Here is a 220,801-nt window from a genome sequence, read left to right as displayed (position 1 = left end):
CTTACTCGGACCTCTCGCTCGCACTTCTTTCACTGACCTATCCCAAATTCCAGACAAGCGACAGACGCGATTCCTGGAAAAGCGCAGTAAACGTAAAAGTTTCTAGGAAAAATAAGGCCCATTCATGAATCTCTTCGCACCGTCTTAAGCGGGAAATTTTGAATCCTTATATCTCGGCAACCGATCGAGATATCGGGATAAAACAAAAAGCGACTTCAATGGCACGAGAATTCCTATTTTCTGAGCAAATTACAATGTGAAATTTTTACTTTTTTCTCGCGTTTTTTTTATATGAAAAGTCAAAATTTCATTTATAAATTATTATTAACATGCAATGGTTTGTTATTACGATATAAAATATATAGGAATTTAATATGCTTTATATACTATGATATATTTGTAATATGTAACTTTATTTTACAGACAATTAGATAATAATTGTAAAATTAAATATATGTTGAAAGTATTTATTTGATTTGTTAAATTGAGAGACAAAATGGAATTTATTTAATGATTAAAAATAATGAAATTAAATAAGTGTAACATATGATAGAAATAATACAATGGATTAATTGATATAAATTAGCAACAAGATTATTCGAGATTTTACCAATATTATTTTAGGGCTAGTGAATAATAGTTCTCTGAAGATCGTTGAATATTTTGCTATTACGAAAGTGTTACAGAATCCTGACTGTACGAAACCTTGATTTCTCAAAGGATTTACTTGCCATTGTAATTATTATTAAACCGCGAATAACCAAGTAAATTTTGGAAATTCTGGAATTCGAATTTATTAGACACGTTCAAGTACAAACTAAAAAAAAAAAATAACGATTTTATCTATTAAACGCTTAAATAAAAATGTCGAGTAAAATAAAAAAAAAGAAAGTGATTGAATCTCGCTGCTTCTGGTGGTTTGCGGAATCGATTCGTCGTATCTTTTTTGAGAATACTGATTGATTTCAGTATGCGAATAATGGAAATCAGCCCTCTCTTTGAACGAGAACTTTTCTCGATTAATCTATTTACTCGCGCGATAAAAAGAAGATTTAAGTATTTTAAATACCAATTCGATAGAATTAATTGAATTAAAAATTAATTAAATTTCGAATCATCGGAAATATTCACACGAAACGTATATAATTTTATCGAGTTTGAAAAACTCGATCGATTAAAAAAATATAATCTCGACAAATCTATATTATTCCATTCTATATTAGAAAATTTGAGATATATAATAATCGATAATTTCGAACGAATTAATATTTATTCTTGTTGCAATTATAATAATTATTAATCGTGAATGAAACGATCAAAAATATCGGAGCAAATTTTAATTGAAAATTTCACAGAAAAACAATATCGAATATCTCCATGATTTAACGTTACGCAATATATTAATTCGAGATAATAATAAACGATCCCCGATATTTAATAAGAATTCGAAGAGAAGAAAAGAAAAGAATATCAAGATCGTATTTCTCGACTTTTTAATAACCATTGAAATCCTTGAAACTCATCATCAGTTAGCGCAATATTCCTAAACCTAAAGTACAGTTATTCGAGTGAAAATCGAGTCACGTAGGGAGGAAGAATGCAATTAACCGGAAGAAAGAACGATAGAGATGTATATCGAATATCTTAATAATTCTGCGGTGAAAAAATAAGAATACTTTTTAATAAGTAACTCTCGTTCCAGATAGAATTCCAGAAAGAATAAACCGGAACATTGTTACGTCGCGTTCCTACTTTATACGAAAGAAAGAAAGAAATCTTCTTCTTTTCGTTCCGAGTTTTTCTCATCGAGTCGAAATATTGATCGTAGAAGAAACAATTTTTTGAAAGCAAGAATTTCATTGGAAAAAATTAAATTTCACTTTAACTTATTAAATATTGTCAAACGATGCACAAAATTAAACAATTACGTTCTTCAAAATTTCCTGATAAATCCTCGATGATTTTAGTGGATAGTTTATATTACCGTATCGATTGTTCTGGAATGAAAATTCAATCCCAAATTAATCGCGCCTTCGTCCCCCATCGAAAAGGTTCACACGCCTTCTGTAATATCCTTCAGAAGGTAATTAAATGTAACGACGCTTAGCACGTGTAAATTTAATTAGCAACTGCTGAGCCTTATTAAACTCAATGTACAGTCGAAGTCGCACTCCTGTTTAGACGAAATTACTGGAATGGAATAATAATACTAAAGAGGTTAAACATAGAATACTTAGAAAATAAATTTAATTAAGTGTAAAGAATGAAGGAGCACGTCATGTATGATCGTCTTAATTAATTTCGTTATCGATATCGATCGATCAAAAATTCATTATAATGATAAAATTTTTTAAAAGAAAAGAAAAAAGATATTTTAATAACTGAGATGACGAAACAAATTTTCCTTAGCTAACTTGAAAAAAAAAATAATTTTTCACGAAAGTTGAGTAAAATATTTATTTTTTAACCAATTCGCGATTTCGTGTCGCAAAATTAGAATTGAAATCGTTTAGATTCCAATCGATGACGTGAAATGAAAAGCACAAAAACGAACAAGTTCGTGTTACAAATGATTATATTTCACTTTATGTTACAAAAAGAATTTCTAATGCGGGTAATGTCCCGTTTTTTTTTTCCTTTTTTTTTCCTTTTTTCCTTTTTTTTTTCTTTTTTTTTTATATATATAGTTTAATAACGTTCAATACCAAGTCGGCCATTATTCAAGTGGCCCGAACATTCAGCTCGGCTATCGTTTACACGTTTTACACGCTTGTCCCTCACCCATATAATAAATAAGTATCGCTGAAACATCTACTTAATACCTACTATCGATATCGTCTAATTAACACGATGACTGATTCCCTCCGTCTGATTAATTCTCGATTAATAATAATAATAATAATAATAATAATAATAATAATAAACATGGAAGGGTGGGAGGGAGGGGAAGAGGAAAAAATCACGAGTTCGCTACAAACATATGGGGGGTGACGATCTTTGATCGTGATCCCCCCGTTTCTACGATTACATTATTTGTGTCTTATACATTTAAACGTATGTACGGTACACGGTACATCTACGAAGAAAATATATCGAAATATCGGTCGGAAATATAAATCGTCGATAAATTCTTCGGCATTCTCAAATGTGTTTGGGCATCGCGCGTCGAAAACATCGTCTGTCTTTTTCTTTTTCTTTTATTATTATTATTATTTTCCTTCTCACTCTTGTTATACGATGACGTTTTACACTAAGATGTGCATTTACACTATTTACAATGATTCTGGGTCCATGCACGAGCACGCTGTTTTCTTAGTTGCGTTCTTTGGTTCTATGATATAATTGGTCTGTCAATGGCGAAGAAAATATCGTGTAAAAATCTTGTATAACGATTACAAATCAACGTCACGTACACACAAGTTTCATTTTTCGAAATTGTTGTGGAATATCTATAAAAATAGATCTCGTAGTTTAATATACTCGATCCTTCTTTTTTTTCTTCTTCTATTTTCGATCGAAATTTAGCGAACCGTTGGGATGCCCTAACCGGAAGATCTAAGAAGAGGATATTAATTGCAAACCACGACTCGACAAGGTATATATCATAACATCGTTCTAGAGAAGACGTAGCGAAGCTAACGTAACGAGAATTTTTAAATTCTAATTATGAAACTTGGTTTTAATATCAGATTCGTAGACTAACTCTATAAAAGTAGTTATACGCACATACCGTTATCTATTTTCTATCTTTAAGGAGTATAGCCATTACATATAATTTTATATTCTAAGACTAATTTTATTTAAATCGGATATCGATATCTCTAAAATATCATCATTTCGGCAACGGAATGGTTCACCGGTTCGTTCAATTTATCGATTGATGAAAATAAAATAAACTAGGATAAAATAAATAAGCTTTAAAAAAAAGAAAAAATAACAGTTTTAAAAATAACATTCTTCGCCATTGATAGACTTTAACGCGAAGTGAGATGAGAAATGGGATCGGTAGAAAAGAAGGGATGAAAAATCGATATTCTCTTTAACTTTTCGACTAAAATGTGGACCCTGTTAAGGTGCAAGAAACACACGAACGTCCTCGAAGACGTAGAAGCTCATATCCCATCATCCTAAATCGTGTATTAATCACCGATCGACAATAATTCCAGCACAAAGTTACGCAATCGGTTAAATCGCTTAGATTTATTACATCGTTACAATTATTATAGTCTTACTTGACACTCGAGCGTTCCTTTTTTTTTTTTTCTTTTCTTTCTTTCTTTTTTTTTTTATATTATTATTATTATTTTTCTAATATTCATATAATCACGATCTAAAGCGAAACATACACCACCGCCAGGAGATCAGCCAAAAATTGGGACGCAATCGGAGCTTTTTATGGAAGCCTTGAGCAAATCTGCCTGATAGTCGTTCTTCTCATTATTTCTTATTTTGAACAACGAGCAGACAGATTTTGATATTTATTGTTCTTCGATAATTCTCTTAATCGACTTTCGTTCTTTCTTTCTCTTCTTCTTTTTCTTCTTCGTCTCTCTCTCTCTCTCTCTCTCTCTCTCTCTCTCTCTCTCTCTCTCTCTCTCTCTCTCTCTCTCTCTCTCTCTCTCTCTCTCTCTCTCTCTCTCTCTCTCTCTCTCTCTCTCTCTCTCTCTCTTTCTGTCTCTGTCTCTATCTCTCATCTTTCGTACGGACGAAAGGAATTTCCAAATCTTTGATAAACTTTTTCTTTTTTTTTTCTTTTTTTTTGAAAACAACAGCACAATCAATCGTATCTTTCGATTTGCCGAGGAAAAGAGCAATGTCTCTATGGATACTTTCTTCGGAAATTTTAACGGGATAACATCTGCAAAGAGCTTTGCCGATATGTATAATGTAACACGAAGGAACTTTTTGAAAGGACGTCAAGTACGTGAATGAAGGATAATGAAATCCTTCGAAAAGACAGAACGTCTTTGGCAAAAGTTACTTGTAGCTTTTCGAATTTCGTTCTTTCCATTTGCAAGATTTTCTTTACTCTTATATTCTTCTCTCTCGCTCGCTCGTTCGCTCTCTCTCTCTCTCTCTCATTTTCTTTTTGTTTTTTTTTTTAACGTCAAAAACATTCATCCATCATTATTTAAACGATCAAATTTTCGAATTGTATTATAAAATTTAAAATTTAACCCTTTGAGGCATTATTCCGTTTAAATAATACAACATTAATAACATTTTCGAGTAATTTCATATCTACGTGAAATAAAATATATCTGTTAATATCAATAACGAAACCATATCGATATCTTCCTTATATTAAATTACTACTATTGATATCAATATTTTATTCGATATTAATCTGAAATACCTAGTTCTGAATACTTTAATAATCGAACACTCAGGCATTTAAATATTTGGATATTTAGATATTTGTTATACATTATTTTTATGATAAATTAACTTAATATGGCGAAATAACAATGTTTTATGCGCAGTTTGCTCCACAAAGGGTTAACATTATACAATGTTTAATAAAAGATATATTCTCGTATTCTCTCTCTCTCTCTTTTTTTTTTTTTTTTTGTTACAAACGATCCCGAATCGCCTTTGGACAACGCGGACGGCAAGGCGAAAAATCGAGGACGAATTTATGTTAAGGACGAAATCGGAAGGAGAATATAGTAACTAATAATAGTAAGAATAATTATGAAACGAAAGAATATTTTTCTTGGTTCGTTCCTGGCAATGGTGTAAAAAGAAGGGAAGGGACGGTGATTTGAGGCTGGCTCGGTTTATGGACACAAATTAGAACTATGTACCTGTGTCTATCGCACAAACTTTAATGAAACGATTTCAATTATTAAAAACAAAAAAGAAATAAATTTAAAATAATTTCCATTGCACTATTAATACAATTAAATTAAATAATAATAGCATAATAATAGTAATAGTAATGGGAAAATAATATAAAACAAAAAGATAATGTTTAAATTTTATTTCATTGATTATTAGCTAATATTAACTAAATTGAAACAAAACATAAATAAAGATTTCTCGTTTTTTGGGTTAAAATTGTAGACACAGGCAATACAATAACCATACAATATAAATATAATAATAGTGACAATTGATTGATAATCAATGAACGATGGATAAATTATCTTTAGGTACTCATTTGGATTTCGCGACGAAGCTGGCAGCAATATCGCAATAATCAATATAAAATTGATAATATTGATAATAATAATAGTAATAATAATAATAATATTAGTAGTAGTAGTAGTAATAGTAATAGTAATAGTAATAGTAGTAATAATAATAATAATAATAATAATAATAAAGATAATACTATTAATAATGCTAATAACAAATTTGATTAAAGACAGTTTATAATAAACGTATAATATTACGTACATATGCAGGATATATTAAAATTTTACAATGATTCAAAATAAATATTAAATGTAATAAAAATGTAAAAATATAAATATATGTAATAAATATTTCCTTTTCTTTATAAAATTAAAATAAAAAGTTTTAAATAAATCATTTCTATCTCGCTAAAAATTGTAAAATTGTATAAAATTGCATCCTGCATAATGTATCATATACATATCTCTACAAAAATACAAGCATTCACACACATGCTCGCGCGCACTTCAACAGTTGATTAATTAAAATTTCGATTTAATTGTAGAAGTGCTAAATCTCGTAGAGACATTAGATACCAAATAAAAATTTTTTTTTTTTTTTAAATTAAAATTTCATTTTGAAATTAATCTTTATATTTTATATTTTATATATGCTCTTTTACTTTTGTTTATTTTGCATTCGTAAATGAATATAATATAATATATATATATATATATTGAAAATTACCGTAATCCAATTTTATATCAACAAATATACAAATCATTAAAGCCTTCTTGCACAAAAAGTTATTAATTTTAATATTATTAAATGAAGTAAAATATAACGAACATCAAATCATATATATATATATACATATATATGATTTTTGTTGCATAAACAGTTTTTACAATTCTAAATTTAACATTGAATAAAATGATTATTTGATTTGTAATTCTTTACTTAATCTTATTATTATGTTATTATGTATACAAAAAATTATAAATAAGTTATAAAATTTCGCTAATAATTATGCAAGATGGCTAAAAATATATATGAAATTTAAAAAACAAAAAGAGCAATATATATATTTATAAATATATATATTCATACATATAATCAAATTATAGTTAATAATCAATTTGTTGTCTCATATAATAGCTGCGTGGAATATTAAAAAACCTTTAATATTAAAAACAATTATTATGCATTGATCAATATCAAAAAGCACAGTTATAACTTAAAAAATGAACGGTTGAAATATATAAATAGATATAAATTAACAACATTTACTAAATAAATCTGAAGTGAATGCAATAATATCACTGATAGATATAAAAAGCTGCCAAATTACATAAAATTGATTTAAAGCCTATTTAGGCCAAGTTCTATAAAATACTATAAAAAATGTTTTCTTGAAAAATACTAAAATCATGATTATTATATAATAATCTAGCAAAAACGAGTTAAAATGCCATTGTACCAGAGACATTAAAAAACAATGACTGAAAGAAAAATGATAAATAAAATAAAATAATATTTTTATAAATTGTAAACAATGAAATATACTTCTTTGTCGTAATCAAACCAGATTGATAATCCAGACTACTTGGAAAATGGGTCCCTAATTCTGTTATTTTGCTCTTCTATATGTCTTTTTTCTCAATTCTATACATCTATTATGTTTTTTGTTCTACTTTGATTATAAATGCTACAGTCGCGCACAATAATATTGTCTCTATGGTATGCAATGTAAAGTTCTCGTTTTTCCTTTCGTTTGTCTACCTAAAAACAGTATATGTTCATTTTATCATGCATCTCATTAATACAAAAAAAATTGATGTGTCATCATAATTACTATATAATTATATAAATTATTCATGCGAAATTATTTACGATATAATAATAATAATAATAATAATAATACTCAATCATACCGAAAATAAATCTAGCTACAAAAGGAAAATATGCGATTGTTAAAATGTAAAAATAAACACATTTACAATTCAGATATATTTTCTCATAAAAGAAAATAATCGATTATAAAAATCAATTTTATTAAATATCAATAAGCGTGCTATTCACAAAAATCTTTGATCGATTCTTTGTGAATAAATCTTCAAACATAGAAAATTTTAGCAACTTTGCAACAATGTCGCATGAAATAAAAATTTTGCATAATAAAAACACATTCTATGTTTGTTAGACATCTTTACTAACAATATTGGTAACAGAAGGCAGAGTTTTCTATGAATTTCTACGATATGGAGCAACATCAATACAAGAACATATGAACATTTCAGAATTTTCCAAATGTTCTGCTTCTTGTCCTTTGTAACGCACATTGTTCTTCATAACGAGAACAATTTTTCTCAACTTCAATTTTCAACTTTACCAAATAAAGTCAAATTGTAAAAAAATAAACTCGTGATATAATAATATAAAAATATTATATTATATCACGAGTTTATTTTCTTTCGGCATCAAATTAACCGATGAAAATATAATGCTAAAGTATTTTTGTCATTTTTATAAAAAGTAATTTCAAAAGGTTATTAATTAATTTTTTGTAGCAATATAATTCAATAATGAATAGTAATAGATTAAAATATTTAAAATTCTTGTTTTTCTCAGAATAGTTTGCTCCACATCTTCATCATTTTCTAGAAAAATTCTCTGCCTAAATGAGGACGGTTTGTCTGTTGCGACATTCGCATTCTACCTCGGCCACTTGTACTAGTAGCATGTCTTCGAGTATTTCGTAACTCTCTATCGACCTCTAGCTCTTCCAATTTCATAGTTAAAACGAGTTTTTGTTGCACCGCTAATCTTAATAGTGAGTTCAATGTTTTTCTATCATCTTCTGCTGCGGCTAATTGACGTTGCAACTCGTCAACTTGTGTTACATATTCTTCGCAACGTGCAGCAAACATCGCACGTAAACCTGAGAAGTGGTTAGCAGGTATTAACACCAAATAGAAAGAAGCTCATGAAAAGAAATATCAGAAACATGATAGAAAATTAAAAAATATATTAGTCATATAAAAAGAAAATTTTTTTCTAAAAAGAAGTAAAGAATATATAAAGAATATATTATATGTTTAAGAAATATATTATATGTTTAATTTCAGTAAAAAAAAAAATATTATAAAAAAAAGTAAAAGTGCAGAAAGAAAACTATTTTTACAGATATATCACTCTGTTATTAAATATAATAAATATGATGATATAATAAATATTATTAATATATGTTAATATATTTTGCTACGAAATGAAGCAATATTGTTGATAACAAATTCCTAATACAATTGCAAAATCAAATGTAGCACAACTTATTATAAGCAATAAAATATACATAAATGCTGATAATAAATTGTTAGTTTTATTAATAATAATAATATGTTAATAAGTTAATATAAAAATGTTAGTAACAAAAAACAGAAAAAAGGAAAATATTAACTATATTCTTAAGTATCGTCTTACTTAACATATTACTATTATAAACATTGTTAAAAATTTGAATAAAATCACTTTTTAATCACTTACTTGAAAATGTTGCAGCATTTTCTTTTAACATCCTAAGTTCATTTCTTAGTTTTAACATAGTTTCATTAACGATGCTTTTTTCATTTTCATATTTGCTCTTCAAGTTTGTAAGTGCTACTTCCGCAGTATTTTTATTCGATTTAAGCACTGTTCTTAAAGTTGCAATTTGCTCACGTTTAGCCGAGAGCAAGGCCTTCAATCTAATTACTTGTTCTTGTAAATCTGCTACTTCCACCTTATTCTCATTTACTGATCCTATAATTTGTAATAATCGTGTTAATAAAGAGAGGAATTATTACAAGTAAGAAAAAAATTGTTCAACTTACCTTCACAAACATTGCAGACATTCGATTGCATTCCTTTAACTTTGGAAAGTTCAATCGTATGTTCTACAGCACTTCGAAGATGTTTTATTTGATCTATCGCGGTTTCTATATGTTTCGCAATTTCTTTCGCTTTACTCAAACTTTCTAAATCTTTAATTTGGATATCGGTTTTAAATAAAGTCCGACACCATTCTATTTTTCCATTTTCTTCCTCTTTTTCAGGAACAATTTTTTCATGATCGAGAACTACTCTCGAAGGAATTTCTCCGTTAACTGTACAAACGTGATGATAAAGTTGTGCAAGTTCATCAGAGATATTTTGTAAATCATTTTGTGCAGAATCCAGAAAACCACCGGCTTCTACTGCAAGTTTTGAAAGGATAGAAATGTCGGATTCAAGTTGTATGCTTCTTTGTTCTGTATCTAAAAGCTGAAATATAAATAAATAATTTCATATTCATATTAATTTTATTTTTTGAAAATTAATTATTTGTTATATATTTATTATAAGTTTATATAAAATTTTTCTTTTCAACAAACTACTAAAATATAATCTACAAGTTAAAATAAGAAAATAATATTGTATAAAGTTTAGTATAATAAAAATAATAAATAAAGTTGTTTTTTGAACAAATATATATATATATATATACATATACATATATATATAAAACACAATATAAAATATACATCAAGATGAAAATGATTTACAAGAAAAGATTTACAAGAAAAATAAGTAACTAAACATGTTAAAAGCTAATAAAAAAAAATTAATAAGTCAATGATTGAGATTCAACAAAATTCTCAAAATTTACAATACAATAAATTTTATCTCATCCTGATTTAAAACTTATATCATATTTACATTATATAACTTATTATATTTACATTATATAATGTAAGAAATATTTTAAGATATTAATGATAATATTAATGATATTATATTATTTTCAAAATATGATAATTAATTGTTTTCAAAATAATTAGAATTATAAAATATTATTAATATTTTGTACATTTTATATTTTAAAATTTATTATTATATGTATATTTTTATTATATTTTTTATTTTTTATACTAGTATTTATATTTATAATTTAGAGAGATATTATAACCAAACTTCATATAATATAATATTTTTATTTTAGTTTCTCAAAAATTACGTTTCTACGATCTGTTGAAAAAAACAAGAAACAATATAATACTCGTTTCTTGATTAAAATCTTGATTATAAAATCAGATTGTTTATGTTTCAAAAAAACGACATTTGATAATTTAAATAATTTTAGTAAGACTATATCAAAATCATATATAGAATGTCTCTTTGAACGTCGTGCAAATCGCTCTGTGAATCTGACTCATGCTACATTAGATGCAAATAGAAACGAATAGAGGGAGAATATTCATTGAATTTTTGTTCCTAAGCACATTCTATTTTAAAGCCACAGTGCATAGCGATTGAGATCCGTACATTTATTCGAGCATTCGATAACAGAACATTCAAATAGATAATGTATCAACTCATTTATGAAAATAAGACAATGCATATAAAATTTATGATTTTCATAAAAGAGCTTAATAATTTATGATATGACATAATCATCAATAGCCATGATAATATTTATAGTTAAGAATATGAAATTATCAAAAGCAACAATGAGTTGTTAGGACATTGAAAAGCAACTTGTACGGATCATTAAAGGAGCAAAAGACAAGTTGTTATTATAATAATTGGTAAATACGTCAAAGGGATCACACGTTCCAACCTTTTCTCGAAGGCTCTTCTCTGACTCAGGGATCTGAAATGCCATAATTTCTATTCAAAGTCTAAATTTTGAATATTAAATATTATTATGCCAGAGTCACAGTTATTCTTGTTATTTGTTTATTTTTATTTATTGAATCTTTTATCAATAAAATTTTATTATATTATTGACTTACATTTCCATTCTTCATAATATTTGCCACAATGTTGCTGTTTATAAATTTATAAGATAAAAAATATCATATAAAAATAAAAAAAATTGAATCTATGATAATAAAAAGACAAAACTAAAGAGAATGAAATAAAAAATGAAAAAATAATAAATAATCATATACCTTGTTTCTAAGATTTGTTAATTCTGTTCGTAATTGTTGAGTTGAATCAGATATAGTTAAACCATTTTCTAATTCAGCTAAATCCTTTTGAAGTTGATTCACTTCACGTGCAGACATAGTACTCCATTGATGATATTGCATAATTGCCTAAAATATAAAAACAATTAACATATATAAATATAAAATATAAAAAAATAAAAAATTTATTTCAATATATTTCATATTATACCTGATTCAATTTATCTAATGTTGGTTCTTCAGTTTGTTTCTCAGGTAATTTTGAGTGAAGATGATGCAATGATTGCACATGAGCTGCTAATTGCACTATACGTGCAACAAAGGATTGTAATTCATTTTGACTTTTTTCAACCGCATATTGCGATTCTCGTAAATTTTGTGTAAGATGAGCTTTTTCAGATTCTGCTAATTCTAATTGTTTTTCTAACTTTTTCAGTTCATTTAAATGAATCTCAGAGAATAAATCAACTTGTTTATCAGTAGCAGAAGTACCTGGTTCTTGAGTTTTTAAATCTGCTTCAATTCTACGTAATGCAGGAGAATCATCTTCTCCATCACTACATATAGTTTGATCTTCTGTAATTCCTCGAATTGAAAGTGCAAGATTACTAAGATTATAAATTGATTCACTATTAATTCTTTGATCTAATTCTTTTTTAAGAGCATACTTTGCTTCCCGCTCAGCTTGTAAGGATTCAAGTGCTTCTTCCATTTGTTTTTCAGCAATTTTTTTTAAATTTGTTAATTCTTCAACTTGACTATTTAAAAGTTCCACTTCTTCTGTTAATCTTCTTATTTCATGTTTAGCACCTTCGAATTCTACTTGACTGGATCGTAAACCAGATACTTGTTTCTGTAATGAAATATTCTCATCTTCCAATTCTGAATAATCTTGTAAAAGTCGTGCTTCACGAAATCTACATTCACGTAACATAGTACGTAAGGATTTTCTTTCTGTTTCTGCTTGTTGATGATCTTTTCCAACTTCCTCTCGTTCTTGTAATGCATGATCACGTTCTGCTTGTACACGTTCTAATTCATGACGTAACTAAATGATACAACATTAAATAAAAATTATATAATAATATAATAAAATTATATAATAATTATATAATAAAATTATTATTTTTATATTTTTTAAAAATATAATACATACTTGTTTTGTTTCATTTTCTAATTCAATAATTTGTGTCTGAAGAGATGTTTCTCTTGCAGCACTTTCATTAAGAAGAGTCTCTTCTTGTTCAATACCACTTTTTGTAGTTAATTTTGTGGTAGTCTGAAATTTTGCTAAAGCCTAAAAAAAATATAAAAAATCATTCATATAAGAAACAGAACAGTATTATTTAAAAATCAAAATATTTTGATTATAGTAATAATTCAATTTTATTATTGATATTAATAAGCAATCTAAAAAATAGAATTAATATAAATTTATTTGTCTTATTATAATATACAATAATTAATGTCTGTAATTATAATCTGATATATTTATGATTTTTATGATGAATTTTTATGCTAACGAAATATTAAAAATTATATATACTATTATAATATTAATTATTATAAAAACATTTAAAAAAAAAGACTACTAGATAATTTAAGTATATTAAAATATAAAAATTATTTGAACTAACCTCTTGCGTGATTTCCAACTCGTGTTTCGTGTTTTCGTAGAGGGCCTCGAGATCGTTGCATCTTTGTTGTAAGGCAGATTTCTCTTCGAGCAAAGCAAGACCGTATTGAGCAGATTGAATTTTTTCTGTAGAAGCTAAATCTAATTCGCGTGAAAGTCTTTCGATTTCAATCCTGAGCTCCTCTATCGTGATTCCTTCTGTCGTGGCCATTGCTGTATGAATTGCTTATTTCGCTCCCTTTACCGACAGATTCCTTCTCGTCGTTATCACAAATAAATCGGAGCATCGGAGGTCCTAATATATTTTAAACGTCAAGGCATCATGCGAATGTTCGTGATGCAATCTTCTTAGTGTGCCCACTTCCCGAAGTCTCACATCTTCTGAAAATTCACGACCGTTTGACAGACGTGAGATTAAGGTGAGAGGGCACGGGAAACTCACACAGACCGGATACATATTCCTATACATGTTCCATGTTCCTAGATTCTTGTTTCGTTATTCCATCGTTCCGTTCTGTTATAATAGTAACATGACATTGTAACTTTTTAGTTACTTATTGAATAACTTTAAACAATCCATAACATATATTTTATTAAATAAATTAAAAAAATAATAAAAAAAACTAAATTAAATAAATAAAACTTATTTAAATCAAATAATATATAATATATAAGTTTAAATATTCAATTTTAAATAAAATTTAAATTTAAATATTAAATAAATTTCAAATATTCATTTTTCAAAAACATCTTATCTTCATAGATATGAAAACTTAAATACTATTATAGATTATTGAAAATTATTTTAAACGATATTATTAATGTTTATAATTAATATTATTTAAAAAAATAATTTAAAAAAATGTATATAATCTAATAGTTATAATTATTACAGTCATTCATTTTTTTGCAATTCAACTTTTTTTTTAAAAAGAATCATTATTATGTATCATTTCTTATACAACTACATGAACTAACTTTTATTAAGCACTTAGATATGAAATTATTTAAAGTATAATATAAAATGAACAAAAGTCAAAATATAACATTTTTATAAAAATAGTAAAAAAAATATTGAAATAATTCTACAATAATATCTATAAAATAAACTGATAACTATTTTTTATTAATATTATTATTAATTATAGATATTAATTAAAATTATGAAAACTTATCAAATATTTAAAAAAAAATACTATAATATATACAAAGGATTAACAAACTAAAAAAGAAATTATAGATTTACATTTTATTAATAAGTGATCTCCTCTTTCAACTGAAACATAAATAGTACATGAAGTATATTCGTATATTGTACTACACTTCCTTAGTCATAGGTGCAACAATATAATAGATGATTAGAATCATCTGATAAGCTTTATATGGGGAATAAAAAAGAAAAACAAGATCTCGTCTTTGCCTCTCCGTACACATTCTATTTCAAAAATTCAGTTTAAAAACATAACTTCAAATACTCCGCAATCCTTTATTACTTTGTAGCTTATTTTCTTTTTTTTTCTTCCTCTTCATCCTCTTCTTCATCTTCTTCCTTTAAGTATTAATAGATTAATATAAGTCGAGCCGTGATCGGCCGTACACGGATCGAATTAGTTCATACACTGTAACAGTCGTATTCTTTACAATATTCATACGTAAGTCTTGTAGCAGAGACAAAAGCGCAGGTGCCCTATTTGCACTCGTTTTTAATGCTCATCTGAACCTCCGGTGCCACCAATGAACCTCACACCTAAATCGTATATCTTCAAGGTATGTTTTTTCTTTCACCAATATCCTACATAGTAAGACATCGATAGTTTTTTTTCTCTTTTTTGTTTTTTTTTTTTTTCCTTATACGATATATATCATTTATCCGTGTCCATAAATGTTGAAGTCATACAACATATTGATTACAGAAACGAAGAACAAAATTACTTTTATACACGAATTTTACTCGGCTTTTTTTACATCTCATGTATGCAATGAGAGCACCAAAGATTACGATCCATTAGCGAAATACAATTTTTTGATCCTCCAAATCTCGTCAGACGCACTAGCGCACTGATTACTACTACCAAAATCATGTATGAGATCGGTTTAAGTCCCGAACAATTAAATGTATAAAATGTTACAGGACACCTTTACTACACGATACATAACGCTCAAGGCGCTTTTCATCAGTTCCACCGAGTCAGGCACGCCTGGCTTCTGAACATTAATACACATTGTCGCTGCTGGTAAAAACATCATCAGTTTTCCTGTATACACGTAATGCACATGACCATGCATAGTCATTTACCACATAATTTCAAAAAAAAAACATTCTTGAAAAATTGTATAAGTACATGAATAGACATGTGCATAACATGTTCACGTCAAATCTACCTAGACTGAACATAGATCCGTGAACGATCTTAATTTAAATTGAATTGTTCGTTCAGTAGAACGAATTTTCAATCAAAATATCAGGGATTCAATCAATTTATATGCCCTAACATCACTGCTCGCATTTATAAACGGTATTACCGTTCAAAATTTAATTGCAGTCTATTTCGCTTATCATTAGACATTTTCATTCATCGCATTCTTTTTTCATTTTTCTTTTTTTAGAAAAAATCTTGCATATCTTTGTACTTGTAATAACATAATAGCCTGCTAGTACCACGTTCACAAAGAAATATTTCCAAATTCATAACATATTTTCTTTTTTTTTTCATTGCCTCATGATCTATAACAAATGTGCTTGATAAGAGAAAAATTACTAGACAAATTGTATCTAAAAATTTCGTTCTACAACTTATAAAAAAGATTAATGTAGTACTTTATACATGAAAATATAATTTGTTCTTTTTTGTGATGTATAAATAAGAGAATCATTGGAATTAGTCACCAGCAACGACCAGAGTATATCTAGCTTTTTACAGTACAAAATACAGCTCCTGCATATATGTATGTATATATGTATACACATATGCGCATATATATATATACATATACCTAGTAACGAAATATTTCACCATATGTAAGGATATAGTAAGGCAAAGTGCATCCTTTGAAAATTCGTAACAATCATTGATAATATGAACAATGGTGATCCCTGATATAACAATTATGATCGTACATATAAAATATTCAAACTTGTAGAAACTCTGTGTTTATATGTATATATACATATATACGTCATAATGATCGTGACGATCATACTGATAATTATATTCATTTTTACTTAAAGAACCTGATATACGAAATATGCATATTTTTCTCTAGTTTATGAGAATCTAATTAATAATATTCCAAGTATAACTGTATATAAACTCGCAAATACTGACAATTGTGCAGTTTTTGTTGATCTGAAATTAGATTTAGTTAAAAAATAAAAAATCCTCATTACATCCTTACACATTAAAAATTGGCGTTACTAAACCTTACTTATATGTATTCAGGGCCGGCATGTTCATTTCCTTTCCCATTACTTCTGAACTTTTTTTAACTCGAGTTGCTAGAGAGTTCGAGAGGGAGGACCGGATACAAGATGCGTGGATGTGAGAAAGGAATATAAATTAAATTCATTACAATCTTTTTTCGTATTCATTATTATATCCCTTTCTTTTATCAAACAATTATCCATTCATAATTTAATGGACTGATAATTTTATTTGAATATGAATTATTAACAAATATCTCAAATCCCATTAGTCAAAGCTGACAAAATATGTTATAAATGTTACATTTGTAAAATTTTTTTATGAAATATATTAATAATCCATACATCTTGCATCACAAAACAATACATGTACGAGATAGTTTGAAGGTCAGGGGACAGAGGATTCATGTCTCTACTCTAATTCAATTGAATGTTTATAATATTATTACATCGTATAGTGTGTAATGCTGGATGTGTCCTATGTGTAAATGTACTTTGTGCGCGCGCACGCATGTATAGTGTAATGTAACAGCAATTAAAAAAAAAAAACAAAGACATCATAAGAAAAAACCCTTGCGAAGAGAACAACGACATGTAGAAGGGAAGGGAAACTAGGAGTAAAATGGGTTTCCGAGAGTTGGATATGGGGGAGAGATGGAAATTCGAACGACTATGACAAAACGCATTTTTAGCAATTATACGCATCAACGAGACATACGTTCGCACATCCCTACCTAGCTACAATCCCCGGTAGTAGCGCGCGCGACGGTAAACGGCTTATCGTTAAGCGAGCGGCACGGATTCCGGTTATCTCCTACTTTCTGTCGTCCTGATCACATTCACGGCTTAAATGACCAGTCTTGCCACAAGTATAGCATGCCTTTCCTCCGACTTCAGTGCAATTTCGAGCAAAATGACCTGTTTTATTACAATTGTAGCAACTTTGCATTCCAAAACGTCCAGAATCATTACCACCTTCTGGACAGCTACGTGCCATATGACCAGTCTTGTTACAGTTATAACAGCTCATCTCAGGCCCCTGTTAAAAACATTCTAGGTCATGACATTATTTTATTATCAATATATTGCACAAAACTTTGCAATATATTAATATAAAATATAAAATATAAAAAAGATTATATTAAATAATCTATAATATATTGATAAAGCAAAATAAATATATTAAATATATTAAAGTTTAAAATTTAATATATATGTTGAATTATGCATTAGAATTATAATAACCTGTTGACAGTCTTTTGCAATGTGCCCTACACCTTGGCAACGATAGCAAAGATCTTGATCTTCTTTACATTCTCGTGCAAAGTGTCCAAATTGGTTACACTTGTAGCACTTGTCGCGACCACGCGCAAAACCACCTTCTCGGTCACGGCCACGATCGCCTCTACCACCACCTCCACCACCTTGTGGACACTCCCGTGCATAGTGACCCATCCGGTTACATTTATAACACGCACTTGAACTCATTTTTTATAAATCTACAACAAAAATAATCAATATATTATACATACTTTATAGAATAAAGACATGCATACATTTTGATATTGAAATTATATTTGATATTGATTTTTAAATTATATTAATAAATTCATTAATAAATTTTTAAATTCATAATCACAAATAATTTACAAAAAAAAACTAAAATTTCTATGTTTCTTATTACTCTGCTTTTTACATTTATAAATATATAAACATAATTGAATGTAAAATAAACTGGCATAATTATTTTCATATTATGAAAAAAATTAAAAACAAAAAAAAAGATTCTATAAATTGTTGATTATAAAATTAATGCAATCATCTTCGGGACTATATATCTGTAATAACAATATTTTCACTTTTGATATTACAAGCTAAACAATATATAAATTATAATATATAAAATTATAATTTATAAATTATAATGTATAAAATATTGTTATAAATAACAGATTAAAATATAATACTCTAAAATCTGAAATATTTAAATACTCTGAAATTTCATTAAAACTTCATAGTATTAAATAATCTTTAATAAGAGATAAAATAGTATTTACAATTCACAAGTACATATTTAACAATTAATAATAATAACTTTCAAGTATTATTTAAAACAAAAAATGAAATTTAGAAAACGAAATATTGTGATTGAAAAGATTTGAAAGAAAGTTATGAAAAAAAAAAAAAAATTAAAAAAATGAAAAAATTAAAAAATATATATTTTTTATTTTAGATCTGCAAACTACAACAAAACTGCAAAATATGCAATTGGTAAAATGTATCATAAAATATAATAAACTATTTTAAATAACAATATATATAAAATGGCATCATGTATCCAATCCATTTCTACTAGGAGTATGTAGAATACACGTGTTTGAGAAAGGCGTCGTGCACATGAAAGTTGTTTCTATTTCAAAAATATTAACAACACATCAACATTTTACTAGAAAAGTAATATTCAAATCATTATGTACAAAACCCTTAGAAATTGCCGTCTATCGTACAACGTGGCTCTCTTGCCCCCACTTTGCAGTGGTGGTACGCAAGTACGCCACGGCGCGAAGATGGCATCCAAGACTGACGCCGTACTGCGCTTTTTTTGCCTCGCTAAAGAAAAGATCATCGAGGGGCGAGGTATACATATACGATAAAACATAAAAACTATCATATTGAATGGTAAAAAGAAATTTCCTCCGTGATATAGACAGATGAAATAAAATCTTCATTTACTGCAGAATAAAAAATTAAACCAACGAAGTCGAGGACCACGTGTGGAATCGCACAGAAAGAACCGCGGACCCGCTATCGCGACATATAGGAACATTCTTTAGAGACGACATAGCGACTTACCTCTGGTGCTTGATGGAAATGCACAATAAATCCTCCTTTCGTTGGCTTTGCCGACACGTCAGGGACAATAGGTCCGCGGGAAGTACTGTTTTCCTGGGAAAACTCGAACCGATACTCAGCCGAATGACTGCGGCGACCATTGACTACGGAAAAGAAGACCAACCAATCGCCGTTATGTTGCCCGCCAAACTCCGTTGCAATAATGAACGCCACCTCCCCTTCTGCGGCTATTGAATCGACTAACCGATTTAAATCGAAAACTATTAATTTTTTCTAACGAAATTCTATTCTTTTATATTTTATATAATATATTAATTGTTTATTAAAATATCATGATTTTATTGATACATTGATTAATGCTGAAATGAGAGAAAACAATATTATTTTGAGAATATTGATGATCAACCTCAACAGCTATTGGTTCAATATCATCGAATCTGTTTTGATAACTCATTTCAACCAATCATATTGCACTTGGAATGCATTGAAATTTAATTTAAAAAAAATTCGTATAAAATGCGAACCTCTACATATATTAAAAAATGATGAAATAAAATCGATTATAAAAATATAATTATAATTATGATATATTATCATTAATATATTATATAAAAAGAAACATTTTATAATAAAAATATATAATAATTTAGCTTAATATTTCATGTGTATAATCATTATACTAATAAATATATTTGTCGCTTATTGGAAAGTGTAATTTATAAATCTCATATATATATATATATATATATATATATATATATATATATATATATATATATATATTCCTATAGAACAAGAAAATTACAAGTTTTAGGTGTTTAAAGATTCATAGTGTGAATATCTTATATAATGATTATTAAAAAATGATAAAAAATTTATTATTGATGATTATTAATTATAAATAAAAAATATATTATGTTGATTTTTTTTTATATATATGTATAAATTTATTGTTAGAATAAAAATATTAATTGTATAAAAATTGAATAAAAATAAATTATATTTTCTATTATATTAATTCTATTCTATTAATTTTTTCAATATATTTATATATAAATTATTTATGAATATTATATTTATATATGCAAATAATTAATAATATTTGATATAATTGTTTCTCAGTTATTAAATTATAATTATTGTAATATTTAATTTAATATTGCTTTATAATAATAAGGCCTAATAATAGTTATTATTTATTTTAAAAAAATTAATTTAGAACTGCTATTTAAAATAATTTAATTTTCTACTAAATATATTTTATATTATAAATATATTTTATGTAATGCATATATAATTTTTTTTTTTCATGTTTTTTTAAATTTTTAAAGTTTTTTAATGTTTATTATATAACCTATAATTTTTATATTTTTGTTTCATTTTCATTCTTTATTAATTGTGATTTGAAATTATTAAGACTTGAAATTAGATATTTTTAGTTCTACATATATATTTCTAATATAAACAATTGCATGAAAAATGTGCTATGAATATTAGCCTTTAACGATTTTCAATTGACACAAAACATATAAAATGATATCATTTCTTAAAAATTATTTTTTTTAAAAATCACATATTTTTTTTAAAAAAATTATGTGATTTCATATATGTTGAAAAATATTTGTATAGTAATATTGAAACAAATAAGCATATGCACTACGTGAAACGTTAAAATATTTGAATAGTTTGAATTTCTAAAAATTAATAATTAAACAAATTATATTTTTAATCTTAATTATAAGACTTTAATAATATACATTTTAAATCTTCAAACTAAATTTTTAATATATAATTCTAGTAGTATTTTAGTAATATATAATAATTTGAGGTTAAGTGTAGCATGTTTTAATAAATAGGTATATTCATGAAATATAAAAATTAAACACGATGTCTCTTTACGATGATTTTGATAAACATCGAACGTCAGAAAAAGTAGCTGGATGGTCATCCAGTATTAAATTATTACAATCTCAATTACAGTTAAAAAAAGCCGCAACTACACAGGTATGTTCTTTACAATATATAATATTGAATTATAAATTATTATTATATTTTATATTTAGCCAAAACGTGAACAATATAGAAAGGCTACAGCAGTGTTAGCACCTGTAATAGACTTAAAATCAAAAGCTAATAGAAATGCAGATAGAGATGATGATGGTCCACATAATAATCCACTTTCATCTGGTACTGTTAGTAGTATTGGAGTAGGTGGTGAATTTGATTGGAATGTAATAAATGAATATGATCCTATGTGGCCTAATGAATATGATAAAGTTGTTAAAGAATTAAGAGATTTACGTGATAGAGAACATGATCAAGAGACTGAAATGCGTAAACGCAGACGGGACAGTTCACGTTTTGAAGATACACAAGTAATATTTATTATAATTCTTCTATATTTATTATATATATATATTTAAATTAAAAATATTTTATTCAAAAATGTATAATTTAACTTTTTAATGAAAATATTTGCTTTAGACTTCTTCTGGAAATAGTACAATGATTCCTCCTGAAAGAGATGAGGAGAGAACTCCCACATCAAGAGGAATTGCAGGAGGAGCAGCTATAGCTCCACCACCTTCTTTACAAGAATCTTCTGATCTTCCACCTCCAGCACCAAGACCTCCAACTAGCATGGGATATGCTACATCATCAGTAGCAGCAAAAATAATGGCCAAATATGGTTTCAAAGAAGGACAAGGACTTGGTAAGAAAGAACAAGGAATGTCTGTTGCTTTACAAGTAGAAAAAACTAGTAAACGAGGTGGAAGAATTGTTGGAGAAAGAGAACAACTTATGCCACCACCACCACCTGTTGCTGCCTCTCCACCTCCACAACAGCAAATTATTCCTCCTCAACCTTCAGAAGAACCTAGTATTACAGAAATAATGAAATGTCCAAGTAAGGTAAGAAAAAGATTTAATGTTTTAATAATTAAAATATTGAAATTTAAATTTATAGCACACAATATATTTTATTTTAAGAATAATAATTCATAATAAAGTTTATAATTATGTAATAAATATTAATTATACAATAGATATCAATAGTTAAATATAATAATAATTTATTATATATTAGATATTCATTATAATTATAATTAGTAAAAATGAAAATAATATTTCATAAAATATAATGTATATATTGGAAATTTTTCATTAAAAAAATATATTAAAATATATTCAAAAAATTATTATTAATCAGGTTGTATTATTGCGTAACATGGTTGGTCCTGGAGAAGTGGATGATGATCTTGAACCTGAAGTTAAAGATGAATGTAATACAAAATATGGCGATGTTGCGCGTGTTATTATCCATGAAGTAACAGAAGCTGCTCCAGAAGAAGCTGTTAGAATCTTTGTGGAATTTAAAAGAATAGAAAGTGCTATTAAAGCTGTAGTTGATTTAAATGGACGATTTTTTGGTGGAAGACAAGTTAAAGCAGGTTTCTATTCCAGTGAAAAACTTGATAGTTTACAGTTAATGGATTAATTTCTTATTTAATAATTTCATTTAATAAATGCATCTTAACAAATACAACAATATGGAATCAATGTGTTGATTATTATGTTAAAAACATTATATTATAATTTTATTAAAAATATATAATATTAAAAATTTATTAAAATATGTAATATTTTATTAAAAATATATAATAATATGATGAATTTAGAGAACAAAGAATATAAAAATATTTGCATAATATTCAATACATTGAAAAACATTTCAATCTATAACCTTAATTAAATAGGGTGCAATAATAATTTAAACTTTTCATATATAATAAAAACATTGATATATTGTTCTTCTAATTTTAATATAAATTATATGCACAATATAAGTAATAAATAAGTAAAATTTATAATCTTATAAAATACTAATATTTCAGTAATAAAAAAGAATAATAAATAATATAAAAAAACATGATTTTTTTTTGTGATGAGATAAATATGAAATAAAAATGAAATGATTATGCTAATAAATATAATTATAATATATAAATAATTTAATAAATTATAATTATATTGCAATTTATTTATATTATATTATATATTATATGTTATATTATAAATTATATATTAAAAATTTAATACTTAAAAAATTTAATAATTGCAATTAATGTAATGAATATCTTATTAACAAATTGGAATAAAATTCAATTCTTAATTTTTTATTAATATTTTCTTATCACAGTTTATATTATATAAAATATATAATAAAATTGTAATTCAAGTTTTTTTCATAAAAATCTAATTATTACTTTATTTTTTTATTACTTATTAAATCTTCAATTGCTTCATTTAATTGAGCATTAAATGCAGCAAAACTAAAAGTTTTCATAAATCTATCTTTGCCTGCATTTCCAAATTCTTGAATATATTCTGGATTTTTAATTAAATAAGCTATTTTTGAAGCAAATGCATCACCAGATAAATCAACCAAAAATCCAGTAACTCCAGAAATTATAGATTCTTTTGGCCCACCAGAATTATGTGCAATTACTGGTTTACTCATATACATTGCTTCAAGTGGTACAATACCAAAATGTTCATTTGGAGGTGTGTACAATATAATTTTACAATGATGTAAAATAGATATTTTATCAATATCTGAAGGAGATCGAAGAAATATTACTTTTTCTGTTACATGTAATTCATCAACAAGTCCTATTAATTCCAAATAATATTCTACATTTTCTTCAACTCTTTTATCATATCCACCAGCCATAATTAAATATACTTTTTTATATTCTTCTTCTGTCAAATATTTTTGAAGTTCTGCCAATGCTTCTATTGCTAGTTCTAAATTTTTTTTACGTTCATATCTATTAATAGACAATAATATAATACTATTTGATGGCAATTTTTTATCAAATATTCTTTCTAAGGATATTATTCGAGTTTTATCAAAAAAGTCAGTATTAATAGAAGGATATAAAACTTCAGGTTCAATATACAATTTCTTAAAAGTATCTTTAAATACAGAAAGTGTATATATGCTATTTACAAATATTTTATGTGCCATTCCAGTTGTTAATTCTTCTAAATAATTAAGAGGTGCACGATATAATTGTTTACTAATTCCCTTTGATTGTGAAAGCAACTGATCTGGATAATGACAATAAAAAATTATATATGGAATTCGTAATCGAAGAATAGGAATGCATACAGAAACTAAATCACAGAATACAATATCTGGTCGATGTTCACAAAAAATGATATAACTAGCTGCATATATCTAGAAAAAATATAATACAATATATGAATAATATAATTTATAAATATATATCAAAATTTAACAAATAAACTCACCATACGAATATAAGCAAAAAGTGCGAAAAATCTACCGAAAATATGTCTAGGTAACCAATTTCCTACAACTGTAATAGGAATTGTTCCATCTTTTGTTTCAGAAAAACAATGTTCAGGATCATGATGAGTTGTCACGAAATTAACCTCATATCCTCCTTTCTTTAAAGCTAACGCAGCATCTATTACTAATCTTTCTGCTCCTCCAATACCAAGATCCGGATGAAGAAATGTAATTCGTGTCATTTTTTATTAATTTAACGACATCAATAACGACAATTATTAACAATGAATTAAAATGTTACGAATTACAATATCACGATCTACGATATCACTGGTCAATAGCGTAGTAAAGTAAGTAGCAATATCTAATAGAGTTTTTTTCATCAAATTTTTGTTATCAAATTAAAAATAAATTTTGGTTATCGATCATTATAATGCTCATTTTCACGTCGCCTTATTATTTTATTTATTTTTTTTATTATGCATTTTTGATATATTTTTTGCATTTCCTATGCATTTTTGTCATATCTTCGTTTTTGTGACGTGGAAAATGTGCATTAAAGTAATCGATAATCAAACATTTATTTTCAATTGAACAACGGAACAAAGAGAAGACTCTTAATTCGTTAAAATTTATTTTCAAAACAATTTAAACATGTTGCTTCATCATATAATCATACAAATTATTAAAAAAAACTAGTTGAATATTTTATAAAGTTACATATAAATAAATAAGTAAGTATTGTATAAAGCATAGATATTATATTATAAAGATATATAAAAATCATGTTCAGCAAATATATTTTAATTAAAGTAATTTATTACATAACAAAACAAAATAATAACAAAAGAAAATCAAAATTTTGGTAATCTTTTGTAAAATAAATAGGAGATAAACAATAATTCAATTTTAGTAATATTTAAATATTTACTGTTAATTATGTCAAATATCACAAAGAATATTCTTATGGAAAGTACAAAAAAACGCTTAAAAGAATTATTTTGTTTAATGGATAGTGATATTGATGGTTATTTAGATTACTATGAAATGAAAGCTGCATTAAAAGCTTTAGGTTTCCCAGTAAAAAAATCTTATATTTTAAGTATGATACGAATGTACGACAAGCGTGGTTATAATAAAATTTGTTTTAATGATTTTTATTATATCGGTATGTTTAACAAAAAATATTAAATTTAATGAAATAATGTTTTATTTATTAATTTTTAAAGAAATTAATGTATTTAATATGTATAATAATATTTAAAATTCTTTATAATGTTTTATTTAAATTTTAATATTTATTCAGTAACAGAAATGTTAATTAAGCGGAATCCTATAGATGAAATTAAATATGTTTTTAAGTTATTTATAAACAAATCTTCAATTAATAAAATAACATTGGAAGATTTACAGAAATTTAATCAAAAACTTAAATGTAATCTAATTAATGAAGAAATGGAACTTATGATAAAAGAATTTGATTTAGATCAAGATGGTTCTAGTAAAAAGATCTTTTATTTTAGATTAATTACATTGATAAAATTTTTATTTATTATCATAACATATTTATTATTATTTTATGCATTTTATACTATAAATAACTTTATAAATTAATACTTATACTTATAATTTCAGTTGATCAAAGTGAATTTATGGATATTATGATGGATTTTACAATTTAAACAACTTTTCTTATTATAAACATATTTATAAATAATTATCACAATGAATTTTGGAATTAATTGGGAAGAAGAACATAGACAAACATTATTAGAAGGAAATGCAATATTAGAACGATCTTCACAATCTATTAGCAGATCTCAAGCAATTGCAATTGAAAGTGAACAAATAGGAACTGAGGTAATTTCTGAATTAAGTAGACAAGGAGAACAATTATTACGAACAGAAAGAAGATTATCACAAACAGATGAAGAATTAGATAAAACAAGAAGAATATTAAATATTATGAGACGTAGAGTTTTATTAAATAAATTTGTATTAATCTTAATTATATTATTAGAAATAGCCATACTTGGTATTATTATATATAAAAAATATATAAAAATATTGTAAATATATATATGTAAAAATTATATTTTATATACAGTATAAATATTCTATAAATACTTATTTTTATTTAAATCCTATGTAATATGTAATGAATTTTATTAATATAGTAAAAATATGTATATGAATAAATAAATAAGAATACGTAAATTTCATTTAATTTTGTATTTTAATTTATATATTTCGTTGAATTGTTTATAAAATAATAAAAATATAACATTAATATGATAAATTGGTATAAAATATAATATTAATATGATAAATTGGTAAAAAAAACATTTTATTTTGATGTATGATATTAAATAAGAACTACCAACTATATATAATAATTATAATATATTATCAAATGTATGTAAAATAATTATCTCTCATTTTTATTATATTATAATATTTTATTAAAATATATATTAATAAAAATAATAGAAGAACTTTCATTTTTATTAAAGAAATAATAAATTTTGTATTTTCAGAGAATATTGACATTTATTTTTAATGTTGTCAGCACATAAACGATCAAAGCGTAGCATAGCATAATTATCTTAAACTATCATGTAGTGCATAGTTAATGTTGAATCAAATATTTAACAATTATCAACGGAACAATAGAGAAAATTAGAACGACTAAAGGCGAAAAGAATCTTTAGCGCATTTTGTGAATTAATACATGATCAGGTCATGGCGTATGTTAATGTCGCTGAATGGAAAACTGAGCAAGTGTGCGAATGGTTGAAAGGTGTGAAAAATCGAATTTTTTTTAGAATCAGAATATTTATTGATATATTTTCAGAAACAAATAAAATTTATTATTTGCAAATATAACGGATTGAAAATTGCGTGTGAAACATTTACAGTATACGCCCGCATCCTTTTTGTCTCTTTCTTTTTAATCAATCATTTTAGTTCATTTTATATGTAAAATAGTTATTTAATCATATAATTTTGTACATTTTTACGAAAAAAATCTATAATGACATTTAATTTTTTCTAAAAGTATTTTATAACTATAGTAATATTATTTAAGTATTCTATAATTTCTAAATCTACATTAATATTTATGAATTTTTAATTATTATCAATTTCAAAATAAATAAAATAAAAAAACAAAATTACATGAATATAATACAATTATATGAATAATTATTAAAGACAAAAATATAAATTATTTTTTTTTATAATTTCATGATTTATTTAAATTCATTTGTTATTAATTAAGATATTACTGTTTCATATTTTCATATTTTTTTTTAATATAATCTTTTTAAAAAATGATTCTTATTTTAGGTTTAGATAATTCTGTTCTTCCATATGTGCATAGCTTTACAAATCATGCTGTTAATGGACAACAGTTATTAAGTTTGAGACCTGAAGATCTAGAACATCTTGGAGTATTGAAACTTGGTCATCAAGAAATTATTCTTGAAGCTGTAGAATATTTAAGAAATTTTCATTATGAACTTGATCGTGAAAATCTTCAACTATTGGCATTGCGATTGTCTTGTCAAGCACATAGTTTACAAAATGAATTATTTCGCCAAACAGATTCTAAACCTGTTACAACTCAAACATTATCAGATGTAGCATCAGTTATAATGGCTGTAAAACCATTAATAAGATGGCTTGATCGACCTCCTTTTAGTGGACAATTGGAATATAATGAAAAGAAAGTTGAATTAATGAAATTAGCTTTGGAAATGGCCACATGTGCACAAAGAGATAGATTTGCAGAAAAACCAATAGAAGAAATTAGAACAACTTGTGGACAATTAGCAAAATTAGCAGATTATATAATACAAGATATTTCTGATCCTATGATATTACAACCTGCTAGTTTAGATTTAGCAACACTAAAGAAAAGGCCAGGAGATGATTTAGTAAGTTTATATAAAATTAATAATTTTCTTTTATTTTATTTTTAGATATATTTATAATTAATGATACAATGAATAATATATATAAATCATAAAATAATATATTTTATAATCATTATGAAAAAAATTATCTGCTATATCCTTTACTGATAAAATTATAATTATTCATTCAACATAACTTAACTTCCTATTTAGATAAATGTTTTATATTATACAGTAAAGATATTGTAAAAATAATAACTTTTATAATAAAAATTCAAAATTGAAAATTATTTTATTTTATAGGGATTTTATATTTTGCCATCTTTTCATGGAGCTCATCAAATTGCTGAAATTAAATTTGGATCAGCTGCACATCAGTGTGGTAAAATGGAAGAAGGAGATGAAATTGTTCAAGTGATTTTTCTTTTTCTTACTTAAATTTTTATTTTTTTTAAGTAACTTAAATATACAATTTAATTCAAGTATATTTCAGGTAAATTATCAGACTGTAGTTGGTTGGGAACGAAAAAATCTTTTAGAATTATTTCGTGAAAGTCCTGCAGAAGTATTATTAACTTTGAAACGTAGACCAAGACACACAAAAGTATATGGTCAAATTTACATAAAACCATATCGACTTCCAAGCAATAAAAAAACATCTTATACTACACGATGGCAACACAATCTTCCTTCTCCAAGACCAGAATTATTAACTATACCAGATTTTACAATGCCATTACCAAGGTGTGTATTTATGCTCATGTATATATTTATATTTTTATAAAAATATGAAATTAAATTTTTAATATAATATGAATTTTTTAATTTTTTTAGGCCGAAGAATTCCAGGCCAGAACCTACAAGTATATTAGATACTGTTAATATTTTAGATACAATGATCATAGATAGTAGTGATTCAGATAGTGAAACAGAACCACCTTTATCTATTCGATTATATTCTACAAAACCAAGAAATTCAGTTCAAAGACGAGCTACTATAACTGGTGCTAGTCCTACTACTAAACATGGAATTGATATAGAACAATTTTGGAAAGAATTGAAACAAGAACATAATACAAGTTCTCAATTACGGGACAAAGCAGCATCTTGTGCTCATGGTTTAGATAATGTACCATCAACTATACGATCACAAACGTGTATAAATATAGAACAAAGCAAAAGAAAAAAGAAAAATGACGGACAAAATGATGATAAGAAAATACAGTTTCAAGATAAATCTATGAAACATGATGTTTCTCAAGGTAATACCATCAATTTAATTCATGAAAAAAAAGATACATGTAAAAGTATTCAAGAAGAATTATGTAGTAATATAAATATATCCAGACAAATTTCTCAAATGCCTGTTAATGTTACCAATAACAATAACTTGAGTGATACAAATGTGCCTTTAGATGAATGCAACAATTTTATTAGGGATAAACATAGTAATAGTAAAAATACACTAAGCAATAAAGAAGTTAATATAAATAATGGTAAAGAGAGAGGAAAATTAGATAAAAGTTATAGTACACCAGCATATGATTCAATGGATGTTGATAATATAGAAGATAGAAAGCAAAAATTATTTTATGCATTAGAGTTATCTACAAATAATGTAAGCAATGAATTAAATAAGACTGATGTACAATTGTCTTCTGAAAATTTCGAAGATCAACAAAAATTAGAAGATATTGGTGATCAAAAACAAAGTATTCAAATAAATTTTGATAATAATATTCAAAAAAATAGTAATATTGATAAATATATTATGCAAGATAATGAAGAAAAAGAATGTTCTGAAAAATTATCTGAATATTCAATTCCTATATATAAAATAATTACAAATCATGAAATCGGTAAAGAAAATAACCAAAGTAATAATGACTATATTAATACTGAAGTAAATAAATATGATAAAAAAAATATTACAAAGAATTTGACTGTTGAAACAGGAAATATGTCGGTAATATATAACACTGAAATTTTTGCAAATAATTCAAGTTTAAGTCATAAAAGCGAAGATAAAGTAGAATCAATAAATAGTTTTATGGAAAATAATAATCAAAATAGTAATTCAAATCTAAATAAATTTGGAAAAATTCATCAGATGTTTAATGGATCAAACCATTGTGCTTCAATAGATATGAAATTAATGGAAAGAAAATCTAATACATTACTAAAAGAAAATATTCAAGCTCGTGAACAAATATGTACAAATAATGATCTGAGTACTACAGAAGATAATACAAAAATTTATAATAATATTACTCAAAACATTCCTCATATTCATTTTTGTCAAAAAATACAAAATGATAATGTAAAAGGTGAAAATTTAATTATTCAAGAAAATGCAATACAATCTTGTATTGAAGTAAAAAGTGAATGTAATAAGAAATTAGAAACTAGATCTCATTTAATACCTCCAGATCCGCCACCACGTAAATATTATTCAAAATTAGCAGTAGATACATCTATAACTAATACTTCAAAAATATGTGAAAATTATGAAAAATATATATCAGAAAATTTTAATACTAAAAAAGACTTAAGAAGTGCAGAATATTTTATGGAAAATCATATCAAAAATAATTTATTAGATCAAGATAGACAAAATTATTTTGATTGTAATAATTTTACAGAAAAATTAGAATTTATTGATGATACTTCAGATAATGAACTTAAAACTAATTTAGATTCTACATATTTAGAATACAATGATAAGCAAGGAAAAGAAACTAAGTTTATCTGTGATAAGTATGAACCTACTATTGAGAAATCTATATATACTAATTCAACAATGGAATATTATAATAATACTGAATGTTACTCTCAAAATATGGATTCACCAGATGGTTCATGTTCTTCAAAGCAATTTTTAGATCATAAATCTAAAGTATTTGAGAAAGAAAAAAGTTTTGAAAAAGGTGTAGTTAATAAAGCTATGATGGTGGCCAGAAGTATTGGATTACATGGAAGTTTAAATAAATCTTCAAGTAATAGTCCAAGAAGTAATAGAAAACGAAGCATATTATTTGCAAGTAATTAATTCATAATACATATTTAATAAATATATATTAATGCACATTAATTTTTATAAAATATTTATTAATTTTTATATCATTTTTTAATTAGGGAAAAGAAATATTTCTGTTAAAGATATAGGCATAGGTGATTTAGAAGGATGGTTAACATATCGTACAAGAGGTGCAGGTGGGGCTTGGGCAAAAGCTTGGTTTGTTTTAAAATGTTCTTCATTATATAGGTTTGTTAAATAAATTTTTAAATTTATATATTTTTTTTTACAAATATTTATTTCATTTCATTTTTAATATAGGTTTAAGGCGCGAAACAGTATAAAAGCAGATTGTCTCATAGCTTTAACTGGATTTACTGTATCACGAGCTGTTGAAGTAAAATCAAGAAAATATGCATTTAAAGTTTATCATACAGGAACAGTATTTTATTTTGCTGCAGATACTGAAGACTTTCTTGCCTTATGGGTAGATGCAATTAATAAAGCAACTTTAGGTGCGGATGGTCATAGTAGAAATAGTGCTCTTTTCAGCGAAACAGATGAAAGTGACTGTGAACAAAAAAGTAAAATTAAAAATGTTCATACTATGGAATATAAATCGAATTTCGAGAAACCATTTGGATCATTAAAAAAAGTTGTTCGTAAAGATTGTTCTGTGTATAAGGATCATGAAATCAATGGTGCTAGTTTAGATAGAAAATATTTGAAATTTCTTGGTACAAAAAATCATAATGTACCTGTTCCAACTGCGCAATTTAGAAGTTATAGAAGAGTTCTTCCTACATCTATGCCTAATAAGTAAGATCGTTTAATATGAAATATTTTATATAAAATAGAAATAAAATATGAATTTTTTTTTTTAGAAAACAAGATTCTGTTCCAAATTCGCCAGATTTACAAATGACAATAGCAGGAAGTACATTTTATGGATTATATGCATCTCATAGTACAACTGATATATCAAATAATATTCAAGATATGAATGATTATAGACGTACTACAGACAGGTAACAGTTTGTTGCATGCTTTAAAACTAATACAATTTTATATGTTTAAACATGTGATATATAAGTTTTAAAAATTCTACTAAACTTAAATTATTATATTCATTTATTTTTATAAACATATAGAAATGAATTTTTAATTAAAAGATAATAATAATTGAAAATATTGTGATATTTTATTCTATAATAAAATAATTAAATAAACAAGGATGTTGATTGAATTTATTTTATATGTATATATTTTGTGCATGTTTTCCTTATTTTAACTATTTTCCTATACACTATCCTTAATTAATTTAGAGCATGTTTTTTAAACATTCATATTTATATATAATTTTTTATCATATTGAATTTGATAAAGTAAATTATGCTTAATAATTAAAAATAAAATAAATATTTAATATTCAGGTGTCTCAATAACAAAAATAGAAGACCAGAAGATGTGCAAGGTATCATTACATTAGAAGAATTTATGTTGCTACCACAAGAAGATCAAAGACAAGTTGCTAGAACAAGAGTTGCATCACCACGAATGACACCTTTAACTAATGATCATGTTCATATTCAACATAGAAATTTTCATGACAATGAGACAATTAATGAACAAAGTAAAATTGTTGCTGATGGAGATTTCAATAATGATGTTCATACTCGAAATAAAAATAATGATGAAGTAATGATGAATACTGTTTTGTATGATTATTCACGAAATATGGACAATATTCATACAATGCGACAATTTAGCGGAGATTTAGATTCAAAAAAAAGGGAATATAAAGAATTATCAAAACCAGTTCATAAAAAATCAAATGAACTTTGTTATATTGACAAAAAAAAATTGTCAGATGGATTAAATTTTCAGCAAATGAAATCATGTAATTCAATCCATTGTAAAACTATTACAGATGAACGACAAATAACATCTTTGAGTCATAATAAACCAGATACTATTGATAGATCTAAGAGACAAGTGAGCTTGACTTGTGAATATAATACTAATATTTATATAAATCAAGCACAATCTTCAAGTAATCATGATATTTCTAGATCGTATGATTATTATTTGCCAAAAAATATCAACAATTTATCAGAAGATGTAAAACCAATATCAAGATCACTTACCCAAAATAATGGTAAATTTTATCACTTATATAATAATTACTTTATATACATTATAAGATTGATATTATTATTATTTTTTTTTTTTTTAGATTCATCAGAATCTAATAACGATTTTACATTTCATGCTTTTTATCAAACTTTACAACGCGGAAAAAAAAATGTATCCGTTAGTCGCAAAGGAAGTTTCAATCTAACAATTCGACGTGATCATATTTCTTCAGATAAGCATTGGTTAGACTCTATACGACGAGTTGATAAAAAGAACATTAATTATGACAAAATCCGTTTAAAAAATGTAGCTCAGTATCAACCTCCTCCTATACCAACTTCTCCATTCGAACAAGAAGGAATGACTGCTGCATTTGAAATGCACTTAGATAAAAATGAACAAGTTCAAAAAACAAATCGTTTGAAAAATTTATTTAGTAATAAATATCAACAAAAATCATCTACACTTGATTTACCTAAGGAAACACAAAAAACCTTATTAGGTAAATAAATAATATATTATAAATTTCAATTATAAAAATTATAATATAATATATATTATTTATAGGATCACCAAAATTACATAGAGCTTTATTTAGAGAAAAATGTTATAATCAATCAAGTCAATCAACAAATCATTCAAATAATCAGAATCCTAATGATAGCGGATTCAATCAGTTAATTAATCCTTTCAATGGAAATAATTCTCAAACTCTCAGTCAAAGTTTTAGTTCAGTTAGTTCAGTTAACGATTGGAGTTCAGACACATCTTCATTATGTACTGCAAATTTAATATCAAAAGTATGTAATTCAAGTAAATATTAAACATAGTAAATATTATATTAAATGATATAATAAAATACAAATATTTATTTTTAGGATAATGCAACTCAATCTTTTCAGAAAGAATATATAGGTAGAAACTCATTAATACCACCGACATTACCTTATATACCACCACCTACATCACCACCGCCTGATTATCCTGGTCTTGAATATCCGCCAGTGTTTGAACCTGGTACTTATTCTCTTTTGGATGCATCATTATTACGTAATCGTAATAAAAGCAATCAAAACATTCATTAACCAATGATACAACTTAGTTCATTACTCTATATAATAACCAAAGATAATATTTCCTTTATCATTTATATCTAACCAGATATTTTATAAATATTTTATATAAAACATTTAAAATATATTAATATTTTTTCAAGTATTATATAAAATTTAACCGTCCATTTTATAAGCATCTGAAAATGATCAAATCATGTTTTTATATAATTAAAATTGTAAATCATTCACTCATTAATGCAAACAAAATAATAGTTGTAAAAATGATTAAAATTTGTTTAATAATATAAACACAATTTGAATTAAATTAAATTAAAAAAAATTTAATGTTATTATTATTATTTGTAATTGTTGATAAATTAATAAGTTAAAATTTATTATATTCTTCAAAACTATATTTATATGTATATATTTATATGAATTATAAAATTCTACAATAATTAAAAAATAAATAAGTTCAAATATAAAATATTATTATATAACTTTCTATATAAAAGGTTATAATAAAACAATAATAATAGATTAATTCATAAAAAATTCAATAGAAACGTAAATAAGAAATATTGTTTATAAATATTTACAATAACAAATTTTTTTAATTTTATATAAAAACAAATGTTATATATTACTTTATGTATATAGTGAAAATATTTTTAAATTTATTTAGAAAACTTATAGAAGTGTTTTTAAATTTTATTAAATTTTATGTAAATAATATAACAAAATTGTATTATATTTTTTTACATATATATTTTATAAATACTTTTATTTATATATTAAATCAGTTTATATATATATATATATATATATATATATATTAAGTATTCGTACATTTATATATAATATATTATATAAAGTCATATAATATAAAAGATATAAAGTCATGTCACTTTTATATCATTTCTGTATATAATTAAAAACGTACTTTAATTATTAATATAATTCAAAATGCATAATTTTATTACATTTTTTTATTATATTATATGCTTATATTATAATTTTTTAAAAATCATAAAATTAAAATTTAAATTTCAAATGTATTTTGTATGTGGTATGTATTTTGTACGTGCGTATGTATATGCACGTGTGTATGTGGTATATACATGAAAAAATTTTTTTTCATTTAATTTTAATATAATTTTAATATAAATCTGACTATATATTCTATATATATTATAAAATACATATAGTAATAAAATATAGTAATACAAAATGATTATTATATGATAATATTGAATAGAGTAAATTATTTTATATACTTTTATTTTATTTTATATTTTTTATTAAATTATATATAATGATATTTTCAATGAATGCTTTCTCGATATAAGGGTTAGGAACACTACAGCGCCAAATTTTTGCAAATCCATGAAAATCCATCCTCTTTCCCCAGAAATACCATTAAAACTGAAATATATTTATATGTACTTTTCCAATATATATATTTAATTCCATTTATTTTATTCCAATATAAATATGTAATTGATTTTTAATTTTTCTCTTTTTTATTTTATTTTTTATTTTAAACTTTATACATTTGATTATCTGAAACTCGTAATATATGAATAAAAATCGAGTTATCGATAGAGAGAATATATCGATAAACTATCGAAAAAGTTTTTGAGTCTGTAACTGTCTATATTATAGGAACTGATAAATTTCTGGAATCAATTTGTAAGGTACTGTCTAAAAGTATTTTCTTTATTAATTCAAAACGCCTGATATTATTTCAAGAAAGTTAAGGTAATATAATTAAATAAAAATATAACTTTTAATGATTCCAATTGGTATTATTTTAAATTATTTATTTTAAATTATTTACTATTTAAATATTTATAAACATGATATGAAGATTCAATACGATTTAATAAGATTTAAATTTTTAAACTTTTAATTTTTGTATTATAGTATATGTGCTTATGCATGCATACAAATAACAATATCCTACAATACAAATAACATATCCTACAAATAACAATAAAAGGAAGAAATTGACAAAATATGTCAGATCCAATTGATTATATTGATTTAACAATAGATTCGCCAATTGATAAATCTTTGAGATTACGAAATAGAAATGTTCTACGAAATAGAAATATATCTAATAATAATACAACTAAACCACGAAAACGCAAACCAAAATTAACACAGCTTCAAGATTCTATTATGTATGTATTGTTATATTTTTAATTATAATTTTAAAAATATTTCAATAAATTTATTTAAAATTAATAATTATTTTAGAGAAATACATGAGAATACATGTAAAGAAGCAATGGAAATTATAGATTTAGACAATATTAATACTACAGAAAAAAATGAATTAATATATTATGTTGATGATTCTAATGAAGGAAATTCAATTGTTTTGACTTGTCCAATATGTTATGAACAGTTATCTTCTAAGATGAAACCAACATGTACTCCTTGTGGACACATATTTTGCACACAATGTTTAAACCTAGCTTTACGTAGAGCTAAAAAATGTCCAATATGTCAGAAAATTATTAAACAACAATCTTGTACTCGTATACATTTACTATAGTTTTTGTTTGTCATATTTATTTACTTTCATTTTTATATGTATGATATAATGAACAAATATAATTTGATCTAATTATATATATTTTATTCAAATAAAAAAATAAGTTAGTAATATTAGTAGTATATAGTAATATTATAATATTAACATTTAATAATAATAATTCTATATAACATTATAATCATTAATAATTCTATATAACATTTAATAATAATAATGTTATATATTTTTAACTATTTAATATAAATATAATTATATAATTATATAAATATAATTATATAATTATATAAATATAATTATATTTAATTATATAAAGAACATATTTTGATTTATTTTATATTTATTTACGATATTATTTTATTTTGATATATTTACTATAATTATTTATATATAGTTTATTATCAATATCTTAAATTTAAGAATTTAAGTTAAATAATTTAAAATTTAAGAAATTTTAAATAATTACAATAATTTATAAAAACTATAAATATATCTACTTCAATGTATTTTATTACATTCAACAAATACATTCAATGTTTATATTTCATCTTAAATCACCTTGAAATGTCTTTTATATATTTAATATAATAGAATATTGTATCTTTTATATTTAACTGAATTAGACAAATTAATAATTATTAAATAATTTGATATATTATTATTAATATAATTAAAATTTCAAAATGAAAAAAATTTAAAAAAAAAACTACAACAAGAAAATCATATATCATATTTTCTTGGAGGAACTATAATATATATTTATAATTAGCAGGTGAATATTATTTTAATCAATTAATAATTATATTTTTTATATTATATATTTCTTGATATTATTTATTTTATAGCTGGTTTTTTAGCTGGAAAATTATTTACAAAGAAATCAACTTGAAATTTTGGTAAGTTTTTTTAAATATTCTAGATAAATTAAAAGAAATATTAGATCATTATTTTTTTCTAGAACGTAAAATTTTTATCAGTAAAAATATAAAGAAAGATAAATTCTCAGAAAGATAACCTTTATATATATTTTCATAAAAATATGAATAATTATTATAATCAATCTAAAAATGTTTTTCAATATGAAAAACAAAGATGAAAATTACATAGAACAACTATTATTTATAATCTCTTTAAATTAATTTAATAATGAATTAAAAGATGATATAAATAACCTTAATTTAAATTACAAATTTTATAAAAATACATATAAAATCTACTATAATATCAAAAATCATATAATACAATCATTTAATATAAGTGGAAAATGATATAATATATACTAATACTAATATTTTCTTAAAAAATTTTAAAGAAAAAAGAAGAGTAATATAATTATTTTGAATTTAAAAATAAATAAGAATTTTTATATGATATTCAACTAGAAGATAATATAAGTATTAAAAATGAAAATTTTTTAAAAACAATAAATATTAAAGAAAACATTGAAAAATAAAAATTCATAAAATAAAATCAATTGACACATTTAATACTTTGTCCATCAATTTTTATAAAATTAATATTATCAATAAAAATATTCAAAATATGAAAAATCTTGAAATTAAAATATTTTATTAAGTTACATAGATAATCTTAGTAATATACAATTATATAACTGTATGTAATAATAATTTAGATATATATTCTAGATGTGAAGAACAAAATAATATTTTAAATTGTATTTTTATCGAAGAATTTTATAGAGAGAAAAAGACAATTTTAACAATAAAATTATTAATGAAAATACAATAATTCGAAAGATATTTAATAATTTTTAGTTATATAGTATAGTAAGTATTGTAATTATTACAAACTTAAAATCTTAAACTAATGAAAATATTCAATGTGAATCTTTTTTATTAAATATATATTAACATGAAATATTATAGCTATATTAATGAAAAAATGTTATATAATAAAAAAAATAAAATAAATTGTTTAATGCAATTATAATAGATGTCTATTTTATATTTTTCTCATCCTTATCTTTTATAAATCCTAAATTTGAATTAAAATCGTTTGTGATGTAATAATATTTAATGTTATTTCTGAGCAATGGATTGGTCAAAATTATATATACGCCACGCCTACGTCTACATTATGGCGGCGTCTCAAGGAAATAAGATATACAGTTTTATGGAAAAAGAACTAAACTTCATAATGAAGTCGATATTTGTAATTTTGAAAACTAATATGGTTCATCGCGTATATCCAAAATATAATAAATTATAAACAATTTTTAAATAATTTAAACTTCAAACTGTGCATTTTAATCAATTTACTGCAGTGAATATGAATTTTCGATAGTGTGTCATTGACTCAAAACGAAGTATCAAAATCGACTTAATTTTGTGCTTTATAAAACATTAAGACAATTACTAAAATTTAATTTATTAAAAATCATATGATTGTTTAAAATTAAAGTGAATAGTATATTTGTTAGCCAATTATCGTTATTAAACATATATTTTATTGCTAGTGTGATTTCCACGGAAATGAAAAGATGTATATGACGCCAATGCTTTGTTTTCTTTTTGTCGAATACTTTCCGTTGTAAGTGTTACGTTTGATGATGATTTTAGTAAAATACACATAATGTAATACTTTTCGTTAATTAATTCTCTCATTATCAGTGTTTTGTATATAAACGTATCGCTTTTTTATTGCTAAATATTAAATATTTGAATATGAAAAAATCAGAATTTATTGTTTGATTTACTCAAATTCTTTGATTTTTTTCACCTTTGTTAATTAGTTTTAATAATAAATAAATATTTAATGTTTTACTAAATAATTAATTAATAAATACTTGTGTTATTTATCTTCGATATATTTATTACTCGATATAATCTATATATAAATTCTATTAAAAAATGTAACATAATTATATTATTTTTTCATACAACTAATTATTAATGTTGAAGTAAATATTTTTAAGAAAAAAAGAATTACAAATATTTGAGTTTTATATATTATTTTTTAAATTATATTATAATTTCAGGTTTTTTAATGCATATTGAAGTTAAATATTAAACGTCATGGCACAAAAAACTTTCTATGTAATTAACTATTAATTTACGCTTAAAATGATACTAATGGAAAATTATTATCGAACACTCGTTAAGATGTGTTTGTTTAATGTTGTTTATCACTGATCACATCTTTGCTGAGGTCAGAGAATGATGCCGGTTCATCAGATCAATGTTAATCCGCCTGACCGGCAACCACCTCTGTCGCTTGGTTCTTCCAATAACAATAGCCCTGCTGGTGGTGAAGGTTTACCAGAATGGACATCAAAAGTAATTTTAGATATATTTTTTTTCTTATTTTATATTTTCTACTTTATATTTAAAACATTAAATTTTTTATTTAATATTCTTAATAATTATTAAATTAATTATAATAAATTATTTTTTTTAATAAAATTTAAAAAAATATATGTTTATTTGTAATTTTGAATTTTTGTTTTATATATTATATTTAATAGAGTATTTATTTTTTTTTAGGAATCAACATATCCAACAGTAGTTACAATCATACCAGATCATTATCATTCATCAGTAAGCACATTGTCTTCAAGCAATGATATTTGCAGGTAAATGTTCAAGTTTATTATATTAAAGTTTATTATAAATTATTTTTAGTATATATTTTTTTAAAGTAATATATTATATATTATAGTATTATTAAAATAATTGTTTTAAAATATTTAATTTATTTATATAATAATATATACAGATATTTTTTTTTTATCATAGAATAGTCATTGTGAAGGTGAAGAAGGTGCTCCACTTTTAGCACCTTGTATTGCAGTGGCAGTTTACGCTATGTACATCAAGCTTGCCTTCAACAATGGATAAAAGCTTCAGACACACGTGCTTGTGAATTATGTAAATTCACATTTATTATGCATGCTAAGACAAAACCATTTTGTGAGGTATTATTTATATTTTTATATATTTTCTATATATATTTTTAGAAATAAACTATAATTTATATTTATTAATATAATTAATTTAAGAAATATATAATAATAATTAGTAATTTTAGTGGGAAAAACTTGAAATGTCTGCCCTAGAAGTTCGTAAATTATGGTGTGCAGTTGCTTTTCATGCAGTAGCTGCACTTTGTGTGGCTTGGTCTTTATATGTACTTGTTGAACGATCTGTGGAAGAAGCTCGACGTGGATATGTAGATTGGTCTTTCTGGACTAAATTAATAGTTGTTGTAATTGGTTCTACAGGTGGTTTAGTTTTTATGTATATTCAGTGCAAGTATACATTACATTATGCAGAAAGTGGCGAGCATTTAACAGGTATGTGATATTAACATTAATTTTTTCTATTTATTTACAAATTTTATAAATATCAATTATATATTTTTTAGAGTAATATTTATTCAAAATGCTCCTGAAAAAGTGGTGCTTCCTCCCTCACCTACAGACTCTTTGAGAGAAGTAACATTGCCTCTAAAAGATCCAACTGCCTCTATGCCTGAGCTCAATCATTCCTTATTACCCTGTAACATAGATCCTCCATGTGCCTCGCAGATGGTAAAACCGGATTCTGCCGCGCCTCCACAAAGGCACGACGCTCAATTGAAACTTTATGTATTTGATAAATTATCCTCATCTGAAGACAACTTATAATACAATTGGTATAATACAAATGGCTGCTAATTGTATACTAATGATTAGCAAAAAAAAAATATATAATGCAAATGTGTCTAGAATAAGTTATAATTCTAGACCACAGTACGATTTTGAAAATCGAAGTTTCCATTTCGAAACTGTCAAATGTCCGCCCTTATGGAGCACCTCTATCTGGAATCTAGTACTTCAGTGCTTACATTGACAATGGAATAGTTGAAAGTGTTTAACCAGTAGGCTAAACATTTTCTCCAACAATTGTGTACATAATTATTGTATCTGTGATGTTATTAAATAAAATTTACCATATTTAAAAAGTATTTTTAATTTGGTAATAAAATCTGCATTCATTTTTAATAAAATTTCATTTACAATATTAAGATGATATCAATATGATATTTCTATTGCAAGAATTTAAATTGATTATGTTATTTAAATTATTAAAAAAATAATATTTGGTAAATACTGGTAAAAAATAAATATATTAATTTATATTAATTAAATAAATTTTTAAAATTATCTTTAAATTCCTTTGATTTTTTAAATCAATTAATTAATTTTGAATATTCGACAAATTTGATGTATATATAGTACTTAATTATAAAAGATATTAATAATTAATATTGTTATTTGCTTTTAAAAAAATATTTAGATATATATAGTACGTATATCCGGCCATTTTATTGCAAGTATGAAGTTGTTCACAAGTAATGTATTACATGTTTATATTTAAATTTTAAATATTGTGTTAAAAATAATATATAATAAATTATAGCACAATTTTTTACTTATTTTTTCCTGTAAAAATTTATTATTTCAAATATTTTCAATATACATTTTGATTTAAAGTTTAAAATATAAGTTTATAGGTGGGCACTAGTTTTCCGGAAATAGTTACAAGAATTACACGATAATCTCTTAAATTAATTTAATAATGAATTAAAAGATGATATAAATAACTTAATTTAAATTACCAAATTTTATAAAAATACATATAAAATCTACTATAATATCAAAATCATATATACATCATTTAATATAAGTGGAAAATGATATAATATATACTAATACTAATATTTTCTTAAAAAATTTTAAAAGAAAAGAGAGTAATATAATTATTTTGAATTTAAATAAATAAGAATTTTTATATGATATTCAACTGAAGATAAATAAGTATTAAAATGAAATTTTTTAAAAACAATAAATATTAAAGAAAACATTGAAAATAAAATTCATAAAAATAAAATCAATTGACACATTTAATACTTTGTCCATCAATTTTATAAATTAATATTATCAATAAAAATATTCAAATATGAAAAATCTTGAAATTAAAATTTTATATTAAGTACAAGATAATCTTAGTAATATACAATTATATAACTGTAGTAATAATATTAGATATATATTCTGATGTGAGAACAAAAAATATTTTTTAAATTGTATTTTATCGAAGAATTTTATAGAGAGAAAAGACATTTTAACAATAAAATTATTAATGAAAATACTAATTTCGAAAGATATTTAATAATTTTTAGTTATATAGTATAGTAAGTATGTAATTATACAAACTAAAGTCTGTCATCTTAAACTAATGAAAATATTCAATGTGAATCTTTTTTTATTAAATATATATTAACATGAAATATTATAGCTAATAATGAAAAATGTTATATATAAAAAAATAAAATAAATTGTTTAATGCAATTATATAGATGTCTATTTTATATTTTTCTCAATCCTTATCTTTTTATAAATCCTAAATTGAATTAAAATCGTTTTGTGATGTAATATATTTAATGTTATTTCTGAGCAATGGATTGGTCAAAATTATATATACGCCACGGCCTACGTCTACATTATGGCGGCGTCTCAAGGAAATAATTACAGTTTTATGGAAAAAGAACTAAACTTCATAATGAAGTCGATATTTGTAATTTTGAAAACTAATATGGTCATCGCGTATATCCAAAATATAATAAATATAACCAATTTTAATATTTAAACTTCAAACTGTGCATTTTAATCAATTTACTGCAGTGAAATGAATTTTCGATAGTGTGTCATTGACTCAAAACGAAGTATCAAAATCGACTTAATTTTGTGCTTTAAATAAAACATTAAGACAATTACTAAAATTAATTTATTTAAAATCATATGATTTTTAAAATAAGTGATAGTATATTTGTTAGCCAATTATCGTTATTAAACATATATTTATTGCTAGTGTGATTCACGGAAATGAAAAGATGTATATGACGCCAATGCTTTGTTTTCTTTTGTCGAATACTTCCGTTGTAAGTGTTACGTTTGATGATTGATTTTAGTAAAATACACATAATGTAATACTTTTCGTTAATTAATTCTCTCATTATCAGTGTTTTGTAATATAAACGTATCGCTTTTTATTGCTAAATATTAAATATTTGAATATGAAAAAATCAGAATTTATTGTTTGATTTACTCAATTCTTTGATTTTTTTCACCTTTGTTAATTAGTTTTAATAATAAATAAATATTTAATGTTTTACTAAATAATTAATTAATAATACTTGTGTTATTTATCTCGATATATTTATTACTCGATATAATCTATATATAAATTCTATTAAAAAATGTAACATAATTATATTATTTTTCATACAACTAATTATTAATGTTGAAGTAAATATTTTAAGAAAAAAAGAAATTACATATTTGAGTTTTATATATATTATTTTTTAAATTATATTATATTTCAGGTTTTTTTTAATGCATATTGAAGTTAAATATTACCGTCATGGCACAAAAAACTTTCTATGTTATATTCTATATATATTATAAATACATATAGTAATAAAATATAGTAATACAAAATGATTATTATATGATAATATTGAATAGAGTAAATTATTTTATATACTTTTATTTTATTTTATATTTTTTATTAAATTATATATAATGATATTTTCAATGAATGCTTTCTCGATATAAGGGTTAGGAACACTACAGCGCCAAATTTTTGCAAATCCATGAAAATCCATCCTCTTTCCCCAGAAATACCATTAAACTGAAATATATTATATGTACTTTTCCAATATATATATTTAATTCCATTTATTTTATTCCAATATAAATATGTAATTGATTTTTAATTTTTCTCTTTTTTATTTTATTTTTTATTTTAAACTTTATACATTTGATTATCTGAAACTCGTAATATATGAATAAAAATCGAGTTATCGATAGAGAGAATATATCGATAAACTATCGAAAAAGTTTTTGAGTCTGTAACTGTCTATATTATAGGAACTGATAAATTTCTGGAATCAATTTGTAAGGTACTGTCTAAAAGTATTTTCTTTATTAATTCAAAACGCCTGATATTATTTCAAGAAAGTTAAGGTAATATAATTAAATAAAAATATAACTTTTAATGATTCCAATTGTATTATTTTAAATTATTTATTTAAATTATTTACTATTTAAATATTTATAAACATGATATGAAGATTCAATACGATTTAATAAGATTTAAATTTTTAAACTTTTAATTTTTGTATTATAGTATATGTGCTTATGCATGCATACAAATAACAATATCCTACAATACAAATAACATATCCTACAAATAACAATAAAAGGAAGAAATTGACAAAATATGTCAGATCCAATTGATTATATTGATTTAACAATAGATTCGCCAATTGATAAATCTTTGAGATTACGAAATAGAAATGTTCTACGAAATAGAAATATATCTAATAATAATACAACTAAACCACGAAAACGCAAACCAAAATTAACACAGCTTCAAGATTCTATTATGTATGTATTGTTATATTTTTAATTATAATTTTAAAAATATTTCAATAAATTTATTTAAAATTAATAATTATTTTAGAGAAATACATGAGAATACATGTAAAGAAGCAATGGAAATTATAGATTTAGACAATATTAATACTACAGAAAAAAATGAATTAATATATTATGTTGATGATTCTAATGAAGGAAATTCAATTGTTTTGACTTGTCCAATATGTTATGAACAGTTATCTTCTAAGATGAAACCAACATGTACTCCTTGTGGACACATATTTTGCACACAATGTTTAAACCTAGCTTTACGTAGAGCTAAAAAATGTCCAATATGTCAGAAAATTATTAAACAACAATCTTGTACTCGTATACATTTACTATAGTTTTTGTTTGTCATATTTATTTACTTTCATTTTTATATGTATGATATAATGAACAAATATAATTTGATCTAATTATATATATTTTATTCAAATAAAAAAATAAGTTAGTAATATTAGTAGTATATAGTAATATTATAATATTAACATTTAATAATAATAATTCTATATAACATTATAATCATTAATAATTCTATATAACATTAATAATAATAATGTTATATATTTTTAACTATTTAATATAAATATAATTATATAATTATATAAATATAATTATATAATTATATAAATATAATTATATTTAATTATATAAAGAACATATTTTGATTTATTTTATATTTATTTACGATATTATTTTATTTTGATATATTTACTATAATTATTTATATATAGTTTATTATCAATATCTTAAATTTAAGAATTTAAGTTAAATAATTTAAAATTTAAGAAATTTTAAATAATTACAATAATTTATAAAAACTATAAATATATCTACTTCAATGTATTTTATTACATTCAACAAATACATTCAATGTTTATATTTCATCTTAAATCACCTTGAAATGTCTTTTATATATTTAATATAATAGAATATTGTATCTTTTATATTTAACTGAATTAGACAAATTAATAATTATTAAATAATTTGATATATTATTATTAATATAATTAAAATTTCAAAATGAAAAAATTTAAAAAAAAAACTACAACAAGAAAATCATATATCATATTTTCTTGGAGGAACTATAATATATATTTATAATTAGCAGGTGAATATTATTTTAATCAATTAATAATTATATTTTTTATATTATATATTTCTTGATATTATTTATTTTATAGCTGGTTTTTTAGCTGGAAAATTATTTACAAAGAAATCAACTTGAAATTTTGGTAAGTTTTTTTAAATATTCTAGATAAATTAAAAGAAATATTAGATCATTATTTTTTTTCTAGAACGTAAAATTTTTATCAGTAAAAATATAAAGAAAGATAAATTCTCAGAAAGATAACCTTTATATATATTTTCATAAAAATATGAATAATTATTATAATCAATCTAAAAATGTTTTTCAATATGAAAAACAAAGATGAAAATTACATAGAACAACTATTATTTATAATCTCTTTAAATTAATTTAATAATGAATTAAAAGATGATATAAATAACCTTAATTTAAATTACAAATTTTATAAAAATACATATAAAATCTACTATAATATCAAAAATCATATAATACAATCATTTAATATAAGTGGAAAATGATATAATATATACTAATACTAATATTTTCTTAAAAAATTTTAAAGAAAAAAGAAGAGTAATATAATTATTTTGAATTTAAAAATAAATAAGAATTTTTATATGATATTCAACTAGAAGATAATATAAGTATTAAAAATGAAAATTTTTTAAAAACAATAAATATTAAAGAAAACATTGAAAAATAAAAATTCATAAAAATAAAATCAATTGACACATTTAATACTTTGTCCATCAATTTTTATAAAATTAATATTATCAATAAAAATATTCAAAATATGAAAAATCTTGAAATTAAAATATTTTATTAAGTTACATAGATAATCTTAGTAATATACAATTATATAACTGTATGTAATAATAATTTAGATATATATTCTAGATGTGAAGAACAAAATAATATTTTAAATTGTATTTTTATCGAAGAATTTTATAGAGAGAAAAAGACAATTTTAACAATAAAATTATTAATGAAAATACAATAATTCGAAAGATATTTAATAATTTTTTAGTTATATAGTATAGTAAGTATTGTAATTATTACAAACTTAAAATCTTAAACTAATGAAAATATTCAATGTGAATCTTTTTTTATTAAATATATATTAACATGAAATATTATAGCTATATTAATGAAAAAATGTTATATAATAAAAAAAATAAAATAAATTGTTTAATGCAATTATAATAGATGTCTATTTTATATTTTCTCATCCTTATCTTTTATAAATCCTAAATTTGAATTAAAATCGTTTGTGATGTAATAATATTTAATGTTATTTCTGAGCAATGGATTGGTCAAAATTATATATACGCCACGCCTACGTCTACATTATGGCGGCGTCTCAAGGAAATAAGATATACAGTTTTATGGAAAAAGAACTAAACTTCATAATGAAGTCGATATTTGTAATTTTGAAAACTAATATGGTTCATCGCGTATATCCAAAATATAATAAATTATAAACAATTTTTAAATAATTTAAACTTCAAACTGTGCATTTTAATCAATTTACTGCAGTGAATATGAATTTTCGATAGTGTGTCATTGACTCAAAACGAAGTATCAAAATCGACTTAATTTTGTGCTTTATAAAACATTAAGACAATTACTAAAATTTAATTTATTAAAAATCATATGATTGTTTAAAATTAAAGTGAATAGTATATTTGTTAGCCAATTATCGTTATTAAACATATATTTTATTGCTAGTGTGATTTCCACGGAAATGAAAAGATGTATATGACGCCAATGCTTTGTTTTCTTTTTGTCGAATACTTTCCGTTGTAAGTGTTACGTTTGATGATGATTTTAGTAAAATACACATAATGTAATACTTTTCGTTAATTAATTCTCTCATTATCAGTGTTTTGTATATAAACGTATCGCTTTTTTATTGCTAAATATTAAATATTTGAATATGAAAAAAATCAGAATTTATTGTTTGATTTACTCAAATTCTTTGATTTTTTTCACCTTTGTTAATTAGTTTTAATAATAAATAAATATTTAATGTTTTACTAAATAATTAATTAATAAATACTTGTGTTATTTATCTTCGATATATTTATTACTCGATATAATCTATATATAAATTCTATTAAAAAATGTAACATAATTATATTATTTTTTCATACAACTAATTATTAATGTTGAAGTAAATATTTTTAAGAAAAAAAGAATTACAAATATTTGAGTTTTATATATTATTTTTTAAATTATATTATAATTTCAGGTTTTTTAATGCATATTGAAGTTAAATATTAAACGTCATGGCACAAAAAACTTTCTATGTAATTAACTATTAATTTACGCTTAAAATGATACTAATGGAAAATTATTATCGAACACTCGTTAAGATGTGTTTGTTTAATGTTGTTTATCACTGATCACATCTTTGCTGAGGTCAGAGAATGATGCCGGTTCATCAGATCAATGTTAATCCGCCTGACCGGCAACCACCTCTGTCGCTTGGTTCTTCCAATAACAATAGCCCTGCTGGTGGTGAAGGTTTACCAGAATGGACATCAAAAGTAATTTTAGATATATTTTTTTTCTTATTTTATATTTTCTACTTTATATTTAAAACATTAAATTTTTTATTTAATATTCTTAATAATTATTAAATTAATTATAATAAATTATTTTTTTTAATAAAATTTAAAAAAAATATATGTTTATTTGTAATTTTGAATTTTTGTTTTATATATTATATTTAATAGAGTATTTATTTTTTTTTAGGAATCAACATATCCAACAGTAGTTACAATCATACCAGATCATTATCATTCATCAGTAAGCACATTGTCTTCAAGCAATGATATTTGCAGGTAAATGTTCAAGTTTATTATATTAAAGTTTATTATAAATTATTTTTAGTATATATTTTTTTAAAGTAATATATTATATATTATAGTATTATTAAAATAATTGTTTTAAAATATTTAATTTATTTATATAATAATATATACAGATATTTTTTTTTTATCATAGAATATGTCATTGTGAAGGTGAAGAAGGTGCTCCACTTTTAGCACCTTGTTATTGCAGTGGCAGTTTACGCTATGTACATCAAGCTTGCCTTCAACAATGGATAAAAGCTTCAGACACACGTGCTTGTGAATTATGTAAATTCACATTTATTATGCATGCTAAGACAAAACCATTTTGTGAGGTATTATTTATATTTTTATATATTTTCTATATATATTTTTAGAAATAAAACTATAATTTATATTTATTAATATAATTAATTTTAAGAAATATATAATAATAATTAGTAATTTTTAGTGGGAAAAACTTGAAATGTCTGCCCTAGAAGTTCGTAAATTATGGTGTGCAGTTGCTTTTCATGCAGTAGCTGCACTTTGTGTGGCTTGGTCTTTATATGTACTTGTTGAACGATCTGTGGAAGAAGCTCGACGTGGATATGTAGATTGGTCTTTCTGGACTAAATTAATAGTTGTTGTAATTGGTTCTACAGGTGGTTTAGTTTTTATGTATATTCAGTGCAAAGTATACATTACATTATGCAGAAAGTGGCGAGCATTTAACAGGTATGTGATATTAACATTAATTTTTTCTATTTATTTACAAATTTTATAAATATCAATTATATATTTTTTAGAGTAATATTTATTCAAAATGCTCCTGAAAAAGTGGTGCTTCCTCCCTCACCTACAGACTCTTTGAGAGAAGTAACATTGCCTCTAAAAGATCCAACTGCCTCTATGCCTGAGCTCAATCATTCCTTATTACCCTGTAACATAGATCCTCCATGTGCCTCGCAGATGGTAAAACCGGATTCTGCCGCGCCTCCACAAAGGCACGACGCTCAATTGAAACTTTATGTATTTGATAAATTATCCTCATCTGAAGACAACTTATAATACAATTGGTATAATACAAATGGCTGCTAATTGTATACTAATGATTAGCAAAAAAAAAATATATAATGCAAATGTGTCTAGAATAAAGTTATAATTCTAGACCACAGTACGATTTTGAAAATCGAAGTTTCCATTTCGAAACTGTCAAATGTCCGCCCTTATGGAGCACCTCTATCTGGAATCTAGTACTTCAGTGCTTACATTGACAATGGAATAGTTGAAAGTGTTTAACCAGTAGGCTAAACATTTTCTCCAACAATTGTGTACATAATTATTGTATCTGTGATGTTATTAAATAAAATTTACCATATTTAAAAAGTATTTTTAATTTTGGTAATAAAAATCTGCATTCATTTTTAATAAAATTTTCATTTACAATATTAAGATGATATCAATATGATATTTTCTATTGCAAGAATTTAAATTGATTATGTTAATTTAAATTATTAAAAAAAATAATATTTTGGTAAATACTGGTAAAAAAATAAATATATTAATTTATATTAATTAAATAAATTTTTAAAATTATCTTTAAATTCCTTTGATTTTTTAAAATCAATTAATTAATTTTGAATATTCGACAAATTTTGATGTATATATAGTACTTAATTATAAAAGATATTAATAAATTAATATTGTTATTTGCTTTTAAAAAAAAATATTTAGATATTATATAGTACGTATATCCGGCCATTTTTATTGCAAGTATGAAGTTGTTCACAAGTAATTGTATTACAATGTTTATATTTAAAATTTTAAATATTGTGTTAAAAAATAATATATAAATAAAATTATAGCACAATTTTTTTACTTTATTTTTTCCTGTAAAAAATTTATTATTTCAAATATTTTCAATATACATTTTGATTTAAAGTTTATAAAATATAAGTTTATAGGTGGCACTAGTTTTCCGGAAATAGTTACAAGAATTACACGAATGCACTGACTATAGTAACAGTGAGCGTCAGTTTGTTAAATCTGTATCCGGAGGTAAGATGAATATTTGTAATCCATATTTAATTATCTATTAATAATCAATCCATTTATAAAATGTATTTAACTGCATTAAGAATATTGTCAATTTTACTAGTCTACAATAGTTTTATTATTGGTTATGTTATATGATGGAAAATTAAATGATGCACAAGTGTTTATCTTGTAATCATATATATTAAATACATGAATGGAAGATAGATTATGTAATTTTAAATGAATATACACGTGTGTACGTCTATATCTTAAAATGAATGTTTTGTAAGAAAATTAAATTTTATTTGTTCTATTTATTTTATACTATTCATTTTTTTTTTATAAGAAAACGGTATAGCGTCACTAAAATGGCGGTTACGTTAAGTGTATAGTTTCTATAATTTTTATTGTTAGAGGCAAGTTTTTGTAGATTGATTTTTTCATAATGTAAAAATTGAATATTTACTTAATAAGAAAAACAGAAGAATGCATATTTGAATTATAATATTTCAAACAATATATTTCTAATACATAAATAATATATTCAAATTTTAAATCAAATTTCTTTTTAATTAAAAATAAATTTAAGAAAAGAATTTATTATATATACTATATATACTGAAAATAAAATATATTTATATTATTATTTTAAATAACAAAACAATTTTTATAATTTATAAATTATGAAAAATTATATAAAAATTATATATGTAGTAATTTAATGTTATTAAATTACTACATATTTAAAAATGTATTTAAAATATATACAAATTTTATTACAAGTGTAATGTATATATATTATGTTTTTCAAATTTCAGCAATAATTTATCAGATATATAAAAGATATGGCAGATAACGATGATCTTTTGGATTATGAGGATGAAGAACAGACTGAACAATTAGTTGATGGAAGCAGGGATACACCTGCTAAAAAAGAAGTTAAAGGCACATATGTATCTATTCACAGTAGTGGATTTAGAGATTTTCTTCTTAAACCTGAAATATTACGTGCAATTATTGATTGTGGTTTTGAGCATCCATCTGAAGGTTTGTTTTTTATTTATATCATTATTAATACATAAAAATATTAAATTTTTAATTTATTGAAATTCATATATCAAAATAGATATCTATTTATCGCAGAGTTCAAGATTTTACCCCTAAAATGATATAAAAATATATTATTTAAATATATGATATTATATAATCTTATTTATAGACGTTTTATATATAATTCTTTAATTAAAAATAATTAGTCATATTTTTTCTACAAGTAAACTTTTGGACTTTAGTATATAAATGATGATAATTGATAGGGACAACAGATTATACATGAATGATATGTTTATGTAAACTGATTATTTATTATATAAAATTTATATTTTTCTCATTTTAAAAAAATAGAAATTTTTCATGAATATTATTTACAGTTCAACATGAATGTATTCCTCAAGCAGTTCTTGGCATGGATATATTATGTCAAGCAAAATCTGGTATGGGAAAAACTGCTGTATTTGTGTTAGCAACATTACAGCAATTAGAATTAACTGAAAACCAAGTTTATGTTCTTGTCATGTGCCACACACGAGAACTTGCTTTTCAAATAAGCAAAGAATATGAAAGATTTAGTAAATATATGCCTCATGTAAAGGTGAGCTGAATGAATATAACTTATTATATTTATTATGTATAAATACAATAAATATATAAATATATAATTAGTACAAAATCTTCATATGATGAATTGTAAATATCTGAGTAAATAATGGTGACATCTTTTGATACCACTACCTACCACTGATGAAGATTCTTATATATATTATAATTCAGTTTTATATGAGAAATTTAATATTAAATAATAGTTCATATATTAAATAATATATTTACATTATTAGGTTGGAGTATTTTTTGGTGGTTTGCCAATTCAGAAAGATGAAGAAGTTCTGAAGAATACATGTCCTCACATTGTTGTTGGTACTCCAGGTCGCATCCTTGCTCTTGTTCGAAATAAAAAATTAAATTTGAAACATTTGAAACATTTTATTCTCGACGAATGTGACAAAATGCTCGAATTATTAGGTATTTAAAATGATATTTTTTCTGATATGTTTATAATTTTATCTTAAATAAATTTAAATATATAATTTAAATTTATTTCTAGACATGCGTAGGGACGTACAGGAAATATTTAGAAGCACTCCACACGGCAAACAAGTCATGATGTTCAGCGCTACATTGTCCAAGGAGATACGTCCTGTCTGCAAAAAATTCATGCAAGATGTAATTAACAAATCTTCCTCTTCACTTCGATCTTCGATTGCTCCTACTTCGTTGGCCCTGTATTCATACCCAGGACAAAGCTCAGACCATACTATAAATATCGTTGACGGCGCACCCGCGGGTTAGGCTAGTTAAACAACATTTTGAAGGAGTGACACAGAATTCAATAATGAAAAAGCCCCTCGATGTCTTCGATTGAAATCAAGTTCTACAACTCAAATGTAACGAGTTGCTGCTCCAAAGTTTTTCTCCATTTACTGGATGACAATATCTGCTCGTAAAAGGAACGATATCTTCATTTAAAATCGTTTCTTGAATTAATCAAGATGGCGTTGAGGATGCTTTAAAATATTTTATTTAGTTCCGATCTTCGATGTTAACATTTTTTAAATTGTCTGCTGCATATTAATATTACCAAAATTAAAATGATGTTCGGTATAATGTTATACGAATGTTGGAAAACATTCATATATATTGGGATGGGTTGGGTGAAAAATGTTTCTACCATTTCTATGGGTAAATGATTCAGTCAGGTGAAAGGGAAGGGTAGATTTTTAAATGACTTAGAGCAGCATTGAAAGCAGTTTCCAATTGGGTGGGGGGGCCAAGAAGATTTCAAGACAACCTGAAGACAGAAGTGCGCAAGAAAGAAGATGCAAGAGGATATATGGGAAACTGGGGTTAGCTAGGATGACAATACTGTAATTATGTGGCATATGTCTAGAATTTATTCGCGTTCGTCTTATCTATAATTGAAACAACAATATTTTGATATTTTACAAAAAATGTTAATGGAGGTCAGTAATCAATTCATAGGAGTGAAAATGGAAGTGTTAATATATAGTTTGGTCGTGCCTACCTATATGAAAACTAAATATAAATCAGTTTGTGTATCACGAATTATAAGCTATTTAAATCGCGATGTTAAAGTATATCCCAGAGGCCATTAAATTTTGTGATATATGAGCATACCAACAATAATCAAGGCCAATTCTGGGCATATATTCTGAATGTACTAGAATTTGGGAGAAGAGATTTGGCATCGAGTGGCCAGCGGATGTGTGACACAGAACATTCATGGGTGCGCCTTCTTAGTTCTGTTGGGGTGACTGCTGAGTTTTCGTTGTTGGCACTACCCAGAGATGGAAGTCGCCGGACCGTATGTAACCAGTATGACTAATCCGATCGACAAATAAGTGCAAAAAATGAGAGCTCAAGCGGAAAGTTCTCGAAATCATCTAAATGCATTTTATTTATAGTCACTTGATATATATTACCATTATCAAGGAAGCGGGAGAAATTGGGACATTTATATAAAAAATACTCTACATTTTCATATCATTTGTTTCATTTCTTGAATTTTCGTTTGTAATTTTTCATTTTACGTCTTAAATTTATTTTCAATTATTTTTTTTACATTTAATAATTAATTTCATTCATAAATTTCATCACATTTTCAACTTCAATAAATATTGAAGTATTTTTTCATGTGTCACAACTACGAAAATATTATATTGAATATAAAAATTATCAAGGTATGATTATCTTTAGAATAAAATAGATAATCTTATAAAAAACATTCTTTGCGCAGCCCATGGAAGTCTATGTGGATGATGAAGCGAAACTCACGTTGCATGGTCTACAACAACATTATGTGAAACTTAAAGAAAATGAAAAGAATAAGAAGCTATTTGAATTGCTTGATGTACTTGAATTTAATCAGGTTTGTCTACAGAAATCAATTAAATTATATTGTTCTAATTTAAGTTCAAAATTTTTATCATATATATTAAATTAGTATAATTTTTATTTCTATTTTAAATTATTCTATAGGTTGTTATCTTTGTAAAATCTGTACAAAGGTGCATGGCCTTGGCACAACTTTTAACAGAACAAAATTTTCCTGCAATTGGTATACATAGAGGTATGACTCAAGAAGAACGGTTATCAAGGTATCAGCAATTTAAAGATTTCCAAAAAGTAAGTATCAAATTGTAAATTTAATATATAATATTTAAAATAATTTATACATATAATATATTATTTATATCTAAATAATTACAAATAAGTACTTATTGTTTTAGCGAATTCTTGTAGCGACAAATTTATTTGGACGTGGTATGGATATTGAGCGTGTAAACATAGTATTTAATTACGATATGCCAGAAGATTCAGACACATACTTACATCGAGTAGCTAGAGCCGGTCGTTTTGGTACCAAGGTTAATATTTATTTGATATTTAAATAAATAATTATATATATATATATATATATATAGATAGATAGAAAGAGAGGAATAATTATTATAATAATTATAATATATATATATTTTTTTTATATTTATTAATATTTTAGGGTCTTGCCATTACACTAGTAAGTGATGAAAGTGATGCTAAGATATTAAATGATGTTCAAGAACGATTTGATGTTAACATTACAGAATTACCAGATGAAATAGATTTAGCTTCATATAGTAAGTTTACTTTGGATTTTTATATAGTTATAATTAAAAATGTTAAAAAAAATTAATTTTTCTTTTTTATTATAGTTGAAGGACGATAAACATAATTCCATTTCCAAAAAAATAAATTTGAGATTTAATAAAGTAAGTATATATAAATAATTGTACGATTTTATTATAATATATCTTAATATTGATATATCTTTTTTTTGCAGGCACAGAAAACTTAAAAGTTATCCTATACACTTATCATTGTGTATCCGTTAAATATAAGACATATTTTGTATCGATTTACAATTTTCCTTTCATCGATATGACAAACTTACAAACAAGTGACGTAATCAAATTCATTATAGCCAAACTATTATTCTTTTAAAAATAAATAAATAATTCATGTTATCATTGTATAATACTATTTAACTTTTATTCTACGTTTAGCGAATCAGAATTGCGTGTATAAATAAATAAAAGAGAATACATTTTACGTGTCTTCTATTTCATGTAAGTGAAATAAATATTTGCCTTTTATAAATTTTGATATTAAATTTGATATAAAAATTGATGTTAATTTTACTAATTCAGTATAAATTAACTATGAAAAATAAAATATAGTTGTAACATTGCAATCTCAAATGAAATTTCTTATAAAATAAAAGAAATAATTTTGTTTTATATGAATATTACGAATATATTTTCAAAAAAAAAATAAAATGGGAATTATTAATTTAACTACACGAAATAAAATAATATAACTTTATTTTGTTCTTGCTTTATTTTGAGATTTATTTCCTTGATTACCTCCGCCACGACCAAGAGCTGCAGGACCTCTTCCACCACGACCAAAAGTACCTATAAAAAAATATTTTTTATTATAAAAATAAAAATGAATACGTTATTATATATTATTATACCTCTGCCACTACCACGACCTCGTTGGCTTTGTCCTCTTCCTTTCATTTCTCCACGTCCTCTTGATTTCATTTGTACATCTTCTTTTACCATATCTATAACTTCATCAGGAATTCGTAAATATTTAATTGTACTACCTCGAATATAACATTCAGGCATTCTCCAAAATTTATCACCATCCTAAATAATATATAATATACATTATACTATAAACACTAATTTATGAAATATCATATTAATTTGAATATGAGCATTATTACTATACCCTAGATGTACATATAACCTCTCTGAGATTTATATTCATCCAACTATCACAACTAACTAAATGTCCATTATATGTTTCACCATTCTTAAGTTCAACTAGCTATAAAATATAATATTAAAAAAGAATTATTATTATTTAATTAAGAGAGAATCTTAATATCATTTAACTAATTCGTATAAAACTTTTTCGTTTTAAAATGTAAATTCGAAACTTACCATAGGATGGTTTTGAGCTGTTCTTAATAATGATAAAGGTAACTGAAAAAAATATATAAAATAAATAAAAATAATTAAATTTAATATTTATTTATTATTATTTTTTTTTTTTAAATATACCATTTTTCACCACTTTAACGTGTATTCAAATACTATTGACATCAAAACAAACAGATCGAAATATATATTTATATTATAATCAGAATGGCCAACTAAATTTTAGTTACTTATTAATTAACTGTTAATATATTTAGTATTTACATTGAATATACATTTATATATATTTATATATTAAAATTAATTAAAATAAGAATAGAATCATGAATAAAAAATCTTATTTAATAATATATATTTATAAAACATAAAAAATAGAATTATTTATTGTTGTAATTATATTTGTTATTGAAAGATATTTTTAACAAGTACAATTCAATAGTTTTTTAAATAATTTCTAAAATATAAGATGGTACGATATTTATATGTATAAATATAATAGTAATCATAAAAAAGTTTCTATGATTACTATACAAAGTATAATATATGTGAAATATTTTTCATTATAATATATAAAGTTTATTTATTATAAAAATGTTTCATAATTATATAAAATCATTACATAAAACATTATTATTCATAGATAATTTAAATAATCAAAAAGTAAGTAATACGAATATTTATTAATTATAATACTAATTAATTAATATACTATTATTAATAAATATAAAATTTAAAATATTTTATATTTTAATAATAAATAACAATAACAATAAAATGAAAATAAAAATTTATTATTTTAGTTTATACCAAAATACCCTTTAACAATAATAATTTATACACATGACTTAGCTTATAAAAAACAAAAGTTAATAAAAAAAGATGTACCAGTTAATAAATTCGTTTCAAGAACTCATACATGTGGTGAATTAACAATTCAAAATATAGGAGAAAATGTTCATTTATATGGTTGGTTGGAATTTTCTCGAATTAATAAATTTTTAACATTAAGAGATTCTTATGGTTCTACGCAACTCATTATACCAGAACATGTGAGTTAAAAAAAATATAAATTCCATTGAAAATTTGGAATATATTGAAATTGAAGAAATTATCTTTTATTTTAGAAAAAAGATTTACAAGAAATGGCTAAAAAATTAACTTTTGAGAGCGTATTAAGTATAGAAGGTAAAGTATTAAAAAGGCCAAAGGGTCAAGAGAATAAATTCATGACAACTGGAGATATTGAGGTAGAAATAAAATCTATAAAAGTATTAAACATGGCAAATTCAAATCTTCCATTTATTATTAGAGATTATAATAAAGCAAAGGAAAGTACACAAATGAAATATAGATATATATCATTAAGATATCCTCAATTACAAAAAAATTTGAGATTACGTTCAAAAGTAGTTATGAAAATGAGAGAATATTTAATTAAACAATGTAATTTTGTAGATATTGAAACTCCAACATTATTTAAAAATACTCCTGAAGTATGTATATCAAAATAATATTAGTAATTTTTTTGTTTGAGATTTTTAAACTTATATTTAACTTTAGGGTGCACAAGAATTTATAGTCCCAACAAAGTTTCCAGGACAATTTTATTCATTAGTACAAAGTCCTCAACAATTTAAACAGTTATTAATGGTGGGTGGTTTTGATAGATATTTTCAATTAGCTAGATGTTATAGAAATGAACAACCTAGACATGACAGACAACTTGAATTTACACAGGTATAATTTATTATTTGAAAATAAGTAAGTGTATATGTGCGCGCATGTGCATGTATATATAATTATAATTAATTACAATAAATCAATGTTTATAAATATATTATTTTATAGCTAGATATAGAAATGTCATTTGTTGATTGTGAAGGAATAATGAAATTAATTGAAAATTTATTAGTATATTCTTGGCCTGAAGAATCGCATGAATTAACTATTCCCTTTAAATGTATGAAATATGACAATGCAATGGAATTATATGGTACAGATAAACCAGATTTACGTATACCACAACAAGTAAGATGTAAATATAGCTTTCAATGATATTTTTAAAATAATATTATAAATAATATTATTAATATTTCAGCTTTATAGATTGACAGAAACAATTGATTATTCAGCATTAATACAAGATTTAAAAATGGAACAAAGTGACAAATTTGAAATTTATGCTTTAGTTTTTTCTGAAAAATATGTATGTTTATATATATATATATATATATTTTCTTATTTTCTAATTTTTTTATATTTATAATAAATTTTATATATTTTAGAATTTTCTTACAAATTCTGTTAAAGATGCTATATCTAAACTACAAAGCAATTATTTTCCTTTTGTGAAATTAATCCAAACAAAAATACCTAATAAATCACCCTTTATAACAAGTATTATTAAAGAAAATGTACAACAACAGTTAAATTTGAAAGAAGGAGATGTTTTGTTTTTAGCTTGTGGAGAAAAAGTTGATACAGTAAGTATTAATTATATTTTTATATATATATTCAATAATTATATATATATATATATATATATTATCATCATATTTGAAATTACAGCAATTATTATTAGGAAAAATACGTCTTGAATTTACAAATTTTTTGGAAAATAAAGGTGAAAAAATTCGTACTATTAAAGATGAATTGTTATGGATCACTGATTTTCCTTTATTTTCATTTAATACTAAAACAAATTTATTAGAAACTATGCATCATCCCTTTACACAACCTCATTCAGATGATGTAGAACTTCTTGTAAAGAATCCATTGAAGGTATTTTTGATAATTAATTAATAAATTTAATAATATTTTAATAAATGAAATAATTTCTTATGTATTTATAGGTTAGAGGATTACATTATGATTTGGTTATGAACGGTTTCGAGATTGCAGGAGGATCAATTCGAATTCATAAATCAAAATTACAAAAACAAATATTAAGAATGTTGAAGATAAATGAATCGTCTTTAATGCACCTTCTTGATGCTTTAGAATCTGGTGCTCCACCTCATGGTGGAATTGCTATAGGTAATTTATTAGTTTAGTAATTTATTGCTATAGTAATTTATTCTTAGTTTAAATATCAATAATATTCAATAATACGATATGACAATAAACAAATATTAAATTATTTTTTAGGATTGGATCGTTTAATATCTTTACTATGTAACGAACAAAATATAAAAAATGTTATAGCATTTCCAAAAACAATGTCAGGACGAGATTTAATGTCAGGAGCACCAATTTCTATTTCTGAAGAAGAAAAACAATTATATCACATACGAACGATAAATGAATAAAAAAAGAAAAATAGTCAAGAAATATCATTTATATTTGTCATTATATTATAAAAATAATTTTAAAAATTAGTCACATTTTTAAAAAAATTTTTTTTTATCATTTTTATATTTATTATATTTTATGAAAATCATCAATTATTTTCATTAATTCATATTTATAAAATTTATAATATGATTATAATATAAATGAAAAATATTTATATATTATTTTATAATATTAATTTTATAATTAATTCTATAATTAATTCTAATAACTCATTCTGTTAACGAAAATAAATATAATTTTTAAGTACTATTTATTTTATTTAAATTCATTTTATAAATTTATTTTATAATTTATAATTTATGAATTATAATATTATTCATACTCATTTATATCCCAATAATGGAAATAATATCATGAAACAAAACTTTAAAATAACAATGCAATAAAAATATAAAAACTAATAGTGCATTTTCATAATTATTACATCTGAACAAAATGTATGACCAACTACATATCATAAATGATAAATTTATTGCATGAAAAAGGGAATTACATATATACCATAATTAATAATATTTGCACAACTTTAATTACTAGAAATTCCATCAATTTACTGCATAAACGTGATTAAGTATATTAATACATGTATTACATAATTTTAGTAATTAAAATCGCTATCCAACATTATCATACTTATGATTTTATAAAACAATATAAACATGATCAGACGTAAATAAAAAAATATATAATGTATACATAAAAGAAATACAAATTATTTTTTTATTAGGGTTAAATTGTGTTTTTAAAAATAATTAATTGAAGTATAGAAATAAAATGATAAGACCAAATTTTAATGTACAAAAAAAGTGTTTTATTAGAATTTTTTTTTTTAGTAAAATTTCATGTGTTCTATTCAAATAGTTTTTAAGGAAAATAAAAAATTATCTGCGCAATGAATAATTAAATCGACACACGGTTATCAAATTTTTTTATGAATATGTTTAAGAAGATTTAATTAAAATTTTCTAACATTGATATGTTATTACATATTTAATGTGGGAAAAATCTTTCCATATTATTTTGACTTATAATTAGTGAACTGGAACATAAGATAAATGCAATCAGAAAACTTTTTTGTCTTCTCGAAAATCATATTGTAATTCTCATAAAATATAATGTGAAAAATTTCTTTTTATTCATTAAGAAATATTTAATTGCATAATCATATATCTTATTCATTTTACATCTATTATGCACAAAACATGATTAAAATTATATAGCTTACAATGAAAAAATAAATTATGAGTACACACGTTCAAAATCCTATGACTTGAAATTATATGTTTAAAGAATATTTTAAGGATTTATCCTTATTCAATTGTTTATAAAAATTAAAAAAAATGAAAATCTTACAATGCAGTTGAGTTGTGATAAAATATAAACATATAAATAACAAAAAAATGTGCGTACTCTAAATTATTATTAGAAGAAATTGCAGTCTTTTAACTGAAATTTATATTTTATAATAACACATTTGTTTTTGTATGTTCCTAGTTCTCTAAAAATCTATAATGTATTACGTATAACAGGTGTTAATTAATCGACTTAGTTTTTGCGCAGAATAATGTAAAATTTAATTAAAAATTATTATTAAACGTGACTACGTTTCGTCTATAAAAAATAACGATTATTTCATACGAAAACTTAACGTAGGAAAATTTAAATTTAAAACTTATTCAAAGAGAACTTTTTAGATAAATATTTCTATATATAATACAATTAGACAAATTGCTTTGTGAATCATGTTTGGTTTTTGTTTATTTTTTTTGTTTTATGCATTTTAATAAAATGCTCTTCCAATTGTACTAATTGTTAAGATTTCAATACGATATATATTTAATTAACGCAATTCTAAATCCCTATGTTAAGTAATCGCATAAATCGACGACTATGCAGGAGCGTAAATTAGATATATAGTTTAGACATATTTTTTGTCTTTTAAATAAATAAATGTGTTAAAAATTGAATTAAATGAGTAAATAATAAGCAATTTCCTGCTCAAATAATATCTTTTTTTTTATAGATTATGTATTTCTGTTATGGGTAATAAAATGTAAATATGCAAACAATAAACAAAAATTGATGTTAAAAAGAAATATATTATTTTGTTTTATATATAAAATGTTATGAATTTTTTTAAAATTTTCAATAGAAAGAAATTATTTATTTACGCTCCTGATTGACATTTTAAATATGAAAACAATTATGTGAAATTATAACCATTTTAAAATATAATTGATCAATAATCGATTTCGGTCACGGAAGAATGTTAATTATCAATCAAATGATATTCCGTCATAACTTGTTAGAGTATATACAAGTTGTCATTTTTTCCGATTGGGAACACAGTGTTTCGCATGTTGCACGAATTATAGAAATTCACATCCGAGATATTCTTGGCTTGAACATTTACTCAATTATAGTTGGCAGTATGAAAGTGTTTAATCTATATACGTGGATTGATCACGATACTTTCAAAACTTGATTTCGTTGAGTTTATTCTTCAGTACTCAGTGAACTTTAATCCATTTCATGAAATCAACATATTTTTTTTTTAACATTTCTTTTTTTTAATTACACAAGACACATTTTTAAATAACAATCGTATCCCTTCAGTTTGTCTAACATAAATCGCAATCTTTGCACGCGTACACTGTTTCGCCATTTAGAAAAATACTATTTTACATAATGAAACGAACTCTCAAGCATTGACGTATACGTAATGCATTCAAGAGCTCGCCGAACTTGAAGATATACAAGCGAATACAATACATACAAAGAGACATTCATACATACACTCATACATCATTGTAAAATCAATAGACAATTCACAAATATGCAACCAATCATACATGTTACGCATATATGCGCATTTTTCGTATAGAATAATATAACCACCTACTCTTGCATAAGGTATGTTAAGGAAAACGTCTAGAAATTCTAGAGGACACTGTGAATATAATGATATATACATGTATGATGAAGGCAGGGCTACATAATCGAACAGACAGAATATACACGAGCACTATCGTAAATATGTAGTATAAATTACACACAATTTTGTGAAAGATTTTTTTGACATGTTCTTGAAATATCCAGATTTTTTAGCTTAAGTAAACAATATAAATTCGATAATCCATCATATATAAATTTACATATATAATAAAACAGAATAATTATTTAACTACAATTAATACAATTACATGGTATAAAAAAAATGGATTGTCCAATTTTTTTTTTAGATTTTTGTGTTTCTGCCTGTCCTTTCCAATGCACCTGTTGGCTTATAATAAGATGTATCGCATTGATATAAACGTCAAAATTTACCGAACTACTTGAAATGATTAGACTTAACTGCACTTCCTACTATCATTGAATGTTTTTTCACCCGGCCCGCCGGTTCCACGCATGTAGATTAAAACTGATATCATATCTAGAATAATACATATACAATAACATAAGTGCCAACATTGGCAGTATATTTTCTGAATTATACCTTTATCGCATGGAAGTCGTAGAAACACGAGATACATTACTGCCGTCAACAAAGTGTCTATTTAAAACGTTTCACACGTTTATTGCGCATAATAAATAAGCTCGATATCTATCGTTCTTGCGCGCAACGATATTGAATTTCAAGTGAACGCCCGTTCATAATAAGGTTACAAAAAATATCCCTGATTTCGGACGGTCACTGAGGAATTTAATTAATGAAACTAATTTGTTAATAAGATATGTGTTAATGTAATATGATCATAATTTCTCCATGCGCGATATCAGCGACTGCCATTTTTGCCTTTATGAACTGATTACTATAGAATTAAATGTACGTGATGCATATATTTCTGAATATTGTAAAATTTCATGTGTACATAGAGAATTTAATTCTTTCTAAATATTAATACAACAATATTATATATATATATTTTTTTTCTTTCTTTGTGCTTTATAAACTTATCAAATGAATAAATTCAATGAAAAAATTGTTCAATTAAAAAATATATAAATAAGTTTATAACCTTCTATTAATAGTATACTATATGTTAATATTTTGTTGGACAATAAATCAAAACAATCTGATTATTTAATAGATTTGTTAAAATATTATCAAACACATAATCAATAACACATAATAAAATGTTAATATTGACTCTGCAAATGTCAATTGATGATATATAATTTAGATTTTGTAATTTATGGATAATTCTGTATCATTATGCTACACACAGGTACACAAGAAGAAATTATGTACACAAGATGACATATCCAAAACTAATAGTATTTGTATACTTTGAGAAAAAAGAGATAGTTTTAAATATTGACAAGATATTTTATGGTCACGTTCATCGCGCCACAGAGTATATGACGATGATGATAAAGATGGCAAAATACATAAACAGTATATGACATACTCAAAGCAAGCGAATAAGCCAAGCGGGCCGATCTCTTGGATATTATAGGCATATTTTCTTTTTCTTGGGTTTGTTCCAACACCGGCGTCTCATACGTCGGTTAATTAACTTTGAATATAATGTAAATGCAATTTCTGCTCATTTAAAATACCCAAGAATTCTTTGTTGTCATTTCTTTCTTGAACCGATGTCATTTTCAGTTCTATCTTGCACAAAATTAGATAAATTCTTGTGAGCATTGCCCAAAGTTTGATGCATTGATTTTATGCACTTTCATCAACAGTAGGTAACCAAAATGCCATATTAGTACAGGCAGATGCTAACATCATATATTTAGGATTAAACTGAATACACTGAACTGGTGCTGGATGATCTCCATTAAGCACACAAACTTTGTATCCAGTTTCTGCATTCCATACATGTACTCTGCCATCTGTAGATCCACTAAATACAAACTGTGAATCAGGGCTAAAACTGGCTTCAATTGCAATTCCCTTGTTGTTTAAATAGCCAGCAAATGTTTGTAATGGTGTACCATGAAACGCATCAATCAAACGAATTGTACTACCATTTGTAGAGATCAAAATAGTTTTACCATCTCTACTGAATTTTAGTCCTGTCCAATCACACTCTTTTTCTTGAGATAATTTAAATGTAACAAATGGCCCCTTATCAAAACTGCGTAAATCATATAACTTTAAAAATTCTGAATTGACACCTGCTGCAAAAATAAGACCTTCTGGGTCATATGCAGCAACTGGACGTCCCGAAACATTCATAACACCATGACAATTAGGTGAACGTAAATCCCATAATCTTAATGATTTATCTAAAGAACCAGAAAGAAATGTATCTTCTATAGGACTAATGCATAATGATACAACTTTCTTGCTATGACCTGGGAAATATCTTATATATTTGTTATCATGCAGACTCAAATAGCGAATAGTATCATCAATTTTAGTACTGCTGTGTATTGCAGTGTTCTTTGCATGTGTAAAATGGATTAAATCTACACCATATTTCTTAGAATTGACTGTACGCACCTGAGTGCCTTTCTCACAGTCATATATGACGATCTGGTCATCTTCTGAACAAGAGATCAAAGTATCCCCATTTGGTGAAAAGTCGATACTATTTATACGATCAGAATTTTCACGAAAAACTTTGGCCACCTTGAAGCTCCTCACCACGTGGTCAACGAGCTTCATGGTGATGGACGGCGCGTTCTCCCTTTCGTGCCGTCCTCTTAACCTCCCCGCTTCCGCAATTTCTTTCTCCTTCCTTTTGATATAGCCTAGGCGCCGAGGCGCGAAGCTTCAGAGGGGTCAGGGGTTTGACTATGTACCACTGTTATTCACCTCGCGGGAAAGAAAAAACCCGCGGGGAGTTCAAGAGGTCAAAAAATCCAAAACGTAGCTGAACTATCACTTTGTTATCCTTAATTTTCTTGATATCTCTTTTGTCTAACTATTAAAATTTCTTCTCAACTAAATTACTTTCCTTTAATTTGACAAAGGGCTCTTATGTCTTCTCTCTTTTCTATGAACGGACGCCGTCGGCAGACTAGCGCACACCACACGCACAAATTCTGCCAACTGTTTAGAGAAATGGATGACAAATTACCGTGAACGTTTTCAAGATATTGTAGATTCATACCGTGAGTAGAGCTATCGATCTCCGTTGACGTCAATATAATACTGCTTTCAAAGAAACTGATTTTATCAAAAGAAATTATAATTTTAAATTTATATAAATGTCTTATTAATTAATAATTTGTAATTTTTTAAATACAATATCTTTTTAATATTATTATGAAATTTTGAATTTGATATTTAAATTGTGATTAATGTTTTTTTGAATAATAATTTTGTATTATTACAATCAAATATTATAAATATTATTGTATTTTATTGCATATAAATATGATATATCATTATTTATTGTAGAATATTACAAATATATATTTTTATAACAAAAAATATTCATATAATAGAATATTAAAATTCTATATATATATATGTAAAATATATTTTAAATTTATATAGTTTTTGTAATATTTGATATTAATTACACTATAATAATAATTTAATATAATTATAATTTATATAAAAAAATAATTGATAATTAAAGTAAAATAATTAATTATTATACTTTTATATAAAGATTAAATATTATTAAACTTTTTTATTATATTTATTTTTACATATTATGTAATAATTTTTTCATTTTTTTATCCACATTGGAAACATATTCATATCAAATATATAGATCTATATATAGATCCAAATATATAGATACCAAATATAAAATATATTTAAGATTGGTACACCTGCATTCTTATAAATTTAAAAATTCATTAGATACAATTAATTAGTAACAGTTTATAAATTAAAAAATAAAATGTTTTGTGTTATTTATTAAACAACTATATTTATTTATTTTTTTGCAACTTAAAGTTTTATAGAATGATACATTAATATTACAAAATTTTTTACATATCAATGAATGTTAAATTTTGATGTGCAGTTCCGTTACATTATAATCATATAAAATTTGTATTATCATAAAACAATGTTTTTTTATATTATATAATAATATTTTCATTATTTTCTTTCTTTATGTTTCAATATTAATATAAAGAAGAAAAGTGCTAACTTTTTTTACAAAATTATAATAAACGGAACACATTTTTTTTATATTAGTGTAAAATATTAATTTACATTTTTATAAAATTATTAGAGATTATTATTTTGACAGTAGAAAAAGAAATTATTTTAATTAATGATTTCATAATTTTACTTCAAATTGTAAATTATATTGTTATATTGTTTCGATTAATTATAATTTTTGTACAGTTATATTATTACTTCGTTAAAAAGAAAATTTTTATAATATTATAATATTAATATATCTAGACAATTAACTTCAATTTGTTTTTTGAATTATAATTATTTATATGTTCTTATAAATAACAAAAAATTTATTTTAAATTTATTGAAAAAAATATTATCATACACAATTTCAGATATAAGAATATTTAAAAAATTTTGAATAAAATTTATTGTTTTGATTGTATTTCATGTATATTTGTAATATCAGAATATATGTATATTACATATATATATTTTTATTTATCACAAAGTAGTTTATATTTTTTGAAATTGGTAATATAAAAAATTAAAAATATAATGCTTTTATATTTTTATAATTTATAAAAATTAATAATATATATAATTAATTTATAAAAATAATAGAACAATTTCATTTATTGTATGATATATTTTTAGTATGTAAATTTTAAATGCAGATTTTGCTACATCAAATTAAGCAAAACATATTTGTATGTACATATTTTTTGAAATTACATTTCGTTATTTCGTCATTGAAAATTACTTATTAAAAACATTATAAAACTTAATGAAAAAAATTGTGCCTAATAATGATATAATATAATTATATTAAAAGTTTAATTTATAATCATATGAAAATAGGTATGCGTTTTTGCAATTAGAGCTAGATATAAATGTTTTTTATGTATCAAATTCAATATATTTACAGCCTTTATTTCTTTTTTGTTTGAACTATGCAGTTTATATTTTTCTTTTATAAATTTAAGCTAAAAACATATACGTATTTACATCTAAGTGTGCTTTGCTGAAAAGTCAAAATTATTAATACTAGTTCTTATAATATATTTAAATTTTCTATAGCTTTTAATTCATTTTGCATAAATTTTTTTATATTGTATACTTTCTAAAATAGAATGTAGCCTCAGAATATTAAAGCTTAGGATTATTCGTTAATAAAATTTTCCTTGTTTTTTATCTTATAAGGCTGCTATTATATTGACTGTCATTAGAATTGTATAAATCTATTATATTAATCAATCAAATGAACTATAATAAATTAACAAATTTTTTGGTATAGTTATTAAATATCATATAAATAAATATCTACAATTCATTGAAAATTAGTCTAATAAATATTTTTTTCACATAATTAAACTTATGGAATGTGAAAACGAAACACTTTATTTTAATCAAAATATTTCGTATTTGAATATCAATAATTAAATTAATAAATTAATTATATAATATCATACATCTATGCTGCCTTTATTGTATAATTTTATATTTCGTCTTTTTTGTTTTCGTTGTAATGAATAATGAAAATTTTGATTTTAAATTAACATTGAAATCACGTATAACTTTTTTTAATATAGAAATAAATTTCTTATTTTTCTTTATTTTTATATAAGAACGACACAATATATAGTTCTATTTTTATATTTTGTTTCAAAATTTATTTTTAAAAAATTATATATTGCAAAAAGTAATCAAAGTTTGCAGTAATAATAGTGACATCAATATATTGCATAGAAAATTAAATTAGCCAAAAATATAACTTTTGTGTTTCATTTTGCTTTGTATAGTTATTAGTTAATTATTAAATAGATCTATATCAAAAGAAAGCTTCAGTTCTGGCACGCATTGCTATATGACAAGTTTGTTAAAAGTTAATACTTTTTTTTTATAACAATAACAACAACAATAACAATTACGATATTTATAATAATTATAATGTCTTCTAATTAATATTTTTTTGAAAAGACATTATTAATAATTTGCTTATAAGGAACATATATCGTGGTAAAGCTCTGCATAAAGTATACTGAAAATTACAAAGCCATTTAAAAAAGTAGCCAATAAAAAGATATGTATAAAAATCAAGCAGGAATTTTAATAGCATTTGTAAAAATACTGCTATATTTCTAATCAGTATACTTTATCCAAATCAAACCAATTATTTAGAAGACTGCTGCATAGAGCAATTAGCTCTTTTATTGGTCCCTGAACCTAAAACTTGTACTTATATTTATACATAGCACCTTATACAACCTTTATATTTATTAAATTATTATGTCACTGAGCTAAGAAATGCAAGTAATAAAAAAGTATATTCTTTTTAATTTATTATTATTAAATAAAAATTAAATGATATCAAACAAAGATGAGATTCTATTTATAAATAATATATTATTTTTTTTTGCGTTATTTATATAATATTATTTTGTATAATACTGTTACATAAATCTTAGCTCAGATTGTGACAATATAATCTAATTTTTTAAATTAAAATTAAATTTGAATTGCCAATTTTAATGGTTATAAACTCAATGCTTACTGATGATCCATGTAAAAATATATAAAAAAATGTATAAATTTATTAATAAATGATAGTTAATTTTTTGTTTTTTTGAAGAGGAAAAATGTTAAAATATTTTAGAATCCATCTATTGTAAATAAATAAATTGTTAACAGTTAAATTGATATTATTAATTTCCGATAAAATATCTCATTATAAATTAATTTTCTTTTATTAAATTTATAGTTCAAAAATTTTCAGAGGTTCAGGGAAATTGATGATATATACTAAAACAGCAGTTTAGGCTGGTAAATTAGAATATTAATTAATTTAAATTATATCTTTTTTAAAAAATTACACTGTTTAGATACGCGACAAATATAAGCAATAAATTTAAATTCATATTCATAAATATATAAATATTTACGTATACAAAAAATACATATAATATGCATATATGTATACATGTACATTAATAGTTAATATACATGTATCAATGCATTTTATTTTTACATTTAGTTTTATTTTATAACTATTTAAAATTTAAATATAATACGCGATATTTTTTGTCCATAATGTACTGCAGTACTTTGATTATAGCTTTATAATACTTCATAAATTATTATATAAAATTTTAAATTAATATTCTTTTTCTTTGCTTAAAATTTGTGCTTATAACTTGTGTAATGATTGTGCAGTGCATAAACGTATAATTGCTTAATTCATCAGGCCAATTATTAATTCATAATTCATAGTTACACAAATGTGATTTCATACTCACATTTCTTTTATGTAATGTATATACATATTTATATTATTGCATATATATATATATATATATATATATATATATATATATATATAAATATATATATATTATAAATGTGTAAACTTCAAAAGCATGTTTAAGTAATACTAAATGTCTTTAATTACGCTACCTATTTTGTAGGAAAGGCCTCGTAGTGCTAAATATAAGAAAAAATTACAATATGGATTTAACTTTCCTTTTAGCATGTTCTATTTGAAATTTCTTTTTATATTAGTCCATGAAATTATAAATTCATGGAAAATTTCATTTCTTGTTAAATTTTCTTTTTATCCATAAAAATGCATAAAATAATAAAATATATTAATTCTCAAGATCGTTTTTGTGCCCATTTTAAATCATCTGCTCTGGGTTTACAGCCAGTAGCTTTTTCAATTATAATTTCTAAGATATACCAAAAACGAAGTTGTTCTAGTGGCCAATTTAACCATCCAGTAGTAATGCAGAAGTAAGTTTCATGTGGTGCAACATGATGTACACGATGATGTTTTCTAGGTAATATAATTCTATGTTCTTGTAACCAAACAACCCAGGAAGGTAATCCAAAATATGTATGTGACCATTTGTGTATCTGGAAAAACCTTTTATGTTATTGCTATATTATTTTGCTAATACTAAATCTAATAAAGTGAAAAAAATTTATAGACTTATATATATATGCATTTATAACATGAAAAATGTAAGGATTATATTTGTGTTTCCAAATAAATATTTTAATGAACAATTATTTAAATAGTAATTTTAAAAAAAGATTACATATCAACAAATTATAAATTATAAATTTATAAATTTAATTACCTGATTAGTCATTGCTACAAAAATTGCAAGTAGAAACCAATAACAAGTCCACACAAATTTTTGTTGTATCTCTGATTCTGGGAGAGTTAAGAAATCCCATGTTAATTTATAAAGGAATGGAATTGTGATCATGAAATTATCACCATTAGTTTCTATAAAATCATGTCTTGTTATACTTGTTGGATCAATGTGATGTTCTCGAAATGGTCTTAAAAAATTCTAAAAATATATACATATATTGATATTTAACATTTTATAATACAAAATATATAAATTTTAAATGCTTTTCTCTCTCTTTTTGTTTAGAAACAATATTTAATAAAATTTATAAAATAATATTATCCATAATTTAAGATATAAATATATATGTTGTTTAATGATTTTTTATAATTTACCTTTCCAAGAATTGGAAGTTCTACAGAGCCCCATGTATCGGCAGCCCAATGAACTAATCCAGATCCAAAATCTGCAGTAACAATGCCACAAAATGCTGCTATTACTATTGAGCTCAAATTTTCTAATCTTAATCTGACAAGAATAAATATTGAATTAATTATAATGAGTGTAATGCAGATGCCGACACAAATGCATTCTTGTGTTCTTTTTCCTGTAATAAAAATATATAATAAAATTAATCATATCAAAATTTATATTACTATTACATATTATTATTACATTTTAATAAAAACCATAATAATAATTTTATGAATAATATATAGATATAAAGATATATATTGTTAGATCGTTCTTTATTTTTGTTCATAGCCGAAAATTCCAAGGTGCGATCGATGTATAGCTAGCATCTTGGCAAGTATTAGAATTAGAAAACATACATGTGATAAGTACACGTATCACTTGTATATTTTTATATTAAATATAATAAAATTATTAAATAATATTTCATAAAATATAAATTAATATATAATATTATATATATATATATTTGAAAAAATTATAAATATTAATAAACATTAAAATATTAAAAATATTTCAATACAAAAAATAAAAGATTAAAATTATTACCAGTGCTATAAAGATTTGCCAATTCTTGAGCACCCTTGTGATTAGGACCCCATCTCGGTACGGTTCTGTCTTCTTGTGAAGTTGATACCACCGAATTGGCATTGGGATCGTCCTCGAGCATCGAATTCTCGTAGATCTGCCGTTCGGTCTTCACTGGCGCCAAGAAATTTGTAGCCATCGAGCATGCGGCTGATGCCGCTTGGCCCAAGTTCGCCACTTTTATCTCATCCATAATTATAGTAATTATTTTAAATATTCGTCAAATAATCCAATTTTTATTTCTTTTTTTTTTTTTTTTTTATAAGTCAATCTTGTTTTGTAGCGATTGCCCGCTGTTTGACATTGTGAAGCTTCTTTTTGTCAATTATGAAAGAGACAGCCGTATATCTTTATATATTCTTATAAATGATTTATACTCTATCGAGTATAAAGTTGTTATAAAATACGGACGATCTTTTGAATTTGATGTACAGAAATAATCTTTACGCATTATTTGATTTATTTTTTCATTATCTATCATTTGATCCATGAGCTTTTTGTACAATTCTTCCTATTCTAGTCATTACACTATTTATTCGTTAGATTTACAATTTTTCGTTGTTGCTGTGCTTTGTTCTGTTTTTATTTTGAATTCTTCTAAAGCTTCGTTCGACGAAATTTGTGCTACGAAAGATAAAAACATTGCATTAATATAATAAATAATTCATATATAATTAAAATTAATATTTTATATATATATATAATTTTATATATAAATAAATATATATTAATATAATATATAATATAATAATATAATTGAAAAAAATTTATGATATAATTTAAATCTTAAAATTATATATTTAATGTTATTTATTTTATTTATACAATTATCTTATAATTTCAAAATTGTAAAAGATGTTAATATTGTAATTTTTGAAGAGATATAATTCGAAGAATGATTTCAGTGATAAGTTCAAAATTAAACATTATGATAAAATGATGTTCGCAAATATCAATCTTGATTTATCTGATAACATCTTATATAACAAATTTTATCATTCCTAGAACATTATTCAATATTTAAAATATTAAAGTTTTTATAATAATAATAATAACAATAACGACAATGATAATAATAATAATTATAATAATAAAATGATAATATTTAGCTTGTGCATTATTAACAGCATGTTTATATGTTAAAATATTTTATTATTATGTGCAATCTATTAAAATATATTAAAATGTTATATATTAAAATAAATTTTCAATTCATTCTAATTCTAATTTATTTTAATTTAAAAATTACTTGTTTGTTTTCAATTATAATTGAAAATTAATAGCAATAATAATTATAATTAAACTTTGATAATAATATAATATTGATTATCTTAGTGACCATAATATAAATCTATATATTTCTATATTTATATCTCTAATATCAAACAATAATAATAGATTTTTTCGTTTAATTAATAAAAAAAAATTATCTGATATTTTTGAAAAATCGAAAATAATAATTCATAAAAAGTTAAGTTAAAGAATAATAATAATTGGAATCTGTGTGAAAGCTTCGAAAAATAAATAGGTTAATTTCGCTTTTACATAAATTTTAATAATTGTAATAATTAAATCAAATTTATTTTTTTCTTATATTTTTAACATTATATGTATTAATGCAGAATTATTTGCATTTATGTAACATTATTAATTTATTAATCTATTTTTATACAGAATATTATTTAATATTAAAAACAAATTTGAAAAAATTGTATATATATAAAAGTTATTTGCTATTATTAGTATAATTATTTAAAATATATTTATAATGTATTATTACGTATTAATAATTTATTATTAATGTTATTAAGCAAAAATTGTATAGTTGAATTTTATTGCATCTATTTCTTATATATTTATTTAGATTTACAAAATCTAATAATTATAGCAACTAAGATGGAATTGAAATAAAACAATATGACAACATATAATATATAATTTAACAAAAATATATAATTATATGCTTCATTATGTACATTTTTGTAAATAAAAAATTTGTTAATATCTCATTTTTAATTAATTTTTTTTTAGCAAATTATGAATACACAAATTTTCTTAACCGGCATACATGATGCACACGAACAAATTTGCACTCTATGCGTATACTACACGCGCACAACACGTGCATATTTGTAATCAAGACACGAATTATATACGTACAGATATCAAAACTTAATGTCAAATTAAACTTTAAGAAATGTTAAAAACCCATTTAAAAATGAAATTTTATCGAATTAAACATCAGGTAGGGCATACCCATAAGAGAGACGAGAGGAACAAAGACGAGAATAGAAAATCCTTATAGAACTTCAAGAATTTCTTGATATTTTTATATTCCGTTGTTATCCTGGTCGACACATTGTCCAGCCATAAAGTTGCTGAATTTCCACGTTTAATTAGTCACTGATAGGATTAAAAGAAATCTACGACGAGACACTATCGTACCTCGTACCGATGTAATACATATATGTGTAAGAAAAGCACACATGATGTTCATATACATTTATATCGTTTCATGCACAAATTTTCTTCTTTGTCAATTGGATCTTGCTACACCGTGATATCACCACAGAAAACCGATAGTAACAGGATTTTGTGAATTTTGAATGACAAACACTAATGTAAGAATATAAAATTGAACAGGATAAAAAGAGAAAGAGTATATATGTAAAGAAAAAGAAAAAAAAGATGGGAATAGTTAACGAAAGGATCGAGGAGATACGTTGTCACGACTTGGCATTTAATTCCGAGAACCGTGTCTCTCTTTCATAAGCCGATAGATACAAAAGTAACAAAGAGAGCGTACAAACAGAGGCGCTAGTTTCGCCGTATGTCTTACACCGTTCTGTTCACGATTCTCCTCAGTTCTTTCTCTTTTGCTCGAGTTCACATCACGAGAATTGGCTGCCTCTTTCTTTCTTTCATACGAGAACTTCTGCAACCCCGCCTCGTTTCGTGACGAACGACCGGCGCCGCCTGACGACCGTAGCTCGCGTCGCGACGCTCTCGTGGCGCCGTCATGCGGTTACCCTCCCTGATGTTACCACTTCTAGACATAAGAAGAATTCCGTTCAGTTGAGGTAGAATAATTACGATTGCATTTTCATTCACTTCATTATTTAGAATTGCATATTCCATTTATTAAAATCATTATTATATTTCTTGCAATTTTATAATCATATTATTATTTAATTAGTAATGTATTTTATTATTTTTATTTTTATATATATAAAAATTATTTTTTGTGATTTTCTTTTAATGATAATATTTTAATTTGTTATTTAATATTAGTATTATTTTATGATTATTTAATTATATCTAGAGAGATTTATTTAATAATTATTTACAATATGGCATGTATATAAAATATATATATATATATATATATAGTTGAAATATGAATATAAGGTTGCAAAATGCATAGAATATACATATGTCATTGATTAAATATGTATATGATATGTCATAATTATTTGTGCATGTGCATCTTGCAACGTTTTTACGTTGTTAAATGTTGTATAGTTATTACTTGATTCAAATCTATACAACCAAATATAGTCATTAATATGAAAAATATAACTGTTATGTTTTTAAATTATCGTAATATAATTATCTATAAATTAAATATTACAATTAAATATTTTAATTTTAATTTTGATATGGATTATAATATGTTTTATAAAAAATATATATAAAATAAAAAATTTATTAATTATAATTTAAATTATAATTTATATAACTATAATATAAACTATAAGAATTTATAATCGCATACCTATGTGATATATTATATGAAATGAAGGTGAAGAACCTATAAGCAGTAAGTATAGCCCTCAATAGTAAATATATACGTATAAGTTTTAAATCTAATATGACCTTAAAGTCCTTTGGAATACAACACGTGACGTTTCATAGAATACTCATACTTTATTTAAAGGTAAATCGACCGAATAGCTAGATTCTAAGTTTTTTATGAGTTATATTGCATATATATATATATGTATAGGGTTATGATCACGTAATAAATAATGAGAAACACGATAGCATATTGTTATGTATAACAACAATTATATTATAATAGTATTTTCAATCCTGAATTTCTTAAATAGATATTAACTTAGCTTGATGAGAAATTATCGATTCCCTATCGAAAGTAATCGATTATCTCTCGTCATTAATACGAAATATTAAATTCACGATTTATTTACATATATCTATAATTAAATAAAAATATTAGATCATATACTTACCATAGGAATTTAAATATAAATTGTTAACTGATTGTTATAAAAAAACAATTGTTAATACAATTTTTAATGTTTTCATTAGTTTTTTTATAATCAGCACTATTTTATAATATGTAATAAAATTTTTCGTAATTTATCTGTTTGAGGTTGTGTTCTTCTTTTAGCCTTGTACAACCAGTTTAGTTGCCAAGTTACAATAATACCAAAATAAACTCAGAAGTGCGAAACTTCGAGTGACATAAATTCTTAACTGTGATAAGCATGTTAAGTACTATGTATGAAAAAGAATCGATTATAAAACGAAATGTATATATATATATATATATATATTTTTTTTTAATTGAATCTATTAAAGAAAATAAATAGTGTAAAAAGTTTTCAATAAATATTATTTGTAATTTGTATTGTGTGATTTATATAAGAATAAATGTTGAATCATTGGATGTCCGCAAATGTGAATATGATGTGAATATGAGATAACAATACATTTTTAATGATTGCATACAAATATATATAAATTATTATTATTCAAATAATATTCGATATATAGAAAGTGAAATAAAAATATTTTCATTAATATTTAGAAATTGGAAATTAAATTAAAATTAAATATAATAATAAAAGAAATATAATAATGATATAATAATATTGATTTAAAAGATTGAATGAAAATAATATAAATTATTTTTCACACAAAGATAATTTTATACATAAGTATAATTAATTTTAAACGATAAAAATATTTTTATATAATTTAATCTGATTTAATTTTTCTAATTTAACTTTGTTAACTTTTTATAATTGTATTACAACTTTTAAACTTATTTTCTTTTCATTTTATATATTTCGGTTAACAATGTTTAAGTATTTAAAAATATAATAATTGTTTATTTATTAGTTTATTTTTTAATTTTTTTTAATTCCAAATATTTATATATTATACATTAAAAAATAATGTATATTGCTGCTAATTAAAATTTTACAATTTTTTTTAAAATTATATTTTTTTTCAATTTAAGATTCTATTTTTTACGATAAACTTTATATAGTCTTAAAATGATTTTAAATATTAGATATCAATTAAATTTTATTATATATATATAATATATATTTAATCTATTAATTAAAAAAATGTGTAAAAATATTACAAAATTTTCTCTATAATTATAATGTAATAAAATAATAATACTTTTAATAAATAATGCAAGTCACATAATCTTATAAACAATCAATATATGATATATATAATTGTAACTTACTAATATTCTCAGTAATCAATTTAGATCTTTCTTAAATTTGAAAAATTATGCACGTCATCGTAATATAACGATATAACACATAGATGTATTAAAATAATAGTATTAAATACAAATTGTAATATTTTGTTGCGGATTGAATAGATATCGGTTATTCATAGACTTGCGTGCTGCGATATATTCAAGATATAAAAAAGACAATACTACAAATCACAAAGGAGATGTATACCTATTCAATCCAATTTCAATTTTTTCAAATATTAATATTTCAAATATATATATATACGAATAATTAATATATTTATTTATATAATATTAAATATTTATAAATTCAATATAATATTAAATTAATAATTATGCAATAATAAATTTTTTTATATTTTATATTACAAATTATTTATTTATAAACTTATTAGAAAATATTATATGTAATATAAAGTATTATACGTAAATAAATAATGATTAATTACGGAATAAGAAAAAGTTTAATTTATTTCAATATTACTTGATTATATTTCTAAGAAATTTAGCACTGCGCGAATATTTAATATATGTAAAAATAAAGATTATAAGTAAATTCATGATACTAAATTTATAATTGACTCATCGAACTATCGGATAAAAATAGTTTCATTCATTCATTGTAGTATTATGTCATAAACTTTCGCTTGTAAGCCAAAGAAGATACCAGCAAAAACACTAAGTTTATTTTAAATTACTTCCGTTACAAATTGGCACAATATCTAATATATATTTATATGTAAATTTATATACATAAATATCATGCATGAACATCAATAATTTAATTTTTTCTAAATTTCATGATTTAAAACACATTTATAAAATATTACTATCAGCCGTATTTAAAATATTCATAAGATGTCTGTGTTATTCTTTAATAGTTCATAGTAATATTTATTAACATCAATTTATATTATAAAAAAATATAAAAAATATTATATATTATTATTAAAATAAAAATAATAAATGTCAAATTTTTTGTTTCTGCAATTATTAAATATTTTATCAATCATTTTTTCCTTTTTATTCGAATTACTGAGATAGAGAGATATATGACTATAATATATATATTTTGTTTTAAATCTCTTTTTATAATCTGAAATAAATAAATTTAAGAATATTAAAAAAGTATAAAAATTTTTAATAAAAAAATAAATTTAAAAATATTTTTTAAACATTTTAATTTATTTATAGATATGTATTTATAAAGAATATCTCATATAATAGTACTGTGGAGGAATTTCTATGATGAAAAAATAAATTGAAAATATTATAAAATTTTTTTGAGTTTCTTTTTTAAATATATCAAGTTTAAAAAATTTTATAAATGAAATTTACTATTTGATAATGAATAAATAAACAATGAATAAAAAAATTATGAATAAAAAAAAATTAAAAAATCGATAGGAAAATAAACAAAAAATATATTAATAAATTTTTTTATATAAATATATATCATAATTTTCGAAAATTGAATTTGAAAATTTGAAAATTATATTATTATTTGACTGTATTCAATTATAGAATAATATATATATTCAATTTCAATTTTTGCAAAAACAAAAACTTAAATAATAAAATTTTATTTTATTTTTTTTCTTATTTTTTTATCGATAATTCGATAATTATCAAATAGTAAATTTTATATTATATATTATTTTATATTATCATTTATTATAAATTAATTTATATCCCATCAGGAATTATTTATTTCTATTTGAAAAATTTTGAAACTTGCTTTATTTGAAAATGAAATCTCAAGTTTTATATTTTTTCATATAGAATCTATAATTTAATTTCTTCTATAATTTTACTATTAATTGTTTTATAAGAATTCTATATGTATATATATATAAATCTCTTAAAATTAAAAAAAAAATTATATAAATAATATATTTATATATTAATAATATATTAATAATATATATTAATAATATATATTAATAAAATAATATATATATATATTATATATATATAAAATATTAAAAATTAATGAATAAATATTTCATTGATTTTCATTAAAATGTTTCATTTTATATTAATGTAATGTAAATAGTTTGTAAAATAATTATTTTGTACATAATATATTGTACAAAATATATTGTACATAATGTATAAAAATATTAAAAATTAATGAATAAATATTTCATTGATTTTCATTAAAATGTTTCATTTTATATTAATGTAATGTAAATAGTTTGTAAAATAATTATTTTACATAATATATTTTTTATAAATTCTATATTATTAAATTATTAATGTTTGAGATATATATATATATATATTATTTTTTTTCGTCAAATGAAAAAAAAATTTTTTTATATATACATTATTTTACATATACACAATTATTTTTATAGTTTTAAAACATGAAAAAATTTACAAATTAATGAAAATAAAGATATGAACATAATTAATTTTTAATAATTTTATTTTATTTAAAAAATTATGGATAATATTTTTAATATTTTTCTACAAATATTATGCATAAAAATATCTAATTATATAAATAAAATAGAATATTGAATAAAATAAAATTAAAATATTTAATTAAATTTTAATATTTTTACTTTTACTAATAATATATATCTTTATATTATAATGTTAAATCAAATTTTTATGATAATTTGTACTTGTTGATAATTTAAATACGTGTTTGAAATGCACAACGTGCATTCATATATTACATTTATTTTAAGGTTAATTATTTAATAAAAAGATTAAGATTAACTTAAAGATTAATATTTAAAGATTAATACGTAATATTTTATAATAGTATTTTACATAAATTTATTATTTTAATAATAATATTTAATAATATTTAAAGCATTTAAATTGCAATATTTCGATTTATTGAAATGAAAGTTTCTATATTCAATGAAGGTGATCGCGTACTCTTAGTTGGAGAAGGTAATTTTTCATTTTCTCTGGCATTATTTCATCTTAATTTAAAGATTGATATTACTGCAACATGTTATGAGACTAATGTTAATGAAGATTTTGGAAAGAAAAACATAGAATATCTAAAAAATTATGGTTAGTATTTTAAAAAATTAAAATTTTTATTTGATAATCCTTTTTTAATAATTAAGTTTATAAAAAATTCTATGCTTTTCTTTTCAGGAATTCGTGTACTATTAGGAGTTGATGCAACAAATTTAAAAGATCATCCAATATTAAAAACAGAATTATTTGATAAAATTATTTTTAACTTTCCTCATGTTGGTGGTAAAATGCGAATAGAAAAAAATAGAGAACTATTAAAACAATTTTTTATAAGTATATCAGAATCATTAAAAAGTAATGGTCAAGTATTAGTTACTTTATGCAAGGGTCAAGGTGGTACATCTATTGACAATCCACCAAGACGTTGGGATGATTCATGGAAAATTACAGAAATGGCAGCACATGGAAATTTTATATTAACAGCAATTGAACCATTTGTATGGTTATCTTTCCAAAATTATATAGTAACTGGATACCGTAGTTTAAATAAACAGTTTCATTCTATTGGAGCTTTAACTCATATATTTATAAAATCTGAATCACCAAATCTTAACAATATTGCTCCCAAAAAAAAAATAAATGTTCTATCATGTACTAATGATAATTTTTCATGGACAGATATAAATGATATTGTAACAAACATAAATGGTATTAATATAGATACTCACACATATACATTTGATATAACTTTTATTATTAATGAAAAATTTGATTCCATTAAATTTTATGTGTTATTATATAACTATGCAGGATGTATTATAAACAATGTTACTTTTATAAGATCTTATACATCTTCAGAAAAAATAGAAAAAAGAACTTATAGAATAAGTTATAGATCTAATTATTTACCTTTGTATAGAAAAAGAGTTATTAATATACATGAAAATTTAATAGCAGATATTTTAGAAAATAATTTAAATGTATCAGTCTCAAGATAACAATGTTATATATTATATTAAAAAAAGTACATTCAATATAACTTATAATTTAATAAATTATTATTTCTATTTAAAAATTTTTTATACATTTTAACATTATTTTCAGATGTATTATATTCATCAAATAAAGAATGTAATTATATATAATTCTTCTTGGAAACAAAATATTATGTATAATATCATAATAAATATTCAAAGACATAAGAATATAAACAAAAATATATTTAAGTCATTTTGTAAAGGGTTTAAAGAACAAGAAAATATTTCCAAACCTTTACGTATAATAAAACCAAAAGCAATTAGTGATACAGAAAAGAGTATTGTTGATTTGAAGAAAGTATGAATTTAAGTAATTTTCTTTAATTTTTTATTTAATATCTACAAATTTATTTATATCAAAATTTAGGTAAGAACAATTGGTGGAAAAGGTGGAGATGGAAATATATCATTTTTGCAATTATGGGCAAATGAAAATGCTGGACCAGATGGTGGAGATGGTGGAAATGGTGGGCATGTCATTTTTCAGGTAAAAATAATTTGTTTAAAAAAATCAAGATTAAATAGTATTACATTTTTATATTTAAATTATGTATACAATATTATATTTAACTTATATATTATATGTTAAAAATTTACAGGCAGCATATGATGTTAGAGATCTCTCTCACTTAACTAGTATTCTCAAAGCTGAAAATGGTGAAAATGGCCATAATAAAAGTTGCTTTGGAAAAAATGCAGAACATACTATAATACATGTTCCTATAGGTACTATAGTACGTAATATAGAGGGACACATAATAGCTGATTTAAATCAAAAAGGAATGATGTTTATTGCTGCACGAGGTGGTGCTGGCGGTCATGGAAATGCATTTTTTAAATCAGATGTATATCAAGTACCACGTATAAGTGAATATGGTGCAAATGGAGAAGATTTACAATATGTATTAGAAATAAGTAGTATGGCACATGTAGGATTAGTGAGTAACTAGAAACTAATTAAAAAGACTATATTAACATTCTTATTGATTTTTACAAATTTAATTAAAAACTAATAATATTATTATATTAATTTTTTTTATCAGATTGGATTTCCAAATGCAGGTAAAAGTACATTGTTAAGAACAATATCTAGAGCTAGACCAAAAGTTGCAGCATATCCATTTACGACATTAAAACCTCACTTGGGAATGGTATTATATGATGATCATGAACAAATTGCAGGTGCTATATAATAATATGTTATAATTTATTAGTTAATGTTTTATTTAAATTTTTAATAATAAATTTACTAATTTTTAAGTTGCTGATTTGCCGGGTCTTATACCTGATTCTCATAAAAATAAAGGTCTCGGTATACAATTTCTTAAACATATAGAACGTTGTAAAATTTTATTATTTATTCTTGATATTACATCTGATGAACCATGGAGAGATTTTGAAATTTTAAAATATGAAATCACTAAATTTAATATACAACTGAACAAAAGATTATTTCTTATTGCAGCAAATAAAATGGATTTGTCAGGAACAATGGTAAAATACTTTTCATTAATTAATATTAAATGCTTAAAAATTAAATGCTGACATAATGAATTATATATTTATAGAAAAAATTAGAAATACTAAAGCAAAAAATTCATTTACCAATTATTCCAATTTCTGCAAAAATGGGTACAAATATATCTATTTTATTAAAAGAGATAAGAATACTATACGACAAAGAAGGAAAAAAAAAAATGGAAAAAACATAATGCAATATGAAGATTTTACATAATATATATATATATATATATATATATATATATATGCACATATATATATATTAATTATATTATAATAATTATATTATATTAATTATATTATAATATATTTATAATAATTTTTCAATAAAAAACATTTATAAAAACTAATTTTATGAACAATATTTAATATTTAACTATTTTAACTTTTTCACATATGTTAAATTTTTTTATCACACTAATTACTTGAGACTGATTTAAGATAGTAAAAAACCATCTATTTAAATTCGTATATTGTTTTCTATATTCTGAATCTAAAACATATTCATATAATGGCATTAAAGTAGTAAAAACACTAATATCTGCAAGACTAATTCTTTCTCCAACTAAATAAGTTTTCGTTAATAATATATTATTTAATTTTTGTAAAGAAGAAAGAATATCTTCTTTAGATGTCTTAATATTTGTTTTAATATTATTTGGAATATTTTTTGAAAGATATGGCACAACCCATCCAAGTACTGCTGGTAAAATATGATTATCTGCATAACTTAACCATTGTAAAACTTCACTAAATGTAAAAGGATTGTTTGAACATTTGAATTGATCAGTTGATAAATAAAAAGCAATTGCATTACTATCAAACAATTCAAAATCATTTCCTTGTAATTTAATACCTTTGAATATATTATTTTTATGTGGTACTGTAATCAATTCTATATTATTATATTTAGCAACTATTTGGATACAATAATATTTAATACTTCCAATATCACCGGAAAGTACTAATTTGTCTTTTAGAGTTTTAAAATATATAAATTTCTCATTACTCAATTGATCATGATTTTCATTTATATTTTCTGAAAATATTTTAGATTCAAAGACGGTTTTCCATCATAACATATTTATATCATAACATTTTATATATAATAGATTAATTTCTACCTGCTAGTTCAAGTTTTGAATTAGCAAAATTTTTAGCTGTATATATTAATTTTGTTACACATGATATATTGGTACCCGAAGCCTGAGCAGATTCAGATTTTCCACCTCCTTTTCCTTCCATAAGTGGAACAATTTCTTGAATCCATTCATTTGCTTTTAATCCTTTATTTATAGCGAACTATTATATATAAAAAATAACGATAAAAATATTATTTTCATTTTTATTTAAAAGTTTATTTGATTATATATATTTTGTCTTACCTTAGAGACTGAACTAAGTGCAAAAATCTTTTTCGCATCAGGATCGATACTTATAAGTAATGCACTTGTTTCTGGCGATATAGTTCTTATTTTTTTAAGAGCAGAGTCTAAAGCTTTTGTATTACTATATGCTTGTAATATTTCGACTAATACTAAACATCCAATATTTTGTTGAATTATTTGTTGAATATTGTCTAAAACTACGTTGGTTATCGCAGTTTTGATCGCACGTTCTTTATCGTCAAGTATCTTTTTTAAATCTTTTAACATTTTACGTATTTCATCCTATGTTTGAATGAATAATATTTTTAATGCAATATATATATATATATATATCAAATATATCAAAAATATAGAGAAATGAATAAAATATACCTTTTTCCAACTTGAAATAATAGCATGTGAAACATCATCTGTTAATTCAATTATTTTTTTTATATGTTCTTTTGTATTTATACCATTTTTATCAGCTTCAATAGTTATTTGAAGTTCATCTAAATAATTTTGTAACATTGATGTCTTTTTTTGAGCTTTTATTGCTTCAGGACCAGTTAGAGCTACTATACGTCTAATACCTTTAGCGATAGCTTCTTCACTAACTATAATAAAATTTTTAATATGTCCTGTATAATGTAAATGTCTATAAAAGAAAATTAATATTAAAAAATGTTTATAAGTTATATTTTTCGTTAGTAAATAAATTAAAATATTTACGTTCCACCACAAAATTCTACACTAGTTTTTAATGCGTCAGAACTTAAAGGATTTTTTTCTAAATCTTCAACTGGTATACCTATACTAACAACTCTTACAGGATCAGGATAAGTTTCTTCAAACATAGCACGTAAACCTTGAATCGTTTTTGCTAATCCTAAATTACATTCTTTAGCATAAACCATTTTATTTTCATTTATTATATTATTTGTTATTTCTTCTACTTTTCTTATTTGTTCTGTAGTCATCGCTCCTATAAAAACATATTTAAAATATAGATTTCGAAATATTTTTATTTTTATTTATTTTATAATTATTTTTGACAAACCTTTATTTGTGAAATCAAAACGTAAGCGATCAGGTGCAACTAAAGAACCTTTTTGATCCACTTCTGTACCTAATATTTCACGGAGAGCATAATTAAGAACATGAGTTGCAGTATGATTGCTCATCAGAAGTCTTCTTCGTGTAGTATCTATGTTAGAAAATACTTTATCATTTTTTTTCAATTTTCCTTGACTGACAATTCCAATATGTAGAATATAACCACCTCTGACTTGAACATTTTTTATATGAACTTCACTATCCTTGAAAAATAAAAATTATTATTTGCGTTTAAGTATATTATAAATTTATGAGAATATTATTTATTTACTTCATCATCGATTTTCGTTAAAAATCCTTCATCATATATTTGTCCACCTTGTTCTGCATAGAAATTAGTTTGATCTAACAAAATTCCAACTTCTTCTCCTGATGATACTTCATCGACAAAAGTTTTAGCACGTCTAAGAGCAATTATAGTACTAAAACATGGAGCAAATTCGTATTCTTCATATATTTTATTACTTATAACTTTATAATTATATTTTGGTATATCATTTGTAGGTTTAATTTTTTCATTTTGTAATTCAGTAATTGCATGAATATCCAAATTAATTTGATCATCTACTTCACCACTTTTATTTTGAGAAATAAGCTAAGATATGAAATAATTTTCATAATTTTATAAAAATTAAATTTTGAAATTTACTACTAATATAAAATACTTCTTCTTATAATACCTGTGCTTCTTTTTTTGCTTCTTCATAGCCAATTACATCTACTTTTAAACCTTTCTCTTCAGCCATAAGTTGTGTTAAATCAAAAGGAAAACCATATGTATCATACAAACGCCATGCAACGTCACCCGGAAGAATATTTGATGATTCTAATTTTACTATGGTACGATTTAATAAATTACGCCCGCGTGATAAAGTTTTAAGAAATTGAGTTTCTTCTTCATTAATAATATCAATTATATGCTGTGGATCTTTTGTTACTTCCGGGAAAACATCACCTATATTTCCATAATAAAAAAATTTTCAATGAATAATTATTTTAGAAATAATATATAAAATTTAAAAATTAAAATTTACCAAGAAGATCTACTACAACATTCACTAATGATCCAAAAAATCCAGGTTTAGCATTTAATTTTTCAATTGCATAACGTACAGCACGCCTCAAAATCCTTCTTAATACATATCTGAAGTTTTATTAATATTAAATAATGGGATATTAAATATTAAATTTATATTAAATAATAAATAATAAATTATAATAATAATAATTAAGTAATAAATTGATTAAAATTCAGTTAATATAGATTAGAAAATATGAATAAATAAATATAATAAATTTACCCTCTACCAGTATTGTCAGGTACACCCCCATCTGCAAGAGCAATTGTAATAGTTCTTGCATGATCAGCCAAAACTCTATATGCCATATCTATCCCATTTATATCTTCCTTACCAACCTTTCCTTGATAAGATGGTGCTTTTGTTCCTTTTTGTATTGCATCAAAAAGTGGCATAAATAAATCAGTATCATAATTTGCAGATTTATTCTGAATAATTGATACTAATCTTTCTAAACCTAAACCACAATCAATATGTTTCTTTGGTAATAATTTCAAATTTCCATCATTTTCTCTAAAATAATGTGTAACATTAAAGAATTAGAATTTATTTTATATATAATAAAAATTACTGACCTATTAAATTGTATAAATACAAGATTCCAAATTTCTAAAACATCTGGATCATCCTGATTTACTAAATGAGCTGCTTCTCTATTGCCAATGCGATCATAATGGATTTCACTAGAAGGTCCACATGGACCTGTTTCACCCATTTCCCAAAAATTATCTTTCATATTTCCTGGTAATACATGTGTAGGAGATAAACTAAGAAAGAAAATGAAATTATTTACAATGATTTTAATATAATAAAAATTAAATATAGCAATATATATAATAAATAAAACATAAAATATACCCTAAAGAAAGCCAAATTTGTTTGCATTCTTCATCAGGTTTTAAATTATTCTTTTCATCTCCTCCAAAATAAGTTACATATAATCGATCTGATGATAATTTTAATTTAACAGTTAAAAATTCCCAAGCCCAGGTACAAATCTCTTTCTATAGAATCAATTGTAAATATAAAAATAATAATAATTTTGAAATAAATTATGCATTATATAATTATATTATATATTACTTTAAAATAATCTCCAAAAGACCAATTGCCCATCATTTCAAAAAAAGTATGATGATAAACATCTTTTCCAACATCATCTAGATCATTATGTTTTCCTCCAGCTCTAATACATTTTTGACTATTAACAGCTCTCACTAATTTTGCCATATCACTATTAGGATCCACTATTCCTAAAAATATTGGTTTAAACTAAAACAAATAAAAATAATAAATAAAAATTATATTTTATATAATTAGAAACAATAACAATTTTGTTAATACTTGATTCATTCCAGCATTTGTAAATAATAAAGTTGGATCATCATGTGGTATTGTAGAACTAGAATGCACATATTCATGGCCTTTACTTTTAAAAAAATCTATATAAGCTTGTCGAATTTGTTTGGCAGTCATCATTATAGTCATATTGATCTATTCTTCTTATTTTTCCTCTTCTTTCTTATCCTATTTTTAAAATTAAGCAATATGTAATAAAATTTTTATAAAGAAATTTAAACATATGGTTAGTAATGTAAAAATTAAAAATAAACAAAATATTCAAATAACAAATATTAATTAAAAAATTATATATTTAATTTCTGAAATTATTATTTATATTACAATATTATAAAATTATAATGTATAAATAAATATTAAATGATAACTCACTCTAATTATTATCAATAATTATTCAATTTCTGTTAAAGCAGCTGGACTAATGATAAAATATTTCAAAAGAGAAAGGAAGAAAATATCTGGAACATGTGATATATACCGATCGCAGATGCACCGTAATTTCAGTTCTTTGACTGCATCAACGGTGGCGTAACGAATCTTGCTTAAATATTAACATAACCAAAATTATTTTTAAAAATATATATTACAGTATATGTAAATTTGATTTAAATATAACATTAAAAAATATTCTTCTTATTAAAAATATTTAATATTAATATTTAAATTAAAAATTAATCATGTAATAAAATAATTAATATTTATTGATAAAAATATTTTATTTTATAGATCATTAAGTACACATATATGTGCATAAAAAGTAACAAAGAATCAGGTTATTTCAAACAATTTTTAATTTAAAAAACAATCAAAATGCCATTTATGATTGGTAAAGCACCAATACGAAGAACATTAAATTATTTAAAAGCTGGTAAATTAATTTTAAAAGACGAAATACAAATATTTTCTGTTAATTATAATACATTTGGAAAACATCATGAAGGCACCAGGTATATTTATTTTATATTATTTTTATGTCTTATTCGATTTTTTATATTTTATATATATTAAATAAATTTTATTAAAAAAGTACTTAAAAATATAATCAATATACATAATATATATATTTATAAATAATATGATTTTTATTTAGGGATTTCGTATTTTGGAATTTACCACAAATTCAATATAAAAATCCAAATGTGCAAATTATCACTTTCAAAAATATGACACCAACACCTTTTATTAAATGTTATTATGGTATGTAATTTTTTTTCTTTGAAATAAATTATTATATATTTTTTTATATAATAATTAAAAAATTTAATTTTTTTTTATGCAATCTTAAATAATTCTATTTTTATTTATATGATTTTGAGTTTATGATTTTCAATGTTTTTCTTATCTATGAATTATAAAATTATATATATATATTCATATAAAAAATATATTATAAGATATATATATTATAATATTAATATTATAAGATAATATTAATAATTAATATTATTATATTAATATAATAATTATTTACATTATATCTTAATAATTTTTAAAACTATATATCAAAAAGAATACTTTTTCAATCTTTTACAGAAAATGGAAATACTATGTTAATTGATTTAGATAGTAAATCTAAAGAAGATATATTATTTCATCTTCAAAATGTAATTGGTAAAACAAAGCATATTCTGGAGGAAGAAAATGAAATGAAAGAAAAGAAAGATAATTCTGCTAATTTTGGTGTTGGTTGTGATAGAAGCTGCATATGTTTAATACCTGGCCAAGTACCATGTCCTGCTGTAGTACCCTTACCATATCACATGCGTGGAAAATATAAAAAAAGTTTAAAAGAACCATAATTTTGTTTGTTTATGTAATTGTATTATGATTAAAATAAAACTAATTTTAGCAAAAATTTAATATCACTTTTATTTAAGTTTTATATTAATATCTTTTTATTTTTAGATATTTAATTTTAAATAAAAAATTATCATATTTTACATTACAATAAAATATATATTAAAGTATATATTTGTTTATTATAAAAAGATATTATAGATTATGAAAATACATGTACATTAATGTACATATTAAATATTATGTTGTTAGTGAATTAAGATACTTGTGTATCTAATGTGCAGTTGCACCTTAGGAATCATGTTGACAGTAGAAAACGAGACTTAAAAAACTAACTAAAAAATAAGATTTTATAATAAAAAAATTGACATAATACAGAGATATTACTTAAATAGAATATATAAATAATATAAATATTCCAACTATAGTCATGGAACAAACATTGATAATATAAATGAAATGATTATTTTTAATTGTAACACTATAAATTAAAAAAAAAAACAATTTTTAAATTATCTCCTTGGTTTATGACGATTGTATGGCTTATTATTATGATAATAATTACTTCTATTATGATAACGAGTAGATGTGGACGGTTTTGGATTTTCTGGTTTTTGATATAAATGTATTATTGGTGATCCATTTAAAGGTTTATTTAATTCAAATTCCTCTTCTGATTCTTTCATTAATTTCAATTTTGCTTCTATAGCTTGAATTGCTGTTTCACGACTATTAAAATAATTAATAATATTTAATAATAGTCATTTAAAATTATTATTTTTATTATTATATATGTATAAATTAAAATTTACCTTATTCTTTTATCTTCTTTTTTAGCTCCAGCTAGAGCAGGTATATCTATTTTTGGCTTTGGCTTATCCATATCAGACTTAAATAAAATAAATACATATTAATTTATTAATTTAAAAATTAAATATAATATACAAACTTTTATTTAAAAATTTTAACAAAAAAAAAATATTAATATTTAATGTTATTTTAATTATTACCTCCGTTACACTATGAGCCCATCTGACAATAATGTTTTTTGCTCCCACTTTTAAATTATGTAAAGCATCTTTAGCTGCTTTAGCATCTTGAATAGTTTTATATGTAACAAATGCATAACCTCTAGGTTGACCAGCTTGTGGGCCTGATCGATGAAATAGAAGGTCGAACTTTTCAATTGTTCCATGTTTTTGGACGAGTTTTAGGAGTTGGTACCAGTTAACAGATAAAGAGTTAGTTTTTTCAGATTTTTTTATTACACAAAGAAATTACGTGGTTTTCTAATACTAAAGAATTATATTAGTATAATTTAATCATTAATCTGAGGTAAATACTTACTCATTAATTCTTAAATCTAAATTGCCTACCCATAATCTTCTGTCTTCTACTTGATTTGATTTGATGGGTTCTAATGGCAAAGGAACTTTAGTAATTGGCTAAAAAATTAAAAAAAATTATTAAATTCATAATATATATTAAAATTATTTTGAAATTTAAATAATCATATAACCTCTTTTGATTAAAATTAAACTTTACCTCCATATTTATAGAGTCTAAAAAAATATTAAATTAATCAAAAAGACCTTATTTGCTCGTATTAACTTTGAAATATATTTTTGTGTAAAACTGAGCATTAGGCCTTAAATATTTATACGAAATCGTACAAATGCATTGAAATACAGAATTCACTTTACGGCAGTTTAGCAAATTGTTCGTCTTTACGGACAATAATTACAAGTGACATATCTATTATTGAAAATAATTTAAATATATTTAATATATTTTGATATTTATAATACATATTTAAAACCAATTAAATTTAATCATAAATATTTTATCATAGTAAATTATTTTATTATACTTCCGAATTTAATATAATGTTTAAGATCATCTTCAATGTTTTGAATTATAATTTTATGAATGAATAAATATAAATAAAATGTAATATAGATTTATATATTCAATAATGATAATATTGTTTATGATATATGAATTAAAAAACTTTTCTACTCTCTATTATAATACAAAGAATAAATAGTTCTTTACTAATTTTAAATATGGCGTCCTTTTCATCAATTGCGAATGATGACAGTAAGAAATAATCGCAATATTGAATCACATTAAATTATTTATTTATTTTGCATTTTTGTGGAAAATATTCCAAATGGAGAGATCAGTAACATCTGAACAATCAGCTACTCAAATACAAACAGAAACAGATGTTACAGATTCTGTATCTCAGGTATGCTTAGTTTTATCATGATTGCGTCATTATTTTGATATAATAATTTATACTTTTTATGATAATAAAAGATATAATACAAGTGTTAATAGTGTAAAGTGTTATTCTAACAATATCATTATGTAATTTTATGGTGATTTTAGTTTTTAATTTAGTGAAATGATATTTATATTTTTATTATAATTTTATTTTATTATAATTGTGAATAATAAATATTTTTTATAAAAATAACTGTTCTTTATCAAAAATATACAATGTACACATTTGTTTCAAAATGGATAAGGACAAAATATTTACTAAACATATATATTACAAAAAATCGAAAATATACATGTACAAATATCAAAGATGATAAATCACCTTTATCCGGAATTCGTGTTTTGGATTTGACTCGAATTGTTGCCGGACCTTATTGTACCATGATTCTTGGAGATCTTGGTGCTGAAATCTTAAAAATTGAAAAACCAGAGAGTGGGGATGAAGCACGAAAATGGGGTCCACCATTTATACAAGGAACTGAAGAAGCAACTTATTTTCTTAGTGTTAATAGAAATAAAAAAAGTATATGTATTGATTTAAAAAAAGGCAAAGATATCATTTATGAGTTAGCAAAAAAATCTGATGTATTAGTAGAAAATTATGTACCAGGAAAATTGAAAAAAATGGGTTTAGGATATGAAGATATTTCCAAAGTAGCACCTCATCTAATATATTGTTCTTTGACTGGTTATGGATATAAAGGACCTTATGCAAATAGACCAGGATATGATATGATTGCTGCTTCCATAGGAGGATTATTACATATAACAGGTTCAAAAAATGGTCCACCATGTAAAGTTGGAATAGCAGTAACTGATTTAGCAACAGGTTTATATGCTCATGGTGCTATATTAGCTGCATTATATCAAAGAATGACAACTAAGAAAGGACAATGGATTCAATGTAATTTATTGGCAACACAAGTTGCTAGTTTAATAAATATAGGATCAAATTATTTAAATGCTAATAAAGAAGCAGTACGTTGGGGTTCAGAACATGAAAGTATTGTACCTTATGAAGCTTTTCATACAAAAGATGGTTATATGACTGTAGGAACTGGAAGTGATACACAATTTTTAGATTTACTTAAAAGAATGCATTTAATAGAATTATCTAAAATAGATAAATACAAAAATAACAAGACTAGAGTGGAAAATAGAGATGAATTATTATCTATTCTCAGAAAAAAATTTGAAACAAAAACTAATAAAGAATGGGCAATTGTTTTTGAAGGTGCTTCATTCCCATATGGACCAATAAATACAATAAAACAGGTACAAAATTATAAATGTTAATATTAAATGGTTTAAAAATACAAATGTTTATACAAAAAAGTCTTTATCTTTATACAAGTCTTTATACAAAAAATTTTATAGGTTTTTGAAGATCCTCATATAAACTATATGAAAATGGTACAAGAAATGGAGTATTCTACAGGAAAAAAAATTAAAGTTATTGGTCCTGCTGTAACTTATAGTTATTCTACAAATAAAGTTCGATGTGCACCTCCTGTAATGGGTCAACATACTACAGAAATATTAAAAAATATTTTAAACTATACCGATGATAAAATAGAAGCTTTAAAGAAAGTCAAGATTGTGCAATAAAAAAGTGGCTATTATTTAAAAAAGATATAAAGAAAATTTTAAATTCTAATATTTAATATAATAATTTAATAATTTGAATTTTTTAATATAAACTTTAATAATATTATTATATATTTTTAATGTAATTTTATATTAATTTTTTAACATAAACAAATATATCCATTTAAAACAAATAATCTTCTGAAATATATCTATCTGCATTTTTATTATAAACTTACAATTTATCATGTATATCATACATATAAATATAAAAGATAGAAAATATTTTATATGTTTTTATTTTTTTAGGATGTTCCTACTGTCCGATTATGTCTTAGAAAACCAAGATCAAATAAGAAGGTTCAATGGACTCAGGGTACTGTAGATAATGAACATATGAATAAAAAGAAATCTAAATGTAAATATTTATTTCATTCAATTTTTCATAATGTATAAAATATGAACAAAAAATAATTATATTTATGCTCAAATATAATTCATATATCATTGTACAGGTTGTTGTATTTATGAAAAACCAAGAAGTTTTTGTGAAAGTAGTTCTGAAGATAGTGATGATGAATGTGAACATTGTCATGGTCATAAAGATGCTCATAAAAAAATTCTACAACGTAATGCAGAAACATCTAAAGAAGAAATATCTCCTGCTCCAGGTAATTTTATTAAATAAAATTATATCATAATAAAAATGTATATATAAATTATATGAAAAAAATATTTAAAATTTTTTATATATTTTTTATAGAATCAATGGTAAATGTATCTACATAAATATTTTAATAATATAAATAATTTCTTTAAATGGAAAAATAAATTTGAATTAATGCTGTAGAAAAAAAATGTGAAAATTAGGTATGTGATTTTAAATATAATTTCTTATGAAATTAGATATAATAATATATTAATATGTAACTATTTTGTAGGAAATTTGAAATATTATTAAGAAATCATTAATTTTTAGCATAATTATTATTATTATTATTGTTATTGTTATTAACATTCATATTTTTTAATAAATATTGCAAGTTATACTTATAATATTTATATTAAGTGACTATTAGTAAGGCATTATTATTGAAAGTAAAAGAAAAAACAAAATAGATTTTTATTTATTATATCATTAATTAATGTTACATGATTTAATATTTGTATAATATATAGTCAAAAATGAATTTATTAACAATAACTAGTGATTTTTAAATAATTTAAAATAAAAATATGTACATTTTTTCATTGAAATAGTGAATAATATATAATTCCATAGAATTAATTATAGTTCCTATATCACAAAGTATAGAACATGTATATTATCTTATAGTTTTTCAATAGTTATTCTAAAACAAATTACAAAAATATTGTAAGTATTAAAGTTTATTATAGATTTGAAATTTTTAACGAAATAATTACATATAACTTTAAATGTAATTTCTCTCTTTTAACAATCTATCTTAACGATTCTTGATTATTTTTTATATTTATTACACATATATCTCTTGTATTATAATATTTAAGTAAATATATAAGTAAATATGTTATATATTTGTAACATAGAAAACAATTCTTTTTTTAATTGGCTTTTTTTTTCTTATATAATATTTTTGATAATATAATTTTTTTTAAAATATTAATTTCATTTTAATTGAAAGTAAATTTTTTTATTTAAAATATATTACTCATAAATAGTTATTTATATAGTTCTGATGATACATTATTTATATATATGTATATAAAATGATTAAAAATTTTTAATTTTTTGTTTTTTTTTATTTGAGTAAAATTATAAAACATTTTAATCTTACATTTTTATTTTAATGAGAATTATTTCAGCAACTGTTAATTATATATATTAAATATTTGTGTACCATCAAAACTTATTTTAAATTAATTTAAAAATATCAGTCAGAAAATATTATCTTATTACCTAAACATAAAATATTGTCAATTAAATTTGTTATAAAAATTTAGAAGAAATTTATTCTTAAATATTTAAAAATATATAACTTATTTTTGAAACAATAATTTATCTTTAAGTACATACAAAAAAAATGAATAAAATGAATAAAATTATGTGAAAATTTTTGAATTGATTATAAAAAAATTATATAAATATTCCAATTATAATAAATATCATTGTACAGCAAAATTCTTTCTTTACTCTAAGGATAGTACTCTATAAATAAAATATATGTAACATTTGTATACTTTAATTGTTAATATCTATAGATAATTATAAATATCTATAGATTATATTTATAAATGTGTAAACATATGTATCCTATTATTAAATTCTATTTAATTAAAAATAGAATTTATGAATTCATATATTAATATATTACACATTTAAATAGAAAGTATAAGTAAAGTAATTTAATATATTTTTTAAAATTTTAAATAGAAATTTAAATTGGAAATTTAATAGTCTTTAGTCAATCAATATTACAACTACTTTTTCGAAATTTTCGCCTATTACGTACTTCCATACCTTTACGGAAAGAATCTTCATTTAATCCTAATGAATGAACTACAGCTCGACTACGCCAAACTTTAACAGTAAAATCATCGCTAGTTGTGACTAACATTTCAGGATCACATGGATTGAAAGCAACAGAATTAACAACATCAGAATGAGGAAATTTAGCTAAACATACTCCATAATGTCTGTCCCAAAGATAACCATGTTTGTCTTCAGCTCCACTGATAATAATTTTAATCTTAGAAAATTAAAATGAAATAATTATTTACATAAAATTAGTTGATTAAATTTACCTGGCTACATATTCATTGCATACATCAAGGAAAATAAAGAAGCATTCATTATTTGGTGTATATGCCTTATGAGCTCTTAGCATGGTACCAACTTGCTTTAATGTTACTAAATCAATAACATGTATATCAATTTCTTGAGCTATCGGCGGAGGTTGTAATGGATTTGTAATAATATAACCTCGGGGCCATGGTCTTGTATTTACATATAAATATCTAATAACATATATATATTATTTAATAAATAATAATATTATAATAAAAAGTAAAAATATAAATTTATATTTATAATATAAAAAAAATAATATGACCAACCTATGATCTGGAGATAATCCCATTCCTATAATATGTCCATGCAAATCAATTAAGTGATCTACTTTATCAAATTGATCAGCTACAGATTCATAATCCAACCAATTAGTAATAAATGCATAAGAATTTTGTCTTTCTCGTTCTCTTTCTCTTTGTTCTATTCTTTCACGTAATGATGGTCCTGGATCTAATCGTGCAGGGAATTTTACATTTTTTATTCTCTTGAAACCCACTTGATGAGGTGTATAAGTTTTTGATCCAGTTGTAAAAATAAGATATTTTTCACAAATATTTGATAATTCGTCTTCACTTTTTTTTATATTTGATGACTCTGCATTTAAAATTTTATTATATTTATATAGTAAGAATATAATAATAATTTAAATTATGATAAATTTCACTTACTTCCAGATTTATTCCACAAAGAATTTTCACTTTTTTTGCCATTTTCTTGTGCTTTTTTTTCCATTTCTACTTGTCTATATTCCTGATTATATTGTATAGGATTAGCATATTCAAAACCATCACCAAGTTTTTTCCAATTCATAAATCCACCTTCCAATGTACTATATCTATTTGTATATGCTTGAGTTAATTATATCAATTGTTTTCAATAATATTTTGAATTAAATAAAATATATATGAATAGGAAATGTATTTTGTTTAATTAACTTACTGTAATCTGGATGATGCATGACGAAGAACAACAGGTTCTTCTTGTAAAGTGTCACTAGAAGATGCAGATGAAATATCTTTATGACTTGGTGGATTTCCTTTTTCTTCTTTAATATTAGAAGATGAAGGTTGATTATGTTGTTCCTCAGATTCATTTTGTTCAGGTGTCAAACAGTTAGCTATCATTATTGCTCGAAGTGATGATGCATTACCATTGTAAAATCTAAAATATATAAAATAATCATATAATTATTAATATATTTATTATTTATTATTATTATTAAATATTAATATTATGCAAAATTGTTTTTATAATATTAAAAATTACTTGTCACATAAAATACCTAAATAACTGTGTCATGATAGGTACATGTTCACTAGATGTTTCTTGATTTGCCTTATTAAGCCATAAGAGACTAGTACTAACTAAGTGTGCTAACCAACATAAATTTCCACTTATAAGGTAATGTTCACTGTACCATGTACCAAATATATCATAAGGTTTATTTATTACTCTACATTGAAGATCAAATCCAGCTATAACAAAAAGAAATTAAATAACAATTGATAATATATTTTTATTATTGTTAATTATTATTATTATTTTAAAATATTAATTAAATTTATTAGTATTCTTACGTGCTAATCTAAATACTGCTATTTCACCCGAAGTACTGAGAGGAGTTCCAAAGTGTACACCAGAAACAAGTAGCAAAGTATCAGAAGAATTAAATTGTGAAAATTGTGTATATTTCCAACTAAATGTTTTCATATCATGAAGATATTTTATGCTAACAGGATATTGACTTTCCCAAACCTATAATAAATTTCATAAATTATAAATTAATTAATTAATTAATATTATTAAACATAAAAATAAAAATTAAATAATTATAAAATAGAAATAACTTACAAAAATGTATCCATCTTTTGAACAAGTAGCAAACATTTTTCCATTGTGTGAAAAACTAACATGTAAAACTTGATGGGAATGTTCTTTTAGTACTTCTGTTTCTAAAAGTGGTGTATGATATGTTAAACGTTTAAATTCTCCTAACCATGAAGTTTTTCCTAAAATATAATAACGTATAATTTTAAATATAAAGTAAAAAAAATATAAATGGATATTAATATCAATAGTGATTTTTAATTACATGCATAGTGCGTATTAATTTTTATTTTTAATGATATGAAGATTGTGTTCTCTTTGCAATGTTGAATATTTATAAATATATAAAGTTAACCTGGCATAATGCCGATGTCCGGGTCTATTTTGTATGTTTGATAGAACAGATCTTTCCAAAGAAATTCATCATGCGATACTCTATACCATGATTTACATACTTCTCCAGCAATTGTCAACTCTCTTGGTGTTAAATATTGAAAAATATTTAAAAGAATAGAATCCGGCATATAATACCAATTTTCATTCTCTTCACATATTTCGGGTAAATTCCTCTTTTCTTCTGACATATGTACATTTTCTTTACTGTTTTCTTGATTTTTCGTAACATTTTCAACGATGTCCATATCGAAATGCCGTTCTTTATTTACTAGAACAGCTGATATCTATCAGTAACACTGTTATTGTAATGTAAGCGCTTTTGAGAACGTACGAGTTTGACCGAGATCGAAAACGATTAATCGCCGGACATTTGCAAATAATAAATGCAATGTATGCTGGCACGATTAAAAAGCGTTGCAATCGTCTATAAAATTAAACTCTTCGATTGTATCTAATACATTCTATTGACGATAGATAAAATAATTTGCATTGCTAAAAATAGTCATAGATTCCGTAGTTGCTTTCTTTTTAAAACTACAAAGTCTATATGTTTGTACATATATCAATGTAGGTATCATATATGCGCGCGCATACATTTACAATATATATATATATATATATTGCTATACACATATAAGTATACATATATATACATATATATATATATATATATATATGATTTTCTATATCAGGCATAAATAAATTTAATTAATTATAATTGTAACTCATATTTTCATTGATTAAAATAAAGAAAGACAATTTTATTCCTATATACAACACGATTTATGAAAGAATATAAATTATATTTATATTAAATTTATATTAAAATTATTAATTTACTATTAAATTAAATTACTCAAATTATTATATTCATTTTATAGTTTTCTATATTAATTAATATTAATGATATATAAATATTATATATATTTATGTAAATAATGATAAATGAGATAGTAAATATTTTTTAAATCATTTAAATCACACATTGACATTTTATCAAAAATATTTTATTAAAAAAAAATTATATAATTTTTTGTTTTACGTATATCTCTAACCTTTATATTTCTTTTATTTGTTTGCACTTTTACCACATTTACTTCACACAGTCTTTTTTATGTCATAAACATAACAATATAATATAATATTTATAAGGAAAATTTCATTACGGAAGGCATGTAAAAAAGTATTTTTATAATTGATACAAAAAAGTTTATCACTTATATCGAATTCACAAATATATATCCTTGCTGTAAATCTCATGTAATATCCACACAATGTATACACAATTGTATCTGTAAATGGATATAGAGAAAGAATGCAGTTTATTATGTAGAATTACTTGCTTGAGGAATTAGTTGACTTTCCATTTGCATATAAAATTGTTCTCCAAACCATTCTCTATGCATTTCTAAATAGCTATAAAAATTTAATTTTTGTTAGTTACGAAAAAAACAAAAAATATTTAAAAAATAAAAAAAAAAGATATTACCTAAGAAACATATCCAAATATTTTAAAAGAACCTTCAATTTTTTATGTGGTATATCTGTTAACTGCAGCAAGTCTGGTAATTTAACTAATAGAAATTATATGGTTTTAATTATAATTATAAATATTTAATAATATATTTGTTAAAATATTTGATAACGATTTCTTTTTACATACCAAATAATCGCGTTAAATGAATGGCACCATAATAGGTAGAAGGATTTGGAGAACCTTCTGATTTTGATGATTCTGGCATTAATCTCCATTTATTTGATTGTTGAAGTAAAGCGTTGACTTGCGCAGATGTAACAACAGGTATTCTCAACGTTACACCGCGTGGGCTAGAACAACGAGAACTTGTACTTGCAATACTAAAAAAAAAAATCTTATCAATTTTATAATTATAATATTAAAATAATTTGCTTCATTAAAAATTTTAATTTACCTCGATAAATTTCCTGTATCTTGTTTAATTTCTTCATATGATCTCAATTGTCTATTTTCATCAATAGAACTCACTCTGTATGATCTCAATCTTCGCTTTGAATTTGTTATTGTTTTCGAAGTATCTATTTCTTGATCATGTTCTTGAAAAGGTGGTAAATGAGCATACTCAGTATCTTCATATTCTTCTTTAACTAATACTTCTGAATTTCTTTAAAATTACAATTACATTAATAATTAAAATAAATTGTATTAACTAATTTATTTTAATAAATTTATAAATAAACATTTTATTTTATTTTAAAAATATTTTAAATAATAAAATACATAAGCATTTAATCATAAAATTAAAAATTTTCAATAAATAAATAAATAATAAGTATTAAAACTTACTCAATTGGTTCTTCTTTGACAAGAGTTGGATGTTCACCATATAAGAAAGAAGATTTTAAATTACAATATTGTTCTCGTTCTTGTCTATATAAAAGAAGATCATGTAACGTAAAATCAAAATATATACGCAATCCATCAGCAACTTCTCTACATATGTTTATTTCGTTAATTGTTTTTTCTATTGTATTATTTGTTTTGTTTCTTTGCGGTTTTTCAGGAATGTTCGTTAATTGTGTTGTCGTAAAGTGTTGAACCCACGATTCTAAAATATTTGCAACAGTAGGTTGTGCAGGAAGAACTGCTAGCTAAAATCCATATTAATTTTTATTAAATTTTTATTATTATTATTATTATTATTATTATATTTGAAATTATTATTATTTTTATTTTCAAATTTTAAATTAATTTTTTTGATTATAATTGCGTATATTATAATTTTAAAAAATTATAATAATACCTTAGTTTTATTAGTTATAAGATCATAATCTTGGTCCAAAATTCTTCTTAAAGTAGTACCTATATCAAGATCAATTCCTGGCTTTATACTGGCACCAGATTGACTACCACCACCACTATCTTCATCATCACTTGTTTCACCAACATAATCTGAACTACTTTCTGTATCTTCTTCAGTAATAACTTCCTTTAATAACAAAATGATAAATATTTTGATTAAATATAAATAAATTTATTATATATTAATATATATGAAATATATATACAATAGCAATAATACTTCAGTATCATAATCAGCATGCTGTCCTGAACTACCATCTTCTGATGATCCGGTTGTTGCTGATGTTGCTCTACTACCACCACTTCTTGCTCTTCTTCTTGGTTCTTGATTTTCAGTTTCATTTAAACGTTCAGATAATTTATGGCTTCTTTTCTTACGTTCTCGTCGATATAAATATGCTCCCCTGTTTATCATTTTATTAAAATTGAAATTTTTTTATATTAAATTATTTTTTATATTAAATTGTATTTTATATACATACAATTGTAACTGTGCTTTTTGTGCTAAATCTCGTTGAAGTTGACGATTTTCTTCTGTATCTTTTAATACATATTCTTCTGTTACACAACGATCCCATGAAGAATTCCATCCCTACATTATATGTCTACTTTATTTTTTATTAAACATCAATGTAAAAACAAGATAATACTTATTATTTACCTGGAAATGTATTAAATATTCAACAGCTTTACGTCCTCTTTGATCTTTGTTAACTATAACATCAAGTACCTATAATAATATATGAATTAATAAAGAATGAAAATTTTATTTGATATTTTTTTATAATATATTTTTTATTTTTTATAATATACCTTTGAATCATATAATACTTTTGCTTTTGTAGGATCAGGTTCATAACAAAGAACTTTTTCACCATCACAAAATTTAAATTTTGGTCCTCGAGTAGAAACCATTCCTTACTATTAAATATTAGAGCAAAATCACGAATTTATTTTATAAATGATCGTAGAATAATAGGATGACAAAATTGTTTAGATTAACATAACCTTACATATTATATTTAAATAAAAAAATAATCAATAATTATAACGAAAAGTTCTACATAATCTCTCAAACTTTTTATTTAAATTTATTAATAATCATTGAATATATTAAATTCCCATATAATGCGTTACTAATATCGTACGAGCAGAAATTTAAGTCTCCCGGTTTCAGAATCGTTTACTGAATTGAATTAGTTTATACACATCAGATACAACTAACCTCATTTGATAAACTATTTATGTAAATAATAAATATAAAGCACCATTCAAAATATGTTCTTCTCTGATTTGTATTAATAATAATAATATGATATATACATTTATAAATAGAAAGTTTATATATTAATATTTCATGAAAACTCACCATAAATATCGATGTAATATCTTTTTATTTTATTTTAGAATAATTAATAATTGATATATTTTCTTTTTAAATTTATAATTTTCAATAAATATGAATTTATAAAATTATTCTGTAATATAATAAATTGATATTATATTTGATAAATTAATAATTTTTTTCTATATGTATAAAAACAAAAAGATTATAAAAATTAATAATTAAATTTTTAATATTTATTAAAAATTACTAGTTTTCTATATTGATATATACTATACTTACAATAGATAAAATTTATATTTATACAATAAAGTTAATTTATCGATCAAATTAATACTTACCGTCTTATTAGATTATTAGATACTTATAAATTTTTCTACTAGAGGGAACTTTAAGTTAATGATAAAGTGGGGCAAAATTGTACAAATTGTATATACACACCTACCAGTTTCATAGATCCATTCGTAATATTGTTTGCTTGAAACGTGTTGCGTGTTATTTTTTTCTGTTATTTATACATGTATTCAGATTTGGTGAAAAAGATCTCAAGATTTTTATTTTCTAGTGTTTCAAGGACAAAAAATTTTAAATTTATATGCAATAAATAAAAGAAATTTAAAAATAATTAAGTATAGAGATCAATCTGTCAAATCAGGTAAATTACATATCATATATATGTATATATATATATATATATATATATATGTATATGCATGATATAGAAATAATATCTGGAAATTCATTTTATGATCTCGACGAAGAATAAGTAACCAAAAATTAAAGAAAAATAAGTAAAATAAGAAAACCATGATATATAATAGTGAAACAACAGTGTTACAATAGTGTTACAATAATAGTGTTTTAATTATATTTGTACTAAAAATACTAAATGATTTTCTTCCCGCTATTTTTCATTAATGTAAGATAGAGTGCTAGAAATAAAATTATTTTTGTCATTATTTGTTATTTACAGAAATACATAGAATTAATGAAATTTATTATCATTTGAAAATGATAAAAAAATGATGAAAAAAAAAATTGTAAATTTTTACTTGCTAATTTGATAATTCAAATTTATTTGAAATAAATATTATGATTATTATTATAATTTTTAAAATATTATTTTTTTATAAAAAAATATATTTTTAAATATTTACTAAAATATGTAAATATATTACATATTTTATTTTTTTTCAATTAATTTTGTTACATGTCATGTTTTTTAATTCGCATTTTCTATATTAAACCTAACTAGATAGTAGATTTGTAACCGATATCGCGCCAAATCAAATCCACCGCCCACAAGTCTATATAAATTGTACTTGTAGCTAACTTATTTATGAATAGAGACGTGAATGTGATTGATTGTATATGAATGTAGATTCATTATCTGATGTATTTCTCATACATTGTTTATAATATAGAAATCCTGTCATTAGCTATTTTCAGTTGAGATGATTTCATGCTGATATTAAATAATTGTTTTAGTATGTTATTGAAATGTGATATAATTTTATTAAATAAGTTCAATTCAAAATTAAATCTAACACAATGTTTATCTTTATTTACGATGAAAGTTTACGCCTTTTCAATTGCATGATAATTTATAATTTCATTAGGCTTTCTTGATTTATTTTTATTTTTTTATTCATTTTTTTTTAAATTAAAAATTAAATTAAATTAACAAATCTTATATATGAAAAATATAATATTTATTACAATATTACAAATTGAATTTCTTTTGTAAGAAAAAATAATACAGATTTATATAATTATTGGGTTCTATGTTAGTTCAACAAAATATAATAAATATGATTAAATATATTTATATTTTTTGCATGGTATTTATTTTATAAAAGATCTAATAAAAAATATATATGTATATGTACTGTATTTATATAAACATATATATTGATATATTTATATTTATATAATTTAAAAATATATTTTAATTTTTGAAATTTATTATTTTAAATTTAAAATTCATGGCTTAATATTTAAATAAAAGATTTCTATTTGCAAAATTTTTAATAATATTATTTAATTTTTTTCAGAATTACGATGGATCAAGGATTTCCAGCACAACATACTACTACTACCACTGTAACAACGAGTACGACTACAACACAACCAAATATTCGATTCGATTCGTCTTATATAAGAACATTGCCTGGAATTCTTAAAATCGTTCAAGTAGTAAGTTAACGGTCATAGTATTATATTGTAAGATCTAGAAGCATTGCTTTTTAACATAACATAAACATATAAGTCTTATAACGCTCGTAAGCCTTTTATTTTACAATATAATCCTATGACGTTAAAAATACGAACATTCTTTTTGATCTTGATTTTGTATATCACATATATATTTATTAGTATTATAAATATTATATGTATTTATAAATTATCTACATTGTATATATGAAATTATATTATAGATGTTAATACAGTGAAAGTATAAAATAAAATTTTTATAGTATGTAGTCTAATTTTTAACTTTTTAACAATATCTAGTTTAATCTTATTAAAAATAAAAAATATAATTATTAATTATATTTTTTTTTTGTAGGTCCTAAATCTTTTGGGATTCATATGTATTACAGTATCGTCTTATCATACTAGCCGCGGAGAATGGTTTAATACTGTGGCTATGGGAGGTTTTTGGTTCACAGGAATATTACTAGTTTTTTATTTGTTTCATATTGTAGAAAAATTCTCGAAAATTCCTTGGTTAAAAATTGTAAGTTAAAAAAATAAAAATAATTTGTTATATATAATTATGATAATATAAGATTTTTGGCAAATAATTTTTGGACTGATATCCCTTAAAAAGTTAACAATGGTTTTTACGCTAAGAGAAAAATGATTTTATAATAAATAATTAGGATACTTTATACTTTATACTTTATATTTTATGCTATATGGTATATTAATAATTACTTTAATCATTTTAATATTTTTTGTTTTTTATTTATTAACTTTTGCATGAAATTCTATTTGTTGTATTGAATAAAATAATATTAATTAAAAATGTTTTAAAAATAACATCACATTATATTTTTATTTGTAGGAATTTTTATTTTGCATAATTTGGACTGCTTTCTATTTGCTGGCTGCTTCTCTTGCAGTTGATTATGCCAAATATGTAGAAGCTTACGGAGTAGCAGCAGTAAGTTTTTTCAATCAGTATTAAAAATTAAATTGCAATTAAAATGATTTTGAACGATTAATTAATTTTAGATAAATTTTAATTCGATGAATTGTTTGCTTAAATTATTTGATGTTTTTTTAACATTTTTATATCTTTTTATAGTTTTTCGGATATTGTGCTATGGTAGTTTATGGTTATGATGCCTGGCTCAAGTTTCAAGCCATAAAAAATGGTGCATTAGCACAAGGACAGCACACACCGAAACAAGTGTCTACAATGACAAGTCCTGCATACTAACTTTATTATAAAATATATGATTTTTTTGGTGAACTATACAAATAGATCAATTGCAAAACATATCATTGGTTTTATAGAGAAGATTTGATAAATTTACTTTCAAATTTTTCTCAATTTAATGCTTTAATGCAAAAGACTAACAAATACCAACAGGGCACAATAGATTTAAAATTTCATTATTTTTTATCTATAAAACTTATATATTTGTGTATACACATACTATGTAATTTCATGGAAAAGAAGCACAATATTCTATAATTTCATATCTTTGTACCATAAAAAATGATATATATACAATTATAATATAATGCGTATTTTGGAATTTTTCATATTGATAATAATATATATGTATGTAATTTTTAAAATCTGTTAATATAAAAATAATATTGTAACAGATAGTATATATATATATTTGTTTACATATACAAGAAATATATATTTAATCAGTATTGTGTTCACGCTATATGCTAAAATCAATTAATATATTTGTATTCATTTTGTATTTAATTTTTTCATTTTATATAATGGCAATTTCATTGCATTCCTGATTAGAATGAACAGCTATCTTAATTTATTTGTAATTATTCATATAAAGATCATAATAGAATGTATTATACAACAAATCAAATTAATTTTGTCATTTTTACTTATTATTTATATATATATATGTTGTATACAAAATTATATATTATTAAATATAAGTAAGATTGTTTATAACATTTGTAAATTTGTTTATGATTACGCAACATGTTAATATTTTTGTCATTTTTATTCGACAAGTTCAATACAAGTACCTAAACATATATATTATATGTACATGATATAATTATATACTAAATAAATTATAACTAAATAATTATATACTAATTATAAATTTCAGAATAAAAAGCAGTAGTAATGATGGTCATGATACAATGTATATTACCTTGATATTTAAAAAAATAAATTATTTAATATCTTCTGCAAATTAGACCGTCATTATTTTCATAAAATATAATTGTTAATTATTATATATAATTATTAATTTAATAACTTAATTTATTACTTTATATTATATGTTTTAATAAAACTCTACTTTCTTTTTTTTAACAAATATAATCACGAAAAAAATTTTTATCGATTTTTATTTTTTATTTTTTATTTTTATTTTTAATTCAATATTCTAAATGAAGACAAAAAAAATTATTGAAATATTATTAATTCCTTTGAAGAGAACGAGGTCTACGAGCTTGTTTCTTACCCATGCTTGATAGATCTATAGTTTTACCATCAGGAAGTACTAATTTATTCTCTTGATAATCCACAAATCCATTCTCTTCTTCTTCTCGTTGTTCTTCATCGCATTTGATTCCAGTTTCATACGTGTATTCTCGACGAATACCATCTGGATCGATATAACCATATTTACCTCTGGTAATACAATCAATACCGATTATTTCTTCTTTATATGATCCATCGTCGTTTTCAAAGCCCCATGTGATTGAGCCATCCGAATTATCATTACGATATCGTCTTATAATCTATTACAAAATATTAAAATATTTTTAAATATAAATTTTAACTTAATTAAATTAATTGATGAATTTTTTATTTTTTTTTATTTTAATTAATAATAACTAATCATTGTAAATCAATTTCACTTTTTCTCGATATTATAAAAAAATGATAAGAATCATTTTCTCCTTTTTAGAAAATTATATTAGAGATTATGTTAGAAAACTATAGAAGAAAACTAGAGAAATTATATACGATTGTTGAAAGTTTAAATTGTTTTCATTATATAAAAATAATATTTTTTTATTATATAGTAATTTTTATTGTATCTAATGTATTATTTATTTATTATCTATTTTATTTGTTCTTATAATTTTATATTTAATTATAATTATTTTTAATAATTTTCCCCTCCTTTAAATTTTTTAATTATTCAAATTAAATGCTAATGATACAATTATTAAAATGAAATATATAATAATATACATACTCGACTTTTTATATAATAAGAATGAAAGGAAGCTTTAAATATTTCATGATACTAAATGTAAAGATTTGTACGTGTATATTATAAATGATATAAGATTTCAATTACTTTTTTATAAATTGTTCTTCTTTAATCAAGTTTATCCCATTAAAATAAAAGAAATCCTTTAAATATTGGAACTTAAACAATGTTATCAAACAATATTATCAGATTTGCACACTAACCTGTGCAACAGGCTTCTTTCCACGAGTTTCGTAAAGTTGAGACGATTTCACTGATTTTGTAGGTGATTTAACTTGTTGCTTAAATGGTTCGTCTATCGGTTTTCTTGATTTGTTCGGTTTTGATGCCGGTCTATATTGAACTGGTGCTGATGGTGCTGTTGGAAATCCGCTTCCTCTGGTGGTTGGACTTCCTGTCCCCGAAAGAGAACGATATTGTCCCGATTGAGCTGTTGAGACAGTATTAGCAGTTTTTGATATAGAACCAAGATTTGTACCACCCACGGTACGCGGTATATTTTCTTCACTTTCCTCTTGACTATCCAACGGCTCGTCACTTATATTGGTATCATCATCCTGATTATCGTGTTCTCGAGGTGAATTTTCGTGAATTCGAATTCCTTCATCTGGTTCTTCGTTCACTGGTTTAATTTGTGGAGGAAGCGATGCTGCTGATCCAGTGGGTAAATTTGGTTTCAATGACTTGATCGGTGTAAAGGAACCTGGTCCTGTTCCAATTGAATCTTCGATTCTAGGTCTATAGATGGATAAAAAATAGTTATTATAAATAGTTATTGCAAACAAATCAAGATTTGGAATATTCATGAATCTAAATTTATGTGTATATATGCATTTATTTTTACATTCATATTTTTAATAAAATAAATTGTATTATTCACAGTGTCAATATCTACTTGGCTGTTATAAAAATTAATATTTATTGATAGTTTTTCAAGAATTTAACTGAAATTGATTGAAATTAGTTTGATTGTCATCAATATATATCAATCTCATTATTATATACATTTCTATATACCTAAATGTAATTGGTCGACGAATTCGTTGATTCGCAAGTGCAGTTGGGACTGCTGGTCGAGCAGATGGTAATCTCTGAAAACGAGTTGATCGTAAAGACGACCCTCCTTTTTGTCCTATATTGTCATCTTGGTTAAATTGAGCCGAAACAAGCGCAGTGACGCATGCCAACAACTGCAAAATAAATATATATTTTTTATTATATATATTTGAAATTTAAAAATAAATTAAAAAAAAATTATATTGATATATATTTATGAAAATATTGATTAATATAAATTTTTGTATCAAGGACTTTTTAAAAACTGAACTGTAATTGGTATTATAAAAGATAAAATTATATTATCAAAAGTTATATAAATAGACGAATGAAATCAGTGCAACAGCGATCACAATAATCAACATACGATATTGATAAATGAACTGATCTATATGCATTCTTCAATCTAAAATATAGCAGAAGCCTTTTTGATAAACAATAATTTGAATCATACGTTTCATATACGAATCTTCTGTATTTTTTTTCTTCTTTCTCTTCTCTTGCTTTGATAACTTAAATGTCAAGCAACAAGTTACGTGTGTGCCGCACAAGATGCATTACATGTATGCAAGTATTATGCGTCCTGACTTTTCGAAATCGAAACGCTTTCTCTTTTCTCTGGTATCGTATGAATTTTGTGATTAATCTCGTATAATGTTCTTAATTATTAGACATATATAGAAACGCTTTCAGAAAACGTGTAAACTAGAAATGCAGGACCGGTTTGAAACCAATCCTTCGATGAAAACCTGTTATATCGAACGAATGCAAATAGAAAAGTAAGAACAATCGAATTACGAACATACCGATAAATGCAGTGATTCGATAGTTGTTTGATCGCAAACTCCCTTCTAACCTGTCGCGAGAACTTATATTAACAAGCTTATTCCCTTGTGTAATTTCTCTTATATAAGAATATGAAATACCGGTCATGTTAGCGTAACTTTCGATTCTATAAAAATTATTCGAAAATAAATAATCCTAGGATAACAGAATCGATAAATATATATTGATAAAAATGAAAGAGAATTTTAAAGAATTTTCATTTTGCAAGAAAGGATAATATTGTATTACGTAATGATAAATATAATTAGGATAAAGAGAATTGATAAATATATCTGTTACATGAAAGAGAAAAGTATAATTAATGGAATTTCTTAATAGTGTGTTAATAATGTATCGATAATTACAGGAAGTAAGAGTGATATAGTAATTTTTGATAGATCAAATAGGAATTAAGATTTTGGTAATTTTTATTTATTTATAAATTTGCTTTTAAAAATTTTTTATGAAATATGAAGTATTACATTATAAAATTTCAATCCACGTAATTAAAATATTCCAAACATTATAAATTGATGAAGAAGAAAATTAAACATTTGAATAAAATTTTATTGATATTTAAAAGTATAAATACTGATTTTGTTAAAGATCTAAAAATAAATCACTAAAATTTTAAAAAAATTCAATGATCAATTCCTTTGATCAAAAGCTTATTAAAATTTTGCAAAAATAAAATTACGTATTGAAATGATTCTCCATATTAAAGATTGAAAATAGCGAATTCCGTGAAAAATTCGCAATAAATATTGTTTTATAAAAATGGTATAAAAGAGAAAAGGAAGCATACACGTTGCGACAATCTCCAATGTTGGAGAAGTTGAGCCATCGAGCTGGATCGCCATATCCTCCTCTGTAGTTCTTTTAGTTCACAGGAATGCACTGGTATTGCCAGAGAAAGAGGGAAAAAAGTTGAGAGAGAGAGAAAGAGAGAGAGAGAGAGAGAGAGAGAGAGAGAGAGAGAGAGAGAGACGAATGGAGTGGACGCGAATTTGTTTCTTACGGGATTATACTTCGTTCCAAACTGGTGACCACGCACCTACTAGATATTTCTAGGGAATATACTGCGAAAAATCTATTCAACTTTCTTGTCAGACACTTTCACTTGCTTGGTTGCGCGGGAAGCCCGTTAATTTTCGTCCCTCGTGGCCGAACATTGTTAAGAAATGCGTTCAAGATCTTGCTACAATTTCTCTCCCCCCAAATCTCGTTTTTCTTTTACCGATCTATAGCTTCGTTCGTTCATTCACTCCCCCGTACTTTCACTTTCTTTCTTTGAACAGTCGCCCATCTCATTTCCTATTCGTTGTTTTCGATCGACTTTTGTTTTCGATTTTACAATGGATATCACGTTTTGGAAAGGTACCAGAAAGATTCTTCAAATTATTCGATTGAAATTGAATACTCATGAATATATTGATAGAAGGATTAAATATTTTTTATTCTATTTTTAAAATCTGGGCATTCTCTTGACAATGTTTTGATAACATTTTTTTAATTGAATATCTAGAAATTTTAATGTAAAATGAAAATTAAATTTGTACAAGATAAATTGGTTAAATAAAAAAAAAAATATATATGTAAGACAAAATATAAAAAAACATATTTTCCTTTGGTTGTATAAGCAATAAAGTTTTTTAATTTATATTAATGAAAATGATAATAAAAATTATCAGAAGAAAAAAAGGAAGCAAAAATAGTAAAGTAATTATGGAGAATATGTTGACTTGAGTTCCTTACATAATATCTGATGATTATAACCGATCGAAACAGAAAGCTTTCTGGCTCAAATATACAAAGAACGTGGATTGGCAGAACTAAACGAAAGGAATGTCAAGTATAAAGGAAACTTTATATGTAAGTTGATATATTTTTTACACATTGTCTAGAACCTGTCTGTCTACTTCGACTTTCATGCTACGCACTATTTCTTCCTTATTTTTTGTCCTTCTCCTATGATTTTGATGTAAATATCATGATGAAATAATAAGATAAAGTGTCGTGCAATAACTGTATAAAATATTTTCTTACATGAAGAATCTTCATTATTTCATATTTTGTAAATTTTCATTTTTTAATTTTTTTTTCTTTCACCTTAGAATTTTTCAGCTATATTTTTTTTAAATTTTTGTTTATACATCGAAAATAATTTTATTTAATTTTATATTTTCATTTTTTTTAAATTAATAATTAAAAATAATTTAAATATTTATTTATTTAAAAAATAATAAATATTTTTCTTATCTAAAGATTTCAATTTACATTTAGAATACATTTATACAATATAGCAATTAACTTTCAATATTTATCGATTTAATAAATCACTTTCTAATTTAAATTCATTCGAAACATTTTTAAAGTTCGCGCTTCGCGAGCGTCAGTTCTAGTGGAAAAGGAAACAAGATAGAATTGGACTGTGTTCAAATTCAAACCTCTATTTTCAATTTATCATTAGTGAAAGGATACAAATATTTTAATTTCATTAAAATAGTCCATTATCTCTAATTATTATGAACTATCTTTTCAAAACACATATCTATATATTAAAAAATAAAACTCTCGATAGTTTCACCATATTTGTTTCAATTTTATTATAAACCTAACCATACTTTTCTTTTATAACTAATTATTAACTATTTATAACGATAAAAAACTTGTTCAAGATAAACAATAAACGGTAACAGAAACAAAATATAAAGAAACGATTCGAATTTTTTTATACTATCATAACTTTATAGATTGAACGATATATTTCTCATTTCTTACAAAACAAAAAAAGACTATCATTATAATTGATAGTGAAAAAGAAATTACAGATTGAATCGACAAAATGGCGGACAATATAGAGGGCGGGAGATAAAAAGTTGAATCTTTAATGGATGGATAAAAAAGGAAGAAAGAAGAAAAAAAAATGAATTTGGCTACTCACGATCACCGCGACGCGCATGGCAATGTCCCGTGTGTCTTGTGTCGCAATGGTGGTCACGCTGGGTGTGGTGCCGGCGCGTTTATGCCTCACACTACCGCGAACGACTCCCCGTCTCCCTGTTCTTATACTTATATCCCCGTTTAAATTCCTGTGGTAGCAACATGCAGGCCAACTTTCCATCGGTCAGAAGGAATACGAGATCGTGAAACGTTTCGGCATCGATAAACATAGTTCTTTAATTTGTCCTACCGGTAATATAATAATTAGTGCCGATGTTTGGGGACCATCATCTTTTCGATTCACAAACTTGAATCATTGATTTATTAATCAGTAATTTTACAAGATTTTATTGATATTGTTATGATTCTGGTATCGCGTAATATTGATAATTGTTATTGTATCATATATTGACATAATTGGATAATACTGTATTCGTTATATCATTTGATTGATTTATCATATGTTATTAAATATAATATTAAATATTATATAATAGTAATATTGATGAATATAACATTTTTATTCCTAGCAGTTGTTACGATTATTATTGCTACTATAAATAATGATAGTATTTCTTCTTTATAATATATAATTAATTTTTTTTAAAAGTTGATCGAATTATGTGTCATATTTAAATTAGTAAAAAACAATTGAATATGTATCATATTCATCTAAGTTTTCATTTCAGAAATTATATTCGGAAAATCGGCGCAAATAACAAACTTAACTATTCGCAAAAGGAATTTCATGTGTTCAGTGAGAGTAGTTCTAATACATATTGCAGCTACAGATACATAGCTAAATTTCTAGTAAATACGATATTAAAAATAGGTTCTAGTTATATATTAATGCTACAAGTATTATCTATATAAATATCACATATATCTTATTTTTTCTTTCATCATGAAAATATTTTTTCTTCAATCACGAAAGTAAATTATTTTTTTTTTCAAATTAATGATATTTCAATAATAATTAGATAATTTTCGAATCGATCTTTATACTTAATTTTATCAATATTTCGAATTTCTTGCATAAATATTAAATTTGAAATTTTTCTAGAACAGGGAATGCTTGATGTAACTCAACATAAATATATTAAATATTTCATTATTAATGATATTGTGAAATTAAATTTTCACATTGTGAAAACTTTTCCAATCATTTTAATGTTTTTAATATTATCCGAATCATGTATACAATACATAATAATTAACACTAATTCGAAGGAAGAAAGTTTCAACTCAATTGATGTTCAAATAGTACAGAAACTCTTTGACCGCGTTTTCTTTCGTTAATGTCGAAGGAGAATAGTTGGTACCATCGTTACCTAGAAGAATTTCTACGGGGAGATAGTGCTTGAGGCTCGGATTCAAGGTCAGTGTCGGGGCTAAAGCCATTGCACTAATCCTCGTAATACGATGGCAATGTAGGTACATATATATATGTATACACAATATCTTGAAACATTATGTAGCTGAGTATAATTTACTATATATTTGTACTTTCACGTATATGTGTGTGAGTACTATGCAGGGTGTAACTTCAGAAGAAAAACATACATCTGAATTTTTCTGGCAGGAACAACTTAAAAGTCAGAAGTTTATTTTACTTGAAGAACGTTAAAAATGAAATTTGTTTTTCTTTATTCTTCTTTATACTTATATCCAATATTTTATATTTAATTTATTTATTCACCATTTGATATGCCAAATATAAAATTAAAATATTATATCAATTATATAACTATGTTGTCTGATAACTTGTAAATGTAATTTATGTAACCAATATTTATCCATTTATAAATTTACAATGTATTATAAAATACAATGTAATTGTAAATACTCTTTCATGATTATTTTTTTATTCTTTTATCACATTTATTTCTATATTTGTAAATATAGAAAAATTTTACTTAAAAAATAAATAATGATAAATCTAAAACAAATAATAATATATATTTTTATATAATATATCTCTAACATTGTTACAAAGATTGAGTATGGAAGATAATCCAAAATATCATTTTCCCATCACATCATTAAAATTATAACTCTTAAAACATCGATGGACTTATAAATAATATGCATATGCACTAAATGCAAATGTTACCAGAACATTCTCCATCATCTGAAACCAGTTTTCTTATCGTGTCTTCTTCGTACTTCATAATATAAAGCATATTTTATTTTCATAATTCTTTTCTTTGGTCAATTTCCAAGGCCAAACGATACAATTTATCATTAATTTTAAATTTAAAGAATTCCAATTATAATTCTTTCCCATATTTTTCACATATACAGTCTTTAAACGTCTCAAAGCGTCTTCTATTTGTACAGAACATATTATTCGCCTACAATTGTTCTCCTTGCATCAGATTAAAGATCCAATCTTGCATTCTTCAGTTAACCTGAATTGCTTAACAAATTGTACAATGTTCAACATTGTGTGAATTGAAAGAGGTCAAGTATAATATTCTTTCAAGTCTAATATTATCTAATATTAGACTTGAAAAAAAGAGTGTTCCTTTGTTTATTAAGAAATAAAAAATAAAAAAAGAGAATAATACAATACAAACTAATTCTATGATCATTTCTATCCAATTTTTAAAAACATTTTCTTTTATAAAAATTTTTAAACACATAATTTATAATAATTTTTTGTAGATACCTCCTATAATAAAGAAAAAAAGGAAATTTTAAAAGATAATTTTAATCTATCATTTTCAAGTCCTAAAAAAAAAAATAATATATAAATGAAGAAATATAAAAAAAAGAAGAAAATAAATATCCTACATTTATTCAATAATTATTAATTTATAACACATATATATATATATATATATATATATATATATATATATATATATATATATCTTCGAAATAGAAGGTCATATTTTGCTTTTTACCCATCGATTTACCCCATGAGGAATGTCCAGTCGCCATTCGGTCAGGAATGCCGCGAGTTCGAACCCCTGAAGTCGAATCAGGTACTTACGTTGGTCAGCAGGTCTGGAGTAAGAGAAAGAGGAAGGGATAAGAGAGTGAAACAAATAGATAGGTAGATAGGTAGGTAGGTAGGTAGGTAGGTAGGTAGGTAGGTAGGTAGGTGGGTAGGTAGGTAGGTAGGTGGTGCACCGGAGCAAGCGCTTTCGCGGGAGGTGAACACAGTGGAAGCAAGCGGAGTCGAACCGGCAAGCCAGACGGATCATTTTATGGAGGCTGAAACCCCCATGAAACCGGTTCTTCCTTGCGCGCGCTTCTCTTTTCTTCTTTATTCCTTTTTTCCATGGCGACGTAGTCGCCGTGTAACCATCGGCTGGTACTACTGCTATGCATACTCGCGTGTTACACGAGTATGCTCACGGACACGCATGATCTTCGAAATATGTAGTACGCGCGAAGGACACGTAACATTATTTCGATATTGATGATCTTGAACTATTTTCTAGATATTTTTACATATTATTTCCATTGGTTATTATATTGGAATTATTTTAAGAACGTACAATTTGACGAAAATTTGCAAATTGATTTTTTTATTTTATTTAAATATCATAGAAAGAGATTTTTGTATTATAGGAGCGAAGAATGTTTGAAGAATATTAATAAAAATGAAAAAAATCTTACGTTTTTTGAATAAATTAATTATCGAGTTCAGAGTTATAAAATAATAATGATATTAGAAATTGTCTTTAAATATCATTATTTTTTCTTGACTTCTAATATTTATATAAATTTTATTAATTCTATTGATTTTTACGTTTGAAATATCATACATCCCATAATTAATTGTCTATAATTTTTACAGTAAAGATATACATATTAACAAATTGGATGCATCAGTAATCATAGATGACAGTTTGATGATTTAGAAAAGTTTAATCGCTATGGAATTACGATGTGTTTCGTTTATTGATTTGAAAGTTTAAAGTGTGACGAAAGTAAGTATACTTTTTCTATTTATATCATTGCGATTTTATCTTGGATTCGATTTGCTCTGTTGTTTTTTTCATCATCTGTCACCTTTATTAATGTAATTATTATAAAAACAAGTAAATTATAATGCATCGATTTAGAATTGTTAATCTTCTATCACGAATCTATATCTCAAAGATTATATATTTTATTTTATGCATTAGCAAGTTTCTTAAAGTATTAAAAAAAAAAAAAATACTGTTTCATAACTATTATTCTGTGTTAGATGTAATGTTAGATTTTCTTTCTTGATAAAAAAATATTTTGCATAAATACTGTTTATTGTATTACCTTCAAGTTTTTATAATTTTCAAATCTTAATAAATGCAGTTTAATAATTCATTAGTAAATTAATTTATTTTTATAACCGATAAAAAACTTATTGAAAGATATAGATTTCAAAATATTGAAACTTATAAATCTAAACTTTGATTATTAAAGTCAAATTTTGTTTGATCAATGTTTTAACATATGCAGATAGAAAATATTAATTCGAATAAAAATGTTTTGTTATATAACTTAATGGAAATAATTGTATGTTTCATTCAATAATTCAAAAAAAGTCATTATTTTAGCTTAAATGAATTTTTTAACTTAATTATAATTAACGATAATGATATTAATTTTTGCATATAAGATTTAAAGCTAAAATTTTTAAAATAAAATACATTATTTCAAAACATGCATCTCTAGTTTTTTGGAATTTAATGCATCAAGATTTGAAATAAAACTTTTCAATTAAAGTAATTAAAGTTTCATAAAATATATATACAAATTTTCACGAGTCTAAAAAACATATCAAATTTATTTAAAGAAAATTTTAATTTTTTCAATTTGTCTATAGAAATAGACTGTTTTGATACAAAGAAAATTGCCGTCCTCGGTTTCGAGCTAACGTCGCAGCTTCGCAAACACGACGATAGCAGCGTCATCAAGCTCCTCGTCGACCGGCCGATTGAACGCGGGCCGCGATCGTGCCGATTCCTCTGATTGGCCGAGCGAGCCGGCGTTACTCACGGCGCAAGAAGACTCTTTGTCTGTTTTTCGTTCGGTCGACTAGCCGGTAACCGGCGGAGCGCAAGTTATACGTGCAGTCGGAGGTCCTTCAGCCGTCGCGCCGGCTGCAATTATTACGCTCGCCTTCGAATTCGATCTCGACTCATTCGCATATACATTGCGATTCTTTCATCGACTTAGCTATCGAAATACGCGCCGGCCACGAAACAGCCACGGAACGTGCCGGCGAACTGATCGGGTGATGTGTACTTAATGTTTTGTCGGCGGTCACAAATAATGAGGATATTGGAGAAATGTCAACGATGATTTGATTGATTGAAGGTAAGGTTTTTCTTCTTGGAAGCGATATTAATTTTTTAATTCGTAGTTATCTGTCGATAAAGATAATCGAAGAACAAAATCTTTTTTTTTTTTTTTTGAAATTTTGACATTTTCATAGTATCGTAAGCGTATCTAGTAATTATATTATCTATGTTTTTTTATATTTTATGGTTTAATGATCATGATAGATTTTGTATGAGATAATCAAAGAATCTATAGCAACATCGATGTAATCAGATAGAATATAAAGATATTTTTACAATTCTCCATAATTTTATCTTTTTTACATATTTTTGAAAAAAAAAAAATATATGGAGAAAAAACTAGTTTGGACTCTGCTTTTCCTCTCTTTTATCTTTATCTATTCAATATATAGAATGGTTATATTCTGAATTCCAACTTCCTCCAACAATTTTCAACATGGTATCGTTGAAGAGCATTGGCCGCAACTGCTGCAAATAATATGAATAATTGAATTTTTAAAACAATATTTTATTAAATAACTTGGAAAAAATATATTAAAAAGATATATTATAATTTTATTGATATGAAAAATAAATAGCTTTTTATATTTGATCATAATATAAAATTCTTAACGTAGAATCTTAATTTTTAATGTATATAAAAATGTCATACAAAGGGAGGTAACCAGTGAGAATCTGAAGAAACAAAGTTCCTTGAAACGCTAGACGTACATACGAACATTCGTATGTAAGTACATATGTATGTGCTTCAGGCGCGGACACTGCTTCGGTCAAGGTCGTAGTCTGCAAGTTAATGCTCTTTTTACACGTTCTCTTTTCTCGGCTGTACACAGCGTCCCGAAAAGGAGTCAATTATTGTTTGCCAATGCGAAACATTTTAATATAATTATTTATGAATAAATATTATTATGATTGAAATAATAAAATATTTTTTAATTTTTAGCATTATAAATAATTGTTAATACTTTGTCATTACCACAGATTTGATTTTGAAATATTTAAAATATTATTATTATAATTAATATTTTTATAATGATTTACTTTATTGAAATATTTATTTAATTTGAATATTAAATTTCTAAAACGAAATTACTGTGTCGAGGATTGGTAACTCCACCACCGTTGGCGGAATCTAATAGCCAATGGGGTACGAGTTTCCTTCTCTCGGCGCGAAATGCAGCCATAGAATATTTAAATTTTATTACAGTTTAATGTTTCACTGGAAATACGTTAATATATTTACGTAAGTATTCAAGTAAGTACAATTTTGTTCCAAAAGCATAAAATTTAGTTGATCTTATTGTAGATCAAATATATTATTCAGCTTGACTTTATTCGAGCAAAAAATTCGAAATAAAAAATAAAATAACTTATATTAATAGCGTTTATTTTTGAAAAAAAAAATAGAATATGATATATTTTCTTATTCAGTTTCGATTCCGAACACACATAAATATTTATAACTTTTTGCTTTCATGAACTTCTCATTTGTTTTTGAATCGTTCACTTTGCAAATGATTTTAAATAAAGAGGAAATAATAAGTAATTAATTTCAAATCTGAAAACAATTGCTTAATTGGATCAAGATTGTATATACTTACGATATATAGTAATTTGAATCGAATAAATTCTGTTAAAATTTTTAATCAATAGCTTAAATAAAGAAAATACTAAAATTGAAATTATTTCTTGAACGCATAAATTTTGTGTAGTAAACAAAGAGAATAAATAGTGGAAAAAAGATAGAAATAAAATAAAAATTGTGAAATCAGCGCCATCTTCAGAGTGCCGAAAATGAAACTATATAAATAAAGAAAACAAATAATAAGAAAAAGATAGAGATTGAATAAGAATTAACCTTTAGCGCCATCTCTTGACTGCTATTGAGAAATATTTTTTTAAAATATTTAAGAAATGACGCTAGTCCTTAATTCTTAATCTACTTTATTTTATTTTAGATAATTATTTTTGATATTTAGATAAATATCTATCTATCTCTATGTTTATTCTTCTTATTTGTTTTTTTTATTTTGCAAAATTCGTGCATTTAAGAGATAGCATTGATTTTCGATTAGCCTTATCATCTTCCTTGTTTAAGCTTTATTGATTAAGATATTTAGGTTACATAAATATATATATATGTTTGACATCATTGTTGTAGTAAAACAAAAATAATATATATTCTTTACATTTTTTTTTCCGCTAGATTTTAGAATGTAGTGATAATCTGTGATAAAATATTTATATAGATATATAATTATTTTTAAATGAAAATTTATCAAAATATATTAATATATTCATATAATATTTATCATAGATTTTTTAAATTAATTTATATATATATATTGTGTAAAATTTGCAGCAGTTCGATTATCCGGAAAATTAAATTGCAAGTTCTCCAAACTCAAACGTGGCGCTGCAAGCAGTGTACATTTAGATCCATTTTGATTCCAGCGATCGTGCCTCAGTACAGCCAGTAGCGTCATAAGTAAAGTTGCCGTTGGGTTGTCAGTAAATGTTCTGATTTGTTTTATATATATACATATATATATATATATCGTACAGTATGAATAATGTTTTTGTGTTACTGTTTTTATTTATTACATTAATAGAAATTGGATGTAGTACACAAAGAACTGTAAGTAATATATTTTTATTATTAATCATTACTACAAATAATTTGATTTGATTTATTTGAATCAGCATTTTTTTCGAATGGTAAAACAAAGGTCGCGCGTAATATGATTCATCGTCTGATTGTTCTATCTTGCGGTCAGAGTCGATTTAGAAATTATTGTCATATCTCAATTCGTCATCGTTGAATAACAATTCGATGGTAATTGGGAGCAGTACGTTACTTAATGAGGAACACGAGTTCCCATAACCCACTTATTAATTAACGTGAGAACTCTAATAATCAAGTGATTAATAATGATATAATGTTCGGAAATTTAAAAATAAATTTTTCTTTATATAATGACATTCATCCATATATATAATAAAAATTGTTTCAATTTAATTTTTTATATTTTTCATAGAAATAAAATGAAAAAATATTTTATTAATATCATTTGATTCTATTGTTGTAAAGTATGTTAATTAATGTAAAGTATGATTCATAGAATTTATTAATTATAATTATGTATTATTTAATTATTGAGTTGCAAACAATATATTTACATTTTTTTATATAAAAGAATTTGCCTGGCACTAGTTACGATCATGGCTGAATTATGACTGTGACACGAAATGTAAAGACAAAAATTTAACAACAGTTTACCTAAGAGCTGATGGCCCTAATGACACTTTACATTATTTATGGGATTTTGATGGTAATCCATCAGTATTCTTAGCCCTTACTTTACCTTCAGCTTCATTAAACATAAGTTGGGAAGATTTTTTTATTAAAAAAAAAAATTCCATAAAATTTACAGAAGAACCTATTTATACTTTTGGAGTAATTTTTAATAAGGTTAGTATATATCAAATTTTTTAAATTAAACAATAATTATTAACACATTGAATAATATTTTCAGATCATAGAATTTAATGATAAAAATGATACAGCAATAATGAATATTACTAATATTGTAGACACAAATGTTTTACATCCCATGTTTTTTCAATGGGATCGAAAAGCTTTAATACAAAATACTGAATTTGTTACATTAAATATGGAGGGTAACTATTACAATGATAGTATTATGAATATCAGTAGATATGGAACTGTAAAACTTTCGGTAAGATATATTCTATATAACTATATATATAAAATATATAGTTTATTAAAATTTGTTTTATTTATTTTTTAGTTGATAGGATTTTGTTCTCTTGATCATTCAGAAGTTATGCCTCATATGTTACATACTGAGAATTCTACTCAAATTGATATTATCCTTCAAAATATAGAAACTAACAAAACTTTTACTAATAGTAGATTTGCAATTGAATTATTGGTGGCAGGTGAAGGCAATCCTGATATTCCTATGTTTATTAATCCAAAAAAAAGTTTAGATGATGAACATACACCTGGAATATTTGAAGTAATGTATTATAATTTATACTTTTTATTAAAAATAACTGAATTAAAAACAAATAAATAACGAATTTAATATTATTTTAATATTATTTTAGGTTGTTGAAGTCAGAACACCACCTTATAAAAGTATGGACAACTATCAGACAGAAGGAGCTTATTTACAATGGAGACCAGTTTCTTATACAACTATATCTCGAGATACAACAAATTCTACAGAAACAATGCAATATTCACCATTGAAAGTATCTAATCATACAAGTGCTATTATGAATACTATGCTATATTGTTATTATGGAGATAAAATTGACAATTTGCTCACTCAAAGAATTATTGTATCATTAGGAACAAAAGGAGATGGGTTTTATAAAAGAACATATTATTCTACATGGTAACTTTATTTTATTTTATTTTAATAATATTTTATTTCATAATGCATAGTTTCACTTTATTTCATTTTTTAATATATACAAGTTTACAATTAATATTTTTTTTAGGACATTCTTGATTGGATATGGTACACCACCTGATGAACAATTTTCTTATTTAGTAATTATGATTATTTCAATTGGTCTTGGCCTTCCGTTAATTATTTTATTAGTAATTGGCTTATATCTTTGTATTTCCAAATTGCCGAAACGAAATAGTGAAACGTATTTAAGTCAATAAAAATATGATTTATAAATCGTACATAGTTTCTAACTGAACAATGTTTAATAGAAATCTATGCACATTTAGTTGTATTATTGACAGACCACCGATAAATTTTACAAAAAGATTTTCCTATATTTATATATAGCACATATATTTTTTACACGTATTTCCAAATTGATACATGAAAATCAATTTGAAGTATATATTAATGCAATGTATACAAATTATTCTGTACAAATTTATATATAAGTAATAAACTATAAAAAAAATAATTTTCAAGAATTATTTTTTAAACTAGAAACATATTTGTATGATACAATTTTTGATTTTTCTTTGGTACTTAAAATTTTAATGAATTCAAAATCAATATTTTAGTGAAAAATATATAGAATATATATATATATATAAAACATGTAAATATAAAAAGAAAATGTAAAAGAATCAAAAAATAAACTTGTCAATATATATCATCACTGTAGAAGGATGGAAACGATACCTCAATGGCGGCGGATGACAGGATGACAGTAAGATCGCAGCACAATCGCTAGCCAATAGTTTCTTAAGGAAAGCTTTACGGGCGAGCTTGCAGAGACGGTCGGTTATTCCGAAAGGCGGCAGGCGAATGTTTTTAGGTGAAGATAGTAAGGGTGGTGCGGTGTGGTACCGTGTTTCTCGCTATCACGGGGGTGGCGGGTAAGGTGCTGTTAGTGGAAGAGTACATTTTCATTGATCCATTCGTGGTACGGAAGCAAGGAACGTACGAATTTACGAATCCTAATCGTGATATTAACTTCGTACTCACTGTATTTCAAATTAAAGTTACGATTAAACAAATTTCCCTTCTGAATAATTCTTACCATGGATCGCTCGAAAACGTTAAGGTGGAGAAGTGAGAGGAAAGCTGAGAAATGGGCTCAATCAAAGGTTCATACAGAAGAAGCGTATACCGCAATTGTCATTGGGTGAGTACGGATTTGTAGTTGCGATAGTCTCTCGCGCAGGTTAGTCGAACGTGGTGGGTGGTCAGACAGAGGGGTGGTTCGCGTAGCTAGTCGCGAATGGTGCGGGTATATAGTGGGGCGCCTCGAAACTAGTTCCTGTCGAGTCCGCTGCGCGAGATTGGCGCGTGGCGGTGCAATAACGTCCGCGTCGGGTTTGTCTAATCGTGACACAGTCCTCGAGAGAAGCTTTTCAGCCGATAAAAGTGTGCGTCAGACACGGAGTGTTTTAAGAGATTCAGACTCAGTGTTAACGGGGAACTGGTGGATAGTGGTGAATTCCCGTGGCCAGATTAGCTGGATAAAAAGCAAAGATTGAAACGAAGGAAACGCGGACGAGGAAAACGTCGACAAAACGGGAGACAGTGCTAGTGGCGACTAAGTGAGCGAGATAGAGTCTAGGGGAAGAAAGAGAGAGAAAGAGATATAAACGAGTAGGGGGGATATATAGGGATGAAGAAAGAGTGAGAAAGTGTTAGGTAGGAGGTATAAGTGATAGAAGGAAACAGAAGGGGGAATAAGAAAGAAAGAGAGGGAGGGGTAACGATAGAGACAGACAGGGTGTTAGAAAGAGAGAGAAGGCGCGCGCGCGCGTCTATGTGCCAGAAGGAACTGACAGATAAAGGAAGTGGAAAGGACCTGGTCGGTCCTTCGGTAAGGAAAGCTAAGGGTACGAAGGACGGCAGGAAGGCAGGAAAGACGGAAGGATCGTAGTCAGACGAAGCTGTGTTACGGGGTGACAGCGGTGCCAGTAGTAGAACGCGTCGGGTCTGTCCCCCAGGAAGGGACCGTCGCGCGCAACGCGATCAATTTTCGTTGCGACGCGGGCGGTGAGACTGGAGGAAAGGAAGAAATGACGACTGCAGCGAGATACCGATAACCGGCCAGATAATGTTGTCGCAGAGCAAGTTTTACGCTCTCTTTATCCACTACACATTTGTGTAGCGCGACACGGGGCGGGTCCTTGCCGCTGCGGTGAAGAACAGAGGTGTCGGAAGAGGAGGTGGAGGCGCGAGGAGAACAAAGGAGACGAAGAAGAAGGAAGAAGAAGAAGCGGAAGAACGAAAATTTAGGAAAGAAACGAAGAAATTCGTTGGAATTCCTGAAAAGTCTAAAAAGATATCCGAGAAACTAGGATATGTTTTATTGTCTATCGTCTATAATCGTTGCGAAAAGAAACAGAACAAGGAAAGAACGGAGGAAAGAAGAGAGAAAAAGAAAAGAATAAGAGAAACAGACACACATAAACACACACGCACGTATACAGAAAAGACAGAAAAGTTTGTCGACGTACGGTGTGTGTTCAGTTTATAGTGTCGTTGCTTGGTAGTGTGCTCTACCCTTGCCGAAGTTGAATAAGTAAGGCCCGCGGAGGTATCTCAGAACCCGCCCCTCCTCGACGTCGCAGTGCCTCTTCTCCATATCGCTACGTCGTGCTTTTTTTCGTTCAAGCTACGACTATCCCTACATTACCGGAGAAACTCCTCGACTGTAAGTGAAAAAAAAATTTTAAACTGTTTATGCATTTTATTTTGGATATATTTTTTTGTGAATTTGAATCGAAATTGAATTGAATTATTTTCATTCGATAGTAATCATTTGTCAGAATGATTCACGCGAGTTAATGAATTGATTAGAGTAAACAGCGTGTAAGATATTTCGTTGATTTTACCACTTGGAAACCGCGTGTGCTTCTTGAAGGAGGCGCTAACAGCGCTACTATACAAGTCTATCACATAATAAATTATCTTTCTTATAACGTATTTTTTGTATACATCTATCGTTTTTTCGTGTTTTAATTGCTAATGAAATTTTTCACTTTTTTATATCTGGACGATTTATGTCAAAAATATATTTTATTTTACGTGTGAATCTTCTTGCTTTCTCTCATATACATATACATATATAATCAATTACTGTGACTACTATACAGTTTCGATTAGGTTAGACACGATAGCACGAATCGAATTGTAAAGTGACATATACATGTATAGTGACATATACCCACACGCATACATACGCGCGCGCACACACACACACACATACACATATAGAAAGACACACGCATATACGAATGACATATATCTACGTATAGCGTGACGCGCGACTGCTGTTCCATTCTCGATATATCGATCGATAACTGCCTCGGTCAGGGATCAGTCAGGGGTTCATTCTCGCGATGACGATAAGCGCTTGCTCTTCTTCTTTGCTCTCTCTTCTCGAGATTAGTCGCACGTGAAATAGCTTCAGCTACCTTTGTGTTCGTGACGATGAAGGTCGTATTCCCTGGCGCACACACTACATACCGGTTATATCGTATTCCTTGTATGCTCACTCTGTGTTCTTGTATGTCTCGTGATGACCTTCCTCCGCGCGAAAATTGCCGGTCAATACGACGTGCACGATCCGCTTAAGAGTCGTGCGATGGTATCGATCACCGCCTCATGCACGACCATCAGACTCACTGGGACTTTCCTTGATGTGAAAGAAACGCATGAATTGTGTTCACTTTGATTTTTTAAGAATGATCAATTTTCGAATTCTCGATCGATGAACATAACCTCCAAATTAAGACAAGAATTGGAAATGTTGTTGTGTATGTTAAAATATCATTATATTTTTATTTTTTCATTTGTATTTCATTAGAAAATATATGAAAGGATTAAATCAAAAGTAAAAGTTTTAGGTTATTTTTATGTTCATTTTTTAGGTTATGAACATACATATTGTATAAAATCAAATGGTTTGTACATGTGTCTTGGAGAATGATATATTTACATCGTTTAAAATTTGATGAACTATTTAACTTAAATAAAAGATCGATAGTATAGCCGTGTAATGTCAAAGGTCGTTTCAAAGCTACATTGTCTGTGGCTAAAAGGAAGCGTTTTCCCATCCGTTCGTCGCGCGAGAAAAGCATGACGTCAAAGTCGATTTCTTCGACTTAAACTCTCTTGTGCTCTCGAAACCTTCTGTCCCCTCTCTTATCCTTGATATTTCGATTCATTAAATGCAATTCCTGTAAAAGCGTTACTTGTTAGCATTTGGCATGCAACAGTTTTCTATCCATTTCAATCTAATCATTTATTTATTTTACATGATAAAATCATATATGAAAATCGTTTATTTTTAAATAAAATTAAAAATAACTTATAATTTATAGTTTTTGATTATAAGATTCCATATAAGATCTATAACTAGTAATTCTAATAAAATAATCAAATAGAATAAAATTTCTATTTAATATATATCATTTTCAAATTTACATTTTCCTAGAATTGCAGTTTCAAAACATGCAATTTTTTTATAATTGCAATTTCAAAGCATTCAATATTTTGCAATTGTATTAATTAAATTTAAGAGCTGTAGCTGGATTAAATGATTTAATGATTCTTGATTTCAAACTTTCTAATATTAGAAACATAGTAAATTTCTGGAGTTCATTATTTCAAAATTTTTAAAATATAATATTTAAATAATTTTGAAATTATTTTAATATTTGTCTTAGATACTAAATTTCTAATAATCTGTAATTCTAATTAATTAAACTAATTAATCCACTAACAAATTGACAATTATATATTTATTATGATCAATAATTAATCATAAAATTACCAGTAATTCTAACCATTAAATTATTAATGATTTAATAGTTAAGTCTAACCATGAAATTACTGTTATTAGTAATCCTGTTAAATCATTCTAATTAATAAATTATCAGTCCTAATTAATATCCATTGAAATATTCTCGTTTTCAATCAATTTATTATCTTTATTATCTGTGATCAAAGAATTTTTGATTTTTCTTAACAATGATATTGCATCTGCAGGAATTATAACTAGAATGTTTACATAAAAAATGCTTTGATACAATGCACAAAGCAATCTTTGTTACAATCATGTTCGTAGGAATAATTTAGAATAGGGAATTCAGAACTAACCTCTTTCGACAATGATTTTTCTCTCTCTGATTCTGAATGCGCCATGATAAGCAACGGCGTTATAAAACTATGCGCGTGCGCATTAACGAAGATGACGATAAAAGAAGGAGGGAGATTTTGCAGGGCAAACGTTGAACGAGCAAACGCAACAGGTGCGATATGCTTTGCACAATGTTCTAAGCAGAACTGCACTCAAAACGTTGGTATGCTGTGTCACTCTGAAATTTATGATATTAATATAGAGTATTCCTGTGGGATTTCCTCTCTTTTATAGCTAATCTTAAAATTAGTAAATTTGATATAATTAAAAGCAATCATTCAATGTCATGGAGTTAAATATGAATATGAATTAATTGTGATATAATGAATAATGATTTTAATATTCTAATTTTTTAATTATTTTGAATATTTTTTAGAATTTTCATATTTTCATTCATTCTTTTAATAATTTTTAAATAACATTTTAATATTTTTTTATTATTAATTATTTGTTAAATATATTTTTTTAAAATATTAATTTTAATACTTTTTAAATTATTTGATGTATTATAAATATCACAAATAGAAAATTTTAACAATTGTAATGTTAAATAAGACAATTAAATCATTCTAAAGAACGAAACCTATAAAATAGTACAGCATTTAAGTCGTAGCACATTAAAACTTCAAACAGACAGATAATTGAATAATGTATCTTCTGAATATATAAGTTCAGCTTAATGAGATTATTGAACTTTTCATTTCGATTGAGAATAATATCTAATATCTTTATTTTTCTATTACAAACTTCTAAAAAAATATATATCATAATTTGTTAATGAAAATTTAAAATATTTTATCTTTCTTTGATTCTATAATAAACAAAATAATAATTTTATTTGCTTTTTTTGATCTAATAAAATGATAAATAAAAAATACAAATTTAGAAAGGGATTCGCAGATTTCCTTTAGAGAAGAAAGATATTGAAATATATAGAGAAAATGATGTAGGGTTCAAAGTTCTATCGATTAATAAAGAATACTTGATCAAGATCGCATCTTTGTTATAGGTTAGTGTTTCTGAAGTGTAATGACAAGTGAAAATCCGTAAGAGAAGTCAGACAGGCATACAGGCAGGCAAAGGGGCAATCGATCGATTGTCCTCGCAAGAACGCATGGCCCTGTTCTGCACTATACTTTAGTTTCAGATATACTTTGTCTTTTGTGGGTCGTGTCAGTGCAGCTGATGTCGTGAGAGCAACAATTTGCATTATATACTTAATATTTTAGTTAACATCATGATATGATTTATATGCTTTTTAAATGGTTTAGTTTATATATTAAAATATGAAAATATGAATTCTCCAGATATTATTTTCTTGGATATTTTATTTGAAAAAATAGTTTATTTAAATATACATTAAAATAATATCATTGATAATATCTTAATATATATATTTATATATACATTATATATTAATATTTCTTAAATAGATTTTTTAATTTTATAAATTTTTAGAGATATTAATATTTAAATAATTTAGATTTCGTTATTTAAGTTCAGTCAAGTTTCTGTATTGATTAAATTTTTTTTTCGATTTTCATAATGACTTTCGAAGTATATGAAAAATTTAATCTCGGTTAAAAAGTTAGTTATTCATATGCGTTAATTGATTATCGATTCTGGTTTTTGGTGATATCTATACGATCTTTCATCGCTAAAACAACAGGCGCGCCCAATAATAATCTATTAGTCGTCCTTCATTGGTGATGCAAAATAATTTTCTACTACTGCCATCGTATTTATATTTTCTTCTACTTGTTAATATTTTATTATATCGCAATATAAATGTATTTTTTTATTCTTTCAAAAGTTTTATATTTTTCTAAACAATTTTTAAATATATTTTTTTATTATATTTAAAAATTATAACAAATTTCATTTTATTATGAATTATTTTCAGTTGAAAGTCTATATTAAAATTTTTCAATTTTTTTAATATTGCAAATATATAATATACAATATTTTATTTTTATAATTTTAAAATCTCAGAATGTTATTATTTTCAAAAGTTACGATTATGTAATAAGCAGGTAAAATCGATATAGTGGAATTATAAATTAAATATAAATATAATATAAATATAATATAATATAATAATATAATATAATAAATATAATATCCAATTTTAAGTTTAATTCTGAACACATTACTGTTTTTATCTATCTCTATATTTCTCAGATTTTATTTTTTTTAAGATCTTAATGATCATGATTTTATCTTTTCACCTTTCTGTATCTCTTTCATCAACTAATTTCTATTCCCATTTTTATTTTCGAATATACATACATATTCATTTAATGAATATTTCTAATTTCAATTTTTCAATTTTAAATTATCAAAATATTTTTATTTCCTATTTACATTTATATTCTTTGATCCTTCTTATGTTTCCTATATCAATTTCTTTCAATTCCCTTCAGTATCGTTTTCAATCCATACCAAACGACCTACATTCGTGATTCATCCGAATGTCCAGCAGTTTCCGGATCGGAGACCGATATACACGGTTGAATTAAGGGATTAAGAAAAGATCGTAGGATAGAAAAACAGTTCTTTATCCTTCCCCCTATTTTCAATCCTTGGCATTGGTGTGGATGTGGGATCGCCGGATGGTGGTGGTAACGACGACGGTGCGGCGACGGTAGCGTCAGCACTCGTCGTCATGACAACGTTTTTCCGCAACGTACCCGGCCTGGTTCGTGACGTCACGCAATGTCGGCATTGGTGTTGGGTCGCTACTGTGCCACACCACAACGTGGAGAAAACGGTTTTCCTACGTTATTCCTCCTCCGGTAGCGCCACTGTACCCTCCGCCGTACTCTCCATCAAGATGGCAGCCGTGCAATTACAGAGAATGCAGTGTTTGCCACGATATGTATCACGTTTTCACGTGCGGAACTTTTACCAGATTATCTTTCTCCGCGTTACGTACTTACCGGATAGCGCGAATTAGTCCGTTCGTGATTAAATACAAGAGACGAAAGAGTTTTCCGTATCGAGTTTTTTAGAGTATGGATTGAGATTTTATAACGAAGTATATCCTTTATTTGAATCATGCCAACATCGAAATAGATCGTGTATTCGTTATATGCATTGGTACTTGCTTATTGATCCACGATTCGAGCTTTCAAAAAGACTGTTCGGAACGGTTTTCTCACGATGTTTGTATAATATTTGATTGTCTTATATAGAGAGTAAGTAATATTGATGGTACAAATTTCATAGAATAAAATTTTCTACGCTGATTAAGATATTTATCGTTATTATTTTTAATGAATTTATAAGATAATGTAGAGATTTTTATACATCGTGGTATTATTTTTGTAATTTTCAGTTCACGAGATGATAGCGTTTCGATAATCCGAATATTTCCAATGGTATTCTTATAAATTGCTATTTCTAAAGCGTCCTTGCAAATTCATACTCCGTACATACAAAAAAAAAAAAAAATCGGAGTGTTTAGACTCTTTAACAGGGAGCTCTTGTAACGTCGAATGCTTTTGTTGATTCCTCGATGAAGGCTGATTTACCGTAGACATACCTGACCCCGTTTCTCTCCTAGCCTGCGTGTTGGCAGACTGCCGTTTTTATTGTAGTCATATATCCGCAGAATAAAAGCTGCAATAGGCAATTAAATTGAGCTTCATCGCATTCCATGTCGCCGGATTATGTATCTTTTTTTCCATAATGTTTATTGTACTTTTCACGATATGTTCGTATTATTTCAAAATACTGTCACTTTCTCAATGTCAAATATTAGAAAAGAGAAAGATAATTAATTATCATTAGGAAAAATGAAAAACAACTAAGGATTAAAATAAAATTGACATTAAACCATAGAATCATAGAAATATTTATTCTTAATGATATTCATATTTTTTATATTAAAAAAAATTATAAGTTTTCATTTTTAATTAAATTTTAGATTATTTTTCTATGAATGTAAAGAGTGAATTTTAATTATAAAAAATGAATAATATATATTTCCCTATAACTTGTTTTATATTCTCGTAAATATAATGAATATCTTATGACTTTTGAATGAGAGTGTACATTCCAGTATCTTTCAAAAGATCAATCCTCATTCAACTCTTATTTTTCCAAGCTCTTAATTTATTTCTTGGCGTCAAACTGATACAATCGTAAAAATCAATATGATAAAAAGATAAATAGTCGAAATTGCAAACTTTTGTAAGAAATAAAGAAATTAAATTTTTGTATATATATTATTCACTTTCTATTTGTAAAGTACCATTTACAAAATATTAGTAATAAATTGCAATTTATTATTATTTTTTAAATATAAGTAATTAAAATTGATCTTAAAGAAAATACTTGGTTCATAATTCATAAATTTGATAACAAATATTAATATTAATAAATAATCTTTAGATGAAGAAAATAATGCTCGACATTTGCATTTTAAAAATTATAAAAATACTGTTATAATACTATTATTGATATAATGAACAAAAAGAAATAAGAATTGAATAATTTAACATTTTTTTTAAACATTTCCAAACAAAAATTTAATATTATCGTATAATTTATAGATTCATTAATTTCTAGGGGAAAAAAATTGGACACAATTAGCGTAATCGAATCACAGTCGATTTTCCTTTCTGGTACATCGTTAGTTTGTGGCCGTCTTTAAATTGGTTCGGGCATCTTCGTCCTTCTTCGGCCGGCCACTCGGCGCGGCTTGATCCTGCGTATACCCACTGGCAATCAACCGTTCACTCTTACTTTTCCTGCTTTGCGTATGGGAGCGCGCGGGTTCTCCCGTTGGCGCCGTGGCGACGACACCGATGCATAAGCGCGTGACCGAGTTCCGGCGGAATATGATCGACCGCACGAAACTCGGTCAAAGACCACCGACACCCTTCCTCGAGCCGCCTCTATATCGCATGCTCCGTGTATAAATTTTTGTTGTCGTGAATATGCGTGAACACGCCGCACTTTTTTACGAACGACAAAACTCTCGAGTGGCTGCTCGTTGCCAAAAGATATTCCGCCCGAAAACGTCGCGTATACATATATATATATATATACGATCCTCGAGGCTGATTTACGTTCTCTATTCCGATATTTTTTTTTTCTTATACTATTTAGTTTGACAAAAGGATTATCACGAATGAAAAACATTTTTAAGAATTTTTGTTATTTATTATATTTGTTTTGTAATTTACTTGAAAATTTTCATTTTCATATTATCGTTTTAAGATACGTTATTAGTAATTTATATTATTTCGGTATGTTGTATTTTTTGGAAGTATTTTATATTTTTTAAATACGTTGCATAATATATAGAAATTTTTCATATGTTTTAAATGTAAATTTATATAGATTTCTTGAAGATATATGTATATATATCTTCAAGATTTTTTGATGGATTTTAAAGATAGATCACTGTTACTAATATAGATTTTTATTTTTGTTGTAGATAAGTATCGATCGACTCGAAGATCAGACTATGTTATATCGAATAACGGATTGATCGCACCCGTCGCTTCATTCACACGTGAGTATTATATAAGTCAATCTGTTTGATTAATCAATTAGTGTCTGATTTTAATTTTAACTGTTTCCTATATATTGTTTAAGAAAGTTTATAAAAATTTATGATACGAGTATTTTCCAATGATTAATTTATATATAAATTTTATTTTTGAATTATTCACTGGTAGTACAAATCTACTTGCACTCAATCAGTGGATAATAGATTATGTAGTTTGTACTAGTTCATATTAATAACATTATGTTATATTTCCTTTCTAATTAAAATTATCAATTCTATAGCAACAAAATAATTTTTCTTTTAAAACAATATGATACTCTACATAAACTTTATACTTTCACGAACATATTAGAAAATCCTAAATGCATCATCACATTATAATAATTCTACAAAATTTTACAAAAAAATTTTAAATATTTCAATACACACATATATATATATATCTTGAATTTCCAGAATTGAAAATGTAAAAATTTAATTCAAATCCAACACTAGAAAGAAATTACCTCCAACAATGATTCCTGGAAAACTACAAAAACAATTAATCTAATCTAACCTTGAAACTCGATCAGAAAAATCATCACACTTTGTAAATTTTAAATATTTCAACACACACACATATATATATATCTTGAATTTCCAGAATTGAAAATTTAAAAATTTAATTCAAATCCAACAGTAGATCAAAGAAATTACCTCCAACAATGATTCCTGGAAAACTACAAAAACAATTAATCTAATCTAACCTTGAAACTCGATCAGAAAAATCATCACACTTTGGAATCGCAGGTCGGACATGAAAAATCTTGGTTCGCGTTGGACGGTCCCCGACATAGCACGCACTGCCGCAGCGCGTTCGTCATTTCTCGTCGCCATTTCGTCGGAACGAGATTCAGGTAGCAGCAGCAGCAGCAGCAGCAGCAACAGCATCATCATCAACGATAGCAGCAGCAGCAGCAGCATCAGAAGCAGAAGTATTAGCGTGAAAGTGAAACGGAGCAACGTTAGAAGTAGCGGTAGTGGAATCAACAGGGAGAGTATCAAAGGTAGAGGCAGAGTCACGGCGATCGAAAAGTATAAGAGGGGAACGAGGGGAAACGGTAGATCGGCAGTCGACGTGCTGCACGAGTCGAATTTATCCGTCCGATCGTACGTAACGGCGTCGTCAAATCGGTTCGACGGCACGACGCGTCCCGAATCGACGACGACGACCAGGTACCGGCCACTAGCCGGCAAGTCGCGCGGTTCTCAGCACCGGTCTCGTCCTCGTCAGCCGCAGCCGCAGCCACCGCAGCAGCCACTCTATTACCCCCCCGCATCGTGGGACACGCGCACATTACACTTCAGGAACTGTTAGCACCGATCAAAAGTGAGTACCGCGAATTGAAAGGATTTGAATAGAGGAGAGCTCGCGAAGATATCTCCAAGATATAGGTTTATATGCAATATAGACGAGAGTGTTGTTAGCTCGATGATTGATATTCGAATTCTCAAGATACTTTGTGGAACTGTTGTGTCACGGGACGTATCTCGTTCGTGGTTGTAAAGCGATTAATCCTTTCTGGCCTGGGGATAAATTACGTTTGGCGTTTCATTCCGGTTGATTTACATTTTCAAAGGATGCGTGTTTGAAATCTTGATATCAAAGAGACGGATAGATTCGAAAACTATTTGCGATTTGAATACGTTTGAAATTTTGCTTTTAGAGAGCTGTTTGAAATTTTGGGCCTGATAATTGTTTTTAAAAATTTGAATATATCTTTGAATGTTGCTTTTAGGATATTATTTAAGTGGATATAGTATTTCATGTTGGATTTAATCATCTCTAAAATGGTAAAAATTATGTAGTTTTGATATTGAAGTAGAATTAAAAAATGTAATACAATTTATTGTTTAAGAAAATCAATTATCAAAATTGTCAAAAATTAATTAGATTATATTTATAGTGTAAATGGAATTATATTATATTTCATTTTTATTTATCACAAATGGGGAAGGGAATGGAATGAAATGTCAACTATAACTTGATGTAGGATCGCAAAGGGCTAATACTTTTACTACGTGCTCTCAATTTCGAATCGACATAAACTATATATCATTTTGAGAGAAGGATGGTACAAAGCAAAGAGGATACTCCATTCATTTTGTCTCACTTTATTTTTACACGTATGAAAATTTAATTTTAAAATTTTAAATGAGCAATAATTCTTAATGGTTTTAATAATTTTATTCTGATTTTTTAATGTATGAAAATTTAATCAATGGTGAATATATAAATTCATAGTTTATTATTTTTGTCAATGGTCATTTTATAGATTTTTATTCTTTTAGAATTATCTCTTTTATAAGAAAAAGAGATATAATGGGGGAAATAGATTAATGTCCTTGTTACTGAAATCTTTGGCTCTGGCTATAAAAATATAGTGATAGAGTAGAAGAAATGAAAAGAGGACAGCATGATAGCAGCCAAAAATAATTATGGTATAGTATTAAAATATACAGTATTTATATTATATATATATATGGAAAAAAACTATAATAGAAAAATACCTTTATTAAAATATAATAGAAAATTATAAAAATTATAATTTAAAATTATTTGAAAAATTAGTTTTTACAAGACATAATTCTGTTTTATTTTTTTAAATAGAATATTTTATATAAATATAAATTTCTTTAAATATATTAATATTATACATATAAAAAAATAAAAATAAGTAATTAGTTTTATTATCCGTTCTAACACGATTTTGAGGACATTGAATGAGCTTGGAAGTTCGATAAATCTCATGCATACTTAATGAACTTTCTATTTCTGCTTACAAGCATTCTCAGGAACAAGGCATTAGTATATCTATTTATGGAAAACTTTGATCATTCGAAAGAAATTTTAAATATCTTACAAATTAATCAAACTTTTTACACGATATAAAAGAAATGATTTATAACCTTTTTAATTTTTCTTAATAATTTTTACATTCGCAGATTTTTAATATAAAAAAATACATAATATCAAACAATGAAATTATAAAATTTTGCAACACACATACAATTATAATCTTTCTGAATGTATCATAGAAACGAATCATTCTTTAACTATAGAGAGAATACAGATTTACATGTTTCCGACTTAATTCACAATTCACAAAAAAAAGTTCATCAAGATTCAACTAGTGTCTTCTTTCCTTCGACTTAAACGCGGTTTTATCCCTTACATTGTTCATGGCTTTTCAATAACACAATGTTTAATAATTAAGTTGGAGCTGATCCTACATCGGGGCTTCTCGTTTCAATACGATAAAGCTCGTGTTGGCAGTGCTCCAATTTTTAAGTGCACCAGACAAATCGGGATGTCGCGACAGATTGGAAAAAGTTAAAGTTCTTTGTCGTGCATCGATATTGCAATATTTCAATCTGTCGAGTACGGTTTACAGGATTCTTTAATACTGATAAATAATTGTTCCCTAAAGTGTGTTCTCGAAACTGGATTAATTCTTAAAAAAAAATTTAATTTCACGTTCACAAAAAGAAGAAGAAGAAGAAGAAAGAAAGACTATGAGAGAAAAAATTTTTCGAAATCGATAATTATATTTTCGATTTTTAGACTCGAAAATAAAAATTTATTTTTATAAGCTCAAAAAAAAAAAAATTCGAAGCGTTTCGAGATAAAAGGTGCACGCTTACACGTACTTCCTTCCAACTCCTCGCGTTTGAGACATCCCAACACGAAATTCTACGATATCGTAACATCGTGAAGTTTATTACTAAGTGGTCTGAGACATAGAGTTGGGAAAGAGGGGTTTAGAAGTGTGCCATCCCATTATAGAAATAAGTTCGGCCTACAATTTCCTCAGATACGGGATCTATAAGCTTATAGTTTCACGAATATATATAAACTACTTTAAAGAAATACCTTGATACATTTTGATCGCTATTGATCACGAGTTAAAAGATTTTCTTCGCCTCGTGAAATAAAAAAGAAATATTTAGCATCCATGATTCTCATATAATAATCGATAAAAAACTTTTCAAAAGTTCGTCAAATATTATCAAAATTGAGGATATTTAATTTATTCATCCAGGATATTATTATTATCAATTGATATTGAACAACTTCTCCTTAATACCAACTTTTAAAATGTCAAAATTAAGATTAATATCAAATCAAGTATCCTTCGAGTTCAAGGATATATTAATATCAGGATAATTAATATAAATAATTCACGTTTATACATTTGTAACTAAAACAGGAACGATTGTAATTGTCCAGGAAGGTGGCTCAGCTGTGTGCAGCTTAGACAATGTCCGAAGATTCTGACTCTGTATCAGAGGAAGAAAGAAGTTTGTTCCGTCCGTTCACGCGGGAGTCCCTGGCAGCGATCGAGGCTCGCATCGCCGAGGAACATGCCAAGCAGAAGGAGCTCGAGAAGAAGAGAGCGGAAGGCGAGGTAGGAACGCGGCCGTGTTTTTCTTTTCATCCACGTTTGAAGAAAAATGGCCAGCCGTCATCGATTCGAAAGGAATCTTTGTTGGCTGGCCGATTATCGGGATTTTTTTTTTCTAATCTTCATTTTCGATCTATACAAATTCATAAATTTTCCATACAATTATTTATGCATACATTTTACATGATCGGCGAACGATTTCATTCCACTTTTCTTCTGCGTTCAAAAAAGTGTTTCGTATTCAATTCCTTCGATCAAACGATACAAATTGGATTGTGAATCATTATAAATTTCGAAGAAGTGCAATTTCGATGATGCCATCTGATTCGTGGAAATTTCGTGCCCGCTGTTGATTCACAACGGAGGGATTGACACGATTCATCGGAGCAGAAGGGAAGTGGCTCCTCCTGGGAGGAGGAGCCACGTGAATCGTTCTTGTCGATTATTCGCGCAAAATCGATCTCCAACTCAAATCTCCCATAAAACCACATGTCCTTTTTTACGTGTTGTACTCCATAGCAAAGAGAAAAGAAAAAAAGAAAGGAAAAAAATCATTGACACTGTAAACGTGAACGAGATATCTCTGTACATATCTCTATATGTAGGATAATCGTTGAAAAAAAAAAGAAAATCGATTTGAAAAGAGAAACGAGAAAGAAAGAAATCGCGTTTATCCGGTGATTCGCGTTTCCAGTTAGACGAGTTCCAAGAAGACACCCACGATCGTTCTACGTAACGTGCTTATTAACATCGATACACAGGTTGTTCTACTTTGCAGATCTCTATAGCGAGACCTCGAAACGTACATGCATCGCTATTAAGTGCGTTATAGACTTTTTTTTACACCAGTAATTACATTTTTTTTTTTTTTATTTAAGAATCGATTAATATTCATGGAAAGGAAGAAAAAAAGAAAGAAATCCTTGATTGAAGAATGATTGATATCGAGAAATTAATAAATTATTTAAAATAATAATTTTAACAATTCGTTTATTTTCGAATGAATATTAATCGATCTTAAGATACATACGATGATAACTGATGTTGTGTCCCTGACGCTAAATGGACGTTTTATACAGTATTTACTGTTCGTATTTTTTGAGATATTTTTTTTTTTACTTTTTGTATTTTTTATTTTTTTTCCATTTTTTGATCGTACGTTTATTTTGCGTAGCTGCAGTGCCGTATTTTGCGAGATCTGTTTCTTCATGTTCACAATATCATTATATATCTATCTATATACTATATACTATATATATACGATTATACGTCAAGCTGCGGTGTTTCTACCTTAACCCCTCTTGTAAACAACCGATTGTCGCTACCCGTCGCGTTCATTGTTTGCTTGATTTACTGCTGAACGTACGTAGTTGAAAATACATGCCTACATTTCCCATATTCGACGATTTTTGTCTACATCTGTCTACATACATATATATACATATATATATATTATATATATTATATGTATATATATATATAACACGATTGTCGTCGAGTAATGTATTGTTTCTGTGTTACCAAAGATATGTTTCGCGTACGAGCTCGATGTCTGCAGTGTCACTATCTGTGCCTGTTTTCTATATATACGTACATAAATATCGCTGTGTCGTAGTTCTCTCTCTCTCTCCCTCCGTTATACTGTAACATTTCCTTTTAACTTACGTAGCCTCGCAGAACATATATATATATATATGTATATATGTCTGTGTATATATATATATATATATATATATATATATATATAGGTAATATTAATTGTACCTGAGTCTTTCACTGGTAAGTTCATTATGAAAAGGATAGATCCTTTCATCGATGTACTTGTGATATCGGTGTTAATTGTCTTTTCTCTTTCGAGGGATTTTGTTTGTTTCGAAGTTCTTTTCTTTTCAACGATTCGAATTTTTTCTTCCCTTCCCGCGATATTTATTTTAATTATTCGAGGGATTGTTGGGTGAATGTATTCTTTAATTTGAAGATTTGTTTATTCTTTTTTTCTGTCTTTTCTTTTCTTTAGCAATTTTACTCGTTTAAAGATTTGTTGATCGGAAGTAACAGTTCTTTAATGATTTATATTACGATATAATAAATTATTAAATTAAATTTCAATTCGAAGATTTGTTATTTGTTTTTTTTTTGGTAAAAATTTAAATGTAAAAAAAGTCTTTCGTATTAGAAATAAATCTGCACGTGTAAGAAAGTACAGGGAGAGATATATTTGTAGATGTGGCCGTTCTAGGCGCGCCAGACTATAGACAGTCTTATTCCCCTTACACTGTTCACTCCGCCGCGCTCTAGTAGTATGGGTCAATAATATCTACCTATATCTCGCCTATCTTCTTAAACGTGAATTTTCTTTTAGAAAGGAAAATTTTTACCAAAAATTTCACTTGATACTTTTACGTTTTATTATCTTCTACTCTTCTATTTTTTTTTTTATATTCAAAAGACAGAAATAACATCGATATTATCAATACGATTTTGAGAAGAAGATTTCACAAAAACATTAATGATAAACATGATTAATGATTAATCCTTCGTGTTTGCTCAGTGTTACAGTACAACTATAATTAGAAATTCAAAAAAAAAAAAAATGATCGATCCTATATTATTGAAAAGATTTTAAATTTTAGATTTTCTTAATTTTTTTCTATCAATAATTTATCTACGATAAAAAAAGAAAAATATCTTAAAGATATCAACAAATTTTTGTTCTAATTGAAATAAAAATATTTGTTTCCAATTAATTATCAATGTTTCGAATTACGAATATATGTAATATTGATCTCTTGAGCTCGAGACCTACTTACAAAATTCGGTTTTCCCGATTAATTAACGAAATCTCTTTTCACTGTCTCCTCTTTTATATCAACTAATCCCGTAGAGTAATATTAGGGAGGGAAAGAGAGAGGCGAGATGGTATCAATTGGTACGCTTCGATCTCTCTCTATATATATATATCTCTTCCTTTCTCTCCTGGCTTGCCTAATCCCGCGATCCTCTCGCTTCAACATATTTCGTTTCGTATATATATATATATAAAAGCCAACGTGATATACATATACATATATATAACTCTATATAACATGAAACGTATGTATATGTATATATCTATTTGTCTATCTATCTATCTATCTTTATATGAATATGTACGAATGTCTGGAAATTAATTGTGAAATATCGTTCAACTTAATATTAATTTATTTAATCGAAATGAAAAATCGTAATAATTCCTTTCCTATAACTTTTTCGATGTAATTTCGATAAATTTTAAATTTTAAGTATATTACGATGTCCAATTTTTAAAATAACAATCAAAGTCAAAATTTATCGCGCGCAATCGATCTTTAATTCCGTTAAATGAAATAATGAAAAACCGCAATTTATTTCCCGACGATCTAATTATCTCTGTACCTCCAACTCTTGTCTCTATATCTGTCTCTGTTCCTTTCATTTTCTACTTCTCAATCATCTCCAGCTTTAACAAATAATCAATCCACGTAATCCCAACATATAACATATATATATACATGTGTACTATTTTTACATAGTTTTAACCATCATTAGATAACCAATTTAATCTCATACTTTAGTTAGAAACTATATATGTTTTTTTAATAAATTTTGTAAATTTTCTGTCTCTTCTATCACCTACTCCTTCTCTCCCTTCTCTCTCTCTCTCTCCCCCCCTTCCCTTCCTTCTTCCCCTTCCCTCTCCCCGTATCTCTGTTTATACCCTGTACTCTGTGTTTTTTCTCTGTGTGTAACGAGTGTTTCTCCGTTTCTCCAATTTCAGGGAGGTTTTGGACGGAAGAAAAAGAAAAAAGAAGTAAGACGTTACGTCACGCTAAGTAATAAGCGCACACATACACTTACTCACACACGCACAACACACATGAACAACAACAACTAAATGCACGCATACACAATTATTCTCTTTCTTTACTTTCTCTTTCTTTCTCTCTCTTTCTCTCTCTCTCTCTCTATCATCCAAATTATTTTATCGATCATTGATTATTGTACATATACACGAATATTATGTATATATGTATATACATACACACGCACAAACACCATGCAAAATGGCCCATAAAATGCATCCTATTCATACGTACGTACAATAGAATAGGTTTTTCATATTCAAAGAGATTTCCATTTCTTCGTGCATTCGTAAGTGCAATCGTTTACGGTCCGATCGATCGTACACTTGTGCCACTCATATTTGCCCGATGATGCGCAACGTCCACCCACCGAGACACTTAATTTTCACGGTGTTTCACATCGATCCCCTCGCGCTTGCCTCGTTTCCACGTGTCGATAGATCCGCAATAAGATTATTAATTGCACGGCGAGTCGTTGATTGAAATTTTATTAATTAATAACACACAGGAGGATGATGTCTTATCTATCTCGTTGGAATATAATTTTTTTTTTCTTCTTTGCTTTTGCGTGTTTTTTTTTATGCTTATGTACAAGTTATGTATTCGATTGAAAGTGATTTGTCGTCGATTGAGAATGAATATTTTTCGAATTAAAAAAATAAGAAGTCTCGAAGATTTTCTTTTTTCGATTTTATCTAATTTTTGTTTAGATTTAATGAGATTGTTAAGAAGTTCCTTGTTAGACAAAGGAGAATATTTTAATATATCAAGGTTATATTTATTATCGAAATTGAGACGAAAATGTATGAAAATGTAATTTAAATTAGGAGCGTCTTTAGGAAACTAGGTTACCGGTTCGAAATAAAATGTCGAATACCGTTCGGATTGCAAAGGGTTAAGTAGTGCATATCAATTTTTCTGGCAGACCAAAAGACAACGAAGAATTTTTCCTTATCCTTTTTTGTTCCTTTGTAAAATTTACACAGTCGAGGAAGCATCACGGTTCCATTCTCGATTTCAAATTTATCCTTTTCTTTTAAATTTTTAAATCGACGAATTAAAAGATAAAATTGAAATGGGAGAAAAATCACTTTCATCGTTCACATATTTCTATTATATATACCCTATATCGAGTTGCAGACCGTGCGTAATCGCTTATTTTGCATTGTTTTGTACGACAAGTAAGGACAACGTCATTGTTCAACTCACGCTATAAAAAATGCTATCTGTCGATCGATCGAAAAAAAAAAAAGGAAGATCTCTATCGTGGTCACACACGTTCACACGTATGTACAAATGTACATCATATCACGTATGTCATAATTGCGTCACTGTGCTCTGCAACACAATATCAAATATCAATAAAACAAAACGCGCTTATTGTTCTAGTCTACATATGTATATATACATATATATATTATACCGCCATTGAAAATACACGCTGTTTCGCGGGTATGTTCTTGCCAACAGCAATTTTGCAACAAAGACGAAACGAGCCTTGCCTGTGCTTCGATTTTTTGCACACGAATTATTGCCGAATTATTTGCTCGAATTTCCTCCGATGTTTCGATATTTTATTGGAGAGAAAAAAAAAGAGAGAGAGATAAAAAAAGAATGTTACAATGAAGAATGTTGAACGATGAAAAAATCTAGAGTGAAATTTTCGTTGTTCATTGATTTTAATTCGGGTAAATGTGTAAAAATTTCGATGATATTTCAAGAAGAAAAAAAAAAAAAAGGAAAACGCCATCGATCGAACGAGATCGAAAAACGAAAATCGTTCGTTCGGTGGCAAGATTACGATACACGCATTATATATATTTCGAACTGGCTTCTTTGCTGAAAAATTATGCATAAATATATAGCACGGTGCTTGATGAAACAAGTTGGACGAGATGGTATATCAAACGTGCAAAGTTTCTTCGCTTATGAGAAATTTAGATTGGACTTTTAGGAAATACGATCGAAACGAGAAGATTTTTGATTAAGTTGAAAAATTAAAAAATTATTTATTAATTGATAAGGAAATATTTTCAGCCATATTTTTCATTCGTTTAATAATCTTTAAGATTTTTTTTTTTTTTTAAGTGAAATCATACTTCGAATTAAAATGTAGTTAGATGATGTATTTCGTGTTGCATAAATCATTAAGTAGTTTTTATCGCGAAGGGAAGAAAATGATGGAAAAAAACGAAATGAATTCTGGATAACTGATTGAATATTCCATAACATGACTTTTTGGCCCGTTTTCAAGATCACATCCGCGAAATCGTTTCTCCTTATAAAGAAATTATTTCCTCGTGAACAATTTTTACACGAGGAATATATATATATATCTATCGTAACATTATTCCACGCTAAAAATAATCCGATATCCAATAAAAGAAAGAGTTTTATTCATTTTCGATATTTATAGATAACCACTTTACATTTTATATTTATATTTGCAAATAAAAAAATTTAACAAAAAAATTGGATAATTAAAAATCGAATTACATTTAACGATTATTTTATATTTTTGTAGATAAAATAACATCGAAGATCTTAAAATTTCGAATAAAAACGAGTAAATATAGAATATAGCGAATTTTACATTTTTTTAAACGGATTAAAAAATAAAAAAAGATATAAAATTTCAATAATTCAGAATTCAACTTCAAGATATTAATTCTTTTTATATAACAACGTATACACCTCAACTTATCACGAAAATCCATTCCACGAATCGATTCAAAAAAAATTTTTAAAAGAGTTTTATTCATTTTCTATATTTTTAGCCACTTTACATTTCATATTTATATTTGCATTGCTAAATAAAAAAATTTAACAAAAAAATTGGATAATTAAAAATCGAATTACATTTAACGATTATTTTATATCTTTGTAGATAAAATAATATCGAAGATCTTAAATTCAAAATTTCGGATAAAAACGAGTATAAATATAGAATATAGCGAATTTTACATTTTTTTAAACGGATTAAAAAATAAAAAAAGATATAAAATTTCAATAATTCACAATTCAACTTCAAGATATTATTTATAATTCTTTTCTCAACTTATCACGAAAATCCATTCCACGAATCGATTCAAAAAAAAAATTTAATCCATACGTTTGAAACGAAGAGAAAGAGATAAAAAAGAGAGGAAAGGAAAAAACCGATTCGCAATTGTGGGGGTAATACAACCACCCTCGTTTCAATACGCTCGTTAATGAAACAAAACTCGATGCATTATTAAAGGTGGGATAAATCCAAGGAAATCCGTCTCGGAGACGGAGATTCGAAATAATGAAACGGGAGAGAAGGGAAAATCCAACTTGTTTTTCGTCAAGTACTGGTTTACGTCTGGTTTATAGAGCTAGCAGCCGCCTGGAAACGCTTCTATAGATCGTATGCCGTATCCGCAATGCTTGGCGCTGAGATTCTTTGTACGTAACCCTTTTTTTTTTCTCTCTTTTTTTTTTCCAACTCCTCCTCCTTTTCTTTTTTTTTTTTTATATTCATTAAATTGCGCGCCTCGGTAGCAGCAGCAACAGCAGCAGCACCAACAGCAGCAACACAAGCGAACGTGCAAAGCGAATCGCACATGATCGCAAATGGCGTGGCCGCTCTCCTGGGATCGTATTGATTTATCGTCGGTGCGTCGCAATACAGGCGATGCTCGCTCTCTCTCTCTCTCTCTCTCTCTCTCTCTCTCTCTGTCTCTCTCTCGTCCATCGAAGAACATCGATCGCGTGGAAATTTCATCCGCGAGAAAACTTTTCTCAATTCTTCGCTAGATGGATTATCGCTTAAGGGAATGGAGAATTCGAAATTGGTTGAAAGAGACTCGACGTGATTATTGGCGGATAGATTTTGGACGGATCGATCGAAATTTCGGAAGATTGAACATTTTTGCAGAGATGAATTTGATGGTTGTTCAAAGTTTTTTCATTTTAATTTTTTTTTGAAAAAAGGATGATTGAAGCGGGCGGATATTTTTTAAAATTTTGGAAAAATAAAAACAGTAGAATAGAAAAGAAGAGTAAAAGAAATTTAGAATAGAAAATTTATCTTCTAAATTGAATAATTGTTAGTTAGAATTTGAATAAATTCGAATGGTTTCGTGTTTCGATGATTAGGGAAAATAGAATAAATTATATTACGTTTTGTGAATCAATTTGTTGAATCAAATTTTTTCATAGTAGACTTTTTTTTTTCAAAAAGATAAATGATATTCCATTCTTTTTCTAGATTGAAAGAAATTCGAATGATTTTTTAATAAAATCGTCGAACAACAAGTTCATACATTTCTTCGACTTTGGATCAATTGAAAACTTTCAGTGACAACTTTCGAGATAAATGAATCTCATGATTATTTATCGATTCTTTCCACTTTGTTCTTTCTTCAAAAGGAAATATGCTTATTTTCTTGCAACAAGAAGTCGAAATGTTACGATGTAAGGATTAAATTAAATTTCAGTGAGAACACAATGATTTCGATATCAGAGAAAGTCTCTAATCTCTTTGATTCTGGGATAATCGAAACGAAAATTTGTTTAAGAACAAATCTCATTGAAACAAACTTTTCTTCTTCAAGAGGACGCATGAATATTTTCTTCAATTAATTAATACGAAAAATCGATATCTTTTGTAGCGTGAGATAAACATGTCAGACTAATTTTTAATTGTAAATAAATTATAATCATGGTTTTCTTCAGATTGCTACAACTTTTCAAGCAATAAAAAAGAAAAAAGAAAGGAAGAAAAGACGAGTCTTGCTTGCATCATGTATTCAATTCTCTGAAATTCAACTTGAATATTCATCGAAACACATACTTCTCTTCTTGTAATAAATTAGATTTGAGTAGATCTTAGTATTATAATTCATTATTAGTAGATTCATGTATGTGCATCTATAATAAACCTTCACAAGATTTTATTATTATCTATTGGAATTTTACGAAATATTTTCCAGATAATATTCAGATCCAATTAATTTCGAAACATTATTTTTATAAAAATTTAGAGATAATAACCCGAGAATATAGATTTTTCTTTAACTTTTAAAAAAATTGGAAAAGATCTTGCTTAGAAGAGAATCTTCGAATGGTCGATTTAATCGTCTATCACCTTCCTATCTTTATTCCAATTTCAAAAGGAAAAAAAAGGAGAAAGGAAATTCGCATTTTTCCTTGAGAAATCCAAACGACAATAGAGTTAAGTGGCAGGGCGAATAAAATGGGGGAGGGGGGCGGGAAAAAGGAAAGAGTAAAGAAAGGCAGGTGGGCATACGTCGAATTTCTAATAATCACTCGGCAGAAAATTCCGCGGAGAGGGAGCGGAAACGAGCAGATCACATGGACCTTATCCAGGTTCGTATGTTCACGACCCGCTTTTAGCACCAATTTCGTACTGTACACACGTATATGTATATATATATAACATGTACATATACAGCGCCTTCTGTACGACTAGTCGCCATAGCTGCTTTTCAGACTAGACACGGAATAGATGTTCCCGATGCTTCCAAAGTAGGAAGAAAAAAAAAAAAGAAAGAAAGAAAGAAAGAGAAGAAAAAAAAAAGAAATAGCGAAGAGAAATGTGGGCCAACGTTGTACTTATCGGTAAAGTACACGTAATAAATGTAAAGATAAAAAACCATCTCCGTAATATTCGTTGCACGGCAATCTAAATACTTTATATATTTTTTTTTTTTGGAATATGCACATTATAACGAAACTTAAAATTTTATAATAAAAATTAAACTTTTCGTATCGTGTAATATCGTTTGAAAAATTTAAAATCAATATCTCTTTACAAATTTTTTTATTCGAATTTCAATATTCTTATGTTTAATTATAATAATAATAAGTGCAAAATTTAAATGACACTGGTAAAAATTAATTTTTCAAAAGCTTTCTATTCTATGTGTAATATCAAAAGATAAAAATCGTAGATGAGATATATAATATTTTGCGACGAATCTCACGGTGGTGGTTCGAAAAAAACATGGCGGAGATCTGGAGGATCTTCGAACGCCTGCCGAACGAAGCTCGGGACATTCTTTTGCATTCGGTGCACAATGCTGAGGAGCCGTGGAACGAATTAGGAACGCGTAGAGCTGATCTAGAAGCGGGTTATGAATAACACCGGTGCACTCATAGCGGATACAAGTATATGAATACAAAATGAATATTTCCAATTATATGTATAAACACACATATGTGCAACACAATCTCTTTGCTTTTAATCTTATATAATGTAATAACACTATATATACTCTTTGAAATGTTATCACATCGAACATTATATATTTTGGAAATATTTGTTTCACTTGATCACTCTCGATTGATTTCGTTCTTTGTTCTTTTTTTTTTCCATTTTTTTTTGTTAAATTTTAATATTATCCTCGCGCAAAAAAATGAGGAGGATAATTGCAATTGTTTCTTTTATTTTTTTTTAGCTGTAAATAATTTCTAGCACGAAAAAAAAAAGAAGAAGAAAGAGAGATTATGGTAATGACGATTCGATTTCCAAAGAGGGGGATTTATCGATGAACAGCGGTGTTTAGAAGTGTTTCGTTCGCAGGTTCGATATGACGACGAGGACGAGGACGAGGGTCCTCAGCCGGATCCGATGCTCGAACAAGGAGCACCGATCCCGGTCCGACTGCACAACGAATTTCCACCCGAGTTGGCCTCCACACCTCTCGAGGATATCGATAGCTTCTATCATAATCAAAGGGTATCGATTTCCATTTTATTTCGAAACTATTACTACTTCTTCCCTCCCTTTTATTAGCTTAAATAATTAAAAAAATATGATAATTAACGCGATCGAAAACAGGTATCTCGAATTATAATAATGAGTCGTATCATCTCTTTTTTACAGCAACAAAACGTGTTTTTTTTTTATAATAAAAATATTGAGGATATATATATATATAATTTGCAACCAAGGAGAGATTGGATCCTCCTAATTTTATTTTTTTTTCTTATAATAAAAATATTGAGGATATATATATATATATATATAATTTGCAACCAAGGAGAGATTGGATCCTCCTAATTTTTTTTTTCTTATAATAAAAATATTGAGGATACATATAATTTGCAACTAAGGAGAGATTGGATCCTTCTAATTTTTTTTTCTTATAATAAAAATATTGAGGATATATATATATATATAATTTGCAACCAGAGGAGAGATTGGATCCTCCTAATTTTATTTTCTTATAATAAAAATATTGAGGATACATATAATTTGCAACCAAGGAGAGATTGGATCCTCCTAATTTTTTTTTTTTTTTTCACAAGATTTTCAACGGATTTATTCACATTTCTATTTTCTCAATGTAATATCATTTGTTTCTTTTTCTTTTTTTTTTTTTCCCCAATCAGACCTTCGTCGTCATCAGCAAGGGGAAGGACATATTCAGGTTCTCAGCGACAGATGCGATGTGGATCCTCGACCCGTTCAATCCGATACGACGAGTGGCCATTTATATATTGGTTCACCCACTGTTCTCCCTCTTCATTATCACTACAATATTGGTTAACTGCATACTCATGATCATGCCCACTACGCCCACCATCGAGTCTACGGAGTGAGTATCTCTCTCTCGTTCGTTCTCTTCGCCCTCGATCTAGTGAAACAATGACTGAAATGAAAACTCGATTTACTCTTTGCCTACGTCCACCGTTCTCTTTTCATCTGTATTTCCTTTATTTTTCACGTGGAGCTACTGCAATAACGTACAGACATCTCTGCAAAAGAAAAAGAAAAAAGAAGTTACTTTTCTTTCCAAAGAGATAAAAAATTTTATGAAATCAGAAGAATAAAAATTGAAGATTTCCAATTTTCTTTTTTTTTTCCCCCTTGCAAAATTTATTAAAAGAGATATTAATATTCGTTTTTATTGATTAAAATTAAAAGGAATTATTTTTATTTCTTCTTTTTTTTTTCATTCATATAAAAGTAAAAGTAAAATGAAATTCCTTTGCAATCGAAATGTTTAATCTTCGCTCGAATGGATGGAAGCGAATCAGTAAACAGGTGTTTTCTAATTTTACCTCTAATAATATTAACCCGTGCGTGGAACTGGCAACGCATCTTCGAAACGATGAATAAATCTATAATTATTTCCAAGAAAATAAAATTAACGGCGCAGACGAGGAAGTATCGAGAGTTAAAATCTACTTTTACTCAAATTTTTCTTAACTTTGTCAATCGATTATATATTTACGCTTGCTCTGCAGTGACTGTGAATCAATGTAGCTTAGCGTGTTTACGAGCCTAAGCCGGAGATGAATCTTGCATTACGATCTTATATTTTTTTTTTCAAATTTTTGGAAAAAAAAAACGATCAAATGGAAGAAATTATTCTACGTTCAAAAATAAGCCGAAACCGTGGAATGAAATTTTTTTTTTCTTTTACATAATAAATCAAATTTGAAATTATCGAATACAACAAATTTTTCAAATTTGATCTCGTGGAAGGAAAAAATTTTATCCTATCTCTTTTCTACTTAATTTTGCTCGTAGCAATCACGATCGATCGGTACCGTATTTATACACCTATCTTTCTTTTTTTTTTTTCTCTCCTTATTGCACGGAGTGAATCATCGAAAGCTGAAGGCGAGTACACGTTGTTCAAAGTATAGATATTTCAAGCAATGTTCTACGTGTTATAGCTCTAAATATATGAGTAGAGACTGTGTGATAAATTGTATAACCGTTGGTAAGTTTTGTCCTAGTCTCTCTAGAGGTAGCGTAGATAATGCGAACGATCCGTGCGAATGATGGAAAGATGGAATGAAATAAATTGCATATATATATATTTATATTGTCGAGTCGAAGAGAGAAATCGTTCGCTTGGATCGTGCTCGATTATAGCTGACTTGGTCTACTTGGCGATCTGTAATTAATTAATTTAGACACCGATAGCGATTGGATATTATCGCCTAGTTTTAGCAAAAGCGATTATGCTCACTGGCAAACGATTATTCTTCAACGATGGTTCTCAACTTGTGGAGAAGTAATTTTTCACTCTTGTCTCTTTTGATATTTGTTTTAATATAATCTATATTGTTATATTGGAATTTTTTTGTCATTTAATTCAAAGATACGAAAAAGAAAAAAAAAAAGAATTTGCTGAAAAATTGAAACGATAGGCCAGGCAATGAACTTCACTTATTAAGATATATCACGTGCACAGCCTTGGCTGAAGTTTCGAATCTTCTTCTCGTACTTTTACGACTTCGCTATATCGAGGAGACTGCTACACGGTATAATCTGTCTTTTGCAACGGGAATTAAGTTCTATTCGGTTTAGGTAAGTACTTAGTGGTGGTGAGATCAAGTAGATATTAGTATCGAAACACGGTGACATTTGTTGAATTGACTTAGACATGATTCAATCGACGAGATATTGAAGAGATTTGAAATATTCTTGGAAATTCTAAGATCTACGTTTTTTCCGTGTAATCGTCGTAATAATTATTTTTAAATTAATTGATCTTTCAAACGCATCTTTATTCCAATTTTAATATAGCAACTTCTTAAATTTTTAATTTAATTATTTGATAATTATTTTTAAATTAATTGATCTTTCAAACGCATCAGAATCATCTTTATTCCAATTTTAATATTTATTCTTAAATTTTTAATTTGATTATTTTAAAAGAAAATGTTATTATTATTGACACGTTTTATAAATGAATAAATAAACGGCAAATTCTAAGTTTCATATTTGTTTGAAAAAAATTCTTGGAAACAAATATAGTATTTTCGAAATCGAAATTGTTTTTTTCTTCTTGCCAAGTGAGTGTCATCGCTGATGCGACTCGTCAGTGTGATGTGCTAAGTAGAGAGAGAGAGACGTGTGTGTATGCGCGCGGTCGTCCTTCAAAAAAATAAATAAAAAAAAAAATAAAAAAAAAAGAAAGAAAGAAATCGAATTTAAAAAGCTGAGTGGTGTGTTTGTTATTTTCAGAGTGATATTTACGGGCATCTACACATTTGAGTCCGCCGTTAAGGTGATGGCGAGGGGTTTCATTCTGCAGCCTTTTACCTATCTTAGAGATGCATGGAATTGGCTCGACTTCGTAGTTATAGCTTTAGCGTGAGTAGTTAAAAACTTATTTTTTAACTAAAAAAAAAAAAAAAAAAAAAAAGAAAAGAAAAGAAAAGAAAAGAAAAACGAAAGGGAAAAAGAAAAGAAACGCAAGCGAACGAGATCAAGAGAAACGTAAAGAAACGAGCAGGAAAAAGAAAGAAAAAAAAAGAAAAAAACGACGGTAGACAAAAACGGTAGAGTACAGCGTGTGACGAAAGAGAAACATTAGAAAAACCTTATAAAAATTTTGTTTATCGTTAATATTTTTTTTCGACTAGATTGAACGAGTGATATTAAAGAGATATCTTTTTTTCTTTTAAATTGTAAAATAAACTATTTTTTTTTATTTAGCTTTTTGACTAAAGTGAAAATGATAAAAGGAAGGAAATTATTAAAAAAAAAATCTATTCTCTCCTATTTAATTAATTAATTAGAAAAGGAAAGAAGAGAAGAAAAATCTTAGAATTACTGGAATCTTTATAAGAATAAATGATAAAAAAAAAAGAAGAGAAAAATAAATTTGACCGCATGTATTGTAATTGGCGCTAATCGAAGAGGAGAAAAATCATTAAATCGATGTGTCATGCGGTGGTAAGATCTGATCTGGATCTCGTGAAACCTTTTCCTTTTTTTTGCTGAATCTTTCGAAATCGATTCGTTGAAAATTTCGTGGCGGAAGTAAATAGTATTTAATTTAAGAAAGGAAAAAAAAAGTACTTAAATTCACACTTTTTTCCGCAAAATCACGAATCTACCTAAAATTATCAACGATATCTTTAATTTAAATCCATAATTTAATTATAAACATTAATATATTGTCAATAATAATAATAATAATAACAATAACAATAATAATAATAAAAAGAAGAAAAAGAAAAATAAGAAGAAGAAATAGAAGAAGAAGAAAAAGAAGAAGAATAACAACAACAACAACAATAATAATAATAATAATAAAAATTCATTATTGTTAAAAATAATCCAAAAGAAAAAAAAAATTAAAGATAATTATAAATATTTCGAACAGGCTTCGATCAGCCTGAGAGACAATTTGTGTTTTTCTCCTGTGTTCCTTAGTTCCACGGGTAGATTCGTATATCACGATGATGATGATGATGATGATGATGATGATGATGATGATGATCTTAGCCGTACCGCGTCGACAGGACCGAAATTTTGAATGAATGAACGTCGATCCCCGTTACGAGCACAGTTGGCGAAGAGAAGGGTTTACACTCGAACGAGAACGCTAATTAGTAATACAAGATTTAGAATGTGTTCAGGTTATGGAACGTAGATCTATCTATATATAAATATATAAAAACGTATATAATTAATACATTATATATATTCCGCTAGAAACTTTGAGTAACGCTATTTAGAAAGAAAAATAAAAAAATAAAACAAAACAAACAAAGAAGAAGAAGAAAAAGAAGAAGAAGAAAAAAGAACAAATTTTTTTGTGTAGCGATGAATAATCTACTCTTTGAACTTTCTCTTATCACACTTGTACACTTACACACACACGTACAATATAATATATGAATATATTTATATACATGCATATATATATATATATGTATACATGTATATACGATATTCATATATTTACACGTATAGTTACACGATTACATAAAAAATACCTACATATGAGTATAGTTAATACTTAAATTAGTATTCTTATAATTAGATAGGGATTAGAGATTTTTTATTATTATTATTATCATCATTATATTGTTATTATTATTATTATTATTATTATTACTATTCTAAATATTATTATTGTTATTATTATCATTATTTTTATTATTGTTATTATTGTTATTATTATTATTATTATTATTATGTCTAGTTATTCTCAGACGGAAAGTATTTATTTATTTCTTTATTTATTTATTTATTTATTTACTTACTTATAATCATCGTAATTGTTGATTAGCATAGCGTATTATACATATTATACGTCGATTCGATCGAATCACTTATTAATATTATTATTAATTGTCGTAGATTTAGTACATTATTATTATATATGTGTGTATATATATATATACATTTTATGTATAATACATACATATGTGTATACGTGCAGGATGTTTATGATATTTGTTTTTAGAATCTTTTTTGTAAATGATAGATTTGTGAAATAAGTTAAAGAAAACAAAATTTCATCATTGTATTTCATCGTACAGTTTATAGGGGCGGTGATCTCTGAATAAATTTTTTTATTAAACGACAACTTATCGATAAATGGAAATCAATATCAATTCAATTTCAATTTTTAATGTTGATATTTTTCACGCAAGAGAAGTGTAATATAAATATTATCGTTAGTTAAAAGATATTTCAATCAATCAATTTAAATCAATTAAAAATATATTCGTACAGAGTAAATTTAAAAAATTTCTTTGGACCATCACCATCCGTATAAAACCGAGAAATTTGTCTTCTTCTATCTTTCTCGCAAATATGTACCATTTATAAAAATATCGCTGAGAAATAATATCCTGTGAACATCCTGTATAACATATTGAGTAATTGTTGATAGATGGACAAATACGTGTATCTTATACAGCGTAACGAGTATCCGTTTGCGACTCGGCATCACGAGAACAATATCACAATATATATGTCATATTTCATGTTCACCTTTTTCAATTAATTATATTAGAAATTGATCCTATCATTACTAACTGTTATTAGTATTAACATTATTATTATTATTGTTATCCTTGTTATAAGAAAAGTAGAAAAGTAACAAAATGAAAGAAAAAAAATATGATTTACAATTTAGATTCCCGTGATACCGTGGCATATCGAGCAACATCGATTGCATGCAGTAATAGCTACCTGTAAAATATATATAAAATATATATATATATACACATATGCGCACACACACACACATATATATATATTTTATATATATCCTTTTATTATTATCATTATTATCATTATTATTATTATTATTATTTATTATTTATTATTATTATATTATTGTTATTATTATTTTTATTATTATAATTATTATTATAATTATTATTATTATACAAGCAGTTTTTCAAAGCAAAAGTTTTGGTAGGCAATAGAAAAATCTGGTAGCCAGTAATCGTTTGAGTATTATTATATTTAATACTTTTTTTACTTATTCTCTTTTCTAATTCTTTCTTTCTCTCTCTTTCTCTCTCTCTATATCTATATCTATATCTCTATCCTTCTATATTCTCTTTCATTATCTTTCTCTATATTCTCTCTCTCTCTCTTTCTCTCTATCTATCTATCTCTATTTTTTCTAAAACCGTTTTGTTTTTTTGTTTGTATCACTGTAATGTGTGTGATGTTCGGGTGTATTGCAGTTATGTGACGATGGGCATAGATCTAGGCAACCTTGCCGCTCTCAGGACATTTCGAGTCCTCCGAGCCTTGAAGACTGTCGCTATTGTACCAGGTATGCTTAGTGAAATAGATCAATTGGGTGTAGTCGCAGATTTTTCTTTTAGAGACTATTCATCTTTTTTTTTTTTAAATAGATAAATACACTTTTGCCGCGGCTCGCTGTTACACACATACATTCTGTCGCATATCATCACCGACACAACGCCTATTATTCTATTATAATGATTACCTCTCTGTATTTTTATATCTATTTAGCCTATTTCACTATTATGTCTATCTGTCTGTCTGAACGAAACGCCTATATCACTCATCCATACATTTTTTCGTGCGTCATTCTTTTTGCTCGCCAGCCTTCTTGCATCCTTCGACACGAATCATCGGATCAAGCATCATTCCACTTGAATTGAACGTCACGATTCTTTTTTTTTTTTTTTTTTTTTTTTTTTCAATTTTCGAAGAAGCAGCCTTTATCCTTCCGCTAACAGCATCTGTTTTCTTCTTCTTGTTTCTTATTTTTCATTCCATCGATGATTCTTCCTTCCATTTTTTTCTTTTTTTTTTACGAAAAGAGACAATATATTAATTTGACGATCCTTCCATCCGTTTCTTCGATTGATCCATTATCATCTATCTATCTTTCTCTCTTTTTCCACACGCTGAAACGAGAAGCGTTGTCTTGTTTGTTAAACAAATAAAAAATATATATATACATATATATATATATATATACAATAAGATAAAATGATAAAATAAATATGTAAAAGAGCTACGCCCGCCACTTTGAACGTCGTCTTCGTCGAACATAATTGCATATTGACGTTTTACTGACCAATCCATCTGGTCCCCTTTTTTGTTTCGTTCGCCAGGTCTGAAAACCATTGTCGGCGCTGTGATAGAATCCGTGAAGAACCTGCGCGATGTGATAATCTTGACGATGTTCTCTCTTTCCGTCTTTGCGCTGATGGGCCTCCAGATTTACATGGGGGTGCTCACGCAAAAGTGTATAAAGAACTTTCCCGAGGACGGCTCCTGGGGCAATCTGACCGATGAAAACTGGGAGCGATTCGTTAGTAATGAAAGTACGTAGTAGTTTATTATTCTTTGAACGTGTTTTCGTTGCTGAAAAAAGTTTCACCTCAGGAACGAAGCCTTTGCATCAGACTTTTTCCTCGAAACCTTGAAAAAAAATATTCCAAACTTACTTTATCTCCCTTTGAATGAACGTTCTTTTATAAATAAAGAATAATATATATAATAATAACGAAATACTTACATTAAATAAATTAAATATTAGTCATTCAATTTAAATTCTAATATTTTGAATTGAAGAGCTTTCATTTTTCCCCATTAATAAATAAAAAATTTTCCAAACTAATTAAAATTGAAATTGATTATTTTATTTAGCTAATTGGTACGTGGACGAGGCGAAAAACATGCCTTTGTGTGGAAATTCATCTGGAGCAGGGTAATTTATCTTGTTTTCTTTTTTTCTTGTGTATATATACAAATTCTTGTTACTTATTAATCGTAAATCACTGGATTTAATGGATACAATTTGTTGAATACAGGCAGTGCCTTCCTGGTTACACGTGTTTACAAGGATACGGTGAAAATCCGAATTACGGTTACACGAGTTTCGACACCTTCGGCTGGGCTTTATTATCCGCCTTTCGTCTAATGACGCAAGATTATTGGGAAAATCTGTACCAGTTGGTTCTAAGATCGGCCGGTCCATGGCACATGTTGTTCTTCATCGTGATCATTTTTCTTGGCTCCTTTTATCTCGTCAACTTGATTCTTGCTATTGTCGCCATGTCTTACGATGAATTGCAGAAGAAAGCTGAGGAAGAGGAGGCAGCCGAGGAGGAAGCTATAAGAGTACGTATTTACGTAAAATCAAAATTTTCCTAGAAAGTACATATCACTCATGTTCCAATAAAATAGATCATTTTTACAATCATTTGAAGATATTAAATGATAACAAATATAATATACTTGGATCTAATTACAATAATGTCTAGTCAACTGTCAACTTATCTCACCGATTCTTTTTCTGGAAGGAATTTATTTTTAGAGACTAAAAGATACACGCATCACGAAAATGCAAATACTTTTCTCTACTTTAGAAATTTTTTAGACTATCGTTCGATAAAGTCGAGAAAAAAGACAAAGTAAAAATTCTCAGAATCTAACCTATATTTCCATCAAGTTTCGATCCAAATCCTACGATTATTACGTTGCAATACAACTGTGCGCAAACACTGTTAAACACTATTGCAAAGAAACTAACTAACACTAATAGAGATTTAATAATAATTTTAACGAAATACACGACAGGAAGCCGAGGAAGCGGCCCTGGCGAAGGAGAACAAATTGGCGGCACAAGCGGCAGCCCGAGAGGCGGCAGCACATGCGGCGGTGACAGCCGCTGACCAGATAGTCAAATCTCCATCGGATTTCTCGTGTCACAGCTACGAATTGTTCGTTGGCCAAGAGAAAGGGAACGACGATAACAACAAGGAGAGGATGAGCATACGTTCGATCGAATCGGTCAGCGAGCACAGAGTGAAACAGATCAACAATCACACGACCACCACTAAAGTGCGAAAAGTCAGCGCCGTAAGTGTCTGACTGGCCGATGTGTCTCTCTCTTTTCGTACCATCGATTTATTCTCCTTTGTAACGTAATGTAACTCTCTTTTTGCCTCCTGTTACAATCGAACTTGTCCCCCTCTTGACCTCGCTTCTACGAGAGCGATTCACGCGAGGCTGTTCGATCTCGACTCGACTCGTCGGTGAAACATTGAAATGATACTTTTATTTTTTTTTTTCGTTTCCTTCCATTATAATTTTGACTAGATTCTATGGTGCACAGAGATGTCCATGGGAGATAATCCTCCGCCAATTTTATCCAAAGATTGTTTAATATGCTAGGTTAGAGGGATACTAAACTATCAATATTTAAGAGAAAAATACTTGAAGGAAATATTGTGAGAAAGTTAATGATAATTATTTCATAGTGTTGAGGAAACATTTAAAAAAATTTATCAATCAAGAAATATTTAATATGGACAACTCTGTTCCATCCATTTATGCACTATGGTGTTTTGCGAGCCGTTTCAAGGACAGGGATGGCGATTGAGATTCAGATTGAGCGTTCGTCAATCTATAACGAATAAACTGATGGTGGATTTGGTGTTGGCAGTTTAGGGAAGCGAAGACGAAATGTCTTGAAGAAGGATGGTAGATGGTTGATTGAATTCTGATCAGGAAATATTCCACTCAGGCTCAAGTTAGCGTTGTAAGCGACGAGTCGAGCCCCTTTCATAAAAAAGTCTATCGCTCTGTAGCATGCTTGTCGTAACATTACTGTAATCGATTGTTAAATAACGATCAATTTGGTACTTCGTTAGGACGCTTATTGAACTCCTTGCTTTCGTTGCGTTGAATTTTCTTCATCGATTCTTTCTTGGTTTCGAATGGCGAGTTATAATGATTTTTGACAGCGTGCATTCCTTTTGGTTTTCCATCATCGTTACAGCGTTATCTCGCGTGTAAAAAAACAAGTGTTTCAAGTAGGATCGTTCGTCGAAATGAAAAAGAAAAAAGAAAAAACGTTTCATTCTGTGCCGTTTTGCATGGTAACGTACGCATGTGTGTAGTAGAGAATGGAGATACGAATTTTCGATTCAAATAGGAACAAATTGATCTTGAGATTTGAATCAAGAGAGTTTAGTTACTTGTATCAACACAAGTCAAAGTTATATAAGCATATAAAAGTGTCGCTTTGGGAATTATTCCAAGAAGATTGTTGGATTGTTTAACGATGATAAAAAAATTAATTAGAGATTTCCAAACGTAAGATCATATCTTTAAAAAGTGATTTCTGCAATTCACGTTTTAAAGATGCATACACCTTAGATACAGATAATCCATGCTTAAAGGATACTGAAGAAAGATCTGGAAAAGTAATCACATGACAGTTATAATAAAAGATACCGCGGATCTTCGTGTCTCCCTTACTTCCGTTTCAAAAGGCATCATTTGATCAACACCGTTTTACCCTAATAATATGCGAAGACGCATTTGTATTTCATTATATCTCTGCGTGTGTTCAAAATCATGCTCTCTATCTCTCTCTCTATCTCTATCTCTATCTCTATCTCTCTGTCTCTCACTTCTTTTGTGTATGTAACGCTTTTGCAAGTATTATTTATATATATAAACATATTATCCGTATCGAGTGCCTCCTTGGTGTACACATTAGACAACGTTACGAGCCGTTTGGTAGGAGATATCTTTTCTTGTTTTTTTCTTAAGGTCTCTCGCGCCGCTAATGGCCAGTTTACTTATGCCTACCAGGAAAGCCTGCGGAAGGTATGTGTGTCACAACAATGTCTGTCACCGCCTACCGTACGTACTACATAATAGATGTACACACACACACAGGATCCATGGATCCGAAAATTTTCATTAAAAAAGAAAAGAAAAAACCACCATCGATCGTGCAAGGTTTCGAAAAATTCGTTTCTCGTCGAGAAAAAAGTTTGAGCCAACTTCAGTTTCCATTAGAGGACCATTGAACATGAATAGTCATTCTCATCAAAGATGCTTGAAGATTCGATGGAGCAACAACGCGATACAAGGGGAACAATATATTTTTTTCTATCATTTCATTTGCGTGAAATCACTTTTTCGCGATTTTCCCCGATGGAGTATTCAATCTCTCCAAACAAGAATTGATTTCACTAAGAGATGCAAGATTATATATTCATCCACAGAATCTCCAACATCCTTGTATCGAATTACCTCGATCTTTAGAAACCATCTCAGAAAGAAAGATCTCTCATCAAGTTCATACAAGTTCAAGCATTAAATCCCGTGTGTAGTAAAAGTACAATTTTTCACCAAAAGTAGCTTCTCCAAACTCTCAAGAAAGAATTATGCACAAAAAAGAAAGAAAGAAAGACACGAAAGTTATCTAAGCCTGTCATCCCCTCCCCTATTGACTATTGACACAGGTCATCCCATCGATGAAGTAATTGAAGAAATGACACGACACGCGAAGCTAGCTCGAAGAAGGAAGATCGTTGTATAGTCGAGTATAGGCGAATATGTATATATATATACATATAGGGTGTGTTGATCAAAAACATATCTGAATGAAAAAGAAGGAAAAGAAAAGAAAAGAAAAGAAGTTCCCTCTTTTAAAAATACCGCCCCCTTAAAACCGTCCATCACTCGCTTTTCGAGAGAGGGCTCGAGAGAGAACGTGGTGAGAGAGAAAAGCGGTGGTCCGCTTTGTTGTAATTTCAGGCGAGCCTTAGCCTGCCCGGCTCACCGTTCAATCTTCGGCGGAGCAGCCGCGGTAGCCATCAGTTCACGATCAGAAACGGGAGGGGACGTTTCGTGGGGCCGCCGGGCGGCGACCGGAAGCCGTTGGTTCTGTCCACGTTCCTCGACGCCCAGGAACATCTGCCGTACGCGGACGACTCGAACGCGGTCACCCCCATGTCCGAGGAGAACGGGACGATCGTCGTGCCCGTCTACTACGCGAACCTTGGGTCCAGGCATTCCTCGTACACGTCGCACGCCTCACGCCTGTCGTACACGTCCCACGGCGATCTGATCGGCGGGATAGCGAACGCGGGCAAACCGATGACCAAGGAGAGCCAGTTGAGGATCAGATCTGTCAGGCCGCCGTCTGTCAATGGGCATATCACGGATAACAATCAGAAGTACCATTACGTGAGTAAAAAGAGAGAGAAAGAAAGAAAGAAAATTGATCTTGTGTAAAAAATGGGTTTAATGTTTTTCTCTTTTTTTCCTTCCATCGTTTAAGGAGGGTGATCTGGAAGATGCCATGGGCAAGGCGAAGCAACAAGACAATCCGTTTATAGAGCCTTCTCAACAGCATGCCGTGGTTGATATGAAAGGTAAATTGTTTGTTTGATATTGGTGGAGGAGATTGTTTATCGAAATGATATTTGATATTTTTCTTTTGCAGACGTGATGGTGTTGAACGATATCATTGAACAGGCGGCGGGACGTCAGAGCAGAACTCCGGAGCAAGGAGGTAATGTCGAATGTTCAACTCACGTTCGCTCATGTTACTTTTTTTTCTCTTACAGTTTTCTATCACCCTTTATCACAGATGTGTATCTCTTGTGTGATGAGCATCCTATCATTTTGATGTACACCGTTGTTGAAACTCTCTGTACAGTTTTCTCCATTGATATTCAGTGCTGAAGATTTTTGTCTGAGCGCCTTGTACATAGTAGACTCCTATATATACAGTCTATCTCTCTTTCTCTCTATCTCTCTCTCTTTTTTTTCTATTGTTTAATTTCAAAGTCTCGTTTGATCGAAAATTATTTCCATATTTATTTATTGGTTATAATACCATGATATGTACTACAGTGCATGGTACGATTCCTGTTGGTCCCAATAAGTTTCATTTTTATTATTATTACATTATAAAAAAGGAAGGAAGAAATATGAAAGTTGTAGGAAAATAAGGATAATTAATATAATCGTAGACATAAAATTCAAATCAAGTGTAATAAGTAAATTCATCGAATAATTGCAGTGCACAAGCCCTCGAACTCTTGGATGGAAGTAGTGAAACGAAATGAATTAACAATTAAAGAATTTTGTGTACGGTGTCTTTTGGGGAAACAGAGTTTGTTTCCTGGTGTATACGACACAGATTAACATCCTCGCTGCAGCTGCACGGTCCTGGTCGCTTCCTGGTGCCTGGATTTCGCCATCCCCTTTCGTCTGATCACCGACCTACACTGCAGCGAAAAATTTTCATTTTCATAGTCTTTACTCGTGACGGCACTTTACTCCGCTTCGAGGGCACCTCCGCGTTTTGCCTGCGTTCGCACAACAACAAAGTAGAATCGATCAAGCTTTTCCCGATTTTTCCGGTGATTTATTATTGTTCATATTATTCACCAATCGTCATCGACATTCAATGCTCTAGAAAGTGCGATTAGAGCTTCTAATACCGATGTTATTATAGCGAGAACACCAAAGCAACATTTTGTCTCAAGCACTTTGACTTATTATTAGGTTTGCTGCAATAATTAGAATAGCAACTATTCGAAGAATTAGATCGATTATTATTTTGTCACGTTTATCCTTTTAATTTGTTTAATACCTTTCACTCTTATTATTCGTGATCGTATATTTGATAATTAATTTTGTTATATTTTATTTCCAATAATTTAATTTTTTTTTATCCACAAGTGGTCGAATGAAGGTTTTGTTAAAATTATCACATATAAAAGAGGGATCAATAAGTTAAATTAAATTAATTAATCTTGAAATTAGAAGATTTAATTTTTAAACGAGTATAAATTTTCTTAAAAAGAAAAAATTCTTTACAGCATGTTTCTTTCACTTTTCCCCCTTTTGAAAATTCAATTTGCCCCAATTTTAACCATGTTCCACCAGTTGAGGATTAATTGTATTCTCAATGTCCACGATTTTTATTTATCCCTCATAGCCGAACTATAAATTTGTTCTTTACCCTCTTTCTTTTTTTTTTTCTGCAAGCTACCCACTTGTCGCACTCTTGCAGCTTCGATTTTTTTTTTTTTTTTCTAATGTCCCTGCACAGCTTTCAGGCTGCGCGTGTTCTTGTTAATCGCGTTGTACATTCACGTTGTGCAAATGCATTGAATGCACCATTTACGATTTCTTTCTTTTTTCCATTTCTTTTTTCGCTTTCACGTAGCTCTGTACAATTCCTTCAAGATTGTTAATTTTCTCTCTCTCTCTCTCTCTCTCTCTATTTTTAGTTTCACTTTTGCCATGGTACACACCTCTGCTTGTCTTCTTGTTTTTTTTTTTTTTAATAATCTGTGGTCTGATGAGTTAAGAAAAAAAAAAAAAAAAACAATGGAATGTATAAAAGGAAAATTGTGCAAGCTTGATAAAGAACGAGAAAAACCTCTTTCCCCAAAAAGAGTGGTGCCAGACAAAATTACTAACACGCGTTACAGTTTCTTCGACCTATTACTTTCCGACAGACGACGATGAAGAAGGGCCGACATTTAAGGACAAATTATTGACCGCGGTGCTACGTTGCATCGATATCTTCTGCGTGTGGGACTGTTGCTGGTTGTGGCTTGAGTTTCAAAAATACGTGGCTCTTTTGGTGTTCGATCCATTCGTAGAGTTGTTCATCACCCTTTGTATCGTCGTCAACACACTATTCATGGCACTTGATCATCATGATATGGACAAGGATATGGAAAGGGTGCTCAAGACGGGAAATTATGTAAGTTTTAATACGTTTGTCAAATATATATATATACATATATACATATACAAAAATTTTTATAGAGTTGGAAAAAATTGTAACAACTTTGCAGTGTAAAAAGATTTATAAATATTTTAATCCAAAACATTTGTAAGATACAGTAAACTTTGTAAATTGTGGAAAATTGTGATACAAATTATACAATTTACAAACATTTTAGCGCAAGGTTTTGAGAACTTTTTCTTTCACGCATTTAAGAATCGATTTTTTCTCTCTCCTCTCTCCCTTCTTTCTCTCTCTCTTCTCTCTCTATTCCTTTCTCCACAAATAATAGATATTGATATATTTCTTTAAATTCTAGTTCTTCACGGCAACATTCGGTATCGAAGCAACGTTGAAGCTGATAGCAATGAGTCCGAAATTTTACTTTCAAGAAGGATGGAATATTTTCGACTTCATTATCGTCGCTCTTTCGCTCTTGGAGTTAGGATTAGAGGGTGTGCAAGGTCTTTCCGTGTTACGATCGTTCAGATTGGTAAAATTATCCTTTCATATATGTATATATATTTTTATACTTTTATCTAAAGAAATTATTTTATATGTAATAACCTTTCCAGTTGAGAGTGTTCAAATTGGCAAAATCGTGGCCTACGTTGAATCTGTTAATTTCCATCATGGGTAGAACGGTAGGCGCGTTGGGCAATCTGACGTTCGTGTTGTGCATCATCATCTTCATTTTCGCCGTGATGGGCATGCAATTGTTCGGCAAGAACTACACTGACAACGTGGACCGATTTCCGGACGGTGATCTACCGAGATGGAATTTCACCGACTTCATGCACTCGTTCATGATCGTGTTTCGGGTGCTGTGCGGGGAATGGATCGAGTCTATGTGGGACTGCATGCTCGTGGGCGATGTTTCTTGCATACCGTTCTTTCTGGCCACTGTCGTCATCGGTAATCTGGTTGTAAGTATGCTTGACGACTCTCTATATCTTTAGCTTAAGTAAAATTTGCTTTAACTAACTAATTTTCTGTTTTCATTACATATATAAATATTCGTTGTATCGAATAAAGATTCAGTGTTAAAAAAGTTTATTTCAAAAGTATCTATCGATCATTTATGATTTTGAGTTTGATCATTCTTTTAGTTCTCAGGTATGTATTTTTCCATTCAAATATAATCAATTTTTCTTAATTTTGATATTTGTTCATTCGAAAGAGATTAATTAAATCCCTTCCTGCAGAAAAAGTATATACAATTTTTCTGAGTAAAATCGAATTCTTATTAATCTCTTCTCTTCGATTTGATCAAAAGGAGAGGAACGAAATGAAAAAAAGGAAAAATTTGATGTGCAACGAACAGGTGCTGAATCTCTTCTTGGCTTTGTTGCTGAGCAACTTCGGCTCGTCGAATCTATCGGCGCCGACCGCAGACAACGATACGAACAAGATCGCGGAAGCGATCGATCGAATAGCACGATTCGTTAAGTGGATCAAGCGAAATGTCCTTTATCTTGCTAAAATGATGCGAGCCAAACTCACCAATCAGATATCCGATCAGGCGCCAGGTGAGGGACCGTCCAACAGTTGGAAAGAAGGTTTATATCCAATCAGATCGCTTGCTGTGTGCGCTGTGTAGTTCGTGGCACTGTTTTTCAGTTCTGCTTTTCACTTTTTTCGAAGAAAAAAAAAATATACATAAAAAAATACGTTTTCTTTCCTTTTTTTTTCTTTTTTTTTTTTTTACGTTCACTTATTTCGCTGCCAGTCGACGGGAAGGAAATTTAATTCTCACTTATAGATTGAAAATTAATGAGGAGAGACAGCGCGATATCACCATAGTTAGCAAGATCAATCCTTTTCTTTTTTCTTTTTTTTTTCTGACGATACTCGATTGATCTTATTTGTGCTTTTTATTATGAATTTCTGTTTCTTTTTATTTTTTATTCATGTAAAGTCGGAAAACTGTTGACTGGTGTCACTTTTTCTTCTTTTTCTTTCTTTCTTTTACGCAGACATTTTTAATAGGTTCGCTATTTTATTGTTTTTTCAATGAGATCAAGGATTGATAGAAAGAAGGGAGGGGGGAAGAAGATAAGGATAGATTAATTTTTGCTTCGCTGATTAGCCTGGCAGTTATACGTTGCTTTGCCTATTATTTTCACGTTGGAGAAAAATAAATATCGTTTCGGTTGAAAATGAAAGAACGCTTCGATATTATATCTCGAATTATATTCGATTGTCGATCGTAGTAGATTTTGAAGCATCGCGCGATACATCTGGATTGATCAGATTTTTTGAGAATTTTAAATTAAAATAAAATGAAAAAAGGAAAATCTTGATTGATCGTCGTGTAACATGTATGCAATGAATTTTTTTTTTTTTTAAATTTCGAAGTGAATTGAATAATATCTCGTGTATATACTGGGTGTCTGTAAAATAACATCCTGTATATGACACACTCGTGTACAACCAAGATTATATTATATTATAACGTAATATTTAATTGCAATTTTTAATTGCCCGTAAATTTTGCATTATTTTTTCAAGCAAAAGTTTCATATTTTCTTCTTTTTTACGACTTCTGCTTATTATTGATATTTTGCAAACAAAGGAAGAGAGAAATTACACCTTCTTCGATTCTGACAACCTAACATTTATTAAGTATTAAGTTAAACATACAATGTAATCCATCATGTATCGCGTCTAATAAAACCTAGTCACACTTGTCACTCGTCGTTTAATCATAGTTTTTTAATAGAACAATATCGATTACACGAATATACTGCATGAACGAACAAATACAAAAAAAATTACAGTCAAATAATAGATAAAAAAAAAAAGAGAACAAGAACAGAAAGAAAATTAAATTCAACAGTATTCAACAATATTTATTTATTTTTTTGTTAAATATGTCGAGTTTAAAAATTAAGGATCGATTTCTTAAAGAGATTTCCGATTACTACTATGAATACCACAACAGTTATTCTGTTCCATACAGATATACTTTTGACAAAATCATTCTGATAAGGGCGGGTTAGAGATTTTGTATGACTGTGCAGATGGAATTGATCGCGATGGGGACCTAGATCTTGCAGATGGCGAACTCGATGCGTATAGAGACAAGAAGAGTGCCAAGGAGCTGAACCAATTGGAAGTTGCTATTGGGGACGGGATGGAATTCACGATTCATGGTAAGATCTAGAAAGAGTTTCCATTTCTCTTATCTTATTTTCCAGATTTTTTTTTTTAACAAAACTATCATCGGTTTCATCATAAACAATTTTATCATTTTTGAAGATATAATTTAGAGAAGAAAAATGAAAACAGCATCAACTTTTTCATTATATGATAATCAAATGAGAATGTTTCTTTCTTTTTTTTTTTTTCAAAGGAGACCTAAAGAACAAATTGAAGAAGGGTAAATTGTGCATGAACAACAGCAAAGTTATAGCAAATTCGATAAATCATCGTGACTACAGGCTGGATAATGATTATATTAATCAAAATGAGGATGATACCATCAGGTGATTATCTTTTTCAGTTTTATGGAGTTTTATGTTTTTTCCTTTTTTTTTTTTTGGATCGTTATCGAAGACTATTATTATTTTCCTTTTTTTTTCTTTTTTAATGGAAAATTATATAAGTTTCCTTTCTGTTTTATTTTATTTTTTATTTGGTATTTGTGCAGTAATAAATCATATGGCAGCCATAAAAATAGGGCGTTCAAGGACGAAAGTCATAAGGGGAGCATGGATTCATTGGATGGAGAAGAAAAGAAGGATGCGAGCAAAGAAGATTTGGAACAAGAAGAAGGTAAATAATTGTTGTGGTGAAATTAAAATTTGCAAAATATAAAAATATAAAAGAGGAAAGGAAGAAATTATCAGGAACAAAGATATGAAAATTATAATCGTACTTTTAAGATCTTGGCGAAGAAGGAGAGGAAGGGGAAGGTGTGATAGGCGATGCTATTATCCAAGCAGAGGAAGATCCCATCGAATCCGATTATCCAGCCGATTGTTGTCCAGAAAATTGTTACAAGAAGTTCCCATTCTTGGCTGGCGACGACGACGCACCGTTTTGGCAGGGTTGGGCTAATTTGAGACTGAAGACCTTCCAACTAATTGAGAACAAGTATTTTGAGACTGCCGTCATTTTGATGATCCTTTTGAGTAGTATGGCTCTCGTAAGTACATGGAATATTTTTCATCAATATTTATTATTTCCATTAATTTCTTCTACAAGTTTTATGCGAATAATTTTAAAAATGCAATCGTATGATATGTTCAGGCCTTGGAAGATGTGCATCTTCAACAACGACCCATTCTGCAAGATATCTTGTACTACATGGACCGAATATTTACTGTGATTTTTTTCATCGAAATGTTAATCAAATGGTTGGCTCTTGGCTTCAAAAAATACTTCACGAACGCTTGGTGCTGGCTTGATTTTATCATTGTCATGGTAAGTTATATTTCTTCAATGTATTTTATATTTCACATATATTTATGATCTAAATGTGTGTAATCCTTTTTTGAGAAAAATTTTTAAAAAAAATTTACTGGAAGAATTTTTTGATCAAAAAATAAAATAAACGATTACTCACATGAAGAATCTTAAATTATTTCTAAACAATAAAAACGTTTCTAATTTACTTTTTAATAATAATAAAAAAAATATGTATAATTCATATTTTCTATAAATTGTCTCTAATTTATTTAATAATTTAGATCTCATACTGCAGATCATACTTCGTTTACTCCTAGAAACAAGCTTACAATAAAATTCAGCAATATCTTATACAAAGTCTATCACGTCCTAAACAATCATTTTTTTTTCAACTTTGTATAAGATTTCAAAATGATCAAGAAAAAAGAAATCTAAAGTACCAATTAAAGTTCCACTTTAAGAGATTGAAAATTTTGTAAACTTGTTGCAAAAAAAAAAACCTCACTTTCAAGTTTCTTTGAGTGACGACGTGTTTCCTCCACTTTCTTCTTCTTCTTCTCTCAACCACCCAAAAAATATCTATTCGAATAACGGAAGAGCGCAACGTGGAATCACTCCCTCGTGGTGGATCACTGTGTATTACAATCGTCTAATAATCATGTGTTATGTATCACGTTCCATCTGATCGATATTTGATGATGATGATAGCTTTCACTGATCAACTTGGGCGCAATCTGGGCAGGCGCCGCAGACATCCCGGCCTTCCGTTCCATGAGAACACTGAGGGCCTTGAGGCCTTTACGAGCTGTGTCACGATGGGAGGGCATGAGAGTAAGTCATCGGTCAACGAGAAGCAACAAAGAAAACCGATAAAGATCGGCCTGATCCGGTGATGTGACCATCTTTGTCCAATCTTTCCAAATTTGACGGATTAAACGATCATCTTATCACGACAAATCTTTATTAAAATTAAAATATTATTCTTTCCTTAGAATTTTCTAATTTTAAAAAGAATTCATTTTTCATGATATCAAGGAAATATATTTCTTATTAAATTATAGTGATATTTTTTATTCTTCTGATCTTCAATCCGTTACGTTTGAATCAGGGCTTTGGTTTTTCGACCAGAATTGATACGAGAAAAGAAAAACAAATAAAGAAAAGAGAAGGGAACGATAAGTAAAAACCGAGGGAAAAATGAAAGAGGATACGATCGCTACAATGATTGTAGCCTTGTACTCTATGGTGTGCTTTCCAGTGTACAGAGTTACACTGGTGTCTCTACTTAATGTCTGCACTGATATTGAAGTTTTTGTCGTACTAGCTATTGCCGATGTACGCCTTTCCTAACAGTCTTTTTTAGCACAGTGATCGTTGTGCAAAATACAGTGTATCTATATACATATGAACTATATATATATATACATTATATATATACATATTATATTGCTTTGTGTGTATTGTACAATCTTCCTTATGTGTTAATGTACGCGTGTATACTACAATACTATATTATGCGCGTATAATTTGGAATTTTGATCATCAGGTTTTTGATTTCTTAACAGTGCAACGCATTATGGTATCATTTTCTTCAATATATCTTTCTGAAAAATTGAAATATAATATTTTAAAATATGAAATAATATGTAGGAAATAATTTATTAATTTTAAAAAATTAAAAGAAGAAATTTCATAATTTCCAAGGTAAAGTTCTCAACAATTCTAATTTACTAAATTATTGAACAAGATTGAAAATTGATACCTAATGCGTCGTTATTGCAAATACATATGACGAACCTTTTCATCTGTTTCAGGATGGAGCTGATTATCATGCTCGTAATTAATAATAATTCTCATCAATTCATTCATTGCTCTTTGCATTGTCGATCGTACTCACTTGATTGCGTGCAATGAAATCTAGAAAAATTCATATGTAAATTAAACTTTCGATTCGATGGATTAACTTTTTAAATAATTTTAATATCACTTTAAAAAATAATTGTGCGCAAATAAGTGTGACACTATACCCATTCTCTGTGAACTGCTACTTGTGCCATATCTGGTTTCTATCAGTGTCTTCGTCCCCCTGCTCTGGATATTTGTTGTATCTAACAATGTGTATCATACACTATTTAAATGGAACGATCTCTACAGATGGGACGGACTCCTGCATTATTTTAAATCCGCTTCAATGGTCTCCTCGATCCATCCATGGGCAATCGAGAAAAAAAAGAATGAAATGAAACGAATTGACGCGTCGACCGTCAACCATAACCTCTATTTTCTTCTATCTCTTTTCTATCTTTTTATCAAATTGTCCCAAAAGTTTTTTTCATCGATAAATAAAATAAAACTTAATGATTCTTTATAAGAAAAATGTTTTGTAAATAAATCAAAACTTTGGAAAAATAGAATAGTAAAAATTTCAAGAATACGGTATTCTAACTACTCTGTCTAATCTAAGTATACGATATAAATTTTATGATACATAAAATTTTATAACTAATAAAATATCACTAAAATATAGGATGTATAAGTATGATTTATTCCTAAAAAAGATAAATAAAATCGTAAAAATTTCACAAAAATGAAGGAGAACTCTTGGGATAACCTGATATTTTCTCTATCTATCTCTGTTTCTTTCTATCTCTTTTTCTCTTTCTCTTAGAATTCTAGTATTTGATAGTTTCGGAAATGATTATATGATTATGATGATTATGATTATGATGATGATTATGATGATGATGATGATGATGATGATGATGATGAATTCGTATCGCGAGTAGCCTGTCTGTCTACCTGTTGCTGTGATCCGCTCTCGTTTCTCGCTCGCAGGTGTCACTCATTAACTTCGTAGCGTCGCTCTGTGGCGCTGGCGGGATCCAAGCCTTCAAAACAATGAGGACCCTAAGGGCCCTAAGGCCACTCAGGGCGATGTCTAGAATGCAGGGAATGCGGGTATGTAGCCCACAGTCTCAGCAGACCTTGCCGATTACTTTTTTATTATGTTCCCAAAAGAATCGATCATTATTCTTTATATTGGGCGAATCGAGGCATTGAGTTGGGCATATGTTTTTGGAAAAGTTTTCGAGCCATGAAAATTTTTAAGCAAGTAGTTCTGGACGAGTAGTATTAGTGAATTATAGTGGTAGATGATAGAACGGTATAATAAAATCGATCTAGAACTATTTGATTGGAAATTTGTTTAAAAAAAAAGAAGATATTTATTAATTATTATTTAAAATTTAGAATTAATATTCGAAACTTTTCATCGTTACATTTTTAAAAATTACTCTTTTTTAAAATTGAATTACATTCTGATAATATATCTATGAAATTAGGATTATATGTAATTGATAGGTTATGTAATAATAGCGTATAATAAAGCTTCTATTTACACTATTTTAACTTTCTGCATTTATTACTTAGAAAAACATAAATATTAGATAATTGTTAAATGGAATAAATAAAAATCATTATTAATAATGCCTAACTCTATTAATAATTTTCGATTCGTTACATATAATTGATAATTTTCAGATTTTCAATTTAGATTTTTTCGGTGCCGTCGAACTATCTTTCGATAACGAACAATTAAAATCAACTAATTATTCGAATAATAATATCGATATCGATATTGTCAAAATCTTTGTAAAAATATAGATAAATAAAATAAATTTAATAACGGCGGCACCGTTTTTTTTCTTTTTTCATCGCGAGACTCGACAATGAGGCCGATTGGAGTTTTATATTAAAAAAAAAGATTTTTTTTTTCTTTATTCTATTATTAATTAAAATATAATTATGTATTAAATAATCGAAACATTAATGCATTAAATAATGGAACAACTCTTCGGTCTCGCTGTATCGAAGACTCGATTCCTTTTGCACGAGATCATAAGTAGGGCGATCGCGAATGCACTTGAGCTTAAAATTGCGAATGTACGGCACGTAGACTCGTTCTTTATTGAACAATTTTCTGAGAGATATGCACCTTAGAGGACACATATACGCTATTCGTGAATTTAAAATCAACGAAAGTTTATTGCAAATTCGGAACAAGATCCTATTCACAATTTTAATAATCTCTAAAACATTCAACATTTTATTCTATTTCATTCCATTATATATAATATAATCCAAGATGAAGATCCAATTTGAAATATAATGGAAAAAAATTAAAGATTAATTCATTTCGGATCTATAATTCTTTTTTCAAATATATTAAAAGTTATTATATGTAACGAATTAAAAAAATCCAAAAGCTGTCAAAGACTTTACTTTTGATACATTTAACAACATTTAAAACTACATTGTAATTCTCATATAGGTGATAATTTCACTGTATAAGTCTAACATTAATTTTTAATTCAAATCATATTTAATTAATAATTACAATTAAAAATCACAATCACTCATGATCCTCGGTGTATCTAGATCATTATCTCGATCAACGAGCCTGAAACGTGCCTCAACTCTACTAAAATACTGCTAAACATATATTATATATCTCAACATGTTAAAACGCAAGCAACAACACACGTATTATACCAACATATATACATATATATATATACTAGTTCCGGATGAAAATTTTAATAATCTACATATCTCATTACAGACATATGATTCTACATAACTGTAATACAAGGTCGCTGAGATACTGGGCGTAGAGTTACTGTCATGCCCACGCCCTGACACTATCTTATCCTACCTTTTTATACAGTAGTTTATAGCTACTATTTTTCAGCATACATCTCTATTTCTACAGTATATAAATATATATTATATATAATACATGTAACTGATGAATATTATATATCATATATATTATGTATATTATTTTGATCTTCTGTTAATTTTTTTTTTTTTTTCTTTATTTCTGCATGGAATCGTTGCTTGCCGCTGACAAATGCTGAAAATTACGCACGACATGATTGCATCAGACAAGGAAAAGAATCTTTTTACTATGCTTATGCTTCTTACGCCACCTGCTGCTGCTGCTTTATTTCTCGTGTATTCTGATTATGAAATTCTGAGCACACTTGTAAAATTTCTTGATCTTGAGACAACACATGTTATGAGTACGCACCATACGTCACATCGATCAATGATCAGGCAAATCGATACTTTGTTACTTCTTAATTTTCTTATTCTATTCGTTTCCATTAAATGTAAGTGAATCGTGAGTTTCGAGAACGCAGAGGCACTCCTTGTGTTTGCCATTTTCTTTTTTCTTTTTTGTTCGATTGAATCGTTTCTATTTGTTTGAAGATTTGTAATTTCTTGTGTTTCATTGATATATATATATATATCTTATTTCGAGAACGCAAAAAATCTTCCTTGTGTTCGCCATTTTTCTTTTTATTCTCATTTTTACATTCTATTTTGTCTCGTTTGTTTGGAAACTTGTGATTTCGATGTTTTATTGATACATATCTCTATGTTCGTGCGGTAATTGTACGAAATTGAACGTGGTAATTGGTGGAGTAAGTATGCAAGATTTACCTCGGTTTATTGTTCCATAAGAAATGAAAAATTGAATTGAGTCATTTCGCATAAATTATTTAAAAGTAAATGAGCCGAACGGATATTTCATCTGTTTCCTGATTTGATCTTGTGAAACTGTGAAAAATCGAATGAAATTAAGTAGAAATGTTGTATGCTTTCAAATATTTTGTGGATTATAATTCTTGTAATAATCTAGACAATAATAATCACTAGAATTAAAATTTACAAAGATTTAATTGCTATTAATTCTTCATATTTCTTTACTATTTCATTTTTTTTCTTCATTTCTTTATCATTTATTATTTCAATAAAAAAATTAAAAAAAAAAAATTCTGGTATTAGTTTCAAATGTTTGAAATTTTTTTCAATAAAAATAATGATTTAGAAAAGAGAAATTAAGAAGAATAAAATATTTTATTTTAATTTAGAAGAATTATCAATGAATTTAATAATAAAATATATAAATATTTAATTTTTATCTTTTTTAGATTATCATCAACTTGATCTTAATTGATTTAATTTCACAATAATAATGATACAACATTCCTACTTCCTTTCACGTGATGTTTCACCGTTTTTTTATTTTATCGCAAAAAAAGATTCCAAAATTCAAATTGCACATATGATGAACCAGTAATACACGTAGGCGTAGATTATAGAAAACGCCTAGAGATGCATAGAAACGCATACTTAAGCACATAGACAGGCAGAATAAAAAAAAATAATAATTGAAACGTTTTTTAAATACTTTAACAATATACTTTGTCTAACAGGTAGTCGTCAATGCTTTGGTTCAAGCCATTCCATCCATTTTCAACGTGTTACTGGTGTGTCTTATCTTCTGGTTGATCTTCGCCATTATGGGTGTACAGCTTTTTGCCGGCAAATATTTTAAGGTATGTCTTTATATTATATTATACATCTTATAATCTCTGCAATTTTAATAACTTGATTGAAATTTAAATTTTTTTAACTAAATAAATATTAATTTCTTAAAATAAAACAGAGAGAGAATTTCGATATTTTTTCTATTAAATTGACAATATCATTTTATTCTTACAGTGTGTAGATGCGAATAAAACAACACTCAGCCATGAAATCATTCCTGATCGAAACGCCTGCTTGGCTGAGAACTACACTTGGGAAAATTCTCCAATGAATTTTGACCACGTAGGAAAAGCTTATTTATGCTTGTTTCAAGTGGCTACGTTCAAAGGATGGATTCAAATCATGAACGATGCCATCGACTCTAGGGAGGTGAGTGTGCGTTGAAATTAAAGATTTGCCATTTGAAAAATCATCATATTTTTGTGGATTTCCTTTTTTTCTTTTTCTTTCTTGCTTGTAGCTCAACAAACAACCAATTCGTGAAACGAACATCTACATGTATTTCTATTTTGTATTCTTCATTATATTCGGATCGTTTTTTACCCTTAATCTATTCATTGGTGTGATCATCGATAACTTTAACGAACAAAAGAAAAAGGCAGGAGGTTCCCTCGAGATGTTCATGACAGAAGATCAGAAGAAATATTACAACGCTATGAAAAAGATGGGTAGCAAGAAACCACTTAAAGCCATTCCACGTCCAAGGGTACGTTCATAGTTCAACATATTCTCATTATTCCTCTATTAATTTCGTTTTCTCAAATCTTTGATTTAAAAATTTAGAAATTAGAAATTGATCTTAAATTTAAAATAATGAACAACTTATACATTTATATTTTTCTATTCCTTACCTTTCAATTGCAATATTTTAATATCAATCTTTTTCTCCTCTATTTTCCAGTGGAGGCCGCAAGCAATAGTGTTTGAAATAGTGACAGACAAAAAGTTCGATATGATAATTATGTTGTTCATCGGATTGAACATGCTTACAATGACGTTGGACCATTATCAACAAACTCAGACTTTCAGCGATGTTCTGGACTATCTAAACATGATATTCATTGTGATATTCACCAGCGAGTGTCTCATGAAGATCTTTGCTCTACGTTACCACTATTTCAAGGAGCCATGGAATCTCTTTGATTTTGTTGTTGTTATATTGTCAATATTAGGTAATGTAATGTAATGATCAGTTCAGTCGTATGGCACAAGTGAAATTGATATATCGATGAAAAAAGTGAAATCCTGTTAGCTTTCTCACACTGTTAGCCACACGATATATCTCTTACATGTTTACACACACACTCTCTCTCTCTCTCTCTCTCTCTTCTTTTTCTTTTTGATTAGGATGGAAATGAGCATGTACAATTCTTATTGCACGTAAAATTAGTATCGTTTTTGAAACAAAAAATAAGCATACAGGATTAATATTTCACATGTGCCGCAACGACTGAGCAACTTCATTACGTTATGTAGCCTTACATTGATGTTATTTGTTGTCCTATCCTGTTTTATCCTGGTTTCCATATTATGTGTTTCCTATGCCTTATGAATCTCGTCTCCTCGGAATTATAAACATGTGTCTAATCATCAAAAACAATATTATAGTTATTTATTGATAAATAATATATTAATATTGAAAAATTTAAATTAATTCATCGAGTTTTTGTAACGGTATAATGTTGTATTTCATTGGTTTTACACATGTTGATTGATGTAAAGACGATCATTAGTCAAAAAGTCGGGTAAGAGGGGGTCTGTATTACAAAAATATCTTTTTTCAACATTAGTTTTTCTTAGAAAAAAAAGCAATTGATTAGTAGTGTGCTCAATTTTCAATAACACAAAATCTTAATTAACACAAAAATCTACTATCAATACATTTTTTTCTCTAATACAGCACCACATAATGTAACGAGTGATCGAGCTTTAATCAACTTTCTGATTTTTCGATCAATTTAAATGCATGTTACATTTGATTCATAATCAAAGATAGTAAAACAATTAGAGAACAGGAAATGATAATCCTTAGGATTGCGTGATGCATGTTTTTTTTAATCAAATCTTCTTTTTAAATATTGAATCATGCATCATACATTTTCAAATTTTTTTTTAAAAAAATATTTTCAAAAAGTTAAATGAAAATAAGAAACACAATATTCATTCATTATAGAAAACCAATTAGAACTAAAAATGCATAATTTTTTTACATGTTTTATCTTCGATGAATGAATTAAATTCTATAGAATAAATAATCTTGCGTGAAAAATCTTTTGCATGGATTTTCTAAAATATTCTTTAATTTAGATGGCACCAATTTACTTAGATCACATAACCTTACCTTAGACAGCACATATCCTTTCTTACTATCTATTAATAGTAAATTTATAAAACATTTTAAATTTGTTGTAATAAATATATACACGTTTCCCTTTAGGTCTGGTTCTCAGCGATATTATTGAGAAGTACTTCGTATCGCCAACATTGCTTCGTGTAGTAAGGGTGGCAAAAGTCGGTCGTGTGCTTCGACTCGTGAAAGGTGCCAAGGGTATTCGAACTCTTCTTTTCGCCTTGGCGATGTCGTTACCAGCTCTCTTCAATATTTGCCTATTACTGTTTTTGGTGATGTTTATCTTTGCGATATTTGGAATGTCGTTCTTCATGCACGTGAAAGATAAGAGCGGACTGGACGATGTGTACAATTTTAAAACGTTCGGACAGTCGATGATATTGCTATTCCAGGTAATTAAATCTTTCACAATCAATAAATTTTAGTCTAGATACATCTATTACACGAAAACTCGTAAATCCATTCAGATGTCAACGTCCGCTGGTTGGGACGGTGTTCTTGACGGTATAATAAACGAAGAGGACTGCCAGGAACCAAACAACGAGATAGGATATCCGGGCAATTGTGGTTCGTCTACGATCGGCATTGCCTATCTTCTCTCGTATTTGGTGATCAGCTTTTTAATCGTGATAAATATGTACATCGCCGTGATCTTGGAGAATTATTCTCAAGCGACCGAGGATGTGCAGGAAGGTTTGACGGATGACGATTACGATATGTATTACGAGATCTGGCAACAGTTTGATCCAGACGGGACACAGTACATCAGATATGATCAGTTATCCGATTTCTTGGACGTGCTGGAACCGCCATTGCAGATACACAAGCCGAACAAGTACAAGATCGTATCGATGGACATTCCTATATGCAAAGGAGATATGATGTTCTGCGTGGACATCTTGGACGCTCTCACCAAAGACTTCTTCGCGCGTAAGGGTAATCCGATTGAGGAGACAGCAGAGATCGAGGTTCAAACGCGTCCAGGTGAGACTGGTTATGAACCGGTCTCTTCCACTTTGTGGCGTCAGCGCGAAGAATATTGCGCGCGTTTGATCCAAAATGCTTGGAGAAAGCACAAACAGCAGCGTCTAGGCGGACCCAGCGAAGAAAGCGATGACGCTGACACGGATCCACGGGTCAGACAAACCGCAGTCTTAGTCGAGAGTGACGGTTTTGTAACGAAAAATGGCCACAGAGTTGTCATCCATAGCCGATCGCCGAGCGTAACCTCGAGAACCGCGGACGTCTGATCGGCGTCCATAATGTCTCCAGCACCGCCACCGTCGTAGCAAGCGCCACCACGAACCACAAATGGCGGCGTCCGTGCGACGATCGCTCCATCTGCAGCATCGCCGATTAACAGCTATAGAATTACCGACAGACGCGTCGATTTCACGCAGCGTCTGCAGTGCTGATACTGCTCGCGAGGAGCAGCGGCCTCACGGACCTCGCGCGCGCTCTCCATCGACAGCCTTATAGTTGTATAAAAAATAAAAGAAAGAAAAAAACCAAAAAAAAAAAAAAAAAACAAAGAAAAAAAATACATTCCTCCAACGAGTTGCCTTTAATCTACTGTAAACGCTACGATCGTTGGGAAAGACACGTCGCTAGCTGATGAACACACGAGCGAGGACTAGGATACACGAGACATGTGTTTGTTTGTCCTGAACGAGTCAAAAAACGGGGCGCAAATAATAAGATGATAGAGAAAAACATAAAGTTGTTGATATCATCAATCGTCCGTGCTCGTTATCGGATTGGTTCGGCTCTCGTTCCGTGGTGCAAGAGGAATCCATGGAATCGTAATTGAAATATTTGAAGATTTGGCTATGAAACGAAGATATGGATAGACATACGAAGAGGAATCGAAGGACAAGAACTTTAACAGGAAAGAACGCATCTAAAGAATATAATGATAGTCGGTGTATAGAGAAAAGTGTATTTGACTCTGTACAACATAACCTTCGAGTCGACTTCCCCCCTTTAAAAATAAATCAGGGCTCGAAGGTTAATGTTGCTACGCGCTCAGTATTCCTGCCTTCGATGGACTTCGTTACGGTACTTCTTACCGTTCTTTCTTTTTTTTTTTTAGAAATCGTACGATGACGATGACGATCCGCGCCGGCTGCGTTAGCTGTACGCATACTCGAGACGCAATGAAATGAAAAATCTTTTCACGTGACCGACAATGAAATGAAGATCTACGATGGGATAGTTGATATTGCCGCGTTTGCAAAAAAGAAAAAAAAGGGAGAAAAAGAGAGAGAGAAAAATGAGCGATCGTTTCTCATCGTTTCTCTAAAAGAAAACTTATCGGTAGAGCCGATTCGTAAAATTCTATCCGCGTATATTGGATTTTTTACACGGTTTTGACAGCGACTCGCCAACTCGCTGACAAACACAATACAAACGAAAAGAAGTTAAAAAATATATAGAAATGTAATAAAAAAAATCAATGTTGATTCGCTGCGGTCGAGGTTCGTGGGTGACATTTGTTCATTTATTTGTTATTCTGGTCATCGTACTGTGGTGTATAATAAATACGAGAAAGTTTTTTGAACTTGAAAAAACTGAAAAAAAGGAAAAAGAGAAAAAATGATGGAGAAAACGAAGACATTGATGAAGATGCTGATCATAACTGACGATAATAGTGAGGATGATCATAGAATGATTAAGATTATAAATCATGATGATGATGGTGAATAAGAATGTTAATAATGTGAAATGTACGCGTAGTTTACTACAATTTGCTCGGCTTGAACAAATTTTGCGCAGTACGATGCGCAAAAATCCGAATGCGCGGCTTTGTTTTATCTAACCCTTTGCTTCTCTATTCCTCTTATCTATTTCTATATTTAAATATCAAGCATCAATGATCTGTAAACATTTGTTTTATATATTATTATTAACGATCTGATTTTACAGTGATATATTTATTTAAAAAATCGAAAAATTGCTTCTATAAAAAATTAGGAAGAAATACGATTGTGATTGTGATTCATTTGATAAAACAGATTTTTACCTTATCTTTCTCGCAAAGTTTTCATTGTTGGTAAAAAAGTTTTTTTTTTTTTTTTCAATATTTATAATTGATAATTAGTTTTCTTACCAAAAGGAACAGAGAAGAAAAAGGAATGGCAAATACAAATTTCGCAATCATCATCAGCTAGATATTTACACATTTGCAAAAACTTACACAGACACAATCTTACACGACGTAGTGATGCGCTTTGGAATAAATGAATATACATAATAGTGTAACGTTATTCGAATAATTGTAATCGACAACCGTGCGCCCGTAAACCCGTCTCGCAGTAAACGCGTAGTCTAATTATTAAAATGAGTATAAAACGAAGTATAAAATACCGCATGTTTGAATAATGTGGAAAAAAATGAAAGATTAACTCGGTTGATAACGTAGAATTGGACACAACTATTTTTAACTCATTTTTGAATTATATTTCTATCAGAATTTAACTCAATTGTTAAAGTAATTAAACTTGTAAGAATAATTAATATAATGGGATAAATTCTAAATTTAAGAAAAGTATTTTAGATACTTTAATATGATAATTTTTGTTTAAAATAATTTTTTTAATATTTCAATGTAAATAAATCATTTGCATTTCAGATAAAATTTAAAATTAAAAATTCATTAACATTTTTAATTCTCTATTATAAAATTTGAGTGAAAAAGTTGTGTCATTCTACTTAGTTTAATAATAGATGCCAAAATGACACGTTAAGTTTTCAACAAAAATTGTTAAGATTTCAAATGATTATTTTGCTGTTCGTTGTTTAAAATATTTAGTACACAGTTTCTGTTGAATTATCAAACGTGATTTATCTCTCTCTATATGAGAACAAACAATGCAAAAACGCCCAAAAAGTACGTTGTACCATTTCCATTCGTGATTCGTGAAGATGCACGTTTAAGAATAATAACGATTATTATAAACTGACAAAATAACCACACATTTTCTTTCATTATGAATCACGATACAAATATTTAAAAAAATTTCGATATATATTCTAAATGATTAAAAAAAAAAAAAAGAAAAAAAGAAAAAAAAAAGAAAAAAAATCGATGCTTCATAGAAGAAAGGAATCGTTCGAGTTCCCAGCTCGATTTCGAACGGGTTTACGTGCTTAATTAATTTCGTGAAGGATCGCGTGCCTGTTTTATAAATAATACAATCTTGTCCTTCAGATTGTAGGTAGGATTGTATTACGATCGAGTAAAATTATTTCGATATATATCGATATATAAAATTTTTTCAACAATCGTAAACATGGCACTCGATTTTATCACAAGTCAATAACCTCAATCGCATCGTTCTCGTGCAACATAAGAAATCATAGGTTTAGTGAAGTGAATCGAGGAACGCGTTGCAAGTGATATGCACACGGAGATAAACGAGAATTCGTTGGAACGCGTCTGTCTATAACGACGGCAAAGCACAGTTCATTTTTGCCGTACAAAATACAGATTAATGCATATTATACATATAGGTACTTACACGAACGAAAGTTATCTCGGGCTGGCACGCACGAGCGTGCAGTGGTGAGGCAACAACAACACAGAGGACAAACATGAACTAATGTGTGTGCGTGTGTGTGTTAACGCGGATTGCGCAATCGTTATTTTTCTACGTTTACATCCGCGTTCTGAAATGGAATAGAAAGAAACACGATGGGAAAAGGAACGAGGAACGCACCTTGTTGCTCGTGTGTTTTACCGGAAACAGGTGTCGTGTTAGCGACGGCGGAAACGCTATAATAAACGAAGCTAGAATCGTTCTCGCTGGTCGAAAACGGACGTGGCAAAAAAACTCGCAGCTCGCTCGAAGGATTGTATTTGGAATATATAGCAGGAACGACATAAGAACATAACATAAAAACGATGGTTATGAATGTTACGTGAGCCGGGAACGGTGTAAATTTATTACACATAGGTTGAGAATGAGATTAGGCGAAATACAGATATGCAATTAGGTACAGAATAATGCGAGAAATAACGAAGAGAAAATATGGAAACAGATAAAAAAAGAAAAACAAATGTTCATTATTTTAAGCTACGAAGGCTCAAGAGGGTGAGGATCATTGTAAATTACTCGTACAAATAATTCACACACTATCGGTGTCGAGTCCGCTTTGTCAAAGTATTTTAGAGAAGCCTGTCCGATATTAATGTCCTCGTACCTTTTCTACGTATATTATAATTGCATTTCACGATTCTCGTCGCGGGCCATTCGATGATCTTTTCGTGAGTACGCTTCAAAGTATACGCATGCGCGTGACTGCGTCCTCGCGACTCGTTCGTTCGGAAGAGATCGTCGTTCTTCGTTTCTTCCGAAGATTTGACTTTCTTATACTCTGAATCTCTCTGAATCTTTAAAATGATTGATGAATCCCAATAATATATCCGCGTTATCATCAATTACACATCAGATTCATCGCGCCACCTAATTATCTCAATAATTTTCCGCAACGAAAAAGCAGATATGGATATGGATTATGCCTAAAAAAAAGTATTGCGCGATGCCGTTGCTGTTTGCATTAATATTATATTTGACGAGAATCTTCGAATTTTTTTCTAGCCGCACGTTATTTAAATATTTGTTTTTTGTAGAGATCAAAATAATCACGATAATACTCGAAATATACTCGATCATGCATCTGATATAATAACATAATGTAATCTAATATACGAAGCACGACGAACGACGATGACGACGAAACGAAACGAATAGAGGCACGAGATCGATCGACGACGATTCATTTAACTCGTCGATCCTTCTTCTATCGAAGTACGACGTATCTGATGGTCCGTCCGGCTCACTGTCTAATTACTCAGATACCCCCTCTCGCCCCTTTTTATGTTTCGAACCTCTCCCGTGCTGTAATATGTGCAAATAATTCGATAATAATCAAATGGTTTGTACGCAAATAATATACATATATATTTTCGATACTACTTTGTCGAATGGGTAACCGCGAACTTCTAGAAGCAATAAAACTCTCGAGACACACGACAAACGTTAGAAGATTAAAAAAAAAAAAAAAAAAAGATATATAAACAGGGCGTATAAACGAACGAAACGAAATACAATCGTGCAGAAAGTGTTCCAAAACACACATTGGCCTCTTTTTAACGATAATTGATTTTGCGAATCATGTAAAAATCGTTCTTCCCTGAGAGGCATCGAAATGAATATCGTTTCTTCTTCTTTTTCTTCTACTTCTTTTTCTACTTCTTCTTTTTCTTCTTCTTTTTCTTCTTTTTCTTCTTTATCCACAGTGATTTTTTATTGCGAACGTGATGACTGCTCGGATTTTTCGTGATCGAATGTTCGATTGAATCGCAACTTCCCCAATTTTCAGTCGCGTTTACCGATTGTTGGTAAACTTGGTGACATTCGATCCGCTTAATCTACGGTCGTATTGGAAGGGAAAGAGTAAAAAGGTTAGAAATTCCGATTTCCGCGTCTCGAAGGGTTGCTTGGAAATTCGTTTTGCGCGTAACGCTCGGGACAAAAAAAAGCTCGGGAACGGTAAAAAAATGTTCGATCGGCCAAAAAAATTTGCTACGGCTGCGAAAAGAAACAAGGGGGAGGGGGGTGGAAGAGTATACGTGGTGTGCTTCATTAATTTTCGTTTTACCAGAAACAAAAAAAAAAAAAAATCGTACATTAAATATCAGCTTTTGCGCGACGACGGCTGTAAGATATTAAAGAACAAAAATATATATATATATATGTATATGTATATGTATATGTATATATATATATATATATATATATATATATATATATATATATATATATATATACATATAGGGCTTTCCTTCGTTAAGCGAGGTAAGACGAGATTTAAACGTACTTTCTCCGTGGACGATACTGCCGTTACGCATTGTATAAAGAAGAAATGAAACTAAGTTAACTAATCGTAAATGCACGAAATTTTCTTAAACGGATAGCGAACAAAAATAAAAAAAAGGGCTTTGTAGTGTCTCGAAACTCTCGAAACTTATTAACCTAAACGTCGTCAGATAATAAAACGATGAAATAAACACAAAAGCTATATAAAGAAGGTACGAAATAAAAAATTCTGTGAGTTGGGTTAAATAAAAGAAGATTTAAAAAAAAATACAAAGAATAATCGAGTAAAGTGTCAAGCTACGGAGCCTGTCGGCCAGTATAATGAACAAGCAACTGCCATGGGTCAACAAGCTAGGTAGATGAAATGTGCTAAGAAACCAAAAAAAAAAAAAAAAAAAAATCCAATTTTAACGAGCTAGCTGTCGAAAAAAAAAACATTACGCGCGAAGGATCGTCCATTCAAATGCGTGCTCCGTGCTTGTGCGCGCATGCGCGGACGTGTGCCGCGACGGCGCGCATGCGCAAATGCGTGTCGTAAATACGCGCGAGCAAGCAGAGAGAGACATCGAGACAGAGTGCGTGCGAAAGAACGTGTATGTGTGAAAAATAGAAAAAAAAGAAAGAAAGCGAGAGAGAGAGAGAGAGAGAGAGAGAGAGAGAGAGGGAGAGAATGAGGGAAAGAATGAACGAGAGCGCGAGAGAGGGAGAGCGAGAAAGCGAGAAGAGAGCGAAAGAGAGAGAAAATGAGGGAGAGAAAGAGAGAACATAGAAGAGCTCCTCCGTTGAATGACATTCATTATTATTAAACAAAATAAAAATATGGATTATTTGCACAATATTATAAATAATTACTATGTTTACTACGATTATTAAATTAAAGAGCAAGTAATAAAAGAAATAAAAAAACTGTTGTTAAATAATTAATACGAAAGAGGGAATATACGAATAAAATAAAATAACGAAACGATTTAGCTGAAGATCGATATCGGATTTAAGCAAAAAAAAAGCAAAAAAAAAAAAAAAGGAAATAAATAAAACACACAAACACATAAAAATAAAAGAAAAAAGAGAAGAAAAATAGGGAAAAGACGAAGTTAAGAAAGTGACGAGAAATAAATATGACGATCAAGACGAAGGAAGGATGGAGGAGGAAACGATTCGTTTGTTATCGATTAGTTAACGATCATCCTTACATTACATTATTGTAATTATATAAAGTAAACGATTATTACCGTAATAGTTACAATTAACAAGTTGTTACCGCTTTGTTATACATAATATAATTAATATACTAAGATTAAAAGAAAAAAAAAAAAAAGAAAAAAAGAAAAGTAAGCGAATGCATCGTTGATTCGTCCTTTACTTATGTAGGTAACTAAAATAACGATTTGACTCTATTATTGTTTTTAATGTCTTCACCGTATTCCTTCGTTTGCTACCCGATTTCGTTTCGTTGTCGAAAAAAAATGAAGAAACAAAAAAAAAAAAAAAAAAGATTCGGTTTTGTCGGCTTACCTCGCCCGGCCACAATATACACACGTTTTACAGAGATATTTTCAATAAACGAAAAAGCTTAACACTCATACGGTTGTTGTCCTTGTCATCATTTGACCCTGCAATCATGGACTGTCTGCTATTTCTACATATTCTACAGGCTATTTCAATTCATATCCTTGAGAGTTTCACGGCTTTGACTCTTCCAATTTACCATCAAGATATATACTGTTCGAAATTAACTGTGATATTTTATAAAAGCTCATAATAATTCATAATCCCTATAATTAATTATTACTTATCCTGGCTTAACTGGCTTATTTTTTAGTTTAACATTTATTTTAATACACTATCAGAAATCAATAATCAAGAAATTCATTTTTTAATTCAAATTTTATCCAAATTTTATTCTTGCAAATATAAGTATAATATTTATTATATTATATTTATATATTAAATTTAACAATAAAAAATTGTTAAAATCAAATAATGATTTAACAATGAGTTCTTTCATCAATTAACAATTAATCTAAAAATATTACTTTTAACTTTCTGTTAGTATAAATAAATAAATTCTACAAGTATGAAATTAATTTTGAGAAAAAAAAAGTCACTCGATTCTGATTTTTCAAATTTTTTAACGACGTTCTATATATTTTGTAAATATACTTTTTAAAACAATCGATCTGTCACGTATTCTGAACCAAACATCAAAAGTTAAATACTTAAATATTTTTAAAAAATAATTTCATTTCCACACAGCGATTAAATTTTTTTAAAAATTATTTAACGAAACCATTAAATTAAACCTCGATAAAATAATTTTTCGAATTTAAATAAAGAAAACGATTATTCATTATATCCATATATATATGCGTTAAACACTAATATCAATTACAAGTTAATTTAGTTCATTCTTTTTATACATTCTAAAATTATACATATACTTCTGTTCACGTGAAACGATTAAATATACTTTCGGATATAAATAGACACCTATCATGCTATAAAAAAATTCTGCCCGCTATTTCGAGCCACGTCAATTTGCGAGCCATGTCGATTTTTTCGTAAAGTTCTTGCCGCGCGCAAAATATAAAAGTATTTGTCCTGAATTAATGCTGAAAGCGGCTTTCTCCTTGCTGCTATCGATGAGATATGTGCAACTTACATACACACAATGCCTCGTGTCTTTGACCAACCGTATATGGCTCTCTGGACCGGAATGATGCAGCATGAATACCTAATTTCGAAAGAATATCACGGTCTCTTCGGCGTCTCGAACCTTTAACACTTCGCGTAATGCGTTATGTCTGGTAGCCCTGCACCAAGAATACTCAGAGGAATTATAACTTTCACGAAATGCGCATTCCCCACCCATTCATTCGTTCTTTTTCTTATTTTTCTTTCTTTTTTTTTTTTTTTTTTTTTTTTACGTATCCGTTCTTAAAATATCCGCGAATATTATTGGACACTTTTCTCGTATCATCGATTTGCGCAGAGAAAAAGAGAATGGAAGAATATATCCGGGTCTTTGGTGGACATTTGGTCTAATTGTTGGAATATTTAACGAGATGAAATAAAAATGGAGATTTGAAGCATATGATAATGATTTATTGAAATTATTAATTATTTTAGGTAATTATTATTATATCTTGTATAGATAACTCGACGATGCAATTTAAAATATAGATGAATTTGTTTAATTTAAGAGTAAAAAATATTTTAGTTTTGTATTTTCTTGAAGTATTATTTATTTTTTGAAGTTTTTAATCACAATGAATGTTTGAATATATATATATATATATATAGTTTAAAATGTGAATGAAATATAATAATAAACATTTTTTTATATGTTTTTTGATCAATTTTTTGATGAACAAATACAAACGCTTAAAATTAAACATAAAATGTAGATGAACACTTTAAAATGCAATAAAAAAAGTGTAATTTATACTTTTTTTATTTCTTCCCTTACCTTTTTACATTTTTAATTTTATTCATATATCTTCTTTACTATTGAAATTAAAAATATATCAATATATGATCAAATGTATATATAATTTATATATTTCCATTTCTGTTTTTAATTTGATTCCCTTCTTATGATGCAATTATATTTTTTTAAATGCTTTATAATTACATGATTCTTTTTTAACTTTCTGTTTTACATTATGTAATAATCTGATATAGATGTGTATTTTATTTAATTATGGATTTAATAATGCAACATAAATTCTTTGTTTTGTAATGATTTATTAAATAAATTTCTTAAATTTTTAAGAAATTATATAAACAATTAAATATTTAAAATTAAAATTGTTAAACTAAAAATAAGAAATGTGTGTCTCATACAATTATATGCAATTTAGATTGATGGTAGTGTATTACTTACAAGAAGTAATTATAATTTTAATATTTTGTTGAAAATAAATCAATTTGATTCAGGGAAAAAATAATATTATTTTTATAATTGTATAATGTAAATATTTAAAAAATATATATTTTATTTAAAAAAAAACCAGAATAATTTAAATTAAAATTTATCAGCTAAACACTAAGATAAAAGCATCTCTATTTATAATAGTGTCGTATTACGTCTTTAGTCTGACGTAATTCAAATCTGGAATGCAATACAATTTTAAACTGAATCTCAAACATAACTTGGAGTTGTAAGTTCAAGGTTCCTATGATTTGATATAATTATCAATTCATTAATTTTTTACTTATCATATTGCACGTAAAGTACATAAAAGTATATAAATGAATAAGTGATCTATATTTATTATTATGTTAATGAAAAGAAAAATTAAAAAACTTATAAAATTTATATAAAAAATTTTATATTCCAATTTATGATTAAAAAAACAAATAATATTAATATTAAAACAACCAATTTCATAAAGTTACAAAATTTATATAAAAAATTTTATATTTCAATTTATGATTAAAAAAACAAATATTAAAAGAACCAATTTCACAAAATTCCTTTAGTTCCAATTCTAACCGAAGAATAGCATTTTCCTACTATATCATCAGAGTTTCATTAAACTCTATTAAAGAGGATTTCTATGTGAAGCGTCATAAATAGTACAGTCTACATTTAAATACATTGCATGCCTTTTTCTACACTATTGTTAAAGAAAATATCAAATATTTTTATAAAAAATATTTCGTATAATGTACATTATATATCGTTTTATATAACAAGAATATTATATCAATAAATTTATATTTATATCAATAATATATCAATAAATATAATACTATTTTATTTCTCGAAAGTAAGTTAAAATACTATTATAATAATTTTAAAGAAGATGATACAATTGTCGTGCGTGGGTGCGTAAGATGCGTGCACGATTTACTGTGCGTGATTCTGCGCGATGGGGGAAGGTTGGTGTAATGGGTGGGGTCTAAACGATGAATCCCTTCTCTTCTCATATCTGATTCGATCTGATTCGAGTCAGTTTCGAGTGGTCTACCAGTATCCTTTGTATTTGACGCGTAATACTACATTCACCGATATCCATGTAATGGCAGCATTATTAAATAAGCATGAAGCAAATATTAGTTACAGATCGTAGATGTCTGAAAACTAATCAAATCTTTTATAATTTTCAAACACAAATCTTTAAATCAAACTGTTGGGTACTTCAATAATTTACAAGAGTTCATTATAGTTTTCAAGAGTAATTTTTATAGTTCATCTGTCAAGATAACGAACGTATTGCGAAATTCTACGGAAGAGGTGTGGAAATCTTATCAGGATTATCAGCGCTACGTTAGATGTACTGACCTAAGTTGTCTTAATTTATATCCTGTGTAATGTGAATGAATTTTGTGCCTAACATTCCTAAATCGCAGGAAAATATTTGGCAAATGTACAGAAAATTCGCCCTTCGCCTAATACTTATCTGAATCATTCAACTGATCGTCTGCATGGAGGTTAGCAGACAATATTCTATTTATATACATGCACGTAATGATATATAATTGTTTATAATGAAAATCCTCTGTTTCAAGGTGTTCACTGTATAAACATATCAATATTGGAAATCGAAAATTTGCTGTTTAAATAAAATGTAATTCGTTTAATGGTTATGATGAAGTGATTACATCTGCATATTTTTACACATTTTCTGCATTTATATATGTTATATATATGATATATATATTTAATACATAACATATATAATCGTAAGTAGAATTAAGATTATTAAAATTAACAGCATATTAATATATTTATTAATATAGTTTATGCTAATATTGATACAATGAGATTTTATAGTTTAAAATATTCTACAAATAATAATAAATTTAAAAAATTTTAAATATTAATTAATTTTAATTTTAATTTTTTTTAGATATTATAATATATTTAAATAGATAAATTATTTATTCATAATGGAAAAAAGAAGTATCAGTGGAAAAGATATTTTAAGAATGGATGGTCTTTTACCACCAACTCGACGCTTACCTGTCTGTAATGCTGTGACTTCTACAGATAAAAAAAAAGAAAAAAAATGGTCAATTGGTGGAATTTTGAAAAGAATATCATCAATTCGGGATTATGATAGTTCTTCCAATGATGAAGAAATTGTATATTGTACAAGACAACCAAAACCTCGCACAGTATTTAATAGAAAATTACATAATGTTGTGCTTCAACCAATTGAAAAGAATTCAAATCAACATTTAAATATTAACGATACTACAAAGTCAATGGATATAACAAACTTACAAAAAGATTCTTTGAATTCTCGTAGTAGCGATGGATCATTGGATGGATTAAGTAAAAAAGCAAGGAAAAATAAATTAAAAGCACGAGTAGAAGCAAAACGAGACCGTATTTGTGCAGACAGTAGTTCAGATGAAGATTCACGTAAATCTTGTAATTCATTGACAAGATATCAAAATGAAATTGCTGCACATAGTACGCAGAAAAATATTTCTTGTAATAGAAAAAGTCGTGCAGCACGTACTGAACGTTATATAAAACGTTTATCAAGAGATGAAGGTCACAAGTTTCCAGAAAATTTAAATAATATAACAAATAAACGCACCAGTCTTGATTTCATGAATGAAGAACAATCCTCTGTTTCTATAGGTGCAAATGAACCATTTCAATTTTCAGAACAATGCTATATCAATTATTCTAACAGTAATACCTTCCCAATAAAAAAATCTGCTGAAAATCTACGACAATCTGGATTGATTGCACCTAATTTACAGACAAAATCGTCTACTGATCTCACAATGAGCCAATATATAACAGATTTAAACCAAAATAATACTTATGCAAAACCAAATGTTTCATACAGAAATAAAAACAATTTAAATCAAGAAGAAAATAATGTTTTCAATTTATCTATGGCTAGTAATACAATTTATGCTAATCCATATGATTATACGAGAAATCATCAGTTTGCAAGTCGAAGTTCTTCTCCACCTGAACCTCCACCAAGAGATCCACGTTGTCGAATTTTTACTTATGGTTGTAATTCTTTTCCATTGAATGAAAACTTTGGTGCAATAAAATACGATGATACTTTACGTACTAAAATGAACGATATACATGAAGTTACTAAAGATCATGTAAAAAGTTTAAGATCCTATGATTCAAATAATGAAATCAGTTGGTGTGGCTCGACTAAACATTGTCCACGACGTCCATTGTCTCTAACTGTAAGCTCAACACCATCTTGTAATTTATCAGAGTGTACAAACAATAGACACAATTCAACCGGCAGACACGTAGATGAACCGATGTTTAAAGAAACGGAAGCAATGAAATGTCAAAGGAGAAATGATCGAAATGATCAACTCACTTCAAGCTTTAAAAATTATGATACCAAAATGCGTGAAAATAAATTATCTACTACTTATATTAAAAATATGCGTAATAATTCCGTTTCACCTACTATTAGTAAGTCTTTGGATAGTTCCTATACGAAATCACCAATCAAAGAAATTGCAATCGAGAATTTTTATAATTTACCAAATGATACATTTGTTGACAATTTGAAAATGGAAGAAAATCAATTAATTAGCGATCAAGACACTTTAGAAAAAAAAAGAAGTTCTAAAAATCTTGAAGAAGCGCTTTCTGAACTTGAAGCGATATATAATAGCCTCCGTTTAGGAGATGAAGATCTTCTTGATAGAGCAGAACGACGTAGTATGGAAGAATTTAGTCTCCGTCAAGCAAAAACTAATACTATTTCATATATTTCAGAAGATTCTACAGATAGAACGAAAGATGATATGGCTTACAGAAGAATGCATCCTAAAGAGAGACCTGCATCATTGTCGGAAGTGGTTGGTCAATCTGCACTCTCTAATATCAGTTATCTGATAGCTTCGCCTATTTTATCACGCAAAGATATAACTGATGATTATCTCTATGCTGGAAATTGTGCATCGCGTCGAGACGAACCAGATGTAACACGAGACGATGTTGTTTATCGAAGCATTCAACATGCTAATAACACATTGAAGATAATTGATCCTCAACCTCCATTTGGAATTCCTTTAGGACCGGTAACGGCTGCCACAGAAAGTGACTATTTACACACCACACCAACTAAACCAGACTATCCTCGTTCCTCATACATACCACAGTGCGAGCCTGACATTGTTACCGATGATTTGGCTTATAGAGCTCTTAGAAAGGATGCCAATACGTCGAAAAACACTGTTGAAAGTAAAAACAGTATTATTAGAGATCAGGAAATTACTTTTGGTACCAAAAAAAAACGAGCGGTTAGATCTTTATCTGCTAATTTATACGGTTTAATTAATCATGATAGAATTCATCTTCGAAGAGAACCTAGTCTTCAAGAGATCAAAGATGAAATGAGTAACACTATAATAGATATTAAATCTTTACCCATACGAACAGATAGGCGAGTTGTAAGCGATGGTGAACTTTCCGATTATGATCGATGGCATTCTGATAGTTTATTGAAAAACTCGAAAACTGATATAAATGGCAATCATCCAGTTACAAATGTAAATAGAAAAAAATTACGTGTTTACGTTTCACCATCGACTAAAGTACAGGACTTCGAAAATAAAAATGAGAATGATACAAGAGCACAAAATTCCATAATATCTAATGATATATTACCTAATGCATTGAACAATGAATTCTGGCAGAATTGCATGCAAAACAAATCTAACGAGTCATATAATCAAGATACAGAAACTGATTTCACAGCGTACAGTCGTTTATGCCAAGATTTAGTCAATTTAATTGAAGGACAAAATGATATGGAAGTGAAATCAACTGAAGAAACACATGTTCATTCAGAACTTCCTGTAATAGATGTTTCAAATGATAATAATAAGGAGGAAGAATCCTCAATTTTGCATATTCAATCTTTAGGTAATCATTATTCAGAAAATAATATTGAAAATCGTAAAGATAAGGAGAACATAGAGAAACAAACAGAAATTCTCACTAAATTCGAAAATGAAGATTCTGAGAAGACTGGCGATAATACGTTTGATTTCTATCTTCGTGTCGCAGACGAGAATGTTAAACTAATTGCAGAGGCGTTTAGCAGTGTGGCAGATCACTTACGTGATAGTCGTTTAAGCCAAAAGAATTCGCTGACGTCGTACCATTCTGAAATAGAAACCGATAGTACAGCGCCCAATACTAGTACTCGTAGCTCCATTACTTGTAGTCAAGACGATACAAATGATGATTTGTCTAGTTCGTCAAGAATCACTGATATATTAAATGTAGTTCCTAAAGAAGATACAACGATAACTTTAAACGAGGACTGCAACTTGATAGAATCAGAAAAGGCAAGATCTAATTCGCATACCGATCCAAAACTTGATTTGTCCAAAGCTGTTTACGATTTACAATTAGCAGCAGCGAGTTTATGCAAACATGAAAAAGAAATTGAAGAATTAGAAGCATTATTAAAGAAAGATGCAACCAATAATATTTCTTGCAATAATAATGTTTCGATTGAAAAAGATATTTCGTCATTAAATATTATTGAAACAAATTCAATATTAAACAACGAAAAAGAAAAAGAAAGCGATCAAGAAAAAACTGTAATATCAACTGCTGTTAAACCAGAAATTGATGAACATGACCCAAATTGTGAAGGTGAGAGTACAAAATGCAAGGATACTTATGAATTGTATGACATTCCTCGTTCGACTGAAATGCGTATTTCATATGTTACTAACCTCATAACAATACTATTTACTACATATTCTATGGTTTTGCTGGCTTGTTTTCTTGCACTGCTTTTAGCGACCGTAGCAGCATCATGATTGGACCCTTAACGACAAGTGTCTTAATGCATTTCATAATTAGAAGGTTTGATCCGAAACGTTGTTATCATTTTGAGGCTATTATTATTTGAATCATGTTACTAATGTCGTAGGTCTCCCGGCACTTGATCATTCATGATGTGAACCATTGTATACGAGTGCATAACTAACTGATATACTACGTCGTTGAGCGACATGGCAGGACAATTGAATTTTATGTAAGATCGAGTTTCTGTGAACTATTTCCGAAGGAATGATTTATTCTTGTTGTTCTTGTTAATATTGTTGGTTTTAATAAAGTTTAAATGTTACGCTGTTGATTTTATTATATATGGTATTTTTCATGTATTTCGTTATGAAAATAAAGATCTGGATTTTAGGTTGTACCATTACATCCGAATTTTGGAAAATATATATAGTTATTATGTACATATTTATATTAAAGTTTTTTTTTAATATTATTTTAGTATTATTTATTTTGTATACAAGAATTTATTTTTAAATTATTTTCATTTATTACGCATTGTAAAATATGTATAAAAAAATTTAGTTAGTTTTATAAAAAGTTTTGTATTCTAATATTTGTCAAAACTTTTATTGATATTAACTACAGTAGAGATCAATATGATCGATAAAATCACTCTCTTATCTTAATGGTAATGTTATATTTTACTTTTTTCTTTTACGAAAAACTCATAAGAATTAGATCATTTTTCTTTTTTATAATTAAAAATGATTAAGAAAATATTGCGTTTTTATTGAAGTTATTAATCTGCATTATCAATGTAAAGAATGCGCGATCATATCGTAAGATATGTGGCGCATTGAAGTCAAACATTGATCGTATGTAGTACTACAGTAACAAGGTTATAAGGGTTTGCTCAACGTCGAATAGTTATCGATTGTAGAGTACTATGACGTCATCGTGGATCACGCCACATCCCCGCCCATTGAAACTCTGTTTGTGATTGGTTCACGTGTAGGCCGGCTATCTATATCGAAAAGCATGACCATCGTAGTTTGTGAGTCAAATCCTTGAATCCTCACATGCGCATAAATTAATTTATAGTATATTATCTAATATTATTTATGTTTAATAGATTATTTATAACGATTATTTTATGATGTTAACAAAAATTATGAGATTAAATGCGTAAAATTTTTAAATATAAACCGTTCGTTATATTAAAAATTGGCGGGAGATTTCAAATAAAAAAATATATTCAAATAATAACAAATTTGAAAATTATATTAGAAATCAAAATAATTTTTGTTTTTATGCTTATACTTTGTAATGTTCTTCAAAATTATTATCTCCAAATTATTACATGTTTAAGAATTTATGCTATGATTCTTTCATTGATTCTTTCGGTTTGAGCTCGAAACTAGCAAGATGGCTGCTATTGAATCGAGCATGTATAGAGTGGTCGGTGTTCTGCGCTGGCGTTAGTACGTGTGAGAGAAGGGTATGTTCAGTTTTGCCGAAAATATGCAGTATTCGCGAAACCTCAATGTGTGTTAGGTTAAAAATTTGACATGTGCACAAAAAGAAGTGTTTTAAATATAAAAGAAATGATAATATTCGAGTATTATTCGCGCGAATATTGAGCTGTCGCTCGAATGCGCATTACGTATTACCGCCGCAAGTATAGAATCGGTTAACAGTGAATCTTGTATCAAGTTCATAGTACAAAGCACGTGGTGTTAAACCGTTTTTGATTTATCTTATCAAGTAACAGTGAGCTGGGATAATTTTTTAATTGAAAAAGGATTTGAAGAAGTTCTCTTTATAATTGATTATCTTAACAAATGTAAGAAAATAAGATAATTAAGTGCATGCTTGAAACATAAATACTTTTATTATTGAAATTTATGTAAAAAAACGATATCGTTCTCGACGTAACATCTAAAATAGATGATCTTTCAAATAGCTGTCTTATCATTATATATCACATTTACTTTTTTTTAAAGCAATATTAAAAATAGTGCAAATAGTGTTTCATTGTTACAAAATAAAGACCAAAGTTCAAAGATCTTCAAAAAAATTATAACTCACACACATATATATATATATAACTTCTCATGTAAATCACGATTCGAATTCAGTTCTTCGTTGATCACGAAGTACATCACGTCGTGGATCAGCTATATCTTGTGTCCTTTCCTCGTCTCTCTTCTTTTACGTATACACATTTATGTACGTGTGTACCTACAGATATTACTTATACATATCTATACACCCACACCATTCTCGACCCTTGGATCACGTATAGTGATAATTTCCTCTTTTGATCGCGGTGGGAAAACAGACTGTTAGTCGACAGGAATCGTCGAACTCGTTGAGAAGTCACGAGGTTGAAAAATTAAGATAGTCGTGATATAGTCGAATATATAGAGAAGGTAAGCAATGAACTTAACTTTTTTCTTAAATAATATTTTAATTTGAGTTTAAAAATAATATAAATGTTTAAAATCCATATGTTATGATTTTATGTTTGATACACTAACTTTATATTAGAAATTGTTTTTCCATGTACTTATATAATGACCTATAAAGCAATTATAAAATATATATATGTATTTTATATATATATATATATATATATATATATATATATATATATATATATTGACAATGTACAATCAACTCATAATTTTTAGTGATGAAAAATGATTTTGGATTACTTGTAATTCAAACTTCTTGAATAGTATCGCAGTAAATAGAAATTCAATATTAGATCTAATTAAAATTGAATTAATAACATTCTTCTTCATTTATCCTAAAGTGCGAATATTATCATAGTTATAGCATTCCACAAACAAGTCATCGATCTTTCTGTTAAGTATTAAATTCATGGTCAAATTGTATGCGGTTACCGGTCATGTATTATCGATAAATGAATGGATTATTATATAAGTAATTTCATGCGCGTACATGCTTGAGTTATTTTAAAAAATTTTACAGTAAATATATCTTATTTATATTCAGTTAATATTTGTCGTGCAATTTGTATTAACCATGATTAATTGTAAGAATAAAAAAATAAAATTTTTAAATTTTTATATAACCTTACGTATAATTAGTATTTTTATTTTACATAAAAACATTAATTTAACTTTTTTGTAATTTAATCGAGGTCAACGATAATTAATTATCGTTCAAACGGCAATTTTATTTTTTGATTATGTTATCGATGACATATTTTTTATAATCATAATTACTTAATTTACTTTTCTACTTTTTATATGAGAAAAGTAACTATCGCGATCTTCACACCGCACATCTGGCATCCAATATCACCTGATACTCGTTGTACTTCAGGACAATAGTGTAATGCAACACATCGTTAGTAATATATAGACAAAAACAAGTATTGCAATATGGTTTACATCCATATTGACTGATTCAACAAATTAGAAATAAAATGGTAGTATTATTGTTAAAATATTTTAACAATAAAAATCATATTTACTTAGAATGGAATTTTAATAATATATCTTTATTAGGAAAAACCATTATTAGGAAAATTATTATAAATTATTATAATAATTTATAAATTATTATAATTATAAATTATTATAAAAATAATCATTCTAATCATGATTAAATTATTTTCTAATAATTTAATTTTTAAATTTTATTAAATTTTATATGTTATTTAATTTCTTGATACTTTAATTTTTTTTCAATTAATAGTACTTACTTGAAGTCATTTCTTTTCATCATATAATTCATTCAAAAAATTATATTTTTTCAATTAAAAAAAATAGTAGTTACTTGAAGTCGTTTCTTTTCATCATATAATTTATTCAAACAATTTTTTTAAAATTAAAAAAATATATTTTTAATTTTAATCTTTGCATCTAATATAATTAAAATTTATATTTTGTTATTATTAAATAATTAGTTATTTATCATTTAAAAAATATTAAAAATATTAACCATCTAATTTATATTATTTATCAAATAATGATTACATAAAATAAAATCTATTATGTATTAATTATTTATATTTGATTATTATCGTAGTGATAACATTATCTTGGCGTATAAAACAGGTAAAGTTTTTAGAACTACTTGTAATTATACTTATCAATCATTCTCGTTGATTATTTTATAGTGGTCAATACACGTTACACAACACATTTAGGAACGTAACTATATTTATGATCTCGAAAGCGGTCAATCAATGTTTAAATATCACTTCAATATGATTTAATATTTTCAATAGTAAACCATAGTAAACATAACACGTGATCTGTAGCGCACATAATGTAAATGTATATTCCATATTCACCTTGGTATAACTTAAGCGTAACACGAGTTATAGCAGGGAGCAACGTTCAATGTCGTAAAACTTATTATCTTGGGGTTTGCAGAATGGTTCATGCACTTTGCAGACTGGTTCATATGTTCCAACATTTTTTTACATCCTATTTTTGCGATGAATTTGATTCTCAAAGATTAATTGAATAATAAATTAATAGATAGATTATTAGTTGATGATAAATTATCTTTATCAAATTAGATAATGATTCTTTTGTCTTTTTTAAAATTATATTAATTTAATTAATTTAAAATTATATTAATTATTTTTTGTTATAATAAATATGAGGAATATTATTATGAATAATATTCACTTCTTCAAAATTTCATTTCTTAAAAGTATTGATTTATGCAAATATTTCTATCTATTTAATTGATATGTTTTTTTTTCTATAGAATTGAATTTAGATATATATATTGAATTGAACCAATTTTGAATTCTTTTCGTTTGATAAATTTGATTATATATTTTTGAAACGTTTTATTGTTGTAAAGACAAGTTGTATAAATGTACTATAAATTATTTAGTAATTAAAAAAATAAATAATATATTATTTATTTTGTTTTGTCTTAATATTCAATGTATTTCATATATTTAATCACATATATTTAATTTGTTTTAGATATTGTTAAAATCATGAATTTATCTTTCCTGTTGTTAAAAAATCTTGTTTTATTTTTATTATTAATTTAAACATTAAAACAAAGAATTAAATTGATAAATTTTCCAATTAATTTATTTAATGTATTCAATATTTATTATTCAATATTCATTTATTTATAAATTCAGTAACGTGTACTTAATCTTTAGTAATCTGATTATTAATGATATTATATTGTTTTAAATTGTAAGTGATTTTGATTACTAATTTGTTAATTATTTAATTGTTAATATAATACTAAATTAAAATTAAAAAATAATATATTAAATTAAAATTTATCTTATTCAATGAATAACATATAATTAATATTTCAAAAATTTTTATTTATATAATTTTTTCTTATTATATTATCGCAAATTAATAAATTGTATATTATATTGGAACATTTTCTATGTACAATCTGAAACTGCTATTTTTTTTTGTTTTTTTTCATGTCATTTCTCTCTTCGATCACATAATCAAACTTCAAATTATCCTTAGTAGTATTATCGAATTATAATACAATATTCAACACTCTAATGATCTGGGCGATAGCCTTGATATAAACAGCTCAATATTTTAGTGAAATAAAGAAATGAGACCATGCAATCGTGATAGTATTTAGAAAGAAAAATATCTATGAAATTATATTAATTTCTATATCATTGCCATTTTGGTAGTTTTATTCGTTCTTTTTTTTATTCTTATATGTAATGAGGGAATTGAAACATTCTTTTTTAACGATTTAAATTCAAATTAGAAATGAATCAAATTTCTATATTCTATATGTATTATTTTTTAATCATTTTGTATTTCCTATATTCTTACGCATATATATATATATATATACACATATCAATCAATAATATATAATTAAAATTTTATCGATTCATTTTTCCTGGAATTAACTTTTTCATTTTGATTTTAATCAGAATTCAATTTTCGATTATTATCAGTAATATAACAATATCATTTCATAAATACGATGATTAAGGTAATTTTGTTTCGAGATATATATTACGATAATATGTTCAAATCATCGAAACGAGAAGTTGTTAAAATCATCGTCAATCATTGTTCAATCGTCATTTCCTGTTTCGTTAATTCTCATGGTATTCGATAGAAATCCATTTCTTGCTCGTTTACATAATTTGACCTAATATCAGAGGATGCCAGCCATTAGTGCTTCGACGATCGAGCAGATTTGTAGCTCGTAAGCGACCAAGGGACACATGAACGCTTCCCAGACAGGAAGCTAACCAATAGGAACGTTCCAATTTGTATGCACACGTGCACGATTCGTGGGCATTATGTTTTATCTTTCGCAAATTCTTATAAAATAGATAAATATTTACTATTTAAACAGATATCCTAAAATAGATATCTGATTACTTTTCACATGAAACAGTTTAATATAATATAATATTGTAATTGAAATTGATCATTAATCTTTTAATGATTTTAATTCTTTGATTAAGTTAAGCAATAAAATTAATTTTTAAAAATATTAGTAATACAAATTTACTAATATTATATTACTAATATTAATATTTATTAATATTAGTAATAAAAATACAGAAATATATTTATAGAGAATTTAGAATTATTCAAATTAATCTTTGGATTTTAAAAGGATTTAAAAATATTTAAAATTTACATTATGATTTATTTAGTTTTTAGAATTTCATTCAGTATACATTTTTAGTTCTATTTTCATTTTAATAATAAATATTTTATTACGTTTCTAATAATCTTTATTTCCAAGCTTTGAAATAAAAGAGTTTGTCAGAGAGGAAATTGCAGTATTGAAATTTATGCGAATTTTGAAATCATCATGCATGTAATTTCATGCGAATTTTGAAATAATCACGCATATTTTTATTTTAACTTTTATTACAATCAAATTCCTAGATGTAATTAATTATTTTATTGAAAAGTTTTTAAAATGAGACACAATTTCTAAAAAATAATTAATTCAAAAATTTGTATCTATGTTATTTGAATATTTATAATCATGGATACTTTTTTGATCAATTGTGCATGTTTGCTGATTCCAGCTTTTGTTAAGATTATATATTTTAGCCAATGATTCCAATATTAAATTGATCTATTAATTTTCTTTCAAAGTTATTTTAAAACTAGTTTTTTGTAATTTATTTTTTAAAATCATTTTATTTCTATATAATATTAATATATTATATCATATATGCATTATAGGAGATATATTACTGAAATAATATTTTTAATGTTTCTGAATATATTTAATTTTTTTCAAGAAAAACGATTAAAATACATGTATATAATATTGTATGTGTATGTATATATAAAAAGTAGATAAAAGATAATTATATAATTATAATCATAGATCATAGATCATAGAACATATTCTATTAAAAAGATGTTTAAGATATTTTGTTACGTAAATTTATTTGCGTAGTAATTGAATATTTTTTTAAGATAATTTTATAATAAATATAATAAAATATATTTTTTAATATATGCGAATAAATTTTTATAGTATATAATGATGAGAAAAATAATATAAAATTAATATCTCTGTAATGCAAACGTTGCATTACCATTAAGGAATTTATTGAATGTTAAAAAATTTTGGATAACCTCATTATTGGAAAAATTGAATATTTAAATAATGACACTAGTAGTATTGTTCAAGGTCGATTGTGAGTTGCTTAAGCACGCATGCATATATGATATATATAGACGATAGTGACAGTGTATATATAGCATGGTAGCTCAGTAACCCTGTTGTCTATTTTCAAAGATAGAGTTTCGCAGTATTAAGGTTTTTTTTAATTTGCCATTTCTTAGCATGAATATTATTTTAATTATATCAATACAATATATTTCTATATATTTGTTACATGTTTAACAAATACATCACAAAACTTTACTTACAGATTTAAATATGCAAAATAATGAGAAAGAGTTATTCAAATATGAAAAAAATTTACAGATAAGTTTGTTTATTCTAACTTTTATAAAAAATAAATATAAGATATAAAAATGTAATATAAGATATTAAATATAAATATAAGATATAAAAATATATGATAGCGTTAAGATGATTGATAAGATTGATAATTCAAATATAAACATTTATTTCATTTTTATACAATTTTATAGAATTTCTTGCGAGAAAAAATATTATATTTAAATATGGGCTAAAATAATATTTTCTGTAGTTTTTTTTTTTTTTAGATAAATTTGAATATTATTTAAATTTTATATAATTTTATGAGTATATTATATAGCCATATAGTAAATTTTTATCATTATTATATAATTTTTTTTGACATATAAATGAATTTTTTGTAGAACTTTTTATTCATTTCATAATTGTAAAAACATGTATATTCATAATTATATAATTGTAGACTTTTAACATAACATTGAAATTTTTTATTTTTTTGTCTTTTATTTATTTATTTTATATTATGAATATTTATATATTCTCTCTCTCTCTCTCTCTCTCTCTCTCTCTCTCTCTCTCTCTCTCTCTCTCTCTCTCTCTCTCTCTGTCTATCTATCTATCTATCTATCTATCTATCTCTATATCAATATTTAAAATATTAATAAGTAAAAATTGATCAAATAAATCATCAACTTAAATAGGACATACATATATGTATACATATATGTTGCCTATATCAGAAATATCGGTGTTCACGTCGAGAACGATTTCAATATCGTTACAAATACAAGTTACGAATACAAAGCGGACGGAAAGCCGTACCTATTTTACGATATGTACCATTAATCACATCGATTGCTAATAATTTTTCTTACAGTGTTATTAATCCACATCATATCGACTTCTATTAAAATACTGGAGGTACAGTATCTTGGGAATAAAGGTGACCTGATAACGATTCATCATGATCGTGGACGAGAAATCGTGAGTCGTAGTAGCTAGATGAAAAGAAAAAAAAAAAAATCATTAACTTTTTTCTATGCTTTTCTTTGCTATGAATATCTTTCATCTTCTAAGCTTGTACATTTGTGCTTGTAGATTTATAATTTATTTATTTTTTTATATATAAAAATCTTTCGCTCTTTCATCAATATTATATATATTTTATTATATAAACTAAGATTTTTTTTCAAACAAAATTACGTAATTTACAATACATGTAAATTAAGACAAGATTTTTAGTATGAATATGTATATATTGATATATTATAATCAAGTATTATTTGTTTATTATATTTACTAGTATTTATATTTTATAATTTTTAAATAAATGAATATATTTGTATATAAATATATTTTGTTAACTCATAAATTTAAAAATAGTTATTGACTTGAAATAAAAACATTTAACATACGTAAATTTCTTATGAGAATGCAAATTAAGATATTGAATTTTATAATATTATGTGATGCAAAATGCGTTATTTTTTTCAATGATAAATTCAAAATCCGTCTAAGAATAGCAAATTTTTGTATTATAATGTTAATGAATTACCATAGTTTTTAAAATTATATAACATTTTATTACATGTATTTATTCAAATGTAAATAGATTAAAATTTGCATTGCAAAATGTATTAAAGATTAAATTTTCTTTAAATGATTTTTATAAATTGAATTAAGTACTATGATATCTTTAAATTAAATGAAATATTTTAATACAATATTAATAAATAATCTTGATTTTTCTATGTTGATATTTATAAATTTTAAATTAATTTAAAAAAAATATATCAAATAATATCAATATATAATCATCTGATTTTTCGTATATTAATTTATGACACGTTAAATTTTAATGTTAATTTTAATTATTCAATTTATCCGAAACAAAAGAAATAATCAATAGTATAAACATATACAATATTAAGATATTTAATGCTCGATTTTAAATTTAAAAAATTAAAAAAATATTAAATTATTTAATTTAAAAATAATTTTTGTTTCAAAATATCTATATATTCGAACATGTGTCAATCATATTATTTCCTAGTATTATTTATAATTATTTTCTGATCTAACATTTCAAAACAATAAAATTTTATCTTATATGAAATTGATGTATTTAAAAAAGGTAAAGAATTATTAATATATTCTAAGAATTAATTGCCAATAAATGATCCGCGTAATTTATTTTTGATAACCGTTTTGTATCATGCGAACTTTGATGCGATAATATATATATTTCATTCTTTCACAATAATTTTTATAACCGAGTAAAGATGTATAGAGAGAAAACTGGTTGGAATTTCAGATAAGATCATGTGCATGGTACAGTAGTAGCTACATCTGACATAACGGCGTTCAAAGTCCTCGGAAATATCTGAATCACATACACTTGTCGCTAGTTATGCCATGCTTTCAATTGTGTTTGTTCCGTATGTTGGTATGTTACGTACTATATAGGGTGTCGCGTGGCGCCATTCTATTATTTCGAGTCGGTAAAGTCATTATGAGCCACGATTTGACTTTACAAACTTTAATTTTAATTTTGCGGTATTATTATTTGAATGTGTGTTTTATCATAATTGCAAATTACAATATTTTTATAAATATTTTATTCTCTTTTTTAAATAAACAATATAATTTTTTTATTTAGGAAATTGATATATTGTTTCGTATTATTTATTTATTTATTATAATAATAGCATTTCATATATGTCGACAAAGACTTTAACATTTAAAGCGAATTATTTAAACGGAGTAAACGATCCTTTACGTATAATGAAACGTACGGATATAACCGCGAGACAGCATGGTATAAAAATGATAAGAATGTGAAATGTGATATTTAATATTGTTAGAATATTTTATTTTCTTAATACGTGGAAGTTATATAAAAGTTATAATATGATTTATAAATTCATAAAAATAGTAATCTAATATAAGTCATTAAATTAAAAAAAATGCTATGTTCGAATATAGATATTCAGATAATCTTAATTTAGTTTCATTTAAATTTAATTCAATTTTCCTTATTATTTATATGAAATAAAATCAAATAAGAAATTACGAATTATTCTATTATAAGATTTAATTTATAACAGACATAGATACCTGCATATATATTTAATAAATTTTATATATTTTACATTGTTGTATTTGTAGACTACATTTTTCTAAATTTTTTGAAATAAATAAAAAATGTAATGCTATTTTTAGCGAAGAAACATAGAATCTTATTGATTTGAATGCCAGCACTTGAGCACTTGTTGAGTTGTAATAAGTACTTCTAACGTATTTATTTATAATTAATTTTGATAGCAGTAATCTTATCATTGATCTCTTTCAATTTTTATAAAGTGACTGGTAATAATTGTAAAAGAACTAGAATTAGAATGTTCCGGAATTTTAACGATTATTTTCATTAGAAAAAAATTTCTGTCCCTCTTCTGTATAAAACGCATTATGGAATGAAGAATGCAATGGAAGAGAGATAAAAGATCCTTAAAAAATGGTTAATCGTTCATGCCGAATTTTTCAAATTATAGATTATAAAACATATATCAGAGAATAAATAAATTACATTCTAAAAATCATACGCGATTTAATCAACAAATATATTCTCTTCCGCGATCATTTGATTGCAGATCTGAGCACCAGCGCAAAATGATGAATTTATATTTTGCGGATATCAGCATTATTTAATTTATATTTATTATTATAGGAATCTGTAATTTTTCATAGAATCAAATAAATTCTATAAAAATTAAAACAATTTGTCCAATAATTCTTATACAATAATGTAAATAATTTTTTTATTTTTTATCTGTTTTCTACTTCTATTTGTTCATTTGATTAGCTTTTATTATTCATTCAATTTCCGAGAATAAATCGATATCGTTTCGCGCAATCAAATTTAATTGCTATGAAATCATGTAATCGTGTGATATTGCACTATTTTTGCATGATATCTCCGTTCTTATTTACAAGGTCAATTTAAAGGGTGAGCTTGATAAAGAAAAATAAACTAACAACTTTATGCATTGTGTGATTATTATTATTAAAGTCGAATAAGGATGGCGATATCGATAGATCTCATTAGTTTGAGAGGGAATATTACTAGAATATTGTTTACTGCACCGACGGTCGGTGTAAATAATCTTCAATTGATAGAGCAGGATATTCATGTAATTAAGTAAAAGATTAATTGTGTTGAATGGAAAAAAAATTATCAAAAAATATGATAAAATTTCTTTTTCTTCTTGAAATTTATATTTATAAGTATCGAAGTAATATTGTATAAAAAAAAGCAGTATTTTATAAATAAGATTTACAACTTTATCAATTGAAGGTTAAACAGTTTATCATTTTATATTGGACTATATTAATAGTCTTTAATCTTATGCTTATCTCAAACTAATGTTTATGATTTTTTTCTTCCCTATTTTTTTCTTTTATCTTTCCTTACTGTTTTAAAAATATTGCATTTAGATTATATAAGTTGAATAGAATATGAATCTTAATGCATGAATATGAGTTTATTATGTATTTTTGCTTCATCATGGAATTGATTTAGACGTATATTTTCTTTTTATAACATATTTTATATTAAAAATTTTATTTTCCTTGTATTTCCTTATATTTTTTTAAATATTGAAATAGAATAGTAAATATTAATGTGTTTTATTTTAAAAAATTCATTAGAAATACGATTTTTTAATTACATATCGGTATATTTATCGGATGTAAAATATTAAACAATTATAATAAAATTATTTTTTAATGTATAATAATTCTGACATTAACAAACATTGAATATGAATATGAATTTTATATTTTAATAATGCTAATGATTTTATTTTACAAAGTATATAATAATGTATATTAATATTTAACAATTGAATTTTATTTCACAAGTTTTTAAATATTAATTTTCAAAAATATATTTATATTAAATTATCTGAATTTTCAAATTTTGATACATATATAAAAAATTACTCGTATTGCTAAAGCATTAACTAAAATAGTTATATACATATATTCTCTAAATCATATTATTTTATAAATCACAATATCATAAAATTATTATTGACATTTATCTATATCCTATATAAAAAAAAAAAGCTTATCTAGCTTAAGCTTTCAAAATTTATAAAATAAAATTTTTTTATCTTTAGTTGCAAATAATGAAATCTTTTCCTTCTAGAAACTTTGCTTATATTGAATCAGCAAAAAGTTTTTAAAAATATAAATATAAAAAATAAAATTTTTCAAACTTTGTTCTTAGTGAAATGGAAAGTTTCTGGATTATCAGCGCGATCAACGCGCTCAAGGCGCTTTCCTATGTGTACGACCTGTTAACGTTTCCAATGTACCTCATACTCCAGCGACCATGGAAAAGGAGAAAGGCTTCCCGAAGGATTAAAGCTCGACCTATTGCGAAAGATGATAAGAGTATTACTTATAGGAGTGTTGATGAACCACAAGAAGTACACATCATGCTTGAACGAGAAAATATCGATACACTTGACAAAATAATGCTTTGGATTACTAAGGAGCATAAAGGGAAAAAATGTGTTGGTACAAGGCAGATACTTGCTGAGGAGGATGAGGTTCAACCTACTGGTAGAATATTTAAAAAGGTATAATAAGAAACAATTACATTCTTTCTTAAAGTGCAATATGAATTGATTAAAGACAAGAATTGCATTACAGATATATTTATTTTCGGAATTTTCTTTGAGAATTAAAGAAATTAAAAAGAGATGTGTTTTTTAAAATATTTTTCATGTACTTGTGTAAAATGGATACATACAATGATACTCGTTGCAAATTTAAACATGGATGGGTGGGATTTTATATATGTATCAAATATTCTATTTTTTGGAGTTTCTTTGAAGTTTTATTCAGTGTTTCATGAAAACAACGATAAATACTAGAAAAACTAAATAAAACATAATACATTTAATATTAATGGCACATGACTTTATATTAATGTTATAAGTTAAAATTATTAATAATATTACTTGTTAAAATTATAATATTAAATATTCTTTCCTTAATCAAATTCGTATCATATTTTTAAACTTTCTAATTTATCATTTATAATTTAATTTAATAATAAATTGATTAAATTATTTTATAGTATAAAATGGGAGAATATAAATGGAAAACTTATTTGGAAGTTGAAATGCTTATGACTGCCTTTGGTCGAGGTTTAAAAGAATATGGTCTTACGTCGTCTAGAAATATCGTCATCTTTGCCGAGACTAGAGAGGAATGGATGATTGCAGCTTATGGTTGCTTCAAGCAGAATTTGGTTGTAGTAACTTTATACGCGACTCTAGGTGAAGAGGCCATTGCTCACGGGATTAATGAAACAGAAGTCGATATCGTGATAACCAGTCATGACTTATTGCCGAAGTTTAAATCGCTCCTTAAAATATTACCTAAAGTTAAAACGATTGTTTACATGGAAGATCAATTAAAACCTACTGATACAAAGGGTTATAAGGTACATATTTTATAATATAGATATTAATAAAAAATATATAATAATTTATAAAAATAATATAAAAATATCATTGAATATTTAATTATAAAAAAATTATAAAAGTTTTTATTATTATTTATACTTTTCTCATACATTTTAGGAAGGTGTTAAGCTTATACCATTCTCTGAGGTGATAAAAAAAGGTAACATTTCCACTGCACCATTGTTATCACCACAAAGTGATGATACTGCAATTATTATGTATACATCTGGATCAACCGGAATACCAAAAGGTGTACTTCTATCACATAAAAATGTGATTTCTGTAATGAAAACGTTTTGTGATATCGTCGAAATTAAACCAGATGATGTCTTTCTTGCATTTTTACCTTTGGCTCATGTTTTCGAACTTCTTGCTGAGAGTGTGTGCTTATTATCTGGAGTACCTATCGGCTATAGTTCGCCTCTTACTATGATCGATTCAAGTAGCAAAATTCAAAAAGGATCCAAAGGGGATGCATCGGTTCTTCGCCCAACTTGTGTAACTTCTGTACCTGTAAGTTTTGAAAATTAAATAACATTTATAATAACAAATAAATTGTAATAATTTTATTTTTATTTTACAGCTTATTCTGGATCGTATTTCCAAAGGTATTAATGAAAAAGTAATGAAATCGGGATTTTTAAGTCGAGCAATTTTTAAATTTGCCTACAACTATAAATTGAAATGGTATAAACGTGGTTATGATACTCCTTTTTTGGATAAATATGTTTTTGGAGCTGCAAGACAAGTTCTTGGTGGAAGAGTTCGCCTTATTCTTTGTGGTGGTGCTCCTTTGACTCCAGATACTCAGACTCAAATTAAAATTTGTCTTTGTGTTACTTTAACTCAAGGATATGGCCTTACCGAAAGTACTTCTTGTGCTACAGTTATGGATAGTATGTTATTTCTATTTTTTATTAAATAATTTTTTATTTTTATAAAACATTTTTTTTAAAATAATTTTTACTTTTAATTTATAGAAGATGATACAAGTATCGGAAGAGTAGGAGGACCAACTACAATTTGTGATATTCGTTTAGTAAATTGGGAAGATGCTGGTTATAGAGTTACAGATGTTCCATATCCTAGAGGAGAAATCATAATTGGGGGTGAAAATATTTCAGCTGGTTACTATAAGTTATTAGATAAAACAAAAGAAGACTTTTTTCAAGAAGATGGAAAACGATGGTTCAGAACTGGTGATATTGGAGAAATTCATGAAGATGGTTGTATAAAAATTATAGGTATATTTTAATTTTAATTTATTATATTCATTTAAAAAAAAAATTTTTTTCAATATAATTACAATAAATTTTTATCAATTTTAATTATTTTTACAGATCGAAAAAAGGATTTGGTTAAATTACAATTTGGTGAATATGTTTCTTTGGGCAAAATCGAAGCAGAATTAAAAACATGTCCTATTGTAGAAAACATTTGTGTTTATGGAGACTCGTATAAAACTTTCACAGTAGCACTAATAGTGCCCAATGCATTCTATCTAGAACAAATTGCTAGGAATATAGGAATTAATGGAAAAAATTTTGAGGAACTTTGCAATGATCCACAAATTGAAAAAGCAGTGTTACAGGAATTGATTGAACAAGCTAAAAAATGTAAGTATATAAAACAAAATTTTTTAAAATATTTTAATATTTTTAAACAATTTTTATTTTTGATTCAGGTAAGCTCCAGAGATATGAAATACCAGCTGCTATAAAACTCTGTTCAGAACAATGGTCACCTGACATGGGATTGGTAACCGCTGCATTTAAGCTTAAAAGAAAAGCAGTTCAAGAGCGTTATCAACATGAAATCAACAGAATGTATGCCTCGTGATAAAAAGAGATATAAAATGTGTAAAGAAAAAAAATAGGTGAAGTGATGTCGAGCTTTTCGATTTAGCAAAACTTCGATAACTTTCGCATGAATTTTGCGGAACGTGATCGAATGTTAATTAAAAACTTACTTCAGATTTGGAATCGTGTATTTTCTCTGTTCTATTTATCGAAAAAGATATCGATTTCTAAAGATCTACTTATATCGTTAAACGTATATAAAAAATTAATCTATAAGGAATTCTTTCTGCTCGAAAATATTTTATTAGTCAGTTTAATTTTTCGTTTCAAACAAGAAATGATTTTGATCTTCAGCAATGTCAGTATATAAAGTATGTCTTGTAACATAATTGTCGTGTACGTAATGCAAGATATGAATGATAACAAACAAATAATGAAAGAAATCAAGATTTTTTTTTTAGTTTCATCTTAATAATATACTCATTCCTTGTAACATTTGACAAATTTTGTGAGAATCAATTGTTAGGTAGTAGGCATATTAATTTTATAAATTTATAACTCGTACGGTGTACTTATCTCGAGTATTACTTGAAATCGACGAGTTTAAATTATTATTGAGGTTTAAATTATCAAGTTGATATTATAAAATTATAACATTAATGGTTGCTTTGTTTACATATTAAGGTATATATGTGTACATATAGAAAAATCAAGTAACGAATCGTCCGCTTTTACTTATTCTTAATATTAAAGAGCGAGACATTTTAGATTTACTTGAGTATTCTTATATAAATTGAACTTCTATTTAGTTAGAACGTTCTTCGTCCAATAATTGTACAATATTTGTCAATAATGTTCTTATCTACTGTTTTAAATTATTATTGCGTCAAAAAATTTTTTTCCATCAGGATACTACACGTGTGCATGTGCCGATGTGTATATGTGTATCCATTGTTGTGTGTTTGTATGCATACATGAATGAGAAAATTATTGTATGTGAGCTTATAAAAAAAAAAAAAAAAAAAGAAAAAAAAAAGAAAAAGAAAGGCATTTACAAAGAGGGAAATTGTTCTAGTTTTTTGAAGTCTTCCCGTTTGCTATGAAAAGTCAATTTGATATTTTTTTGATATTTTAACTATAATAATTGGATCATTATTCAAACATTCAATTCCAAGTCATGTTTGCACGAATTCCATTTGGGATTTAAATTAGTTGTCTTCCTATTACATTGAATATTGCATTATGGAATTCATTTGCAATAAATTTAATAAATTTATCTTTAATAATTGATTTTTTATTGAATATAATTGATATGCATATATCTCAACTGAATAAATTATTTTGTTTAATATAAATTTTTTTTTAACTCTTTTGTTTTATATAAATTCGCCTTTTTCATTAAATTTATGAAAGCGCATTGATGAAGGATTTTATATTATACAGTATTGATTATATATTTTAATATATATATATAGATATTTAATGCGCAAATAAATATATAATTTAATATTTTTCAATTTTTGTGCTTGTTAAAATCGCGATTGTATAAAAAGTGAAAAAAAAATTGATAAGTTAAAGCATATATATATTAAGTATCTCATTCTTCTTTTTCAGTCACATTAAAAGTTCCTGTGTTACAGTTAAAATATGCATTATGAATTGTTGCGAGTACCATATTGATCTTTATAAATTATTAAAAACTGTATAATATTAGATAGAAGATTAATAATTGTTGTTTGGATATGATCATATCATCAATATCTATTATTATGATTATCATTATTAATTATAAATTATAAATTATTAATAATTGAAATTATAAAATGCAAAAATAAATGTATAGATGTATAGTACATTTAATAATATTATTGCGATTTTTTTTTTTTCTAATCTGCGATCAATTGTATTTGCGAGCGATATGGTTATATATGGTTATATATTTCACAATTTTCATTTTTTATATTTCATAGCATTGACAATAATCCAACTTCGTACAAATGATGAAGAAATAAAAATTATGACAATTTTCACTCTTTGTATATTGTTTTATTTAGATCTATTAATTTTATTATTTTTTCTTATTTTTTTTTACTTTATATTGTATAAGAATATTTATAATATCTGATGTGCAATTTATAAAAGGATTAATCTTAGCAAATTATATAATTACGTTCGTATTAAAAAATTGTAATTATTTCTTCTATTTTAATCACAAAATTAATAAAGTCAATAAATTTTAAAAATAATTTTTTTGAAACATTTTTTATAAATATTCTCGTGGATTATATGTACATGTAAAGTTAGAAAATTTTAATCAGAAAAGTAATTTATGTATTATATATATATATATATATATATATATATATATATATATATACGTATATATATAAATATGACATATGCAAAAATAAAAGTATATAAATTGTATATATACTTACAAAAAAAATATAAAAATGGGATCAAATAGATTCTATAAAAATTTTTAATCACCACAAAAAAATTAAATATGAAGATATTCTTATTGTAAAAATTTTGCAGAGTGTAAGTATAAACGAAGAAAATAAATTTGAAGTAAGATATTTGATTCCTAATGTCATTTCTTAAGTATTAAAATCATGGTCAAAAACGTTTCTTTAAAATTAGGATAAAAAATAAGAATTGAAGATCAGTACCATCTGGTGAATAATTTTAGAAAGATAGTTTAAATTGATCATTAATTTTTATTTTTATTTTTAAAATATTTTTATTACTCCAAATAGGTAATTATTATCCTAATTCTAAATTTTAGTACATCAAAATATATTTTAAAAAAATATATAGAATTTTAAATTTTTTTTCTGTTTGAACAAATAAAACTATTTCTTAAATTCGTCACTAGATGGCATGTTTGTAATTATATGTTCGTCAGTTTCCTTTCATCATCGATTGCATAAATCCTGCATCTAATTTGAAAGATGTGAAGTGAAATATTGTGAAAAGTGTTTTTTGATATAAAAGTGCGTTGATTTAAATAAAATAATGTATTTATGTGTCTTTACGAATTTTGTGTATTATTTAATTAATGCAAAAAAGACGATGGAAAGAAAATAAATGAAGAGATTCTATTTGGTGAGTCAATTTCGTTTTTTTAAATTTTTTAGGTTTAAATATCATTTTCTGTACTTTATCAAAATTTTTATTTATTTATTAATTTAATAAGACATTCGTTTCAAGACATTTTTTTAATCGTTTATTTGTTATAAATCCAAAAGAAATAATATATCGTAATACATAGAGCAATCTATTAAGTTGGTCATTGCAATAGACATTTTATATCGAATCGCGCTTTTATATCGATAAATCTTTTTTTTATTATTTCTTCTTACATAAAACAGCAACTACTTTCACAATACAAATACGAGTTGCCCACTATAAGATTCTTATCACGAATAAGTCGTGTAACATTCATAAAATTTCTAAAATCTGTCGTGTTTATGACGGGATCTTATGACGATTCTTCATAAAAAAACGTCTAAATGTTATTGCGCATGAGTGCACATGTGAGGAACATCAGAACTCCGCCATATTGTGTACAAGCCTCTTATTGACACTTTTTTTTTTTTATCTATTCTTGTTAAAATTCTTATTTCTTATTTTCATAATATTACGAACGCAAAAAATATTTACATTTATTAGAGAAGATTATTCGAGTAATATTATAAATTATTACATTCTAATATTACAAAAAGAGATATAGGATAATTATTTATTTTTATCAAAAGTTATTTCTTATTTAAGAAAGTATGAGCTTTAATTTAAAGTATGTTGAGCTTTAATTTTTTGTTCCACTTTTCTTATCTCTTTTATATTAAGATATTAATGGTCAATTATTTAAACGCAATAACGATCATTACTATTTTAATAATATTCACAATAACAAAAAAAATAATATTTTTATTTTTAACACATTCTCCATTTTAAGTTGCCATGAATTATTATTTTGCGATATTTATATATGAGCGACAATGATTTTTTTCTTTTTGAATATTTGCAGCATCATTATAGATGTTAAAAATATTTAATAATTAATAATAATCAAAAATATTATTTGAGGCAAAAAAATAGATTTTTTACTCGCAAAAATTAGAAATATATTTTTTTTAGAATTTAATATGATCTAATAGAGAATGTGTTAAAATTTAAAAAACTATGTATGTTGTTCATGATAATGATAACTATAATGATCATGTTTCTTAAATGGAAGATATGAAATTATTCGAACAATTAAGAGGCTTGTACTTTTTTATGCCGCTTCTACTATTATCTACCAATAGATTTTCTTCCAGGTTTCAATAATGTATAATTTTCTAACAATAATTATGTATTCTACAATCGTTCTCTATGGACTGTACATAATCAAATCGAGACTTTGGTGTAATAATCTTAATTCTCTGAAATATATTCTAAAATTTTTTTGGTCAAAATCACTTATGTTGTACATATTAATTGTTACATTGAGATCCTTTGTACATTTATGGTTGACGATTGAGAATTAAAAAGCCTCTTTTTTTTTTTCTCGCATTTTACAGAAATTACCTATAAGCGAATTATTTCTAAAGTGTGCATCGTTTTGAAAAAATTTAAAAAAATGAATTTCTGATTTAAAATTTAAAATTCTTTTCTAAAATTTCAAATTAGATTTTTTTAAAATATTTTATTAGATAGAAATACATATGTATGAGATGACTTGAAGGAATTTAATGAAGTTATTCAAAAAAGTTTCAAATTAATTTTAAATAAATTTAAATTTTTTTTAAATATATTTTATTATTATTAACAAATACATATAAGATATTGAAAAGTTTGAAAAGTTTAAAGTTTTGACAAAATCTCAAATTAATTTTTAAGCTTTTATTAATATTTTATTACTTTTTTTTGGTAAAATTTTATATTTTATTATTTCTAGTAGTTCTCTGGTTTAAAAATGTATTTGTAATTTTATTTTATTGTCTACAAATATTATTTGTTGTATGTATTTGTAGACAATCTATGTTACACTGTCATTTTAAGAGCATCAAGTATATTATTATATTTTTTAAAAAGTAATTATTTTATAGTATATACTTTCATTCATATGTGGACTATACAACATGAATTGTCCACATATTTTATATATGTTAAGGATTATAGATTGAATATTGGTAAAGGAAACAATATTTCAAAATTATATGAGATCAATAGATTGGCAAGTTTTTTTTCTTAAATGTTAAGATTTTCATTTTCATTAAGAATTTACATACAGAGAAACTTCATATATTTCGATTACAACACTTTAGAAATTATTCGCCAATAATACAAAATAAAAAATAATTTCCAGAGACAAGAAATCTCAATTTGTTGTAGATCAATGTTTCGTGACTTGACGATAGTTTAGATCAGACACTATTTCAGAACACATTAATTGAAATATCACTAAAGAAATATTTCTTAAACAAGTTTTCATTAATTTCTCTCAACGTAGCACCATTACTATTCATTGTATAAATAATCGTCAAAAGAGAAACATCATTATTAAAATAAATCAGTTATAAATTTAAACAACAGGAAGAAAAATTTAAAATAACGCGCAATAGAAATTCAAGAAATTTAAAAGAAAAAATTGACAAATAAAACCGACTCGTATTTTTGAATGCTGAAATTAGATTTCTCTCTTTTTTTTTTCTTTTTCAACAAAAATTTTTCTCGATTATACATTAAAAAGTATCAGTATAATCACGAAATAATCATTTCACTTTCATTAAATTTTAGAAACAAAAATTTACAAGGATTCTTTTTTGTATCAACCGTGTAATTAAAACCTTGGATAATTTAAATAACTTACTTAAATTGCTAGAACTCCGCCATTTTCTATCGCAAGAACCGTTATTTCCGGCCGGAATCTGATGCCGGGTGCTTGATAATAATGAGATCGAATTAAACGAGGATGGCTCTCTGTTCTTGGTGAAATTGATGAACGCTTTTGCAGATATTCGTAGTAAAACAGGACGATTTAGTAGACCTCTCAACCTGCCTATTACGTACAGATACACGCGTGTGTCATCTAATATCTCGTTAGTAATGCGATACACCGGCGCACTATGTCTTTTTACGCGTTTATATGCGTTTCTCCGCGTATTTATTTACAAGTTTATTTGTTATATAAGATCATGGCTGCCATTCTGATTTAATGTTCTGCGATCTTTTATTTGGATATTAAAAGAAACTTACTTTAACTGATCTTTTTCACTGATTCAACTTGGAATTTCTTTAATTTGGATTTTATTATTTTTTTTCATCTTAATTTTTATTCCTTATAACACAATAATATCGTTTTCTCTGGTAATTATCCGAATATTATCAATGTTATTTAATATATTTTTGAACAGTCGATTTCAAGAGCCAAAATAAAAATTGATAGGCAAAAATATCAATCGAAGCTTATTTATTGAGACACAAACGATCGAAGTTGCGTTAGATGAAGCGTGACAAAGATAAATATATTCTATCCTCATCTTCTTTTATCTAACGTGAACTTAAACCGCTTCAGAACTTGATAAATTCGATATTTTTCATCAACTTTTTTATTCTATAGAATTAAAATTACATCAACATTTATATATATATATTTTTTAAATTTTGAAATTTTATTCTTTACTTTTAATAGAAGTTGTTGAAAAATTGCTTTGAAAAATCAAATAATCGTTCGTAAAATCGTACAGGCACATATACTTTGTTTGCAAAATTTCCTCTCTTCATCGTATCTCGTTAATTATCAAATATATCCGTCTCGATACAATCAAATTTCATCCGTCTCCTCGATTCTCTTGTGCAATCAGAATATCCCCAATTACGATTATTGATATTTAATATCTTAATAAATTCTCATAGGTTGAGAGTAATGAGGCTGAATCCTGAATCATACGAACATAATTTCACGTGCAATATTTTATTTTATTTCAATTATTAAATCGAAAATTGCGTTTTATAATTGAAGATTGGACATAAAGGAAATTGTATCATAATTTTTCTACTCTGAAACATAATGTGAAACATTAATTATATATATAAATTAAAAGAAAATTTTAATTATCGAAAAAATTTTTCTCAATTTCTAATACATATTCTACATCACGTCCAATCCTCAATCAGAGAAACAGTGATTGGAGGAAAGTGATTTTTGTGCGTGCAATTATCTTCATTGATAATTATTCAAGTTTTTTAATTAATAAATTAATTAATAATTTTTTAATAAATAATCCCCGAGACAAATTTCACGTTAGCCCGAAGCTATTGTTAGCAATGAGGATGTTATCTTAAAATTGAAATTATATCTCGTTTCTACGTGTTCCCAAAATTCTCGTTTTTCGTTTCATTAGAACTATATATTCCACTATTCTTCCTTTCAATTATCCATAAACATTTAGACACACCGGTGCAAAAAGCAGATATCAAATATAATCTTTAAATCTCGTAACACCGACGATCGATCGCCATTTTAATCCTCTTACACCGGAAGATACTCACAGGATTAATCTAACATTGTAAATTTGCACTGTTACTTTGTCGAATTTTATATATGAAACAATTGTTAGGTCTTAATGTCACAATTTAGTGTCATTGAATTTATTGTCTGATAATTGTTAACAGATATTTGTAATAAGAATAATTAAATGGATTGCTAAATTGATAAATTCATAGTGTCTTTGGCAGTAGATATTTTAATATAGTTTGAAATTAAATCTAACTCAAACTTAACCTAACAATATTATAAAAAAAGTTGAAATATTCTTTTAAGAAATAAAGATTATCTGATAAGTAAAATATTCTTTTAAGAAATAAAGATTACTTGATAAATAAAATATTTTACTTTTCATTTTTAATTGATAAATCTAATTGATAAAAAAATTTGTTCAGTAATGGATCGATCATCGTTGTCACGAAAGAGAAGAATAGACAGAAAGCAGATAGATAAAGATTTCTAATTCAATAGGGGAAAATAGCAGATCCCTATATTCTCGGGATTTTTATGAAAAAAAAAAAAAAAAAACTCACGAAAGAAAATCTAAGATGCATTCACCGATTTGGCTCATATTTTGCATACAGATGATACACGTTATGCATAATACATCTTCAAAGGAAGGAAACGCGGTGCAAACTTTGCTGGTTACAACTAGAACTTGAATTCAAGATGGTAGGAAATGTAATTTGACATGGTTACGAGCCATTTATCATGTAAAATTTTCTATTTTTATTTTCTCTTGTCTCGTTAATTAATTTATTGATCGAGAATATTTGTTGAATATTTGTAACAATTCAAATATCTTTTATTCTAATATTTTCTCTTTCTTTCAACATTTCTTCCTATTTTCCTTGTTTCTAGTGGAATTTATTTTCTTACGTTTCCAAGTTATATCTCGTCTATTAGGCCAAATATAGTTCATGACGATCAAATATAGATGGAATACCTCTCGATACCATGGAAATAGGTTATAACAGGCCATTTTCAAACGAATTTCGTTCAATTATTATTAAAGTCAAACAGTTTTTTCACGAAATATAAATATTCTTTTCTTTTTTTTTGCTTTAACAACATAACCTATTTCTTCATTCGACGCGCATATTGCCTCGAATAGGTTAACGATGAATCGTTCGCGATATATTGTGACGAATTTTAATATTCACCGAAGCTGAAACGAAGAGATTTGAATAAAGGATCCAGATATTATCGCTGCAGCGACAATCGTTGGTTGGCAGGGA

General features: G+C 26.2%; 28 protein-coding genes, 5 long non-coding RNA genes, 1 other non-coding gene and 1 pseudogene across 98 annotated transcripts; 19 read left to right on the top strand and 16 right to left on the bottom strand.

Moving 5' to 3' along the window:
* Nucleotides 1-8,640: 8,640 nt before the first annotated feature.
* Nucleotides 8,641-14,201, bottom strand: LOC412961 (protein bicaudal D). 3 transcript variants are annotated; one of them, XM_006561626.3, is made up of 8 exons: nucleotides 13,745-14,201; nucleotides 13,264-13,404; nucleotides 12,319-13,155; nucleotides 12,090-12,236; nucleotides 11,732-11,788; nucleotides 9,990-10,419; nucleotides 9,664-9,918; nucleotides 8,641-9,061 (listed from the first exon to the last, which is right to left on the bottom strand). In XM_006561626.3, the coding sequence occupies exons 1-8, from the start codon at nucleotides 13,952-13,954 to the stop codon at nucleotides 8,781-8,783; spliced, it is 2,358 nt and encodes a 785-aa protein (XP_006561689.2). In that variant the 5' UTR covers nucleotides 13,955-14,201; the 3' UTR covers nucleotides 8,641-8,780. The 3 variants fall into 3 exon arrangements, with proteins under 3 accessions (XP_006561689.2, XP_006561690.2, XP_396412.4); XM_006561627.3 differs by having other exon boundaries at nucleotides 8,642-9,061; nucleotides 11,756-11,788; XM_396412.7 differs by lacking the exon at nucleotides 11,732-11,788 and having other exon boundaries at nucleotides 8,643-9,061; nucleotides 13,745-14,200.
* Nucleotides 14,202-14,977: 776 nt separating this feature from the next.
* LOC725076 (CCHC-type zinc finger protein CG3800) lies at nucleotides 14,978-20,253 on the bottom strand. 3 transcript variants are annotated; one of them, XM_001119951.5, is made up of 3 exons: nucleotides 20,018-20,253; nucleotides 18,410-18,663; nucleotides 14,978-18,203 (listed from the first exon to the last, which is right to left on the bottom strand). In XM_001119951.5, the coding sequence occupies exons 2-3, from the start codon at nucleotides 18,650-18,652 to the stop codon at nucleotides 17,979-17,981; spliced, it is 468 nt and encodes a 155-aa protein (XP_001119951.1). In that variant the 5' UTR covers nucleotides 18,653-18,663; nucleotides 20,018-20,253; the 3' UTR covers nucleotides 14,978-17,978. The 3 variants fall into 3 exon arrangements, with proteins under 3 accessions (XP_001119951.1, XP_003249895.1, XP_006561688.1); XM_003249847.4 differs by lacking the exon at nucleotides 20,018-20,253 and adding an exon at nucleotides 19,647-19,733; XM_006561625.2 differs by lacking the exon at nucleotides 20,018-20,253 and adding an exon at nucleotides 19,642-19,702.
* Nucleotides 20,254-21,565: 1,312 nt separating this feature from the next.
* Nucleotides 21,566-23,564, top strand: LOC409696 (splicing factor 45). The gene is made up of 4 exons (XM_393194.5): nucleotides 21,566-22,021; nucleotides 22,081-22,392; nucleotides 22,502-22,930; nucleotides 23,229-23,564. Exons 1-4 carry the CDS (start codon nucleotides 21,905-21,907, stop codon nucleotides 23,514-23,516), a joined length of 1,146 nt encoding a protein of 381 aa, XP_393194.2. The 5' UTR covers nucleotides 21,566-21,904; the 3' UTR covers nucleotides 23,517-23,564.
* A 616-nt stretch (nucleotides 23,565-24,180) lies between these two features.
* On the bottom strand, nucleotides 24,181-25,703 carry LOC551972 (alpha-1,3/1,6-mannosyltransferase ALG2). Its single transcript, XM_624355.6, has 2 exons — nucleotides 25,337-25,703; nucleotides 24,181-25,262 (listed from the first exon to the last, which is right to left on the bottom strand). The coding sequence occupies exons 1-2, from the start codon at nucleotides 25,577-25,579 to the stop codon at nucleotides 24,282-24,284; spliced, it is 1,224 nt and encodes a 407-aa protein (XP_624358.1). The 5' UTR covers nucleotides 25,580-25,703; the 3' UTR covers nucleotides 24,181-24,281.
* On the top strand, nucleotides 25,464-27,461 carry LOC551996 (vesicle transport through interaction with t-SNAREs homolog 1B). Its single transcript, XM_026442777.1, has 2 exons — nucleotides 25,464-25,687; nucleotides 26,973-27,461. The coding sequence occupies exon 2, from the start codon at nucleotides 27,063-27,065 to the stop codon at nucleotides 27,408-27,410; it is 348 nt and encodes a 115-aa protein (XP_026298562.1). The 5' UTR covers nucleotides 25,464-25,687; nucleotides 26,973-27,062; the 3' UTR covers nucleotides 27,411-27,461.
* On the top strand, nucleotides 26,171-27,019 carry LOC113219009 (cell division control protein 31-like). The gene is made up of 3 exons (XM_026442957.1): nucleotides 26,171-26,505; nucleotides 26,644-26,907; nucleotides 26,973-27,019. Exons 1-3 carry the CDS (start codon nucleotides 26,277-26,279, stop codon nucleotides 27,017-27,019), a joined length of 540 nt encoding a protein of 179 aa, XP_026298742.1. The 5' UTR covers nucleotides 26,171-26,276.
* A 432-nt stretch (nucleotides 27,462-27,893) lies between the features above and the next one.
* Nucleotides 27,894-35,495, top strand: LOC409249. 2 transcript variants are annotated; one of them, XM_026442700.1, is made up of 12 exons: nucleotides 27,894-28,137; nucleotides 28,686-29,275; nucleotides 29,558-29,668; nucleotides 29,748-29,998; nucleotides 30,089-32,295; nucleotides 32,390-32,519; nucleotides 32,592-33,089; nucleotides 33,155-33,298; nucleotides 33,704-34,428; nucleotides 34,507-34,908; nucleotides 34,974-35,206; nucleotides 35,285-35,495. In XM_026442700.1, exons 1-12 carry the CDS (start codon nucleotides 28,080-28,082, stop codon nucleotides 35,489-35,491), a joined length of 5,556 nt encoding a protein of 1,851 aa, XP_026298485.1. In that variant the 5' UTR covers nucleotides 27,894-28,079; the 3' UTR covers nucleotides 35,492-35,495. The 2 variants fall into 2 exon arrangements, with proteins under 2 accessions (XP_026298485.1, XP_026298486.1); XM_026442701.1 differs by lacking the exons at nucleotides 34,507-34,908; nucleotides 34,974-35,206; nucleotides 35,285-35,495 and having other exon boundaries at nucleotides 33,704-34,265; nucleotides 34,343-34,428.
* A 1,503-nt stretch (nucleotides 35,496-36,998) lies between these two features.
* LOC113218570 (peroxisome biogenesis factor 10-like) lies at nucleotides 36,999-38,101 on the top strand. Of its 2 annotated transcripts, none has more exons than XM_026442703.1 (3): nucleotides 36,999-37,158; nucleotides 37,388-37,647; nucleotides 37,724-38,101. In XM_026442703.1, exons 2-3 carry the CDS (start codon nucleotides 37,481-37,483, stop codon nucleotides 38,022-38,024), a joined length of 468 nt encoding a protein of 155 aa, XP_026298488.1. In that variant the 5' UTR covers nucleotides 36,999-37,158; nucleotides 37,388-37,480; the 3' UTR covers nucleotides 38,025-38,101. The 2 variants fall into 2 exon arrangements, with proteins under 2 accessions (XP_026298488.1, XP_026298487.1); XM_026442702.1 differs by having other exon boundaries at nucleotides 37,034-37,222.
* Nucleotides 38,102-41,188: 3,087 nt separating this feature from the next.
* Nucleotides 41,189-42,986, top strand: LOC113218981 (annotated as a pseudogene).
* A 2,840-nt stretch (nucleotides 42,987-45,826) lies between these two features.
* LOC725025 (peroxisome biogenesis factor 10) lies at nucleotides 45,827-46,927 on the top strand. 2 transcript variants are annotated; one of them, XM_003249846.4, is made up of 3 exons: nucleotides 45,827-45,986; nucleotides 46,214-46,473; nucleotides 46,550-46,927. In XM_003249846.4, exons 2-3 carry the CDS (start codon nucleotides 46,307-46,309, stop codon nucleotides 46,848-46,850), a joined length of 468 nt encoding a protein of 155 aa, XP_003249894.1. In that variant the 5' UTR covers nucleotides 45,827-45,986; nucleotides 46,214-46,306; the 3' UTR covers nucleotides 46,851-46,927. The 2 variants fall into 2 exon arrangements, with proteins under 2 accessions (XP_003249894.1, XP_001120927.1); XM_001120927.5 differs by having other exon boundaries at nucleotides 45,862-46,050.
* A 2,003-nt stretch (nucleotides 46,928-48,930) lies between these two features.
* Nucleotides 48,931-51,822, top strand: LOC725067 (E3 ubiquitin-protein ligase MARCH8). The gene is made up of 6 exons (XM_006561622.3): nucleotides 48,931-49,398; nucleotides 49,848-50,145; nucleotides 50,354-50,442; nucleotides 50,606-50,786; nucleotides 50,903-51,168; nucleotides 51,240-51,822. Exons 2-6 carry the CDS (start codon nucleotides 50,026-50,028, stop codon nucleotides 51,499-51,501), a joined length of 918 nt encoding a protein of 305 aa, XP_006561685.1. The 5' UTR covers nucleotides 48,931-49,398; nucleotides 49,848-50,025; the 3' UTR covers nucleotides 51,502-51,822.
* Nucleotides 51,823-52,387: 565 nt separating this feature from the next.
* On the top strand, nucleotides 52,388-57,736 carry LOC552515 (ATP-dependent RNA helicase WM6). Of its 2 annotated transcripts, none has more exons than XM_624891.6 (11): nucleotides 52,388-52,491; nucleotides 53,289-53,517; nucleotides 53,901-54,121; nucleotides 54,366-54,549; nucleotides 54,632-54,750; nucleotides 56,342-56,473; nucleotides 56,584-56,730; nucleotides 56,835-56,972; nucleotides 57,107-57,224; nucleotides 57,300-57,356; nucleotides 57,428-57,736. In XM_624891.6, the coding sequence occupies exons 2-10, from the start codon at nucleotides 53,316-53,318 to the stop codon at nucleotides 57,311-57,313; spliced, it is 1,275 nt and encodes a 424-aa protein (XP_624894.1). In that variant the 5' UTR covers nucleotides 52,388-52,491; nucleotides 53,289-53,315; the 3' UTR covers nucleotides 57,314-57,356; nucleotides 57,428-57,736. The 2 variants fall into 2 exon arrangements, with proteins under 2 accessions (XP_624894.1, XP_006561684.1); XM_006561621.3 differs by having other exon boundaries at nucleotides 52,484-52,755; nucleotides 57,428-57,619.
* A 215-nt stretch (nucleotides 57,737-57,951) lies between these two features.
* Nucleotides 57,952-58,812, bottom strand: LOC552529 (U6 snRNA-associated Sm-like protein LSm4). The gene is made up of 5 exons (XM_624905.6): nucleotides 58,722-58,812; nucleotides 58,602-58,643; nucleotides 58,387-58,485; nucleotides 58,124-58,301; nucleotides 57,952-58,061 (listed from the first exon to the last, which is right to left on the bottom strand). Exons 1-5 carry the CDS (start codon nucleotides 58,722-58,724, stop codon nucleotides 57,967-57,969), a joined length of 417 nt encoding a protein of 138 aa, XP_624908.3. The 5' UTR covers nucleotides 58,725-58,812; the 3' UTR covers nucleotides 57,952-57,966.
* Nucleotides 58,813-59,116: 304 nt separating this feature from the next.
* LOC725136 (aspartate--tRNA ligase, mitochondrial) lies at nucleotides 59,117-61,935 on the top strand. Its single transcript, XM_026442956.1, has 10 exons — nucleotides 59,117-59,132; nucleotides 59,487-59,647; nucleotides 59,723-60,091; nucleotides 60,159-60,335; nucleotides 60,447-60,626; nucleotides 60,697-60,804; nucleotides 60,884-61,081; nucleotides 61,167-61,379; nucleotides 61,451-61,634; nucleotides 61,746-61,935. Exons 1-10 carry the CDS (start codon nucleotides 59,117-59,119, stop codon nucleotides 61,904-61,906), a joined length of 1,767 nt encoding a protein of 588 aa, XP_026298741.1. The 3' UTR covers nucleotides 61,907-61,935.
* An 805-nt stretch (nucleotides 61,936-62,740) lies between these two features.
* LOC411879 (WD repeat-containing protein 82) lies at nucleotides 62,741-67,980 on the bottom strand. 2 transcript variants are annotated; one of them, XR_003305366.1, is made up of 2 exons: nucleotides 65,449-67,980; nucleotides 62,741-65,385 (listed from the first exon to the last, which is right to left on the bottom strand). XR_003305366.1 is itself a non-coding variant. In XM_026443041.1 (1 exon), exon 1 carries the CDS (start codon nucleotides 67,573-67,575, stop codon nucleotides 66,628-66,630), a length of 948 nt encoding a protein of 315 aa, XP_026298826.1. In that variant the 5' UTR covers nucleotides 67,576-67,980; the 3' UTR covers nucleotides 62,741-66,627. The 2 variants fall into 2 exon arrangements, 1 of the variants encoding a protein (XP_026298826.1); XM_026443041.1 differs by having other exon boundaries at nucleotides 62,741-67,980.
* A 4,522-nt stretch (nucleotides 67,981-72,502) lies between these two features.
* Nucleotides 72,503-77,252, bottom strand: LOC413030 (transmembrane protein 189). Of its 3 annotated transcripts, XM_396481.6 has the most exons (6): nucleotides 76,644-77,249; nucleotides 76,455-76,576; nucleotides 74,160-74,822; nucleotides 73,532-73,743; nucleotides 73,137-73,355; nucleotides 72,503-72,909 (listed from the first exon to the last, which is right to left on the bottom strand). In XM_396481.6, exons 3-6 carry the CDS (start codon nucleotides 74,389-74,391, stop codon nucleotides 72,649-72,651), a joined length of 924 nt encoding a protein of 307 aa, XP_396481.3. In that variant the 5' UTR covers nucleotides 74,392-74,822; nucleotides 76,455-76,576; nucleotides 76,644-77,249; the 3' UTR covers nucleotides 72,503-72,648. The 3 variants fall into 3 exon arrangements, with proteins under 3 accessions (XP_396481.3, XP_016769444.2, XP_016769442.2); XM_016913955.2 differs by having other exon boundaries at nucleotides 73,532-73,602; nucleotides 76,455-77,252; XM_016913953.2 differs by having other exon boundaries at nucleotides 76,455-77,249.
* Nucleotides 77,253-82,394: 5,142 nt separating this feature from the next.
* On the top strand, nucleotides 82,395-85,417 carry LOC411922 (mitochondrial ribosome-associated GTPase 2). Its single transcript, XM_395391.7, has 8 exons — nucleotides 82,395-82,758; nucleotides 82,846-83,421; nucleotides 83,918-84,003; nucleotides 84,073-84,192; nucleotides 84,305-84,643; nucleotides 84,749-84,887; nucleotides 84,967-85,199; nucleotides 85,274-85,417. Exons 1-8 carry the CDS (start codon nucleotides 82,581-82,583, stop codon nucleotides 85,415-85,417), a joined length of 1,815 nt encoding a protein of 604 aa, XP_395391.3. The 5' UTR covers nucleotides 82,395-82,580.
* Nucleotides 85,418-85,512: 95 nt separating this feature from the next.
* On the bottom strand, nucleotides 85,513-90,658 carry LOC411923 (alanine--tRNA ligase, cytoplasmic). Of its 2 annotated transcripts, XM_395392.7 has the most exons (15): nucleotides 90,520-90,658; nucleotides 90,133-90,315; nucleotides 89,872-90,060; nucleotides 89,647-89,792; nucleotides 89,364-89,555; nucleotides 89,011-89,301; nucleotides 88,744-88,853; nucleotides 88,390-88,664; nucleotides 87,981-88,304; nucleotides 87,654-87,912; nucleotides 87,326-87,578; nucleotides 86,987-87,251; nucleotides 86,612-86,896; nucleotides 86,351-86,528; nucleotides 85,513-86,265 (listed from the first exon to the last, which is right to left on the bottom strand). In XM_395392.7, exons 2-15 carry the CDS (start codon nucleotides 90,274-90,276, stop codon nucleotides 85,592-85,594), a joined length of 3,585 nt encoding a protein of 1,194 aa, XP_395392.3. In that variant the 5' UTR covers nucleotides 90,277-90,315; nucleotides 90,520-90,658; the 3' UTR covers nucleotides 85,513-85,591. The 2 variants fall into 2 exon arrangements, with proteins under 2 accessions (XP_395392.3, XP_006561680.1); XM_006561617.3 differs by lacking the exon at nucleotides 90,520-90,658 and having other exon boundaries at nucleotides 89,872-90,041; nucleotides 90,133-90,274.
* On the top strand, nucleotides 90,563-91,996 carry LOC411924 (probable 28S ribosomal protein S25, mitochondrial). 2 transcript variants are annotated; one of them, XM_006561619.3, is made up of 4 exons: nucleotides 90,563-90,670; nucleotides 90,874-91,094; nucleotides 91,238-91,344; nucleotides 91,681-91,996. In XM_006561619.3, exons 2-4 carry the CDS (start codon nucleotides 90,958-90,960, stop codon nucleotides 91,944-91,946), a joined length of 510 nt encoding a protein of 169 aa, XP_006561682.1. In that variant the 5' UTR covers nucleotides 90,563-90,670; nucleotides 90,874-90,957; the 3' UTR covers nucleotides 91,947-91,996. The 2 variants fall into 2 exon arrangements, with proteins under 2 accessions (XP_006561682.1, XP_006561681.1); XM_006561618.3 differs by having other exon boundaries at nucleotides 90,618-90,741.
* Nucleotides 91,997-92,106: 110 nt separating this feature from the next.
* LOC726029 (probable RNA-binding protein 18) lies at nucleotides 92,107-94,132 on the bottom strand. Of its 2 annotated transcripts, none has more exons than XM_006561614.3 (5): nucleotides 94,000-94,132; nucleotides 93,292-93,389; nucleotides 92,955-93,168; nucleotides 92,757-92,833; nucleotides 92,107-92,673 (listed from the first exon to the last, which is right to left on the bottom strand). In XM_006561614.3, the coding sequence occupies exons 1-5, from the start codon at nucleotides 94,024-94,026 to the stop codon at nucleotides 92,457-92,459; spliced, it is 633 nt and encodes a 210-aa protein (XP_006561677.1). In that variant the 5' UTR covers nucleotides 94,027-94,132; the 3' UTR covers nucleotides 92,107-92,456. The 2 variants fall into 2 exon arrangements, with proteins under 2 accessions (XP_006561677.1, XP_001121805.2); XM_001121805.5 differs by lacking the exon at nucleotides 94,000-94,132 and adding an exon at nucleotides 93,490-93,697.
* LOC102653793 (succinate--hydroxymethylglutarate CoA-transferase) lies at nucleotides 94,014-95,864 on the top strand. 2 transcript variants are annotated; one of them, XM_006561615.3, is made up of 3 exons: nucleotides 94,014-94,195; nucleotides 94,479-95,508; nucleotides 95,611-95,864. In XM_006561615.3, the coding sequence occupies exons 1-3, from the start codon at nucleotides 94,173-94,175 to the stop codon at nucleotides 95,839-95,841; spliced, it is 1,284 nt and encodes a 427-aa protein (XP_006561678.2). In that variant the 5' UTR covers nucleotides 94,014-94,172; the 3' UTR covers nucleotides 95,842-95,864. The 2 variants fall into 2 exon arrangements, with proteins under 2 accessions (XP_006561678.2, XP_026298827.1); XM_026443042.1 differs by lacking the exon at nucleotides 94,014-94,195 and having other exon boundaries at nucleotides 94,435-95,508.
* A 2,307-nt stretch (nucleotides 95,865-98,171) lies between these two features.
* On the bottom strand, nucleotides 98,172-101,462 carry LOC412155 (F-box/WD repeat-containing protein 5). The gene is made up of 9 exons (XM_395619.7): nucleotides 100,833-101,462; nucleotides 100,502-100,659; nucleotides 100,228-100,405; nucleotides 99,933-100,125; nucleotides 99,590-99,811; nucleotides 99,319-99,485; nucleotides 98,917-99,244; nucleotides 98,605-98,817; nucleotides 98,172-98,532 (listed from the first exon to the last, which is right to left on the bottom strand). Exons 1-9 carry the CDS (start codon nucleotides 101,116-101,118, stop codon nucleotides 98,265-98,267), a joined length of 2,013 nt encoding a protein of 670 aa, XP_395619.4. The 5' UTR covers nucleotides 101,119-101,462; the 3' UTR covers nucleotides 98,172-98,264.
* A 440-nt stretch (nucleotides 101,463-101,902) lies between these two features.
* LOC726137 (male-specific lethal 3 homolog) lies at nucleotides 101,903-105,035 on the bottom strand. Of its 2 annotated transcripts, XM_001121900.5 has the most exons (11): nucleotides 104,938-105,035; nucleotides 104,526-104,633; nucleotides 104,374-104,442; nucleotides 104,195-104,304; nucleotides 103,933-104,116; nucleotides 103,654-103,839; nucleotides 103,197-103,501; nucleotides 102,805-103,014; nucleotides 102,537-102,730; nucleotides 102,363-102,447; nucleotides 101,903-102,289 (listed from the first exon to the last, which is right to left on the bottom strand). In XM_001121900.5, exons 2-11 carry the CDS (start codon nucleotides 104,625-104,627, stop codon nucleotides 102,199-102,201), a joined length of 1,536 nt encoding a protein of 511 aa, XP_001121900.1. In that variant the 5' UTR covers nucleotides 104,628-104,633; nucleotides 104,938-105,035; the 3' UTR covers nucleotides 101,903-102,198. The 2 variants fall into 2 exon arrangements, with proteins under 2 accessions (XP_001121900.1, XP_006561676.1); XM_006561613.2 differs by having other exon boundaries at nucleotides 102,537-102,700; nucleotides 104,526-105,004.
* Nucleotides 105,036-105,497: 462 nt separating this feature from the next.
* Nucleotides 105,498-109,224, top strand: LOC409019 (plasmolipin). 2 transcript variants are annotated; one of them, XM_003249929.4, is made up of 5 exons: nucleotides 105,498-105,712; nucleotides 107,112-107,253; nucleotides 107,627-107,797; nucleotides 108,128-108,226; nucleotides 108,371-109,224. In XM_003249929.4, the coding sequence occupies exons 2-5, from the start codon at nucleotides 107,119-107,121 to the stop codon at nucleotides 108,503-108,505; spliced, it is 540 nt and encodes a 179-aa protein (XP_003249977.1). In that variant the 5' UTR covers nucleotides 105,498-105,712; nucleotides 107,112-107,118; the 3' UTR covers nucleotides 108,506-109,224. The 2 variants fall into 2 exon arrangements, with proteins under 2 accessions (XP_003249977.1, XP_006561675.1); XM_006561612.3 differs by lacking the exon at nucleotides 105,498-105,712 and adding an exon at nucleotides 105,818-105,976.
* A 394-nt stretch (nucleotides 109,225-109,618) lies between these two features.
* Nucleotides 109,619-115,527, bottom strand: LOC552217. 2 transcript variants are annotated; one of them, XM_624594.6, is made up of 4 exons: nucleotides 115,333-115,527; nucleotides 111,525-111,697; nucleotides 110,711-111,245; nucleotides 109,619-110,025 (listed from the first exon to the last, which is right to left on the bottom strand). In XM_624594.6, exons 1-4 carry the CDS (start codon nucleotides 115,510-115,512, stop codon nucleotides 109,702-109,704), a joined length of 1,212 nt encoding a protein of 403 aa, XP_624597.2. In that variant the 5' UTR covers nucleotides 115,513-115,527; the 3' UTR covers nucleotides 109,619-109,701. The 2 variants fall into 2 exon arrangements, with proteins under 2 accessions (XP_624597.2, XP_016769440.1); XM_016913951.2 differs by lacking the exon at nucleotides 115,333-115,527 and adding an exon at nucleotides 113,194-113,247.
* A 6,192-nt stretch (nucleotides 115,528-121,719) lies between these two features.
* On the top strand, nucleotides 121,720-121,808 carry Mir2765 (microRNA 2765). The gene has a single exon (NR_127308.1). It is a non-coding gene; the product is annotated as a microRNA 2765 (primary transcript).
* A 1,277-nt stretch (nucleotides 121,809-123,085) lies between these two features.
* On the top strand, nucleotides 123,086-125,357 carry LOC726213 (glycosylated lysosomal membrane protein). The gene is made up of 6 exons (XM_001121969.5): nucleotides 123,086-123,269; nucleotides 123,846-124,103; nucleotides 124,168-124,371; nucleotides 124,444-124,674; nucleotides 124,766-125,058; nucleotides 125,165-125,357. The coding sequence occupies exons 1-6, from the start codon at nucleotides 123,198-123,200 to the stop codon at nucleotides 125,334-125,336; spliced, it is 1,230 nt and encodes a 409-aa protein (XP_001121969.2). The 5' UTR covers nucleotides 123,086-123,197; the 3' UTR covers nucleotides 125,337-125,357.
* Nucleotides 125,205-126,270, bottom strand: LOC113218999. The gene is made up of 2 exons (XR_003305354.1): nucleotides 126,179-126,270; nucleotides 125,205-126,022 (listed from the first exon to the last, which is right to left on the bottom strand). It is a non-coding gene; the product is annotated as an uncharacterized LOC113218999 (long non-coding RNA).
* Para (sodium channel protein paralytic) lies at nucleotides 126,017-187,579 on the top strand. Of its 37 annotated transcripts, none has more exons than XM_006561526.3 (33): nucleotides 126,427-127,810; nucleotides 135,747-135,824; nucleotides 136,611-137,190; nucleotides 140,092-140,269; nucleotides 144,063-144,095; nucleotides 150,719-150,874; nucleotides 151,531-151,736; nucleotides 154,124-154,252; nucleotides 157,600-157,691; nucleotides 158,506-158,718; nucleotides 159,044-159,104; nucleotides 159,208-159,517; nucleotides 159,977-160,258; nucleotides 161,960-162,016; nucleotides 162,956-163,387; nucleotides 163,482-163,575; nucleotides 163,647-163,715; nucleotides 165,652-165,929; nucleotides 166,273-166,446; nucleotides 166,529-166,879; nucleotides 167,278-167,512; nucleotides 169,004-169,108; nucleotides 169,309-169,441; nucleotides 169,606-169,730; nucleotides 169,841-170,103; nucleotides 170,208-170,381; nucleotides 171,075-171,197; nucleotides 176,651-176,773; nucleotides 176,940-177,134; nucleotides 177,226-177,471; nucleotides 177,667-177,937; nucleotides 179,203-179,507; nucleotides 179,583-180,365. In XM_006561526.3, exons 4-33 carry the CDS (start codon nucleotides 140,123-140,125, stop codon nucleotides 180,363-180,365), a joined length of 6,165 nt encoding a protein of 2,054 aa, XP_006561589.1. In that variant the 5' UTR covers nucleotides 126,427-127,810; nucleotides 135,747-135,824; nucleotides 136,611-137,190; nucleotides 140,092-140,122.
* Nucleotides 128,600-130,469, bottom strand: LOC102656759. Its single transcript, XR_409162.3, has 2 exons — nucleotides 130,261-130,469; nucleotides 128,600-129,338 (listed from the first exon to the last, which is right to left on the bottom strand). It is a non-coding gene; the product is annotated as an uncharacterized LOC102656759 (long non-coding RNA).
* Nucleotides 157,756-158,849, bottom strand: LOC113218998. Its single transcript, XR_003305353.1, has 2 exons — nucleotides 158,469-158,849; nucleotides 157,756-158,295 (listed from the first exon to the last, which is right to left on the bottom strand). It is a non-coding gene; the product is annotated as an uncharacterized LOC113218998 (long non-coding RNA).
* On the bottom strand, nucleotides 171,425-173,394 carry LOC100577999. 4 transcript variants are annotated; one of them, XR_120028.3, is made up of 4 exons: nucleotides 173,166-173,394; nucleotides 172,394-172,562; nucleotides 172,164-172,283; nucleotides 171,425-171,970 (listed from the first exon to the last, which is right to left on the bottom strand). It is a non-coding gene; the product is annotated as an uncharacterized LOC100577999 (long non-coding RNA). The 4 variants fall into 4 exon arrangements; XR_120029.3 differs by having other exon boundaries at nucleotides 172,394-172,565; nucleotides 173,166-173,390; XR_003305352.1 differs by lacking the exon at nucleotides 173,166-173,394 and having other exon boundaries at nucleotides 172,129-172,283; nucleotides 172,394-173,159.
* Nucleotides 176,351-179,207, bottom strand: LOC100578608. The gene is made up of 4 exons (XR_001704200.2): nucleotides 178,248-179,207; nucleotides 177,617-177,810; nucleotides 176,938-177,529; nucleotides 176,351-176,809 (listed from the first exon to the last, which is right to left on the bottom strand). It is a non-coding gene; the product is annotated as an uncharacterized LOC100578608 (long non-coding RNA).
* Nucleotides 187,580-190,813: 3,234 nt separating the features above from the next.
* On the top strand, nucleotides 190,814-196,180 carry LOC100576876. 3 transcript variants are annotated; one of them, XM_006561606.2, is made up of 4 exons: nucleotides 190,814-191,435; nucleotides 191,514-191,687; nucleotides 191,855-195,618; nucleotides 195,902-196,180. In XM_006561606.2, the coding sequence occupies exons 3-4, from the start codon at nucleotides 191,895-191,897 to the stop codon at nucleotides 195,925-195,927; spliced, it is 3,750 nt and encodes a 1,249-aa protein (XP_006561669.2). In that variant the 5' UTR covers nucleotides 190,814-191,435; nucleotides 191,514-191,687; nucleotides 191,855-191,894; the 3' UTR covers nucleotides 195,928-196,180. The 3 variants fall into 3 exon arrangements, with proteins under 3 accessions (XP_006561669.2, XP_006561668.2, XP_026298828.1); XM_006561605.2 differs by having other exon boundaries at nucleotides 190,815-191,435; nucleotides 191,855-195,834; XM_026443043.1 differs by having other exon boundaries at nucleotides 190,815-191,435; nucleotides 191,855-196,180.
* A 999-nt stretch (nucleotides 196,181-197,179) lies between these two features.
* Nucleotides 197,180-213,307, top strand: LOC409515 (long-chain-fatty-acid--CoA ligase 4). Of its 6 annotated transcripts, none has more exons than XM_393022.7 (9): nucleotides 197,182-197,599; nucleotides 204,566-204,672; nucleotides 208,979-209,333; nucleotides 209,837-210,205; nucleotides 210,345-210,740; nucleotides 210,811-211,123; nucleotides 211,208-211,471; nucleotides 211,568-211,843; nucleotides 211,912-213,307. In XM_393022.7, the coding sequence occupies exons 2-9, from the start codon at nucleotides 204,653-204,655 to the stop codon at nucleotides 212,064-212,066; spliced, it is 2,148 nt and encodes a 715-aa protein (XP_393022.3). In that variant the 5' UTR covers nucleotides 197,182-197,599; nucleotides 204,566-204,652; the 3' UTR covers nucleotides 212,067-213,307. The 6 variants fall into 6 exon arrangements, with proteins under 6 accessions (XP_006561674.1, XP_393022.3, XP_006561673.1 ...); XM_006561608.3 differs by having other exon boundaries at nucleotides 197,214-197,254; XM_006561607.3 differs by lacking the exon at nucleotides 197,182-197,599 and adding an exon at nucleotides 197,881-198,188.
* Nucleotides 213,308-220,801: the final 7,494 nt, after the last annotated feature.

This window comes from Apis mellifera, linkage group LG9 (genome assembly GCF_003254395.2).
Source record: "Apis mellifera strain DH4 linkage group LG9, Amel_HAv3.1, whole genome shotgun sequence".
In the NCBI taxonomy this organism is placed as follows: domain Eukaryota; kingdom Metazoa; phylum Arthropoda; class Insecta; order Hymenoptera; family Apidae; genus Apis; species Apis mellifera.
This window is presented reverse-complemented; position numbering and strand designations above follow the sequence as displayed.

What these genes read in the sequence shown, in the direction of transcription:
- LOC412961 (XM_006561626.3), bottom strand. Translation starts at nt 13,954, where the DNA reads ATGGCCACGACAGAAGGAATCACGATAGAGGAGCTCAGGATTGAAATC. An exon ending in TAACAAATCTTAGAAACAAG is followed by an intron (nt 11,789 to 12,089) that starts GTATATGATTAT and finishes ATGGCATTTCAG; the next exon opens with ATCCCTGAGTCAGAGAAGAG. An exon ending in GAACGTGTGATCCCTTTGAC is followed by an intron (nt 10,420 to 11,731) that starts GTATTTACCAAT and finishes TTTATATTTCAG; the next exon opens with CTTTTAGATACAGAACAAAG.
- LOC725076 (XM_001119951.5), bottom strand. Translation starts at nt 18,652, where the DNA reads ATGAGTTCAAGTGCGTGTTATAAATGTAACCGGATGGGTCACTATGCA. An exon ending in TTGCAAAAGACTGTCAACAG is followed by an intron (nt 18,204 to 18,409) that starts GTTATTATAATT and finishes TGTTTTTAACAG; the next exon opens with GGGCCTGAGATGAGCTGTTA.
- LOC409696 (XM_393194.5), top strand. Translation starts at nt 21,905, where the DNA reads ATGTCTCTTTACGATGATTTTGATAAACATCGAACGTCAGAAAAAGTA. An exon ending in AAAAAGCCGCAACTACACAG is followed by an intron (nt 22,022 to 22,080) that starts GTATGTTCTTTA and finishes TTTTATATTTAG; the next exon opens with CCAAAACGTGAACAATATAG. An exon ending in CACGTTTTGAAGATACACAA is followed by an intron (nt 22,393 to 22,501) that starts GTAATATTTATT and finishes TATTTGCTTTAG; the next exon opens with ACTTCTTCTGGAAATAGTAC.
- LOC551972 (XM_624355.6), bottom strand. Translation starts at nt 25,579, where the DNA reads ATGACACGAATTACATTTCTTCATCCGGATCTTGGTATTGGAGGAGCA. An exon ending in TTTTTGCTTATATTCGTATG is followed by an intron (nt 25,263 to 25,336) that starts GTGAGTTTATTT and finishes TATTTTTTCTAG; the next exon opens with ATATATGCAGCTAGTTATAT.
- LOC113219009 (XM_026442957.1), top strand. Translation starts at nt 26,277, where the DNA reads ATGTCAAATATCACAAAGAATATTCTTATGGAAAGTACAAAAAAACGC. An exon ending in TAATGATTTTTATTATATCG is followed by an intron (nt 26,506 to 26,643) that starts GTATGTTTAACA and finishes ATATTTATTCAG; the next exon opens with TAACAGAAATGTTAATTAAG. An exon ending in TATTATCATAACATATTTAT is followed by an intron (nt 26,908 to 26,972) that starts TATTATTTTATG and finishes TTATAATTTCAG; the next exon opens with TTGATCAAAGTGAATTTATG.
- LOC551996 (XM_026442777.1), top strand. Translation starts at nt 27,063, where the DNA reads ATGAATTTTGGAATTAATTGGGAAGAAGAACATAGACAAACATTATTA.
- LOC409249 (XM_026442700.1), top strand. Translation starts at nt 28,080, where the DNA reads ATGGCGTATGTTAATGTCGCTGAATGGAAAACTGAGCAAGTGTGCGAA. An exon ending in ACGAAGCATATTATTTGCAA is followed by an intron (nt 32,296 to 32,389) that starts GTAATTAATTCA and finishes TTTTTTAATTAG; the next exon opens with GGAAAAGAAATATTTCTGTT. An exon ending in CCTACATCTATGCCTAATAA is followed by an intron (nt 33,090 to 33,154) that starts GTAAGATCGTTT and finishes TTTTTTTTTTAG; the next exon opens with AAAACAAGATTCTGTTCCAA.
- LOC113218570 (XM_026442703.1), top strand. Translation starts at nt 37,481, where the DNA reads ATGTCAGATCCAATTGATTATATTGATTTAACAATAGATTCGCCAATT. An exon ending in CAGCTTCAAGATTCTATTAT is followed by an intron (nt 37,648 to 37,723) that starts GTATGTATTGTT and finishes TAATTATTTTAG; the next exon opens with AGAAATACATGAGAATACAT.
- LOC725025 (XM_003249846.4), top strand. Translation starts at nt 46,307, where the DNA reads ATGTCAGATCCAATTGATTATATTGATTTAACAATAGATTCGCCAATT. An exon ending in CAGCTTCAAGATTCTATTAT is followed by an intron (nt 46,474 to 46,549) that starts GTATGTATTGTT and finishes TAATTATTTTAG; the next exon opens with AGAAATACATGAGAATACAT.
- LOC725067 (XM_006561622.3), top strand. Translation starts at nt 50,026, where the DNA reads ATGATGCCGGTTCATCAGATCAATGTTAATCCGCCTGACCGGCAACCA. An exon ending in TACCAGAATGGACATCAAAA is followed by an intron (nt 50,146 to 50,353) that starts GTAATTTTAGAT and finishes ATTTTTTTTTAG; the next exon opens with GAATCAACATATCCAACAGT. An exon ending in AAGTGGCGAGCATTTAACAG is followed by an intron (nt 51,169 to 51,239) that starts GTATGTGATATT and finishes TATATTTTTTAG; the next exon opens with AGTAATATTTATTCAAAATG.
- LOC552515 (XM_624891.6), top strand. Translation starts at nt 53,316, where the DNA reads ATGGCAGATAACGATGATCTTTTGGATTATGAGGATGAAGAACAGACT. An exon ending in AATATATGCCTCATGTAAAG is followed by an intron (nt 54,122 to 54,365) that starts GTGAGCTGAATG and finishes TTACATTATTAG; the next exon opens with GTTGGAGTATTTTTTGGTGG. An exon ending in CAAAATGCTCGAATTATTAG is followed by an intron (nt 54,550 to 54,631) that starts GTATTTAAAATG and finishes ATTTATTTCTAG; the next exon opens with ACATGCGTAGGGACGTACAG.
- LOC552529 (XM_624905.6), bottom strand. An exon ending in CAGCTCAAAACCATCCTATG is followed by an intron (nt 58,486 to 58,601) that starts GTAAGTTTCGAA and finishes TATATTTTATAG; the next exon opens with CTAGTTGAACTTAAGAATGG. An exon ending in AGGTCGTGGTAGTGGCAGAG is followed by an intron (nt 58,062 to 58,123) that starts GTATAATAATAT and finishes ATTTTTTTATAG; the next exon opens with GTACTTTTGGTCGTGGTGGA.
- LOC725136 (XM_026442956.1), top strand. An exon ending in ATTTACGTATACCACAACAA is followed by an intron (nt 60,627 to 60,696) that starts GTAAGATGTAAA and finishes TTAATATTTCAG; the next exon opens with CTTTATAGATTGACAGAAAC. An exon ending in TTGTAAAGAATCCATTGAAG is followed by an intron (nt 61,380 to 61,450) that starts GTATTTTTGATA and finishes ATGTATTTATAG; the next exon opens with GTTAGAGGATTACATTATGA.
- LOC411879 (XM_026443041.1), bottom strand. Translation starts at nt 67,575, where the DNA reads ATGAAGCTCGTTGACCACGTGGTGAGGAGCTTCAAGGTGGCCAAAGTT.
- LOC413030 (XM_016913953.2), bottom strand. Translation starts at nt 74,391, where the DNA reads ATGGATGAGATAAAAGTGGCGAACTTGGGCCAAGCGGCATCAGCCGCA. An exon ending in GGCAAATCTTTATAGCACTG is followed by an intron (nt 73,744 to 74,159) that starts GTAATAATTTTA and finishes TTTTTATTACAG; the next exon opens with GAAAAAGAACACAAGAATGC. An exon ending in TTGTAGCAATGACTAATCAG is followed by an intron (nt 72,910 to 73,136) that starts GTAATTAAATTT and finishes AGGTTTTTCCAG; the next exon opens with ATACACAAATGGTCACATAC.
- LOC411922 (XM_395391.7), top strand. Translation starts at nt 82,581, where the DNA reads ATGAAAGTTTCTATATTCAATGAAGGTGATCGCGTACTCTTAGTTGGA. An exon ending in GTATTGTTGATTTGAAGAAA is followed by an intron (nt 84,004 to 84,072) that starts GTATGAATTTAA and finishes ATCAAAATTTAG; the next exon opens with GTAAGAACAATTGGTGGAAA. An exon ending in TGGATTTGTCAGGAACAATG is followed by an intron (nt 85,200 to 85,273) that starts GTAAAATACTTT and finishes ATATATTTATAG; the next exon opens with AAAAAATTAGAAATACTAAA.
- LOC411923 (XM_395392.7), bottom strand. Translation starts at nt 90,276, where the DNA reads ATGACTATAATGATGACTGCCAAACAAATTCGACAAGCTTATATAGAT. An exon ending in CTTTTGGAGATTATTTTAAA is followed by an intron (nt 89,793 to 89,871) that starts GTAATATATAAT and finishes TTGATTCTATAG; the next exon opens with AAAGAGATTTGTACCTGGGC. An exon ending in TTTTGATTTCACAAATAAAG is followed by an intron (nt 87,579 to 87,653) that starts GTTTGTCAAAAA and finishes ATGTTTTTATAG; the next exon opens with GAGCGATGACTACAGAACAA.
- LOC411924 (XM_006561619.3), top strand. Translation starts at nt 90,958, where the DNA reads ATGCCATTTATGATTGGTAAAGCACCAATACGAAGAACATTAAATTAT. An exon ending in AAACATCATGAAGGCACCAG is followed by an intron (nt 91,095 to 91,237) that starts GTATATTTATTT and finishes ATTTTTATTTAG; the next exon opens with GGATTTCGTATTTTGGAATT. An exon ending in TTTTATTAAATGTTATTATG is followed by an intron (nt 91,345 to 91,680) that starts GTATGTAATTTT and finishes AATCTTTTACAG; the next exon opens with AAAATGGAAATACTATGTTA.
- LOC726029 (XM_006561614.3), bottom strand. Translation starts at nt 94,026, where the DNA reads ATGAAAAGGACGCCATATTTAAAATTA. An exon ending in TTAGATTTAAGAATTAATGA is followed by an intron (nt 93,169 to 93,291) that starts GTAAGTATTTAC and finishes ATCTGTTAACTG; the next exon opens with GTACCAACTCCTAAAACTCG. An exon ending in AAAGAAGATAAAAGAATAAG is followed by an intron (nt 92,674 to 92,756) that starts GTAAATTTTAAT and finishes TTATTTTAATAG; the next exon opens with TCGTGAAACAGCAATTCAAG.
- LOC102653793 (XM_026443042.1), top strand. Translation starts at nt 94,450, where the DNA reads ATGTACACATTTGTTTCAAAATGGATAAGGACAAAATATTTACTAAAC. An exon ending in CAATAAATACAATAAAACAG is followed by an intron (nt 95,509 to 95,610) that starts GTACAAAATTAT and finishes AAAATTTTATAG; the next exon opens with GTTTTTGAAGATCCTCATAT.
- LOC412155 (XM_395619.7), bottom strand. Translation starts at nt 101,118, where the DNA reads ATGGACATCGTTGAAAATGTTACGAAAAATCAAGAAAACAGTAAAGAA. An exon ending in GGACATCGGCATTATGCCAG is followed by an intron (nt 100,660 to 100,832) that starts GTTAACTTTATA and finishes ATTATATTTTAG; the next exon opens with GAAAAACTTCATGGTTAGGA. An exon ending in ATCATGACACAGTTATTTAG is followed by an intron (nt 99,812 to 99,932) that starts GTATTTTATGTG and finishes TATATATTTTAG; the next exon opens with ATTTTACAATGGTAATGCAT.
- LOC726137 (XM_001121900.5), bottom strand. Translation starts at nt 104,627, where the DNA reads ATGGTTTCTACTCGAGGACCAAAATTTAAATTTTGTGATGGTGAAAAA. An exon ending in TTATAACTAATAAAACTAAG is followed by an intron (nt 103,502 to 103,653) that starts GTATTATTATAA and finishes TATGGATTTTAG; the next exon opens with CTAGCAGTTCTTCCTGCACA. An exon ending in TATTTGGATATGTTTCTTAG is followed by an intron (nt 102,290 to 102,362) that starts GTAATATCTTTT and finishes AAATTTTTATAG; the next exon opens with CTATTTAGAAATGCATAGAG.
- LOC409019 (XM_003249929.4), top strand. Translation starts at nt 107,119, where the DNA reads ATGGATCAAGGATTTCCAGCACAACATACTACTACTACCACTGTAACA. An exon ending in TTCTTAAAATCGTTCAAGTA is followed by an intron (nt 107,254 to 107,626) that starts GTAAGTTAACGG and finishes TTTTTTTTGTAG; the next exon opens with GTCCTAAATCTTTTGGGATT. An exon ending in AAATTCCTTGGTTAAAAATT is followed by an intron (nt 107,798 to 108,127) that starts GTAAGTTAAAAA and finishes TTTTATTTGTAG; the next exon opens with GAATTTTTATTTTGCATAAT.
- LOC552217 (XM_624594.6), bottom strand. Translation starts at nt 115,512, where the DNA reads ATGGAAAGTTGGCCTGCATGTTGCTACCACAGGAATTTAAACGGGGAT. An exon ending in CCATGCGCGTCGCGGTGATC is followed by an intron (nt 111,698 to 115,332) that starts GTGAGTAGCCAA and finishes TTTATTTTGCAG; the next exon opens with TTGTTGGCATGCGTCACTGC. An exon ending in CGTCGACCAATTACATTTAG is followed by an intron (nt 111,246 to 111,524) that starts GTATATAGAAAT and finishes ATCCATCTATAG; the next exon opens with ACCTAGAATCGAAGATTCAA.
- LOC726213 (XM_001121969.5), top strand. Translation starts at nt 123,198, where the DNA reads ATGAATAATGTTTTTGTGTTACTGTTTTTATTTATTACATTAATAGAA. An exon ending in GATGTAGTACACAAAGAACT is followed by an intron (nt 123,270 to 123,845) that starts GTAAGTAATATA and finishes GCCTGGCACTAG; the next exon opens with TTACGATCATGGCTGAATTA. An exon ending in ATACACCTGGAATATTTGAA is followed by an intron (nt 124,675 to 124,765) that starts GTAATGTATTAT and finishes ATATTATTTTAG; the next exon opens with GTTGTTGAAGTCAGAACACC.
- Para (XM_006561521.3), top strand. Translation starts at nt 140,123, where the DNA reads ATGTCCGAAGATTCTGACTCTGTATCAGAGGAAGAAAGAAGTTTGTTC. An exon ending in GCGATTCGTTAGTAATGAAA is followed by an intron (nt 158,719 to 159,043) that starts GTACGTAGTAGT and finishes TATTTTATTTAG; the next exon opens with CTAATTGGTACGTGGACGAG. An exon ending in ACAATCAGAAGTACCATTAC is followed by an intron (nt 163,388 to 163,481) that starts GTGAGTAAAAAG and finishes CCATCGTTTAAG; the next exon opens with GAGGGTGATCTGGAAGATGC.
- LOC100576876 (XM_006561605.2), top strand. Translation starts at nt 191,895, where the DNA reads ATGGAAAAAAGAAGTATCAGTGGAAAAGATATTTTAAGAATGGATGGT.
- LOC409515 (XM_393022.7), top strand. Translation starts at nt 204,653, where the DNA reads ATGATCGTGGACGAGAAATC. An exon ending in TTGTGCTACAGTTATGGATA is followed by an intron (nt 211,124 to 211,207) that starts GTATGTTATTTC and finishes TTTAATTTATAG; the next exon opens with AAGATGATACAAGTATCGGA. An exon ending in TGGTTGTATAAAAATTATAG is followed by an intron (nt 211,472 to 211,567) that starts GTATATTTTAAT and finishes TTATTTTTACAG; the next exon opens with ATCGAAAAAAGGATTTGGTT.